We start from the raw sequence: 231334 nt of genomic DNA on the forward strand, positions 1-231334 counted from the left end.
GGTGCCAATCAGGCTTTTTATTGGATGCTTTGGAACTTCAAGAGTGTTGCTGCAGTTGCACTCAGCCAGGCAAGTGTACAATATTCAATCCTGGCATGCTTTGTAGATGGTAGACAAGCCCTGGAGAAACAGGAGGTAGTAACTAGGGAGATTTGTTTGGAGAGTTGTATAAAAGAAAGCACTCACATTTCTAAAAGCATCTTTTAAAAAATCTAAGTATCTCAAAGAGCTTTACAGCCAAAAAAATACTTTTTACAAGTTTTGTTATAGTTCGAGTGTTAATAAATACAGCAGCCAGTTTGCACAGAACAATCTCCACCAACAGCATTAAATCTAGATCGTCTATTTTTGTGATGTTTTCATGAGGGATGAGTATTGGCCACGTTCTGGCCCAATCAGAGGTCTGGTAGCTGAGCAGCCTCAGCAGTGTCAATGATAACATTGCTGAGACTGAATTTGGAGGGGTTGTAGCAATGAATAGCAATGCACCCCTCACAAACTGTCAAATTGGATTTGGAGGCCATAGCAGGTCATGGACGGTCTATTTTGAGGGTGAGGGATATTGGTGAAGCCAGATGGCACTATCGCCAAGGTGAGGCTATTGCCATGAGGGGTGGGCATTTAAGGGTCAAAGTTTCCAGAATGATTGCATTTCCGAGAGCCTGTTGGGAGGCTTCAAGGATCTGCGTTGACAGTCTCTTCTACTGCTGCAAATATGTGAGTAGACGTCGGAAGAGAGTCTTACGTGGTTGAATTGGGCCTTGACCAGGCAGGCCATTTGTCACATTTCCCAACTCTTCACAAAATAGCATAGTGGCACCTCCCCCAACCCCAACATCTTCCCAAGCCATTTTGCCAACCTTCCTGCTTACAAGCCAATGCCCAATGACACCAAACCATTTGGCAAATTAATATTTTGGGTTAAAGAAGCTGTGTTGTCCTGTATATTGTGTGTTAAATGTGTGAATATTGATGAATCCAAAACAGAATCATATAAACGTACAGCACAAGAAAAGGCCACTCAGCCTATCTTGCCTGTACTGATTTTTTAAAGAACAGCTGCATTTAGTCCCACATACTCCTTTCAAAAAAAATGCACAGCTCATTGCCAATCATCAAATTGTTTTCCTTTTTCTCACCAACTTTTCTTCCAGAATATTTATTCACAACAGGACATAGGTATCATTGGAATGGATGGCACTCATTGCCTAACATTAGTTCTTTCTGAAGGCAGCTGCGTAGCTTGTTTGGCCTCTTATAAGTTAAGAGCAACTGTATTGTTGCGCATTTGGAGCCACATGTGAGCTGGACTGAAAAGAACAGGAAGTGTCTCCCGAGAGCATCTGAAGCTTAGTTGCTAGTACCAATTTTCCCTGTGAATGAGAAGGTTCTAGGTTCAAGTATCATTTTAGAAGAAGTGCTGTATTTCTGAATGTATTGTTTTTCGATGAAATATAACACTGCCACTCTGTCTGTTCTCTTAGGTGGATGTAAAAACTTTGGTGGCACTATTTTGAGAAAGAGCAGCTGAGTTATTTTACAGCCTCCTTATGCTTTTACCATGTAGCTACCTTCACTCCCAGCACAGCTCCTTCCCCTGCTATCCTCAGTCTCCCCAATTTGCTTGCAACGTTCTTCTCATGCTCCCCCTTCCTCATGCAGTTTCCTTCTCTCCCTGCTCCCCTGCAAACAATTTTTCTTCCACCCTAACACAGGTATATTAGGAAGTGTTACTCCAGGACTGCATTACCAAATAAATAGGTTAGTGAAAATGAAACGAGTCCCTGAAAACCAAAATGTAACCCCAAAAGTTGGAAATAGCCCCTGGGGGAAAATGTCAAGAAGTATCACAGACATTATTTTAATGGTCTTATCCATAGTGGCAAATATTGCCAGCATTAGGAATTGCTGGAATTGTGTTCCATCTATGATTTTTAAAAGCCTCTGGATTGTGCAATTCCATGAAACGTCAGTCCAGGTAATCATGGACATGGTTTATTCTATTGCATATTTTATGTTACTTCCAGCCTAAAAATATCCATTAATGGGTGCCAGAGGAAGTGGTGCAGGTACAACATTAAAGGGTATTTGGATGGGTACATGAACAGGAAGGGTTTGGAGGGATATGGGCCAAGTGCTGGCAAATGGGACTAGATTAATTTAGGATATCTGATTGGCATGGACGAGTTGGACCAAAGGGTCTGTTTCCATGCTGTACACCTCTATGACTCTATAACTATTACTCTGTTTGCTATTCCTCAGCTGATTCTGTATCCAGATTGCTACTGTCCATTTTTTCCCATGGCCTATAACTTTCCTCACAAATCTGTTGTCTGGCAATATACAGAATATCTTTTGAAAGTCCATGTCCACTACATAAACAGCCTTTCCCTCATCAAAACTCTTTGGCACATCTTGGAAGTACTCCAACAAGTTAGTTAGACATGAATTTTACTTCACAAATCCATGATGACTGTTTCAAATCTACCATTTTTCCATGTGACTATTTTATCCTGGATAACTGGTTATAAAAGTTTTCCCACTACTCAAGTCAAGCTAACTGATCTGTAATCAATCGGCTTATCTTTACATATTTTGAACAAGGGCATAAGGTTTGCAGTTCTCCAGTAGTCCTGTAGCACCTCAGAATCCAGGTAAATTTGAAAGATTATTTCCAGTACCATTGCAATTTTTCCTCTCACTTTTTTCAATATCTTTGGATGAATATCATTTGGTCCCAGTGCCTTATCAATTTTAAGTACCAATCCATCCAAACCCCTCATCCTAATCAATTTTAAAAACATTCAGAGACAGAATATCCTCTTCTGACATCCTGGCCTGGACAGCATCTACCTTATGTGTAAAGAGAGATACAAAATATTCATGTATCATCTCAATTACGTCTCTTCCTTGTATAAGCAAAACCCTTTTTTAGTTGCTAATTGGCCCTACTACTCCTTGTGTCATTTTTTCATTTTATTGATGTGCTTGTTGAAGATTTTGGGATTTCCTTTTATGTCACTGCAACTACTTTTGAATAATCCCTGAATGCTTCTCATATTTGTTTTTAGCTTGTGTGTCAATTAGATTAGATTACATTACATTACATTACAGTGTGGAAACAGGCCCTTCGGCCCAACAAGTCCACACCGACCCGCCAAAGCGCAACCCACCCATACCCCTACATTTACCCCTTACCTAACACTACGGGCAATTTAGCATGGCCAATTCACCTGACCTGCACATCTTTGGACTGTGGGAGGAAACCGGAGCACCCGGAGGAAACCCACGCAGACACGGGGAGAACGTGCAAACTCCACACAGTCAGTCGCCTGAGGCGGCTGTTGTCTGGCAATATACTGAATATCCTTTGGAAGTCCATGTCCACTACATAAACAGCACCTTACACCTGTCATACGGCCACTTTTTCTCTTTTAACTGAGTTTCTATCTCCTTTGTCATCCAGAGAGCTCTGAATTTATTTGTCCTACCTTTCTTTTGAGGGAATAAGCCTTGACTGTGCCTGAACCATCTTTACTTTGAAGGTACCCCAATGTTCAATCCCACCAACCTTTAGCTACAATGTATCCGGCCCAATGTTGTTCTTGACCCATTGAAATTGGCTGTCTGCCAGTTGACTTTTCTTACTCTGAATTGGCCCATATCATTTTTTAACCATTATCCTAACCTTTATAATGATCTCGACCCCACAAATGTTCCTGTGTCATTTGATTATTTTGCCCACCTCATTCCCAAGAACCAGATATATCAGTGCCTCCTTTCTTTTTGAACTGGACACAAACTGCTATAGGAAATACTCCTGAACATTATCTAGGAATGTTTGCCCCTCCATTCCCCTTGTATTACCGCTATCCAATCTATGTATGGGTCAGTAAACTCCTCCATTCTAATTACTCTATAATATTTACATCTCTGTATAATTTTCATGCAAAATTGTTGCTCTACATCTTTACCACAATTATATTAACATTGAAGGAAACTGAGATCCTACTAAAAAAAAATTATTTTATAATAAAATCGCTATGATATCTGTAGCAATAAATCTAGTTTATTAAATAACTACATGGTACTCAGTTTAGACCTTGTATAGAGGGATACAAGTAATTTATTTAACTATGATTAATAATATACAGTAACAGATAGCAGCAGGCAACAATTACATCAAAAATGTTAATTATCATTGCTTGTCTCTAACAGGAATGTGTTTCTTCTTCATTATCATAATTTTTAAATTTCATGGTAGATATTTTTGCAAATTTAAAGCCACTCTCAGTGAATCTTATGGACTCTATTAGGTGAAGCTCAACTTTTCTGGCTTACACCAAGTGAAGTGATAATGCGATTCCGAAAAAGAATCATTATCTTGCATATCAATTACTGGAGCACATCATGTACCATGGTACAATTCTCCTGTCTTTAGAAGTGAACTGCAAAGGTCAGATTACTAAATTAAGATGCAGACATCAGAATAACATACATATTTATTTACAGATGAATGAACACTGAACCTTACAATGAGTGAAATATGAATTTCTCTATTCAAGTATACAATAGAAAAGAGCTAATCTTTTCTTTAAATATGGCTTTAAACTATTTTCTTATTGTCAATCTAGCCTACATCCTTAGCTCAGCACAGCAGTCATTAGAATTGCATAGCTCTGCAGCTGCAACATTTATACCCTAAATATCCCAAGCTGTTAGCTAACTCCCAAATTAACTGCAATATTAAAACTCTATGATGTCAATCAACTTGTACTCTGCAATCAATGACCCTGTTCACTTGTCAAAGGTTTCAGAAAGAACTGTCAGTCAAGTCCACTACATTACGCTGGGGTCTGTTCTTTGATCTAAGCCCAAATAGCATGGGATGACCTCCACCGTCATCCCGACACAAAGGCAGTAGATAACTGGGTATCTTTCATAAATATGTTAGACGAAACAGCCATTCATCAATATAGAATGTAGGAAATGTTTGACAATGGTAAAGATGTTTATGATGTCAAGTAATGGCCCTGTTGAATTAACGCTCAGACAACCATTGTCTGGGTCACAATCAATTTCTACATTACAGCAAAACTGTTTAGAGTTCAAAATTGTTCCTCCTTTGCCAACAAGAAAACCTTGGGCCTTCCTTCAGTGGATTTATTTCTACTTTCAAGATATGGATTGCTGACCCCCTACACCCCTCAAATTTTCATTAATCTTCATAGGGATAGTTTCTATAGTGCCCTGGCAGCATGGCCCCAGTCCTTGTATTCCCACTCTTCCCCACCCCCCCACCTCACCCCATGAATTTTGACACTCTCCCACTGACATTGTCATCCTTCCCAACAGCTGTGTCCAGGACTACATGCTGGTGCATGCAAATGATTATAGGGAGCTAACATCTTTTAGATCTCACTCTCTGGGGGCTGGGGGAAGAGGCAAATGCTTCTCACTTAGCTTCCACACATCTGATTCCTGCTTTGAGTTCACCATTAATGGGTGCGCATTGGGGTTGCTTAATAAATTGATCGGATAAGAACTTTTGATATCAGAGTTAGATGTATCAGGGAGGCCTTTTAAATAAGGAACATTAAGCAGTTTGAATTACAGAGAATATATATACCGATAAAAGGCCATTTGACCAAGCTGGTCTGTGCCAATTTTTACACACCACGAGATTTCATTCACCCTGTATCTAACTGTTAACATAATCTTTTTGTATTTTTTTCTCTACTCTTTATAACATCCATTAACTATTCACTTTAACAACCTATGTGGTAGCAAACTGCGCTTTCCCACCACTTTCTGGATGAGGGAGTTTTCACTGAATTCCTTATTGGGTTTACAATATAAGTGACTATCTTACATTTCTGGCCTGTGATTTTGAATTCCTTAACACAGAGATAGCAAAAGGATATTTTCAGATGTATCAAATTGACAAAAAAAATGCTTAATTGTGGAAGTTAATGTCACTTTTTGAATTTAAAGCATACTTTCTGAGATAATTGAATGTCATTCTATATGTAATATTTATATATTCATTTTTGTCACTAACAATAACCCACTCAAGACTTTGTCATTCATGAGTTGTCAGGTCATGCTCACTTGAAGATTAGATGACGCATCAACAGATGACAGCAGAGACAACTGTAAAGATAGCAGCTTCACAAGTAAAAGATTAACAATGACATCTTCTTAATTCATACATTGCATAAGCATGGAACTGAAGCCTTTTTCCAATATCTTTTTAAAATTTCTCCAGAGTTCTGAAGATCTTATTTCATCGCAAAGAATTTGAAGTGATTACTTTTTTTGCCATTTGTTATGAACAGACTCAAGTGCTAAGGTCACGATGCTAGGCCCAGAGTGCAGACAGGGTGTGTAACTATGGCTACCTCTTCATCATTCAGTTCCCTCAGTTGAAGAAATGAGTGGCAGTGACATTTTAATTTAAGCTCAAGTTTCCCAGGTTTCTTCTTCTTGCACTTCCTGCTGGGTCAGACTGCTGGTGTCTCCGGTTTAAATATTCAGGACCTACAGGGGAGCACTTTTTGTGTAGATGTGAGTGTTTGTGTGCAGGGCGAATGTCATGATAATGTACAGTCAATGTGAAACAATAAACTTGGGAGTTGGTGGTGGGGAGAGGGAGGGGTGTGGCAGGTGGGGGGAATGATATTGAGGAGGAAAGAGCCTCAGAATTATTGTCAGTTTCACCTGATTTATCACAGTCCATCCTCTGTCTTGTCAAAAGTCAAAACGCGCAGAAATAATCTGACACAAAAATAAGATACTGCTTCCTTAAAATTCCTTATTTCCACACCTACTTCTAGGAACAATTGTCCTGGAACAACTGGAAGGCTGAAAGCAGTATGAAATACAACAAAACATCAGTCTGTTCCATCACTAAGCTAAGAATGTGAGTATAGGTTTCAATTGTGTTTGTGTTATGATTGTGTGTGCTTATTACACTTTTCAAGTGTAAAATGATTTCTTTCCATGGTAAACATAATCATGCCAACATTCTCATCCCTTAGGAGAAGGGTTCTCAAACTTCTAAAAGAGAAGGGATTACTTAACAGAATTCTGACAAATGATAAATACTTATCCTGTGGTTTAGTGTCACATAGTTCACTTTTTCCACATTGTATTTTTCAGTTGTTTCCTTTTATAGATATCATTTTACCAGACCAAGTCCACTTCCTAATGTAGATACCAATAAGATTGGTCTGTTTCTATTTTCCACTTTCTGTCCATGTTCACTGACTGTAAGCCAAACTCACTAGAAAATAGGAAACTGATTGTAAAGTGTGGCTGGATTGCACTAAAGCTGAAGAGTTCTCCAGTAGATCTCCATGTACAATGTCAGCCTCCTGTATCAGTTCCACTGTTTGTAATACAGAACCTTGAGCACAAACCACATAAGTCGTGGGTATGTCTGGCACTATCTACTTCAAATGCATTTTGTGCACAGCCAATAGGCCATCTTGGAAAAGTTAGTCAATTTAACATGTGTAGCTTTGTAGTCTGATTTCCACTTTCTTCAGAGTTTCAAGGTGATAGTTGACACCTATTAAGAAAAGCACCAGCTATACTCTTCAGCTTGGGTTCCAAACAAAATTTCATATTAAGTATGTATCACTAATATCCACTAGCCAACCAGATATGAGCGTTGGTAAGTTGTGAAAATGGGCTAACAAAGCAAATTTTGACCAAAAACTGCAGAAGCAATATTCAGGCAATTATCTTCTACTAATTTCTGGTATTCAGTATGCAAAGTTCTGATGAAGTTATAACAGCTGAATCTCCACTGTTGAGTTTTTAGATGATAAAGCAGTGGGCAGTGTGTATTGCTTTTTAAATGAATCCATGTCTTTCCTCACTGACTAGGCAATATGAAGCCAGGGAAAAGCAAATCATTTTCCCTTGTGATGATCCATTTATGTTCCTGTTGTTGTTGCTAAATTATAGATAGATTATTTATTCTTGACAACTATTCTCTGGCATCATAATATGATTACATGCCAACCTTTCAGGTCGTGCATTCCAGCTCATTATAACTCGCTACATCTTCCATCTTGTTGTTTTGCAAATCATTTTGAAGTTCTAACTTTTAGTTACTTAGCCTTCAACCAAGAAAGACAGAAACAATGAAAATAGGAAGAAACAATGAAAATATCTCAATTTGAATACCTTTAGTAAATAGCATTTTCTCTGTATAGACAGGAGCTTCTTCAGTTTCCCCACTTTACTGAAGTATCTCATTCCTGATACTATTGCAAGAAAATCTGCACTTCCCTTTCTCCAAATCCTCAAAAGGTTATGGTGCCAAGAATTCAACATAAAATTTAAGGTTTACCCAGTAATTTAGAAATATAGTGTAATTTCCTTGCACTGAATTGTATAACTCTATTTATAAAAGTCCTTTGTATTCTTATCAAACTTCAAAGCATTGTGAACATAATCCCCATGTTCATGCATCCACTTTAAATTTGTGCCATTTAGTGTATGCTTCTACTCATTTTTCCTACCAAAATGAATCACTACTTTAATTCCAGCAGACAGTGAGCTGAGATCCTGTTCAAGTATCTAAGTGAATTTTCTGCTGAAGTTCTGTGAGCAGAGTACAACAACTTCAGGGAAGGCATCCATTCAGTATCACATTTTCCTACTGTCGCATGAAGTTAAAAACAAAACCAGGGAGCGGGGAACATTTTTGTTATGGCTTGAATGTTACTCGTGGAAATGCTTTTCCTTTATCAAAGGTCTGAGAGAGATTTTTTAAAACATTGCTTGAAACTGACGCACCTCATAATTGCTCATATTAAATTGGGTATGTCAACCATTCTTGTTTTTCAACTATTAGAATGTTATATTTGATTTTTGTCAGTTAGTGAAATTTCTTGCTCACAATTGATATTAGAATAGCTAACATTAAAAAATATTCTTGGTAAGTGCCATAGTGGTAGAGATTTTTTTCAAGTATAATAGCATGAGCTGATTCATACTGGGACAAGAAATTGATATGAGGGAAATTTTGACATTGAGTTTATTTGATATTGGCATTATCACTTGAGTGAAGGTTACTGTCATGGTGATTTGTGCCAACAAGTTTTTCGCCAAAAACGGATATCCTCGCAATTTCATCAACAGATGCCTAAGGGAAAGACAACGGAACGAGGACAAGCCGCAACCCAAAGGACTAGCCACACTACCATACATCAAGAACATCTCTGAAATGACAGCCAGACTACTGCGACCACTAGGACTTATAACAGCACACAAACCAACAGCCACTCTCAGACAACTCACCAGAACGAAGGACCTGATACCCAGCATGAGCAAAACTAATATAGTGTACAAAATCCCGTGCAAGGACTGCACAAAACACTATATAGGACAAACAGGAAGACAGCTAACGATCCGCATCCACGAACATCAACTAGCCACGAAACGACACGACCAGCTATCCCTAGTAGCCACACACGCAGACGACAAACAACATGAATTTGACTGGGACAACACTACCATTATAGGGCAAGCGAAACAAAGAACAGCCAGGAAATTCCTAGAAGCATGGCACTCATCCACAAACTCCATCAACAAACACATAGACCTGGACCCAATATACCGGCCACTACAGCGGACAGCTGAAACTGACAACCGGAAGCGGCAGGGACAGGCCACTATAAATGCCGGAGGAAACACCACAGAAGCGCTTCACAGGAGGCTCCCAAGCATTGAGGATGTCACCTAGACAGGGGACGAAACGTTTGTAACAAAAACTTGCAGCTGGGCGAACAGAACCACAGCAACGAGCACCCGAGCTACAAATCTTCTCACAAACTTTGAAGTTAAAAGTAACTAGTAAAGATATTGAACTATTTTTATGGAGATGACATCATAAGTATGATTTTCCTTTGAAGTCATCTTGAGTTTTCACATATATTTTGTGAGATGTATCAAACAATGTCATTCTCGCTGGAGAAGTATCTGTGCTTGGAAATGTGGATATAATCAAAATTGATAATTAAGAATGGAAGGATGTCCTGTATCATATTTACCATCACTACTACCATGGTAATGCTGGCTCTCAGCCCTACTTATATACAATACACCAGCAGCATTGTTAGTCTGATTCCTCTGGCTGGTTTATTCCTTCATTGACATGTGTATAATTCCAGTGTGTGAACATTATTTCAGGTGTTAAAATGAAATTTGTCTTAATGTACTGCCAATCCAATTGATCTTAAGCACAAAGTCACTGGCAGTGTTGCAAATATCAAAGAAACAGTTAAGCCTACAGTTCCACAATAACAAAGCTCGCCATGCAAGAGAACATATACACTTCCATAATTAAAAGCACACTTCATGATCTCACAGCTTTGCAACCATTGAAGTATTCCCAAAATGTAATCACTATTGCAGTGTAGAAGAAAATACAACTTAGTTCCACACAATAACTTCCCATAACTGACAATGCAACAATCTATTAAATATGAGAGATAAATATTAGCTGGATCAAGATGGGGGGAACTCCCTTTCCTTTCTCTGAAATATTTACATCCATCACAGAGCAAATGGTCTTCAGTTTAATGTCTCATGCTCAAACATCCCCTTCCACTGTATTGCATTCTTTCAGCCCTACATGTTATGTTGGACATTAGCTCACTGCCTTCTAGCACAAAGTTAAGACTTCTATCCATGGAACCAGAGTTGAAACTTAACTAGTTTGAAATTTACATAGAAAAATAGAAAATATAGACAACAGTGGGCTCAAGGTATTTCAAATGCATTGACCGAGATGCAAACATGTAAAGCCATAACTTTATTTAGGTATATGTATTTGATTTGAGATGTGACGTATGCTCAGCCATCTATCTATATGCAAGCAAAATAAAGCAGTTCTGTGATTCAAAGTACTTCGGCTTTGGTTTTGGAAAATAATTGGTTTTGAAATTTTAATTTTTAAAAAGTCAAGATGAGAGAGTCAGGATTATTAGTGTTTTCTCGACCCCACAGAAAGAGCTGCCAGTTAACAACTCTGGCTTTGCTATGATACTAGATAATGATTGTGTACAAATATAAGATTGTAGGTATTAATAAAACGTGGCCATGACAAATTTTCACTTTTAAGATTAACTTGGTATTTACTTCACTGACTTTTAAAGTTTCATTTTGAAATTATTAAGTAATCGAGTTCCCAATGCTACCAGCAGTAACTGCTTTAAAAAACACATGAGATATGTTTTCTGATTGCTTCCATAATACCTCTGCAGCCTCTTGTTTGATGAACAATCAGCTTTGGAGCTTTATTGTAAGAGACAGCAGAGGACTGTGCTACCTGATTTCTGTCTGCACAAGATATAGATGAATGGCCACTGGCAGTGCATAGGTCACGTGTGAGGAGTCCAAGGTCACATGCTTTACATGCAACCTGATGTGCCTGTCACCCTGCATCAGAGCACTCCTGTGGTAACATGGCGGCACGATGAGCTGATCTCTAAGACACCAGGTCTGGCATTTAAACTTGCTGCACCAACTCCCACAGAGTCAAATTATCAGTAAATTATTATAAGAAGTGTAACAACAGCAACAGACTGTCATGACCATAGTCTTTTCCAAATGGACCCATGGGTGGCGCCATATTAATTCTTGTGCTTCAGTCCTGCTGCGCTGAGTGGGATTCCTCTTGTACTTTACAACAGCAGGAGTTTAATTGGGCAGCGAAAAATTTACATAGAAAATACATTAGCCGCACACTGTTTTCTTGGACCAGGCTCCGACAAGGGTAACAAATGTGAAGGATTTCTTGGGTAAATGCAGTTCAAAGCATTGACTAAATTAAAAAAAATTAATGAAGATGTCGCTAACTTAAAACTAACTTGGAGACATATTGCTAATGGGAATGTGGGCAGTGACAAGAGCCATTACAGAGACATTGCCAGCTGTTGTGAGAGTAAAAAATGCTCTTATGAAAGAAAAGACACAACAGTAAGATGAATTTTGCAGAAATATTTTGAGAATAAAAGGCAGATGACAATGTTATATGCCCAATGACAATAAGTGTAAGAGTTAGAAACTAATTTTGTTATTTGTCTAACCCTTCCACTGCTTCCATACTTGGAGATATGTAACAATATTCTGCCAGCTGATTGTACATTGTTCTAACACAGCTAGTAATTCTATAGTAATGTCTGGATAAGTACTGTTCAATGTTAGTGCACTCAAATCAAAATCAGAACCATACCAATCAGAAGGGCTTTGACTCAAGAGAAATGATTCAAGAGTCCTGCCAATGCATTCTTTGGTTACATTATGCATTGTGTAACTTTACTTGAATGAGATTGCATGTCAAATGTAATAGTCAGTTTACGAAGAAGGGCTTATGCCTGAAACGTCGATTCTCCTGTTCCCTGGATGCTGCCTGACCTGTTCCAGCAACACATTTTCTGATCTCCAGCATCTGCAGACCTCACTTTCTCCTCCTAATAGTCAGTTTACCCCAATCATAGTGTCCCCCATTTTCAAATCTTTAATTGGTAATTGTTGGAGTTTGAAGTGTTACTCCATCTTATTATTTATTCTTTTGTTGTCCGTTTGTTGCTATTCTTCGATTGATAAGATTGGTCCAAGTGCACAGGATGACTTAGAGGTGGTCAATAATGCATACAAGACAAATGTAATCAACCTGGAAGTTGATAGGCTGAATATAAAAATAAAGCCCATATATTTTGATGCGCAGGTAGTCATTGGAGTAAGCAGACTGAAATTACGTATTGGAACCTGTGGAGTCACAGACGCAGCAAAATATCTGGGCTTTATATGGGTTTCCCAAGAAATTGAAGATTCCAGTGGAAAAGCCTGCTGCTTCTCAAACCCTCCAAAACAAACCCTTTACATTGGAGAATTTGAAGGATTCCACTTCCGCTGAGTTAACAGTCACCCAGGAAAGATTAGACAATTAAAAACCTAAAAAAAACCCAAAGAACTGCAAATTCTCAAAATTGGAAACAAAAGGGGTAATTGCTGGAGATACTCAGCAGCATCTGTGGAAGGTCAGGCAGCATCCAAGGAGCAGGAGAATCATTCCTGAAGAAGGGCTTATGCCCAAAATGTCGATTCTCCTGCTCCTTGGATGCTGCCTGACTGCTGTGCTTTTCCAGCACACATTTTTCAGCTTTGACCTCCAGCATCTGCAGTCCTCACTTTCTACTAGCATCTGTGGAAAGAAAGCAGAGTCAATGTTTCGGGTGAGTGACCCTTCTTCAGAACTGATTGTACCTAAGAAAAGTATGGGGTGCGATTAAACAGTATGTGGAGATGGAGCCCAAGCAGAGAGAACAGCTTTGGGTTGATACAGGAATGGGTAAAGGTCAGCATGGGAAAATCAATAGCTGCTAATGGGGACCATTAGTGTATGACAATGGTTTGTTTATGGTAGCAGCCCACATGATGACAGGGCCTGGTGTGTGGATGTCAGGGGAAGGAAATGGAAGAAGGTGCTCAGGATCTAAAATTATTGAACTTATATTGAATTCTGCAGGATGCCTAGGTGGAAAAGCTGTTTTTCCAGCTTGCACTGAGTTTTGCTGGAGCATGGCAGCAAGCCTGAGACAGAAATGTTGGCCAGGGAGCACAGTGGTTTGTTAAGGTGGCAGGCAGGTTGAAGCTCACGGTCATTTCTGTGGACAGAGCAATGGTGTTCTGCAAAGCTGTTGCCCAGTTTGCACTTAGTCTCCCCACTGTAGAGCAGAAAAATTGTAAGTACCAAATACAGTAGACTAGATAGAGTGAAGAGCAGGTAAATCACTGCTTCCCTGCAAGATGTGTCTGGGGCCTTGGATAGTGGAGAGGGAAGAAGTAAAGGGGCCAATGCAATATCATAGGAAGATGCCATTGGGTGTGGGAAGGCATTAAGAGTGGAGGAAGAGTAGACCAAGGTGTCCTGGAGGGAACAGTCCCTACAGAAAACTGACAAGAGAGGGGAGGTAGCAGAAATGTCAACTAATGATCCTTAGGACATGGATGCTGGTAGGTGGCAAGTGAGGACTAGGACGACCCTATCGATGATGTGAGAGCGAAGAGAAGGGGTGAAGACAGATGTACAGGAGATAGGTTGGACATGGCTGAGGGCCCTGTCAACGACAGTCATAGGGAGTCATTTGAGGGAGAAGATGAATATTTCTGAGGCCATCTTATGGAGGCTGGTACCATTAGAACAACTAATGGAGAAACTGGAAGAATGGAATGGAGTCTTTACAGGAAATGGAATAAGGATGTATAGTCCTTGAACTAAGGTTCCACCTTTACCCATGAGGACTTCATCACAACAGTGGGAATGCACTATGAGGCATGGTCCTACTGCATTGGACATCATGGTCTGGGAACGATAAATGCGAATGGACAGAGACCTTTGCTGCTACCGCAAGCTTTGTGGAACTCGAGCCATAGAGCAAACCAGCCAAAAGGTTCCCTGGAGACAGCTAAGACCAGGGCATTGGTACCAGCTGAATATGATCATTATCAGATATAACTCTCTAAACAGCATTCTCAACACATGCAGCTACAACACTGTTAATTGTAATACAGCTCACTCCCTAGTGTATACATGGATGATGATGTAACCCTTGAAGTTTTTTTATTTAAAGCAGAATTGCTGTCCTCATCAACATCAGCCACAGCAACTAATCAGATGAACATAAGATAGCTATTTAATGAGTCAATTGAAAAGGCATTTTCCAACAGAGTCCAGAAGTGAAATGGAATTTACTTTGAGACAATACCATACTATGTGGAAATGTGTTACAAACCAGGAATTACTGGAGAAACTCACCACATTTGGCAGCATCTGATGAAAAATCACCAGACTCAAAGCTCTATCTCTTGCTTTCTTCCCACAAATGCTGCCAGACCTACTGATTTTCTCATTCGTGGTAGCCTGAAGTACTTGCCACTCCTGGATAATCTGGGGATCTCTGGTGCCTGTGCCATCTTTAAAAACTAGATTAGATTACATTACATTACATTACATTACAGTGTGGAAACAGGCCCTTCGGCCCAACAAGTCCACACCGACCCGCCGAAGCGAAACCCACCCATACCCCTACATTTACCCCTTACCTAACACTACGGGCAATTTAGCATGGCCAGTTCACCTGACCCTGCACATCTTTGGACTGTGGGAGGAAACCGGAGCACCCGGAGGAAACCCACGCAGACACGGGGAGAATGTGCAAACTCCACACAGTCAGTCGCCTGAGGCGGGAATTGAACCCGGGTCTCAGGCGCTGTGAGGCAGCAGTGCTTGCCACCGTGCCGCCCACAACTCTTGTGTACCTGATCAAATAGTCAATCTGGAGCTGCTCTGCATGGTTAGTGACATGGCAGAGAAGGGAAAATTGGCATGCCAATTTCCAGAAGGGATCTGGAGCTCCTAGTGGGCAGTGTTGTGCAGAGGAGGAATGTCCTGTTCCCACAAAAACAGGAAAGGAGGCCTCAACACCAGACCTTGCTAGCCTAGTCCACGATTGCCACCTTGGGATCAGTGCATTCTGGTGGAATGCTCAACAATGCAGAAAGAGAGTCAATGACCTCCTCTGTTCTGTCAAGCTCAGTGCCATCAACTTCTCGCTGCCACTTCACGTTCATGCTGTCTCTGATATTGCACACACCTGCCTCCAAGGCTCATGCTCTACCACTGTCACGATTGCATGCATTTGCTCCAAACCACTTCCATTTTTGTGTTATACACCTGAACACATGGATTGCAACCTGTGAAGAAAAGGCAACGGTTTGTATTTACATACCAGCTTTCATAAACATTGAACATCCCAAAATCTTTGACAGCCAATTAAGTACCTTTGAATTTTAGTCACTGTTGCATTGTAGGAAACCCAGGTTGGGAGAGAGAACTTTTTGAATGGGTTTCTTGCTGGAAATGACAGGTTCCCCCCCCGTGATTTTAACTGTGCTGTCAAACTTTCTCAACTCCACTTTCCAACCAGAATGAGCAAAAAGCATCAGCCACTGTCTGGAAAATGAATAGACTTTTGGCTACTCACCAGACCTTGAGTAAACTTAATGCTTAGTTGCCCAGTTCATAAAGAACACATTAAATGTTGATGCACATTACAATGCAGTTTGCTATAGTATTGAGTTTATTTATTTTTTGTTTGAGATGATAGTAATGAGCAAGTGATATCGGTCATTAGCTAATGGATAGTTAATATATGCATCTTTCACAACACATCTTGTTGAAATATGTTTGTATTCTTGATTATAAAGGCAACATGGGTCTGTATGAATTTTTTTTTAAAAGCTGAACATTATATTTGCTATTATTTAATACCATGCAGAACCTCTTCTCACCCCTTTCTGCTCCTGAGAAAGTTCTGTGCAACTTGAAAAAAAAGTCACATTTACACTGTAGTGACAAGGTCCTCTCCACAATTGATTTGTTATTACCACAAAAGGTATTCTCAGACTGTGACAGTTCATATAGGACTGCAGAGTTGCAGTTTCCTCTGTGGGTTAATGTCCCAACTTGGGCTTTCTTTTGCTCTACAATTTACATCAGGTGGTGGTTGACTTATTGGAGATGGGAAGCTTTGAATTTTTTACTTCCTTACTTCCTTCAGACTCTGTTGTCATCAGGAAGGATGGCTTGGAGGCACCTCGAAGCTACTCACAGTTTGAGGTCTTGGACCTGGACTAATTCAGGGCAACAGTGTTTAATTAAACTGCAGTCCAGTTGTTTCCCTGGTAAAATGAGTGTGGGAAGGGAATGTGTGTCAAAAGAGACATGCTCCTCGCTGTGTGCGCTTTTTGTCATACCAGGCCTAATATATTGTGGGAATTCCCAGCACTCAAATGATAAGAGTATTAAAAATGCCACATAAAAGAAGCACTCCAACAGTACAGGTTACAGTAGCTCTGTATTGCATTAGGCTGTCCCATTTATTTTGTTATTGCTATATTCAGTGTGGCGTAAGTGCATTAGGCTCTTTTCATTTTGCTGTGGAGCATTTATTGTTCACCTGAAGTTAAGTATTGTATTATTTTCTTTTTGTTTTATAGCTGTTTGTTTGGACTTGCGCCTAAAAAGAAAATAAAATTATTGGAAAATAACAAAGTACAGTTGACAGTTTTTGTCACAACGGAACTGAAAGATCTTATGAAAGCTGACAGCCTAGGTGACAAATTTCTTAGTGGCCTCAATTGCTTTTGTTTCATATACTTCTAAATTCAGTTTGACTTTACCGCACAGCTAATTAAGGCTGAAACATCTGAAATACTCCCGCTTTGTAAAAGTGCAGAATAGCTTTTTGCAATATATCTAACATAGCTTACACTCAATTAGGAATTTTTTATTACATATCTGAGATACGTTCTCAAGTACTCAGTTTGGCAGAATGTCATAACAATAGTTCTGTCAGAAAACAAGAATGGTTTGTCAATGAAGAAATAGTTTAGAGGATGAATCTATGCTTCAGTGTTTCACATGTTTTTGAGAATGATGACATAAATATTTGTGACTAAGAGGACTGAATGTATTCAAAGTAATTCTCAGTTAATTATTAATATATTTAGAATTCATAGTTAAATACAGACTCTGTGAAATTTGCATATTGCCGTTTTGGTTAATTATACAGCGCCAGAGACCAGGGTTCAATTCCCGCCTCAGGCAACTGTCTGTGTAGAGTTTGCACATTCTCCCCGTGTCTGCGTGGGTTTCCTCTGGGTGCTCCAATTTCCCCCCCGCCACAGTGCAAAAATGTGCAGGTTAGGTTAATTGGCCATGCTAAATTCCCCGTAGTGTGAGGTGAAGCGGTAAATGTAGGGGACTGGGTCTGGGTGGGTTGCTCTTCGGAGAATCAGTGCGGACTTGTTGGGCCGAAGGGCCTGCTTCCATATTGTAGGGAATGTAATCTAATCTAATCTGTTCAAAATGAACATATCACTGGAAATAACCCATTACTATTCAACCTCTCATAACTCTTCATTAACTCAAAGACCTCACCTTTTACCTTCTGAACTCTTTTTTTTTCATGCCCTAACTTTTAAAATCTCTATTTTAATCTCTCAGCCTGGTAACATCCTGATAAAACTCACCCTGCATCTTTTCACGCTTGTTAGATTTTTCCTATATTCTGTGCCTACAGCTTTATACTGCATTCTAATTCTATCTTAACTGTGAACAGTGTAAGTTCAGCATTATTTCTTTTCATTTATATTCTATATCTATTGTAGAAGATTAAGGAATCAATTCTCCCTTTTTTAACTCACTGTTTCCGATGCCACCATTATTATAGATTCTGTGCTCTCCTATTCCATTCAAAATCTTACCATTTGAAGTTGGCTTTCTCTGTTCCACTTCACACTTTTCTATAATGAACATTTGCCCATCTTGCTGGTGTATGAACATCTTTCTTCCATCATGCACAAAATGCAATCACCCCTGTACAGTACCCCCATTTGATGTCATCAGTATGATTTGATATTAGTTACTCAATTTCCAAATTTGATTACTTAGATGCACTTTTAGTTAATAAAAGTGGAGATTGCTGTGGAAAACCATTCATGATCATGAGCAATGGATTAAGACTCCCCAAACCCTTGTACACTCTTAGTCCATTAATCTAGAATGAATTAAAACTCAAAAATGAAAATTCATCTGCACTGATCCCCTAAAACACTCAGTTTATATGAAGACAGTTACTCGATGATAAAAGAACATGCTGTTATGGTGTGAGAATCACATCATAATGTTCCATTCCTAGTCAGTTTCATTGGTCAACATCCCCTAGCTTCCTGCAATATTTGTGGAATTAGGTGAGCTTCTCAAGGTCTCTCAGAGGAATTACTAACCATCGTCTAGATGTGGGATACTTCTTAAGATAACTTTAAAAGATCTAACTCCTACCTCTGTTAACTCATGCCTCTTCAACAAATCCAATGGCCCTCACAACTTCCACGCTGATTGTGACATTTTTATATAATATCTATTTTTAAGTTGGGGTTTGAAATGTTGATTTGAAACATCTGGGTTTTCCATGTGTCTGAAGTTAATAATGAATTTGTAAGCATCTCTGAGGCCATGGTGATTTCCTTTAAAAACAGTTATTGAGCACTAATTTGGCAACCTAATGGATTTTTGTTTACTATAGAATTTTACAGTCCAGCTCGGGAGACAAGTGTACCTCCAGGTTTGGTTCAAATTTTCTGAACTGGAGGTTTTTTGTGAGCTGAAGATAAAGATCTGTAGCTTAGTGTGTGAGGTTTTTGTTTCAGTTTTATATTGTTTTAGGCAGCTGTGTAAATTCTTGCACAGACATGCATGTATAGACCAGTGAGTTGGTGATAGTCTTGGACTAGAAGTGTTAGGATAAAACCCTGAAAAGGATTTGAAGCTGTGTTTGTTTAAACTCAGATGTATGATAGCCCCAGGAATAAGCTATCGGGTTTTCCAGTCTCGAAGTTAAAAGTCACAATTACCTGAAACCTGTTGATGTGTTAGAGGAATTCTGGTTTGCATACTGTATACAGATTGCTGTTGTTACTGTGCAAGGGCTTTTTTTTTAACTTGTAAAGGAGTGTTTTGGGATTAATGGGATTATACTTTTGCTGTGTGTTTTAAAATTTTGAGTTTCTGTTATAACTAAATAGACTGATTTATTCAATATCACCTTTATTTCTTTTGCTTAATAAACTTTTGTACATGTGGAAACAAAATCTCCAACATAGTGTGCTTCTGTTTCATTGAGAAACCATCTCATTAAAACCAAAACAATAACAAAACAAAGTATGATCTATTAAGCCAGAATTCAGGCTGGGATCAGACTTGTCCAGTGATATCAACAGCTGTGACTGTAGCACTAACCCAGTGCACTTCCATGCTTATTCACCCAGTATGCACTCTGTACAGAACTAATGAACCAATAGTAATAATGTTATTTATGGGAAAGCTTAAACAAAAGCCAATCATAATAACGAAAAGTTGCAATAATCGGAAAAAAAAACCTATCAGAAATTTTTTGTAGTTATAAATTGATTTTTAATTGTACCTTCTATTTGAAAGATACTTGCAACACCGTACTTGTTCACCTATCTCCCTCTGGCAGAAGATTAACACAGATTAGAAGCTGCTGTCCCAGAAAAGAAGTATGTGCAAGACAGTCAGTGGCATCACTAAACTTTTATTCTTTCTGCATTACTGTGCCCCAAGTGCACAAACTGTTCAGAAATTGAGCAATAAGTCTTTGCACTAATTCTTACTTTTTTGGCTGCATGTCAATTTAATTGAACTTCACGCAAGTTTTGTCTCTGCGAGGACAATTAAGATTTCATGTGCTATCACAACAACCCACCCCCCCCAAAACTTAGCGCTTTAAATACCTACCCCGTCCCTCCTGTTTGATGCTAGCCTGATTCTGCTACTTACCACAGCTGGAAGATCTTTTGATTTTGACTGGCTGGATATCCCCAAAAAGAATGGTTCCTCTGTTACTGAATCTTCGACACCTATACAAGCACCATCAGTCTGCAGCTGTCTTGCACAGTCTGTACCATTTGCCACAAACATGGAAGAGAAGGGAACTTTACAGTCAAGCACTTGGATATCCTGGAGGACAGGCTGGTGCAGAGGAGGCCAGCCTTTGTCCCCCAGGATCAACCTTGATAATGAACCCTCCTAGCCTGCTCCAAAGTTGCCACCTGGATCAGTGCTGTCTTAGCCACTTGGAGGAATGGCCAGCAGTGTAAGAAGATGACTTCCACTTCACCAGGGTAAGTGGATAGCGTGGTGGCACAGTGATTAGCACTGCTGCCTCATTGTACCAGGGACCTGGGTTCGATTCCAACTTTGGGTGACTGTGTGGAATTCGCACATTTTCCCTGTGTCTGTGCGGGTTTCTTCCAGGTGCTCTGGTTTCCTCCCACACTCCAAAGATGTGCAACTTATGTAGGTTAATCACAGTAAAAGCCCCATGCAGGGTTACAGGGGTTGGGGTGGGTCTAGCTGGGATGCTCTTTGGATGATTGTTGCAGACTTGATAGACCAAATGGCCTCTTTCTGTCCTGTAGAGATTCTCTGATTCTAAGTGCCACTATCTTCTCTCTCCTACTGCACCCCTTGCACCAAGTCTCACGCTCTTGCACTCTCACTGTTGAATGCAAAATCTTCCCACACTTGCTCTCAACCCTGCCTGCCCAAATCCCCATACTGCAAAACCTTTATCTGCACTGCCTACTTACTCACTCCTTTGAGACATCTCACCAACCTGTACCAGCACCAACAGCTGTACAATCCATTTTTCTCGACCTTCATACCTCGTTTTCTTTAATTTTAGGAGAAAATAGACCACATATGGAAAAAAGAGCAAAGACAGATGGTGGAGTGCCTGAAATTTGCATCCTCACTCTTAATGAGGATTGGATCCTGACTCTAACTGCCTCGAGTGGGTGATTGACCATTCGCAAGCCCCTGGACTGTGATTGAGGCTGCCCTTGACTTACTATGCTAGGATGCCCTGACCAACAGGTATCTCCCTTGACTGATCATTGCTGACTATCAGGGCATGCTTCTTGGTTTTGTAACCTAATAAATGGTGCGGAAAGACAGAAGTGCAAGGACCCTGCTAGTTATAGTAGAGGGGCAAAGCACAAAAAGGCCAGACAAGGCAGGCTGGATGCTATGAGCTTCTAGGTCGGCTCAAGGTGAGTGAGTGCTAAGACAGCATGTGAGCATGCTGTCTGAGATGCAACCTGGCCCATTCCGTGAGTTGGGTGCCTGTTCCTGCGCACAAAGTATCCTTGCACCCTTGAGGTGCACTAACAGTCTAGTTCAAATGATAATGTGGAAGACTGGAATGTGTCCACTACCAAGGTCCAGCAACGTAGGGTATGTGTGAGACCACTGCCCATGGAATATGGAAGCAGGGAGTTACTGTCAGCAGGTACCTGCTGACACTTCCACATTGAGAATTCTTGGCAACTAATTTCCTCATGGTGGGGTGGCAGTAAAGGAACCACAGATTAATGAGGCTGACAATAAGTAAGAATCCCTCTTAAGAAGCATCTCGCCATTCCTGAGCAAGAATTTTGTCTCCAACCTTGGAACTCTAGTTGGAAAATATAGCTGGCTAATTTCCATAGCCTCTCTAATATTCCGCCTTTTGTGTTTTGTCCAAATTTTTTGTGTATTTACCTACATATTATTTGTTATCAATTTAAGGCTGTGCTTTTTATGTATTATATACAATCAAATAACTAGCATATAGGTGGTGTTTGGATAAATTGAAACAAGGAAAAAGCAATGAAATCACAGCTTCAGTACGCATCCAAAGAAACAATTGCAACAGCAAATTCATTGGAAAAGGTGACTACATCAATTTCTGGTGGATTATTATTACAAATATTTATGAAAGGCAGATCTATGTAATAACTCTTACAAACACTTGAATTACAGGAAAACATTTTTTCCACAATGCAAAGGAAATTGAATGGGAAAGTATTGATTTATGGGAATATAAATCTGGTGATGGTGAAATCTGTCCAGTAATAAATACCTTCACATTTAACAAAACATCACAGAAGCAAAACTAATCTGTTGAACCAATAAGTGAATTATTTTGTCATTGAGGAAGCCAAGTTTAACTTATAAATATTTGCAGCACTGTGACTTGTAAAATAACTTCAGCATGGGCAGGATTAAAATTACTTGACAGAATGTTCTTCAATTTTCTTCTGATAAACTTTCTTGGATTGACTAATAAAATCCTTGAGATCTTTGTTGTATTATTCTTATCTTTCAAATCACATTTCATGAACGAGAAATCACATTTAAATTGGCAAAAGCCTGTTCACTTGATAAAATTGATATGGGGATAAGATACTCAAGCGTGGTATTGAAAGGTTTACTTATTGCTTTGATTACAAATAAAAATATCAGTCTTTCTACTTATATCATAATGTTGCTGCATTTCAAAATCTAATAATATCAGGACTGTCAATACTTTGTCTCTCATCCTTGTATATTGTTGTGCTTTCCTTATTGCATTGTGCGGGTTATCAGGTTTTCTGTAAATACCATCGGAATGTTTATATGTTGCCACTAGAGAGTGTCACCTTGACACTGATGGTCTTTCAAGGGATTGCTTGTTGACATTGATCATGTAAAACAAGCCATAGTTTAGACACCTCCGATATTCTACAGTTGTCAAATAGATCAATATGCTGTCCTTTTCTCACACGTGTTTGTTGATGTCTCAGAGAATGATATCTGCATGTTAGTAAATTGACGTTTTTCTCTTTCTGTTCTTTTCTTTGGGTGACTATTGTAACAAAATTTAATTTAATTTAACCCTGATTTCCATGGTTCACCTAACTGTTTTTTTCAAACAGATGAAAACACAGAATAAAATTGTGAATCCTAAAGGATTAGTTGCAATGAATGGAAAGGTTTTACAAGGCATGTATGAAGAAAGATTCTATGTGTAGGAATCAGTGGTAGTATGTGACTAATAAGTTATCTTTGTCAGTTATTAAGCATTGTTTAATATATTTTAAGTACCTAACCCAGTCGGTCTCTGTCTGTGAATATGTCTACAATGTCTCCTCCCATTCAGACACTGTTGGTTCTTCCCTAGTGCAGAGTCAAAAGCATCCAAAATGTCAATGGATTCCTCCAGGCTCTCCCGCTGCCCGGGCTGGTATGGTCCTTGTCTGCACTGAAGCAGCCCTGCCAGGGGGTGGTGACAGCTCTCAAATGCAAACAGGAAAATAAAGAGGTACATGACAGGGGCTGCTGTCTGACATGGACCTTAGCAGCATGGGACAGGTTGGGGGAGTGCTCTCTGCCTAGTAGGGGAGTGGGACAGTCGCCATTTATTCTAGTTGTCAGACAGACAGTCTTCGACTAACAGACAGGTAAAGACAGACAAGAAAATCTGCATTTTGTTAGAAAATGCACATACATATTAGAAAAAAGAAATACAAAGCGCTTTGTCTGACAAAGGGAGGGTTCCTATTATAATGGCTATACAGAACTATCAGCCACTTTTTTTTCCTCGCTTCCAGACATATTCAAACTTTTCAGAATGAAAAGGTGCATTTTCCGTTGCAGTCTTTCAAGCTCATTTTGTAAATAAAAATCAAATCAAGATTTGTGAGGTTGTTTAGTTTTGTTTGGTCAATTTTACCTGTTATTCTGTCAAGTTAGCAGTTAACTGTGACTTTTGAATGAATCAGATATTGAGTGCACAACAACATGTTGTTATTTATAATTGACAATCCAGAGGATCTAAATATTTTAAAATGCAACAATATGTTAAGATTTTATAGAGACTGAACAAATAATCTTTCTTTTCATTAACTTTGTGTGGCAATTATTTTTTTAGGAAGTGTTCCGGTATGTATGTTAATTACTCGATTCCCCTGAAGAGTTCTGACTGTAATGATTGAAATGGAAATTATGATTATTAAGAGCTGTGTAGAAAAGTTTTGCAATGCAGATGATCACACACAGTGTAAGCTGCAATCTTTTGTCTATTACAAAAAAGTTGAGAAGTTCATACTTAACAAAAATGTGCAATGTTCCAATTCAGTCAGGGTTCAGTATTTTAAAACGAAACTACCAGGATTGGACTTTAGCTTTAATTTGTAGCTACTCTTCATGCTTAATCTTTTTAATTTATATTTTAAGCATGGATAAGAAACCTGATATCTTCTAAAAAGATACTACATGACTGGTTTGTGCTTTTGCTCAATTGCCATACCTTCAGGTTTATGACTGTTTGTTCCAAGAGCAATTTTAAGGTAATTTTGGTGAGATGTTGTGAATTTGTAAATTACAAGATAGATTTCAACTAGCTTGGAAATCAAACATTAAAAAGAATACTATGGCTGTGAGGATTCACTAAGGTGTCTCTAAGGATGAGGTACTTTGGTGATGTAGACCAATGAGAGAAGCTCAGATTATTGTCCTGAGAGCAAGCAAGTTACAGGGAGATTTAGTAGAACTGTTTAAAAGCATGAAAGGGGTTTGAGTAAGAAACTGTTCCCATTGTCAGGATATTTAGTCACCAATAATCACAAATTTAAGATCATTGACAAAAAAGCCAGAGGACAAAGAAGAGATTTTCTTTCACTCAATGAGTTGTACAAATCCAGTGCCTGAAAAGATAATGGAAGCAGATTCAATACAGTGCTGAAATAAACACAAAAATTGCTGATGAAACTCAGCAGGTCTGGGCGCATCTGTGGGGAGAAAGCAGAGCTAACATTTTGAGTCTGGTGACTCTTCATGAGAACTGAAGATGAAGAGTTCTAATGAAGAGTTACCAGACTTGAAATGTTAACTCTGCTTTCTCCTCTCAGTGCTGTCAGATCTGCTGAGTCTCACTCGCAATTTCTGTCTTTGTTTCAGATGTCCAGCATCAGCTATTTTTCATTTTACTTCAATACAGTACTGATGTTCAGAAGGTAATTGTATACTTAAAAAGGTAAAAAAAAAACGCAGGGCTGTGGAGAGAGAGAGCAGGGGAGTGCAATTAAGTGGTAGTTCTTAAAGAAACAAGCGCAGACACAATAGGTTGAATGATCAATTCTTGTTCTATTAGTACAATGGTAATAAATGTGAAGTCATCCATTTCGGTAGGAATAACAATAAAAAGGACTATTACTTGAATGGTAAGAAATTGCAGCATGCTGCTGTGCTGAGGGACCTGGATGTTTTTGTGCATGAATCATAGAAGGTTGGTCTGCAGGTGCAACAAGTAATTAAGAAGGCAAATGGAATTTTGTCCTTCTTTGCTAAAGGGAATGAGTTTAAAAGCAGAGAGAATATATTGCAGCTGTACAGGGTGCTGGTGAGGCCACACGTGGAATACTGCATGCAGTTTTGGTCTCCTTATTTGAGAAAAGATGTACTGGCACTGGAAGGGGTGCAGAGGAGGTTCACTAGGTTGATTCCATAGTTCAGGGGATTGGCTTATGAGGAGAAACTGAGTAGACAGGAATTATATTCATTGGAATTTAGAAGAATGGGTGGGGCTCTTATAGAAACATATAACATTATGAAGGGAATAGACAAGATAGAAGTAGAGAGAATGTTTCCACTGGCAGGTGAAACTAGGATAAGAGGGCATAGCGAGGCGAAAGTGAGGACTGCAGATGCTGGATATTAGAGTCAAGATTAGAGTGGTGCTGGAAAAGCACAGCAGGTCAGGCAGCATCCGAGCAGCAGGAAAATCGGCATTTCGGGCAGGAGCCCTTCATCAGAGGGCATAGCCTCAAGGTTAGTGAGAGCAGATTTAGGACTGAATTGAGAAGGAACTTAACAAGATGAAACATAAGCACACAATGGTGCAGATTTTGTTTTAAGAATAAAAATGATGTTTAACAAGCAAAAGAGAAAAAGATAAAATAGAATAAACCAATCTATTTCCCCGTAACCCAAATTCAGATTTTTAAATGCACAACGATAGCATAAATTTATTAATCCCAAAATATGTGCAATTACAACATTTAAAAGGCATTGGATGGGTAAGGACTTCACAGAATTGCCCAAAATGGATAAAAATTTCTCCCTGTATGCCTTGGATATTTCCCTTCAACTTAAAACAAACTCCCTAAGTCTAAAAAACTTTAACTGAACTTAAAGTATGATGATTCACCTTGCTAAGTTGTAAAATCTTAAAATATGAACAAGTCCATTAGGCTTTCAAAGTCGGCCTCAGAATTGATGTTAAAAGAAATCACATGGCTACAGAAGTACTAACAAGTTAATTCAAATATCAGATACATGAAAAAAAATCTATGTATTACCAACTCAAAATCCAAGATCCCAAATTTACAAATAGATGCTATTGAATATACAGGTAGTTCGGTGGTGGGCAAGTTGTTGGAGGGACATGTATTTCGAAAGGCAAAGACTGATTAGGGATAGTCAACATGGCTTCGTGCATGGGAAATCATGTCTCACAAACTTAATTGAGTTTTTTGAAGAAGTAACAAAGAGGATTGATGAGGCAGAGCAGTAGATGTGATCTATATGGACTTCAATAAGGCATTCTACAAGGTTAGCAAGGTTAGATCTCACAGAATACAGGGAGAACTAGCCATTTGGATACAGAACTGGCTCAAAGGTAGAAGACACAGGATGGTGGTGGAGGATTGTTTTTCAGACTGGAGGCCTGTGACCAGTGGAGTGCCACAAGGATTGGTGCTGGGTCCTTACTTTTTGTCATTTATGTAAATAATTTGGATGCGAGCATAAGAGGTATAGTTAATAAGTTTGCAGATGACACCAAAATTGGAGGTGTAGTGGACATCGAAGAAGGTTACCTCTAATTACAACAGGATCTTGGTCAGATGGGCCAATGGGCTGAGAAGTGGCAGATGGAGTTCAATTCAGATAAATGCGAGGTACTGTATTTTTCCGAAGGCAAATCTTAGCAGAACTTATGCACTTAATGGTAAGATCCTAGGGAGTGTTGCTGAACAAAAAGACCTTGGAATGCAGGTTCATAGCTCCTTGAAAGTGGAGTCGCAGGTAGATAGGATAGTGAAGAAGGCATTTGGTATGCTTTCCTTTATTGGTCAGAGTATTGAGTACAGGAGTTGGGAGGTCATGTTGCAGCTGTACAGGACATTGGTTAGTCCACTGTTGGAATATTGTGTGCGATTCTGGTTTCCTTCCTATTGGAAAGATGTTGTGAAACTTGAAAGAATTCAGAAAAGATTTACAAGGATGTTGCCAGGGTTGGAGGATCTGAACTATAGGGAAAGGCTGAACAGGCTGGGGCTGTTTTTCCTGGAGTGTCAGAGGCTGAGGGGTGACCTTATAGAGGTTTATAAAATTATGAGGGGCATGGATAGGATAAATAGACAAAGTCTTTTCCCTGGGGTCGGAGAGTCCTGAACTAGAGGGTATAGGTTTAGAGTGAGAGGGGAAAGATATAAAAGTGACCTAAGGGGCAATGTTTTCACACAGAGGATGGTATGTGTATGGAATGAGCTGCCAGAGGATGTGGTGAAGGCTGGTGCAATTGCAGCCTTAAAGAGACATTTGGATGGGTATATGAATAGGAAGGGTTTGGAGGGATATGGGCCGGATGCTGGCAGGCGGGAGTAGATTGGGTTGGGATATCTAGTTGGCATGGACGGGTTGGACCGAAGGGTCTGTTTCCATGCTGTACATCTCTATGACTAAGTCTCTTATAACGCCATAGTTTGGTTCCCATACGATCTTGCTTTATAAGAAAATCGTGCAATACCATCACCATTTAAGCTAATGGGGCCAGAATAGTGTAATTGCCAATACAGGTTGGGAAAGTTCGTGTCCTACAAATATCAGTCTAACTTCAGCAATTGTGTTATAGCCAATTCGGTGTTGTTGAAACGTGTGCGAAGGAGAACCATCTGTACATAAATTACACTGTTTATGTCAAAGGTGCAGTATAGGTTAAGAGAGCAGTATATACACTCCTGGAATATAAAAATAGAGACAAGTTGGGGGGCAGCAGTTGGCCTGGTGGGTGTGTAGGAATGCAGTATCAGGTAATAGGAGGCCACTGGAATATACCGAAAAACTAGTGTTGTTTCTTCAGACAGAATGGATTACACAATAGCTTGAACAGAAATCTTCAGCTTTCACAGGAGCAAATTACCTTTGAAGTATCAATGTGGTTTTGAATTTGACTGAGGGATCATGAGATCTGCACTAGGCAGACAACCTGTAGGTACAGGTTCTGCTGGGTCAATCAAGTGGTGTACTGAATGAAATAGCAATTAAGATTTGAGAGGGACTGGGTTGTTGGAGGATACTTTCACACTTCTCACTTGAATTTTCACTGCCTCCCAAGACAAGACCAAGTTTTTGTGGAAACAGATTCTGTGCTAACTGTATATCCTCTCTGGATAGGTAGGCTTGATATACTCTGAGGCCAAGGGAGGAACTTCAGGTCCAATATTTTTATGCTGCATCCATTTTAACCTTTCCTCTGTCATGTACTAATAAATAGAATGTCCTGCAGCTTGATCTAAAAATGCTCTACTAAAAATCTGTTTTTATTCTGTTACTTTAGTCAACAGGTGAGGCACTAATTCTATACAGTGTAAAATGTAATGACTTATTGTGTTCGAGTATGAATAATTAATTGATGGATGCATCTTGAAGCGGTAGCATAAATACAGGAGCTTTTCTTATCACTAATGCATGAACTAAAGCTAAAATGCTTATAATACTGGATCACCAACCTAGTTTTAATAACGGCATTCATAGTTTTAATATAGCAAACAAGGAGAAACTGTTGCCATCTATGGGACAAGCAATAATCAGGGACACAAGTTTAAACTAATTGGCAAAAAGAACCTGAAAGAGGATAAGGAGTTTGTTTTAAATACAGTGAGTTGTCATAATTTGGATTACGTTGCTTGATTTAATGAAAGAAGTGGATTCAATAAAAAAAAGGCTTTTTTTTAATCAGAAAGGGTGTGAGAGCTTCACAGGCTGGCGCTTGAGAAGGTGGTCATGAGCTTCCTTCTGCTGCCAGGGACAGAATTCCAAGATTTTGACTTTGATTTCAAAAGTGAAGGAATGGTGATACTTTTCTGAGTTGGGATGGGAAGTGGCTTGGAGGGGAATTTGCAGGTGGTGGTGTTCTCATGTATCTGCTGCCCTTGTCCTTCTAGGTGGTAGCAGGAATGGGTTTGGAAGGATCTGTCTAAGAGAGCATGAATGATTTTCTACAGTTCTGCTATACTAGCACTGCTGTGACTGAGTGTTGGTGGTGGAGGGAGTGAATATTTGTGGATCCATTGCCAGTCAAGCAGGTTGGTTTGTTTTGGATGGTGTTGAGCTTCTTGAGTGTTGTTGGAGCTGCACCAATCCAGGCAAGTGTGGTGTATTCCATCGCACTGACAGGTGAAGTACAATGTTGGGACATGTGAAATCATCCAGGAATAACAGCAAAATGGACTATTATTTAAATAGTGAAAATTTGCAGCATTCTGCTGCGCAGAGGGACCTGGGTATCCTTGTGCATGAATCACAAAAAGTTGGTTTGCAGGCGCAGCGCAGCAGGTAATTAAGAAGTCAAATAAAATATTGTCCTTCATTGCTATAGGGAAGGCATTTAAAAATATGGAGATTATGGTACTGCTTTATAAGTGCTGGTGAGGCCACAACTGGAGTACTGTGTATAGTTTTGGTCTCCTTTCTTGAGGAAGGACGTACAGGCACTGAGGGGGTGCAGAGGAGGTTCACGAGGTTGATTCCAGAAGTCAGAAGGTTGGTTTACGAGGAGTGACTGAGTAGACTTGGACTATACTCATTAGAATTTAGAAGACTGAAGAGAGATCTTATAGAAATTTATTAAATTATGAAGGGAATAGCTAAAATAGAAGCAGGGAGTTGTTTCCACTGATGGGTGAAACTAGAACTAGGGGGATAGCCTCAATAAGGGTGAGCAAATTTAGGACTGAGTTGAGGAGGAACTTCTTCATCCAAAGGATTGTGAATCTATGGAATTCCCTGCCCAGTGAAGCTGTTGAGGTTACCTTGTTGAATGTTTTGAAGGCAAAGATAGATAGATTTTTGAATAGTAAGGGAATTAAGGGTTATGGTGAGCAGGCTGGCAAGTAGAGCTGAATCCACAAAAAGATCAGCCATGATCTTATTGAATGGCAGAATCGGCTCGACGGGCCAGATGGCCTACTCCTGCTTCTATTTGTTTTGTTCTCATGTTCACTCCTGACTTGTGCCTTGCAGAATGGTGAACAGTCTGTGAAGTCAGAAGGTGAGTTACTTGGTGTAGGATTTCTGGTCTCTGACCGAGTTTATTTGAAATAGAAACAAATTAAAGGTTCATCATGTGAAAGCAGGCATGTGGGACTGAGTGGATTGTTGTTTCGAAGAACCAGTGCAGGCATGACTGGCCAAATTTTCTCCTTCTGTGCTTTCTGATTCTATACTTCTATGAACTTGTAAAGATCTGACGATTTGCTTCACAAATGAAGGTCACACTGCATTCAAGTTCTCATGCAAAACAAATAATTTATATCACAAAAGACACAGTTTATTACTATTCTAACTATATATTGACTGTAAATGCTCTGTGGTGGCCTGGGATTTGCTTTATTCCAGTGTGGATGGGCTGGCAATGAACTGAGTGTTTCTGTCTGTGTGCTGCTAGGGGTTCTCTTCACGTGGGTAAGTCCATTGTGGTTCCTTCAACCTCAGTAGACTGCTTGGATGCTTATGCTCCAGAACAGTGTCTTTGTCTGCTGCAAAATTAATATTTTAATTCAGGTACTAAAGGGAGAAGAGTAATTCAGGACAACAAGAGGCAGAAATAGCACAAGCTGTAGCATTGACTTCTGTATGACAGGTGCTTTGTTGCTTTCAGTGAAATGAACTGCTTGCTGGAAAATGGTTAAGGAATAGCAAATTGTGTCTATCATTCTGTGTGAGATCACTGACATTAGAGTGCTGCAGCTGATTTTAATGTAGCAATTTGTTTTTAACCATGAGGTCTGTTCTGTGGTTGCAGTTTTTCTGCTTGTGAAGGAGAATATTGCTCAGTTTTACGCAAAGCTTGATAAAAGCTGAGATGGCCAAACTCGTTCTCTGCTGCTTTACTGGGTCATGATTTTTAGTTCCGGCAGCCAGCTGAGAACTCAGAACGGTTTAGCGCAATACTCTTCGGGGGATTGGAGGGGATTGGGGGGATGTGGCACAGGGGAGGTGGTGTAAGGGTGTGGGGGTTGCGGGTGTGGAAGCTGTCTGGAAAAGTTACTTATTGCGCAGCCAACAGGGAAATAGATAACAACTACCCTCTAAATCCAATGAACAATAAAGGTAAAGAAACTGGTTAGATAAGCAGCGTGATAAATCCACTGCCCCACCGCTGGATCTCCAGTAAACAGTCACTGGGGGGACCATACTTCAGCCTGAGAATTTCAGCATGTGTTCTGATTTTGAACAGGAGCCTTGGTTGGCTTTATAAAAGCTTTATTTTAAAGCCAGCAGTGTTAGAGTGGGAAACAAAAATAGACATTTCTGGAAAGGATTAGCAGGTCTGGCAGCAACTGCAGAGACAAATCAGAGTTCACTTTTCGGGTTAGTGAACCTTCCTTGGAGCACGTGTTAGAGTTGGGGCCAGTGAGCAATTCCAACTGTTGAAGTTCTTGCATTATGAATCCTCCATTGCTTGGTAGAGGAAAGTGAGACTACACAAACCAAGCCACTGGCTGGCACAAGTTGAGTTCCAGCCTGAATCACATTCTGCTGCTTTAAAACTATTTTATGATCCATTTGCCCCTTATAAAGAGGGCTGCTTGAGCAGCTAGGGATTTTCCAGAGGGACAAAAATTTGGAGGGAGAATAAACTTGACACAAACCATGACAAAACAGCCATTTGATTGGCACAACCTTCATAAGCATTCACTGTCTCCATCACTGACACTTAGTAACAGCAGTGTATACCATCTACAAGATGCACCGCAGAAATTCACCATGGTTCCTTGGACTGCACCTTCCAACCCATGAGTACAAACATCTGGAAGGACAGATGCATGGGTACACAATCGACTCCAAGTTCCTCTCTAAACCACATGATCTTGACTTGGAAAGGAATCACTGTTCCTTCAGTGTCACTAGGTTCCTTCCTAATGTCATTGTGGATGTACCAACATCAAATGGACTGCAGTAATTCAGGAAAGCAGCTCACCACTTCTTTCTCACCACCATTATTACAGATGGACAATAAGTGCTGACCCAGCCAGTGTTCCGTGAATGAATTCAAAAGAAGTCTGGCACCACCCCCATTCCTACCTCTTTCCCTCCCCCCGAACAGAGTTTGTTTCTTTCACCAATGAGAATCTTCATCATTTTAGAAACTTGAATGTCCGTCAGTCTGAAGGTGCAGTTACAGAACATCAGCAGATTTTTACACTGAGAGAACCATCATCTACCTTCATGTTAAATTCCTATTGGTGGATTGCATCAAAACTAAGATATGAAAGATTTCTTCACCTTATCACAATGTCAGCTAATCTTGCCAATCTTTTATTGCTGAATTTTCATTTGCAGTATTTGAAATTTGTAGAATAGTAATATTTATTTTGCTGATTTTGAATGGTAAATGAGCAAAGACTTTGTTTTGAAATATAGAGTCACAGAGGTATACAGTACAGAAATAGACCCTTCAATCCAACTTATCCATGCCGATCAGCTATCCTAATGTAATCTAGTCCTGTTTGCAAGCATTTGGCCGATATTCCTTTAAACCCTTCCCATTCATATACCCATCCAGATGCCTTTAAAATGCTGTAATTGTACCAACCTCCATTACTTCCCTGGCAGCTCATTCCATACACGCACCACCCTCTGTGTGAAAAAGTAGCCCCTTAGGTCCCCTTTAAATCTTTTCTCTCTCACCTTAAAACTATTCCCTCTAGTTTTGGACTCCCAGGATTTCATTTAATCCCTCTCCCCTAACTGGGATTAAGTCTTCTGGGTGATCTATCATTCCCAGGAAGATAAGGTGAGCTAAATTGCATTAATATCATGTTTGCCTTTGATCAGAACTACAGGAATTAATCAGGAATGATTGGAGTGATTGATCTCTCTCTCTGCTAACTGTAATCACCCAATCTCATAAGTGAACACTAGAATTTATCCCTCAGATCATATGGGTTGATTAGATTAGATTAGATTCCCTACAGTGTGGGAATAGGCCCAACAAGTCCACACCGACCCTCCGAACAGCAACCCTCCCGGACCTACTCCCCAACATTTACCCCTGACTAATATACCTAACACTATTGGCAATTTAACACAGCCAATTCACCTAACCAGCATGTCTTTGGACTGTGGGAGGAAACTGGAGCACCCAGAGGACATCCACGCAGACATGGGGAGATTGTGCAAACTCCACACAGACAGTTGCCCGAGGCAGGAATTGAACCTAGTTCCCTGGTGCTTTGAGACAGCATTGCTAACCATTGAGCCACCGTGCCGCTAACTCATGTCCTTGAATCTGTCATACAGCTTAGTTGTGGAGATTTAAATTGTGACATATTTATTCAACTGTAAGATACTCATAAAAGACTGAGAACATTGTAGGTATCTTTTATGTTTACTGTTAATACCATGTTATTTGTCAAAAGCATTAATGAAGGCCTCAAATTAGATTTGGTCCTTCCATACTCTTGATTTTTGTGCAAAAAAGTTATCCTCAAGAATGTGATCAAATACTCAGCAGCTGTTAGTCATCAAAATCAATTAATTAAAAAATAATTGAGTACAGCGTTCGCATGCATTTTGTTACTTTGTGTCTGAGCCCCTTCAGAGCTGAAACATTAACAGAGGACACTGACATTACACCTGAAACAAGAGCCTGAAGTAAACTGCTCTTCTCTTGTTGTTCGTGTTCTTGTCAAACCAAAGGGTCGCACATTGTGCTTTCCGTGGGTCACACAGGTCCTGTCACAAAGCTCCCTCTGTCTACTCACTGTAGTTGAAACTTGGACTAGGCAGTAGAGCGTAAACACTGAAGAAAAATAACCAACCAAAAGTGCTTTTAGTCACAATGCCTGCTGCTATCAAGGCAAGACAATCCAGGGGATCTCATAGTGGTGTATATTTTCCATCATATGCATGAGAGAAGCTCTAATGGCCCTTGTTAGTCTCTTAACTAGCTTTTAGTGGCCTCTGAAATGGCTTGTTATCAGATCGATCTGTGTTTCCAAGATGTCCACCTGAATGTCACGAAACTCCAGCAATAGTTCTATTTTTATTCTCCCAATCGGCTTGGAATTGATAAGGTAATTAGCTGGGAAACACGATATGAGAACTATCAGCATGTCCTAGAATTACCATAATGTTACATAGATAAACTCTAATGTTCAGCTCTATGCTCAGACACCTGAATATGTTTAGTTTTGTAGCCTGGCAAAAAGTCTGGTCAGCACTTGCAAATCCCAATACGTGACAAATGAGTGAAAAGATTCCAGCAATATCTTCACCGATAGTGAGGCATTCTCATGTTGGCTCTGCTTTTAATGATCGAACTAGTCTGATATATCAATTGTGGTCACCTGAATTTCTAATTATATTTCTCCACCACTTGAGTAGTGCCTTTTACTTCGATAATGCATCTCACAATCGATAATGTTGATCAATGTGATATGGGCTAAGGATTGTGAAAGTAATAGTAACAATTGCTCCCAGTTGCCACCTCCAAGAAATAAATTAACAAAGTATTGCTAGTATAAATATTTATATGTTAACTTGTCTCTAGCAGCAGCACACTTCTAATATGACAAGGTTACGGCCAGAATTAAGCAAGCAATGTAAGATGGCATTCCAAGAAAAATTACGTTATAGAGATGCTAACTGCATAAGGTCGGTGCAACATCGAGGGCCCAAGGGCCTGTACTGCGCTGTAATGTTCTATGTTCTATGTTCTAAATCAAGAGGAAGCTTTTAAATATCAAGAGACTTTGAATAAATGTCATGTATTGCTATTATTATTGTTTTCAAACATAAGCAAGTATTGATTGATAGTAGGTTTAAATACATTAGTCGAGAGTCAGAGCTCTTCAGAAAAGAAAACTTGCCAAAATTGTTGCAGGGCAGGAGGTGGGTAATGTATTTTGGGTAGGACTGCAGTGATAGAACACGAGGGTGCAGCCTGAATGAACTGACAGTTGGACTTCCAACCCTCAGAGACAAGAGGTCTTACCCTCAAGAGCCACGAGCTGATCTGATTGGCCAGCAGCTGAGTAATCCCAGTAGGACTAGAAATCATCACTGCTGGGGGCTGCAAAGAGATCCCAAGACCCAAGATACTGGAGGAAAAGTGGAATTGCACACTTTTCGGGACTAAGTGTAGCGGGGTAGGAAGTTGAGAACTTGAGAAGTTGCAACTTAGCCAGCAAAGTCAAGTTAACAGGATGGAGAAAAGAGAAAGTAGTGATATATACAAATATGTCAATGCTTGCCACATTTTGTTGAGAAAGATGTGGAAGCGTGCTTTATTTCATTTGAAAAATTGGCTCGGCAGATGGAGTGGTCCAAGGATTTATGGGTAATGCTAGTTCAGACTAAACTGGTAAGCAGAGCTAGTGAGGTATTGGCCTCACTGTCAGATGAGGTGTCAAGAGATTATGAAGAGGCTAAACAGGCTATTTTAAGTGTTTATGAATTGGTACCAGAAGCATTTAGTCAGCGGTTCAGAAAAACAAAGAAGGAACCAGGTCAGACTTATGTTGAGTTTGAAAGAATTAAACATAGTCATTTTGATCGATGAGTGCTTGCTTTGAAAATAGATACGACCTTTGAGGCTCTGAGAGAGATTATTCTGCTGGAGGAGTTTAAAGACTCACTTCCAGAGATGGTAAGAATTCGTGTGGAGGAACAGAAAGTTCAGGAAGTGAGAAGGACAGCAGAATTAGCAGATGAGTACATGTTGGTGCATACGACAAGCTTCCAGCCAGAAGTTTGTCCTATGAGGGATAGAAATTGGGAGAAGGGGAGATCCTACACGACAAAACCAAGAGTTGAGAGCACTGGTAAGAATTTACCACAGGTTAAAGAAGCCCAAGAGGATGGACAGGAGGTGAAAGGCCTCCGGTGTTTTCACTGTAATGGAGTGAGACACAGAAAATTACAGTGCCGGTGGTTTCAGAAGGGCACTAGGAAAAGTTATTGTTACGACACGGGGTAAAACCAGCAACACCAATAAGATTTATCTCATGCAGTAATCTGTAAAAATTCGAGTGGCCAAGAACTATTTAAAGTAAAAATTAACAAGTTTATTTCTTAAAGTATAACAGATAAAAATTAGCTAACAACTATTTGCAATTCCTTACTCTAACCTATCTGTTACCTTCCTTTCTTCCTTTCTATAATAGTAGTCCAATAAAACTCCCAATTAAGATTTACAAAACAACATTTCTTATCTCAAAACCAGGCAGCTTTCAGTTCTTCTATTTGGATCTCCCTGTGTCTTAATTTCTTCATCTTAGGAATTTCTACATCACAGGTTACTGATCAAAAAGGTACTTCTAAGTGAGCTATTTTTCAGGCAGTCTTTTACCCACTGGGGCTTGACAGTTCTCCTCCCAACTGTTCAATTTTTCCGTGGTCTTATACTCCCAGAGCATCAGATTGTGTCATTGGCTTTTAAAGTTGTCAAATACTCGATTCAAACTTGATTGGAAATTGTTTTTTCTCAGGGTATAATTTAAACTGATTGGCCTAATTCAAATCTGTTTTTTGTTATTTTTAGGCAACCAGGTACTCCAACTTTAGGGGTATACGACCGGGGAAAATTGAACAGTTGGGAAGAGAACTGCCAAGCCAATGACATCTGCAAACTGCCCAGAGAATAGCTGTCTTAAAGATACCTTTATCAGTCAGTAACCTGTGAAGCAGAATCCCCAAGAGGAAGAAAAGAAGTTTGTGCGAAGATTTGTAGCTCGGGTGCTCGTCGTTGTGGTTCTGTTCGCCGAGCTGGAAGTTTTTGTTGCAACAAAACTTCCAGCTCGGCGAACAGAACCACAACAACAGGAAGAAAAGAAGACAGGAATATAGAGAAGAACCGAAAGTTGCCTGTTTTTAAGATAGTTTTGTTTTATAAATCTTAATTGGGGGTTATCGGACTAGTATTGTAGATGGGGAAGGTAAAAGATAGGTTAGAGGAAGGAGTTGTAAATAGATGTTAGTTAATTATTCTCTGTTATACGTTAAGAAATAAAATTGTTACTTTTACCTTAACTAGCACTTGGCCTGTTGAATTTTCACAGATTACTGCATGGGATAAATCTTTTCAGTGTTGTTGGGTTAAATTATGTAGGAGGTTTTACCATGTGTCTTAACATACTGCTGACATAATTCGACCAATCATATCCAAATTAGCTCATTAAGAGTGGATAGGCAAGTGTAGGCGAGTTTTTTGACTTAACACAGACCTTGACACGGGTGACTCAGAAGCTGCCAGCCAATCAGGGAATCATAAGATTCACTTCTGTGTTACTACCTCTGGAATTACTTCACAAAAAGATTTCTAAAATGACCTTTTATCTCTAGATATTAAAGAGGGAACCACCCTCCGACCATAGTCACACTTCATTGAAACAGTTACCTTATATAGGGTGATACTAAACCATGTGTTGCTGCTGTATTAATGTGTTTATCAGCATTGCAATAATTATTATTGCCTCCAAGTTTGAACTACTCAAAATATAACAATGGCAGGTGTCAGTTAAATGTACACCCCTAAAGAGTTAAGATTTTCTGGATGAAAGTGAGCACTGCTAATGCTGAGATTAGAGTCGAGAGTATGATACTGCAAAAGCACAGCAGGTTAGACAGCATCTGAGAAGCAGGAGCATCAATGTTTTGGCCAAAAGGACTTATCCTGATGAAAGTCTTTTGCTCAAAACATTGATTTTCCTGCTCCTCGAATGCTGCCTGACCTGCTGTGCTTTTTCAGCATCCAATTCTCAACTATGATTTTCTGGAATTGAGTCTTTGTAACTGGTAGTGCCAGGAAATGGTTTGTAACTTCTTGCTAACTGTATTTTGTACTTAGATCGCTTGCTTTTATGTATTTCTTTGTTGTGTAATGAACTCTTGGTGATAAGGAGCATCTGCAGCCTCATGTGAATATGTCTCAGTGATTAGCCACCATGTTAACAAACTAAGGGGTAAATGTAGGGGTATGGGTGGGGTTACGCTTCGGCGGGTCGGTATGGACTTGTTGGGCCGAAGGTCCTGTTTCCACATTGTAATGTAATCTAATCTAATCTAAACAAAACAAAATTTGATCTATCAAGCAAGATTTTATTCTTGGATCTGGCTTATCCAGTAGTTGCAATGATAACAGTGGTGGTAAAATATGGACTATTAACTTTCAACTTCCATCACTAAGTACCTGAGATCCATATGGATTAAAATGTTTTTTTTATGAAAAGGAAGGAACATAGATCAAAAATACCTGCAGTGATCCCCTGGTCACAGATTCAGACAAGTTCACAAACTAATATGGAGTAAATGAAATTGTCTGTACTCAAGTTACAATTTTATCCAAAAACAGTGAAACCAGTTAACTGAGGCAGGCATTAAGAACACACAACTCCTTTAATTCACGCTTCTGTGATAAGTTGCATGTATTGGACATGAGCAGTTGCCTGCAATCATCCAGCTTGGAAAGACAGTGAAGCCTGATTCAGAAAACTTAGAATAACCATATTTCAGCAGCTGCTCAGCAAAGCAGCAGACAGAAAAGAGAAAGAAAAAGTGGATTTTGTCTCCTATTTGTGATTTAGTGACTGCTTTTAGATTGAAGCATGATAAAACAGAATAATAAAAACAATTTAAAATCTTTATTGCCACTGCCTGAAGAAGCATTGAAACAGAAAATGTCCAATTCACCCTTTCTTGCCTTTTTGTAACAATATGTACACTCTCCAACTACACAAAATAAGGATTTTGATGATCAGATTTCACCATGACTGTTGCAATACCTTGAAATAATTTATTACAAAAATTCTGTAGAATAACAGATATTCAGTGAATGGTACATTCATGATGTAAAAGCAAAATATGATGAATGCTGGAATACTGAAGTATAAAGAAATGATTTTGGAAGTACTCAGCAATCCTAACAGCATCCATGGAGAGAAAACAGAGATAATGTTTCAAGCTATAAGTTTTCATCAGAACTGAGAAAAGTTAGAAATGTAAGATGGAATTCTATGTTGTTCATTCCAACAAGAACCATGGTAGCCAGTCCCACTTCTTGAGAGGAAATGCCCAGATCACTTTCCAAGCAGTGGCAAAACTTCCCCTTAATTACACTGGAGGCTGAAAAGACAGATGCAGAACTCCCAGTCACCAATGGCAGGATGTTAATAAGGCTCAACATAACATGTATAACTCTTTGATTGTAACAGAACTTGGTACATTGTAGCTAATTGCTACAAGTTAAATGGGAGATCATGCAGTAGGAATAGAAACAGTAAATATAGGAGCAGGGATGAAATAACTCCAGTATCGCATGAACAAGTCACCCTTTATGTACAGGAGGAAATTCCTTGACATTGGTCCAGCTCCCTCAGAGCCAGTTCTCAGTGTGTCAGAATGTCTGACACTCCTCTTTTTAATTTGTCAGCCAGGGCTTCCTCATTGAACCAGGTTAACCATCCTAGTCAGGGAACTCATGTTCTGTGAGTTCCATTTGGCTGACCTATTTACAATCAATGCATCAGAGGAGGCTATTTGGATCTTTCAACCTGCTCTGCCATTCAGTATGGTCATGGTTGATCATCCAACTCAATAGCCTGTTCCTGCTTTTCTCCCATATCCTTTGATTCCTTTAGCCTCACATGCTATATCCAACTCCTTCTTGAAATCATACAACGTTATGGCCTTTTTGTAGTAGAGAATTCCACATGCTCACCACCTTCTGAGCAAAGAAATTTCTCGTTAGCTCAATCATAAATGGTTTCCCCATATCCTGAGATTAAGATCCCTGGTTCTGACTCCTGCCATCAGGAACGTCCTTCCTGAATTTACCCTGTCTATTCATATTAGATTTTCAGGAAATTTCTCACTCATTCATCTGAATATTATCCTATCCAGTTCAACTTCTTTTCATATTTCAATTCTCCCATTCCAGGAATCTGTCTGGTATATATTCATCGCACTTCTTTATCATTACTCAGATAAGCAGACTAAAACTGCACACAATATTCCAGGGGTGGTCTCACTAAGGCCCTGTATAATTGCAGCAAGACATCCCCTGCTCTTGCACTCCAAGCCTGTTGCTATGAAGGGCAACATACCAGAAAGCTCTATCAGGAAAGGAAATGGAAGTTCCAATTGTGGTAGTAATACAGGTGAAAGATAGGCAAGGGAAAATGTCACAGTACAATCAAGAAAATTCTTTCTCAATTATTACTAAAGAGAATCAGACAATTGCTGGTTCTGAACTCTGCAGGGAGAGTAATGTCCTTGTTTTTCTGATCAGGGACACAAACCAATAAAGGTAGTAAGAGATAGTAGAACAAGTCAGTTGCTGATGCTGGCTGATTTAATTATCTATCTTCCAGAGGGACTAATGAAGGAAATTATTATTTGAAGGTACATATAGAGGTTCAAAACTGGCTTCATTGTATAGATTTGGAGTAAAGAATGATGCAGTAACTCAAGTAATATGACAAATTTCTATAAAAGAAATTGATTTTAGTTTGGGGAATGGCCTGGCTAGTTCTAAAGTATTAACCTCACTGAGGGAAATGGAACAACAGTGGAAGTGAAAGAAACAGAGATGCTACAGAAGGAATATCCTGGACATTCTCCTAACTGTGTCGTGACTATAACTCAGCCCCTTTGAATTAGACAGGAAGAATCTGGACTGAAGGGAGATGATATGAAAATTCAATTATTGGACATCATTTTTGAAAATGTAACTAAAAAAGGGGAAGTTAGACACAATGAGATAGCCCATCTTCTTTAATAGAAATGCAACAAATGGATCCTAAGTTTAAAGAGGAATATCAAACAGCCTCCTCAGAAATTGATTCAGGGCTAACAACTGAGTGTCATTAATATTTGGAAGTTAAAGTATTAATGCAATAATGAAGAACATCCTAAAAATAAGTAGATGAGCAGTGAGCAGCAGTTTGTGGAATGATAGTTCTGTCTGAGTATTGTGACAGTATTTTGCAAGAGGCTCAAAAACGTCCAATGGCAGGTTACTGAGGCATTAGGAAAATGCAGGCTAAAGTAATAATAAAAATATTAATAATAACTTTTATTGTCCAGGCTTGTATAAAGACATGGTTAAATGTGCCATACATTGCATACACCCCAGTTATCAATTAAACCTGCACCCTTAATTCTGATAACAATTTTCAAAGAACTATTGAGCAGAATCTTAATAGATTATGTAGGACCCTTACCCTAAATATAAAAGTGAAAATAAGTTTCATGGATGTTTTAACAAGATTTCCTGAAGTGTGGCCCTTTGAGAAAGAAATATGGCAAAATTGGTATTGGAAAAGTTAGTTCAATTTCTTTCACAAGAAGAGGAAATACAATCAGATTGGTTGAAATGGTATGTCACAAATATTCAAAAAAATAATTAGTAGTTTGAGAGCGAAAGATTTACATCTTCAGCTTAGTTACTTTTCTATATTTTAACCTGTCTATGCCTCTTCTCCAAATCTGCCTCCCCCATATTTTAGCCCATCCAAAATTTCCTTCCATTGCTTTCTATCTTATGTATTTATCTGGCTTGTTCTTCAATCTATCCTGGGCTTAGAAAGCCAGAATGTTATCCTCAAGTTTTATGAACAAAAAACATTAGTTTGGCCCCAGATGGATTTATGCACCTAATTCTTACAGTTCAGGAAGGATGTGAAGTCTTTGGAGAGGTGACAGAAGAGATTACTCTAATCCATCATTCTTGCAGCCATTGCAGTAATGTTCTTTATTCTTTCATGGAATGTGGGCATCAGTGGCAAGGCCAGCACCTGTTTCCCATCCCTAATTGCCCTAGAACTGAGTTGCTTCTTTGCCCATTTCAGTGGGCAGTTAAGAGTGAACTACTTTACTGTGAGTCTGGAGTTACATGGGGGCCAAAATAGGTAAAGCCGGCAGGTTTGTTCCCTAAAGGACATTAATGAACGAGATGGGATTTTGTGATAATTGATGGTAGTTTTGTGGCACCATCACGGAAACTAGCTTTATGTTTTAGGGAGACTGGGGTCGTTCTCCTTAGAGCAAAGAAGTCCAAGAAGATAGCAAAAATAGAAATTGCTGGAAAAGCTCAGCAGGTCTGGCAGCATCTGTGGAGAGAAATTAGAGTTAATGTTTCGGGTCAAGTGACCCTTCCTCAGATCAGCAACATCTGCAGCATCCACAGTTCTTTCGGTTTTTATTACATCTAAGAAGGTATTGGAGGAAATTGTAAAATACTTTGACCAGTTAGAGAAATAAAGAGAAATTATTTCCATTGACTGAAGGGTCAGATACCAGAAGGCACAAATTTAACATGATTGCCAAAATAAGTAGAGGCCACAACATAGAGAACATTTTTAGGAACAAGTAGTTAGGATTTGGGTGGACTAGGATTCTGGAATGAGATTCAAAAGAGATTTGGATAAGCAGTTGAAAGGGAATCAGAATGTGAGAAAGGAACTGAAAATTGGGGTTTGCTTTTTGAAAGAACCAAGGCAAACTCAATGGACTGAATAGCCTTACCAAGCACTGTAGAATTTTATGATTTTATTTACCTTAACAAAAGTACCTTAAAGAGAAAGGCTTGTTGCATTTCAAATAACCCTTTCCTCAGAACCTGCACACGTGTGTTGAAACATTCAGTTAATAATAATCTAGAAACAGCTCTGGTCTTCAATATACACATATCATGGGTTATTTCAACTCAGCTAAATGTGGATGTCTATCATAAAACAATCCCTAAAGCTGAGGGAACAGTCAAGAAATATGTAGCACTTGATTATGGATGGCAATATTGATCAATACGTTTCACGGTTAGCCGTTGAAAGGCCTATAATATTACACATCCGAAAGTGTGATGCTGGAAAAGCACAGCAGATCAGGCAACATCCAAGGAGAAGGAGAATCAGCATTTCGGGCATAAACCCTTCATCGTCGATTCTTCTCCTCCTCAGATACTGTCTGACCTGCTGCACTTTTCCAGCGTCACACTTTTCGACTCTGATCTGCAGCATCCACAGTCCTCACTTCCTCCTATAATATTACGCATTAGGGTAAGTGGGGAGGGAGAAAATTTTATCCCTGCCTAAGCAGTGAAAATTGCCAAAATGCCTACCTTGAGGATCCTGGGATTCCCTCTGCTCATGAGGTTAACTTGTTCCCCCAAGCAGATGGTTAAGACATCAGCCAAAGCTGACTGAATCTTTCTTAGGCAATAAGCCCAATTTTAACTCAGGCCCTGAAGTCTAAACATTCAAAGAACTTTGATTTCAGCAACAGTTGACTTAATCACCCAATGTCCATCCTGAGTTTAAATTGAGACCATTGCTGACGAATCAAGACAAAAGCTCAAACGTTCACACTCTGACCTTTGGTGTTACAACTGTGTGAACTACATCAGACTTTGATATGTTAAAAGTGGTCACCATGTACAGCAGCAATGAAATTACCTCAAATACTCCATTGCAAAACTTTGACCAAAGTTGTTGGTGGCATGGTGGCTCAGGGCTTAGCATTGCTGTCTCACAACACCAGGGACCTGGCTTTGATTCGAGTCATATGGAATTTGCACATTCTCCCTGAGCCGATGTGGGTTTCATCTGGGTGCTGTAGTTTCATCCCACAGTCCAAAAGCAGGTTGGATGGATTGGCCTTGTTAAATTGCCCTTAGTGTTCAGGGATGTGCAGACTAGGTAGGTTGGCCACGGGAAATGCAGGGTTATAGGGATAGGATACGGGGAAGAGTGTCTGAGTTGGATGCTCTTTTGAGGATTGGTGTGAACTTGATGGGCTGAATGGCCTTCTTCCATGTTGTAGAGATTCTGTGAAATAAACATTTAACTTTCTTGTCAAAAGTTTATCTTCAGAAGTGATTGTTTCAGAAACATCTGAGAAAATTTACACTAAACTAATAGCAAGTCATTTACTTCCAACTTCAAAATAATAAGAAAAAGATCTTTCAAAAACTAGAAAAATAGTCACAACACATAATAGCATTTTACTTTAGAACTATAAAATATATTTGGCCATTAGGCTTTCATAAACAACTCAGCACGTTACTTTGTAGTAATTGACTTGTGGGGTCTGCCTATCACTTCATAGATTTGCCTGGTCTGTTCTAACATTAATTACATAATTGGTGATACAGAGTTACAATTTCAGCAGGAACCAGAACAGGAACAAAAGATCTGTGTAGGGGAGCTTTCTGAACTCCTATTAGTTTATGTTTCATACGACTTATATGGTACGTTCCCATGGTTTTTGAGATGAGGTTTGAAATACTGTACTTGACAATATGACTTTGTTAATTTTCAGGGAGACTTGTCACGTATTGAAGGTGGCGGAGGCAAATAATATAGGAAAACGTAAAGGGGAATTAGAGAAGTAATTGAAGATGTGAGCCACTGATGGGTATTAACCTTTGGGAGTAGCCTGATGGATGTCACAACATTTTGAAATGCTGTTGTCTCATGTATATCTATAAGGAAGTATCTATGGAGCAAGGGAAAATGTGGTTTTTGTGTTAACCATAGGATATTAACCGATTGTACAAGGATTAGGAAACACAAATTTGAGTCTTTGGGCAAGAGGTGCAGGGGGATTGTTTGGAAGAGCTTTTTTATACAATGAGTGACTGTAACCTAGAACCCGCTGGTTACAAAGGGTGTAGAAACAGAGACAGTCAACAGCTTCCATAGAATAATGGATAAGCATTTGAGGGAAATAAGCTTGCAGGGCTACAGGGGAAAAGTGGGGGGAATGGGACTGAATGAATTACTCTGCAGAGAGCCAGCATGGATGTGATGGGTTGAATGATCTCCTTCTGAGTTGTAAATGAGACAAACTACCTGTGTAACACCATGGATGTGTCGACAGTCAATATTTAGATTAGATTACTTACAGTGTGGAAACAGGCCCTTCGGCCGAACAAGTCCACACCGACCCGCCGAAGCGCAACCCACCCATTCCCCTACATTTACCCCTTTTACCTAACACTATGGGCAATTTAGCATGGCCAATTCACCTGACCTGCACATCTTTGGACTGTGGGAGGAAACCCACGCAGACACGGGGAGAACATGCAAACTCCACACAGTCAGTCGCCTGAGTCGGGAATTGAACCCGGGTCTTTGGCGCTGTGAGGCAGCAGTGCTAACCACTGTGCCACCGTGCCGTGCTAAAAATGGAAAGGATAAAGTGTCTGGGTTGGTTGTTTTCATTACCTGTGTGAACAGAACAATTGTCATGAATACATCATCATTTTACAGCTCTAAAATGCCAAGGACCGAACAAGGATAGTCTAAACTTCAGGCCCTGTGCGGAGGTCTCTCAGCTTGGCATGGCAATCTCTCAGGGTCCTAGCGTGACGGTCTCTCAGCCTGGCATGGTGATCTCTCAGTGTTCCAGCATGACGGTCTCTCAGCCTGGCATGGTGATCTCTCAGTGGCCCAGTATGGCGGTTTCTTGGCCTGGCATGGTCGTCTTTCAGTGGTGTGTGTCGAAGTCTTGGCCCGGTGTGGCCTCAGTGTGGATGTCTGGTCTCAAGATGATTCCTCAAAGTGTGGTCCCACCCTGGCACTTCAGAAAGATTGTAATGTTTGAACTTTCAGCTTTATTTCTTTATTTTCTACTTAAAACTAAGAAGGTGACACTGTACTATAATTACTGCAATGTTTCATTTTTAACTTTGTTCTTTCTTTCAAACCTGTTCTTAAGATTCTGTATCTAGGTACTTGTACCTAACAGTATCTTACAAGGCTGTTGCAAGGGAAAGGCTGAATAGGCTGAGGCTGTTTTCCAGGAGAAAGTGAGGACTGCAGATGCTGGAAATCAGAGTCGAGAGTGTGTGGTGCTGGAAAAGCAAAGCAGGTCATGCAGCATCCGAGGAGCAGGAGAATTGACGTTTCGGGCAAAAGCCCAAATGGGAGGGGTGGGGAAAAGGTAGCTGAGAGTGGAATAGGTGGATGAAGTGGGGGTGAAGGTGATCGGTCAGAGAGGAGGATGGAGCGGATAGGTGGGAAGGAAGTTTGACAGGTGGGACAGGTCATGGGGCGCTGCTGAGCTGGAAGGTTGGAACTGGGGTAAAATAGGGGGAGGTGAAATGACGAAACTGGTGAAGTCCACATTGATGCCTTGGGGTTGAAGGGTTCCAAGGCGGAAGATGAGGCGTTCTTCCTCCAGGCGTTGGGTGGTGAGGGACTGGCAATGGAGGTGGCCCTTGGCAGAGTGGGAGGGGGAGTTGAAATGTTCAGAACGGGGCGGTGGGGTTGATTGGTGCGGGTGTCCCGGAGATGTTCTCTAAAGCACTCTGCCAGAAGGCATCCAGTCTCCCCAATGTAGAGGAGACTGCATTGGAAGCAACAGATATAATAAATGACATGTGTGGAAGTGCAGGTGACACTTTGGATGTGGAAGCCTCCTTTGGGGCCTTGGACAGAGGTGAGGGGGGAGATGTGGGCGTAGGTTTTACAATTCCTGCGGTGGCAGGGAAAGGTGCCAGGAGAGGAGGGTGGGTTGTTAGGGGGCATGGACCTGACCAGGTAGTCACAGAAGGAACGGTCTTTGCGGAAAGTGGATAGGGGTGGGAAGGGAAATATATCCCTGGTGGTGGGGTCCATTTGTAGGTGGTGGAAATGTCGGTGGATGATGTGATTTATACGGAGGTTGGTGGGGTGAAAGGTGAGAACCAGGGGGGTTCTGTTCTTGTTGTGCTTGGAGTGGTGCGGTTCGAGGGCGGAGGTGCAGGATATGGATGAGATGCGTTGGAGGGCATCTTCAACCACGTGGGAGGGGAAATTACGGTCTTTAAAGAGGGAGGCCATCTGATGTGTTCTGTGGTGGAACTGGTCCTCCTGGGAGCAGATGTGGCAGAGGCGGAGGAATTGGGAATACAGGATAGCATTTTTGCAGGAGGTAGGGTGGGAGGAGGTGTAATCCAGGCAGCTGTGGGAGTCGGTGGGTGTGTAAAAAATGTCAGTGTTGAATCTTGGGGCTGTTTTCCCTGGAGCGTCGGAGGCTGAGCGGTGACCTCAGAGAGGTTTTAAAAATCATGAGGGCCATGGATAGGATAAATAGACAACGACTTTTCTCTGGGGTGGGGGAGTCCAGAACTAGAGGCCATAGGTTTAGGGTAAGAGGGGAAAGATTTAAAAGGGACCTAAGGGGCAGCTTTTTCACGCAGAGGGTGGTACTTGTATGGAATGAGCTGCCAGAGGAGGTGGTGGAGGCTGGTATAATTGCAGCATTTAAAAGGCATCTGGATGGGTATATGAATAGGATGGGTTTAGAGGACATGGGCCAAGTGTTGGCAAATGGGACTAGATTAGGTTAGGATATCTGGTCAGCATGGACAAGTTGGACCGAAGGGTCTGTTTCTGTACTGTACATCTCTATGACTCTAGTACACACCTTTCACTGCACCCCTGTACTCTTGTACTTGAGTACACATGACAATAAATCAAATTAATCAAACAACTGATCAATCAATATGTAAAAATAAGTTGTTGGTGAACATGTTCTTCTGAAAAGTGAAACTTTAAGCATTTCAACAAGGGGCAGTTTAATGGTATTATTGCTAGACTATTAATCCAGAGACCCAGGTAATATTTTGAGAATCAATCATGGTGGAATTTGAATTCAGCAGCAAAGCTGAAATTAAAAATCTTATGATGAACTTGAAACTATTGTTGAGAAAAAAACCAACCTGATTCACTAATGTCCCTAAGAGAAGGAAACCGCCATCTTTACCTGGTCAGGCTTACACTTGACTCCAGACCCACAGCAGTGTGGTTGATTCTTAATTGTCCACTGGGCAATTAGTGATGTGTAATAAATGCTGACCTACTCAGTGACATCCAAATCCTGTGAATGAAGAAAAAATTAAACCAAATCACATTTTCCCACTAAGGCAATGCAAAGCTGTAGTTAGGTTCTGTTGGACTTCGCTCACAGAGAGAAAAGAAATTGCGAGACAAGGGTTGGGGAGTGAAGAAGGGGGTCATGCAGAACAGTTGACTAGTTAAAAAATGAAATTAGTACAATCATGAGCAATAATCTTAGCACAAAGGAGTAATATGTTTTATCACTTTGGGTAGAGATAGCCACTTATAAAATAAGAAGTTGATTGCGGTAATAGTTTATAGGGCTCTTGGCTAGAACAGTGCTGCAAGAGTATGTATATTAGAAAAAGGTGCTGCATAAAGCATGGATGGATTAATCATAGATTGAGTCATAGAGTTAAATGACACAGAAACAGACCCTTTGGTCCAACTTATCCAAACTGACTAGACATTCCATCTGACCTAATCCCATTTGCCAGCATTTGGCTCGTATCCCTCTAAACTCTTCCTATTCATGTACCCAACAAGATTCCTTTTAAATGTTGTAATTGTACCAGCCTCTACCACGTCTTCTGGCAACTCATTCCATACACGGATTGCCATCTACGTGAAAAAGTTTCCCCTCAGGTCCTTTTTAAATCATTCCCCTCTAACCTTAAACCTATGCCCTTTAGTTTGAGACATCCCAACTTGAGGAGAAAGACCTTCGCTATTTACCCTCTCTATGTCCCTCCTGATTTTATAATCCTCATAAATCCTCTAACAGTCCAGGAGAAAAAAAACCCAGCTTATTCAGCCTTTCCTTATAGCTCAAGCCATATAGTCCTGGCAATATTTCTGTAAATCTTTTCTGCACTCTCTCAAGTTTAACCCCATCCTTCTTACAGAAGGGTGACCAGAATTTGATTGAATCAGACCAGTAAAAGTAGTCTGAAGTATGATTCATAAAATGTTTTCAGGACAGTTTCCTAGCGCAGCGCATTTTAGAGCCACCTCGACCCAGAATATTCTAGATGTGGTAATGTACATTGGGAGAAAGTGAGGACTGCAGATGCTGGAGAGTTGGAGTCAAAAGGTGTGGTGCTGGAAAAGCCCAGCCCATCAGGCAGCATCTGAGGAGCAGGAGAGTCAATGTTTTTGGCATAAGCCCTTCATCAGGAATGTAGGGGGGAAGGGGGCTGAGAGATCAATGGGAGGGTGCGGGTGGGGCCAGGGGGAGGTAGCTGGGAAGGTGGTAAGTGGATGCAGGGGGATGTGATGGTGATAGGTCAGTGGGGTGGGTGGAGCAGATTTGTGGAAAGGAAGATGGACAGGTAGGACAGTTCAAGAGACGGGATGGACAATGAGGTAGGATTAATTAACAGCCTCATTGTAAATGAGCTTTTAGGTAGCAAGGATTATTAGATGATTGCATTTTACATTTTGATTGAGGGAGAGGAGAGTGTGTTTAACTTTAACTTAAACAAAGGCATGAAGACAGAATTGGATAAAGTGAACCAGGAAATTAGGTAAATGGTAGGTTCAGTGGAGATACTTTCTAACACTCAGCAATGATACGTGCAGTGATAATGAAAGTATCCTTTTCAGAGAAGGATACCTCCATGCTGAACGTAAAGATATTACTGAATTGAAAAAACAGCATGCAATTCTTCAAAGGTTAGTGGCAGGTCAGAAATTTGGACAGATTTTAAAACTTGGTAAAGAATGACTAAATGAGTATTATGGAGTGAGAAACTAGAGAATAAAGGAAAGCCAGATAGTTTATTGTGACTTTGACAGGTGACATCCACTGGTAATCAAGCCCCATTACTCCATTAACCATATCAATCCAAAGATGTGCAGTTTAGGTGAATGGGCTGTGCTAAATTGCTCATAGTATTCAGGGATGTGTAGGTTAGATGCATTAGTCAGGGGTAAGTATAGAGTATTAAAGTAGGGGACTGAGGATGGATGGGATTCTCTTCAGAGGGTTAGTGTTCAGTGGGTTCAGAGGGTTTCCTGATGAAGGGTTTATGCCCAAAACGTCGATTCTCCTGCTCCTTGGATGCTGCCTGACCTGCTGCGCTTTTCCAGCAACACATTTTTCAGCAGAGGGTTAGTGTGGACATGTTGGGCCAAATGGCCTGTTTCTACACTGTAGGGATTCTATGAATTAAAAAAAAGTGTAAATGTTTTACTGAATCACCAAAAAGGTCAGTTTGTCTCTGTTTTGCACTACTATCCAGAATAAAATAAAAATCCATCAGGCTTCTTTAATGAAATCAGAAATTACTTTTTTATTTCGAGCAAGTTATGAGCTTTAAACAATTGGCAAAAATGGTTAACAAGTAAACTACATATTCAGAATTGGAAAATAGAAAATATAATTCCTCTGTTCCATAAAGGAGAGAGAGTGAAAGCAGGAAAGTACAGGCCAATTTGCTGAATATCTTTCATAAGGAAAATGCAAGGCTCTATTAGATTCCCTACAGTGTGGAAACAGGCCCTTCGGCCCAACTAGTCCACACCGACCCTCCGAAGAGCAACACACCCAGACCCACTCCCCCTGACTAATGCACCTAGCTCTATGGGCAATTTAGCATGACCAAGTCACCTAACCTGCACATCTTTGGACTGCAGGAGGAAACCCTTGCAGACACAAGGAGAATGTGCAGACTCCACACAGACAGTTGCCTGAGGCTGGAATCGAACCTGGGATCCTGGTGCTGTGAGGCAGCAGTGCTAACCACTGTGCCGCCAATTGCAAAGTGCTTGAAAAGTCTTAATACAATTAGGCAGAGTCTGCGTGGTATTGTGAATCAGAAATCATTCTTGTGTAAGTTATTATATTTCATTGAAGAAGCACTATATAATGTAGACAAAGGGAAACCTATAACTGTGCTGTACGTGGATTTCCAAAAAGCAAGTGCCACATTAACTACACATGATAAGATCTCAACATTTTATCATGGAATGGGATTTGTTTAGCTAACGGGAAACAGAGCAGGGAACAATGGGTCACCTTTGGGTTGGCAAGCCATAATTAGTGCCGAACCATTGGGATCAATGTTGAGGACTCAATTATTTACATAACTAAACAAATGACTTGGACTAAGGGAATGAATGTATGGTTGCCTCATTTGCTGATATGTTGAAAAATAAGCTATTAAGAGAATATTAAGAGTTTACAACTTCCCATCCACCTCTTCAACGTTCACTCCCTTCACCATTGATGCACAACAATGGCAGTGTGTACTCCATCTACCAAGGTGCAATGCAGCAATTCACCAAATTCCTGCAACTTCACCTTCATGGTCATTCCTTTGAAATCCCATTCTCTGCTGTATTAATCCTCATAACAGGTAATGTCATGAACTAGTAACTCAGAAACTCAGGCTAATGCTCTGAAAACACAGGTTCAAATCCCAGGATAGCTGCTGGTGGAATTTAAATTCTATTAATAAATCTGGAATAGAAAGCTATTTTCAGTAATGCGACCATGACAACTATCATCAATTGCCATAAAAATCCATCTGGTTCATTGATGTCCTTTAGGGAAGAAATACTGCCATCCTTACCCAGTCTGATCTACTGTAACTCCCCGTTGCAGGCAATACTGTTGACTTTTCACAGCCTTTTGACATATCCAAGTAAAAGTCACTCAGTTCAGGGGCAGATAGGGACTTACAACAAATGCTGGCCTTGACTGTGATTCCCAAGTCCCATAAAAGAATAAAGAAATAAAAATGTCATCACTACTAACATAAAATCTTAATTCTATTCACTGTTTGCTACTTCATTCCAAATACCCACAGTAAATAAGCAAACAGAAATTCTTGCATTTATTTATTCCATATCGCAGGCAACTTTCGGGTGTTGCAAAGCATTTTTCCAGCCTTGGGGTATTTTGGTGTATGGATGCCTAATCATGATTGTAGTGTAGGAAACACAATGACCATTTCAATGGAATTAACTGCATTAACTACATTGCTCAGATGTTATGAACAGAATATTTTTGGATCAATGTTAGAAATGGAAGTTTGGAGAAACCTCAGCAGCCAGCTGAAAGAGGCAAATCTATTTGACATGGACTCCTTCTGCAGGTCTCTTGCTGCGACAGGTAATATCAGGGGAGGACAAAAACAAAAGGAGAAATTTGAATAGATGGTTACTGAAAAGTTGGTTTCAGATGACTGTTTTTGAAAGAAACAAAGGCCAAAACCCAATATGTTCCAATGTTTCCTGACTACAGTCAAAACATTCCATTGCATTGCTCCAAACTTATATGTGTTTTAAGTGGAATTTTAACAATCTAGGCATTGACTGGCCACATGTATAATGTGCAATATCCAGGCTATTTTCTGGTGTTGCAAGTGAATTGTGGTGAAACCTACTGGTGAAAAGAACCAAGGACCCCTGCTGCTGATGTATTAGAGAGTGGATAATCCATTGCCAAGTATGTATATATTGGGTGATGCCCTCATGGTATTATTGCTGGACTGTTAATCTAGGGAAACCCAGATTCAAATCCTGCCACAGTAGATGGTTGAATTTGAATTCAATAAAAGTCTGGAATTAACAGCCTAATGGTAACCATCAATCCATTGCTAATTTTCAGGATAAACTCATTTACTTTACTATGTCCTTTAGCGAAGGAAACTGCCATCCTTTCCTGCTTTGGATTACATGTGACTCCACACCCATAGCATTGGTTGACTCTTAACTGCCCTCTGGGATGGGCAATGAATGTTGGCCTAGCCAATGGTACCTCATCCTGTGAGTGAATAAATACATAATGAATGATTTATATACTGATACATTTATATGTGAGCGGGGTCAGTTGGCTTACTAAGTTGGACTGCTGTTGTTTTTTATTCATTCACAGGATGTAGTTGTTGCTGGCTGACCAGCATTTATTGTCCATCCCTAATTGCCCTTGAGAAGGTGGTGGTGAGCTGTTTCTTGAACCGCTGCAGTCCACCTGCAGTGGGTTGACCCACAATGCCATTAGGGAGTCAATTCCAGTATTTTGATGCAGCGACAATGAAGGAACAGGGATATATTGGCAAGTCAGGATATTGAGTAGCTTAGGTAGAAACTTGATCTACAGTGTTCCCATGTATCTGTTGCCCTTGTCCTTCTAGGTGGAAGAGGTCATGGGTTTGGAAGGTACTATATAAGGATCTGCGGTGAATTTGTAGATAGTACATTCTGCTGCTGCTGAGCATTGGTGGTGGAGCAAGTGGATGCTTGTGGATGTGGTGCCAATCAAGCAGACTGCTTTGTCCTGGATGGTGTCAAGTTTCTTGAGAGTTAGAGCTGCACCCACCCATTTCATCACACTCCTGACTTGTGCTTCGTAGATGCTTTGGGGAGTCAGGGGGTGCGTTACTTCCTTTGACCCACTGTTTCAGCCAATATGTTTCATGTGGCAAGTCCAGTTGAGTTTCTAGTCAATGGTAATCCCCAGGATGGTGATAGTGGCAATTCAGTGATGGTATCACCATTAAACGCCAATGGTTGATGGTTAAATTGTCTCTTATTAGGGATGGTCATTGCCTGACATTTGTGTGAAGTGAATGTCAGCCCAAGCCTGGATGTTGTTCAGATCTTGTTGCATTTGAACAAAGACTGCTTCAGGATCTAAGGAGTTGTGAATGGTACTGAACATTGTGCAATCATCAGTGAAGATCCCTATCTCTGACTGAAATAACTCCACAAAGGCCAGTATCCTGTCACCTAGTCACCCTTTATTTACATGTGTATAGTACATGTCACTGACCCAGTTGCTAAGAGCTGGTTCTTACAGTCATAGCTGTAAGGCATAGAAACAGATCCTCATCTATGTCGACCAGATATCCAAATTTCATCGAGTCCATTTGCTAGCTTTTGGCCCATATCCCTCTAAACCCTCCCTATTCATGTACCATCCAGATGCCTTTTAAACGTTGTAATTGTACCAGCCTCCAACACTTCCTCTGGCAACTCATTCCATACATGCACCGCCCTCTGCATGAAAACTTTGCCCCTTAGGTCCATTTTAAATCTTTCCCCTCTCAGCATAAACCAACACCCTCTAGTTTTGGACTCCCTCACCTCAGGGAAAAGACTCTGGCTGTTCACCCTATCCATGTCCCTCATGATTTTATAAACCTCTGTAAGGTCTCCTCTCAGACTCTGATGTTCCGGGAAAATATCCCCAGCCTATTCAGCCTCTTCCTGTAGCTCAAATCCTCCAACCCTGGCAACAGCCTTGTAAATCTTTTCTGAACCCTTTTCACAACATCCTTCCTTTAGCAGGGAGACCAAAATTGAACATGGTATTCCAAAAGTGGCCTAACCAATGTCCTGTACAGCAGTAACATGACCTTCTAACTCTTATACTCAATGCACTGTCTAATAAAGGCAAGCATACAACACCTTCCTCACTCTTCTTTCTACCTGGGACTCCATTTTCAAGGAATTGTAAACCTGCATTGCAAGGTCTCTTTGTTCAGCAACACTCCCCAGGACCTTACGATTTTGTGTAAATGTCATGCTCTGATTTGCTTTTCCAAAATACAGTGCCTCACATTTATCTAAGTCAAACTCCATCTGCCACTCCTCAGCCCATTGGCCCATCTGGCAACGTCCCGTTGTACTCTGAGATAACACTTCTTTGCTGTCCACTGTACCTCCAATTTTGTGTCATCTGCAAACTTACTAACCATCCTTCCTATGTTCACATCCAAATCATTTATACAAATGAGGAAAAGCAGTAGACCCAGCACTGATCTTTGTGGCCCACTGCTGGTCACAGGCCTCCAGTCTGAAAAGCAACCCTCCACCACCACCCTCTGTCTTCTACCTTTAACAAAGTTAAAAATCACACAACACCAGGTTATAGTCCAACAGGTTTATTTGGAAGCACTAGCTTTTGGAGTGCTACTCCTTCATCAGATGGTTGTCCATCTGGAGAAGGAGCAGAACTCTGAAAGCTAGTGCTTCCAAATAAACCTATTAGATGATAACCTGGTGTTGTGTGATTTTTAACTTTGTCTACCCCAGTCCAATGGCAGCTCCTCCACATCATTCCACCTTTGAGCCAGTTCTGTATCCAAATGGTTAGTTCTCCCTATATTCCATGTGATTTATCCTTTCCAACCAATCTATCATGCGGAACCTTGTCAAAGGCCTTATTCAAGTCCATATTGATCACTTCTACCACTCTGCCCTCAACAATCCTTTTCAATACTTCTTCAAAAAAACTCAAATCAAGTTAGTGAGACATGATTTCCCATGTACAAAGCCATGCTGACTATCCCTAATCAGTCCTTGCTTTTCCAAATACTTGTACATCCTCTCTGTCAGGATTTCCTCCAACAACTTGCCCATCACTGATGTTAGGCTCATCATTCTATAGTTCCTTAGCTTATCCTTACCACCTTTTTTAAATAGTGGCACTACATTTGCCAACCTCCAATTTTCTGGCACCTCACCTGTGGCTGTCGATGATAGTCAGGGGCACAGCAATCATGTCCTTAGCTTCCCATATGGTTCTAGGCTATACATGATCAGATCCCAGAGATTTATCCACCTTTATGCATTTTCAAATGTCCAAAATCCTCTCCTCTGTGATGTGGACATTTTTCAAGATGTCGCTATTTATTTTGCCACGTTCTCTAGCTTTTATTTACTACTCCACAGTAAATGCTGATGCAAAATACTCGTTTAGTAGCTCACTCATCTTCTGTGGTTCCAAACATAGGCAGGATTGCTGACCTTTAAGGCGCCCTATTCTCTCCCTTGTTGCTCTTTTGTCCTTAATATATTTTAGAATCCCTTTGGATGCTGCTTAACTCTATTTGCCAAAGTTATTTCATGTCCCATTTTTGCCCTACTGATTTCCCTCTTAAGCATACTCTTACTGCCTTTCTACTCTTCTAGGGATTCACTTGATCCCTGCTGTCTTTACCTGACATATGCTTACTTCTTTCTTTTGACTTAAACCACAATTTCTCCAGTCATCCAGCGTGAACAGAACCTCTGACACTCCTGTTTATATCTGTCAGCCAGGACTCCCTGATTAACAGCCAGTCAGACAGCATCTGAGGAGCAGGAGATTCGATGTTTTGAGCACACGCTCAGAGCTGATGAAGAGCTTATGCTCGAAACATCAACTCCCCTGCTCCTCGGATGCTGCCTGACTGGCTGTGCTTTTCCTGCACCACACGTTTTGCCTCTGATCTCCAGCATCTGCAGTCTTCACTTTCTCCCAGATTAACAGCCTCAATGAGGGAACTCAAATTCTATGAGGACCACCTGGCTGATCACTACATTGACCTTATGACAGAGAGAAGGTCATTGGTGAACCTAAGCTGATTGGACCTGGGACACTACTTTGAGGAACTCCCGCAGAGGTATCCAGGAGCTTCGATGACTGACCTCCAACAACCACATGTGCCAGGTATGACTGCTACCAGTGGAGCATTTGCCTCTGATTCTATTGATTCCAGTTTTACTGGGGCTCCTTGATACCACACTTGGTCAAACGCAGCCTCGATACCAAGGGCTGTTATGCTCACCTCACTTCTGGAATTCAGATCTTTTGTCTGTTTTTGAACCAAGGCTGTAATGGGATCAGGAACTGAGTGACCCTGGCAGAACCCAAACTCAGCATCACTGAGCAGGTTATTGCTGAGCAGGTGCTGCTTGATAGCACTGTTGATGACACCTTCCATCACTTTACTGATCGAGAGTAGACGGATGGGGTGGTAATTAGCTGGGTTGGATTTGTCCTGCTTTTTGTGTACAAGACATATCTGGGCAATTTTCCACATTGTCGGGTAGATGTCAGTGTTGTAACTGTACTGGAACAGCTTGGCTAGGGGAGCGGCTAGTTCTGGAGCACAAGTCTGTACACTGTACAGTGCTTGATATCACGTGGAGTGAATCAAATTGGCCAGACACTCGTATTTGTAATGCTGGGGACCACTGGAGGAGACTGGTGGATCATCCACTCAGCGCTTCTGGCTGAAGATTTCCTCAAATGTTTCAGCCTTACCTTTTGCACTGATATATTGTGCTCTTCCATCATTGAGGATGGGGATATTTGTGGAGCCTCCTCCTCCAGTGAGTTGTTTAATTTTCCATCACCTTTCAAGACTAGATGTGGCAGGACCACAGAGCTTAGATCTGATCCGTTGGCTATGTTATCATTTAGTTCCGTCCATCACTTGCTGCTTTGCTGTTTGTCAATGCAAGTAGTCCTGTTTGGTAGCTTCACCAGGTTGACACCTCATTTTCAGGTATGCCCAGTGCTGCTTCTGGCATGCCCTTCTGCACTCTCCATTGAACCAGAGTTGATCCCTTGGCTTGATGGTAATGGTTGAATGGGGGATATGCCAGGTCATGAGGTTACAGATCATGCTGGAGTACAATTCTGCTGCAGTTCATGACCCACAGCAAGATTGGATGCCCAATCTTGAGTTGCTAGATCTATTCAAAGTTTTTCCCATTTAGCCCAGTGATATTGCCATGCAACATAACGGAGGTTATTTTCAATGTGAAGGTGAGACTGCATCTCTACGAGAAATGTGCAGTGCTTATTCTTATTGATGCTGTCAGATGGACAGATGCATCTGCAGCCGGCAGGTTAATAAGGATGATGTCAAATATGTTTTTCCCTCTTGTTGGTTCCTTCACCACATGCCACAGAGCCAGTCTAGCAGCTACTCTTTCAGGACCTATCCAGCTGGATCAGTAGTACTTCTGCTGCAGCCTAGATGGAGGAGTACTGATTCATCAACTGAGGGAGAATGGTACATGGTAATCAGCAGGAGGCTTCCTTGCCCACGTTTCAACTGAAACTATGAAATTTTGTGGGGTCCAGAGTCAATATTGAGGACTCCCACAGAAATTGTATCCCACCAGTATACCACAAATTGACGATAGTTCAATTTACCATGTCCACTGACAATTTTTCACAATTGACGATAGTTTCATGGTCATCATTAGACTCTTAATGCCAAACAATGTCATTCAGTTCTCATTCCACCATCTGCTGTGGTGAGATTTGAGCCTGTGATAAGGTTGGGGTCCCCAGAAATTAGTTGAGTTACTGGATTAAAAGACTAGCAATAATACTATTAGGCCATTGCCCCCCAATAATACTTTGTTAGCACCAACAATGAAGGTTCAACTCCCATGGGCTAAGATTACCATGAAGGACTCTCCTTCTCAGCCTCTTCCCTCACCTGAGGTGACCCTCAGGTTAAACTGTCACCATCTGTCATTTCTCTAATTAGAGAGCAGACCCATGATCCAGTTGGACTTTAGTGACTTTCATATGAAGAAGTGTCATATTAGACTCAACATGTTTCTCTCTCCGCAGATGCTGCCAAGTCTGCTGAGTTTATCAAGCATTCTCTGCTTTTATTTTAGATTTCTAATATCGACAATGTTTTGCTTTTATTTGAAGGTCCATCTGATGTTCAGTACTGTCCAGGGTTTTACCATTCACAGTGTAATCCCTTGCATTGTTAGCTTCCCCCATCCCTCCCCAGGTTCCTTTTCCAGGTTAAATTCCATTTGCCACTGCACTGTCCAGCTGACCAATCTGTGGATGTCCTTCTGTACTTTACAACTATTCTCCTTTTACCACCTTTCCAATTTTTGTGTCATTCACAAATTTCTTAATCATACCCCCAACATTTAAGTCTAAATAATTAATGTGCACCACAAGCAGCAAGGGCCCTAGCACTAAGTCCTTCAGACTTGCAGTCACAGAAACATTCCTCTAACAACACTCTGTACCTCTTGCCTCTCACCCAGTCTTTGATCCAATGTGCCACTTCACCTTGAATCCCATGGTCACTTTCTTGACTTTCTGCATGAGAAACCTTGTCAGAAGCTTTGCTACAGTCATGTTGACCACATCAAATGTATTGTCTTCATCAACACTCCTGGTTACTTCCTCACAAAATTTGATCAAATTTGTTAATCACCATCTTCCCATATCAAATCCATGCAGATATACTTTGCCCCTCAGAATTTTTTCTCATAATTTCTGCATCACCACGTTAGACTGACTGACCTGTAATTTCCTTGGCTATCCCTCCATTCTTTTTAAATAATGGGATAACATTAACAGTCCTCCATTCCTGTGGCACCTCATCCATGGCCAGGTTGTTGTGCTTAGATAGAAATGAAGAGCTGCATTTCTACCCAGTGCATTTTAAAGCACTTCACAGACTGTTATTCTAAAGTATGTGCACTGTTGTACAGTTAAGTGCTGGATGACTAACAGTCCTGAGCTAAATGTTTGAATATTCATCAAATGCAGATTCATAGACTTTGTGCTGATATTCAGAGTAACATGAATAATGTTTCCTTATAAAACAATGTATTTCACAAATAAAATTATTTGAGTGTGGTGAAGAGGCATGGGAGGAGGCTAACGTGGAATCTAGGGCTGAATGGTCTGTATCTCAGTTGTACATTGTATGCGAGGGAAGGATAAATCTATATAATAACTATATGACAAAATAAACTGTGAAGAGGTGTAAGGGGGGGATAAGTACTGAGCTTTGAGAAACACGAGAATATCCTTGATTGAAAACCTCAAATAGAACTTTCACAATTTAATGAAAATAATCTGGGTTTGTTGTAGTAGAGGTTTCATTTGAAATTTTAAGACAGGTCCTGTGTGCGGATGGATAACAAACCGTACTATCTTTCAACTCTTTTATTCACTTATCAGGTACATAGTTAATGTGAAATGTACTCTATCTGTCTTGGTCTGTATACATGATAGTACAGGATACTTAGATACAACCTTAACAATGAGGGTCTGACATTTAGGTAATTCAGCTGCTACTCAGTACAGCCTATTTGTCGACTTTTTTACTGGGTCAGATGCAAAGCAACTACATTGTGAGTTGCACCTTATCTTCTCTGCCTGCAGCCCTGAAGAGTTGGTGTCTGGATGTGTCAGGTATCACCCAGGGACCTGGGCAGGAGGCTTTCCAGTTAACCCAATACGGTGACCTCAGCAGCGCTGGCTTTGATTTAGAGGGAGTTTCGTTAACCACTGAACCTGCTTGTTCCATTAAAGAGAATCAAATTCACTTCAAATGTAAGCTCACAATAATTCCTGTTTTTCTTCATAATAGCTTTGGCTATACTGTGTTACACCTTGCCGACTTGAGAGCAGAAAGCCATGCCAATAACAAACAAAAGGCAGGTTTCCCATTCACCTTTTAAAATTTTAAACATACTCTTGTGATTTTTCTTCTCTTCCCTTGCCCCCTCCCTTTGCTGATATCCTCGCGATATGGCATTTTTGCACTGACTGACTTCATTGTCCCATACAGAAAGCCTTCACTTTCAAGGTGAATATGCCTCTCACATCACTGAACTGCCTTTCCACAATATGTTGTGTACTGCAATTAGAGCCAATCGACTTCTCTGACCTTTTCACCATAACTATTATGGGATGAAATTTAGGAATCTTATAACAACAAGCATGGACACTTGCCAGCCACAATCCACAGAATTCTGTCAAAACAAAGAAGTGGTCACTCTTATGCGTCTGTGATTCATTAGCATAACAAAACCTCAGCTGGTACTGAGCAAGGTTTCCCATTGGATTAATGATAATGAGTGCACTGATTGCAGTGAGGATCCTGGTTTGCTTCAGTCATTGCTCCATTTCATCTGATATTTATCATCTCTGTGGAACGAAACATTGGAAATTGTTGGAGGATGTATATGGAGCAAGTTATTCCTCCAACTTAATGTAAAGGACTAATGAACTGGCAATAAGTCAAGATATTTATTTGAAGTAATTCATTATGGCTTGCTAAATCTCAGTCCCTGTTAATAGAAAATAACTGCTGTCTATTATAATAGCTCGGACATGACACTTTGATTAGATTCATTGCCAGCAATCTTTGCTGGTATTAGTCTAAGCTACTGATATCACGTGGGGAAGGATAGCCATACAAAGACTTTGGTGTCAAGATTAGAGTGGTGCTGGAAAAGCACAGCAGGTCAGGCAGCATCCGAGAAGGAGGAAAATCAATGTTTCGGGCAGGAGCCCTTCAGCAGGAAGGGTGATGAAGGGCTCCTGCCTGAAACATCAATTTTCCTGCTCCTCGGATGCTGCCTGACCTGCTGTGCTTTTCAAGCACCACTCTAATCTTGACTCTAATCTCCAGCATCTGCAGTCCTCACTTTAGCTTAGTTGATACAAAGACTTTAGTCATACTTAACAGCTAGGTATATTACGTCTGAGATACATAAAATCTTTTGTGAGCCTGTCATAGTCAACTTAGGAGTAAGTGCACACTATTGCCACAGAAACATCCACACATTAGCATTATGCAGAAGACTGCCTAAGATCTCACTTTGTTCTTGAAGCTAGCATAGCTGAAAGGATTAACTGACATCATCTCAATGATGTCCATCCATTAGGATATAACGGACAAATCCGGGGCAGAGCAAACCAATCTTCTGCTTTTGTTACCAAGTCAATGTGAGAAAATTACAATGTGGCAATAACGTGTACTTACTCTTAAGTACAAAATGGACTGTAGAAACTCCCTAGAACATCAGCCTCGCTAGATGCCTTCTGCCAATCTATGAGGAAATCCTTCCTGAAAGCCAATGTTGCTTCTGACTAAACCCAAAACCTACAGATGTGATGTTCACTGCTCCACAACTCCAAGAGAAACGCCAGAAACAATACCAGCCACTCTACGTTGCTTTCATCGATCTGACCAAGACTTCTGGCTCAGTCAGTCAGGAAGTGCTATGGAAGATCCTATCAAAGGTCGGTTGCCCAGAGAAATTCATCAACATCCTCCATCTCCATCATGTTAAGATGTCTGCAATGGCCCTCACCGACTGAAATATGACAGAGTCTTTTGAGTTCAAGATGGGGTCAAGCAGGGATGTGTCTTTGTCCCCACCCTTTCTTCCATCTTCATCACCACCATTCTTCATCTTGTCAAGAACAAGTTTCTCACTTGTATGGACATTGTCTCCAGAATGGACCGAAAATTTTCAACTTCAGATGGTTGAAATCCAAAAAGAGAAAGATATCAACTTTGCTTGTGCAATTTCAATATACAGATGACATCATCTTCATTCTCTCGAAGAAGAATCTTCAAGCCTCACTTAATGCTTTTAGGAGATGTACTGAAGAATTGGTCTCTGCCTCAACCTTAAGAAGACTCAAATCCTTTACCAACCTCTCCTCGCTCAAGTTCTGGTCCATCTCTCCATTAAGATCAATGAAGAAAATCTCTTTAAAAATGGAGCATTTTGCTTACCTGTGAAGCCAACTGTCATCTAAGGCCTATATTGATCCATGATCTGACACTGCATCCAAACTCCAAGCACTGCCTTTGGATACCTAAGGATGAGAATCTTTGATGAGTATGACATCCGTGATGATACCAATATCCTTCTGTGTAAGGCAGTAGGCCTTCCAACTGATCTATATGGCTTTGAAACTTCGAATACATATACAGGCCACCTCAGGGCCCTTTAAAAGTATTATCAACGCTGTTTGAGATGGATTCTCTACATTAGCTGGGAGAACAGGTGTAATAACATCAGCATCCTTGAAGCAGCCAATCGCATCAGCATTGAGCCTAGAGTCATCCAAAACTAAATCTGCTTGGATGGCCACCTGTTTAGGATACCTGAGTCCCAACTGCAAAAGCAAATCATCACAAGCTCAAGGAAGGCATTTGAATAAGAGGACAAAGGAAGCATTTCAAAGAGTCCCTGAAGACTTCCCTCAAGAAATGCAACATCAATGTCAGTGTGTGAGAGACCCTTGTTCAGAAGAAACTAACCTGGAGGAAGCTCCTGTGTGACGGAACACAATTCTTTGAGAATGCTCATCAGCAAAAGGAAGTATGGAAAAGGAACTAGAGAAAGGAATGCCAGTGATCTTGAGGCCAAGGACCAATTCCAATTTCTGGGAAAATCTACCAAATGTGTGGTCAGAGATATGGCTCTACTATCAGGCTCCTCAGGCCCCCACTCAAAAGGACCCACAGAACCCATGACCAGTGACACAGAATTTCCTAGGTGGACAATCTTAGCTAGCAAGTGAATGCCACAATCTAACAGAGTGTTAGGTGACATCCACCACACACAAAGTACAGCATATACACATTCATAGGAAAGCTACCTTATGTCTGGGCCACATAAGGTAGCTTGTACGTTTCATAGCAATGATATTCTTGATATGGCCTAGCTACCAATTACTACTTAACTTCCTTCTAGCCTCAGCAGATTTGCTGCCTCAGTTGATTCTTGGCTGTTATTTGTGTCTTGCATATGTCGAATGTCAAAACAATTGTGTTATTCAATGCTCCTGCAAAAGATGCTAAGGGAGATGCAATTCCCAGTCACTTTAATTAGTGTCATTTGAAAGAAAGCTATTTCTACAATTTTCATCTCTGCCTTTGTTACTTTGTGGGAACAGTTTTGCAACTGGCTATTAAATTCAGGAGTTGAAACGTGTGGCACTGGAAAAGCACAGCAGGTCAGGCAGCATCTGAGGAGCCGGAGAGTTGATGTTTCGGATGTAAGCCCTTCATCACAGCCCTTGAATTGCAATATCATTGCTGAATTCCCCAGTATCAGTTTTCTGGGGGCTTACTGTTGACCAGAAACTGAACTAGGCCAGTCATATAAATACTCAGCTATAAGATCAAGTCAGAGGGTGGAGCTCTGCGGTGGGTAACTCGCATCCTGATTCTTCAAAGCCTGTCCATTACCCACAAAGTATAACTTGAGTGTGTGGGCTAATGCCAAAACTCTCCTGCTTCTCAGAAGCTGTCTGACTCTCCAGCGTCTGCACTCCTCACTTTCTGCCAGTTGTGTTAAATTCAGGAGTTCACTGTGTATACAATTGGAAAACAAAGTAATTTGTTTTTACCCCTTTTTGTGCATTTTTCTTCAAAGCATTTTTTCTTCTCGAGGTTGTCTCAGTGGAATGTCAGTTGGGTGTTTGTTGTTGTAATAACCAAGCAATCTGCTTCAGCATTGTTTTTACCTAGCTGATTTTAACCCTACTGCGAATCCTCTTGCAAGGATGCTTACCTTGAAGAAGTTTTCCTCCTCTCTCTACAAGAATCTCTCCCACTGCAACTCCCAGGACATTTCCTCTGCTCTGAAGCTCTTCAACCATGTCCTGACCACCTCGGAACAGGGCATCAATGTGGACTTCACCAGTTTCCTAATTTCCCCTTCCCCCACCTCACTCCAGTTCCAAACTTCCAGCTCATCACTGTCCCCATGACTTGTCCTACCTGCCTATCTTCCTTTCCACCTATCCACTCCACCCTCCTCTCTGACCTATCACCTTCATCCCACCACCATTCACCCATTGTATTCTTTGCTACCTTCCCCCACCCTCCTCCCTCACCTATCACCTTCATCCCCTCCTCCACTCACCTATTGTACTCTATGCTACTTTCTCCCCACCCCCACCATCCTCTCATTTATCTCTCCACCCTTCAGGCACTCTGCCTCTATTCCTGATGAAGGGCTTTTGCCCGAAATGTCGATTTTCCTGCTCCTCGGATGCTGCCTGAACTGCTGTGCTTTTCCAGCAACACTCTAATCCAGTTTTGGGCAAGAGCCCTTCATTCTCTGTTCTCCAGCATCTGTAGTCTCACTTTCTTCTACATGCTTAATTTGACCATTTACTCTATATAGAGAATATAGGAGTTACCTTTATTATTCCATGGACATTGACGTTGAGTTTAGCAATCATTGACCATTGCCAATTTCCCTTTAATTGAGTATAGAAAGAGTCATAGATAAAATCATCGAGATTTACAGCACACAAAAAGGTCCTTCAGCCCACCACGTCTGCATTGGTCAAAAACAACCACCCAGTCATTCTAATCCCGTTTTCCTGGACTTGACCCATAGCTTTGTATGCCTTGGCATTACAAGTGCACATCTAAACACTTCTTAAATGTTTAAGGGTTTCTGCTTCTACTATCCTTGCAGATAGTGACTTTCAGATTCCCACCACCTCCTAGATGAAAAGGTTTTTTCTTCCATCTCCTCCAGAACTTCTCACCCCTTATATTAAATCGATGTGCCCTGGCCATTGATCCCTCTATCAAAGGGAAAGGGTCTTTTTTCTGTCTACTCTAACTATGCCCTTCATAATTCTATACATTTACTCCACCTGGTATACCGAGGAGGTCTCCACTCCAGAAATAAGCAGGCCTGAATCTTTTTATAATGGGCTCTATCTTTTTCCCGATTACACTAATATATGTTGCCTCCAGTAAATGCAAGTGCATTACATTGCAAGCACAACGAACAATCTTAAGAGAGGGAGACACAAACCTCTCCACAATTTTGTATAGGCTGATTTTGTAGGGAAACTGTTTGTCCTTATGTGAAAGTATAGTAAATAAATAAACATTCAAGAGAGGTGAAGTGTCCATTGTATCCAAATTCTTAGTTGCACAAGAAGTCACATTTACACAACTGCAGATACCTTTTTGTAATTCATAAAAGCAGCTTCCCCAATCTTCAACATATCCTGCCTAACTTTGGTGAAATTCAAAGCTTTCCCCCAGTATAAGAAAATAGTTTCGTTTATTGGCTACATTAAGGTTTCAGTGTTCCCATTTTAGTACATACATTTATGGGAAATTAGTAACAATGTCTTTGAAGCAGCCTCTGGATCTCCTTGGGGGAACAAACAGAACTTAATCGAATTTTGTTGGTACAAGAGCCCTGGATAATAAATCATACACTCTCTTTCCACAGTTCACTTTTTTTGTAACATGCTGTTATTGCACAATATTGACTTTGAAAAGTATGTTGGAATCTTATGTGATGTGATTGAGCTATCCACAAACTAATATAGTGCAATTCTTCTTTGCTATCACAGTTTTACAACCAGAATGCTGTGCACTGTTTCCTCTTAATTATATTTTTATTTGCACCTCTACTGGTGAATTGAATAGAGTACAGCTTTATCTTCAGCCTCAGAGGACAGCAATGTTGAGAGTTGAATTGTATCGGTCTGTTGAGACTCAACTGAATATAATTCAGCAGAAACCTGCCAATCAGAAGCTGAGGGCACTGATGTAATTTTTAGGGGTGATCTACTTATGATGGAAGTGAAGAATTCAAAGTTACCCTTTGACCCCGCTGATTTGGTTTCAGAATCTCAGTGAGACAATTTCATGAAGGTGCTGTGGGCCAACCTGCTGCTAAATTACTACATATTTTAAACTAAATCATCAAACCCAATTGAAAATAGTACTTATAAGCATTGGTGCACATACCATTTAGATATAATTTTGTCAACAGGATGGTCACCTATTTATGTACGCTCCTGGAAACAGTGACATGGTAATGATCAGATAATGTGCTTTGAGGTCTTAGTCGAGAAATAAATATTCACCAGGACATCGGGGATAACTCTTCTGGTCTTCCTTTGAAATAATGTCATGGGTAGCTGAGAGAGTAGATGGAACCTTGTTGGAGTCTTGTCTCATCTGTCATTATTGCAAATAGATCATTTTGATCCTGTTCACATATATGCATTCAAAGATCAGTGGATATAATATTATTCGTACTTTAATAATTTCTGTTCTATATAAGCTATATTGATTGATGTGTTGCCAAAGGTTGGTTTTACCACTACTCACTGATGAATAGTGAAATCTCCCCAGCAGATGGATAAAGAGTAAAGGCCCGTTACCTGGGAACAAAAGCAGAAATTTCTTGGAAAAACTTAGCGGGTCCGGTAGCATCCATGGAGAAAAAGCATTTCAGGTCCAGTGACCTGTCTTCAGTGTCATCTTTTGTTTCTGAACACCAGCATCTGCAGATCTTTGGTTATCTGTTAGTTGGGATTTCATGTTGCTGTCAGATTGGGAGGTTATTATCTAATTTTCTGATTGAAATGATTACAATGAAATTACCCTCTGTACCCATGACCTAGGGAGTTTAAAGATCAGTTGAGTGTCCGAAAGCTCAAGCAGAATCTTCCCAGCCTTTTGGTGACACTATGGCTTTAAGAAGTGTATTTCGTCCTTGTCTTTATTGAAGGGAGGTTTTGAGACCAAGGCACCGAGCTATCTATTTAAATCCAATAAAGTAAACAGCTTATGAGGCCTTCTTAGTTTTTTAGAAAGGTTGGAACAATAGAAGCAGCCTGACTGGGATGGCAAGCTCCGACATAACAGGATTTTTAGTTTTAGTTTTCAGTTGCTGGAGTCTTGAAGCTACACTTGGAAGCTGTTTTTTCCTCTGTCTGTTATAGCTAAAAGCTGGGGTTCTCCTCCAGTTGCTAGAATGACATGTGAGGAAATCTATTTTACTGAATTTGCCTTTGCCAAAGATATGTTTTGTGGGGCATTATTATATTGGAACAGTTACTGTTTAATTGTTAAATAATCTATTATTCTATTAAGCTTTCCAATACAGTTAAATAATTCCAATTTCTTTTTTTTGTTATATTTTAACTATGGTGAATAAATAAACCATCAGCTTCTACACTGGTAATTTGATCAATTGAATTGGATCCAGAATGAACATCTGGCACATGCCTTTAAAAAAAGAAAAAGTTAGGGGTTAGGCTAACTTCTTAATATATTTTGAGGGGATCTGGTTTTGTCCATAACAGTCTTCTCAGAGCTGTTGGAAGAGCAGGCAGGGGAATGTAGTTGGGTAGGATACAAAAACGATTCCATATCCCGAATGGTGGGTTAAATTCTCGGTATGAAGTTCTCAGGAACTTTCAGGTAGGTGAGCTTTCCAACTTTGACTTCTTTTGGATTAAGTAGCATGCACATAACACCCAGCCAGCTTCAAATCAGCTCAGAGTCAGGAAATATGTGTCTTCACAAACCTACCTGAACCTTTGAGGCATGTGTTTGGTAAGTAGGCACCTCCCTCCAAGTTCCAATAAGTACCAACTTCTTCAGTTTGTTGGCTTCTTCATACTTGGGCTGTTTCTTTGTACAAATGCTTACATTATAAGGAGTGAAACCTGTCTCAGTCAATCAGCTTGTCAGGATTTCTTCTTCTTCTTCTTGTTAAATGCTTACAGTCTAAGGGGTGAAGCCTATCCTGCCCAACTAACCTGCCTATGAGAGGCAGCCATACTAGCTGATGCCAGAAAACCTGACCGAGGCAAGCAAGCAGAATTCATATCCAAAGGAAACTCAACTCAAAAGAGTCTGACCAGAAAATATTCAGATGAATGTGGTTTAGGTGGAAGGGAACAGTACTGAATGGAACTTAGAGACCGTGGTTGTTGGGAACACTGGAAGGCTATAAGACCATAAGTCATAGGAGTAGAAATTAGGCCATTCAGCCCATCGAGTCTGCTTCACCATTCAATTGTGGCTGATAAGTTCTAAACCCCATTCTGACACTTTTTCCCAGTAAACCTTGATCCACTGGATAATTAAAAAGGATTCTGGGTAGTGGAGAGAGAAAACTGGGAAGCAGATTGCAGAGTTACAGTGATAAGGGCAAATGAGACAAGGAGACACTTGGGCAGAAAACAGAAGCACATGGTCTAAATGGTGAGAGGGTGCAGAGCTCTGAGATGCAGCGAGACCTGTGTGTCCTCATATGTGAGACACAAAATGTTTGGCATGCACCACAGCAAGTAATCGGGAAAGCTAATGCAACATTATGTTTTGTTGCAAGGAAATTGAATACAAGAGTAAGGAGGTTATGCTCCAGTTATAGAGCATACTTACCATACTTACAGAAGGATGTAGGAAGCAATTCACAGAAGGTTTATTAGACCTGGAATGAATGGATTGTCTTATGAGGAAAGTCTAAACAGGTCAGTCTGTATCTTCTGAAGTTTAGAACAGTCGGAGGTATTTAATTGAAACATATAAGATCCTGAGGGGACTTGATTGAGTAGATGTGGAAAGGATGTTTCTTTGTGTGGGAGATCAAGATAGTTTAAATAATTTAAAACAACAAATCACCCAAAGAGTTGAAGAAAAGAAATCTCTGAGGGTTGAGAGTCATTGGAACTCCCTTCCTCAAAATGCATCGGATACAGATTCCTAAAACATTTTTAAGGCAAATTTTGATGGATTTTTGATTGCCAAGGGAATGAAAGATTGTTGTGAACATGCAGGAAAACAGAGTTGGGGTTAAAATCAGCTCAGCCATGATCTTATTGCATGTTGGAACAGGCACGAAGGGCCGAGTGGCCTATTCTTGTTTATATGATGGAAGGGTGGAAGCTACAAGTTTAAGATAGTGCAACCAGAAGTACTACAAAGGAAGAAAGATCAGATTAATTGATTAAGAGACAATGCGCAGTTATGGCTGGGCTTCTGAAATTGGACAGGGTTGGGAACAAGTTGAAGAGCAGGAATGTCGAAGAAGATGATGCAAAGGCCAGTTGTCACCAAAGCAGATTGAAAATGGGCATCAGAGGAAAGGAAAAGACAAACTGCTGAGATGATAGGAAAGTCTAGAGGAGAAGTACCACCATTCTCTTAAATCAGGACACAAATGAAATTCTTGCAGAGAATGTGCAGTACAAAAGAACCCAAGATGTATTTGCACATGTTTCTACACAGCATAAAAATCAAAACAGAAACTAACAAGTGCCGTTTGGGGGGCACTCACTAAAGACCTTAATACTGAGGAGAAGAACTCATTATAGAATAAATGTGAACAGCTCAATCAACTCATAACACAAGCATGTCAACCATCTCTTGTCATTCATTTCACTCTGAGAAGAAGGACACCTAAAACTCACCAATGATGGGGTATTATCGCACGTGTATCTATGCAAAATCATTCACAGGACCATGTTGCTGAGAGATAAGGACATGAGGATGAAACCAATGGATTAGATTCCAAGGTTGTAGGGCAAAAGAACTGGGGATAATGAAGACCACTAGGAGTTGAATTGAGTTAATTGTCATATGCATGGAAAGTGATGTAAGAATCACGTCCATAAAAATCCTTCTCATGGTAGAATGAGAAAGAGGAAAACCAGTCATGGGTCATTGAGGAAGCACCTCACCATATAGAGGAGGCTGGAGGACAAGCTTTCACCCACCACATGAGAAACCTGATAAGCCTGACCATGCCAAGTCTCAAATGGAAAACAACTTTTCATTCCTGACATTTCTTCACAGATCAGTTCTTCTATTCCAGATGTTGCCATTGATAGAATGACATGAACACTGTGCCTAAGGTTTAGATACAGATTGAGAAGCCAGACTCCATAGCTGTGAATTGAAAAGTGTGGCCCTGGAAAAGCACAGCTGGTCAAGCAGCATCCGAGGAGCACAAGAGTCGATGTTTTGGGCAAATGCACTTAATCAGGAATGGCAGGAAGAACTTATGCCTGAAATGTTGATTCTCATGCTCCTTGGATGCTGCCTGATCTGCTGTGGTTTCCAGGGCCACATTTTTCGACTCTGACCTCCACATCAGAAGTCCTCACTTTCTTCCAGAGCTGCAAATGTCCATACATGTTACTTGGAAGAAGAATGGGGGAGGTTGGCCATTAGAGGATTTTGAATCAAAGGTGGCTATGTGTCGTCAAAGAGCTGCACTTGCTGAAAACCGAAATAGCCATGTGTGAGGTGTTCATCCCAATGCCATACAGTGTGGCTTTACCATTGCCCCATGCCAGCCTGTGGTTAAAAAGCTATCAGATATCTAAGTTCTCTTAGCTGTGATGACACATCAGTAGACTGATGGTGTGTGAGCTGCTGAGTGTCGTAGCTCTGCTTATCTTTTAAGTGTGAACTCTGGCAGTTGTGTGAGAGGTAGTACCACTGTAGTGAAAGTAGGGTTACACTTGAGGCTGCAATGAAAACTTTTATTGACAAGAGGAATTTGATGGCGATGTCTGATACCCACCATCCTATGTGACAGTCTTTATTGGTAACAAACTTTCAATGCTAACTCATAGGGATATGAAGTATTGAGTAGATAGTGGTACCCTGATGGAACACAGTGAATTACAAAGGAACCTCGATTATCTGAAAGACACGGGCGTGGAGTATTTCATTTGGTTAATTGAACACCAGATAATATAGTTTAGCCAAGCATCAGGACCTTGCGATCTTGTTCAGATAATCCGAAATTTGGATAATCAAATGCTGGATAATTGAGGTTCCTCTGTATTCATGTCCAGAAGAAGGTTTTGTTGTCCTGTTCATGAATGCTGGCTTCCACAGACACCTGTCTCCAGGCTGTCGTCTTCAGTCAGGAGGAGAAAGTGAGGACTGCAGATGCTGGAGATCAGAGTCATGAGTGTGGTGCTGGAAAAGCACAGGAGGTCAGGCAGCATCCGAGGATCAGATGAATCGACATTTCGGGCATAAGCCCTTCATAAGCCCTTTCCAACACTATGCTCTTGACACGGTCTTCATCAGTCAGAATGATCACTTGATGCCATCCATTGGGAAGAAAGCTTTCCTTCTCTCCATAAGGTAACCTGCAGGGAGATGTCACTCAAGCAGAGCACAGCTTGTTGCCTGGCCTCTTACATCTCTGGAGGTGAATGGGGATTAATGAACACAGGGTGAGTGGTGCTCCTGCCTGACAGCAAGTGAAGTGTTGACTGGGTGTCCTTTAAATATGACACCAGGTCCTGATGGAGTCAAAACGTCCTGAATACCTGCCTATCAAATGCATCATTTTATCATGAACACATATGCAATGGGTTTACAAGGACGTATTTGTATTTTACAAAACTTCTGCAGTCCCACAACCCACCTCCACACTCGGTCTCAAAAAATCAAAATTCTGCCTGTGTTGTGAGTTGTACTACTTAAGGACTGGGTCAGTTTAAACTGTGAAGCCCTCAATAGTGCACTAACGTGTCTTCTTATGGCTTACTTATGTGAGTAACTTACTGGATGAGATAGTAGACTGTCCTTAGAACTAGACCTCAAGGAATCCTGCCTATTTTGCCAGTTATCTTCCTGTCAAGATGAGGATTCTAACACTTTTATTCTTTGTTATGCTTTTGTTAAACTGGGGGATTAAGGGGTGTAGAATCTAGTTTGATGGATTGAGTTAAATTAGCCATAATCTGATTGAATGAGAAACAGTTTCGTGGGATTGAATAGCCATCTCCTGTTCCTGCATTCCTAGTGAATGCTTTATTTTCATTCATAAAGAATGTGAGAAAAGATTTGCGTGTCTTTATGCTTGTTCAACCATCTTTGTTTGCTAAACTAGCAAAAGTAGGATTCTTTTCTTTAAAATGAGATTGCAGTGCATCAGTAAATTCGCCCTCTTGTGGCCTTTGATTGAACAGTGTGGAAAACTTTTCACTAAACCCAAGCTTTGTTCATTGAGAGATTGAAAAAGTCCCTCGAGTCCCCATCTCAAATTGAAATTGTTCTGCATCAGATTGTTGATGTGAACTCAAAGCCATTGTTACCAGAACAGAAAAGTTAGAAACACTTACTTCCTTTTACTCATTCTCCCTCGGATTCTGAGTAGGTTTACACTGCAGTCTCACACGGATGGACTAGCTGCTTTCCAGAAAGACCAGGTAGGCCAAAGATACTTTAATGGTACTGTGTTTTTCCCCTCAAAGTGGCGTCCTTGTAAGATGTATTGCAGCAGTTTGTGGGCAGGGACAGATTAGTTAGCTTGGAGCCAAAATAAAGCAACTTACCTACCAATCCTGCATCAGCAGTAGCTTTCAGTAGCTGTTCAACTTAAGGAGAAAAAGCACCACACTTGGGAAACAGAATGTGTGTATTTTGTCAGTGTCCTCAATAATACAATGGTATAATATATATCAAGTGCAGAAATACCAAGAAGGATCAAAAACCTTCTATCTGGAAGTGACTGGTTATGAATGTAGTCTTTAAGATGTTGATCTTAAAACCATTGAAGAGCATGTGTTTCTTTGAGGGAAGGTTGTGCAAAGTTGTTGAATCAGTTTAACAACATTATTTAGCACTGGTTGTTGTTTGTGGTCTGATGAGGTCATTGCCAGTTCAAGAGTCTGTTTATCATTTGGAAGTTTGAAACTATTTTCAACTCCAGGATTTTACTTCTGGCAATCTCCCACCTCTCCACGCCCACCTCCCTTTTCTAACTTGTAGATGTCAATTCTTGATGGCCCTGCCCTCTAAATATTTTCCAATTGGCCCTTGTTCCTGGCTAAGCTAGGAAAGGAGATGTCACTATAGAATTGTAGAATTGTCAAAGCGCAGAATGAGGCCATTAGGTTATCATGTTTGTGTCAGCTGTCTGGGAGCACAGTTTAGATAATCTGCCTCCCTTTCCTTTTCCCCATAGCCCTGCAAAACCTTTCTCCCACAAATGATCCTTAACCTGACCTCAGAGGGGTGAGTTTGCCCAGAGTGGGGAGGTTTACTTGACACAGCAATGCTTATGTCTATGTCATCTCCTATAATGTGATAAACTGGACATGGATATTGTGGTATTGAATAATGAAATAAATGTTGAGTATAACTAACTATTGTTGACAAACATTGCACTTTTTAGGCATGTAGTGTTTATACCAGTATTAAGCTAGTAGTTTACAACAGAGGAGCATGTTTCTAATAGAGTGTCATACTTCAAGCTTATAATTGTCAAGGCAACATTCTTAAAGGGACCAAAGTGAATAAAAGAGCAGCAGCAAGAAAAATAATGAGAAACAGAAGCAAGTGAAAGGAAATGTAAGAGAGAAGCAAAACCAGAAAAAAAATGAAACAAACACTGGACTGTCTTCTACTTCTTAAAAAAAATGCAAGTACAGAGGAACCTCGATTATTCGGCATTCGATTAATTGAATTTTGGATTATCCAAACAAGATCGCAAGGTCCCAATGATTGGCTAACTATGTTAGCTGGCATTCAATTATCCAGCATTCGGTTAACCGAACAAAATTCTCCTTGCTGCTGTCCTTCAGATAATCAATGTTGCTCTATATCTCCAAAAATAAAAGGAAGGTACACACTTAATTATGGTCTGGGCAGCCAATCCAAGTTTTACTGAGTTACAACTGTGCGAATAAAAGTCTGCAATTCTATTTAACAGATCAATAATAGATGATCATGAGAAGAGAGCTCTAAAAGTCCATTAGGAAGGAAGGGCTTGCAGAAGCTCTTCCATGAATGCTCAGGAAGATGCAGAAATGATCTGGTAGGTTCTCAAAAAGAAAACAGCTCAAGTTAAAAATTAATTTCAGGATTAACAGCCTCCAACTCAGGTCTTACAGAGAGCAACACCAAGAGTCTATTGACCATTTCGTTTGGTGCAGCAAAGGACATGACTGTGACTTTTCCAAAGAGGAACTATCAGGGAAAATCATTGTGTTAGTCATTGCCTCAACAATAACTAAAATCTTTAAGAAGAATCTTCTGGGCAAGGCAAAAGACTGTAACATTAATGTATTTACTGAAGAATGATGCAAGTATAAAGCCATAACAATAATTGCTTCCTTTAGGTGTAACCAATACTGTTGCTCTGCCAGCAAAGTGCACCAAACTAACAAAATCTGAAACAGATGTGGTTTGTTATGCCTATCCAAAGCTAACCTTTCTCAACATCTATATCACATGAGGCACCAAGGGACATTGAACACAAATGGGCAGAAAATCTGATTTCAAAAGCAAAGCCAGACCTCTGAGCAACACACAGGTGATCAACTAAATGGTACTGTACTACAACAAAGAAAGAGTTACAAAGGTGTGTAAAAACACAATAGCAATAAGAGTTCAAGTCAACCAAGCAAAAGGAAGGTTTCACAACACTAATAAAACTCTGTATATTGTTAACCACATGCACCATCTCGACATTATAAAGCAATGAAAAGATTTTACAACTATTACAACAGTGTGTCTGGAAAAGGCAGGATGACGCATCTTAAAGGCTAATATCATCAGGGCAGCCACTGGTACCATTTATTACTGTACATCCTGAAACATGTACCTCAGCAAGAGGTGCTCCACAGAACAGTTTATGAGAGCCCCGACTTGGAACAATATCATTATTTCTTCACTGGCAGGTCAGCTAACTCCCTTCCCAACAGCACTGTGTTCATGCCAAGCACTGCAGTGGTTCAAAACAGCAGCTCACATACCTTCTCAATGGCAATTAGAAATGGCCAATAAATGCTTCCCTGGCCAGTGATGTCGTCATCTCATGTTTGAATACAGGAAAATTCAAATTTTGACTAGTGTGTACTATATCGCATTCATATTAGCTGATCGATTTAATATAGTTCACCTGTGAACAGGAGTGATTCCTGCCTCCCCTTCATAGAGAAGACCCCCATCAATCTCCTGGAGGGAATGCTGTTCATGATAGTGAAATCAGGAGACAGTTATGTGGTTTCTTTGCCATGAGGACACATTCAATGTCTATTGGCCGTTGAGACTCACGTTTTGAATTTCATGGTTTATTTCTACTGGATTACGTTTCAATGTAGTAGATCCAAGCAGCAATCACTTGCTGCTTGGATCTACTACATTGAAACGTAATCCAGTAGAAATAAACCATGAAATTCAAAACGTGAGTCTCAACGGCCAATAGACATTGAATGTGTCCTCATGGCAAAGAAACCACATAACTACATCACTTGCTGCTAGCTGTGGATGATCTGCTTTGCAATTTGTGCAAAGTGAGTGAGAAAGATTGTCATTGGAGAGTCACCTGGTAGTTTGCTGACATGTGCCCTGCTTCTTGGATCATTTTCAAAGAGACCTGAATTTTCCACTTGGTGGGGGCAGGCACTCCCGTGTGGTGGTCAGGAAAAGACCTCCCATTGGCAAAAGCAGAATTCTCACAATCCCGAAGAACTTGAAGCCATCCTATGGCCACTGGTGCAGAGAGACAGTCACTGCTGTATCTGCGAGCCTCTGTGTGCAAAGGTTATCCCTCCAAATCAGTAGTCTGGCTGCTGTGGCCACTTTCTGTTCCCAATCTATGAGAAATGCTGAGAGGACGACTGCTACCTTGAAGTGGCCTCTCTTTCCCCTTGCCTGCAATGGCAGGCTGTAGCCTTGTCAGTGTTAGAGAGTTTCCTACTGGACACCCAGTGTTAGGAACCTTCATTGGATGGCAAACATACTGAAACAAACACTGACGCCAAAACAAAAGTCCCGATCCTATTTTCTGGAGAAAACCATATTCTTAAAACTTGACCAAAACTTTGATTCTTTCAGATTTATCTATGTCAAATAGTTTAGGAAGGGATGGAATTCAAACGCATTCTTAGGAGCTATGTGGATTCAGTTTGTGTTAAAAAGAGACAGCATTCTATTCAACACTGACAGAATATATTAACACAACAAATTACAATAATAGCCTGAACCACATATCAGCTCTGAAAAATGTGTTGCTGGAAAAGCGCAGCAGGTCAGGCAGCATCCAAGGAGCAGGAGAATCAACATTTCGGGCATAAGTCATTCCTGAAGAAGGGCTTATGCCCGAATCGTCGATTCTCCTGTTCCTTGGATGCTGTCTGACCTGCGCTTGTCCAGCAACACATTTTTCAGCTCTGATCTCCAGCATCTGCAGTCCTCACTTCCTCCTAGCTGAACCACATATCACTATGTTGTCAGGAGCCACTGTCCAGTTCTACCTACTCTGCCTTCAGGGAAAGTCTGACTCAATAATATCAGGTTATCAAAGAGAGAAAAGACAACATGTTGTTCAATTTTCTCCTTTTCAAAATGTTGTCCAGTGATTTGTAAATATTGTGCTCCCTTGCTCTCTAGCCTTTGGTTCCTGACTGGAGTCATATTTAGGGGAAGGATGCAGCAATCAATAACAAGGAAAGAAGAGACAATCCTACACATGTATGAAGGAAGCGTTCGAGGTTTATGAGCTGGATTCTTCCACAGAACTTCATACATGCAAGAGAATAGTGTTTTCTGTGTACACTATTGATTTTGACCATTTCAAACTGGAGGGAACTCCCTTTGTAATCAAAATCAATTATGTTTCTTTGTCATATGTGGCTGTTCTGGACTAGAGAATTTTGTAAAACTATTACATGGATCACAGTGACAGCATCAGGACAGAAATAACAAATGGCATAACTAGCATTTACAAATCACCTCTACTGTAGGCAAATGTTCCCAAATAACCAATTCACAGGAACCAACATCAAATAAAATTTGACCTGGAGCTGCATAAGGAGACATTAATATCGAAGATCTAAATGTTATTCCGAGGCAGGTTTTGAGGAGTATCTTAAAGAGAATGGGTAGAGAGAGAGAGTGTGAAGAGAGAGGGTATGGATACGATAGAGTTATGTCCTCTTTCCCAGCAATGATATCTAGAGAGACTTAAACACTGACTGAACCATTGGGATGGTATTTACCCTCCACATGGGCAATATTGAATGTGGAAAAGCATCTGCAGACACTTTGCAGAGGCACGAGGAAAGCAAAGTCACTGCAAGACAAAGGACAAGAAATTAATAAGTGTGACCAAGATCTTAGTCTGAGGGTTGTAAGAAGTGTGTTCAAATAAGAGGATGTCACAGAAAGATGAACAGGGTTTGAGATGGAACTGCCATATATTTGGATCTAAGTGGCTGGCTGCCAATAGTGGGAAATAATGGCAACAGTAACCCACTTTTCACAGCCGGATAAATACCCAGTCCTTTACATGGAGGATTTATATGCAGAGCAGGCATGGGGACTGTCCTACACGAAGTGGACATGAGCCATGTTTACTTGCAATTGCAGTTAGATGAGAATTCTGAGAATAAGGGTTTGTACCAATAATGAGACAGCCATTTGGGGTATCGTCAGCCTGTGCCTTTTTTCATTGGGCGATGGAGAGCATTTTACAAGGTTTATTCCAGGTCACCATTTATCTGAATTTTGTGCTGAAAACAGGGAGTGATATGCGATGTTAACATGCAATGTATGGCATCAGAGTAGTATTAGCTCATAGGTAACCCAAAAGAGAGGAATGCCCAATAGCGTATGCATCCAGTCTTTGGCTAATGCAGAGCTTGAATATGACCAGATAGAGAAGGAAGGTTTGGTGGTCATATTTGAAGTCAGGAAATTACAGCAATAGCTTTTTGGATGTAAATTTGTGGAAATAATGGACCATAAACCCCAACAAGGTCTACTTTTAGAGGACAAAGCTGTGCTGCCCATAACTTCAGGTCAAATTCAATGGTGGCATCTAATACTGAGTGCATATAATTACAAGTTGGAACACCATCTGGGAGTCCAAGTAGCGAATGCAGATGCATTGAGCTACCTCCTGCTGGCAGATACACCAGCGATGGTACCGCCACTGGAAAAGTCCGTAATGGTTTTAAATTTTCGGGAAACACTTCCAGTCACAACTCACCATATCAGAGTTTGGACAGAGTAAGATCCATTCCTGGTAAAACAAACAGCTGGAGGTGGTGAGAGAAACCAAAAGGCCATCACACCAGAACTGCAACCTTTTGGGACCTGGAGAGATCAGATCACAGAGGACGGAATATTATTATGGTGAGCAAGAGTGGTTGTCCTGAGCGAAGGACGTTGGCAGAAACTGGCTGAACTCCACCTGGACCATCCAGGGGTTTCTAAAGTGCAGATGTTGGTGAGATGTTATATCTGGTGGCTAGGATTGGATGCAGACATAGCCCCATTGGTGGGGCAGTGACCAGAGTGCCAACAAGGACAAAAACTACCGCCAGCAGCACCTCCACATCTGTGGGAAAAGCCAGGTTAAACTTGGACTTGGTTACATGCCGATTATGCAGCCCCTTTCATGCACTTTGTCATTTGGGACCCCCACTCAAAGTAGTTGGACATACATAGAGTTCATTCGTCAAGCACGGATATGACGATAGAAAAGCTGCGTGCATCTTTTGCATTACATGGACTCCTGGAAGTGTTGGTCACAGATAACAGGCCATTGTTTACCAGCAAGGAATTTGACCATTTCTGAAAGTCAAATGGCATTTGACATATAAGGACAGCTCCATACTATCCATCATCCAATGGTCTGGCAGAAAGAGCAGTCTAATGTTTGAAGGCAGGCTTAAAGAAACAGCCGACAGCTTCACTCGATACCAAACTGTCCCAGTTTCTGTTTGATTATGGGATCACTGCTCATGCAACTACAGGGTTAGCTCCAGTAGAATTACGAATGGGGAGATGACTCATCATCAGGTTTAATCTGATTTTCCCGGACCTGGTGGGAGGAGGGTGAAACGGCATCTGAAATATCAGTGCCTGACACAAGACTCCGCTAAGCAAAAGAGACAGTGAGGAGACAAAGTTTGGTGTAGAAACCATGGGAATGGCCATACATAGGTAAGATGAATGTTCAGTGCAAGGTCAGGCCCAGTGATGTATAAAGTTCAAGTAGGAACAACAGTCCTAAGCAAGCATGTGGACCATATGAAAGTTGCAAACTCGCAAACTGTGTTTGAGGAAAATGTGCCAGGCTCCTCGATAGCATTTCTGACTGTTCCGGAACCTATGGGTTCTCCCTCTCTGTCAAGTGTTAAAGATACCTCAGAGTCTGAGATAGACTCAGTGGATGTCATTGCCTTGATGCTTTTGCTGCCTGAAGAAGAGAGTGAATTTCTTCCAAGACACTTTGGGTGCAAGAGCTGAGATACTGTGTGTTACATACCACCCTGTATCAGAGGCAGAGTGGGCAGAACCTGACCCAGTTCTAAAAGGTTCCATGAAGGAGCGACCAAAAAGAACTGACCTATGTCCTTTCAGTCAGAGGGAGAAAGATCTAGTGATCATGACGAGGCCAACCAAGTGGACTCATAGAATATGAGTTCCTGATTGGGGATGTTAATCATGTCCAATCAGGGAGCTCTGGCTGACAGGTATAAACAGGAGTGTCCAGGGAGAGGTGGGCGCCGCAGGGAGTGGAGTGCATTATTTCTCCCTCCAACTCTATTTTGATTTAGTCCCGACCCTCCCCTTCACTGTTTTGATCACACAGCACTGCCCTTTGATGTGAAGGGCCGTGTTTGTCACTGGCCATCCGGGTCTTTTCCTATCTTCCTGCTGGTGGAATTTGAATAAAGATTCGTGCACTTTGTGTCTTTCACTGTGTCTCACACCTGCACACACACCCCATGGGTGCTGGGGAAAAAATAAGCACTACCGCACTTAGGTGGTAGTGTGGGGGTTAAATTAAAAAAAAGGAAAAAAAGGAAAAAAAAGAAGAAAAAAAAGAAAAAAAAAGAAAAAAAAGAAAAAAAAAGAAATAAACAGGAGTGTCGGAGTTTCCGTTCACTCCACGACCTGGAGTCAGACCAGTGTCAAGGATTCTCCTCTTGTAAATAAAGGGTGAATTGGTGACGAGATCTGTGTGGTAATTTCAGGAAGCATGAGACAATTTAAATAAAGCTTCAACTTAAGGTGCAAGGTAACTATTAGCCAATGTTGGGTAGTGAGGGAAAGGGAAAATGGAGAGACAGGAAATGCAGCGAGACACCAATCTGAAGACAAAAATTCACAATTGAAAGCTTAATTAAAATGCCTAGAATTTATATATGCAAAACAATTTTAAGAAGCTACTCAAGTATCTAATTTGGACACTCTGTATTTTTTATGGAGAGTACATTGATATATTAATTACAAACATATCTGTTTCCATACTGTTTGATTCTGTGACTCGATATGACTCTATATGATTCTGAGTCTATGACTCAATGTGACTCTCTGACTCTATGAGTAATATACAAGATGAGGGGCTGCTGGACATTGATCCCTGGCAGTTAAGTAATGCGGAAGTCAGCTTCAATTAATCACTATTGTTTGGGTGGGTAGTTTTATTGAAAAAGCAAACACCAACATCATGTTGCAACACATCAAAGTAAGTTAAATCAGAGCTTGAAACACATTGTTTTATAATTGGTGCTTCTCCAAATGTACGCCTTTAGTGCCAAACTGGCAGCAGAATAGGGCTCCTGAGCCCAGGGCTCATCTATTCCATCCATTTTTCCTTTTGTTTCTTTTCAGTTCTCTCTTTTCTCTTTTTTCTATGAAGAACTCAGTCATGACAATGACATTGATAGTGGCAACTGAGCCCAGTGCAGACTTGACTCAGTGCAGCACCGACTCGAGTGGGCCCAACTGAGACTTGAATGAGCCCAACATAGATTGGAGTGAGCTCAAAGCTGACTCGAGTAGGCCCAACTGAGACTTGTGTGAGTCCAACGTGGATTGGAGTGAGGTCAAAGCTGACTCGAGTGGGCCCAACGCGGACTTGAGTGGGCCAAACACAGACTCAAGTAGGCCCAATGCGGACTCGAGTGGGCCCAACACAGACTCAAATGGCCCCAACACAGACTCAAGTGGGCCCAACGCAGACTTGATTTGGGCCAACACAGACTCTAATGAGCCCAACACAGACTCCCAAGAGCCCAACATGGACTTGACTGAGCCCAACTCAAACTCGAGTGGGTACAACGTGGACTCGAATGAGCCCAACGGAGACTCGAGTGGGCCCAACACAGTCTCGACTGAGCCCTTCGTGGATATGAGTGGGCCCAGCATGGTCTTGTGGCAGAAGATTTCAGTAAGATGCAGCAGAGGGGCAAGCATAGGACCAAGCATGGACATCAGTGGCTGCTACATCGGTGGAGGTGACGTCCCTGGGGTAGACCCAGCAGCGAAGGATGATGCCTGATGATCAATGTTGCTTGGGTCCAGCACTGGCTGTCGTGAAGCAGTAGAGGAAAGAGCATTACGGCGACATTGGTGGAGAAGGTGACATCTGCAGTCGGCGTCGGAATCGTAGATGTTGGGATTCAGCTGCAGTGATGCAGTCGGCCTGAATTAGTACTCCCAGAATGGTGTTAGTGGGCCCAGAGCCCATTGTGGAAGCACCTCTCACTCCGATGTCAAGCGGAGCACAAGTGGGGAGGAAGATAACTCTGTTTTCACTGATATTTAATTTCAGTCTTATATGTTAATATCTTTTGTGAATCAAAATGGTGCCAGACCATGGTGGCGTTGAACACTTTTCACTGCATTTATTTGTGAAACACAAGTGGCAAAAACTCATTCAATTAAATTCTTCAAATGATGTTTTATTCCTCATGAGAGAAAGAATAATTTGTCATTACCTCTGCAAATGCTTCACTTTTGAAGTGTAATCCTGGGTTTAAGACATATGCTTATGGGATCTCTTGGAATGGGACCTGAATATCGCAGGACACAGAGTATTAAGAAAGGACAGGAAGCTAGGGAGAGATGGAGGGATATTAATTAACAATGATATTGGCCCAATGCAAATAATAAGAAAGGATATAGAAGTGGTAATGGTACAGATAAGAAATGAGAAAGGCAAGAAGTGTTTTGTGGATGTGATATATGGGGCCCTAACTTTCAGCTCATTGATGAATACAACATAAAGAAAGAAATAACAGAAGCTTGTCAGAAAGGTGCAACAATAATAATGGATTATAATCTGCATATAAACTGGAAAAATCAGACAGATGAAGACAGCACAGTTAAAGAGTTCATAGAATGTCTTCTAGATAGTTTCTGTAGAATGATCATTCCTGATGAAGGCCTTATGCCTGAAACATCGATTCTCCTGCTTCTTGGATGCTGCCTGACCTGCTGCGCTTTACCAGCAACACATTTTCAGCTCTGATCTCCAGCATCTGCAGACCTCACTTTCTCCTCCAGTATGTTCTGGAGCCAATCAGAGCTCAGGCTATCCTCGACCAGGTTTGGTATAAGAAAGGAGCATTAATGACCTTACAGTGAAGGCATCTCTAAGTCACAGCAATCATAAAATGCATTTTACATTCAGTTTGAGGGCGGGAAGAGTGGGTCCAAGGCTATTACTTCATATTTAAAATAAGGTCAATTAAGAGGGCATGAAAGCAGACATATTTAAAGTGGACTGGCAAATTAAATGAAGGGATAGGTCAACAGAGAGGTAAGGAAGATAATATACAGGATACCATTAACGTCCCAGAAACAGCTGTAAATCAGAAAATGAAACATAGGGAGCAACCTCAGAAAATTACACTCACCAGGGAAGTAATATTATGTTTATACATTTAAATCATGTCACTTCTTCCCATTCTAAACCCCAGCAACCTAACCTGTTCAAACTTTCCTCAAAACACAACCCAACAATTCCAATTGTTATATCCTGTGAAGTCTTGACAAGGCAAATGTGGAAAATATGTTTACTCTTACAGGAAAAGCCAAAACTAGGGATTACTGTTTAAAAAAAAGTCTTCCATTTAAGACAGAGAGAAGGAGAACTTTCTTTTCACACAGAAGAGCAGGAATATTTGGAATTCTCTTCCTCTCCAGACAGTGGAAAACATTGACTTGAATCTAGAAACCATAGCTCTAAACATTATTTGAACATTTTAATTTCTGTTAAGAGGATTGCTGTGCCCCAGTTTAAACTTGGGAATTTTTGTGAACTTTCTGACAGTGCACCTTTAACCTTCCCTTGCTGGCTATCAGTCCTGCACACACCTCGACCACTTGCATTCTCAATTATATGAAACTGGCCGTTCATGAAGGATTTATGCTCTGAATGCTCTGACCATAGACATCAAGGTTTCTCTTATGAGCTTTAGCATGATTTCAAATGGTTGACCATATATTTCACCTGTAGATGAACTTGCTTGCTGGCCTTTCAAGCAAAACAGGCCTCATCAGCAACAATGTAATCCACTGCTGTTCACCATGCTAACTTTCAACCACTTGTCAGGAGTTGAGTAACTCCATGCATTAGATTATTTAAACCACCTTATAACTTATGAGGTAGATTTTACAGCAGCAAACTGATTTCTATGCATTACTAGAGAGATTTGTAATATTGTATACACAAAGCACATTGAACTGTTAAAGGTCAATTCTCTTGAAGGCAATCTATATACACAGCAATTAGTAGCAACCCTAGGACAGGTTAAAAAAGATTTAAATAACCAAGGTGAAAACAAAATCTGCAAAATTTCATCCCAAAATCTCAGGGACGATCAGAAATGATTTCTAAGAGCTATCAGTAACCTTGATGTCCATCACCTGTCCACAAGACCATAAGATGTAGGATTAGGCCATTTGGCCCATCAAGTCTGTTCCACCATTTGATTATGGCTAATATGTTTCTCAACACATTCTCCTGCCTTCTCCCCATAACCCTTCAGCTGCTTACTAAACAAGAACCTGTCGTAAATAAACTCAATGACCTGGTCTCCTAAAGGGTTGTCCTTTCATTCTGTGAGAAACAAAAGCTCACTCACTTTAATAATTTCAGTCCGAGACAAATATCTGAATCCGCCATTTATTTATACACCTATAGGTGGGTGCCCTGTCTCATTACCAGGTAAGGTAATGACAAAATGCACACCAAATCCAACAAACTCTCGAAATTTATACAGTTTGAATCCCCATATTTTTCCTTATTCCATTGTTTGTTCCCTGCTTCGCTTACGTCACTCATTTCCTTAAGACTTATCCCACAACTTCTGTTTATCCTGTTTTGTCCATGACAAACTCTTATCTCTGACTCCCATAAGGGTGTTTGACGTCAGTCTATTATAGATTATTGATTAGGCATATCTTTTCTTCTATCAGCATCTATTTCCATCCAGAGGCCACTTTGACCTCTTTGATTAGGGTTTGTTCCTGTGTCCCCGTGTAAGGGGGAAACAGATGCTTTCCTGTTTGCCCATATATCCACCATTGTTCTGTATTCACGTCTCATGCTTTCTTTTTGCTGAATATGTATTTTCTCATTCCCATTCTGTATCAGAATTTATACTTGCAGAAATAACATTAATTCATTTATATCCCACAATTTCCCCTTTTTCTTTTCATTACTATCTGTTATCTTCTGCATTTTTGTCTCTTTTTTTTTAAACATTGTTCCCAAAATTCGCAAGCATCATTTCAGAGATTTCATCCATCTTAGTCTCACTCATTTCCTTATTATTTAGTTGATAAAGTTGCTCTGTCAAATGTCCTCTCAGGGGCATTCGTTTCATCAAGGCTGTTTCAATCAGCCTCTGGGTGAGCCCTCGTATACATGGTATGACACAACAGCCAATGGCCACCAATACCCCGACTACTACTATCAGGGAAGTAAGGATAAAAACCACCACCCCCTTTCTCTGCTAAAATCATATCGAGGGCTATTCTGTTTTCCCATGCCATCCTACTTGTCGCATCAAGCTGTTCTGATATTCCTTTAACCGCCTCTCTTGTATAATTTTATAAATCGCTGTTGATTATAAAAAATGTAATTTATCCAGTCTACATTTTTATTAATTGTTACCCACCAAAAGAGAGCTGACTCAAAGCCTGCTGCAATCTGGTTACGAGCTTTGAATTCAGGTACTCCCCTAGGGACTCCTACCGAATCAAGATAAATCCTGTCATCAAAAGAATTATCTAACAGTAATCTCTTACCCCTTCCCTTTTTCCCTACTATCTTTTCCTTCTCAAATGCCAGGGTAAATGGAATTGCCAATTGTACAATTGCGCATATCCCTTTCCAATCCGGAGGTAGGGTGGGTCTCAATATTTTTCCTCCACAGTACCACCACAGATCCGCTCGGGGAACCTTTAGTGCTGAGTAGTTCCCTCCCTTCTCCGTTTCGGTAACATTCTTAATCTCTGTACATAATTTCAGCTCCCCCAAATGTCTCGACCGACTCGTACCTCGCCTGTGCACACATGACGTGTGATTTCCAACTGCGGCGGAAAATGTGGGGGGAACTTTTGCATCTTTCTCCTCCAAGGGAGGGAACATCAGAGATAGGGAGGTACAATTCCTATCATTCCATGCAGTCTCATCCTGGTACAGGGCTATCATACATTTCATGCCCTTCCTGTCTCGCTTCCACCCGAGCGGAAAGGGAACCACCTGGGCCCCTGGCCTACCGGAGGCACATGCATAGCAATTGCTTTTGTTCAGACTTTTTACAGTATACTTTACCCATTCAACCCAGGCATTTGCATCCCCGTACCCAGTCTCTATCTCGATGGTCTGTTTCAAATCCTTTACCTCTATAATTTTTACTACTGTAGGATCATTGGGAGGAGTGAAAGGTTGTATCTCATTACCCAGTAATTCTACCCATTTTTCCCTGTCCTATGCTAATTCGAAAACAACAGCCCACAAACTCCTTCCTATTTGCTTTCATTTCAATCCCAAATGTTTCATTTAATTGTACCTCATAAGTGCCACCTCCCAAAACCGCTCCGTGCCATGTGGTTTTTCTTATCGTTAAATATATGGGGTTACACTTTTTATTGGGACAATCGCGTGCTGGTCGGAAGGGGGCCCGGTGTATTGTGACAAGACCATTATACCAGGTACCATCCCCGAGGCCATCCCCATAGGACTTAAGATGTATCTCTGAGTTGCGGTATTGTCTCTGATTAGCTACATTCCCACAATTTACTAAGCTACATATATCAGTGTCTATTACTTGTGGATTATCAGACTCAGGAACCATTAATAATACATATGAAAATGATATGTGACAAAATCCTAATACCAAGAGGGCTAGCATCATAACTCTAAGCATTCCCAGTATTCTGATCATTATGCTAAAACACAAAAAGGCTTAATATACAATCTTACAGAAATAATCCCGCGCCCGCATCGCCATCGTATAGTCAATTACTCAAAGTCTCTTTAGTCTGAGTTTCAGCGGGTCTTGTGTTGATTCGGCTGTCCAGACTTCTTCCTCAACTGGAGGGTCCACTGGCCCTTTGATCCGAATGTAGTGAGTCCAGCCTTTCTCCACCATCCTTATTGCCGTTTCGGTAGTCAAAAGAGCCTGGTACGGCCCTTCCCAGTCTGGCTGCAGCTTAGTCTCTGTCCATGATTTTATTAAGACCCAATCTCCTGGCCGGATGGGATGAACAGCAAATTCAAGGGGCGGAGTCTGTGCCAATAGACCCTGTTTTCTGAGGAAAGATAAAGAGGAGGACAAGCCCAGTATATACTTCTTTAAAAACAAATCTTTAGTTTCGGGAATTGGCAATTCTCCCTGTGTTCCCAGATAAGGTAATTCAAATAAGATTTCATAGGGGGATAGTCCCAAATCTTTCCTCCGCCAAGGGACAAGCCCAAAAGGCATCCTTTAAATCTATCACACTAAACCATTTGTGATCATGAGGGATCTTACTTAATAAAGTGTAGGGGTTTGGCACCACTGGATGCCTGATCTGTACTATTCGATTTAATGTTCTCAAATCCTGCACCAATCGATAAGTTCCATCAGATTTCCGCACTGGTAGAATTGGGGTATTATAAGGAGACATACATGGCTCCAACAAACCATCTCTAATCAGTCCCTCAATTACTGGCTGCAGTCCCCGTTTACCTTCTATGGAAATAGGATATTGTCGTTCACAGACAACGTCCCCTTTCCGTTTTAAATTTATTGTAAGGGGAGGGATCTGTAGTTTTCCACGATTCCCTTCTCTAGCCCATACAATAGGGTCTATCTCTCTCTCTGCATCCTCTGTCAATATTGCCAGTTGTACAACTAATTCTTCTTCCTGAATTCCAATCTCCAGTCCTAAAAGGATAATTAAATCTCTCCCCAGTAAGTTACTTCCTATATCAGGGATATACAGCAGTTCCCCTGTGATCCTATCCTTAGGACCTTCTATCATCATAGGTTCAAATACTGGAACAGTAAATCCTTCCCCTTTCACCCCCGAAACAGTAATTGACCGTGTTAACATTTCTACTTTCTTTGGTTTAAAATTCGGCGATGACCGTGCTGCCCCGTATCTACTAGGGAGATTACCTCCTCCCTACACGGTCCCACCTTCAAGTTTATCAAGGGTTCCTGGTGGGCCCCTGAGGGCAGGAACCCCTGAGACCCCTATTCTTCATCATAATTCATAAGCGGAATTGCCTTTTTCTTCCCTTTGTAGATCAGGACACTCCCGCTTAAAATGCCCTATCTTTCCACAATAATAGCATCCTTCCTGTAGCGACTTCCATCTCTGCCCCTGTCGCTCAAACCCTCTATCAAATGTTCCCCCTTGTCCTCTCCCTCTTTACAAACACTTTCTGTGCCTCTCTCAACAATTCATCTAATGGTTTTTCACTCCATCCTTCTATCTTCTGTATCTTTCTCTGTATGTCTGGCCATGCTCTTGTCACAAAATGTACTTTCAAAAGACCCTGTGCCACTGGGTCCTCAGGGTTCTTTCCAGAGTATTTCCGCATTGAGTCCCTTAATCTTTGCAAGAAAGCTGAGGGAGTCTCATCTTTCTCCTGTCTAATTTCAAAGGCTTTAATCAAATTCTGTGACTTCGGAACTGCCTCTCTTATTCCTTTTAGAATCAGGTCTTTCAATTCCCTCATTTCTTCTCTATGCTCTGGGTTTTGGTTTTCCCACTGGGGGTCTCTGAGGGGAAACTTCATCTCTCCCTGTCCAGCATCCCCATCTCCAATCGGGTGTTCCCTGTCCCATATTTTAATGGCAGTTCCTCGTACAAGTCCCCTTTCCTCCCCAGTAAATAATATATTCAAAATAGACATTAATTCAGCCCAGGTATACAGACTGGGCCCCAAAAATTGAACAATTTGTTCAGACAACCCCACCGGATCCTCAACCAGGACCTCCATTTCCTTTTTAAATGTTCTGACCTCCCCACTGGTGAGTGGGCACTTACAAACCCAATCTCTTTGTCCCCTATGGGCACCTCCCAAAGGGGATAAGTCGTTACGTTTTTCCCCTTTTTCTTTTTTTAAAGAAATATTGCAATATTTCTAGCTCCCCATAACTTCAAACACCAATTCATCAATTCATGCTTGACTAACCTTCAAAGCCTGTTCCTAACGTATAAATATATTTATATATATTTACGTTCATTTCTTCAGTATTGAATAGTCAAAATGCAAAATGCATACAGTTCCCAATTTTGCAATTCACTGTAATTACCCAGTTTTAGTCCTTTAATTTAGATCCAGAATTAGTTTTCTTAAATAGTCCTGGCCAATCATTGCTCAATTACAATACTATAGGTCGTAAAATAATCAGAACTTGCCTTAAAAGAATTTGTCTACTCAAGTTTTTTTAAAAAAAAACTTCTAATGCATGAACAATGGCTGAATCCAAGATCACAGATATTAACCATAGAATTTTGCTTTTACTACAATCTAATGTTGAACTGAAACTTCAACTGTCCTCCATAAATCGCTTTTATGTAAAGATAAAAGAGATTAGTTAGAAACTGATAGTAAGGCAGTCATGATCTGTAAAAAGAACAGGAGTTATCATTCCTTTTTTTTTCATAATCACAATAGAATCCTTAACCTTAAAAGAAATCATGTTAAGTTTCCATAACAAAATCAGATTCAAAACAGTCCTGGAACTCAAGCTCCAGGGAATAAAACACAAACATTCAATCACCAACAAACAAATGTTCACTCAAATCAAATCACAAAGGGTTAAACTTCCTACCAGCTGTACAGCTCATTTCATTCTCTCTCTCTCTCGCACATTGACATATAAACTCAGATATTCACAAACCCAGTCTTCGTCCGATCTGTACTTTGGCCAGAAGACAGCGGGACGAAGAATGGAGTCCTTAGTCCATACAAAGCAACAATATTTAATCATCTTTCTCCCTTGCACAAGTATTATTTTGCCAATTTCCACAACATTCTGCCCAAAGGACTTTCCGGAGGAATGTTGTAAGGGACCCCGCCTCCATTTCCATTGTCTTTTCCTTACTTTGTTTCCCCGGAGGCTTTTTTCTTACCCAAAGCGCAAGCCATATTGAGTTCCTTCGTTAGTCCCTTATTAACTACTAAAACTCAATCCCGGCCACCAAGGCAATACTTAAAAGTCAATTTTCTTACCTTGGTCTGTGCACAGAGTTGCCTGGCCCCTTTTGTCACCGTATTGTCTATCGAGCTCCTATCACTGTCTGATTCAGATGTCTCTCTTATAGGATTCACATCAGTCACCTAAGGGAGCAGACCAAACCGGGACACGAGACCGCTCCTCAATGGGGAACGGGACGCGTCTTCCCAGTGTCCAAGGCCAGCCACTCCCCCCGGTGATGGAAGAAAATCCCGGACACGAGCCCCCAATTGTGAGAAACAAAAGCTCACTCACTTTAATAATTTCAGTCCGAGACAAATATCTGAATCCGCCATTTATTTATACACCTATAGGTGGGTGCCCTGTCTCATTACCAGGTAAGGTAATGACAAAATGCACACCAAATCCAACAAACTCTCGAAATTTATACAGTTTGAATCCCCATATTTTTCCTTATTCCATTGTTTGTTCCCTGCTTCGCTTACGTCACTCATTTCCTTAAGACGTATCCCACAACTTCTGTTTATCCTGTTTTGTCCGTGACAAACTCTTATCTCTGACTCCCATAAGGGTGTTTGACGTCAGTCTATTATAGATTATTGATTAGGCATATCTTTTCTTCTATCAGCATCTATTTCCATCCAGAGGCCACTTTGACCTCTTTGATTAGGGTTTGTTCCTGTGTCCCCGTGTAAGGGGGAAACAGATGCTTTCCTGTTTGCCCATATATCCACCATTGTTCTGTATTCACGTCTCATGCTTTCTTTTTGCTGAATATGTATTTTCTCATTCCCATTCTGTATCAGAATTTATACTTGCAGAAATAACATTAATTCATTTATATCCCACAATTCTGAGGCTGTGTCCTTGAGTCCTAGCTTCTCCTATTAATGGAAACATCTTCTCCAGTTCCACTCTATCTGTGTCTCTCAGTATTAGTTTAAGTTTCAATGAGATTCCCCCTCATCCTTCTAATCTCTGTTGAGTACAGACCTTAAGTCCTCAACTGCTCCTCATATGACGAGCCTTTCATCTCCATTATCAACCTCCTCTAGGATCTAATAGTGGTTCCCATCATAACAATTTGCAGTGAATCTGCAACCACTGCATCTCATTCCCAACCTTTGGAATGTAGGTAAAACTTTTGACAGCTGACTATGTGTATGCTTGTGTGACTTTACATGAACCAATCCTATCCTCTTCTCTTTCAAACAAAGGCATTCATCTGTTTAAAATTAATGTGTTAACATTTTATTAAAGAAAACAGAGGGAGGGATTTCATAGAAATGGGTTAAGTATTTGCAAACAATGTAATGCTTCTTTTTCGGATGCTTTCATAAAATGATAGGTGGCCCCTGAAATCAGGGTGGGCCCTGGAGTTGAAAACTGTTTTACTTCAGACAGGACAGGTCTTAATAGTTTGAAATCCCCCTGCAAATACACATAATTAGAGCCTTTGTACTTGTGAGCATGCTGTCAGTCAGCTGTGTTTTCAGCGAACTTTGCCTAATGTCCATCAGGAGAATTGCACAAGAACGACCAATTGATAAAAAGTGGTTTAACAACTCTCCTGATGACCTCTTACAACTGCCCTGTGCCCTTTTCCTTTGAGACTCGCTAGATGTCAGTACACTTTTTGAAGAAAAGAAAGCATGTAAAAGGGACAGGTTGGAAAATACTCAATTGCCCTACAGGGAATTTTAAACTTTCAGTTAAGATCACCAGCCGCACTTGTCTTTTTAAAACTCTACCTTTCTTTTTAAACCTTGTCTGATTGCACTATACAGCTGCTGGTTGGTGGGTTTTTTGCCCACTGGCTCAGCCGTTGTTTTATCTGGGTGGTTCGGATAGGTCAGAACAGAAGTAACTATCAGTGTAAAACGATCTGCTACATTAACCTTAGCAAGGACTCCCTCTTTTGCTGTAATCTTTCAGCAGGGCCCAAGGGAGGCTAAGGTTTAGATAGGCCTATTCACAGGCAGAACTTTGATTCTCTATTAAGTTCCTTATAATGAAGAGAACCTCTCCATCTCACGTTCATCAGTAGACTCTCGGCAGAACAATGTGAGAGTCAGCTTAGATAGAAGCTCATTGTTCAATGTTCTTTTTCCTTAAGCAGAAAAGCAAAAAAAAACTCAATGTTCAAACCGAGTTGCAGAGTTTTAAATGAGTATTTCCAGTTTTAAAACACGATTTAAAAAGATATTATTTACAACTCAATACACACATTAACCAAGATGTAATCGGCTTGAATTTAAATACCCAAGTCTGTATTCACAACTTGTATTGCAGCCACTTTTATTTTTGTATCTTTGATTGCATGAATTCACTTGGGAGCTGACTTTTTGGTTTTGGCAAGTATATTCACGAGAATGGATTTATTTGTTAAACTGAATCCACCTACTAGGTATCCCAATTGTAGTTTGATTTTGATTTCCAGCATCCACAGTAGTTTCCTTTTACTCGAGTAGTTTAAAGTCTGATGCTATGGTAATGCACAAAATACTTATGACAATTTGGAATATAGTTCTTTGCCGATGAAAGCAACAACAGCCAATTCCAGCATTCTCAATTGTGTCAATTAAATGGTTGTCTATGAAATTAATATTTGTGTTACGTGAGCTGTATCAAAAGAAGCAAGGATGATGCAATGAAATCCTTTTTAACATAATGAGTAGTTGGGGGATGGAATGCATTGCCTGGAAATGTAGTGGAGGGTGGTTCAATTAAGATGGAGGCAGCTAAGAACAGAACAGGCCTTGGAGGAATATCAGGAGAGGAATCATTCTCAAATGAGGAATCAAGCAGGTTAAAAGGGGTCATGAAATAGCTTTGGTGAGCAGAATTAGGAAGAATCCCAAAGCCTTTTATTCTTGTATAAGAAGCAAGAGGGTAACTAGAGAAAGGATTGGTCCACTAAAGGATAAGGAAGGAAGGTTGTGTATCGAACCTGAGAAAATGGGTGAGATTCTCAATTATTACTTTGCATCAGTGTTCACTGAGGAACGGGAGATGATGAATGCTGAGATTAGAGATGGAAGTTTGTTTACTCTGGATCACATTGACATAAGGAGGGATGATGAGCTGGGTAGGCTAAAGGATATTAAGGTGGACAAATCCCCAGGACCAGATGGGATCTATCCCAGTTTGCTGAGGGAGGCGAGAGAGGAAATAGCTGGGGCTCTGACAGATATCTTTATAGCATCCTTAAACACAGGTGAGGTGCTGGAGGACTGGAGGGTTGCTCATGTTGTCCCCGTGTACAAGGAGGGTAGTAGGGATATTCCGGGTAACTACAGACCAGTGAGCCTGACGTCAGTGGTGGTAAAGTTGCTGGAGAAGGTACTGAGGGATAAAATCTATTTATATTTGGAAAAGAATGGGCTTATCAGTGATAGACAACATTGTTTTGTGCCTTACCAACTTAATAAGAGTGCTTTGAGAAAGTGACCAAGTTGATAGATGAAGGAAGGGCTGTCGATGTCATATACCTGGACTTCAGTAAGACATTTGATAAGGTTCCCCATGGTAAACAAATGGAGAAAGTGAAGTCACATGGTATGCAGGGTGTTCTAGTTACATGGATAAAGAATGGTTGAACTACCAGGAGACAGAGAGTAGTAGTTGAAGGGAGTTTCTCGAAATGGAGAAAGGTGACCAGTGGTGTTCCACAAGGGTGTGTGCTGGGGCCACTGTTGTTTGTAGTATACATAAATGATCTGGAAGAGGGCATTGTTGGACTGATCAGTCAGTGGCTGAGGGGTGACCTTATAGAGGTTTACAAAATTATGAGGGACGTGGATAGGGTAAATAGGCAAAGTCTTTTCCCTGGGGTCTAGGAGTCCAGAGATAGAGGGCATAGGCAAGCATACTATATGCCTTCTTGACCACTCTATCCACCCGTGCAGCAACCTTCAGGGTACAATGGACGTGAACTCTCAGACCTCTCTGCTCATCAACTTTTCCCAAAGCTCTTCCATTTACAGTATAGATCGTTCTAGAATTAGACTTCCCAAAACGCATCACCTCACATTTGCCTGGATTGAACTCCATCTGCCACTTCTCCGCCCAACTCTCCAATCTATCTATATTCTCCTGTATTCTTTGACAGTCTCCTATGCTTTCTGCTACTCCATCAATCTTTGTGTCATAGAGTCATAGAGATATACAGCATGGAAACAGACCCTTCGGTCCAACCCGTCCATGCTGACCAGATATCCCAACCTAATCTAGTCCCACCTGCCAGAACCCGGTCCATATCCCTCCAAATCCTTCCTATTCATATACCCATCCAAATGCCTCTTAAATGTTGCAATTGTACCAGCCTCCACCACTTCCTCTGGCAGCTCATTCCATACACATACCATCCTCTGTGTTAAAACGTTGCCCCTTAGGTCTCTTTTACATCTTTCCCCTCTCACCCTAAACCTATACCCTCTAGTTCTGGACTCTCCGACCCCAGGGACAAAGGAGCTGAGGGTATTATTGCTACCTTTTCAGAGAACACAAAGATAGGTAGAGGGACAGAGTGTTGAGGAAATGGGGAGGCTGCAGAAGGCTGTGGACAGACTGGGAGGTGGGCAAGGAAATGGCATATGGAATATAATGTGGGAAAATGTGAAGTTATACATTTTGCTAGGAAAAATAGAAACATAGACTATTTTCTATGTTAAATGGAGAAAGGCTTCAGAAAGCTGAACCTCAAAGGGACTTAGGAGTCCTAGTTCAGTATTCAGGTTTCAGGTTAACATGCACATTCACTTGCTGGTTTGCAAGGCAAATGCAGTGTTTGCATTCATTTCAAGAGGTCTGGATTCCAAGAGCAAATATGTCCTTCTGAGGCTGTACAAGACTTGGGTCAGACTGCATCTGGAATATTGTGAGCAGTTTTGGGCTCTGTGACTAAGGAAGGATGTCCTGGCATTGGAGGGGATCCAAAGGAGGTTTGCAAGAATGACCCTGGGGATGAAGAGCTTATCGTATTGGGAGTGGTTGAGGACTCTCGGCCTGTACCCGATGGAGTTTAAAAGGATGGGGATGGAGTTTGATTGAAACTTACAGAATACTGAGAGGTCTAGATAGAATGGACATGGAGTAGATGTTTCCATTAGTAGGAGAAATTAGGACACCAGGGCACAGCCTCAGAGTGAAAGGACAATTCTTTAGAACTGGAATGAGGAGGAATTTCTTCGGCCAGATGGTGATGAAACTCATTGCCACAAGGGGTCGTGGAGGCCAAGTCATTGAGTGTAGTTAAAACTGAGATAGATAGATTCTTGATTAGAACAAGGATTAAGGGAGAAGACAGGAGAATGGAGTTGAGAAACACTTCAGCCATAATTGAAAGCTTGAGCAGACTTGATGGGCTGGATGGTCTAATTTTGCTTCTCTATCATATGGTCTTATTATCAGACTGAATTCACTTTTCACTGACTTAAAAATCCTTATTGTCTGTCTCTCCACTCTACCACAGATCATAGAACACTTATAAAACATTTTTCATTGTTAACGCATGAAGATGGTTAGCATTTTTCTAAAGCCATAATAACATCTTTGGTCTCCAACCATTACCCCAAACTTCATTTTGGATTGGCACTTCATCTTTTTCTTGTGAAGTGTTCTACCGGTTACTTTATGCGGGGAGCATCTATGAGTTCCTGATACGAAATACTTCATTTTGAGATTTAAAATTGCAATCATTGTTTAATTTTAAGCAATTGAAAAACTCAAATGCCTTTAAAACTTCAGTCAGCACTGCATTTACTTTTAAAGCAATCTACTGCTTGATGTGGAGAAAGTGTGATGGAGGAACCCTGCTTTTAATGATTAGTACTTAACTATCTTTGTCATAAGTAAGATGTGGATCCAGCGTAGCTTTTCTGTGCCTCAAGTTGACAAGATTCGACTTAATGAATTATGGGCTCACTGGAAAATCATTTCACACCACGCTTGGTATTGCTGTGATGCCTGTGGTGAATGGTAAATATTCTGGTCTGCATTGATGTCTCCTATCTAAGGGAGTCCTGGACACCAAATTCACCAAAAACATGCCCATTGGGGTGAGATTTTAACTCACTTGGACAGAGTCAAGATCAGGCTGTATGTTCAGCAATAGGAGAGGCAGGCTTTCACTTGAGGGGAATGGTCAAATGGTCCTGAGTTGAACAGTTAAGTGTTTTGGGCAATTTCTGGGCTTTTATTTGCCCTGCTCCTTAATGAACACTATTTTTGCCTTCTGAATTTAATTACTAGGCATGTTTTGTCGCAACAATGAATTCAGAAAATATTGAAGCTACATCCCTCCAAGAAAGTTTTCAGCTTTGAAACATTACATTATTTTACCTTGTTTTTTCTTCTTTTGAAGGCTGTGACATAGTCCCCTGGAAGGTGGAATGTGGTTAGGAAAATAAAAACAATAATATGGACTTCACAAAGTCAATATCAGGACAAATGCACCAGCTGTTAAAAAAAAATGGAATTTTACACAATGGAATTTAGCATTTTGTATTATTACCAACAGTAACCTGAAAGCTTTATTGTTTTGGTCAATTTATAAGAAAGAATCATTGACTCGAAATCAAGAGAGAATTTTATTTTCATGCTTCAGCAGGCATCTTTTAATGATTTTCCATGAAATGTGGACATGAGATATTTCAAGGTATTCATTTTGAATCCATTAGCTTTTCTACACAGCTCAATTTAGTACGTACATCAAAAGAGAGAGAGGAATATTGATCAATTTGAGATTTCCCAGTAAGTGCCAAGTACTTTCCTACTTGGAAATTTCTAATTTCTCTTTCACACTTTGTGTTGAAAACTTTTTTGCTCTCTGGCCAACAATGAATAAGAGGCACATAGTGAGGATATTAGTTTTGCAAATCTACTTCGATTTTACAAGGAATAAAGCTGTCAGAACTTTTGTTGAAGTGTAGAGATGGAGAACAGTTTAAAAATTTCAAATGATCTGCTGAAGTGAGGCAATGTAGCATTTTCTTTATTTTCATGCAAAGTAAATTGTATCAGTTTAAGAAGTGAAAATGTATTCACCTTTTCTGGAGTAACATAGCTTTGCAAATTCACCTACCAAAATTTCAACTGCGTGTATTTTTGGAGAGAGAGAGAGAGAGAGAAGAAATACATAATGTTTCTGATTATCCAGTCCAAACAGCAGTAGGGATGTTGAGTAATAAAAATAGAAAATTCTGGAAACACTCAGCGACTCTGACAGGATTGTTGGAGAGAGAAACAGATTCAACTTTCATATCTATGACCTTTCATCAAGGATGATTCAATTGTTACATCCAGTAATCTGATGTGTAGATATAATGTAAATTACATTGCACAAAAATAAAACATTCAGATTTGTTCAAAGTTACTTGTTCATGGGATATTGGCACTGCCAGTTAAGCCAGAATTTATGATCCATCTTTAATTGTCCACAGGGAGGGGTTACAGGTCAAACATTTTGCTGTGGGTCTGGAATCACATGAGGTCCAAACCAAGGAAGGATGGGAAGCTTCTTTCCCTAATAAGCATTAGTGAACTAGAGATGGGCTTTTCCAGAAATTGACAGAGGTTATAGGGTCACAATTAGGATAACTTTTATTCCAGATTTTTATGGAATTCAACTTCCTGCCAATGTGGGTTTTGAATCCATGTCCCCAGAATATCAGCTTCTGAATTACCAGCCAGCATGATGGCACCACCATGGAGACAAAGTGCTGAAAGTACAATTAGTGGCAGTTAACTAAATTAATGGCAGGCCTGAACTTGTGACTGCAATAAATAAAATGAGAAAAAGACTCAAAAATTTGGTTTCCAGGAACAGGAGTCAGCAAGCTAGATCTTGTAATTTCAGATGCACCTTATGGATTGCCTCTAGTCTGAAGACGGTAATCCTGATTGATCATGGATGCAATTACTCATATTTTCCTGTGGATGCTGATTAGTATTTCATATTATTATTGGCTCTGTCTCCAGTTACTTTAAAGGGCCCAGCCATATGTCTTATAAATCAAAAACAGTTCAATCACACATGGTAACATGGCACTTCAACCCACACATTAACAAGCCATTAATCTGCTCCATACATGTTGTTTCAGTCACTCCTGGGATATAAACACCTCTGACAAGACCAGCATTTATTACCCATATCTTTTGGCCCGTCGGTAAATGGCTGTTTGGAGGGCATAGAAGAGGCAACCTGGTTGGTTTGGGATTGTCGTCACACTTTGGCCAGAAGATGACAAGTTTGCTTCCATAAAGAAAATCAGAAAACCCAAATGTTCTTTAACAACAGTGCGGTAGCTTTGTGATTACAGCTACAATGCAGAATTAACTGTTTGCATTTACAGTTTTTGATGAATTTGCCTAAATATTTAATTGCTTAGAATTGGTTAGGATTTGGCAATTACACTTAGTGTTAAGGAGTTTTCAAAATGCTTTACATTGGTATTGGTGAACCTTGTTTGGAATTGGTGTTTGAGGAACTAGTCTTAAATACTTTCTTCAGTTTGAAATTTGAACAGTCTGGTCAAATGAGCCATCATATTGCTTCTGTGAAGATATATAACAAGCATCAGTGGATTGTAATGAAGTCAGTTAGCAGATAACCTTTCTCTCCTCTCTTGAATGATGTTTCATACTCTCCATCTGATAGGGAGCTATCAATGCATTAATGTCATAAAAGATGTATCGCTCAGAACATTATTATGCAACAAAAAAACTGACCTGCATAACTCATATAAATCATAAATAATAGGACCATGGCTATTTTTCATATTGATGTTATTGAATTTTTCAGCTTCACAGGCTGGGTGAATGTAGGTAAATTTCATTTTGATATAAGATGTTGATTTTACAGCTTTTGAGTGGATGCTATTTCTTTCTCAGTTTTTATGACTCATTATTATAAAATTATCAGTCTGCAAAAATGAATAGATTTTTCAAAGGCTTTTTTCCAAAAAAAAAGGTTGTTGTCTCAAATACTGATCATGTTTCTGAGAAATTACTGCATGTGGCAGATCAAGTCAGATAAAGTTACAGCATTCTGTTTTATCCTTTAGAATTATTAGAACTTTAGGCTGTGATGAAAAGGACACCACCTACTAATAGTGTGTGTTCCTATGGTAACAGGGTTATGTAAAAAAAGAAGATGGCACATGACTGCCCCTTCCCTTTTACCCATCACTAAGTATTGAGGAGGAACATGAATTCCCAGTGGAGGACAGTAAACTCAACGCAAAGCACACTGTAACACTTGTTGACAGCGATGGCTTTACAAAACAAAGGTTGAAAGCCAATACACCAAAGCCCCATACTGTGTCACTGAAACAACACAAAGTACTGCAATAATCTTCTCCCAAATAAAAGAGAAAGGATTTCCATTTATTTAGTGGGTGAACAGTCATAGACTTGTGCCTTCTTGCTTCACTTTACTTGTGGAACATTTTAATAGGCGGTTTTGTTTGGAAACTATTTCAGATGAAAGGTTTACAATGTTTTATTATCTAGTTTCTCCACAGAGCACACACTTGAATAAAACTCTGCCCTGCTTTCATTTACCCTCCTATTTTTAGATACAAGGATATTTTGTTAACCGTACCATCTGGCATGTGTGTTAAAAGGAAAGTTTGTTTCCATCCCTCAAGTAGATTTTGTAACATAGATTGGGAATCTGTTAGCTCAAATATTTGTTGATCTTCCATTGATCAACAATGTATATCTTTTGATGTATATCTTTTAATATATTAAACATATTCTGCAATATATATTATGTTAAAGTACATTATATCAAACTCCTGCCAAGTTTTTTTTGAATTATAATTCCATTGATAATTACAACATGACAAGCTTTGATGGGCATAGGAACTTGCAATAAAAATCTGGAAGGATAAAACAGAATATTTGATTTTCAAACAAGGACTGAATTAGCAAGTTTTGAGAAGATTTGTAGCTCAGGTTGAAGTTCTGGATGTAGGTTTGCTCGCTGAGCTGAAAGGTTCATTTTCAGATATTTTGTCACCATACTAGGTAACATCATTAGTGAGCCTCCAGATGAAACACTGGTGGCATTTATGTGTTTAGGTTTCCTTGGGTTGGTGATGTCATTTCCTGTGGTGATGTCATTTCCCGTGGTGATGTCGTTTCCTGCTTTAAATGGGAGGTGGTAAATGGGATCCAAGTCAATATGTTTATTGACAGAGTTCCAGTTGGAATGCCGTGCTTCTATGAATTCTTGTGCATGTCTCTGTTTGGCTTGGCCGAAGCTGGATGTGCTGTCCCAGTCAAAATGGTGTCCTTCCTCATCTGTACGCATGAGAATTCCTAGAAGCATGGCATTCCAACCAGAACTCTATCAACAAACACATTTACATGGATCCCATTTACCATCCCCTGAGAAAAAGAACAGGAAATGGCATCACCACAGGAAATGATGTCAGCACAGGAAATAACATCACCAACCCCTGGAAACCTAAACACATAAATAGAAAGTGGGCCATGCCACCAGTGCTTCATCCAGAGGCTCACTGATGATGTTACCTAGTATGGTGACAAAACGTCTGAAAACAAACCTTCCAGTTCAGCGAACATACCTACATTCAGAAGGACTAAATTACACTTGGCCCAGCAATCCTTTGCTGTCACCAGAATACTTTACCATCTAGATGCAATGAGGTAGTGGATTGAATATCAGTATAACTTTTTTTTTAGAAGCAAAGAAAAGTTGCCCGCTGTTGACACAACTAATTTGCTGATATTGAATAAAGTTGCACTTGCATTGAAATCTTCTTAAAGTAAACCTTTTTGTCAAGTGGTACCCATGTTCATTGATGTAGTTTTCCCCTGTTATATGTAACACAGATAAACCAATAACTAATGCGGCTCCCCTGATAAGTTCATCAGGATGCTGAAGCTACTGCAATAGTGCTTAGCAACCGTGCATTGGAGTCTGAGCCTTTTATCACAGAGATGGGGGGAGGGGTTCAAGCAGGGCTGCATCATCGCACCCACTCTGTTCACCACCTTCATTGCTGTCATCCTCCATCGGGCCCAAACCTGTCCAAGGGAATTCAAATCATTATTGTATGAACAGCAGGCTCTTCAGTCATAATAGGTTCAAGGTCAAGGGCAAGGTCTCCACCACCTCCATCTTGGAGCTTCTGTATGCCGACGACAATGCTATCACAGCACATTCTGATGAAGATCTGCAATGCATCTTGGATGGCTTTACCAAGGCATATTAGCTGCAAGGGCTTACTTGTAACATGAAAATTGACTCTAGTACTCCATCAACTACCACCAGCAGTCTCTCAAAACCTTCTACAATAAGGAAACAACCAGCCCTTTGAAAATGTGGATCATATCCCATAGCCGGGCAGCCTTCTCTCCTCCAAGGCCATCATCAATGCCAAAATACAACGTTGTCTGAGCTGTGCCAATGGAGCCTATGCTCACATGAAGAGTGTTTGAAGTCCATGACGTACAGGTCCAGACGAGACTTCTCTTCCCACACTGCCATATGGAACTGAAATTTGGGCTACCTACAGTAGGCACCATAAAGTACTGGAACAACACCACCAGAGATCCCTAGGAAAAATTGTGCTGATCAAATGCGAGTACAAGCACACTGACACCTCTGTGTTGGAGGAGACCAGTATAGCCAACCTCACCATCACCATAATTCGATAACAACTCCAATGGACTGGCCATGTCGTCAGAATGTCCAACTCATGCTTCCCAAAAAAGATCATGTCTTCCCAGCTGAAGGAAGGTCAGCGTGCCCCTGGCAGCCAAAAGAAATGTTTCAAAGACAATATCAGGACCAACCTCAAGACATTCCACATCAACATCAACAACTGAGAGGACAGGGCTACAAATCACTGGAGAAATATCAAATGGCAGGGAGCTAAATGCCATGAAAATGATCTCCACCACACAAGGAGAGACAGCACATCGATAAGGCCCAATCACCACCACTTCCAACCACCATTGCTGCCTGCCAATGCCCACACTCCAATAGAATATGTAGATTGCAGCTTGACATCTTCAGCAGTCTGAAGACCCACAACTAGAAGCCCTTATGGAGGACAATCATAGTCATCATGAGTGATCACTGAAGAAGATAATATGGATGAACCAGTAGCTAAATGGCAGCTTTTGTGACCAACATTTGCATGCCGGTAATGTGGGAAACTAATTTACTTTCCACTAGCATGACAAGTTACAGCTACAGTCAAAGCAACATGGAATGACAAAGTTAGCATGTTTGGTTTCAGTTAAGAAGTTAAGATCACTTCTTGTGCTAATCGTATAGCATTACATGAACAATGCTCTGGATTAGAAATGTATTTGCAAACATGTTGAGAGCTCAATATTTTTAACATCATAAAATTTTAAAATAGGGGAGCTCCAGTGGAAATTAACATTTTAGATTAAAGAAGGTGGAGAGATTTAGTTGAGATTTATAACTTTATGAGGGGCTGGTTGAGTGAATAAAAGGAACCCATTAGGAAACAGATGAATAATTGGTGTCCTTGATTTTAAACAATTGACAACCGATGACAGATGGGAGTCCAGAAAAAAATATTTCATCCTGAGGATAGTTGGGGATCAAGAACTCAGTGCATCAAAGTGTGGTAGACCAAGAAACAAAGAGTGCCTATCATACCCCTTATTTACAGATGAAGCACAGCTGTTTTTGCCAATATGGCAAATCCCATGCAAAGGCACAGTTTGGACATGGAAGGTTGTATGGCCAAAATCGGTTATTTTTTTACCATCTTTACCATGTTGAGAACAGGACCAATTTCTAACCTTGATCTGTTCAGAGATGTCTTTGGTGTTACAAAAAAGCCTAAGAAATAAGGAGATCAATTCCTGCACATGTCTCTGGGTTTAACTTGAAAACCATGGTGCAAGAGGCTGGGCCAACTCTTTCAGCTAATTTTGATTTTCTGTGAATTTGTCGATATAAAGATAAGGAATCATTTTAAAGCCTGAAGCAAAATTGCAATACAAATGCACTTTTAAAAAATTTGTTTAGTGGACAAAGGTGCCACTGGCTAAGCCAAAATTTAATGCCCATCTCTAATTGCCCAGAGGAAATTAAGAATCAACCACATTACTCTGGTCTGGGGCCACATGTAGTCCAGACCAGATAAGGATGGGAGATTTTCTTCCCTAAAAAACCTTAGTGAACCAGACGGGTTTTTCCTGACAATTAGTAGTGAATTCATGGTCATCATTAGACTGAAAATTCCAGACTTTTATTGAATTCAGATTCCACCATCTGTCATGGTGTAATTCACACGTGGGCCCCTATCCCTTATGACATGCAAGAGAGCTGAGAATAGGAGGTTGGAATAAAGGATGGGACTGAATATTGGGGTATTCAGTTGGCATGCTATCCTCAATTCCATAATTAGTCAATTTCCACAGGGAAACAGAGAGACGGGCAGCTTATAATTAAATTGAAAAACCTTGTCTCAGCTAATTATAGGCCATCACGTGGGGAGGTTGTTGAATATTGCCTGTGTATAAGTGAGCATTTATGGGAGCGTAAGGGAGAAGGTGCTCTGTGTTGGTAAGGGTGTGTATGCAGCTGAGCCTGCATTTTTTAGTGTGCATTTATATTTGTGAGTTTGTGTGTAGTTGAGAGTTTGTGTCAGTTACTGGTTTGTATGTGTATGGATTATGTATCTGCACCTGTGCATAAATGTACATATGTGAACACATATCTGTTTATGTGGGTCTAGTTATGAGTGTTTTTATGTCCATAAAACAAGCTTTCTTTATTCACTTGTATCATCAACCTCTTGTTATATTTCAGCAGTGAAATATAATCTTCCATTCTTCTGACTTATAAGACAGCTTGTAAGTTAAAGCCCAATGCAACAGGTCAGGTGTTTATCTCAGTAACTCTAGTGATGTGAGATAGTGTTAAAGGCAACATTCAGCCTAGCTACTAGGAGCAGAGAGTCAACACTGTTTGCGTATTGAATTAGGATTAAGCTGAATATCATAAACCCCATGCGTTAGGAGCTGACAACACCAATGACTGATTAACTTGCTCTTCACAGTTATAAAGTGTGATGTTTGCTCAGCTGCTGGTTTATAGATAATATAAGTAAGGAAATAACAGGAAATTGTGCCGAATTTTTGGAAGAAATTTAAACTTATTGTAAAAGAAAACCTGGATAGACTTTGGTCAGTCTCCAGCTCTGCAAAGACATCCAAACTCAGAGCAACAAGCCTCATTTTTTATTCATTAATATATCTGTGGCAGCTGTTACTACAAAACTATCTCTAAAAGATAACAAAAGCTTTCAGTTAGACAGGGCCATTATCTAGTGGGTAATAAAATGCAGAAAGTTCACATCTCATTCTGCGGGTGTATATGTGTATTCAAAGTGTAGTACAAATGCTAGACAAGGCAATACTAGAGGAAATGCTGGTCGAGTGGCATTATAACGAGATCACCAGTCCAGGGACCAAAGGAATGTTCTGGGGAGCTGGGTTCAAATTCTGCCATGGCAGATGGCAGAATTCAAATTCGATAAAAATCTGGAATGAAAAGTCTAATGATGACCATGAATCAATTGTCAAGAAAAAAACATCTGGTTCACTAACTTGCTCAACTGGTCTGGTCTACATGCGACTCCAGACCCACAACAATATGGTTGAGTCTTAATTGCCCTCTGGGGAATAAATGCTAGGCTGGCCAATGATGCCCTCATCCTGTGGAGGAATGGAAAAAAAAATTAAGCAAAATTCTTGATTTTAATTCTATTTTTTTCATGGGATGTGGGGTGTCATTGTCAAGGCTAAAATTGACCATCTGTAACTGCTTTGCAGCAGGTTAGGCTATTCACCAAACTTTAAAGTTAAGGCAGAACTTTTCACAGATGCCCACTGTTGGCACCTTGTGGTGTTTGCTCCCTGTGGCAGAGTGTGGCACAGGGTGAGATCTGTTTGAGGTAATTCATTACTGCCAATCCTTCTGTGTTTTGTCTTGGACCTATCCAGTGACTTGTAATGGAGGGAACCCCACTGTAGGGTATCTACAGAAGAGGCACTGTTCTTAGATAACAAGAAGGTGTATTGTTCTCTGATTACTAACATTCATGTATAAGTCATGTGAATCCTAAAAAGCTACGACAGTTATGAGTCACAGCCCATCTCAATCAAACATTCGTGTACATATGTGACAACTGCATCACAATTTGGTCAGGCATAATTACTATGACCTTGAGAAACAAGTACAGATGCAACTGCTCCCTCCAAAAGCTAAAGTATAACTTCTTGTATCCACCACAAACTTTAGCAGGTTGAGCAGATCTATTGTAATATGAACATTAACCCCTTCAAACCCATTACTTTATCCAACAATTAAGGCTTCAACTCCACTTTACTGTCTCTTCCACTTCCCAACCCCACCAATAACCCTTAACTCGCTTGTAAAAAAATTAATCTAACTCTGCCTTGAATAAATTCACATATCCAGCCTCCATTTCTCTCAGGGGACACTGACCTCCTCCTGAGAGAAAGGAAATCTCCAAGTTTCTGTCCTAAAAGGGAAGTCTCTTATTCTTAACTTACATTCCCTAGTTTTAGTGTCCTCCTCAAAAGTAAACCTCATCCTGTTATCCACCCACTCACGTACCCTCAGGATCTTACATGTTTCAGTAAGATTATTTCATATTCTTCTCAACTCCAATTGATAAAGTAAGCTTAAGAGTTGAGTGAACCTTCTCTGAACTGCTTCAAACACAATTTTTCTCATTTTTATCAAATCAAGAGACCACACTGTACATAGTGTTCATGATGATGTCTCACCAAGACTCCATTCAGCTGCAGCACAACTTTTTTGTTCCATTTCCCTTAAAAAAAACTGGCAACGTTCAATTTGCCTTCCTAATCATTTGCTGTACATGCATGTTAATTTTTGTGATTATTGCACCAGATCATCCAGATCTTTGTGTAACATCGATCTTGGAAATCTCTTTCCACTATTTTTCTATTCTTTCTGCCAAAGTGGATAGGTTTAGATGTTCCCACATTGTACTCCATCTGTTAAATTCTTGCCCATTCACTTAACCTATATTTATCCTGTTGCAAACTTTCCATGTTCCTTAGAAATTCCTACCTATCTTGGTACCATCCATGAATTTAGCTTGCTAATCCTCTTCACAGTGCTGTTAAGAGTGAACCACATTGCTGTGCATCTAATGTCACATGTAGTGCAGACCGGGAGATTCCCTTCTCTAGAGGACATTAGGAGTGAACTAGATGGGTTTTTATCAATTAATGATAGTTGTTATGTTCACCAATACTGAGACTAGGTGCATAATGCAGATTTATTAGTTAAATTCAAATGCATTAGCAGAGCATTAACCTCAGAACCTGGATTACTTGTTCAATGACATTACATCCACTACACCATCACCTCTTTTGCCATTAGCCATGTTTCACTCTCAGCGTGACCCTGTGAATTATCAAAGTTAACACTGGATCCCATGAATTCTGATGATTCTATGTAAAATAAAGTGGTACAAAGTTCTTGATATCTCTCAATGACTGACCCATACCCAAACTCAGCATGTTACAATAACCCTCATCACCTTTTCTGCTTGGAATAGGGTGTGAGGGAAATTGAGTGCATGAGAATTGGGTCGGCATGAATTGCACAGGTTTTAGCATTTTGTGGTCAATGATGTATTTTTAAAGTGTAATCCCTGTTGTAACATGGGGAAACACAGGAGCCAAAGCACACGCACTAAGTCCCATGAACATAAAAGTTCTGATGAAGAGTCACCAGACTCGAGATATTAACTCAGTTTTTTTCCTATTGATGCAGTCACATCTGTTTTTGGTTCAAGCCATTATAATGATGAAGTTAGTAGTCATGACTCAACAGCATGATTCAATGACATGGAACATGTACTGTACAGTCTGAAAGAACACTGACTGTTGTTACAAGGCCCTGTAGATGAAGATTGGAGTTGGTGCCGCTCAATGGTGGTTGAGAAGTTCCCAAAGATCAAGTGACTCCTGAATCTTGGTTGATGGCTGAAGAGTTGGAGATGATGTGATGTTTCATGAGCGTGAAGTACAGTGTCCACTTCCATGTCAGTGTGTTTGTGAGGAAGACTCATAGGAAAAGCCGACTATCTTCAATGTTTGAAAATTGTCACACTTTGTTGGATAATATAGATCAGGGTGAATTATCCTGTTGTGAAGTTTTCGTCAGTTCTTCCACTATATTTAATGCAGTTGTGATAAAATAAAAGTCGAGAGTGTGATGCTAGGAAAGCACAGCAGGTCAGGTAGCATCCAAGGAGCAGGGGAATTGACATTTCAAGCATAAGCCCTTTATCAGGAAATCCAACACCACACTCTTGACTCTGATCTCCAGCATCTGCAGTCATCACACTCTCCCCTGATAAAATGTAAGATCAGATCATCTTTTCTCCCCAGTAATGTTGGTTGAGTGTTAGCTGGGACCTAGACCAGTAGGAAAGACCAACACCAACTGGGAGTTTGCAAAGACTTGTCTGCCAAAATATTCACCTTGTTTTTTTGGATGTAAGTCACTCTTAATAGATATGATAACATATCAGTATTGCACCATTTCTCACATCTCTCAGGTTGATTGTAGAATATTGTGTGGCATTACAAAAATTAGATTAGTTGAGCTCTCTCACAATCTTGACTAACATTTCTCTCTCAAACTTCACTCTAAAACAGATTATCTTGCCACTTACTTTCTATGGGACCTTAAGATGTCAGAGTAGAAGAAGGCCAATGGTCTGCCCTGCCATTCAACAAGATCATGGCTGATCTGATAATCCTCAACTCCACTTTCCTGCCCAGTTCCCATTACCCTAGGTTCTGTGACCAATTGGGGAGAAAGTGAGGACTGCAGATGCTGGAGATCAGAGCTGAAAATGTGTTGTTGGAAAAGCGCAGCAGGTCAGGCAGCATCCAAGAAGCAGGAGAATCAACATTTCGGGCATGAGCCCTTCTTCAGGAATGAGGAAAGTGTGTCCAGCAGGCTAAGATAAAAGGTAGGGAGGAGGGACTTGGGGGAGGGGCGTTGGAAATGCGATAGGTGGAAGGAGGTCAAGGTGAGGGTGATAGGTCGAAGTGGGGGTGGGGGCGGAGAGGTCAGGAAGAAGATTGCGGTGGAGGGCATCGTCGATCACGTCTGGGGGGAAATTGCGGTCTTTGAAGAAGGAGGCCATCTGGGTTGTACGGTATTGGAACTGGTCCTTTTACTATAAACCGACCGACTCCCACAGCTACCAAGACTACACCTCCTCCCACCCTGCCCCCTGTAAAAACGCCATCCCATATTCCCAATTCCTTTGTCTCCGCCGCATCTGCTCCCAGGAGGACCAGTTCCAATACCGTACAAACCCAGATGGCCTCCTTCTTCAAAGACCGCAACTCCCCCCCAGACATGATCGACGATGACCTCCACCGCACTTCCTCCACTTCCCGCTCCTCCGCCCTTGAGCCCTGCCCCTCCGATCGCCACCAGGACAGAACCCCACTGGTCCTCACCTACCACCCCACCAACCTCCATATACAGCGTATCATCCGTCGTCATTTCTGCCATCTCCAAATGGACCCCACCACCAGGGATATACTTCCCTCCCCTTCCCTATCAGCATTCTGAAAAGACCACTCCCTCCGTGACTCCCTCGTCAGGTCCACACCCCCCACCAACCCAACCTCCACTCCCGGCACCTTCCCCTGCAACCGCAAGAAATGCAAAACTTGCACCCACAGCTCCCCCCTTACTTCCCTCCAAGGCCCCAAGGGATCCTTCCATATCCGCCACAAATTCACCTGCACCTCCACACACATCATTTATTGCATACGCTGCACCCGATGTGGCCTCCTCTATATTGGGGAGACAGGCCGTCTACTTGCGGAACGTTTCAGAGAACGCCTCTGGGACACCCGGACCAACCTACCCAACCACCCCGTGGCTCAACACTTCAACTCCCCCTCCCAATCCACCAAGGACATGCAGGTTCTTGGACTCCTCCATCGCCAGACCATAGCAACACAACGGTTGGAGGAAGAGCACCTCATCTTCCGCCTAGGAACCCTCCAACCACAAGGGATGAACTCAGATTTCTCCAGTTTCCTCATTTCCCCTCCCCCCACCTTGTCTCTGTCAAATCCCTCGAACTCAGCACCGCCTTCCTAACCTGCAATCTTCTTTCTGACCTCTCCACCCCCACCCCCCACTCCAGCCTATCACCCTCACCTTGACCTTCTTCCACCTATCGCATTTCCAACGCCCCTCCCCCAAGTCCCTCCTCCCTACCTTTTATCTTAGCCTGCTGGACACACTTTCCTCATTCCTGAAGAAGGGCTCATGCCCGAAACGTCGATTCTCCTGCTCCTTGGATGCTGCCTGACCTGCTGCGCTTTTCCAGCAACACATTTTCAGTTCTGTGACCAATTACAAATCTCTCTATCTCAGACTTGAATATACTTAATGACCCAACTTCAATAGACCTCTGTGGTGTGGAATTCCAAGGATTCAGTACCAACTCTGAGAGAAGAAATTCTTCCTTATCTCTGTCTTAAATGGTGATCCCTTACTCTGCATTGAAATCCCTGTGGTCCCAGGCTCCCCTATAAGGGGAATCAACTTCTCAGCACCTATCCTGTGAATCCCCCTTATCACTTGTCATTTTTCTAAACTACAATGAGCACAGGCTCAACCTCCTCAACCTCTCCCCACAGGAACATCCTGCCATACTCAGGATCAACCTAGTGAACCTTCTCTGGACTGCCTACAAAGCTGGGTAGCTTTGTTAGATAAGGGGAACAAAACTATTAACCATATTCCATCAAAGTAACAGGTGGAGAACATGTCTGAAGACCAGGTTAGTACTATGGATGTTAGCAAGTTTTGAGAAGATTTGTAGCTCAGGTTGAGGTTCTGGATGTAGGTTTGCTCGCTGAGCTAGAAAGTTTGTTTTCAGACATTTTGTCACCATACTAAGAAACATCATCAGTGAGCACTGGTGGTATGGCCCACATTTTATTTATGTGTTTAAGTTTCCTTGGGTTGGTGATGTCATTTCCAGTGATGATGTCATTTCCTGCTCTTTTTCTTAGGGGATAGTAAATGGGATCCAAGTCAATGCCTTTGTTGATAGAGTTCCAGTTGCAATGCCATGCTTCTAGAAGTTCTTGCTCAGGTCTCTGTTTGGCTTGTCCTAGGATGGATGTGTTGTCCCAGTCGAAGTGGTGTCCTTTCTCATCTGTATGTAAAGGTACATACTAAAGGATAGTACTATTATTGAACCTTGACAAGTCTTCACCTTCCCCTCCTCTATCTTCCGAGGGTCTAACATGTCAAGTAACAGTTCAAAATTGACTCAAGGATAAAGTTATCAGTATTTCTGATGGAAACTGAACGTAGTTATAGGAGGCATCCCACAAAAGTATGAGGGACTTGTGAAATATATCTCTGTCAAATCTGCTACCGACTCACTTTTTCCACTTGCTGATAATAAAACATAGTCATGTCTGTAACTAAGATTCAATAGTTAAACAATAGGTCACTGGAAAAGTAACTCCATTTCATTTTTCAAGTATTAATAATGTTCTTGGTGACGGTGATTAGAACAACTTTAAAGCAAGTGGCATATGGGTGTTCCTAATGCTTAGGGCAGCCCTAAATATTCATGCCACTTCATGGCTCACTGCTCCAGATGTGTTCTGCACAGGGGAGGGGGCTGGAGATGACATGTTTGCCTACAGATTGGGTATATAGTCAAACACAATGAAATATTTGACCTGAACATGAGTGCACATTAAGGCTGAAAAGCTAGAAGTGTTTAATTCTTTACTTACTTTTTAATCAGCTTCTTCAGTCATGTTATGGTACACCTCCAGGGTAGGTGGGAACCCACGTCTACCTAGCTCAGAGGTAGGGACACTACCACTGCAGTTAGTTAGTTTGTGCCAATCACTGATTCAGATTATTTAGACACTCACTATAGTAATGTATTTATTGATAATCTTGTATTTAATTTCACTCAATCATCACAATACCCATTAGTGCTGAATGATAAGTGAGAAGGCTTTGTAAAAAGGATTAGGGGAAGTAGATAGTAAGGACACTGGGTGGACTATAAACACCAGCATGAAAAAGTTGGATCAAATGGCCTCTTGCTGTGCTGTAAATTGTGGATCACCTATGAACTGGTCAGGACAAAAGGATGCTGAAATATTTACTGCCCACTAGTTTCAGATAGTTGAGAGTGTTTGAATGGTTCCTCTAGCTTTGCACTATGAATATTTGTATCACACGTTAAGAGCTTTCGCCTGTTTGAAAGGACAATAAATTTAGAAATTGATGAAAAGATCGAAAGGCTAATTAAGATTTTTCTTTTGAACTCATCAGAACAGACACAAGAATGCCAAATTTCAAAGGGAACAATGCTTAAATTCAGAGGGTGATTACCGATCAGCAAATCAGATCTGACTGCAGGAAATGGTGAATGTACAAGGAACCTATTGCACCGCACTCCCCATCCCACCCCCAGCCTTAGCCCCATGCTTTAAATCAAGGTGCATTGTCTGGTCTGTAGCCACCAATACTCTGTAGCCATGGCTACTCAGCTGAGAAGATTATTGGAAGTAAACCTGGTGGAGCATCATGCACCATTGCAAGGATGTGCTCCTTTTCAATTGCCACCTTGTTGTCTCTCTCAAATTCAGCAAAATGGGTGACTAGACATTGTTTCATTTATCAGAAGACCACACCTATTATTTGGAGATTGCAGTCAGGTTGCTTCAGGAAACTCTTGGATGTCAGTGATGGTAATGATAATGTTTAGGGGAGGCCCCAGGATCTGGGTTGTCCATTCTTTGCACCTGCACACACCCTTTATGGGAGTGATGGTGGAATTGGTCATGTATCGACAGGCTCCAGCAGTGTCCCAGGTGCAGGGGTCAGACAGACAAGGATATGAGGCCGACAATGGTCACATCACATCCATCTCTCATCATTTTGGAGCTGACTGGAGGGAACAGTTTAAACCTTTTTGACCCATAGTACTGGAAGCATAATCAGTAACAATGCTCAGATATTGCAAGAGTACAATCAAGGCTTGTTGTACTTTGCAGCACCTCAGGGATAGTGATGCTGTAAGGAGCAGTCTTGGGATTTAGAACAGCTTTTTGTAATCACCACGGAGTGGACTTCCTATTGTAACTCATATGTCTTTGACACAAGGACCATTTTAGTGTAACCAGAGTGTGTTTACAAAACTGCTCGATATTTAATAACTGCTTCATGTTTGCCATGATGTGGAGGTGCCAGGGTGGACAAAGCCAGAAGTCACAGGACACCAGGTTACAGTCCAACAAGTTTATTTTAAATCACAAGCTTTCAGAGCGCTGCTCCTTCGTCAGGTGATGACTGTAACCTGGTGTCATGAAACTGCTGATTTTGCTTCATATTTAACATTGGTCCAGGGCAAGGTTTGCACAGGTGTGTTAGCTTTGACAGAGGCAATGAGATCAGAAATAGAGGCAAAATTAAAAGTCATTATTTTATTGTATAGATAATACAAATGAAAATTCATCTCAATCCATGAGGAATGTTGAATACAGGAAACAAAGACTTGATATCCAACTGTGAAATGAAAATATAGCATACAAATAAAATCTCTGGGCGTCTTTGTCATCGTGGAAGTAGGTTGCTATGCAATTGTCTCTGGCTTTCCAGATCATATACATTACCTGTTTTCCTCATAGCTTTGACAATTATTTTGTGAAGACAGCCAAAACCCTTCCCATGAAGAAAAGGCAAAACACCTATCATTGGTTATTGGGTAGACACCTGCTATATATGGTCAAGTATGTGAAGGATCTGGTATCTCTAATGGGCAGAAATTAATTGGAAAGGCAAAGTTAATTCCAAAGAGTTGTGCAATTACAGAGATTCAAATGAACGGTAGGTTAGGTTCCTAATACAAATTAGATACTTACCATCTGATGGCAAGAGGCCAAACTGCCTTCTGAGGAGGGAGGACTGACTAAAGTTTGTTGTTAGGCCAAGGATTTAATTTTTGCACTCTAACCCAATCAAGTCATCAAGCTTACTGTTTTCTTGCTAGCTATGGGTGCAGGAAATCATAGCTTAGAACAAGTGTAGTCTTTTTGCATGACTTAGTTATTCTGAGAGACATGATAGGATACAACAATATAAGCAGAACAAATTCTAAATTTGGGTCTGTGTACTCGATGTACATGAAACTGTGAAGTTTTCTGTATTATGCTTGACACACGAAAGAAAATGAGAAAGTGTTTGAAACGGTTGTAGGACAATTTGCAACAGTTTGAATGGAGCCAAACGGAGTGACAAAACATAATTTCCTTCTTTCTCAAGTTATGCAAAGGTTTGACACATTCTGGAGCCTCTCAGTCATAGCGTATTTAACTCAGGTAAAAGTTGAAAAGGTAAGAGATTGACTTCTGTAGAATTAATTGAGGGGGTTCTCCCATTGTCTTGCTGTCACCCAACTGCGAATTCAGAGACTGTCCTAACCAACCCCCTTACCAACCGTGGTGCAAAACAGAAGCAGCACAGACCACTGAGGGGGTATCTTTGACATCCCCTGTGATGTGAGCAGACACAAGGAGCTGGTCAGTTGCCCTCAATGGTGTGCAAATCTGTGAGCTATCAATGAGCCTGTATAAAGAGTTTGAAGCACTTGGTCATACATCTGGAGTTGATGTTGACACAAGATCAATCATTATTTGTGTATGTATGTATTTATGTTGAGCTTTACAGCAGTGGGAATATGTCATATCAAAAAACACCCATCCTACTAAAACATAGCATTTTCATTGCAACTTTTCCCAGCACTGGGTGCAGCTTCTGATTCTGAAATCATGGTCCTTACCATTGTTGAAATGAACAGGGTCAGGCATGTCACTGTAATTGGGGATGGGGGGGGGGTGATATAATGAATAAGCTGAAAGCGATATGCTTGCCTCTTTAAACCAAGTGAACTATGTCCTCCACCCACTAGTTACCTGAGAGACACCGTCCCAGGGGAAGTTCAGGGAAAAGGACGTTCAAAGGACTTCAAGGAAACAAAGCCTAGACCTGACTCAAAAGCTCGTGCTTAGATCTGAAACCATATCTATACAGAGACTGTGTTGTGTGGAGCAAATTAATACAATTAACAACAAACTGGGGACATTATATTTGTCTGTTGGAAAGTTCTATCAATATGTGCAGACTTGCCAGGTAATCTCCATATGTTAGAAATATCCCAAACTTCTCAATGCAGTTTTCTTAAATGTAATTTGATTAATTCGAATGAACTGCAGGATGAATAAACCTTCCGGAGGTGTGGGTGAGGAGGCGGGAGAGAAGCAATTATTTAGCAAGAACTATCAACTTCTTTTTTCTATACTGTGCAGCCGAATGTGCATTATAGCCTTTTCTCCTTGTGAAACATTATACACAGCTAAAAATACTGCATTTTAGGTGGAAGATTCTGGCTGTGCAAGACGTTGTCATGGAGTTTTGAAAAAAGCACATTCAGATTTTGCATCTTGACAAAGAAAAATGCTGTTGACTCTTAAGAGCGTGTGAGATATGAATTTAATCTCAGGTGGTTCAAAGCCCAATTGTAAACAAACAGCCTTTTTTGTCTCAACTTCCAAATAATATGATCATGAACTCAAATTCCTGACTTTTCTCTCTGGGAATAATTAAAGTCTTGGTACTTCTAATCTAATAAACTAGAACTGTATCAATGCACTGAATGAATGCAAATAATAATATTGCTCCCTGTTTTATAATCTCTGCAGAAAAACTTTCTTCATGCATTATTAAGTCTATCAACTGGCCTCGTTGCTGGGAATGCCTAGAATTGCACACAGTGTGAAAACTGAGATCTAATTATAACTTATTAAGAATTACCTAAACTTCCAGACTTTCCTTCTCGACACATCATTTATAGGAACATGGGGCTTGGATGTGGGTAGACCATTCCGCCATTTTGGAGCCAGGGACCCTGGGTACTTTGCCAAGAACATTCTCAACTTATCCATCTGCTTTCAAAGATATGTATATATGAATCCCAGAATATCTCTGGCCCTGCAACCTGGTAAAATTGTATGATTTAGTTCCATTTGTCTCTCTTTCCTGTTTCTACCAAGCTGTATGTTTTTCACGCTTCTCTTCATGCATTGTTATCTGCCATATGTCCACCCAATTTCCTACTACATCCCCCCGAACACTATTCATATCATGCTCACTATTTATGTTCAAGATTCCTGTCCTTTATACCCAGGTACAGTTGTTAGTATGCATTGAGAAGCGATGCTGGTGTAGTGGTAATGTCACTGAGCTAACAATCCAGAGCTACAGATGAATGGTCTGGGGGCATGGGATCAAATCCTATCATGATGAAATTTGCATTCAGTTAAAATCTGAAATAAAAAGCCAGCTGAAGAGTGATCATATAACCACTGCAGACTGTTGCAAAAAAACTTATCTGGTTTACTAATGTCATTTAGGGAAGGAAATGTAGGCACTTCCAACATTGTGGCTAGCTCCAACTGCACTGCAGCTAATAAATGCAGGCCCAGGCAGCAACACTCACATTTCACAAATAAAAAGCAGAGACCATAATATTAACACTTGGGATGCATCAATGATGCTTCTCTTCAACATGCTTAACAGCTGCTTGCTTTCCATTTCATAGCCAGTTTTCCATTGTTGTCCTACTTTGATTCCATGGGTTCCAATTTTCTGAATGTGTCTATGGCTGACTGACACTTTTTTGAGCAGCTGACAGTGGATGAGGGCTTATGGAGCAGTGACCCAGAGGTTGAAGTAGGCAGCCAACAGCAGGGGCTCAGAAATCCTCTGATTTAGAGTGGATAAATTCAGAGCAAAAAAGAGATAACTGTTAGGCACTGAGTACAGGAGAAGGTGGTTTATGCTTATGCAGGAAAGTAGAAGAATATTGCCATAAAGAGAAATGTCACTGAAACTTTTCACATTTCATACAACATGACAATTGCAAATGCATCAAATTTCAGCCTATTTATAGCACAGGAAGGAAGATTGCTGATTGGTTGGTGAGTCAAGTCTGATTGACCAAGGCAATGCCATGGAACAAGCAACAGCTTTCCAAGTTCCACTGTAATTGTTTCAGTATGATTCCCTCTTCGCTTGAGGTATATATTATTGTGATTCTTTGAGATTTGGTATTCTGGCATTTTTCCTGATGAGTACAAAACAAAAAGCTTCAGAAAGCATCTCTTTTCTACAGCAACATTCAAGTTGTTTCCCATCAATTAACTAAAGGTAGAAAAATACCATCTCCATAAAAAAACCCTCAAATATAGTTAAGTGTAACTTTAAGCAATATTGTTAATTCACAATCTGTACCACTGATAGATTGGTGAGTCGCCTTCTACCTTGTACGCTTTGACAGTATCTGAGCATCAGAACAACTCAGTTATGTAAAGCGCAATTGAGCAGACATTACAGTAACCATCTGACCTTGCAGTCTGCTCACGTAGCCTGCTACATGCCTTTCATAGCGAGGCTATCAAAATCAATGCTGATGAATTGGATCCATTAGAGGCTGGAAATTCATTAGCAGGTGAGGGCACTAACTGTCAGTTCTACTGATGTGATAGTGCTGCAATGCTGGGGTACTGCACTGGCAAAAGTGGCATCTATAGAGTGGTGCCCTGGCCAATATTTAGCCCTCAACCCAATGCCACTAAAAAAATGAAAACCTGTAAATGTGAATTTCCAGAAGGCATTTGATAAAATGCCACATCAAAGATCGTTATGGGAAATAAAAGCTCATGGTGTAGCAGGTAACATATTAGCATGGAGAGAAGATTGGCTGGCAGGCAGAAAACAGAGAGAATTTACACATGGGTCTTTGTTTAATGGGCAGGATCTGACAAATGGTGTCTTTCAGGGGTCACTGCCTGATGTCAACATTTTACAATTTACATCAATAATGTAGATGAGCCAAGTCTTGGTGGCAAAATTTGAGGTAAGAAAGTATGTGGCGAAGAAGATATAAGGAAGTTGCAGACAAATATAGATAGTTTGAGTAACAGGGCAAAATCTGGCAAATGGAGTATAATATGGGAAAATACGAAGTTGTTCACTTTGGTAGGAAGAAAAAAGGAGCAGAGAATTATTTAAATGCAGGATAACTGGAGAATTCTGAGGTGCAGATTTAGGTGTTCTGTTACAAAAAGTTACCATATAGTTCAGTTATTGATAAGAAACACTTGAATGTTGATGAAAAAAAAGATGCATTTCTAAAGCAGGTAATCAAGAAGGCTGGTAGGATGTTATCATCTATTGCGAGAGGAATTGAACTTAAAAGTAAGCATGTTATGTTTCAGTTATACAGGACATCTCAAACATGAGTGTAGCTTTGGTCTCCTTAGTTAGGAAAGGATGTAAATGCATTTGAGATGATTCAGAGGAGGTTTATTGATTTGACACTGGAAAGAGTAGGTTGTCTTGTGAGGAAAAGTTAGACAGACTGGGATTGTTTCCATTGGAGTTTAGAAGAGTGAGGTTAATATAAATTCTGAATACTTTTAGTAAGGTGAACATGGAATGGATGTTTCCTCTTGTGAGTCAGTCCAGAAGCAGCAGACACTTTTAAAATTGAGAGGTGTCCTTTCAAGACAGAGATGAGGAAATTTCTGTTTCTCTCAGAGGGTGGTGTGACTTTGGAATTCTCTGCCTCAGAAACCAGTGGAAGTGGGTTCATTGAATATTTTTAAGATAGACATGATAAAGGAAAGTAGCCATAGTCCCACTGGAGAGAGACAGCCAGTGGTAAGCTTAACCTGAGGGTCACTATACCTTGGGTGTGGAACAAGGTTGATAAAGCAGGACCTTCATGGTAACCACAGCTGCCGAGAGATTTGATCCTAGGCTATTAGCATGTCCTCTGTATCACAAACCAGTCATCCAGCCAACTGACCGAATCAATCTCCCACCAATGTATGTTGTCTCTATTAAGCAGGCAAATCAGGGTTATCAAAAGCAGATGGGAATGTGGAATTCGAATTACGAACAAATCATCTGCTAAATGTTTTTGCATTTTCTCTACTGCTTCCTTGTGTTCTGTATAACATGGAGACCAGAATTGTACAGAATCATATGGTCAGCTCAAGCATCAATACATGTTTCACATAAAATCACTGCTTTTCAATTCTATTCCTTGAGAAATGAATTCAAGTGCTTTGTTTGCTCTTTCTCTGATTTGACCATTTCTATTGCCATTTGTAATGAATTGTAAATGTGGACTCCTCAGTTCCTTTGTTGTTGTAAAACATTTGGACTTCCTATTTTTGAGGGAATTTCCTTTTTCTTAAAGACACGATTAGAGGTACAAGCTAAACATGATCCAGTTGGCTCCTGATAAAGTGAGTTTGAATCTTTAAAATTCTTGTCCATATTTTCAAATCCTTCCATTCTGTCATTCCTTCCTCTTTCTCTTTCTCTGTCTTTCTGTCTCTCTATTCTCCTCCAGTGCTACAATCCTTTGAGTTATCAGCATTCCTCTAATTCTGGACTCATGAGCATTCTTGATTTTAATTGCATCAGTAGACATATGTTCATTTGCCTAGGACTCAAACTCTGAAATTCCCTTCCTAAGCGTCTCTCTTTCGCCTTTATAGTGATTCCTCAAATGTAACTCTTTTATCAAGCTTTTGTTCAACTGATCCAACATTTCCTTATGTAACTGGGCATCATATTTTGTGAATTAACCCTTCTGTGAAGCGCCATGAGCTATATAAATGCAACTTGTTGCTGTAACTACTGAAACAGGAAAAATTGAAAGGGCCCATAAAGTGCCTCCCATTTGAAATGAGTGAACTCAAATTTGAATTCTAACTCTGAAGTATTTAGCATGTTAAATTACTTGTGTTTGTTCCCTTATGGCCTCTCGCTCTAAATTTTAGTACTTTCGGATCCAGTAAAGTTCCAACTGGTGGTTGTAGCGGCAATATTTGTTTTTCCTTTTCATAGTTTTTTCAATGCTGTGTTTTAGACACAATGTGGAATTGAGTGTGAAGGGTTTTGACAGAGGATGATGAACTCTAAGAGGAGATTGTAGCCAAACCACCTGCCCTTTGTTGGCAGACGTGGTGCTACAGCTGGCAGCTGATGAGGTGGCATCGGAAGGCAGTTTGCACAAGATCTCCAGGACAGTGATACGCGTTGGCATCTCCTTGTGCTGATGAGCCACACACATCAAAAAGGCTCGTGTCAGGATATTAAACAATGTACTGGCGGGGTTCCAGGTTCTCGAAAGAGAACACGAAAGATAATCAGTGTCACAGAAAATTAGAAAGAGCAGAGAAAAAAAGAAAGATGAAGAGAAAGTTAAAGGCAAAGGATGGAAAGAGCACTGTCAGTCTTGAATTACTCGAGAATTGCAAAGAAACTTAATAATTTGAACAAGAGGAAGTTGTTTTACACTGCTGCTATGCAGTGGCTACAGGAGCGTATGTCCCACTAACTATCGTTAGTCCATAAGGCAATTCTGCCTTCCACACAATTGAACAACACTATTTATAAATTCCAGTGCTGATGCGAAACTAGGTATGTAGGCCCTACATCCCAGCAATAAGCGGATTGAATGAAACAGCATCTTCATTCTGTTGTTCATGATAGGCAGAATACTCAACAGCCTGCAGTTACAAACTCTCAAATAAAACACAAATACGTTTTCATTACATGGAAAGCAATTGCTGAAAAACCACATGTCTGCTCACAGCTCCACTGACAACCCAATTTAAGATATTCAGTCATACTCTTATAGTAACTACCTGATGCTTGCGACAAGCAATCAGAGGGACTCCAAGCAAACAAAAGGAAAGTTTTCAAATGTAGTGCATTTATTGAATTAATCGGAAGCTCAGAGAGCACATAGTTAAAAATCACACAACACCAGGTTATAGTCCAACAGGTTTAATTGGAAGCACTAGCGTTCGGAGTGCCGCTCCTTCATCAGGTGGTTGTGGAGGACACAATTGTAAGACACAGAATTTATAGCAAAAGTTTACAGTGTGATGTAACTGAAATTATACATTGAAAAATACCTTGATTATTCATTGAGTCTGTCATCTGTTCAAATACCATGATAGTTTCACTTCTTTCATATGTAAATCACAAAACCTTTTTTAAAAAGGTACATTCTCAGATTAACTGCAACAATTGGTGTTAGCCAGATAATATGTTGAAGATGTTAGCCCCCTGTGTTCGCTGTCTGTGCTATAATGTTTAGACTGATTCTAATCTAAAAGGTGGGTTAACAGAGTCTTACATGAATTCACGCAGTTTTTGAGCAAAGTATAATGTAACTCTGCAAGTACAAATTCACCCCACAAATGTACATGCATGTGTGTGCATGTGGGTTTTGTGTGTGTGTGTCTCTGTCTGGGGTGCGGGGTTGTGAGTGTGAGAGAGAGTGTACGTGTGTGTATGTGAGTGTAGTGTCTAAGTCTGTGAGGGGGTGCATGTGTGAGTGTGGGAATGTGTGTATTAATGTCTGGCGTGGGGAGTTGTGAGTATCTGTGAGAGAGAGTGTATGTGTGTGTGTGGTGAGTGTAGAGTGGTCTAAGTCTGTGAGAGGATGCATGTGCAAGTGTGGGAGTGTGTGTGTCTGTAGGGGTGGGTGAATATCTGTGTGCGTGTCTATGTATACGTGTGTCCATGTATACGCATGTCCGTATGTATGTGTGTGTATAGAAGTGCCTGTGTGTGTTGTGTGTGTATGCGCATGTGCAGGAGTGTCTGTGTGTGTGTATAGTGCAATGGTGGTCACCTGTAGTGTGACATGAACCCAAGGTCCCGGTTGAAGCCCACCCTATGGGTACGGAACTTAGCTATCAGCCTTTGCTCAGCCACTTTTCGCTGCTGCCTGCCCCGAAGTCCAGCTTGGAGGATGGGGTCTCCCAGTTGGGGAACACTTCAGTCGTCCAGGACTTTCGACCTCGGACCTTCAGGTGATCATCCTCCAAGGTGAACTTCAGGGCAGGCAGCAGCGAAAAGTAGCCGAGCAGAAGCTGATAGCTAAGTTCTGTACCCATAGGGATGGCCTCAACCGGGACCTTGGGTTCATGTCACACTATAGGTGACCACCATTGCGCTATACATACACACAGGCACGCCTACACACACACAGACACACATATACATAGACACACACAGACACACCCCTACAGACACACATTCTCCCACACATTCATCCTCTCACAGACTTAGACCACTCTACACTCAAGCACACACACATATACACTCTCTCTCACAGACACTCACAACTCCCCACCCCAGACAGAGAGACACACACACACAAACCCACATGCACACATATACATATGTGTTTGTGGGATGAATTTGTACTTGCAGAGTTACATTGTACTTTGCTCAAAAACTGCATGAATTCATGTAATGCTCTGTTAACCCACTTTTTAGACTAGAATCAGTCTAAACATTATAGCACAGACAACAAACACAGGGGGCTAACAACTTCAACATATTATCTGGCTAACACCAATTGTTACAGTTAACATGAGAATGTAACTTTTTTTAAAAGGTTTTATGATTAAAATATGAAATAAGTGAAACTATCATGGTATTCGAACAGATGAAAGGCTCAACAAACAATCAAGGTATTCTTCAACGTATAATTTCAGTTACATCACACTGTAAACCTTTGCTATAAATTCTATGTCTTACAATTGTGTCCTCCACAACCACCTATGAAGGAGCGATGCTCCGAACGCTAGTGTTTCCAATTAAACCTGTTGGACTATAACCTCATGTTGTGATTTTTACCTTTGTACACCCCAGTCCAACACCGACATCTCCAAATCAAGAGAGCACATAGTCATTCATTGTTTTCTCCATGGCAATGACTTAGCCAATCAGGATTGATTGCTGAGCAATTAGCTTCCTTTTCTCCTGCAACATCAATTGTTGTGAATTTGTTATTCTTGAGTTAGTTAATAAGCTGAAACATTTTCCATCTCAGCAAGATTCAAGAAAGTAAAACAATGAGTTATGAAGAATAGGAGTAAAGGTGAAGTCATTGGAGAGAGATGACTGGTCGTAGCTTCACTTGAGGGTCACCATACCTCAGGCTGGGAGAGAGATTGAGAAGAAGAGGTAACCTCAGCCAACGTAGAAATTGAACCCACACCGTTGATTTCACTCACCAGACACCCAATCAGCCGAGCTAACCAATCCCCAGCATAAAGTAGTAAAAGAGCTAAAAGAGTAGTCAAGGTGAAGGGAAATGAACAACACATGACTGATGTTTAAATAAAACTTAGGGGCAAGGAAAATAGAACTAGTACATCTTCAACGTCATCTGAAAAGCAATGCTGCTGGTTGAACCAGGAGTCCAATTGGTAAGTAGTTGGGGGTGGGGAGGTGTGAGGAGAAAGCAATTTATTTCAAGTGCAGATGCACAACAAACGAAAAGTGTCAGAAGAAGGCGAAATAGACACATGTAAAGTTATACAAGCCACATGCAGCCCACTCAGAGAATCTCGTGAATAAAATGAAACATGGGGGCAGGGTGGGGGGGAGGTGGAGAGCTCAACAAAAGCTATTGGGTATTTGGTCTTTTTCTAAAAGTGATTCACACATAATTTTGTTGCAAATTATTCCATGCACTAAATCACAGATTTTCCGCTAAAATATATTAGTCTTCTTTCTAAGGTTAGCTGATGATGACAGTATTTAATTACCCTCCCACAGCAATGCAAACAAAAACAACAATGAATCGGGAATCAGCAAAAGTGAATTTCAAAACACGTACAAGTAAAATGACTAGCAGAATGAAGGATGCTCCTGAATAATAAAGGAAGGTTGTAAGTTTCAGGCCTTTGATCTGCAAGTTTTTGTCATGCCCTTACAGATTTCTAGTCAGATCCAACCGGGATGTTTCCTTTTCTTTAATGATTCAACCTTGTGAATTTATGAACAGCAGTCATTAAATCAGATTGAGGAGCTGCTCATATTATATGATTTAGTAAACATTTCGCTTTGTCTCAGTTTGTGATACTCTTTCAAAAGAACAAGTTTCTCTTTACAAAATCAGAAACCAATGCTTGACACATCTTGCTCTATTGTTATACTGTGAAAGGAACAGTTACTCAAGATACCTTCAGTAAGGTCAAGCATTTACTGCATCTAGCAATAATGAAACTTTACACAAGTGATTCAAGCACTGATGTTTGTCTCGGACAGTGTTTTTGATCTTTGAAGATTTCAAAAGCCTAATACCTATTACCATTGAAATACACACAATAGAGAAGCTCTTCAATCAGACTGTCTCAGTATTTGTCGGAAGATTCACCACTGATTAATTTTCAGAAATCTGCAGGAATCTGCCACTGTTGAAATGTGTAAGCTGGTGGGTTTCAATTGAATGTAACAATTAAATACGTCACAACAGAGTTTTCTGCATTGTGTCATAGAGGGGTTGGACTCTTCAGCCATTCATTCAGCCAGGTTTCTGATCTCACCTGCATTACTGGGGTGCAAAGCTGAGGAAACTCAGTAATTGGCTTTCACTTGGGCACCTTTTGGTCACTACATAAGGGGCACAAATCAAACAATTTGATGGTAGCTCAAGAACTAACGATCTCTTGCATGTGGCTGCTGCCTTCCCTGAGAGTACGACTAAATGGAGAAGACCAGATGGGATATATCTTCTTGAGCAATGAGCAAATTTAATTTATTGATCCTTCCTTGATGGAGCAATGCATTAAACTTGAGTATAGTTCAAGAAGATATATACAAAAGTCAGTACATATCCAGTTACTGACAAAACCATGTATAAAGAAAGACTTGCATTTATTTTACTAAATGTACTTGGGTAAAAGTCAAAATTTTTAGACTTTTTTTGAGGATACATTTATGGGGTTGACTATTACATGGATACTACTTTTGAGGGAAAGAAATTCAAGCACAACAAACTATGGTAATTCCACGAATGTTACAGGGGAATTTAGCTCAGCTGAGCTGCACACAAAGGGAGGTTATCACCTGACTCTGACCTGATGCGTCCTACACTTCTGTGCTAAATTCTTCCATTTCCCTCTGTTTTCTGTCTCTACTGCTGTTTTAGTTTTTCAAACTAACATTTTACGCTTTCATTTCTGATTTTAAAAGGTAATCAGACATTTGACTCTCACACAGTCTCACTGATCATTGGTTTTGAGACATCATCAACAACTATATAGTAATTATGGTGAAGTAAATGCATATTGGCCTATCTTATATAGGAAATGATGATGTGATAAACATTGTATCACACTAATTATAGTGCTCGTTCGATAATGAACTTAAGAAATCCATAGCCTAATGTTGGTGTGAATCATACATTAAAACACATAAAAGCATGAAAAAAACATTCAATTCCTCATCATAACATTTAAGTACTGGATAAAACCTTGATTCACAAATGCTGATGTTATCTGTGAAAAAATAAGGTCATCTTTTACATGAGATATATGGAAAATTCCAGACTTTTTGGCCAAAAATTTGGAGTCGACATTTCCATGAGATTGACATTTACTCGAGTATATGCAGTAAAAGCTTTTTACAACCCTAGGATGTCCCAGTATGTTCGATTGCTAATGAAGTGTATTTCAAGAGTATGTTGGTATGTAAGAAACACAACAGTTATTTTGAGCACAGTAAACTTCCCCAGACAACAATAGATGATGTCCACATAATCTGTTTCCTTTTAAGTGGTGTTAGGTGAGATCCCAAGTCCTCACTTTTCTTTAAAATAATGTGGTGGAAATGTTTACATCTTGGAGAACAGATTGAACAGATTGAAATATTATTCAACTGAAAGATGGCACCTCCAACTGTGTAGTACTCCCTCAGTGCCTCACTGAATTGTCAGCTTGGATTTTGCACTACAGTGTCTGTATCCAGACTTAAACTTTATGACTTAGAGGCAAGAGGCCCACCCTTAAGTAATGAGCGATGCTCCATATTAGGTATTGAATAGGGCCAGAGGGAGCAACCCACCTTCCTTCACAGTTAAAGGTAGACATATGACGCATATTGCATGAACTTGTTAGCTCTTCTGAACATGAATACTTGGCTCCTGTTCGCATTCCCACTCACCAGCTGCCTTGTTTTCCTTTCTCACACAGGTGGTTCTGAATTCCATTGTGTATGTATGCAGCCAATAAGTTAATGCACTATGATAATCAATGCTGCCTGAAGCTTTATTCACCATTGTTTCGAGATCTGTAAGAATCTTTTAAACAAGCTCACTTTAACTTGAAACGCTAACTCTGTTTCTCTCTCCACAGCTATTTTCAACTTGCTGAGTTTCTCCAGCATTCTCTGTGTTTGTCTCACTGTGACTGCTTTCCTGCGGAATAAAAGTATATGTTTGTCACAATGTTAAACACTTAGCCAGCCACCATATAATTTCTGCTCTTCACTGCCTCATCAGGTTGAATGTGCCTGCTCTTGCCCTGTTGATTCTGACCTGACAGGTGAAGTGGTTTTCCTGTAACTTCAATTGGAACATATCCATGTGCTGCTAAAGTATAATTCTTTCCACCTGTGATGACAGTAATTTGAATTTTACAATTGACTCTAACAAAAAGATAAATTGGTGAGATCTCCTAATCTTTCCTCTAATGCTCACTGTCATGTTGTTTTGGCCCAGCTGTCACAGATTGGACTTTTTCCCAATGTTCTGCTCTGAACTACGGGAAAGTTTTCATGATGAGACTAAGTTTCTTAAAAGTGAAAACATCTGATTTTTGTATATTCCCCTTAGGGGTATACCTGAGTGAGCAACATATAGGGGTGGTGCCATGGCACAGCAGTTAGCACTTTTGCCTCACAGCGCCAGGGTCCTGGGTTCAATTCCAGCCTCACCCGACTGTGTGGAGTTTGCACGTTCTTCTTGTGTCTGTGTGGGTTTCCTCTGGATGCTCCGGTTTCCTCTGGATGGTCCAGTTTCCTCCCACAGTTCAGCAATGTGCAAGTTAAGTGGATTGGCCATGCTAAATTGCCCATAATATCCAGGAATGTGCAGGCTAGGTGGATTAGCCATGGGAAATGCAGGGTTACAGGGATGGGATAAGAGGTGTGGGTCTGAGTGGGATGCTGTTTGGAGAGGCAGTGTAGACTTGATGGGCTGAATGACTTGCTCCCACACTGTAGGGATCCTATGAACATCACTTGATAGAAATATTAATTTACAGTCCAAACAAAGCCTTTGATTTTGAAATTCCTACTTATGTTTCCAAATTCTTCAATGGACCCACCATTGTCTTTCTCTGTAATTTCCTCCAGAGTCATAGAGTCACACAGCAAAGAATCCCTTCAGCCCAGCTTGTCCATACTGACCAGGTTTCCTAAACTGAACTAGTCCCATTTGCCTACATTTGGCCCATATCCCTCTAAACCTTTCCTATCCATGTATTTGTTCAAATGTCTTTTAAATGTTCTCATTGTACCCACCTCGATCACTTCTGCTGGCATATACGCACTACCCTCTGTTTGAAAAAAGTTGCAGCTCAGGTACCTTTTAAATCATTCCCCTCTCACCTGAAACCTCTGCCCTCTACTTTCGGACTTCCCTACCCTGGGGAAAGACCTTGGCTATTCATCTTATCCATGCCCCTCATGATTTTGTAAACCTTGATAAGGTCATCCCTCAGCTTCCCATGCTCCAGGGAGAAATGTCACAGCCTATCGAGTCTCTTTCCAGTCTTCGGAACATCCTTGTAAATTGTTTTTGCTCTCTTTCTAGTTTAATAACATCCTTCCCATAGCAGGGTGACCAGAATTGTACTCAGTACATCAAATGTAGCCTTACCAATGTCTTGCATAGTGTTCATATGACATCCCAACTCCAGTACTCAATGCTCTGACTGATGACAAGCGTGCCAAACTCCTTTTCCACCACCTTGTCTACTTGTGACACCACTTTCAAGGAACTATGTACCTAAGTCTCTCAATTTGACAACACTCCGCAGGGCCCTATCATTCACTGTGTAAGTCTTCCCCTGCTTTGTCTTACCAAAATGCAACACCTTGCATTTATTTGCATTGAGCTCCATCTGCCATTGCTCAGCACACAGGCCCACTTGTCTAGATCTCATTGTGCTTTTTGATAACTTCTTCACTGTCCAAGGTTAACAGAGTCTTATACTTTTATGGGATCTCCATCAATTCTGGCCTTCTACACATCTTATTTCTATCACTCCACCATTGGCTGCTGACCCTTCTGCTTATTTATTCCTAAATTCAGGAATTCTAACACATAAGCCTCTTTTTCTCTCTACCCCTTGCTGCTCCTTTAGAATGCTCCTTCAAATCAACCTCATTTAACAAGCCTGTCCTAAACTCTCAAGTGACCTGATGTCAAATTTTGTTTGGTAGCACCTTTCTGAAGTGCTTTGAAATTCTCTAATATATTAAAGATGCTTTATACATGTAATTGGTTCATGTTGTATTGTGTCGAAGGTGGTATGGTGGCTCAATGGTTAGCACTGCTGCCTCACAGTACCAGGGACCCTGATTTGATTCCACCCTCAGGTGACTGTGTTGAGTTTGCACATTCTTCCCATGTCTGCGTGGATTTCCTTTAGGTGCTCTGGTTTCCTCTCACAGTCCAAAGATGTGCAGGTTCGGTGGACTGGCCATGTTAACTTGCCAATAGTGTTCAGGATGTGCAGGCTAGGTGGATTAGCCATGGGAAATGCAGGCTTAGAGGACAGGGAGGTGGGTCTGGGTGGGATGCTCTTTGGAGAGCTGCTAAGTTCTCGATGGGCCGAATGGCCTGCTTCCATGCTGTAGGGATTCTTTATCTCAGTATATTCCAAGGTGCTTTGCAGATAGTGAAGTTGCTATTGAAATGTGGCCATTATTGTAATGAGGCAAAATAATACTCCTCTAGATTAATATGTACAGGCTAACATTGACTGATTAATACTCTCTCAAATTAAATAGTATACAAGAGCCAAGGAATGCAAGTAAGATATTATAACAGCACAATATTTGAAACCAATAGAACCAGGATCAGGGCACAAATAGCTAACATACCCTTTCTACAATAGTGTGTTTAAAGTATTAAGCATAAAATGTTTAGTGTGAACAGTCAGAATTGCCCCTTGGTAAACTTCAGGGTAAATGCATGATCTAATTTGCCCACAGAGTTTCAGTGAAAACTGAAATGCTCAACTGTTCTATCTTGTGATTCCAATTTTTGTTTTCAGATTACCTTGCTATTTCCTTTCCCCAACATTTGGCCCCTTCTGGTGAGGACTAGTTTCTTTATATCAACAGAAAGTGAGACTGGAGCTTTCATTCTCTCTCACTGAGTAATGGATCTGTAAGAATGCTTCACAGCAACTCGTTATATTTTGTTTAATTGCTTCACGAACTTGCTAAATAAGTATCTGCTTGGAAATACTATTACAGGTCATGGATAGGAATCTAGCCTTCAATATTTAAATGGTCCATTGAGCATAATGTTCCTTTGCTATTGAATGTAAAGGGCAGAAAGCCAGGAATGAATGATTGAGAACAAAGAATGGAATTCCATCATCCTTGATTAATCTATCATCTCCAAACTCACTTTCTTTTAAAAAGATCCTTGAATATCAACTCAGATCCATGGTTCTTCCTTTTAGTCCCTGCAATATGTATTCAATCTTTTGTATGTCACTGGGATGTACCCAGTCAAAGTCACAAGTGATATTTTCTAAGTTTTGAATGGAGGGTGTGTGTCTCCAGCAGTAGCTGTTTATATGTCGCCCTGAAGTCACACTGGAGTTCCCCAAGGCACTATTCATGATCTCTTCTCCTTCATCCATGCTGCCCGTAGTGACATCAACAATGGGCATGGAGTTGGATTTTACACCCTTATTGATGGTAACTAATTTTACCTATTTATCACTTTCCTTGAGTCTAACATCATTTGCCTAACAAATTTGCCGCTCCAAATAAAACACATCCTAACCAAAGTTATTGTTACTAATCTCTGTCATAAACACTTTTCTTTAGCAAAAATACACGGAAAATAAAACTTCTTAATGTTGTGAGAATGAAATGACTTCAGTACAGCTTTGTTCTTTCTTTTATACTTTGTGTATAATAGATGGAGTAAAACATCAATATCTGATGTTGATCAGAGATATTCCAAAGTTAGTTACATAAGATGTATTATCTTGTAGTGCCAAAAGTGTTATTTTGTGACATTAAACATCTCTTCTGAATTATCACTCATGCTCACTGTGAAAACTGCTATGCATTAAGTATACCGCACCTACCAAGAATCAAAATATTATTTTAATTGAAGTGATAGGGGTAGATATGAGCTGAAATTGGCCTATGCCAATAATACAAGATGGGCTCATAGTGAATTAGCATCACGTGTGTTCCCACACTCACACACGCACCCTCTCACAGACGTATACACCTTTACACTCACACACATACACATACTCACACTCTCACACAGATACTCATAACCCCGCCCCCCTGCATACACCCACCCACATGCACACACACACCCATATAAGTTTGTGGGGTGAATTTGTACTTGCAGAAATACATTTTATTTTGCTCAAAAACTGCATAAATCCATGCAACACTATTTAAATCCCTTTTTTAGATTAGAATCAGTCAGAATATTGGGGCACAGACAGCCTCACACTGGCACCCACACCTTCAATGCATGATCTGGGCCAACATGGCATCTATTGTTAAAGTTTTACTTGAGAATATAACTTTAAGAAAGATCTGGAATTTACATATGAAAGAACAGAAACCAACATGCCCATTCTAAAAGATGAGAGACGTAACAAACAATCTTTTTCAATATATAATTTCAGTTACATCACACTGTAAACTTCTGCTAGAAATTCAGTGTCTTACGATCTTATACTCCACAACCACCTGATGAAGGAGCAACACTTCGAAAGCTAGTGCTTCCAAATACACGTGTTGGACTATAACCTGGTGTTGTCTGATTTTTAACTTTGTACACCCCAGTCCAACACCAGCACCTCCAAATCATTTTAAACCAGGGTGGGAGGGTGGTGGCAAATGTGTATTGAGCCTGTGACAGTGGAAACTAAACTCATGGCCAACATGGAAAATCCAGAAGTGAGAAAGGAGGTCATTCAGCCCATCAAATCTGCACTGTCCCTCTGATGAGCATTCTCCAGACCTCTACCCTATAACCCTACATATACCATGACTAACCCACCTAGCCTGCACATCCCTGAACACCATGGGCAATTTAGCATGGCCAATTCACTTAATCTGCACATCTTCGCACTGTGAGAGGAAACCAGAGCACCTGGAGGAAACTCATGCAGATGCAAGGAAAACATTCAAACTCCATACAGTCACCTAAGGTTGGAATTGAAACTGGACCCATGGTGCTGTAAGGTAGCAGTATTAATCACTGTGCCACTATGCCACCCCTGAACTGCTTCAGAACTAACAATGTAATCTTGGTATCACTAATCTTTGGAAGCCTCCAACTCATGGATCAATGAGTACTCAGTCAATTACTAAATCCAAAATGAAACTAATAAATATTCTGTCGTAAGGAAATCAAAGGAGTGGAAGTAAGATGGATTTGATGGAACAATTCAGCCATGATCTTACTGAATGGCAGGAGCAATTTCCAGGGTGTGTATAGATACTCCTACTTCAAATGTGTTTTAATGGTATATACAGTATGAATTATACATGAGGTCTGCTGTTCACAATTTATTGGCAGTAGTGGTGGTTCCATCCACTAGTTGGAAAGCCAGAAGCTGCCATTTTCAAAGACTCTGATACCAATACTTGGCTGTCAGGTTGTTTACTGCTAGCAGCCAGAGCTTCATGCATTTAAGTTTGGAGATCCTGCTCTCATGCAACCTCCCAAACCCAGCCTGAATACCCCCCAGTAGCACCATTGGTGACCTTTTCTTGTGCTGCATCCAGTTCAAACAGCGAAGGCGGAAGAGGTCTGGAGTGAAGGTAGGATTGTGGGGCTTTTTGGAGACAGTCAGGCAGGCCCCAGTTAGGTGGGGTGTGAGAAAGCACAGGATTCACAGAGTGCCCAATTAGAAGGGGATTCTAAGTCTGAAAGGAGAATGTAGTATTTAATGGGCAGCCTCCACATGTGACATACATCCCCCACACCAGCAGTGGAATACTATTGAAGGCAGGATGGTACCAGTATTTGTTTTAAAATAATTATTCCATGCTGAAAATCAAAATTCAATTCCACAATATTGTAAGAGCCATGCTATATCCACCATTTGTATTGATATGATTCCTGTATTATATAGGGATGAGAAGAAGAACACAGTGTATTTAGGCAGTTGAAGGGTATGGATTTTCTCTGCAATTAATTATACATATATATGGTTTCACATGTATATACAATGCATATAATATACCGTAGTGTATATTTATTGCAACCAAATAGCCAAAACTCCCTGTACATTTTCATCAGTGATCTTAATAAACACATAACACTGATTATAAATGTGGGGTCAAAAATTGTATGTAAATGGCAGGAAAACCTTAGGACTTGTTAGTACATGAAATAACTGCATTAGACACAGAATTAATCTTAGTTCAACCTGTAAAAATTCTACATGTACCATTTTCTGATTCAAAGGTTCTAAGTTATATCTCTTTGTACCATTTAATATATTTAGAGATTTTAGTTGAAGTATTTTGTGGATAATCTTGGGTAAGAAATAAAAACTGGTCATCTCATGTCACTCTGAACTGAAAGTCAGATTATCTGAGGGGAGAGGTTTCTGTGGCTGGGAAATAAATATAATCTATGGTTTTGAATCAAATCAATAGCACTGGCTTTGTTCACAGCTGTCCTTCAGAAAATTTCACAATTCACAGAATAATAACTGCAACAGTTTTCATCTAATCAGTCAATAGCTACCATCAATTGCCACTTCCCTATTTATACAAAGTTTTGAAGGTATAAAAATTAGGCAGTTAGCAAGCTCAATTAAGCCTACAGAACACATGCCACCACTATGTCAGGGTGTTAACTGCTCAACATTTTTCATTTATGAGCATTAAATTGCACCTCTCCCCGTTCTCCACCCACCCACTTAACTTAGTTCTGTGGACATCCCCAGAAAATAACACCATTGTACACCTGAAACACTTCTCAAATTCTGAAGTTTAATGCGAGTTGATCTCGGTTTTGCATGCAGCAGAAGACTTGGGCGTATTTATAAATATTTTAGTGAGTGAGCTACAAAGAGTGGTAATTAACTTCAGATGCAGCAACAGGTGTTCTGTGCAGAAATGCTGGCTTTCATCATCAAATTAGATGAGTGTGTGCCAAAAGCAGTCATCGGTAACTGTGCTGCTTCAGTTTAAAATATAACTGGCAGCAAATCCCAAGGGGAGGATATCTGACCATGAACATCAACATCACGAGTGTGCGAGCTTCTCCACCCAGTGAGTAGGTTACATCTCATAACATTAATGGTGGAGGGACATGCAAAATATTTACCATGGTTAAGTACGTGCCAAGATGTTGTTTGTATGCTTGAGTGAATAGATAGCAACAATGTGCATTTCATTTAAGATGTTAGTACACTGTTATACAGGGTTGCATAGGATATGCAATACAGAAGAAAAACATTCAGTCAAACCAGTCTTTATGGTATTTATACTTTACTTGAGTGTTCTCCCATCTTTTACAGTCGAAATCTATCATTGTAATTCTCCATTCTCTTTCTTTTAATACGTTTGTCTATCTTCCCCCTTAAATACATAGATCTGTGCTCTCGTGGTATGAGTCTGATACTCTCACAGCTCTCAATATATGAAATGTTTCTATTGAATTCCATTTTGGAGACGATCTTAAATTTAACACCTTTAGTGCAAACGTTCTCTTTGAGTCTAGTCTGTCAGAATGTTTCAGAATTATAAATGCATCTGGATCCTATGGGGCATTTATCCCAAGCATGGATGAGACTGAATAATGCAGAAGGTATTCTGAGGGATCTTTGCTTTCAGCCAGGTTCTATTGCTGATTAAAAGTGCTGTTCTTCTGTTGGTTGAATGCAGAAGGACACATTTCTGTTATGATGGCTTTCTACCACAATGTGAAGGAAGGTATCTTTGATTTCCGAGTGACTTATTTATCTACTTACCTCTGGATTAAATGTACAGGGAGGAAGCTTTTGCATAATACTAAGTGCTTGGATGATACTGAGAACAACTGGCTGTTTCTTCAGTTTCTGAATACTTCAACTCATCCTCTCATGTAATTCCTGATCAATTGGGTTATATTTCCACCATTGCAGGGAATGATCCAATACCTCATCCAAATGACATTTAGCCCATGTGAATGGAGAGATAGCATGCATTTATATAACACTTTTGTGTAGAGTAAGGTCCTAAGGTATTTTACATAAGGAACTATCAGATAAGGTGTGACACCAGTAACTTAAGGAAATGTTGGGAAAGATTACCAAAAGCTTGGCCAACGAAGTGAGTTTTAAAAATCCTCTTAAATGACGCGATGGAGGTGGAGAGGCTGAGAGGGATATAATAGATTTGTGTTCCTTTTCCAATGATCTCTGAAGAACCCAAAAGACAGGGAAAATAAATTAGTCCAATCACATGAGCAATCATTAAACAAAATTTGACACTAAAAAACTTGCATTTGTACAGAATTTTTAGTCTAAAAAGATATGTTTGGTAGCTTTTATAATAAAATTTAACAATGAGCAATATAAGAAGATGTTTAAGCAGTTGACTAAGGGTTTGGTCAAAGGGGTAAATTTTAATAAGAAAGTTAGCGGAGGCAAGAGCAGTAGTTGGGTGAGAAGGTTTTGGGAAGGGATTCCAGAGCTGTGTCCAGATGAAAACAGATGAAAGACATACATCTTATCCTCTTGTGGTGGTAATGAGTCTCAAATTCTTACCACTCTCAATGTACAAAATGTTTCTTCTAATTCCAGATTGGTGACTATCTTATATTGAAAGCTGCTAGTGCAAGCATTCCCTCTGTGTCTAGTTTGTCAGAATGTTTCAGAATTATGAATGCATTATTATAATTTATCACTAGCCATGGTGTTCCAATTAAAGTTACAAATATGTGAGAGGCTAAACTAGAGGAGGACAAACATTTTTTATGCTTGTAGGGCTGTGGGAGATTAAAGAAATGGGGAAGGATGGTGCCACGGAGGAATTTGAAAACAACTATGAGAAGGACAGGACAATTGAGAAGAAAAAATTTTAGTTCATTTCTCACTGAAACCCTCCTTAAGACTGGCAATTCTCTTACTTTGCTTGGAAGTTTTCTGGATCAGAAAATTGTTCTTCTGTCTGCTTTATGGGCATGGCAAGCCCAATACAATAGAACCTCTCCCTTTGTATCAGGAGATGTGGTAAATCTATCCGTGTCATGAAAACCTTTGTACAGGTCATATCTGTCTTTGGGTTTCCTTTTTGTGAATGTCTCAATCTTTCTAATTTGTTAAATATAATTCCTGCTACTTCAACGGGTTTGCTTATCCACATTTGAAAATGGTTGTTTCCCACATTTATTATTCAAGTAAACAAATATATCTTTCCCTCCCAAAAGGTTTCTTGGCCAAAAATATAAACTGTATCAAAAAGAATATTCACAAAAATGTTGCCACCTTGCCTATTCCACTCTTTCTGTTAAAATGTAACAAGCACTCAAGAAATTGAAAAACTCACAGCATTACCAATAATTTCCTACAGTTTAAGCATCATCTTCATGGATCAATGGAAGATGGTCTTACAAAGAATTTCCAGGTCCTGATGATGAATAAATAACCTTAATCTTCAACTGCATCCTTCTCTCACAGAGAATCTATGGAAACCACCTTAACAATAGAATTTGGCAACAAATTTACACCCTTTCCTCAAAAAAATAAGATTCTTGAAAGTTAATATATTTGCCCTTCATTGATAATCTCCCTTTTAATGTGTAATTTACTAAAGTGTATATAGAAGTTTATAAAATCATGTGAGGTATAGCTAAGGTGAATGGCAGTGACTTTCCCTAGGGTGGGCGATTTCAAGACTGGGAGTCATATTTTTAAGGTCAGAGGAGAAAGATTTAAAAAAATTTTATCTGAACAATCAATTTTTTTACACAGAGAGTGGTTCGTGTGTGGAATGAACTTCCAGAGGAAGTGGTGGATGGTACAGTTACAATGTTTAAAAGACATTTAGATAAGTACATGAATAAGAAATGTTTGGAGGGATATGGGCCAACTGCAGGCTGAGGGATTAATTTAGTTTCAGATTATGGTTAGCATTGATTGATTGGACTGAAGAGTCCGCTTCTGTGCTGTATGACTCTTTGACTTTATGTAAAGGCAGTTAACTAGTGCTTACTATCAGAGAGATCAGGACAGTACTAAATTAATTCACTCTCCTAAGATTTGTGAATGAAGAATTGCAAAGTAGTGATTCATTTGCTTTAAACTTCTTTTAAGAACCATTTCTGATTTGCAGCTGAGGAATATATTGACTCATGATCCTTGAACTGTTCTGACAAATTATTTCCACAAGATGGGGTTATTAGAACCAAACTAATGCAATTTCCAGCAAGTTCTTCACACTGTGATTGTTCAGATAAACATTAACACAAAAAAGTTATCTTAACCAGCAGATTATTTATTGTTGCAACACATCATTTGCTTGTAGTCTCTATCATCAATTGATGAATACCATGAAAGTACTTATCAATTCCTTCTTATATTTACTCAGATACAAATAAAGAACATCAGTTCACGTGTTTTATTATTTTCAACTTAGTATTAGCCCATTGAGTTACTGAACATACATTGTAGAATTATGATCAGCCATTTGATATGAGCCCTACACAGTTGAGATAATCTATCCCAAACACTTGCTAGATTTGAACTATGCATGAACAAGTTTGAAGACTAAAACAAGCCAGATTGATAATCTTGATTGTAAATCTCCTGTGCAAGATAAAATAAACTTAAGAAGACACACAAACAATGGCAGAATGAAATGGAGTGACAGAAGAAGTCAGTGGGAAAATGTGGTTAATGGGGAAGCAGCTGAGAATAAAGAATTCTGAATTAACTTTCTGCTTTCATTATTTTTTACAATTTGGAAGTATAAACACTGCAGGAAAAGTGTATTCCCCAAAAAGTAAGTATTGCACAACAGGGATTCATTTTGGAATCATGAACTGTCTGAAACCATTTTTTGAAAGTTTGCATGGGTGAGAAAACTTGAACAAAACCATGGTCAGCTCTACTCTGAAACTGAATGCAAGTTTTCAACAGCAGGGACCTAGGGTGAAGAGTCACCATATGAATTTGCATATGTCAGATGAGGGAGTAGCTGTTTCATGCCTCTATAATTTTTCCCTTAAACCTTTACCGCAGTGTCTTTTTTTCTTTTTCTCTTATGCCTCAGTCAAAGAGAAATAAAGTTTCATTTACCTCCAACTGCTAAAAACATATTTAACAACAAGTAATGATAATAATGGTCATTCATTTACTGTACGTTCCTCTTGTGAAAGCTCCATGGAGTACGCATTATATTTTCTGACAATATTTGGTGCGTGACAAGTCTTTGCACTACAGTATCCAATGGAACTTAAACTTACAATTAGAACAAAGCCACTGGCAAGATGTCATTCACAGCAAACTACTTCCTTCGCCAAGATCTGCTGACATGGTGGGGTCAATGGAAAATTTCAAAAACTGACATTTTCACATATTTGTGAGCATGAGCGTTACAGAACCAACTCAAGTAAACAAGGTTAAGACACGGACCAGACATAAATTAATTAATTAGAAGAACAGGTACCGAATGTCTTCTCCTGTTGCTAACCTTCCAATGATGGAGATGATATTGATGTATCAGAGTTGCTCGGAGGCCTGGAACAAAGAGGGGAACTTATAACGATAGAAGTCAATATATGGAATGAGCTGCCAGAGGAACTGGAAACTGATACAATTACATTAAAACGCATCTGGATGGGCATATGAATAGGAAGGGTTTAGAGAGAAATGGGCCAAGTGCTGGCAAATGGGACTAGATTAATTTAAGATATCTGGTCAGCATGGACAAATTGGACTGAAGGATCTGTTTCTGTGCTGTACATCCCTATGACTCTGTGACTCTAAATACCAAATCCATAGATTAGAATGGAGAAGTAGAACTTCAAGAACCAATCCTCTAATTGTTTAATAAATTAAACTCAATTGTTTACTGGCTTTCATACAATTTCATTCCCTGTATGTCTTAGCATGTGAAACCACCTTTCATTTTCTTTCATATTTAAGCCACCAAATACACAGATGGGGATGGAGATTGACAAAAGTGGACACTTCTTTCTCTTTTTGTCTGATCAGTGAAATTTTAGGCATTATCAGTAATGCTCACTGGCTGAATTATTGTTATTGTGAAGAATATCAGTTTGGAAAGGAATAAAATGAGGAGTATATGATAAATATTCTAGTGCAGCAGCAGGTAGAAGAAGCAAGATATCAGTTAAGCATCAGCTCAGCTCAGACTGTACAGTCCACACTTCACTGTAGAAAAGGTGAATGTAGGTAAAGAATTCAAAAAAAGGGACTGTGAGGAATTTGCACAATTTGACATAGCAAATAGGAAGATACCAGAAGTTCTGATAGACTGAAACATGGACAGATCCCCAGGTCCCGATAAATTGTATTCCAGCTGTTGTGGGAGGTGAGGCACAAAATTGCAGGGGTTCTGAGACAAATATTTAATTCCTCTCTGGTCACGGGAGAAGTGCCAGAGGTTTGGAAAATGGCTAATGTTGTTCCACTTTTCAAGAAAGGTGGTAGAGATGAGTCAGGAAATTACAGAACAGTGAGTCTCACATCAGTGGTAGGGAAACTAGAGTCATAGAGTCCTACAGCACAGAGACAGGCCCATTGGTCCAAACTGGTCCATGCCGACTAAAATGTTCAATCACGCTAACCCCATTTCCCTGCACTTGGTCCATATCCTTCTAATCCTTTCCTATCCATGTATTAGTTGAAATGCCTTTTAAATGTTGTTAAAGTACCCACCTCAACCACTTCTGCTGGCAGCTCATTCCATATGCGTACCACCCTCTGTGTAAAAACGTTGCCCCTCAGGTCCCCTTTTATTCTTTTCCCTTTAACCTTAAACTGGTGCCCTCCAGTCCTCAGTTCCCCAACCCTGGGAAAAAGACTGAGTGCATTCACCCTATCCATGCCTCTCACGATCTTATACACTTTTATCAGATATCCTCCCAGTCTCCTACTCTCTAAATAAAGAAGTGCTAGCTTATCCAACCTCTCCCTATTACTCAGACCATTGAGTCCTGGCAACATCCTTTTAAATTTCCTCTTTCTAGTTTAATAATATTCTTCTGATAGCAAGGTAACTGAAACTGAACTCCATTGTTCAAGTGTGGCCTCAAAAAGTCCTGTACAACTGCAACACAGCTTCCCAACTTCTATACTCAATACCCTGACGGATGAAGGCCAATGTTCCCAAAGCCTTCTACACTGCCCTGTCTACCTGTGACTCCACATTAAAAGAACCATGAACCTGAACTCCAAGGTTCCTCTGTTCCATTACACTCCTTAAGGCCCTACCATTCACCATGAAACTCCTACCTTAATTTGACTTGCCAAAATTCAACACCTCACATTTATCTAGATCAAACTCTATTTGCCATTTCTTGGCCCACTTCCCCAGCTGATCAAGGTCCTGCTGCAATTTCTGATAACCTTCATCACTGTCCACGATACCACCTATTAATAATGTCATCTGCAAAATTACTAATCAAGCCTTGTACATTATCATCCAAATCATTGATATAGATAAAATCAGCACCGACCCCTGAGGCACTGCACTAGTCACAGGCCAGCATCCTTCCACTATTATCCTCTGCTTCCTACCGTGAAGCCAGCTGCCCCTGGGATTCGATGCAATCTAACCTTCCAGAGCAGCCTACCATTTGGAACTTTATCAAAGGCCTTACTGAAATCCATATACACTACGTCTACTGTCCTGCCCTTGTCAACCTTCCTGAGGACAAAGAACTCTAACAAATCTATGAGGCATACTCACTACTCCTAATCAAACCCTGTCATTCCAAATGCATGTATATCTTATCTCAGAGTCTTCCTAAGTAACTTACCACCACAGATGTTAAGCTTACTGGTCTATAGTTCCCAGGTGTTTCTTTGCAGCCCTTCTTGAATAAGGGCACAACAATCGCTACTGCCCAATCTTTTGGGGTTTCATCCATGGCTAATGATGATACAAAAGTATTAGCTATAGACCCCATAATTTGATCTCTAGCCTCTTACAGTAGAGAAAATTGGAGAAAATTCTGAAAGACAGAATTAATACCCTTTTGGAAAAGCAAGGGTTAATTAGGGATAGTCAGCATGGCTTGTGAAGTGATTGTAATGAGATCAGCCAGGTGGACCTCATAGAATATGAGTTTCCATATTGGGGCTGTTATTCTGGTCCAATCAGGGAGTGCTGGCTGACAGATATAAACAGAAATGTCAGAGGTTCTGTTCACTCTGAAAGCTGGCTCTGAGGGAGCTGAGTCGAGAGTGTGTTCCTGGAAAAAAACAGCAGTTCAGGTAGCATTTGAGGAGTAGGAGAATCAACATTTCAGGCATTAGCCCTACATCACCTGAAATGTCGGTTCTCCTGCTCCTCGGATGCTGCCTGATCTACTGTGTTTTACCAGCTCCACACCCTTGACTCTGATGTCCTCAGTCCTCACTTTTCCCTCTGAGAGAGCTGGATCTATGTTAAAGATTCTCCAAATGTCAATAAAGAGTGATTTGGTGATGGGATACCGACCTCTGTGGAGTTATTTCAGCTTGTTGAGCAGGAGGTCATGCCTAACAAAATTTGTTAGAATTTTACAAAAATGTGATCAAGTGCTTGGATGAGGGAAGTGCAGTTGATGTAGTTTATATTATTATGATACAGGATAAACATTCCTGCTTAATTTAAATCAGCAACACAGAAAAGATTTATCCTGCACAGTAATCTGGGAAAATTCAAGAGGCGAACTATTTAAAGTAAATTATAATTTCTTAAAGTATAACAGAGTATAATTAACTAACAACTATTTACAACTCCTTCCTCTAACCTATCTTTTACCTTCCCCTTCTACAATACTAGTCTAATAAAACCCCCAATTAAGATTTCAAAACAAAACTTCTTCTCTTAAAACCAGGCAGTTTTCAGTTCTTCTCTATATTCCTGTCTTCTTTTCTTCTTCTTGAGGATTCTGCTTCACAGGTTTCTGATAAATAAATATACCTATAAGGGAGCTATTTTCTGTTCAGTTTGCAGATGTCATTGGCTTGGCAGTTCTCCTCTTAACGGTTCAATTTTCCCTGGTCTTATACCCTCAAAGCATCAAATTGTGTTATTGGCTTTGAAGATTGTCAATATACTCAATTCAAACTTGTTTGGAATCTGGTATTTTTGGGGTATAATTTAAACTGATAGGCTAAATTCAAATTTGTTTTTGTCTCATAGAACTCAGCCAGTGGTACCTTTTCTGAACCAAATGTTACATTGTAAATTATCCAGCACTCAGTGTGTTTGCCAAGTCCTTCACTCTCTTAAAGGTACAGTACACTTCTACACCTCCATAACACATCCTCCCTTGTGGAAAAAAAAACCATCATAATGAAAAGATAGCTTCATTTTTCTTTCTATCTATAAACGCATTACCCTAATATACGTATAACTTCAATCTAAGTTCACTTTGACTTCTTCCTATATACATGTGTGTGTGTATTCAATTCCAGCCTCAGGCAACTGTGTCTATGTGGAGTTTGCACATTCTCCCCATGTCTGCATGGGTTTCCTCCAGGTGCTCCGCTTTCCACCCACAATCCAAAGATGTGCAGGTTAGGTGAATTGGCTATGTTAAATTGCCCATAGTGTGAGTTGCATTGGTTGGAGGGAGGTGGGTCTGGGTGGGTTGCTGTTCAGAGGGTCGGTGTGGGCTTGTTTTGAAGGGCCTGTTTCCACACTGTAGGGATCTAATCTAAACACAAATCTCATTGAAACTGTCAGTTAAATCTGTAATAACACATCTACGATTAAATTCTTATGAACCGCAACATGTACAATTTTTAAATTAAAAGTCTGTAACATAAGGCTCCAATAAAATTGTCTCATATTCTTGTCTTTAAAGCGTTCTAAGAATGTAAGCAGATTGTGATCCATGTACACAACCGTCTCTGACGCACTTTTCGTGACATACACATTAAAATGTTGTGAGGCCAGTACCAATCTGAATGGTTCCTTTTTGATTGTAGTGTATTTCCTCTGGTGGATGTTGAGTTTTTTTTTGAAAAGTAACCAACTAGCAATTCAATCCCATCCTCTTCTTCCTGTAGGAATACAGCTCCAACTCCAATGTCACTAGCATCGATGGCGACTTTAAAAGGTTTTGAAAAGTTTAGTGTAGCTAAAACTGGTTTGGTGGTTAATATGATTGAATGCCTCTTGGCATTTTTCTGTCCACCGAAACTCTGTGTTCTTCTTCAGCAAATTGGTTAACGCTGCCACTACACTGCTGAAGTTAGGAACAAACTTCCGATAGAATCCGCTGAGTCCTAAGAATCAAAACACATCTTTCTTCAAGGTTGGTTGTGGAAAATCCTTGATGGTATTCGTCTTTGTGTTCCGTGGGGTCAACCTTCCATGATCAATGTTATGTCCCAAGAACATCACCTCTGCTATCTTGAATTTAGTTTTATTTAAGTTTATCACCAGTTTTGCTTCTCATAGTCGTTCAATGAGCTCTGCCAACTGTACCATGTGATTTTTCCAGGACTTACTAAAGATCATTACATTGTCCAAATAGACTGCACAGTTTGTTAATCCAGCCACAACACTGTTCATGAGTCTTTGAAATGTGGTGCATGTGTTCTTCATTCAAAAGAGCATCACCTTGAACTGATATAGCCCATTTGGGTTATATATGCAGAAATTTCTTTTGTCGTCTCTGATAAAGGTACCTGCCAGTAACCACGCAGTAAGTCGAACTTAGTGATGTAACTGGCTTGTCCAACTTTCTCGATACAGTCCTCCAATCTAGGAATTGGATATGATTCCGATTTTGTAACAGTATTGACCTCCCAATAATCCATACGAAATTGTTGAGTCCCATCCGGTTTGGGAACTAAGACGATCGGCGAATTCCACTCGCTCTGTCTTGGTTCAATGATGTGTTCGTCGAGCATGGCCTCCACCTCCATCTGGATCTGTGTGGCTTTGAAAGGGTTAAGCCAATAGGGGTGTTATTTTATCAGAGCAGTATTCCCTATGTCTACTTCATGTACAATAGCTGTAAATGTGTTGCTGGAAAAGCGCAGCAGGTCAGGCAGCATCCAAGGAGCAGGAGAATCGACGTTTCGGGCATGAGCCCTTGAAGAAGGGCTCATGCCCGAAACGTCGATTCTCCTGCTCCTTGGATGCTGCCTGACCTGCGGCACTTTTCCAGCAACACATTTTCAGCTCTGATCTCCAGCATCTGCAGTCCTCACTTTCTTCATGTACAATAGCACTAGTCCTCCCCATTTGATTCTTACATATGTCCTAACACTGCAGTAACAAATCTTTCAATGCTCTATGCTCCTGAGACAGATAGCTTACTAACCTATCCCACTCCACAAGGACTTCTTCATTTTTAATCTATTTTGAGGCACATTAAAATCAACATCATCTGGATTTGATTCCTCACTCTGTGGGGCAGTAACTAATACCCGTTTCTCTAGTACTTTCTCTCTAGTATAAAATAGTTTCAACACATTCACATGACATACTCAATACTTTTTTTTCTATCTGACATCTTTAGTAGATAGTTCACCTGACTCATCTTTTTCTCAATTTGATAGGGACCACTAAACCTAGCTTTAAAGGGATCTCCTATCACGGGTAACAGTACTAACACGTCATCCCCTCGGGAAAATGTCCAAGTCTCAGAGCTTTTATCAGCCACCTGCTTCATTCTACACTGTGACCTCTTTAGGTGCGGTTTAGCTAACTCACCTACTCGATTTAGTCTCTCCTTCACCTCCTCTACATAATCTAAGTATGAGATCTCTGACTTCGGTTCTGTCAATTTTTCTTTAATTAAATTCAAAGGGCCTCTCACTTCATGACTGAATATTAACACAAAAGGAGTAAACTGAGTAGTTTCATTTGGCAAATAATGAGCCTGGGATACCTTTATCCCAATCATTTGGGTAATCCTGACAGTATGCTCTCAACATGGTCTTCAAGATCTGATGCCACCTTTCTAAAGCTCCCTGGGATTCAGGATGATATACACTGGATTTAAAGTGCTGTATACTTAAGCTATCCATAACCTCCTTAATCAGCCTAGCAGTAAAATTTGACCCTTGGTCTGACCCACCATTTGGCATGTATGATGCCTATGGCAAAAGTTAACCATTTCTTTGTACATCCCAGACCAATAAAAATGTTTTGTACTTTTGCCTGAGTCTATCGTACCCCTAGGGTGACCTCCTACAGGTAGTACGCCATTGGCAACACAATCTGCTGCTCTTCGGCCCATTTCTCCTCTGCACTAATCTGCTGTGGTCTCCACTTCAATCTTAGGATTCTATCTTTCAGATAATAACCCTCTGGAATATTCTCTGCCTCCTTTTCAGAGTACGCCATCCACATATATATCTTTTAGCGCCTTGTCTTGCTGTTGCAAGTCCCTTAGCCTTTCAGGAGTAAACACTTCTATCTAACCCTGTGCCTGTTCAGGTTTTTCTTGCACCATTACGTCAAACAGGGTGTCCGCTAACTCCTTCATCTTTCTCTTTACTTTTTGCTTTGTGCTATGATAGTGGGATCTCGTTACTATACAGTCTGGGAAAATACCAGGATGTTTCTGTTTAACTCCTCAGTTTCTTTGTCTTCCTAGGGCTTCTCCGCACCTTGGACCCTGCCAAATCATCCCTAAGAACAGACTGGATTCATGGAACTGACACTCTGTCAATCACTCCCACTGTTAGTTCCCCAGTCTTGAGTTGGCACTCCAACCTGATCTTACATCGGGGAGTGCTAAATTTCTGTCCATCTATCCCACAAGTTACCATACTCTTGGGTAACTGATCTGAAAGAGTGCATATTCACTCATCTCTTACTATCAGCGACTGGTTAGATCCTGTATCTCTAAAAATTATAACTTCTTGTCCTTCTCTCCCTGTTCTTTCTGAGTGAACTTTACCCATAGAGGTGAATTCTTTGTAGAGATCAGGTACTAACTCCATACCCTGCCCCTGCAAGGGCTGTGCACTCTCCTGCAGCTCCTCTACTCTTCTTGGGGTCTCCTTTAGTATCTTTACTAATGCCACTGGCTTAGCTTCTTTTACCACATCTTTTCCCACAGCGCCTTTCTTTAACGACCAGCACTGTGACTTTATGTCTCCCACCTTCTGGCAGTTAAAACACTTTTTCCCAGTGTCCTTCTGAAACCACTGGCACTGTAATTTTCTGTGTCCCACTCCATTACAGTGAAAATACCTAAGGCCTTTTACCTCATTTCCACCCACTTGAGCTTCTTTTTTATCCTGTGGTAAACATTTATCAGTGGTCTCTACTCTTGGTTTAGTAGTGTAGGATCTCCCTTTCTCCCAAATTCTATCTGTCACAGGACAAAATTGTAGCTGGAAGCTTGTCTTATGCACCAACATATACTCATCTGCTAATCCTGCAGCCTTCTCACTTCCTGAACCTTCTGTTCCTCCACATGAATTCTTACCATCACTGGAAGTGAGTCTTTAAACTCCTCCAGCAGAATAGTCTCTCTTAGAGTCTCAATCAAAATGACTATGTTTAATTCTTTCAACTCAACGTAAATCTGACCTGGTCCCTTCTTTGTGTTTCTGAACCACTGTCTATATGCTTCCGGTATCAATTCATAACCAATAAAATAGCCTGTTTAACCTCTTCATAATCTATTGACACGTCATCTGACAGCATGGCAAATACTTCACTAGCTCTGTCGACCAGTTTAGTCTGAACTAGCATTACCCACAAATCCTCGGGCCACTCCACCTGCCTAGCCAATTTTTCAAATGAAATACAGAAGGCTCTTTTAATCTCCATCCTGTTAATTTGACTTTGATTAAGTCGCAACTTCTCAAATTCAAATTCTCTCTTTCTCTCTCTTCTCTCTCTCCTTCTGTCTCCCTTTCTTCTTTCTCTCTTTGCTCAGCCAAGAACCTTCTCTCTCTGTCTCTCTTTTTCCTCTATCTCTCTCTCTCTTTGCTCTCTCTTTTTCTTTCTCTCTTCCTTTGTTTATCATCGAATTCCATTTTCCTCAATTGTAATTTAAGTTTTTCTACTGCTACTGCAGTTGACGGTTTCTCTGACACACATAAGTGGTGGAGTAACTCCCTTACAATTTCAGCTTTACTTTTGTCCTTGGTTAAACCCAAAGCTAATTTATTTGCTAAATCTAAAAGTATGGCCTTTTTCTTTCCTTCTAACTTTCTTGGGAAATTTGTGAATCATCTTCGAATCCCTGAACCTCTTTAACAATTTTAAGAGCCATTTCTCTCACTTTTAATTTAATCAACCACAAATCACCAAAATTAAACAAATTGCCTCATCTTTATTTAAAGATCTCGGACACTAACCTGCAGATGTTTAAATCTGCAGGGATTTTTCGTAGCCCCAAATCTATTGAAATCTGTCTAAGCCAGTTCAAATCCCAGACCCGAGCCCCCAAATAGTTATGACATGGGCTAGACACTCCTGATTAATTTAAAGTAGCAACAAAGAAAAGATTTATCCCATGCAGTAATCTGTGAAAATTCGAGAAGTCTAGAACTATTTAAAGTAAAAATTAACAACTTAATTTCTTAAAGTATAGCAGAGAATGATTAACTAACTGTCTACAACTCCATCCTCTAACCTATCTTTTACCTTCCCCATCTACAATACTTGTCCGATAAAACCCCCGATTAAATTTACAAAACAAAACTTGTTATCTCAAAACCAGGCAGCTTTTGGTATTCCTCTGCATTCCAGTCTTCTTTCCTTGTTCTTGGGGATTCTGCTTCACAGGTTATTGATCGATAAAGGTACCTTTAAGACAGTTGTTTTCTTGGCAGTTTGCAGATGTTGTTGGCTTGGCAATCCTCCTCTCAACTGTTCAATGTTCCCTGGTCTTATACCCTCAAAGCATTGGATTGTGTCATTGGCTTTTAAGATTGTCAATATACTCAATTCAAACTTGATTGGAATTTGGTATTTTCGGGGTATAATTTAAACTGATTGGCCAAATTTGAATTTGTTTTTGTTTCATAGCAACTCAGCAAGTGCTATCTGTTCCATCTAAATGTTACATTGTAAATTCTCCAGCATTCCATGTGCTTGCCAAGTCCTTAACTCTCTTAAAGATATAGTCGACTTCTGTACCTTCATAAAAATATGGATTTTTGCAAAGTTTTTCACAACGCGGTACATGGTAGACTGATTGGGGTTAAACTTGTGAAACTTGGCAAAATGGATCAGAAACTGGCTTAATAACAGGACACAAAGGGTAGTCATAGGAAACTGTCTGACTGACTGAAGGACAGTGTCTAGCGATGTACCACAAGGATCAGTACTAGGACCCTTAGTGCTTGTTATTTACATAAATGATATTGGTGAAAACGTGGGGGGGGAATATTAAGCAAATTTGTAGATGACATCAGATTTTTGGAGTGTTAGTAGCAGAGAAGGTTACACGATGGCTTGGTCAGATAGGCTGAGCAGTGTCAGATGATATTTAACACTGATAAGTGTGAGGTCATACACTTCAGTAGAAGAAACAAGATGAAATATACTTAATGAATGGCAGGACGCTGGGTAGCTTAGAGTAACAGAGGGATTTTGGGCTAAATATTCACAGATTCCTGAAGTTGGCAGACCATATGAATAGAAACGTGCAAAGCAAGGAGGTGATGTTGAAGTTGTACAGAGCATTGCTTAGGCCACAACTGGAGTGCTGTGTGCGGTTCTGGTAACCTCACTACAGGAAGGATGTGATAGCACTAGTTGGGGGTACAGAGGAGGTTCACCAGAATATTGCAGGGTTGGAACAATTTAGCTGTAAGGAGAAACCAGGTAGGCTTGGGTTGTTTTCTTTAGAGCAAAGAAGATGGAGGGGGGACATGATTGAGGTGTAGAAGATAATGAGGGGTATGATCAGGGTGAGTAAAGAGCACCTGTTCCCTTTGGTTGAAGGGTCAATCATGAGGGGACATGGTTTTAGGGTAAGGGGCAAGAGATTAGGAGGGAAGAAAAAATGTATGACCCTGGAACGTAGTGGATGCCAGAAACATTAGAATGTTTTTTAAAATTGGATGGGTACTTCAAATATCACAATATTCAAGGATATGGGACAAGTGCAGGGAATTGGGATTAGTGCACTAACAGTGGGAGTTATTGTCAGCGCAGACTGAATGGGCCAAAGGGCATTTTCTGCACTGTATGTTTGTATGACCATGACATGTATTACTAAGGAGAATCAAACGTAACCAGCAGTGAAACATCCCATGCCCCGACTGTTACAATCTCCAGCTAACTAATTCTCCATATCTGCTAGCTTCAATTATATGGAACAAAGACTAATTTTATCACAAGTTCCAAAAATGTTGATATAGATTGATTCAATGTCAGAATGATTAAAGTCCTATAATTAGTGTATAAGTCAACATGCTACTTTGCAGCTAATAAGTGCATTTTTAGGACTCTACTCACATTAGGAGTTGATCTCAAATTTTCAGTTTAGAGATACGCATTCAGGGTTGTAAACACACCCAAGGTCAAACAGGAAATATAGATAGGATTGCTGAGATGCAGAGGAGTTTATGTTGGATCTATAAAAAGTGGATATGATGGGCAGTCAAACATCCTCTGCCAAAACCAATGATATGCAGTGTATAAATCCAGGAGAAAGTGAGGACTGAAGATGCTGGAGATCAGAGTCGAGAGTATGGTGCTGAGAAAGCACAGCAGGTCAGGCAGCATCTGAGGAGCAGGAGAATCGACGTTTCAGGCATATGCCCTTCATCAGGAAGTGGATAAATCCAGTCCATTTTTGAAATCATCGTTTGAATCTTCACAGGTCACTTTCTTCACTGAGCTGGACAGTAAAGCCCCGTGAGATGGCCTGAGGATATGAAATCAGCTGTATACATGCAAAATCCTTCTTTCATCATTTACAGATTATAAGTCTTTTTCTTTGAGGGCAGGTGTTGATAACCCTTCTCATTCTTCCCTTGCGTGGTTATCTGGTGATTATTAAAATACACACAGATCATGAATGACCTGATGCATGGTCAGAGTTTAATGACCTTCCATAAAATTTCCTTGTTCATTGTTCATTCCCAGTGCATGGGATAAACCATTTGTGAATCTGAGGTGTGAGCAGGAGCCTGACATCGAAAGAAAACCCTGTTAGGTGACTTGATTTCAGTGTGGGAGGATTCTGGGTAATCCAAGATGGAGAACGGGAAAAATTTCTGGCTGTAAGAGCTGCTCCTTTTTTTGAGGTATTTTAGGTGTTGGAGTGATTTCCTCGAATCCCAGGAGCAGCAATTACTGTTTTATACGCTGTTGCATTGTTTTGGAACTTTGGAAAAAAAAAGTCAAAACAACAGCAGTTTAAAAGGGAGAAGAGCAGACAAAGGAAGCTCATGGTGAGGACAGTGCAGGAGAGAGAGAAAGAAAGAAAGAAGGAAGGAAGGACGGAAACAAACAAACAAACAAACAAACCTGCACCTTTACCACCTCAGCAGTGTGAAACCGTGTATCGCCGGACATCGGCGTGCAGCTGGGAAAATTAACAAACAGTGCAATGCACAACTAATCTTGGAGGAGGTGTTGGGTGAAGTTCACAGCACAGATTCAGATACGGTAATTGTTGTTTTAAGTCTGTCCAATAGAAAGGCTGCAGTAGTGGGTACAGTGGATCCTTTCTTGATTATATGTTTTTGGAGATAAGTCTCTTGATTAAACTTAAAATATAAGCCATAGCTATTAATTTAACCTGGGGCAGTGTTTGTAGAGGAATAAGACGGTATTATTTTCTGGGTCTGTAAATTGTGAAGGAGCAAAAATTGCCTTTGCAGTGATATGTACTTTTTGTCAGATGTGGGAGTTTAAAGAGAGTTTAAGGGTTACTGCGGATTATATCTGCCATAAATGCTGTTGGATGCAAATCTTATCAGATCGAGTGGATCGATTGGAGAGACCAATAGAAGCAATGAGGAATTTGCATCAGCTACAGTATGTGATGGATGGCAGTTATAGAAAGGGGGGAAAGTCTCAGATACAGTCACATAGATGGGTTAACTCCAGGAAGGGTAAGAGAGGTAGGCAGTTAGAGCAGAAGTCTTTTGTGGATATAACCATTTCAAACAGGTATGCTGTTTTGGAAAATGTAGGGGGTGATGGATTCTCAGGGGAATGTAGCACAAACGGCCAAGTTTCTGGTGTTGAGACTGGCTCTAATGCAATGAGGGGTACGTCGGCTTCCAAGAGATCAATTGTGTTAGGGGATTCTGTAGTCCGAGGTACAGACAGACGTTTCTGTGGCCAGCAGAGAAAAAGCAGAATGGTGTGTTATTTCCCTGGTGCCAGGATCAAGGATGTCTCAGAGAGGGTGCCGAATGTTCTCATGGGGGAGAGGGGCCAGCAGGAGGTCATTGTCCACATTGGAACCAACAACATTGGAAGGGAAAAGGTTGAGTCTGTGAAGGGAGATTACAGAGAGTTAGGTAGACTTTTAAAAAGGAGGTCCTCAAGGGTAGTAATATCTAGATTACTCCCACTGCTACGAGCTAGTGAGGGCAGGAATAGGAGGATAGAGCAGATGAATCATGGCTGAGGAGATGGTGTATGGGAGAAGGATTCACATTTTTGGATCATTGGAATCTCTTTTGGGGTATAAGTGACCCGTACAAGAAGGACGGATTGCACCTAAATTGGAAGGGGACGAATATACTGGCAGGGAAATTTGCTGGAACTGCTTGGGAGGATTTAAACTAGTAAGATGGGCGGGTGGGATCCAGAGAGATAGTGAGGAAAGAGATCGATCTGAGACGGGTACAGCTGAGAACAGAAGTGAGTCAAACAGTCAGGGCAGGCAGAGACAAGGTAGGACTAATAAATTAAACTGCATTTATTTCAATGCAAGGGGCCTGTCAGGAACGGCAGATGAACTCAGGGCATGGTTAGGAATATGGGACTGGGATATCATAGCAATTACGGAAACTAAATGTTCCAGGATGCAAATGCTACAGGAAGGATAGAAAAGGAAGCAAAAGAGGAGGGGGAGTGGCATTTTTGATAAGGGATAGCATTACAGCTGTGCTAAGGGAGGATATTCCCGGAAATACATCCAGGGAAGTTATTTGGGTGGAACTGAGAAATACAAAAGGGATGATCACCTTATTAGGATTGTATTATAGACCCCCCAATAGTCAGAGGGAAATTGAGAAACAAACTTGTAAGGAGATCTCAGCTATCTGTAAGAATAATAGGGTGGTTATGGTAGGGGATTTTAACTTTCCAAACATCAACTGGGACTGCCATAGTGTTAAAGGTTTAGATGGAGAGGAATTTCTTAAGTGTGTACAAGACAATTTTCTGATTCAGTATGTGGATGTACCTACTAGAGAAGGTGCAAAACTTGACCTACTCTTGGGAAATAAGGCAGGGCAGGTGACTGAGGTGTCAGTGGGGGAGCACTTTGGGGCCAGTGACCATAATTCTATTCGTTTTAAAATAGTGATGGAAAAGGATAGACCAGTTCTAAAAGTTGAAGGTCTAAATTGGAGAAAGGCCAATTTTGACGGTATTAGGCAAGAATTTTCCAAAGCTGATTGGAGGCAGATGTTCGCAGGTAAAGGGACGGCTGGAAAATGGGAAGCCTTCAGAAATGAGATAACAAGAATCCAGAGAAAGTATATTCCTGTCAGGATGAAAGGGAAGGCTGGTAACTATAGGGTATGCTGGATGACTAATGAAATTGAGGGTTTGGTTAAGAAAAAGAAGGAAACATATGTCAGGTACAGTCAGGATAGATTGAGTGAATCCTTAGAGTATAAAGAAAGTAGGAGCATACTTAAGAGGGAAATCAGGAGGGCAAAACGGGGAGATGAGATAGCTTTGGCAAATAGAATTAAGGAGAATCCAAAGGGGTTTTACAAATATATTAAGGACCAAAGGGTAACTAGGGAGAGAATAGGGCCCTTCAAGGATCAGCAAGGCGGCCTTTGTGTGGAGCCACAGAAATTAGGGGAGATACTAAATGAATATTTTGCATCAGTATTTACTGTGGAAAAGGATATGGAAGATATAGACTGTAGGGAAATAGATGGTGACATCTTGCAAAATGTCCAGATTACAAAGGAGGAAGTGCTGGATGTCTTGAAATGGTTAAATGTGGATAAATCCGCAGGACCTAATCAGGTGTACCTGAGAACTCTGTGGGAAGCTAGAAAAGTGATTGCTGGGCCTCTTGCTGAGATATTTGTATCATCGATAGTCACAGGTGAGGTGCCGGAAGACTGGAGGTTGGCAAACGTAGTGCCACTGTTTAAGAAGGGCGGTAAGGACAAGCCAGTGAACTATAGACCAGTGAGCCTGACCTCGGTGGTGGGCAAGTTGTTGGAGGGAATCCTGAGGGACAGGATGTACATGTATTTGGAAAGGCAAGGACTGATTAGGGATAGTCAACATGGCTTTGTGCGTGGGATATCATGTCTCACAAACTTGATTGAGTTTTTTGATGAAGTAACAAAGAAGATTGATGAGGGCAGAGCAGTAGATGTGATCTATATGGACTTCAGTAAGGCGATCAACAAGGTTCCCCATGGGAGACTGATTAGCAAGGTTAGATCTCATGGAATACAGGGAGAACTAGCCATTTGGATACAGAAATGGCTCAAAGGTAGAAGACAGAGGGTGGTGGTGGAGGGTTGTTTTTCAGACTGGAGGCCTGTGACGAGTGGAGGGCCACAAGGATCGGTGCTGGGTCCTCTACTTTTTGTCATTTATATAAATGATTTGGATGCGAGCATTAGAGGTAAAATTAGTAAGTTTGCAGATGACACCAAAATTGGAGATGCAGTGAACAGCGAAGAGGGTTACCTCAGATTACAACAGGATCTGGACCAGATGGGCCAATGGGCTGAGAAGTAGCAGATGGAGGTTAATTCAGATAAATGCGAGGTGCTGCATTTTGGGAAATCAAATCTTAGCAGGACTTATACACTTAATGGTAAGGTCCTAGGGAGTGTTGCTGAACAAAGAGACCTTGGAGTGCAGGTTCATAGCTCCTTGAAAGTGGAGTCGCATGTAGATAGGATAGTGAAGAAGGCGTTTGGTATGCTTTCCTTTATTGGTCAGAGTACTGAGTACAGGAGTTGGGAGGTCATGTCGCAGCTGTACAGGGCATTGGTTAGGCCACTGTTGGAATATTGCGTGCAATTCTGGTCTCCTTCCTATCGGAAAGATGTTGTGAAACTTGAAAGGGTTCAGAAAAGATTTACAGGGATGTTGCCAGGGTTGGAGGATCTGAGCTACAGGGAGAGGCTGAACAGGCTGGGGCTGTTTTCCCTGGAGCATCGGAGGCTGAGGGGTGACCTTATAGAGGTTTACAAAATTATGAGGGGCATGGATAGGATAAATAGGCAAAGTCTTTTCCCTGGGGTCGGGTTGTCCAGAACTAGAGGGCATAGGTTTAGGGTGAGAGGGGAAAGATATAAAAGAAACCTAAGGGGCAACTTTTTCACACAGAGGGTGGTACGTGTATGGAATGAGCTGCCAGATGAAGTGATGGAGGCTGGTACAATTACAACATTTAAGAGGCATTTGGATGGGTATATGAATAGGAAGGGTTTGGAGGGATATGGGCCAGGTGCTGGCAGGTGGAACTAGATTGGGTTGGGATATCTGGTCGGCATGGATGGGTTGGACCGAAGGGTCTGTTTCCATGCTGTACATCTCTATGACTCTATGACTGATCAGTGCATTGAAAACTTGAAGGGGCAGTCAAGGGGCAGGAACACAACTGGGGAGATATTGCTCTTTCTGAAAGACGTTCCATATTCCTCTTCCAGTTGAAGGAACTCCCACAATGCAAATTTCAGCAGCAAATAGTTGTAATTGCACAATGGTAATAGATCAGGCAGCAATTGCACATAGTTATGAATTTATCTGCTGTCATTAAATAGCAAAATATTAAACATACATTTAATTGTTCACAACCAATCCTTAAAATGTAAACAATTGCTTCATAGTTGGAACCCAGGTGATTATCTCTAGTAAGGAAATAATAAAACAAATAAATATAGTTTAGCCAAAGTAATAATAGTAAGGTCATCAAGGTCAATGATCTCAAAGTGGAACTTCCATTGATGTGCGTCATGATTCTCTCCAAGAGAATAGTTGGAGTAGTGAATGCTTTAGATGGTGGACCATCGCTTGAAGCATCATAGCATATAAGGGCAAGTGTTGGAGAATGGGACTAGATAGGTGCTTCAAGTCTAGTGATGATATAATGGGCCAATGGGCCTCTTTCTGAGCTGTCTATGACTCTATAGCCTGAAATGGTAGTTCGGTTTCACTAATCACAAAAGCTCCCTGACCTGATGAGTATGTCCATCAATTCCTGTTTCGCATTCAGTAGTTGTGTTTGCTGGATTCAGTCCTCAACATGACAAAGATAACTGCATTTCTTTTCCCAGGAGCTTCTCCCAAGTTTACTGCCTGCCATCAGGAAGGATGGATTTACAGGGGTGCAACCATTCTATTTAGCCATCTTATTACTGTTCCTTCCAAGATAAACAAGTCCTCAGGTTGAGCTTGAACCTGGAGTTTCTGGCCCACCCATCGAGACACTACCACTGCACTATAACAGCTTGAAGATAAAATGAATGGTAAAAGGTAAACATTATGAGATGAAGTTACCTCACCCTTGTCAATCAATGGTATAAATGTATTCTTTGTCAGAGATCTTTATTTATATATTGTAACTTAGACAGAGAGACCTAGGGGTTCAGGTACATAGTGGCGTCATAGGTAGACAGGGTGGTGAGGAAGGCATTTGACATGCTCGTCTTCATTGGTCAGAGCATAGAGTACCGGAGTTTGGATACTATGCTATGTTATGACTGTACAAGACATTGATAAGGCTACATCTGGAATACTGCATATGATTCTGGTCATTCTGCTGTTGGAAAAGTGTTATTAAACAGGAAATAGTGCAAAAAAACAATTTACAAAATGTTACCAAGACTGGAGGGTTTTGGTTAAAAGGAGAGGCTGGATAGGCTCAGACTGTTTTCCCTGAACATAGGAGGCTGAAGGGTGGACATGACAGAGGTTTATAAAATCATGACAGGCATAGATACGGTGAATAGCCAAGGTTTCTGCCCCAGGGTGGGGGAGTTCAGAACTAGAGGGCATAGTTTGAAGGTGAGAGGGGTAAGATTTAAAAAATCATAAGGGATTTGAGGGGTAACGTTTTCACAGAGAGGGCGGTGTGTATGTGGAACGAACTGCCAGAGGAAGTGGTGGAGGCAGGTACAGTTACAACATTTAAAAGACATTTGGATAGGTCACAGAGTCATAGAGATATACAGCATGGAAACAGACGTCTCGATGCAACTCATCCATGTCAAGCAGATATCCTAACCTAATCAGCCTCATTTGCCAGCACTTGGCCCATATCCCTGTAAACCCTTCCTATTCATATACCCATCCAGATGCCTTTTAAATGTTGTAATTGTACCAGCCTCCACCACTCCCTCTGGCAGCTCATTCCATACTCGCACTACCCTCTGCATGAAAAACTAGTCCATTAGGTCCCTTTTAAATCTTTCCCCTCTCACTTTAAATCTATGCCCTCTAGTTCTGGACTCACCCACTTCAGGGAAAAGACCTTGTCTATTTACCCTAACCATGTTCCTCATAATTTTATAAGCCTCTATAAGGTCACCCCTCAGCATCTAACACTCTCGGGAAAACAACCCCAGCCTGTTCAGCCTTTCCCTATACCTCAAAGTACATGGAGAGGAAAGGTTAGAGGTATATGGGCCAATGTAGGCAAATGGGACTAGTTCAGTTTCGGAAACCTGATCAGCATGAACACGTTGGGCCGAAGTATCCGTTTCTATGCTGTATGACTCTATGACTTTATGACTGTAGTCATGTTATGTTACCAAATGCCTCCAGCCTGCCTCACTACAATTTCACCAGCACCAGGGGAGACATTGGGCAGACCAATCATCAGTGAATGAATTGAGGCCCTAAGGAGCCAATTCATGACAATTTGGGGGCCTCCCCCCATCTCTGTTGAGATTTTACCCATGGCAGCAGAGACTAGTCTCAAGTTCCAGCCGACCAAGTAGACAACTAGTTGGACAAAGAGGTGGGAACCTCTTTCCGAACCCATGTGGCCAATAAAGATCCATTGAAGCCTTGGATTCCTCCTTCACTTGACCTGTCACTTGCTGCTCCCTACCACTCACCTTGGCCCTTTTTCCATCTGACTGGAGTCTGAACAAGAGTATTCCTTACTCGGCTCACAATCTAGGCTCCAACGCTGTATATATTACTCAGGCACTGGCTTTTGGTGGCACTACTGGGACAAGACAACTCCTGGCCATTTGTATAACTGGCAGCTCCCCAATCACAGCAGAAGATTGGTGCAAGTCAATTAATGACCCAACGGCCGCTAAATGGGTGCAGTGCAAGACATAAACAGTGGCAATGTGGAAGAAACTTTGCACTGAGTCCAAGGAGGTTTAGACTTGAGTGCTCTATATTTGATTGACTTCAATTCTTTGAATCAAATTTGCTTGATTTGTAAGTTTTTCACCAAATTTAGATTTTTAAACATTGAATAAGACAAACTATCCCAATAAATGGATCGTCCTACCTTAAATGTGTAAACACTGAAAATTCACTTGCTAATAATCTCAATATTTACATTGTCCTAAGATTTCATATTGAGCTGAAAATGTGTTGCTGGAAAAGCGTAGCAGGTCAGGCAGCATATTGTTTCATAAGATTTCATATTGTTTGGGCTTTTTGTTAGGCCAGAGGAAAGAGCAATCTTATCTAATTAGAGAACATTTAACACATTATTCACTCACCAACCGTAAAATAGGCCAGTTTTGACATTTCATACTATCCTTATTTTTCTTTCACATTCATGCTTAGAGGTCGATGTTCTGACAAGAACAAATAAAGAATATTTAATGAATAAACTGTGGTTCACTGTGCAGACTTGTCTACATCAAATATAATTTATCACCCTACCTCTATCACCCTGCCCTTGTCTTTCATTGCCATGCAACAATTCTCTCTGGTTTTGAAACACCAGTTACTGCAAGCCAGTGCCAAAATCATAAATGCTGTGAACAAGGATGTAGAATAAATTATTAGCAAAAACACATCGTTATTTATAAGCCAGCTGCCCATGTTAGTAGGATGTTACAAGTTAGGTTTTTGTTTGTACTTGCGATGTGAGTGTCACTGGTGAAGGCCAACAATTGTTGCCCATCCCTAATTGCCCTTGAGAAGGTGGTAGTTGTGGCTGCCTTCTGGAACTGCTGCAGTCCATTTGGTGCAGGGACACCCACAGTGCTATTAGGAATGGAGTTCCAGGATCTTGACCCAATGACAATGGAGCAGTGGTGATATAGTTCCAAGTCAGGATGACGTATGATTTGGATGGGAGCTTGCAGGTGATGTTTTCTTGAATCTGCTCCATACCTTCAAGGTGGTAGATGTAAGATGCTTTTGAAAGAACTTTGAGTTATTTCAGGGCATCTTATACATGTGGTGTCACATTGCTGGATGTTTAAGGTGCTGAATGGGATGTTGACCAAATGACCTGTTATGCCATCAAGTTATAGTCATAGAGATGTTCAGCACAGAAGCAGACCCTTCGGTCCAACTCTCTATGTTGACCAGATATCCCAAATAACTCTGATCCCATTTGCCAACATTTGGCCCATATTCTCTAAACCCTTTCTATTCATATAGCATCCAGATGTCTGTTTACATGTTGTAATTGTACCAGTCTCCACCTCTTCCTCTGGCAGTTAATTCCATACCCACACCATCCTCTGCATGAAAAAGTTGTCCTTTAGGTCCCTTTTAAATCTTCCCCCCTCACCTTAAACCTACTCCCTTGAGTTTTGGACTTCCCTATCCTGAGGAAAAGATCTTGACTATTCATCTTATCCATACCCCACATATTTTCATAAACTTCTATAAAATCACCCCTCAGACTCTAATACTCCAGTAAAACAGCCCCAGCCTATTCAGCTTCTCCCTATAGCTCAAACCCTGCAATTCTGGCAACATTCTTGTAAATCTTTTCTGAACCCTTTCAAGATTAACAACATTGTTCCTATAGTAGGGAGACCAGAATTAAATACAATATTCGAAAAGTGGCCTAACCAATGTACTGTACACATGACCTTTACGGACCTCATGACCTCCCAACTCCTATGCTCAATGCACTGTTCTGGATAGCAACTGATTTCTTGAATATTGTTTGAGCTGGACTCATCCAGGTAAGTGGAGATTATTCTGTCACATTCCTGAGGTATGCCTTTTAGGTGGTGAACCAGCTTGGATGAGTTGGACGTTGAGACATTCAGCACAGACTTTCAGCCTCTGACCCTGTTTTGTAGCCACAGAACATATACGGCTGGTTCAGTTAGGCTACTGATAATGGTAACCCTGAGGGAGTTGATTGTGGGCTATTCAATGGTATTATGACTGAATACCAAAGGTTTATTTGGAAGCACAAGCTTTCAAAGCCCTGTTCCTTCGTCAGATAGCTAGTGGAGCTGGATCATAGGACACAGAATTTAAAGCAAAAGATCATAGTGTTATACAACTGATGCAATATATTGAACAAACCTAGACCGTTCTTTTAACTTTTAGAATGGGTTGCAGGTTTCAATTTATTAACATGTAAATCTCAAAACTTATTTCAAGTCACATTCCCAAGATAGCTTAAGCTTTTATTTAAAAAAAAAGGTAACATCTGAGCTCAGACAATGCATTAAAGGTGTGAGGTTAGAGTCTGTATGTATTCCAATTTTGAGTCAGATTGCCAAAGTAGGAATTCATGAAATGTTACATGGACTGACTGCCTACAGATTGTGTGCTTTTTGAACAAAATAGAATGTATCTGCAAATACAAATCTACAAATGCAAATATACCCCATAGGCTTATATGTGTGTGCGTGCATGTGTGGGGATAGAGAGAGTGAGAGAGAGACACACACAGAGAGAGAGTGAGAGAGAGGGACAGAGTGTATGTGTGTGCATGTGAGAGTGCATGTTTGTGTGAGCTTGATAAAGTGTGTGAATGAGTGTGATGGAGTATATGCTATCTCAGAGATAGCAAGCATGCACACACACAGACTCTCACTCTGTCCCTCACACACTGACACACACACATTCACATGTGCGCACAAATACACAAACACACACTCACGCAGACACATACACACACACACACACAGACACACCTGAGCAAATTTCCACATTGCCTGGTAGAAGTTTGTGTTGTTTCTGCCCTGGAACAGCTGGACTAGGAGCGGGCTAGTTTTTTTGCACATGTCCTTAGCACTGCAGCTGTTGTCAGAGCCAAAAGCCATAACTGTATTCAGTGTTTCCCACTGTTCCTTGATATCACATGGAATAAACAGAATTGGCTGAAATCTTCCATCTGTAATGTTGGGGACTTCATGAGGAGGTTTAGACAACTTTTGAATGCAGAAAAAAGCAACTATTGAGTGCAAGATTGACACACATTCTGAAGGTTTAATGTCAACAATAGATGACAAAAGGGTAATAAGAGGAGTGGCTTTATCAGGAACCCAAAAGGGGCTTTATGTACAATGGTTCCAAGCATAGCTGTGTCAGTAAAAGATAACTTTTCATCAAGAAGACATTGCCACAGTGAAAAGTCATAGTGGAAGATGAGGTAGTTGAGAAACTGGATGGGCTAAAACTTGATAAATAAAAGAGATATTAAGCAGGCTGCTGCAAATTAGAATAGTTACATCATAAGGGCTAAAGAAGATACATCTGAGGATCCTGAGGGAAGTAAGGATGGAAATCAAGGCCATAATATAACATAGAACATAGATCATAGATATGTACAACACAGAACAGGTCATTTGGTCCATGGTGTTATGCTGAGCATTGATCCTAATGTAAGATAAAATAACTTAACCTACACACCCCAAACCTACTTAGATATAAGGACTGGGCAAGAGAGAATACTTATGTTTCTGTGCCAGTGGGGAAAAATGTTTTTTCTTGTTAATGCACTTCTGTTTTCTTGTTGAAACGAAGACTGGAACATTGAATACTTTTCTTTTAATAAGGCAACTCTTCAGTAACAAAACTCATTTTAAAAAACTTATGATCTATCTAGCCGGGTTCCTGACTTGTCTGGTTTTTACATCAACTGGACATCACTACTTAACAATTGGAGCCGCCGGACCAAAAATCTCCTTAAAGCTGCATTGTCATCCTCAGCAAATGTAAAGAAAGTGAGGACTGCAGATGCTGAAGATTAGAGTCCAGAGTGTGGCGCTGGAAAAGCACAGCCGGTCAGGCAGCATCTGAGGCGTAGGAGAATTGACGTTTCGGGCATCAGCCCTGATGAAGTGTTTATCCTTCACACAAGCCTCCTTCTCTCCATCTTCTTCTTCTCCCAATCATTTTCCCTTCTATTTCTCTCTCACTCACTTCCTTACCCAGTTTGCCCTGAAATGTCTGTATGGCACGAGAGGTCGCAATTCCTTCTTTCTGGAGAAAAATGTGTGTCTCCTGAAAACCTAGTTGAGTTTATTGGAGACTTTCTTGCAGTTAAGAGCCGTGGGTCGAAAACAATTCACGTTCCAGCCTATCAAAGCTCGATTAGTGTCTAGCATTTTAGTTGACACAGTCCACTGTTACACAACTTGCTGAAGCAAAATGCATCATTCCTGATGAATGGCTCCTGCCTGAAACGTCGATTTTCCTGCTCCTCGGATGCTGCCTGACCTGCTGTGCTTTTCAAGCACCAGTCTCATCTTGACTCTACATCATCACAATGGCCAGACCCTGGTATTGACCGCCACCTTTTATCTCTATCTTCCCAGCTGACGAGGGGTTCTCCCTGGATCCCTGGCTGACTTGTTGAATCCCTCTGATGTGTAGCCACACTCATCCTCAATGCAGCCCACGGTGGCTGTGATATTTTATACAACTCAGCAGTGATCCTAAACTACTTGCTGTCAGTAAACCGAAGGAACGCTCGGGAGCATGAGAACAGCGGTCAGGAAGTGGGCCACAGAGTCCTGGGGAAAAAGCAGGGGGCGGTTAATGAACCACGGAGCGAGGGGGTGCGAGATACTGGCCCGTGGTGTTCCTTTATGCCAACAAACGCAAGCTTAACGGAATTTAATTTACCAAGTAACGCCCGTTAACCGATTGGTTCCAGTACGTTTGCCTCCTGTTGAATCATAAAAAGTGCAGAAAGGTCGACAGCACGTTTGCAGCGACCGAGACCAGCGCAGGAGGAGGAAATTCGATGGAAAAACCCCTTCTTGCCTCAGCGAGCAATCCATTTGCAAGGCAACTGTCAACAATCGCTTTGAAGCAGAAATTGGCAAGCGGTTCTACACACCGGGAAGAAAGAATTTGCCCTTAAAGTAAGATATCAAGAACAATGTCACTCCCCTGCAACCACAGGATTAATTTCCTTCTGTCATTTATTTGTGGTTTTTTGTTGCTTTCTTTATCTCGGGTGAAAATAAAGTATTCAGGGCAGTGCACCCTATCACATTAGCGAAAAGATAATGCTGAATATGTGTAACATAAGCCCATTAACATCCCCATGGGTTTTTTTTAAAAAAAAGCCTGGACCAAAGTCTAATTGAAGTCTGTTTGATTAACGTAACAAAAGCTTCTAACACTCCCTCTGCAGTTCTCCGTTTATAGTGAAATGTAAACGGGGCATTAAAGGAAGTTAGTGACCATGCTACTGAGCTGGTTTTGGAGTCAGTCACATTTACTCTGAGACCCTCACCAGTTCTACAGATTTCACCGCGACCGTGAAAATGCCACATGTACCGGGAAAGCAGGGTACGCGCTCAGCAACATCTTGCCATTTTTTTTCTCTGTTACATAATGAAAACGACGCCACAGACCGCCCCGGCTTCTTCAGGTTTCCAGGCTTGTCCTTCACACCCAGTGCCAGATGGGGAGTGAGAACTGAGGCGGCTCTTTGTGCTGGCAGCCCCCAAGAGTGTAGTTTGCAGGTTACAGGTTACCGAAGCCCTCATGAAAAATTCAAAGCTGACATAACAAGCCTCGCTGAAAGTAAACAAGTCACTTTATCCACCGCCCTCTCTCTCTCTCTCTCTGTCTGTCTGTCTTAGCCACGATAGCACCGTGACTGATAGGCAACAGGTCTTTAAGTGGGAAATGTGGTTCACGAGTTAATAGAACCAGCGCTGAATAAGAAATTGGCTGCCACACAGTCAGCCAGGAACAATGCTAACACGGAGCTAATACCCCAGTGGAACCATCAACTGATCAATGAGATTAAAGAAACACTGAAAACATCAGGGGATTTGATCTTTGCCTGTGACTGTATTAAAATGTATTCAAAACAATTTATAACAGGATTAATTTGATCCTAACTATTCTTTGGCAAGGACTAATTTATTCACAAGCTGAAAGGGTTTTGTTTGAAGAAAACTTCACTTTATAAATAACTCATTGAAAGTAATATATCGCTTTATCTTTTAACCAGCAATTTGTTTTATTTTTGCATTGAAATAATTGGTCCACAATTTGCTGGAACAGGGATTCTAACGGTATTGGCTCCATTGCAAGCTGTCACCAGCTTTAGCTGGGAGTGAGAGTGTAGTCAGGACAAAGGGGAATCTCTAGATTTTGGCAAAAGTTTACAATCAACGACTTGAGTTCTTGCTTTGAACAGCTTGTGTAATTGTGTTGCCCCTACACCCAATATAGTTTCACAAGTTCCAAGGAATAAATGACCTGCCTGATTTTCTCTCCTTCACAGTATTGATTCTCACTAGGCATTGGTCTGTCCACCCTTCAGACTGTTTAATACCTTCTCGCATCTTGGATATGGTTTCCTCACGTGATTAGTTGCCAGCACCAAACTAGTATCATCTACAGATTTTGATACAGTACCTCTCCATTCTCCATATCCAAAAAAAGCAGTCCCAAAAGGGACAGCACATCCTACTTTCTGCCAAAAGGTCTTAACTTCCAGTCCCTGTTTTCTGTTTTGTGACCATCCTGCCAATCCACCCTGCCCCGACACCTCACCACTCATAGCGCGACAAGTGTCGTGACTATACCATGTGGTCATAGAGCCAAAAGGGGTCTATATCACCGAAAAAGACCTGTAAGCCCATCACATTTGCACCCCAAAACAAACAACTAACCATTCTAATCCCACTTTCCAGCACTTGGCCCATAGCCTTGTAAGCCCTGGCAGTGTAAGTGTACATCTAAATACTTTTTAAACGTTATAAGAGTTTCTGTTTCTACCACCCTTACAGGCAGTGCTGCCTTCTGAAAGTTCATATAGGCCACATCAATAGATTTACAATTGACTGGCTCTTTCATTCCAAATGTTTGATATAACTGTGATGCAGAAAATAGAAGCAAGTATATTCAACCTGTCAAGCCCACTCCACAAATCAAACAGATGATGGCTAGTTTTTTATCTCAATGCAAAGCTACTGCTTTCTCTCCAATCCCCTTCCCATCTTTTAGAAATCTGTTTAGAGGTCTACTTTTCTTATATTCCTCAACTTTAAAGATTTTATCTGATCTTTCAGAAAATGTTGTAGTATATTTTCTACTGGTATATCTGGATACTCGTGCATTTTCTAAAATTTACTTACCTTCTTCGAGTATCTCCAACTGGAAGCCATCTGAATTTACTTTAGCCTCCTTAAGTTCAGTTCACCTATGTGGTATTTCATATCAACCATACCTCTTTTGCTTTCTACTTTGGCCATTTTTACTTTTGATATTTTAACATTAGTTTACCCTCTTCAGTGCAAACCAAGGCAATGTACAGAATCACTGCACCCCAATGACTGCAGTGATTCATTAAAGCAGCTCATCATCACCACCTCCAGGACAATTAGGGACGGGCAATAAATTCTGACCTCGCCATTGTTAACCACTCCCATGATTGAATAAAAAAACCCTTCTGTTTCAATTTTCCCATTGTTTAACTTATTCATCCTTTAGTGATGTTGAACACATATATATCATTATTTTATTATTTATGTGTTATAGAATTTTGTTTTTATATTCCTTGCCCCAAATTGTCTTTTTTAATCTCTTTCCTAAGATTCTTGTATTCCCTTTACTCAATTCACTTCTTTTTCTCAACTCTCATTCCACTTTTGGCTTTTTGTTCTTAAGTTTTCACAAATGTTTCTTTTAGGTTGAAATCAGTCAATTTCTCCTTTCACATTGCTCCCTATTTTACTCCAGTTTATACTCCTCAGCTCCATCAATTTTATTTTATTTGTTCATGGGATGAGAGAATTACTGGCTGTGCCATCGTTTATTGATCCCTAATTTAAATTTAGATTAGATTAGATTACAGTGTGGAAACAGGCCCTTCGGCCCAACAAGTCCACACCGACCCGCCAAAGCGAAACCCACCCATACCCCTACATTTACCCCTTACCTAACACTACAGGCAATTTAGTATGGCCAATTCACCTGACCCTGCACATCTTTGGATGGTGGGAGGAAACCGGAGCACCCGGAGGAAACCCACACAGACACGGGGAGAACGTTCAAACTCCACACAGTCAGTCGCCTGAGGCAGGAATTGAACCCGGGTCTCTGGCGCTATGAGGCAGCAGTGCTAACCACTGTGCCACCGTGCCGCCCACCTGGAAAGCAGTTAAGAATCAATGATATTGTGGGTCTGGACTAACATGTAGGTTACATCAGAAAGAATGGCTCATTTCCTTCTTTAAAAAGGTATTAGTGAATCAGATAGAGTTTTAGAACAATTGACAATGTTTACAAGATTATTATTTAGCAAACTTTCTAATCCCAGATTTTTTTGTTGAATTTAAATGTTACCATCTGCTAAATTGGAATTTAAACCCATATCCCCAGAGCATTAACTGGATTACTAGTCCAGCGACATTACTATTACACCACCGTCCAACCCCTCTCCCATTCTGACCTGTCTATATTTGGCCTCCTACACTATTCCAGCAGAGCTCAATGAAATCTACAAAATTATACTTTTAGTGAGTTCAGTCTTCCAGACTCAACAGGGAGATAATCAATTCCAGATCATTACTTCAACCCCCATGGACAGCAGCTTCCAGTGATGATTCTCTTATTTCATTTAATCTCCTCGAGACTGTTTTTTGGTGTTTTTTTACTTATTCTGTTACCATCCCATTTTGCCTGGTGCCATCATTCCAATTTTGCTATGTCCTGCCATACACCCAATCTTAGACCTCTCTTTTCATTCTGTTATCGTATATTTTTGTGTCCTACTTTTATAAACCATCACAATACGTGTATCATTCAACCCACTGTTATTAGATCACCTCTTATCATCCCGTTTCTAGAGGAGCTCCTTTTTTGTCTTTAATGAGAAAAACAACCTCTCAATTCTGGTATCACATGTTTCTGATTAAAAATGAATAAATGGCGCAGCAAAATAAAAAAAACACAGTAGTGTAATATTCACCTCAACACCAGCATGACCAACAGGGTCATGAACAGGCCTCATGAATACCCAAGATATGTTCAATTCATGTCTATTTCATTCCCAATTAAATTCAAAGCATACTCAATGCATGCTCAATTTCAATCCACTGCTTAATTCATCCTCAATGTATGTTCATTTCATGCCCAAAGAGTTCATTCTTGTCCTGATGTATACCAGTTCATGAAATTACATTTCCATTTCATGCCAAATTCACGTCCACTCTTTTCAAATAAAGCCGTCTTGGAATGTTGATATATTATTGATCCATCTGGTGGAGCGTCACTCCAGCTATACCTGCTTTGCATACAGCCCACAGGAGAAGATTGATCTCTCACTTTTAGTTCCTCAATGATATTGGGAACAATACTGAATGTGAACATTTTTATTCTTGATCCGTAAGGAGTGCAAAAATGCAAAGTTTAAAATTTATAATGAACCCTGTAAATTAGATGAAATGCCTGTGTCCTTTCAGGGGTTGCTTTCAACAAGAGGTTTGGCATTAATGCTCAGTGTAAGTGAAGTATATTGTCATAGAGTCACTTCGGTCCAACCAGTCCATGCAGAACATAATCTCAAACTAAACTCATTTCACCTGCATCCGCTTGGCATATACCCCTCCAAACCCTTCCTGTCCAAATGTCTTTTAAACATTGTAATTGTATCCACATCCATCACTTCCACATGTTCACTTCACATGTGAATCAACTTCTGTGTAAAAACTCTTCCTCTCATGTCTTTTTTTAAATATCTCTCCTCTCACCTTAAAAATGTGCTCCCTGATCTTGAAATCCTTCACCTGAGGGAAAAGACAATTACCATTAACCCTATGTATGCCTCATTATTTTATAAACTTCTATTATGTCATCTCTCAACCTCCTACACTGCAGTAAAAAAGGAGTGCCAGCCAATCTAACCTTTCCTAATAACTCAAACCTTCCAAACCTGGCAATATCCTGGTAAATCTCTTCGGAACCCTCTCGAACTTAGTAGTAAAAGTATACCAAACTTTGGATTTATCTCTCTTAGCACATTGTAAACAGTTGTGGTCTCCATCCTATTAAAGGATTCTGAGACATTGGAGAAGAATGCTTTTTTATATAAAGAGTGGCAAAAACGTGGAAGATTCAGAAGTGTGATAATAGAACTGATTAGGAAAAAGATTCTCTATAACAGAGACGATTAAGGGGTCCCACTTAAAATCTGTAAAATGAAGGAGTTTGAAAAGGTAGAGTACCTTGAAAAGGTAAAGGATTAAGCTTTACTGTGCCTGTGTGATTTCCATTAAAAACAGAAGAGTGTTCTTCCACCTGCACTCTTGAATCTTGCAGCACTTCAGATTCTGGATCTCATTCTACTGATACAAAGACTTATGATATGCAGAATTCTGGCCATGATCACCATCCTCTCCAAGCATACCAATATTGTACCAACCACATGATATGTTTGACCCACTTGCCATTTTCCATTTCATTAGGGAAAAAAAAGTTCTGAATGCAGATGAAAAAGATACTGGATTTCAAAAGCTGGTGACTGCTGGTGAAGTGTGTTTCTAGATTCTTTCTCCTATTGAAACAAATGTGTCAGTTGTACTTAGTTACCGTCACAAGGGATCTGGTTTGTTCTCCATGTCCAGCTCAAAAATCAATCTCAACTTGTCTGTTTCTAACAGCATGCTCGTTTGAAAACATGAAGAGAATTTTCAAGGCTGAGAATCACAGGAAACGCCCCTAACACACTTCAGAGCTATTATCTTAATGAAAGTCTTTAATAATTAAAGATTTTTTTTAATTTATAAAGCTTCTGTTGCTTATGAATTACTGCCATTTTTCTTATTTTCTATGTCCTCATTGTTATATAACTTACTCCTCTCATAAAGTGGACAAGATGCCTTTTACAACTCCCCATTGTATTCTGTATAAATAATTGATAGCGGATAACTTTCATTTGTAGTTGTCTCCCTTCCATGTTTTATTGCTTGGTCTCACTGGAATTTTCTTCCTGCTTTGCATCTTTGTTTATGGCCAAGATATCATTTACTTGTTCACTTTCACAAATCTATGAAATGAAATTTATAATAAAGATGAAACGGGAATGTAAGTTAAAGTTCATGATATTTTTCTGACCAAGACCTCCAATAAAACCACTTTTATGCACTAGTGGTTGAACCTGTGATTTGGAAATGTGTTGACCAATTTTCTGGGAAGCATTTCATTGTTTTTAATCAATCTGTTTTGGCACACACCTCCAGGACAAGTGGGATTAGAACCTAGACTGTCAGTGGTGGCACTACCATCACATCATTAGGGACCCTATCACTCATTTACATTTGCACCAATTTAACCCTAATTATAATAAACAACACTCAATTGTTAATCTCGTGTTTTCTGAAAGAGCTTTCTACAAGTACCAACTGAGTCAATTTTAACAGGATGAATCCAATTGACTTGCATTGAAAATGACTTGCATTGAAAATTGCATGCATTGAAAATTGCGAAGACTTTCCGTCAGTTATTGCTGACATTTGCTATAGGTTTTGATAGTGACAGCAGACTGGAGTCAAACCAAATCAATTTTTAGTACATTCAATAGGCTAACAAGTGCATAACTTGCACCGATGCATGCTCAAAAACCTCAAAAGGGATGAATATGTTTGAAGCAACAGTTAACATAAATATTTCAGGGATTATGTAGAGATAAAATCTGGTCAAAATGCAAATGTACTAAATCCTTCTGCAAGCTAAGTTTAACGGGACTAGTATCTGGTAAAGTTTATGGATCGAGAAAGAGACCTGGGAATCATTGATGCTTCTCAAGGAATATGAGATGCTTGAAATAAGAAAAAAAGGAAGAATTTGCCTAATTCATTAAGTAGTTATTGCAGTTAGCTGGATGGCTAGTTTGTGATGCAGAATAACACCGACAGCATGGATTCAATTTCCACTTCCACCTGAAGTCACCATGAAACTCATCCCCTTGCTTGAGGTACGTTAAACCTCAGGTTAAACTCACCATCAGTCATTGTGTTCTAATGAGAGGGATATAGTGACTTTACCTGTTACTACACTGTTCTTCCTTCCTACAGTGATGATTTGTTCCAGCATCTTATACAAATATTCTTAATGCATTCATACATTTACTTGCATATTGCTTCAGGATTACCTACTAGGAGAAAGTGAGGACTGCAGATGCTGGAGATCAGAGCTGAAAATGTGTTGCTGGAAAAGCGCAGCAGGTCAGGCAGCATCCAAGGAGCAGGAGAATCGACGTTTCGGGCATGAGCCCTTCTTCAGGAATGAGGAAAGTGTGCCCAGCAGGCCAACCCTCGAACTCAGCACCACTTTCCTAACCTGCAATCTTCTTCCTGACCTCTCCGCCCCCACCCCCACTCCGGCCTATTACCCTCACCTTAATCTCCTTCCACCTATCGCATTTCCAATGCCCCTCCCCCAAGTCCCTCCTCCCTACCTTTTATCTTAGTTTGCTGGGCACACTTTCCTCATTCCTGAAGAAGGGCTCATGCCCGAAACATCGATTCTCCTGCTCCTTGGATGCTGCCTGACCTGCTGCGCTTTTCCAGCAACACATTTTCAGCTCAGGGATACCTACTCGTGGTACCACCTGGTATGTCTCTCTGTTCCTTGTTCAGACTTGCCTTTTAACAGACTTCCAGTCTGCAATCAGTCCTTCTTTGAAATTCCGTTTCTTTCCACACCCATCTGGTTGGACAGTTCCTTGCGAGTCATGTTGTTCTGACTTTATTAGAGTACAGTCCATGTACACTGACCAATTTATTTCTGTCTTGAAAATGTCACATCTCCTTATTAAAGAGGAAATAGTATTCTCTGACATCTTCAATCTGTTGAATTCACTGCCCTCCTTTACTAAATACTGGAAGTATATCAAAAAAGCTTTGATCTTGAGCTTTATTGCAAGTTTTAAGTTTGTGAATTTTAAGTCTTTCTGTTACGTTCACCTATATTCTTTTAAAAGTCTTGTAATTATATCCTGCATTGCAAATCCTTGAGACATTCCAATGATGTTCTGCCTCTGCTGCAGCGTCAGCAGAAATGACAATAGATTTTGCCAAGTGGAGCAATGCTAACATAGGTCCATTAAAGATGCTGACTTGGAACCATTGGTGTTCCTGTTCATCTGCTACACCTATCCTTCTATGTAGTACAGGTAGCAGATTTTGTCAGATGCTACTAAAGAAATCTTTGTAAGTTGATGCAGTGCATCTTGTATGACACACAGCTCAGCCACAATAAGTCAATGGTGGAGGCAATGAATGTTTCAGGTAGTGGATGAAGGTAATGTCAATGCATTGGGTTGTTTTGTCCTGCATCATGTCAATCTTTTCCATTTTACAGCTATATCCACCCAAGCAAGTGAACTGTGTTTTATTACACATTATCTTCAGTGGATATGGGGAGTACAAATCTTATCATGTAAAGGATAATACTAGTTAGCATAGTAAAGTTCACATGGTATACTATAAACCCTCAACAGTGAAATTCCCATTTTAGCACTAATTTGTAACAAATCAGAGAAAACTTATGATGTGAGCTCATACTCTATAAAAGCTAGATTAAACCAACACAACCTTATTTCATGTAAAACTCTTACAATCTGCAGAAGAAAAGGAGACCTTTATCTCTTTATCCTGCGCTGAACTTGAACCTATTTCAGAGTTACAACAATATAGCAATAGGCAAAACTATTAATGTTCTTTAGTGAAGGAAGTCTGCCAATTTGCCTGACCTGGCCTACATGTGACTGCAGACCCACAGCAACGTGGTTTACTCTCAACTGCCCTCTGGGCAATTATGAGCAGTAAATCGTGACTTAGCCAGCAACTCCCTCAACCTGTGAATGACTAAAAAAAATCTTGATATCATACCAAATTCTAGTGTGCAATTTGGAATCACTTTGAGGATGTTACTTCACATGAGTTTCAGCTTAATTTCAGGTTTCTTCTCGCTGTCAAACAAACAATACTGATTCTCAAATAGTCTATTTTTTAATGTTTTACAATTACCAGAGACATCTCACCAATCAGTTTTATTTTTTGGCAGTAAAAATCTGGCTATCATTTGGACACTGGCAGACAGATCTCCACTCTGCCTGGCTGGTGAGTGATGTAGAGTTGGTTGTGCTGTGCAGCAGTTAATAGTGGCAAGCCTGCAGTATAACTGCACTGCCTGAACCCATGATAGTCAGGTATTATCAGTGCAGCCTTGGAAACACCTGTCTGTTTAAAGGACATGCAATAACTATTGTATCAAAACAAATAGAAGGCTCCAGTCCAGTGCCATTATAAATGTTCAGAAAAGTTTATTGTAGGGTGTGGAACTGAACTGAGGCCACAGACTGGTTAAGACTCATATGAGGTAAGTTTTAAGACTTTTTCAAATTCCATTGACTTTGATATTATAATTTTGCCTAACCAGCATTTGTTCAATTAGCTTTCATTCTCTTTTCATTGCTCACAGGAGTCGAACAAAATTGCCTCAGTGAAAGGCACACCTTTTTAAAAACAGTATTTAATTTATTTTCCGTCCGTATTCAGTTTCTTCTATTTGTGTCTGTGTCATTAAGTTCAGTCTAGTGTCATGTTGACAACAGAATGAAACACTGCTCGTTTGTTCCTCATTCTGGAACCCTTTCTAATGGTGATTTAGAACAATTGCAATATATAATTATGTGACACCCTGAAGTTGCCTCATGCATCGATATTATTGCGATGTCAAGTTCTGTTGTGAAGAATTTTCGTGTACTCTGATTGTTTGAAGAAACTGTAGAGGCTTGTAGAGAAGATTTGGTAGCCTCTGAAGACTTTGATTTATATACGAGCTGACAGCACTGAAAGCACTTTACAGCCAATGATGTGCTCGTAAAATGTGCAATATAAGAAGCTAGTAGCCAGTCTGCACACAGCAAACTCCCACAAAAAGTAACGTGACATTACAACTACCATATTCAAATGAGATTGGGTGAGGGGAAATTGGTTGTGACGTAGATTCATAAAGATGTACAGTACAGAAACAGATCCTTCAGTCCAACTTGTCCATGCTGACTAGATATCCTAACTTAATCTATTTAATCTATTCCCACTTGCCAGCACTTGGCCCAGATCCATTGAAACCCTTCCTATTCATATACCCATCCGGATGCCTTTTAAATGTTATAATTGTACCAGCCTCCGCACTTCCTCTGGCAGCTCATTCCATACACGCACCACCTTCTGCGTGAAAAAGTCGCCCTTTAGGTCCCTTTTAAATCTTTCCTCTCTCACCCTAAATCTATTCCCTCTAGGTCTGGACTTCCCCACCCCAGAGAAAAGATCTTGTCTACTTATCCTATCCATGCCCCTCATGATTTTATAAACCTCTATGACATCACCTCTGATGCTCAAGGAAAACAGCCCCAGCCTATTCAGCCTCTCCCTGTAGCTCAAATCCTCCAACCCTGGCAACATCCTTGTAAATCGTTTCTGAACCTTTTCAAGTTTCACAACATCCTTCCAATAGGATGGAGATTTTCCACGCAATATTCCACAAGTGGTCTAAACAACGCCCTGCACAACCGCAACAAGATCTCCCAACTCTTATACTCAATGCTCTGTCCAATAAAGGACATCAAGGAAAACTCTCCTACTCTTCTGAATGATTTCTGTGGGGAGTTTTAGGTCCATCTAAGAGGACAGATGGAGCCTTGATTTAACATTTCATTTAAAAGGTTTAAACCGTTTCTCTAAATGCCCACCTATTGATATTTACTGAGGAACTGCCAGTAAGGCTAGCACGCATTGTGGTACAGGATAAAATTTTCAATTGGGCTCCACCCTAACTAAATAATGGCATTGATCATTGTTTACCCACAAGCATTGGGTTATAATATTTAACTTAAAGGTATGTGTTACTTAAATATGGAGCAATCCAGTGATTCATATCGAAAACTACAAGCCTGGATTTATCACTCTGGTGCAAAGCCAGTTTGATGGGCTTTGCGCCCAATTCATCCTGCAAGTTCTGAGGAAGTGTCACTGGGCCTGAAACATCAACTCTGATTTCTCTTCACAGACGCTGCCAAACCTGCTGAGCTTTCCCAGCAACTTCTGTTTTCATCCAGCAAGATACCTGGCATCCTTCTTGTATGCAGATGTTTGTCAGTCCTCAGTAAGTCTCCACTCCCACACTGAGGAACTGCCTTGAACTATCTGCAATCAATGGAATATCTGTTCCCTGAAGGAACTAATTTTTAATTAATTTAATTTTAGAACTTCCTAGTCAGAGAAAATCTGTATTCAAAGACTTAATTGGGAGCCCTGTAAAAAAAAATGCATTCACAGGCAAGGCACTGGAGGGAGCAAATTAAATGTTCCTTCTCCTCATTATAGTATGAGTACATAATTCTGATTGAACAGCACTGTAACATAGAGTCATAGAGATGTACAGCATGCAAACAGACCCTTCGGTCCAACTCGTCCATGCCGACCAGATATCCTAATTCAATCTAGTCCCACCTGCCAGCATCTGGCCCATATCTCTCCAAACCCTTCCTATTCATATGCCCATCCAGATGCCTTTTAAATGTTGCAATCATACTAGCCTCCACCACTTCCTCTGGCAGCTCATTCCATACATGTACCACCCTCGGCGTTAAAAAGTTGCCCCTTAGGTCTCTTTTATATCCTTCCCCTCTCACCCTAAACCTGTGCCCTCCATATCTGGACTCCCCCACCCCAGGGAAAAGACTTCTCCTATTTATCGCATCCATGCTCCTCATGATTTTATAAACCTTTATAAGGTCACACTTCAGTCTCTGACGCTCCAAGGAAAACAGCCCCACCTATTCAACCTCTCCCTATAGCCCAAATCCTCCAATCCTACTACATTCTTGTAAATCTTTTCTGAACCGTTTCAATTTCACAACATCTTTCCAATAGGAAGGAGACCAGAATTGTATGTAATATTCCAACAGTGGCTTAACCAATGTCCTGAACAGCCACAACATGACCTCTCAACTCCTGTACTCAATAGTCCTGAATTCCTGATGAAGGGCTTTTGCCCGAAACGTCGATTTTACTGCTCAGATGCTGCCTGAACTGCTGTGCTTTTCCAGCACCACTCTAATCTAGACTCTGGTTTCCAGTATCTGCAGTCATTGCTTTTACCATCCTGTACTCAATTCTCTGACCAATGAAAGAAAGCATACCAAATGCCTTCTTCACTATCCTACCTACTTGCGACTCCACTTTCAAGGAACTATGAACCTTCACTCCAAGGTCTCTTTGTTCAGCAACACTCCCCAGGACCTTACCATTAAGTGTATAAATCCTGCTAAGATTTTCTTTCCCAAAATGCAACACCTCACATTTATCTAAATTAAACTCCATTTGCCACTTCTCAGCCCATTAGCCCATCTGATCAAGGTCCTGTTGTAATCTGAGGTAACCTTCTTCGCTGTCAACTGCACCTCCAATTTTGGCATCATCTGCAAACTTAGCAAATATACCTCTTCTGCTCACATCCAAATCATTTCTATAAATGATGAAAAATAGTGGACCCAGCACCGATCCTTATGGCACTCCACTGGTCACAGGCTTCCAGTCTGAAAAACAACCTTCCCCCACCATCCTCTGTCTTCTACCTTTGAGCCAGTTCTGTATCAAAATGGCTAGTTCTCCCTGTATTCCGAGAGATCTAACCTTATTAATCAGTCTCCCATGGGCAACCTTGTCGAATGCCTTACTGAAGTCCGTATAGATCACGTCTACCCCTCTGCCCTCATCAATCCTCTTTGTTACTTCTTCAAAAAGCTCCATCAAGTTTGTGAGACATGATTTCCAACACACAAAACTATGTTGACTATCCCGAATCAGTCCTTGCCTTTCCAAATACATGTATATCCTGTCCCTCAGGATTCCCTCCAACAACTTGCCCACCACCGACATCAGGCTCACTGGTCTATAGTTCCCTGGCTTGTCCTTACCACCCTTCGTAAACAGTGGCACCACGTTAGCCAATCTCCAGTCTTCTGTCACCTCACTTGTGACTGTCGATGATACAAATATCTCAGAGGCCCAGTAATCACTTCTCTAGCTTCCCACAGAGTTCTCGGATACACCTGATCAGGTCCTGGGGATTTATCTACTTTTATGCATTTCAAGACATCCAGCACTTCCTCCTCTGTAATATGGACATTTTTCAAGATGTCAGCATCTATTTCCTTACATTCTATATCTTCCATGTCCTTTTCCACAGTAAATACTGATGCAAAATACTTGTTTAGTATCTCCCCCATATCCTGCAGCTGCACGCAAAGGCCACCTTGCTGATCTTTGAGGGGTCTATTCTCTCCCTAGTTACCCTTTTGTCCTTAATGTCTTTGTAAAAACCCTTTAGATTCTCCTTAACTCTATTTGCCAAAGCTATCTCATCATAGAGTCATAGAGCACGGAAACAGACTCTTCAGTCCAGCCAGTACATGCCAAACATAATTCAAACTGAACTAGTCCTACCTGCCTGTTCCTGGCCAATATCACTCCAAACCGTTCCTATTCATGTAATTACCCAAATGTCTTTTAAATGTAGTAATTGTACCCACAACCACCACTTCTTCATTCCACACCCTCTGTGTAAAAAAAATTGCCCCTCATGTCTTTTTTAATCTCTTTCCTCTCACCTTAAAAACCTGCCCCCAATCTTGAAATCCCCCATCCTAGGGAAAAACAACTACCATTATCTATTAACATTTAAAATGGTTGTGGTGCTGAGGACAGGGAACTTATTCTGTTCAATTTTCCAGTTGTTAATATGTAATTTGAAAGCACTGAGTCATATTCAAAGGAGTGAAAATGAAGATAAGTACAAGCAATGGGATAAAGACTATGGAAAGGCTCAGGAATATAACTTTAGGCACAACAGATAAGGGGACAACTATGACAAGGTAGGCAGTCAACACAGGACTGAGGGTGTTCTACTAAATGCACGCAGTACATGTTGTGGGTATCACAGAGATGTGGCTGTAAGGGGATCGTGACTGGGAACTAAGTATCCAAGGATATGCCTCCTATTGAAAGGACAGTTAGTTGGGCAGAGGGGGTGGTGTTGCCTTGTTAGTAAATTGATAGGAAGAACTGATATAGAGTCAAAAACATAGAATCTGTGTGAATACAGTTGAGAAACCATAAAAGAAAACAATTCAGATGTATGTATAGGCTTCGAGCAGCAATTGGATATGGGGCAGAAAATAAATTAGGAGATAGAAAAGGGATGTAAGAAAAGTATGATTTCAATAATCACAGGGGACTTAAATATGTCGATAGACTGGGAAAATTCGATTGGTAGTGTATCCCAAAGATGGAATTTGTGGAATGTCTATAAGATGGATTTTTTTTTGGAGCAGCTTATGATATAGCCCAGTAGGGAATAGGCAATTCTGGATTTGGTGATGTGTAGTGAGGCAGACTTAATTAGGGAGTTTAATGTGAAGGAACCCCTAGGGAGCAGTGACCATTATAGATATAATGTCTCATTCTGTAGATTCAAAGGGCGATGCTTGAATCCGATGTAATGGTATTACAATAAAAAATAATACTTACCCATTTGAGCATTTGTACTTTTAGATGCTTCAATCTAATTGCGAAGGGTGGTAAGGACAAGCCAGGGAACTATAGACCAGTGAGCCTGATGTCGGTGGTGGGCAAGTTGTTGGAGGGAATCCTGAGGGACAGGATATACATGTATTTGGAAAGGCAAGGACTGATTCGGGATAGTCAACATAGTTTTGTGTGTTGGAAATCATGTCTCACAAACTTGATGGAGCTTTTTGAAGAAGTAACAAAGAGGATTGATGAGGGCAGAGGGGTAGACGTGATCTATATGGACTTCAGTAAGGCATTCGACAAGGTTGCCCATGGGAGACTGATTAATAAGGTTAGATCTCTCGGAATACAGGGAGAACTAGCCATTTTGATACAGAACTGGCTCAAAGGTAGAAGACAGAGGATGGTGGGGGAAGGTTGTTTTTCAGACTGGAAGCCTGTGACCAGTGGAGTGCCATAAGGATCGGTGCTGGGTCCACTATTTTTCATCATTTATAGAAATGATTTGGATGTGAGCAGAAGAGGTATATTTGCTAATTTGCTAGTTTTAAAAAAAATTATTCCAACATAAGGTTTAGGGTGAGAGGGGAAAAGTTTAAAAGGGACCTAAGGGGCAATTTTTTCACACAGCAGGTGGTGTGTGTATGGAATGAGCTGCCCGAGGAAGTAGTGGAGGCTGTTACAATTGTAGCATTTAAATGAATAGGAAGGGTTTGGAGGGATATGGGTCAAGTGCTGGAAAATGGGATGAGATGAAGTAAGGATATCTGGTCAGCATGAATGAGTTTGACCAAAGGGCCTGTTTCTGTGCTGTATCTCATTGACTCTATGACTCTATAAGCTACAAGGGGTTCTATAAGTTAACAGATCCTTGGTACATCATAGCAGAAAAGCCTTAGATGGTGACCTTTTCCGAATGCACCTTGGTGGCACCAAGCTCTAGTGCATCCATCAGCACGTAGTCCTGAACCTTGGAATGCCCAATCTGCAACACTCAGTGAAGGACAATTCTTAGCACTGGAAAACCAAGATATTCAATGGAATTCTGCATCATAACATCTCTAGTAGGTTAATTTGAAAAAAATCCTTAGGATTAGCAGTAACATTCCCATCTCTAAATTAGGTTAACAAAAGAAAGACTAACATTTGTGAAGAACTCATAACTAATGATGTTCTTTTAAAGTGTGGTCACTGCTATAATGTAGGAAATATAACAGCCAATTTGTATTCAGAAAACTTCCACAGCAGTGATGTGATTATGACCAAATAATCTGTTCTTTTAAAGTTGTTTGAACGGTAAATATTGGACAAGGCACCATGGACAACTCAATTCCTGTTCTTCAGGAATAGTGACCTGGAATCTTTCACATTCACTCACTTTATGGTTCTCACCTTTCTTCTACTCATATCTCCCCTCTGTACTCATACAGCATCCCTAAATGCATTTATGCTGTTTGCTTCAACTATACCAATTTTCACTCTGTGAGAGCTTCCTCACAACTTCCTTAATAGAGATATCACTGACTAACTTATATTTATTCAGCTTGGTTAAAACCAAAATCATTCATGATACAGCTTAGCAAAATTCATGTATAATGCTGACAGGTTGATATGATCTGTGCCACTTAAAAATGTTATTTTATATAGTCATTCTTGCCTAGATTGCAAAGGGCACATGATTACTTATATGATCTCCAAGTACCAATAATTGGCTGTTTTCAATAGGATGGTGAAAGTGGAACTACCTTGGTAGATCTCATCTACCCCACAGTTACAAAGGAATTCAATGGGATTTGTTGAACGCAGACAATGATAGGTGGCGATCTTTTTCAGTTTCCGTTATAGGTGGAGTAGAATGAAGTAACTTCTGCTCCTGGTGTGTCATTACTCATTGATAGAATATCCCTGCAGGCACCTGAGACAACAGATGCCAGGCTGAAACACTCCTCCCCCCACCAAAATCTTCAAATCCCCATCCCCCACACACCTCCCCAATTTACAGCCAGCCAATTTTCATTTGTAGAGTACATAAATTAATCTGGTGGCCTTATCAAGCAACTCCTCCCGACTAGGATTCTGAGCAGGATTCGGGCTTGTCTCTCATAAAACATTGACTAGTTTTCAAGATAACACTTTACAAGATCCAGGAGGTGATGAATAGTATAAGGGCTGATGTACTGCCAGATATTCCAAGCGTTACAAACTGTGTAGAAATACTTAGTTAGAGAGTCGTTGCTGCTTTATAAATAGGTATTGACACTTGCTCGGATAAATGGTGCTTCATTGCTATTTGGTTTGAATAGACTTTTATATTGTTTCAAATTTGTTTAGAATGTTCATGCCTAAATATGTGCTAATTAGTGGTAAATATCACTTCACCTTTGACCTCCATTCTATTTCACTTTTGTTTAACTAGGCTGAAAGCAGCTGAAAAATGTAAACATGGTTTCATCTCTAATTGAGCCCAAAAGCAATTTGAGAAACATTTCTAATTGGTGCATTCAGTTTCATTAAATTCAAGCCATAAATCCACAATGATTGAATGATTGGTGTCCAATTTTGATTGATGTTGTAACTACACTGTATATACTATTGCTCTGGAATGGAATGAATGCGAGATGAGTATATTTTTACCAAAGAAAGTGGGGGTCATCTGGAGGGAGAGTAAATAGAATGTAACGCACACAGATTTTCTTTGTGGACAGGATAACAATAAATTAAATCTTTTATCTTGAGCATTGACTTAACCTTTTATTTTATTCATTCCAGGATGAAGACCTTGCAGGCTGGGCCTCCAGTTAGTATCCATCATTAAGTGCCTGGAGAATGCCTGATGGTGAGCTGCCACCTTGAACCACAGCAGTCCATTTGGTGTGGGTACACCCGTAGAGCTATTGATGACAGAGTTCCAGGACTTGGACATAGTAACAGTGAAGGAATAGTGATATAGTTCCAAGTCAGGATGGTGTATAATTCTTGGGAGGGGAACTTATAGATAGTAGTTTTTCAAGTATTTGCTGCTCTTGTCCTTAAAGGCGGTAGAGATCACCAATTGAAAGGTACTGACAGTCTCAGAGTTACGGCAATGCATCTTGTAGATGCTACACACTGCTGTAATGTGCATTGGTGATGGACAGAGTGAATGCTGAAGGTTTTAAATATGGTGCCAATCAAGTTGATTCCCTGTGCATCTTGAGTTTGTTGGAGCTGCACTCATCCAGCAGAATATCCTATCACACTCCTAACTTGTGCCTCATAAGAGTTGACAGATTTTGAGTAGTCAGGAGGTAAGTTACTCGCTGTATAGTTTGCAGCCTCATAATCGTTCTTTTAAACTCAGTATTTAAATGGCTGGTCAAGTTCAGTTTCTAGTCAATGGTAAGCCCCAGGATGTTGAAAGTGGGGGATTCACCCGTAGTAATGTAACTGAATTTCAAGGGATGAATGGTTGGATTATCTCTTGTTGAAAATAGTCTTTACCTAGCACTTGTGGAGCATGAATGCTACTTGCCATTTGTCAGGCCAAGCCTAACCTGTCTACGTTTTGCTGCATATGGACATGAACTACAATTTCATGATCGGCATTACTGATGGTTAGCTTTCAATTCCATATTAATAACTGAATTTAATTCCATTATTTGGCCAATTATTATTTGGACCCATATTGGAACATTAACTTGGACCTTCAGATTTGTACTCCAATGAAATTACCACTAAAGCATCATCTCCACCCATAGTTGTGGTTATAGTAATGCCTACAGAAACACTAAAGCTAAGACCAGTAACTGTGAAGTGTTGAACAGTTCCAGATATGTGATTGGTAGTCAGTCACACTGAACACAGTTACAAGGCAGTTCTATACTATCATGCTTCAGGTGCTGGCTGAATGCAGGCAAACCAAAAATATACCAAACAAAGCTTGCAACCAGGATTTTATTGGAATGAGCCTGCTGAAGTCAGCAATAATAGTAACTGTTCGTACTTCATTATTGCTTACTTTAGTCAATAACAATTCATATTTTTCACACAATACGTGTTGTTCAAATACAAAGATGTGTTCATCGGGACATAAAGAGGAAGAGAGGGTTTACCAGACTAAAACCTGGAATGGGTGGGTTGCTTTATAATGCAAGTTGGATAGTTTTTCTCTTGTGGAAGAACTAGTGGTCATAGTTTAAAAATAAGAGGGCACCCATTTAAGACAGAAATAAGGAAACATGTTCTTCTTTCTGAGACTTGTGAGATTTTGGAATTCCTTTAAAAGACAGATGATGCAAAATCTTTATTTTTTTTAATGCAGAGGTAGATAGGTTCTCGATGATGAAGGGGGTGAAAGGTTACTGGGGGTTTGCAGGAATGTAAAGTTGAGGTTAAAATCACATCTGCCAAGATCTTATTGAATGGCAGAGCAGGCTTGAAGGGTCGAGTGGCCTACACTTGTTCCTTTCTTTGTTTGTGTGAAAGGTTGGACAGTCTAGGGCAGTCAAGAGCAGTCGAAGGCAGTCCAGAGCAGTCCAGAGCAGTCCAGAGCAATCCAGGGCAGTCTAGGGCAGTCTAAGGCAGTCTGAGCTTATATCCACTGGAGTTCAGAAGAGCAAGAAATGATTTGTTTGAAATATAAGGGGTCATGACAGGATGGAAAGGATGTATCCATTTACGGGAGAGCCTGGAGCTGAGGGGGCTCATCACTTAAACATAATTAGTTGCCCATTTGTACCAGAGGTGAGGCAATTTTTCTTCTCCGAGAGGGTACTAAGTCTTTCAAACTCTTTTAGAAAAGGCAGTGAAAGCAGAGTCTTTCAGTATTTTTCAGCTGAGATAGACTATTGATAAGAAGGTGGGTGAAACATTATCAGGGATAGGCAGGATTATGAATTTGAGGATGCACCCAGATCAGAGGAGCAGCAGGGGTTATGTTTCTATGGATGCTCTTAAATTACTTCCGCTGGAGTCAAGAGCAGAGATGAGCCAATTTTAAACAAGAGATCAAGAAGTGATGCTTCACACAAAAAAGTACGAGAAAATTGTGGAACTCTTCCCCCACCTGGACCCAGAGTGTTGTAGATGTTGGGAACACAAAACCAATGTTTTCCTACCCACCATCAGTCTGAGGAAGGGTCACTGGTCCCAAAATGTTAACGCTGTTTTCTCTCCACAGATGCTGTACTTTCTGCTGAGCCTTTCCAGCACCTCTGCTTTTGTTTCTGATTTTAGGCAAACAGCAGATCTTACGAAACTGGGACAGTTTATTTTCACTCGGTCAGGCTCTCAGGAATATAAAACAAAGATTCCAGCTGATGCTGGAACTCTGAAACAAAAGTACAGTAACTCAACAGATGTAGCAGCATCTGTGAAGAGAAAACAGTTAACATTTGGAAGTCGGGTGACACTTTCAATCTGGGTTCAGTTCCGCCTGACAATAAAGGCTAGTCTATAAAGGCTATTCTATGACAAGGGATCACTGGACTTGAAAGGGTTAACTCTGCTTCTCTCTCTGCAGACCTGCTGAGTTTCTCCAGCACCGTTTTGCTCTCAAAGATATACCGCGTCTCCAAAAACAAAGCAGAATTTACTCAACACTGCATCAGAGTATCAGGCCAGGGTTTCAGTGACCCTAACTGTGAGAGAGTCTTCATCAGTATCCACAACACCTGCACCTTGTAATCACTCCCAAAACAAAATCTGCTGTCAATGATATTTTATAAATTCCTACTTTGGAAATTGAACCAGTCTGACTCAAGACTGGAATACATACTGAATGTAACCTCACATCTTTAATGCATTGTCCAAGCTGAGATATCACTTTTTAAAATAAAACTTTTAAGTTTTCTGGGGATGTGTCTTGAAAGAAGTTCTGGGATTTACAAATTAATGAATGCACCCCATTCTAAAAGATTGAGTTAAAAATCACATAGCACCAGGTTATAATCTAACAGGTTTATTTGGAAGCACTAGCTTTCTGAGCACTGCTCCTTCATCAGGTAGCTGTGGAGCAACTGTGGAGTAGTGGTGTTGTGTGATTTTTAACTTTGTCACCTCAGTCCAACACCTCCATCTCCACATCAATTCTAAAAGGTGAAAGACTTAACAGCAATCTAGCTTTGCTCAATTCATGGCATCAGTTGTATGACACTATGATCTTTTTCTATAAATTCTGTGTCCTATGTATCCTGCCCCATTAACTACCTGACGAAGGAGCTGTGCTCTGAAAGCTTGTACTTCCAAATAAACCCGATGTTGTGTGATGTTTAACTGCTGTGAATGGGAATGGGACCCCAGAGTAAGCGGCTCTGGTCTTTGCTGGGCTCTCCCCTGATCAGAGTTTACTCTGCGGATTTCCCATGTCTCTGTCCCATCAGCGGAGCACCCTGAGATACTCCATCCACTCCATCCAACTCTGCAACCTGGCCGCGTTCGCCGACCGACATTACTGAGTAAGCTGGGCTGCTGTGGAGGCAGAAGACAGAGTTCACATTTCCAGTCCGCGACTCTTCATCAACGCCATCCAACTGGAACCCGAATGTTAACTCTGCTCTCTCTCCACAGATACTGCCCAGACCTGCTGAGTTTCTCCAGCAGGTCTCTTGTGGTTTTGTTTCAGATTTCCAGCATCCGCAGTTTTGTTCACTGCAGAACAGAGACCTGTTACGAGTTCTGAAGAAGGGTCAATCGACCCGAAACGTTCACTCTTGATCTCTCTCCATGGAGGCTGCCAAACCTACTGAGCTTTTCCAGCAATTTTTGTTTTTGTGTCTATTACTGGGGCTACGGTTTGTTGCAAAACTCTGCTGTGGTGGGGCTGGGGAGAGGGGTTAAGCGTTAGGGTGCAAACCAAAAAATGCAACCTCAAAACTGCTTCTCTTGTTATTTCATGCACCTACAGAGGAACTGATAAGTATCGCCCTGCCCGCTTGGTAACAGCGCAGTCGGTGGGGAGTTTGCGGATTTCTGTTTTGTGCGTTGGTTCCAGCGGGACTTCCCGTCCCGTTTGGAACGAACGGGGTCATTTGTTTTAAGCGGGGAAAGGGACGGCGGTGGTTCCGATGTGAGTCGGGTTTTGTTTTCCGGACTGGGTAAGTAAGTTTTGGCGAGCCGCTGTCTGAAAATTCGGTAATTTCAAATAAACTGGGCAAGGTCAGATATCTGCTCCTGGGGAAGTGACCCAGCCGAATCCACGTGTGAAAGGCACCTGGGCTAAGCACAACCCTGCGGGGGGAGGGGGGTCAGATATTATTCATTCAAACTGTGCACAAACACAACTTTCACCCTAAAGCTTAACCTGGAGGAGCCCTTAAACGTTAAGATTAAAATAGACTTTAAATATGAACAGAGTCGAGAGGGTGGTGCTGGAAAAGCACAGCAGGTCAGGCAGCATCCGAAGAGCAGGAGAGTCAGCGTTCCGGGCATAAGCCCTTCATCAGGAATGAATTTTACACGGAACACAAGATTCCTGACGAAGGGCCTGTGCCCGAAACAATGATTCTCCCAAAGGAGAAATCAGTTTGAAACCTCCTTAAAACGTCATTAACAGAGAATTCTGTGGCAACACCAGAAATTACTGGAAAAGCTGAGCAGGTCTGGCAGCGTCTTTGCAGAGAAGTCAGAGCTAACATTTCAGATCGACTTACCCTTCCTCAGAATTCTCCACAGATGCTGTCTAATCAGAAACAAAAACAGAAATTGCTGGGAAAAGCTCAGCAGGTCCGACAGCATCTGTGGAGAATTCTGAGGAAGGGTAAGTCGATCTGAAATGTTAGCTCTGACTTCTCTGCAAACACGCTGCCAGACCTGCTGAGCTTTTCCCAGCAATTTCTGTTTTTGTTTCTGATTTCCAGCATTCGCAGTTCGTTCGGTTTTTACACGGAATTCAGTGGCATTGCGATCATCCTCCGCTTTTGAAGTCTTCCCTTCCTCAATTTGTTTTAAAATATTTTTTATTTAAGGGGATAATTTGTTATCCAGAAAATGCACTAGTCAGCTTCCATATAGTGGTATCATTTGCACCAACTCAGATTCAATCCATTGTCAAGCAGTCACCACATGCAGTGTTAAGCGCCATCCCCCACCACCTCTACCCCCCCCCCCCCACACACAGACATTCAAACGCGCACAAAGACATACAGACTATAGTGTTTACAAACACATACTACAGACACACAGATACAGACACGCATTACACACAGACACAAGCACACAGATATACGCACTCACAGACACACACACAGATATACGCACACACAAAGACACACACAGATATACGCACACACATAGATATACACACACACACATATACGCACGCACACAGATATACGCACCCACACAGTCACACACACAGATATACGCGCACGCACACACATACATATTACGCGCACACACAGATATACACACACAGATACACGCACCCACACAGACACACACACAGATATACGCGCACACTCACACAAGGGAAACTGAGGACTGCAGATGCTGGAGTCGCTGTGTGTCCGGAGTGTGGTGCTGGAAAAGCACAGCAGGTCAGGCAGCACCCGAGGAGCAGGAGAATCGACATTTCGGGCATAAGCTCTTCATCGGCAATGAATTTCACACGGAACTCAGAATCCTGATGTCGATTCTCCTGCTCCTCGGATGCTGCCTGACCGGCTGTGCTTTTCCAGCTACACACTCCGGACACACAGAGACACACACAATGTAGCTCCGTTGTACACTCAAACGTGGCCAGAGTTGGTCAAAAATTGAGATGGCGGAGGGGAACAAATGTTGAGATAGACCCCGGCCTGCAATTCTCTAAATCAGTGATTCCAGCCGTTCCCCTGCGTTAAACAAAAAGGTCACTAAAACCTAGCGAACACACTCAGACCAAACCCTGAGAGCGGGACTAAATCCAAAGGATGCTGGAGGAACTCAGCAGGCCTGGGGAGACAGAAACAGTCCTAATATTTTCATCACTTTAAGACTCTGCTTCAGGACTGACAGCAATAATCAGGAAGGCTAATGGAATGTTGGCCCTTATTTCAACAGGGTTAGCTTATAATGATGGAAAAATGGTACCGCAACTGTACAAGGTGCTGGTGAGACCACATCTGGAGTACTGTGAGCAGTTTTGAGTCCCTCATTTAACAGAAGAGATCATTTCATTGGAGGCAGTTCAGAGAAAATTGAGGAGGAGGATCCCCGGAATAGAGGGATTGTCTCGTGAGCAAAGATTAAACAGATTAGGACTGTCCTCACCGGAGTTTAGAAAAATGAGAGGTGATCGCCTTGAAACATATAGAATTCTTAAAATATTTGACAGGGTAAATGTTGAGGTAAGGTTTCCCATCATTGGAGAGTCTAGGTCCAGAGGGCATAATCTCAGAATAAAGGGGCACCAATTTAAGACTGAGATAAGGAGGATAGTCCAAAGGTGTGCAGGTTATGTGTATTGGCCATGCTAAATTGCCCATAGAGTTCAGGCAAGTATAGTGAGGATGGTGGTGGTGGGGGGGAGAGGGGGGTGTTTGCCATGGGAAATGCAGGGTTACAGGGATAGAATGGGGTAGAGCCTGAGTCTGGGCGGGATGTTCTTTGAAAGGACGATGGAGACTCGATGGGCTGAATGGCCCTGTATAGATTCTATGAATTTCTTCACTCAGTGTGTAAGGGGAGAAGAAAGTCAGGATAAAGATGGCGAGACTATTGTTGGTTTGAGTAGGACTCAGTAACAACAGGAAGGAGAAAGTGAGGACTGCAGATGCTGGAGATTAGAGTCTAGAGTGTGGTGCTGGAAAAGCGCAGCAGGTCAAGCAGCATCTGAGGAGCAGGAGAATCGATGTTTCGGGCATAAGCCCTTCATCAGGAAACAGCAGGTGGACACCCAGGGGAATAAATAAGGTACTTGCAAGTTCACTGGGCGTAGCTACACCTTTCTGGGATGGGCGGTGTGTCAGGGTGGTTGGGGTGGGTTATTAATTAGACCCAAAAGTCCGTTCAAATCATTTTGGATCAGGTTTAATGGTTCATGATTTGGCGATGCTGGTGTTGGACTGGGGTGTACAAAGTTAAAAAATCACACGACACCAGGTTATAGTCCAACAGGTTTATTTGGAAGCACTAGCTTTCAGAGCGACGCTCCTTCATCAGGTGGCTGTGGAGGAAGCTCCGAAAGCTAGTGTGCTTCCAATTAATCTGTTGGACAATAACCTGGTGTTGTGTGATTGTTAACGTTAAATGGTTCGGCTTGGTGTGCGGGTCTGAGGAACCAGTTGGGAAGTAAAGCTCGTGTTAGTTCACAGCGGGATAGGGGGGTTGCAGAGAATTCACTGAAGGGCCATGGGGACTCACTGTCCGAAGCGGGAATTAATGGAAGAGAGTGGTGCTGGAAAAGCACAGCGGTCAGGCAGCATCGGAGGAGCTGAGGAGTCAACGTTTCGAGCATAAGCTCTTCATCAGGACTGAGTCCTGCTCCTCGGATGCTGCCTGACCGGCTGTGTTTTTCCAGCACCACACTTTTCGACTCTGATCCCCAACATCTGCAGTCCTCACTTTCTCCGAATTGGGAAGCGGTTGTGATCCACCCATAACAACCCCACCCATGTCCCCCTCCCCCACAATTACAAAAACGACGTTGTAACTTTGTTAATTGTAACTTTTAGTTCATGTGATTTTTCTTGCTGGTTATAATGAGCTCTGCCTAGCGGTTAGGTATCAAAGGCTAAAGTATATAAGTGCGTGTTGTGTACTTTTTCAGTAAGTGAGGGATTGTCAAAGCTAGCCCTCCCCACCAGACATCCCCACCACCCTGGGGGTCCCCCATGGAGATGGGGGTGGGGGTGTGTGTGATGAGTTGGAATGGGGAGGGGGGGCTCTGGGGTTCCTTGCGCTCACCAGCTGACGGCGCGTGTCCCAAACCAGCTTCGGAGGACAGTCCCCACACAAACTGAAAGGAACTCAGCAAGAGTGGCCCCGTGCCATTGTCCTGCTCTTAATTAATAACCCCCACCCCCACCAAGTCCTCCCCCCCCCCCCCCCCCCCCCCCCTCAGTCCGCAGGCTTGCTCGGGCAGCAGTCTGCAGGCGAGATGAGCCGCAAATTACAATTCTATCACAGGCGAGAGGTGTCTCAACTCTCGCTCCACACAATCAGCTTACAACAGATCTTTCTCCACACATTTCCTCTCTCTGCATTATTAAAATAAAAATAACGTTTCAAACACGGTATGAGCCAGATAAGGAAGCTGTCCATCCAATTTTAGATTCTTGTTTCGCACCCCATCTGCCCCCCCCCCCCCCACCCCCCCAAATAACGTTTGTATATAATATATCCAAAGTGACGATTAAACCGTGAAACAGCCAATATCTCTCTAGCAGTGACTTTTTTTAACGCGTTCAAGCGCTGGGTCAAATTTCTCCTCTCAAGTGCGGCTCAGGGCTGTTTGGTCAGGGGTAGGATAACAATAGAAGCGTATATCTTTTTTTATTTCCCCTGGACTCGAGTCTGAGAGGTAACTGGGGGATGTAAAGAGTTGGGGAGTCGGTGAGTTGTGAGTGAGTTTGTATCCTAGCTACCTGCCGACGGCTTTTAGAGACTTGAAGCTAATTTGAAATCTCGCTGAGAAAGGAGGCGCTCAGCGGGTCGCGGGTGGGCTGGCATATGGGAAACGTGCTCCACGCACCGCACACAACTGTAGACTCTCCAAAGTGTTAATGAGATTATTAAACAAGCCGCAACAAAGGTTACAGCTTGTTGGTGGAGCTGAAGAATTCGAGCTGCCAAATGTATGCTCTTAAAGGATTATTGACGCTTGTTGGATATAGCCAACGCTGACAAACTTTAAACTAAAAAAAGACTTTCCAGAGTGTTGCCTTGTGACAATAAGTCATTTATCAGGAACTACTATTAGAGTGGGTTGAAATGACCTTCATTTTGCAAATGGGGATTATTAAGAGCAGGACCACATTATAAAAAAAAAGTGTGCCTCATTTTAATGATTAAATGTGTCGATACAGCTTTATGGGAGGTTGCAATTTGATAGGTGTGTTTTCATGGTGTAGTAACCTTGTTTGTTGTTTAGAACTGTAACTCACAATGGTGTATCACATCACATACAATATGTATGTTAGCTTATGTAACCTTTCCCAGACGGTACTGTTCTCAACACGCAAAGTGCGTGGGGCTAAAAAAAACACAAAGAACTGCGGATGCTGGAAAATTTAAACAATAATGGAGACTACTGGAGAAATTCAACCTGTTGGACTATAACCTGGTGTTGTGTGATTTTTAACTTTGTCCACCACAGTCCAACACCGGCACCTCCACATCATGGAGAGAAATACAGTTGAAGTTTAGAGTCCAGTGACCGTTGTTCAGAAATGCGTGGAGCCGCAGCGAATGCCTCTGTTTTATTCAGTACTTGTGCACCCGAGTCAACTTTGTACAAATCGATTTCCAACCTGTAAAATAACAGCAAATAAACACGTTTCTTCCCTTGAGAAAAATTCGATTTCTCTTTGCTTGTGAATACGTGCCTCAAAGATAACAAGAAACTGGAGACCTTATAAAAATTGCGAGCACTGTCCAAAATAAACTTAGTGGATATGAGTCAGGGTGCATTCAAACATAGAGTGGCTGCAAACATTTGAAGTCTGGTAAAAGCAAAATGCTTTGGATGCGGGAAATATGAAGCAAATACAAAAATTGCTGGGTGGGGGGGGGGGGGGGGGGGAGTTCAGCAGGTCTGGTAGCACCTGTGGAGAAACAGAGTGAACATTTTGAGTCCAATAGCTCTTCAGTTCTGAAGAAGAATTACATTTGATTCGAAAGTTCTCAACCAGAGTCCTCAACCATTCCTCATATGACGTTCCCTTCATCTCAGGGATCGTTCTTGTAAACCCCTTGTAAACTCCTCCAAGGCTAGCACATCCTTCCTTCAATAGTGGGCCCAGCTCTGCTTACAGTATTGTAAATGCAGTCTGACCAGAGCCTTATGCAATACACACAGTGGCTGTAGAGTTTTGAGATTTGGTAAAAGGTGAACTGGTGTGGATGCCGGAAATCTGAAACAAAAACAGAAACTCTGAAGAAACTTAGCAGGTTTGGCAGCGTCTGTGGAGAGAGAGAAACAGAGTTAACTTTGGAATCAAGTGTGATTCTTCTTCAGAACTGAGAAGCCATTGTACTCAAAATGCTCACTCTGTTTCTCTCTCTCCACAGACGCTGCCAGACCTGCTGAGTTTCTTCAGAGTTTCTGTTTTAGTTTCAGATTTCCGGCATTCACACCAGTTCGCCTTTTACCAAATCTCAAAACTCTACAGCCACTGTGTGTATTGCATAAGGCTCTGGTCAGACTGCATTTACAATACTGTAAGCAGAGCTGGGCCCACTATCGAAGGAAGGATGTGCTAGCCTTGGAGGAGTTTACAAGGGGTTTACAAGAATCATCCCTAAGATGAAGGGAATATCAAATGAGGAATGGTTGAGGACTCTGGGTCTGTGCTCCACCGAGTTCAGAAGGATAGGGCGGGTGGGGGGAGCGGGGTTTGAGGGGGGATCTGATTTAAACTTACAGAATGCTGAGAGGCCTGGACAGAGTGGACATGGAGAAGATGGTCCAACTCATAAGAGAGACTAGGACCCGAGAACACAGCCTCAGAGCGAAGGGAAGACCATTTCCAAATGAGATGAAGAAGACTTTCTTCAGCCAGAGGGTGGGGTGGGTGAATCTGTGGAACTCAGTACCGCAGAGGGCTGCAGAGGCCAAGTCACTGAGTGTACTTAAGATGGAGACAAATTTTGATTAATGAGGAGACCAAAGGTTACGGGAAGAGGGCAGGAGAATGGAGTTGAGAAACATATCAGCCATGATGGAATGGTGATGCAGAGTCGATGGACCGAATGGCCTAATTCTGCTCCCATGGCGAAAGTGAGGACTGCAGATGCTGGAGATCAAAGTCAAGAGTAGAGAGATGCTGGAAAAGCACAACAGGCCAGGCAGCATCCGAGGAGCAAGAAAATCGACGTTTCGGGCAAACGCCCATCATCAGGAATGGGGCTGGCTGTCTCTGATCTGCTGTGCTTTTCCAGCACCACTCTAGTCTTGAGTCTAATTCTGCTCCTATACCTTATGATCGACACAAGGGGGCACACTTGCTAGGTTTCTCCAGCATTGTCTCTCGTTATATCTGACGAGTCTCATTGCAGTGTCCCCCAAGCCCCACCCCGCCCCGCAGTGTCCTCACCACTCCATCTCGTTGAGACCTTGCAGAATATTAGGGTCTTGTTTTCTGTCGCTGGGGTGTGTGCTTCAGGGTTTGCCCCACAGACAAACCAGCGGCGCGTTGCTGCGGTCTCAGAAGGGGCAGGTCTGAGAGTTGGAGGGTGTCGGGGCGGGGGGAAGGCGGAATCCCTTTTGACCCAGTATCAGCCAGAAATTGCGGGAGAAGCTCAGTGGGGTCTGGCTGCATTAGCGGAGAGAGAGAAATATTTCCAGCGCAGTCCCTTCTTCAGAATCACACCTGCCCAGCACCAACCTTACTCCCAAAAGATTCCCGATTCTTCACGAGTTGGGGAGGCTGGGCTGGGGGAGGGAGGTGGGGTGCTGAAGGAGTTACTGTAAAATTCAACCTCGCGAGTGAGCCCAAACGAAATCGGGATAGAATCGACCCCACCTCCGAAAACCAACCCCAAATCCAGGGACCACCGCTTGCAGTGTCCGCTCCGCTGGGCAGATAAATGGAAGGTTTTCTGAGGAACGAGAAAATAAAATAAAACTAATGCAAAGTCATATTAGCTACTCCGAGTTGTTCTCTGCACTAAAGAGGAATGGGCTGAAAATGTGTTGCTGGAAAAGCGCAGCAGGTCAGGAAGCATCCAGGGAACAGGAGAATCGACGTTTCGGGCATAAGCCCTTCTTCAGGAATAAGCCCTTCATGCCCGAAACGTCGATTCTCCTGTTCCCTGGATGCTGCCTGACCTGCTGCGCTTTTCCAGCAACACATTTTCAGCTCTGATCTCCAGCATCTGCAGACCTCACTATCTCCTTAAAGACGAATGGGATCATTTGCGAAGAATTGCCGGAGACAGTGTTAGCATGAGCGCGATCAATGTGCAACCCTTAGCAGCTCCGGATCTCGCCCCCCCCCCCCCCCCCCCTCGCCCTCGAGGGAGCTTTGCTCTCTCCCTTTGGTAACATTTTTGTAAATAAATGCCGAGAGGAAGAAGGCAGCGAATTCGTTGCAAATGTGGATAGAACAGGGGTCCAGTCGAGGTAGAATAGCAGATACCCCGAGCAGGCTGTGAGGACCCATGTTTTCACGTGCAGTGACTAAACCGCCTGATGAAGGAGCGTCGCTCCGAAAGCTAGTGCTTCCAATTAAACCTGTTGGACTATAACCTGGTGTTGTGTGATTTTTAACTAGTGACTAAACTAGACTGTAAATGTCAGTGTCCTGAGGGCGGAGGTGCATAAGTTTAAACAAGGGCAGCGATGGGAATCTTGACTTGGCGGTGCCGGCGTTGGACTGGGGTGTACAAAGTTAAAAATCACACAACACCAGGTTATAGACCAACAGGTTTATTTGCACACTAAAGCTCCTAAAGCACACTAGCTTTAGGAGCGCAACAACCACCTGATGAATGAGCGACGCTCCGAAAGCTAGTGCTTCCAAATAAACCTGTAACTTTGTACAACCCAGTCCAACACCGGCATCTCCAAATCATGGAGATGCGATGATACATTAAACGATTTTAGATCAAGTCTTTCACCTTTTAGAATGGGATGTGTTGGTTTCTGTTCTTTGATATGTAAATCCCAGTGCTTCTTTTAAACTACATTCTTAAGAAAGGCTTTCAAACAACGAGGGCCATCTCAGCTCAAACAATGCATTAAGGTGTGAGGTCTGTCTGTGTCCCAATGTTGAGTTAGACTGGTTCTATTTCTAAAGTAAGGTTTACAGAGTTTTACATGGATTCATGCAGATTTGAGCAAAATAAAATGTGATTCGGCAAAAGCAAATTCACCCCATAAATTTATATGTGCGTGTGGATGTGAGTGTGGGTGTGAGTGCAGGTGATTTCGTGTGAAGTCTGTATACGTGTGAGTGTAGGCTTGGTTAAGTGCGTGTATGAGTGTGATGGGTGCGTCCTGAGTGTGAGTGTGGGGCGTATATGTGTGCGTATGAGAGAGAGCTCGTGTATGAGAGAAGGTCTGCGGTGTGTGTGAGTACGTATGTGTGTGTGTATAGTGCAGTGGGGTAACCTGTAGTGTGACATGAACCTCAAGGTTCCGGTTGATGCCATTCCCATCTGTACCAAACTTGGCTATTAGCCTCTGGTCACCACTCTGCATTGTTGCTTGTCCCAAAGTCTGCCTTGGAGGATGGTCACCTAAAGGTCAGAGGCCAAATGCCTATCTCATACACTGCAGGCAAGGACGTCCTGAGGCATGGTCCATTGGCTAGACCGAGCAGGCGCTACAACGATGAATGAATGGACACCATGCAGCAATTATCAGGCAGGAATGTTCTCTCCCAGTCGGAGAACTTCAGCAGATAGGGCCTTAGATTTTCACGTGATCATCCTCCAAGGTAGACTTCTCTCTCTCACACACACACACACCTACATACTCACACACCCTCGCAGACCCTCTCTCATACATAAGCTCTCTCTCATATGCACACATATACGCCCCGCACTCACACCCATGCACACACTCTCTCATCGTTGTATACCCCATCACATTCATACACACGCTTAACCAAGCCTACACACACACACTCACATGCACCCCCTCGCTCTGTCTCTCCTACATGCGCATACATATAAACTTATGGGGAGAATTTGTTTTTGCAGAATCACATTTTATTTTGCTCAAAAACTGCATGAATCCACATAAAACTCTGTAAATCCCACGTTAGATAAAAAGAAATTCTGGAATTTACATATCAAAAAACAGAAACCAACACATCCCATTCTAAAAAAAAGAAAGACTTCGTCTAAAATTGTTTAATGTATCATCACATCTCCAAGACACTGTACTCATTTGGCTATAAATTCTGTGTCTTATTATCTTATTCTCCACAACTACCTGATGAAGGAGCAGCGCTTCGAAAGCTAGTACTTCCAAATAAACCTATTGAACTATAACCTAGTGTTCTGTGATTTTTAGTGATGGGAATGATACTTTCATGATGTTTCAGAGAAAGAACGAAACAATGGAGAGGGGGACATTATTGATAACGTTGAAATTCCACGTGGTGTTACAGATAACTCTGAGGGTCCCCGTTACTGTGGCAACATGCAGGTTGTGGTCTAGAGCTACGGTTGGTCGTGTAACTTTAGCGTTTGACCCAGTGAGACTGTTCAAACAAACATTGTCCAATCCTATTCCCACAACTGAGTGACCAAATCAAAATTACAACTGATTCTCCCAAATGACTTGCAATAAATCACACGATCAAAATAGCCATTTTATTAGAAAAATGGCTCCAGTTCTCCAATCGCATGGCTAATGCTAAATCTCTTTCATAGATATGGGCGGCACGGTGGCTCAGTGGTCAGCACTGCTGCCTCACAGCGCCAGATACGCAGGTTCGATTCCAGCCTCGGGTACCTGTCTGTGTGGAGTTTGCACATTCTCCCTGTGTCTACGTGGGTTTGCTCCGGTTTCCTCCCACAGTCCAAAAATGTGCAGGTTAGGTGAATTGGCCATGCCCCTAGTGTTAGGTGAAGGGGTAAATATAGGCGAATGGGTCTGGGTGGGTTGCACTTCGGCGGGTCGGTGTGGACTTGTTGGGCCGAAGAGCCTGTTTCCACACTGTAAGTAATCTAATATACAGTTATAGAGGACTACAGAATAGCAAAGGCCCTTTGGCCCATCGTAATTCCAATCCCATCTTCCAGCACTTAGCATCATAAGTTTACAGCTCAATACTTCTGAAATGTTATGAGGGTTTCTGTCTCTGCAGGTGATTAGTTGCGATACAGCCGCACTTTCCTTACCCATCAGGCCCTGGAGTGGGATTCGAATTCAGAATATGTGAAGAGTCCACAGGGGGAGTACCAGAAGACTGAAGGATAGCCAATGAGGTACCTTTATTCAAGAAGGGTGCTGGGAATAAACGAGGATAAACTACAGGCCAGCGAGTCTAACATCTGTGACCTGATTGGGGGTGGGTGGGGGGGTGCTAGTATCCAAATCGGCCGACCGAAAGTGTGAAGTAATCAGATGTTTTGGGAACTTCCAAAACCGTTTAGACGTACACATTTGAAGAAATCCAGTTTGTATGGTCATCGGAGAACAAACTGTGGAAATTAAGTGCTCTTTTAACAGCTAACAGGGTCATAATGGGCCGAATGGTATCCTAGCACTGCCAGATACAATGAAGCATCGGAAGATCAAAGGCATTCTGGTTTGACGCTGTTCTAATGTCCCATTCAATCACCTCTTCGGGGGAGCCTTTGGTATCTCTTGGCTCCCGAGTTAAGAACAAGACGAACGTCCGAGTTGCATCCCAACATTTGTTCTATTCGCATTTGTTGCGGAGCTGAAAATTACTCGACACCGGATTATCTGTGTCGGGGCGCGTTCAAGCATCGCCGCATCCCAAGTGCTGCTTGCTATTTAAACGCTATCAAGTTTAACCCGTCGGCATTACAATCATGAAAGCGGTTTGCATTAAATCAGGTCAATTGGGACGAAGTCCGAAGTTGAATGACTCCCTGGAGTTGGTTTCAGATCATTCAGATCTAAGTCCGTCCACTTTGGTGCTTTGACCCAGTGAAATTGTTGAAACAAACACTGCCCAACACTACTCCCAAAGCTGAGTGAACAAATCAATGCAAACTACCCCAGAATGCTGTATCAAAATAGCTATTTCGTTAGAAACATAGCCCTGGAACAACATGGTCTAAATGGTATACTGACACAAAGTTCACAGTTTTGGACAGGTGCCAGGTCATAGCAGATTCTAGAAAGTCTCATGTAACAGTTATGGTAAAATAGAAGTGAAAATAAAAAGCTCTGTGTCCCTGGGTATGATATCACTGACAGGGTGACATTTCAAACCAGCTTCAGCTGGTCGCCGCAAACTGGATTAGAATGTTTTCAGTAGATTATGATTAGATTATGTGTAGAGACAAATATGTCCAGGTGATTAGAAACTTATAAAAAATATTATTGTCAAGAGTACAGTGGCAAAGTTTCTTTTTAAGAGTTTCAGTGGGGAACATTTGGAATCACAACAAATAAATTCCTTTATTTGATGTGATACTTCGAGCTCTGATTGGGGGCTGTTTGAACACATTTGTTCCCAAACAGACTGAAGTCAGCAAATACAACACTAACCCAAGTGCGCTCTTGTTTACATCTTTTTTCAAATTAGATTAGATTCCCTACAGCATGGAAACAGACCATTCAGCCCAACGAGTCTATACTGACTCTCCAAAGAGTAATCCACCCCCTCCCCTATGTTTACCCCTGACTAATGCACCTAACACTATGAGCAATTTAGCATGGCCAATTCACCTGACCTGCACATCTTTGGATTGTGGGAGGGAGCTAGAGCATCTGGAGGAAACCTACACAGACACGGGGAGAACGTGCAAACTCCACCAGAAATTGCCTGAGCCAGGAATTGAACCCAGGTCCCAGGCACTGTGAGGCAGCAGTGCTAACCACTGTGCCACCGTGCCACTCATCATACTCTATAGAGATTGTCTTGATCAAATAATCCATTAGTTCCATTTAAGAAGACACTCCTTTTGAAACAGGAACACCATTCAATTGTATTGTATCATTGTGCCTCTTTTTCTACATTCTGTCTTGATACAGATCTTGACAGGAATGTTGTCAGATGGAGTCTCATGCAATGGGGAGAGATGGAGAGTCCTGGCCTTTGGCTGGGCTGGTAGACTTTGGGTAATGGCTTGGAGAGGGAGAAAGTGGTGAATAGAGTCCGCAACATTCATGCACTAGAAAATGTTGAGGGGTTTGTTTAAAATAAAAATATGCGAGAACGATTCTTAATGTCATTTGAGACGTTTGCAGAAATGCTGTACTTCTTCCTATAAATTTTGAAACTGTTATCTTTGGTGGAAGCAAACAGCAAACTGGTCAGGGTGTGTGCTCACTTTTTAAGTACAATCTGACTGGAAAGCTAGCAAAAGTTTCATCAAATGTATTTGGAAAGGCAAGGACTGATTCGGGATAGTCAACATGGCTTTGTGCATGGGAAATCATGTCTCACAAACTTGATTGAGGTTTTTGAAGAAGTAACAAAGAAGATTGATGAGGGCAGAGCAGTAGATGTGATCTATATGGACTTCAGTAAGGCGTTCGACAAGGTTCCCCATGGGAGACTGGTTAGCAAGGTTAGATCTCATGGAATACAGGGAGAACTAGCCATTTGGATACAGAACTGGCTCAAAGGTAGAAGACAGAGCGTGGTGGTGGAGGGTTGTTTTTCAGACTGGAGGCCTGTGACAAGTGGAGTGCCACAAGGATTGGTGCTGGGCCCTCTACTTTTTGTCATTTACATAAATGATTTGGATGTGAGCATAAGAGGTACAGTTAGTAAGTTTGCAGATGACACCAAAATTGGAGATGTAATGGAAAGCGAAGAGGGTTACCTCAAATTACAACAGGATCTGGACCAAGATGGGTCAATGGGCCGAGAAGTGGCAGATGGATTTTAATTCAGATAAATGCGAGGTGCTGCATTTTGGGAAAGCAAATCTTAGCAGGGCTTATACACTTAATGGTAAGGTCCTAGGGAGTGTTGCTGAACAAAGAGACCTTGGAGTGCAGGTTCATAGCTCCTTGAAAGTGGAGTTGCAGGTAGATAGGATAGTGAAGAAGGCGTTTGGTATGCTTTCCTTTATTGGTCAGAGTATTGAGTGCAGGAGTTGGGAGGTCATGTTGCGGCTGTACAGGATATTGGTTAGGCCACTGTTGGAATATTGCATGCAATTCTGCTCTCCTTCCTATTGGAAAGATGTTGTGAAACTTGAAAGGGTTCAGAAAAGATTTACAAGGATGTTGCCAGGGTTGGAGGATCTGAGCTATGGGAGAGGCTGAACAGGCTGGGGCTGTTTTCCCTGGAGCGTCGAAGGCTGAGGGGTGACCTTATAGAGGTTTACAAAATTATGAGGGGCATGGATAAGATAAATAGACAAAGTCTTTTCCCTGGGGTCAGGGAGTCTAGAACTAGAGGGTATAGGTTTAGGGTGATAGGGGAAAGATATAAAAGAGACCTAAGGGGCAACTTTTTCACACAGAGGGTGGTACATGTATGGAATGAGCTGCCAGAGGATGTGGTAGAGGCTGGTACAATTGCAACATTTAAGAGGCATTTGGGTGGGTATATGAATAGGAAGGATTTGGAGGGATATGGGCCAGGTGCTGGCAGGTGGGACTAGATTGGGTTGGGATGTCTGGTCAGAATGGACGGGTTGGACCGAAGGGTCTGTTTCCATGCTGTACATCTCTATGACTCAATGACTCTAAGTGTGATAAGAATTGTATGATAGAGATTAATATAATTCTTTCTCAGATTTCGCATTTAAACCAATGGTATTTGGATGTTGGTATTTTTTTCTCCATGAAGGAGTTCAATAGTTACTTTTTCCATTTTTTGAACACAATTTTAAACGAGTATGTGTCAAATTAAGATTTCGAGAGATATGGAGCAAGTTGTAACAGAGGTGTTAAAACAAATCATAGCTAGTAGTATCACACCAAATTGAGACAGCAAATAAAGAAATCTTTGATGGTGATAAATGGGGAGATGTGAAATTCAGAAGGAGTATTGCCAAAGAAGTGTTAACATGTGGAATTCATGGTGAGAAGAGGTCCCATTATATAAAGTCAGGTTGGAGAATCCGAGGATAAGTGGAGAAATGGTGATAGGAGTAAAAGAAAAATTCTCAGTTTTGGAAATACAATTTACTGTTGGTGATGACATAGTTGGATCACACGTGGAAGTAATGTCTACTGTGGTTGAAAAGTCAGTGTAAAAGCAGGCAACTGAGGTGTTACAGAATATATATATATACTGGTAGCACACAAATTACCAGCACATTTGATGAACCTTTTATAGGAATCTTGATTGTTTAGGATCTCTACCTAATACAAGAAGTGGGAATCAGTAATTATTGACCACAATGGATGTGTCCACTAAATGTAAGGACGTCATTCCATTATGCTGCATCACAGCTTAAAAGGATTGTAGAAGAGTTAACTTTTTTTTTTACAAGATATGGACTACTCACAAATGCAATTGATTAAAGGTCAAGTATTACATCAAAGTTATTCAGGAAATTAAGGATGGCTTAAGGACAAAATAATTCAAATCCTCTGCATGTCATCCAAAATCGCAGGGAGCATTAGAATGGTGGCATCAAACTTTAAAGAGCATGTTGAGGACTCATAACCAAGACTATCTAGGGGATTGGGATAAAGGAATTCCATTTATAATTTTTGCAGTATGGGATGCAACTCATGAATCAACTAAATTTGTCTCATATGAATTAGTCTTTGGGCATAAGGTGAGAGGACCACTGAAATTAATTACAGAGGAATTGGTAAGACTGAATATAGAGACCACATATTTGGACTATGTGTCAAATTTTAGTGAAATATTAAAGAGAGCACATGAATTGACTAGACAAACTTTGAAAGTAGCACGGCATATGATGAAACAGGAAGCAAACAAGAAATCAAAAATTTTGTTAGTGCTACTCCCAGTGCTGGGTGAACCTTTAAAGGCAAGGTATAGTGGGTTTTATCAAATTTAAAGGAAATTGAGTGAGGTGGATTATTTGATAAGAATGCCAGATACAAATAAATCACACAGTGTGTGCCATGTGACTATGCTCAAAAGTATTTTGATAGAATGGAATGTAAAAGGCGACTGTGTTACCACACAGACAGACAAATCAAGTTCAGATGATCCTGAAGTGGACATTTCTCAAATTAAATTGTACAATGAGGAAATTTTCAAAAATTAGGACAAATTATTGAGGTACCTTTCAGAAGAAACTTGAAATTTCCTGAAGGAGTTACTATAATCACATGGGGAGATATGTAGTAATGATCTGGAAAGTAATAACATGATCATGTATGATGTAGATAGAAGAAATGCTGTTCCAAGTGAAAACATCCTTATGGATCTAACCCTCTAAAATGACACAGGTTCAAAAAGAGATTGGACGCATGCTCAAAAACAATATTATTGAAGTGGTACCCAATGATTATGTATGAGGTATTGCAGTTACAAAATCTGATTCGTATCCTATTCTGTGTTTGGAAGGCTGTATTGAGAAGATGAGACAAGCAACTTATATTTCTAAGTTGGACTTACAAGATACTAGCAGGTCCCTTTATCTGAAAGAACAAAGGAAATTTTTGGCTTTTGTGACATCAAATGGACTGTACCAGTTTAAAGTCATGACATTTGGTATGAAAAATGTGCCAACCACATTTCAAAGACTAACAAATGGAGTCAATTCAGGATTATCCAGTTGTGTGGTAGATATCAATGATCTGGTGATTTTTAGTCACATGTGGAAGGAACACTTAAGTATCTACCAGAATTATTTGATCACCTTCAAGAGGTGGGCTTGGTGACAAACGTGGCTAAGAGTGAGTTTGCAAAAGCCCAAATCATGTTCCCAGACTATGTCATTGGACATAGACAAACGGCCCAATGGGGTGTGAAAGCACTAAAATATCTGGGATTTGACAACCACCTGTTGAAGGAGCGGCGCTCCAAAAGCTAGTGTGCTTCCAATTAAACCTGTTGGACTATAACCTGGAGTTGTGTGTTTTTTTAACTTTGTATACCCCGGTCCAACACTGGCATCTCCAAATCATGGGATTTAATGGTTTTTAATGGAAGTTCATACTGAATTTTAGCAGTCTAGTTGCTCCATGGGCTGACTTGCTGAAGAAATTTTAAATGGATGGAGAAATGTCATAAAGTATTTGACAGCCTGAAAACTGTGTGAATCACTGCCTCAGTGTTAGCCATACCTAATTACGCAAAGGCATTCAAAATGGCTATCAATGCAAGTGATGTGAATGTTAATGTTGTTGCCTTGAAAGAAGACAATGAGATGACAGAAAGACCTTTTGGATATTTTTCCAGATAATTGCATAATCATTAACAGAAATATTCCACAATTGAGAAGGAACTTTGTGTTTGGTGTTGGCATTTCAACATTTCAACATTCATATTGCCAATAATGTGTCTAAGATAAGTGTAAACAGTGATCATAACCCCTTAGACCTTTAGCAATTTTTCAGGATAAAAATTCCAGACTGTTTAAATGGATCTTATTAATGCATATAGTAGGACAAGAGAATGTAAATATTGATGTGTTGTCGCAACTTTGATAAACTATGATGGAGACATTCAGTGATGGGAAAAAATAGCCTGAAATGGACTATAGTAGTGAATGTTTGAATACATGGAGTCAATGTAATGTATATGTATTGTAATGTACTAATAGTGTAAGTTTAAGGCTCTTTAAAAATGAAGCCATCTTTGTATATCAATAATTCATCTTTTTAAGGGGTGTGGTATGAAGATACTATGGGTTTAAGAGATACATTTTGTCCAGGTTTTTTAAAGAAGAAAAGTTGAGTCAAGGGTAAGGAACAGTTTGTTCAGAACCATTAAGGTAAACAGCTTGTGAGGCCATGAGTGTTTATTTAAAGTTAGAACAATAGATGCAGCCTGCATTGGTGGGGTCAAGCTCCTGTAGAACCAGGATTTTTAGTTTTAGCATTTTGCAATTGCTGGGATCTTGAAGCTGGATGTGACAGCTTTTATTCCTCTTTTTGTTACAGCTAAAGCTGAGGATTTATTTCTGCTGATAGAATTGCATGTAAGACAATCTATTTTACTGAATTTGCCTTTGCCAAGGGTATATTTATGGGATGTCACTAGTAGTTATTACATATATTATTATGCTAAACAGTTTGATGGAATTACAGTTAAGCCAATTCTTTTCTTTTCCTTTTATTTTGTCTGTATTTTAACTGTAGTGTAAAAATAAAGAGTGTTTTAAGAACAAAGAAGAACAAAGAAAATTTACAGCCCAGGAACAGGCCCTTCGGCCCTCCAAATCTGAGCCGATCCAAATGTACTGTCTAAACCTGTCAGTCAATTCCTAAGCATTTGTATCCCTCTGCTCCCCACCTACTCATGCATCTGTCCAGACGCATCTTAAATGAATCTACCGTGCCTGCCTCTACCACCCCTGCTGACAACGCATTTCAACACCCACCACCAACTTTGTGTAAAGTTGAGTAGTTTGGCCAATTGAATTGCATCTTACTTTTAAAATAAGATGAAGTTAGGCTCTAGGCTTAATATATTTTAGGGGGTTCATAACATTAGAACCGCTTGGTTTGTTTTATTTTATTTTTCTTTCATTTTCATTTCCTTTCTGCTTTATAGTTGAAACAAAATCTGCAGAATTATCTGATTTTGTTTAAGTGTGAAAATCAGCACTTAAATGAAAAATAAATTATCCATCAGGCCAAATTTTATACTGGGATCTTACCTGTCTGGTAGAAACATCAATTTGTATTCTTACACAAGCCATTTTAGTACAGATGTAAAATTAGGTGCTGCTGGGGCACTCAACAGATCTGGCAACATCATAACTGGAAATCAAAGATGATGGAACTTGAAGTATTAATCCTGTTTTTGCCTTTGCAGCTGCTGCCTGACATCCTGAGCATAGGTCTTAGTGAATTTTGACATCACCACAGGAAATGACGTCACCAACTCAAAGAAACCCAAACATATAAATAGAAAGGAGGAATTATCAGCAGTGCTTTGCCTGAGGCTCACTGAAGATGTTACCTAGTAGGGTGATGAAACGTCTGGAAATGAACCTTCCAGCTCAGCAAGCAAACTTACATCCAAAATGCTGAACATTTTCAACATTTCTGTTCTCATTTCTGATTTTGTCTTGAACTTATTGAAATAGTTCACAAACATTTTCAGAGTAACAGGAAAACAACATTTTATACTGTATGAGAAGTGTTGATTTTTTAAGATTAGATTAGATTACTTACAGTGTGGAAACAGGCCCTTCGGCCCAACAAGTCCACACCGACCCGCCGAAGCACAACCCACCCATACCCCTACATTTAACCCTTACCTAACACTACGGGCAATTTAGCATGGCCAATTCACCTGACCTGCACATCTTTGGACTATGGGAGGAAACCGGAGCACCTGGAGGAAACCCACGCAGACACGGGGAGAACATGCAAACTCCACACAGTCGCCTGAGGCGGGAACTGAACCCGGGTCTCTGGCGCTGTGAGGCAGCAGTGCTAATCACTGATGTTGCCAGATTTGTTGGCATGTGGACTTATCTATTTGTTATATGGTATAAAATGTGGTTTTCCTTTAAATGATGTTTCTTGCATGTTGCCCTGGGGAGGGCAAGTCCAAACTCTTTGACAAAATGTATCTTTATTCATCAAAATTCAAATAATGCATACAACCAAATGACAATTACTTACATTTATCTGATCCTTTCAATGCAGCAAAATGCTAGAAGCCCTTGTATAGTTTTGTGATCAGTTAAGAATTAATACTGAACAAAAGGGGCACTTGAGACAAGTGGCCAAAAGCTTAATTGAAATGGTGTGCTTTCAGGAGCAGCTTAAAGGAGGAGATGGCATTGGAAAGGAAATTCCAGAACTTGATGTCCAGGTTAGTGAAGCGTGACCACTGATCACCAGGCAAAGCATTGAGGAATGCTCAGGAAGTTGGAGAAACATAGAATACTTAGAGGATTGCTTTGCAGGTCCGATGTTGCAAGATTGGTGGAATTATTTATGATTATCACACACAAGTGTATGCTTGTGGATAATCTGAATCTAATTCCTTGGCTTGAAAGCTGAGAGAAAACATAATTGAAATGTTTAAAATCAGGGGAGATTGGAACAGTGTTAACATTGGGAGACAATACTTCCATTTGTGAAATGGTTGAGAAAAGGGTACAGATTTAAAATAATTTATAAAAGAAGCATTAAGTCATACGAGGAAACAAAAATCCCACACACAGTGAATTGTTAGGGTCTGCAATGCCTTGAGTGTGCAATGAAGGCAGGCTCAAACCAGGCACTCAAAAATGAATTAGATGGTCATTTGAATCGGGACAAATATAGGGAGAAAGCAAGAGAGTGGCAATAGGTGATTTGCTTATTCGGAGGGCTCGTGCAGATAGGATGGTTCGAATGGCTTCCTTCTGCCCTGGAACGATTTTGTAATTCAGTAAAGCTTTAATCTTACAGTCTATATCACACATCCTGTTCACACTCAGCAGCACACTGCCCTCACAGGACATGGCTTTCTTAATGCCAAAACGAAAGTTTACCAAACACAAGATTGAGCCTTGGTCAGAAAATCTGGATTCTCGGAGTTGCACTGAATCCATTATAAACGTGTGCAAAGTTTTTTTTTGTTTCTGCTTCCCTGACACGTGGTAGCTGATAACCGTCGGGCCAACAACTTTCATTAAAACTCAGAGGTTTAGAGGGAATATGAGGATTTTGCTTTTCACTCATGATGGTGGGTGTCTGAAACTCACAGCTCGTAGAAGCGGGAAGCCTCAAGACACTTAAAAACTTCAGACAAAGCGCAGGGATACGGGATAACTGCTGGAAAATGGGATTAAAATCAACGGGTGTTTGATGACCAGTGCGGATGCGATGGGCCGAATGCCGTCTTTCTGTGCTGTATGAACACTATAAACTGTAAAGGACGGTTAGTAACAGACATCACTAACTCGTGGACTTGGGTTTGTACCGACAAGCTGTCCAGTTTGTGTTCAGTTGGATTTTCCCCCTGCACTGCATTGAGTAAATGGACTGGATTTCTGCTGTACTCTTGCTGAATAAATCCAGTGTGAGATTACACGGTTGGCGGGGGTGGCCACACTTCAAGGCACGGAGCGTCAGTCCAGTCCTGACTAATTCATGTTTCTGCACGACTGACCCTAAATGGAACACTTGGTCACTCTGCCAAACCTGAATTAACTGCCAGAATTAACAATCAATCGCCCATTGCCACGACAGTTACCTATATATGACAAAAAAAGAGACTCCGGTTGTGTACCTGCCGTAGTAACATTGTTTTGGGACAATTGCTGGGAATCCGATGCTGTTCGTAAACAGAGCGATAGCACAGAGAAACAACACCCCACACAAAGCGAAATCCACACTCTTCCTCGCTAAAATAAACACGAACGAGGAGGCTTAACATTTATCTGGATTTAAGCGATGTTTCCACATGCTGAATGTTAATACAAAGCGCATTTTCAACACTGATTGAATCTCAGGTTTCCAACGCCGAGAGAGTGAGTGATTTAACGACCCCACTCCCTCAGGTTTTCAATCCCGGAGAAACTAAACATCAATGAAGAAAGAAAGATTTAATGTTTCCAGAATACCAGTTAATTTCTTCAGAGTTCCAGACTTGCTAAGTTTCTCTAGGACTTTCCGTTAGTTTTTTTTTAATTTCAGATTTCCGCCATCGGTGGTATTTTTGCTTCTCACTTTTGAATCCCTGACTTTGTGAATTAAAGTTTCCTTTTTGCTGGCGGCTTTAAGCTGAAATTCGATAAGAACATATGCGTCACCCTTTCGAAAATGAACCAAAAAGAAACTAAAATTCGATGTTCACTATTAAATATCAGCGCAGTTTCAATAATTAAACAAACACAGTCCCTATACGGGATTCTTTGTATTTTAAATTATGAATCCAATATAAAATTATACTATTAAATATTATATTAAATGAATGATCCAATTAAGCCTTGGATTTTTGATGGGTTCTTTGGTAATCCGCTTGCACGCTGTACCACTTAAACAGTCTCGAACAGGAAAATCGTCACCCTCTCATAGAGGCACGCGTCAGGTCAATTATATACAATTTGAAACACTGAAATAAAGTTTGCCCCTTTCTCCAGCTGTTGTTCTATAGTATATTTGATTTCACTGTTAAATGATGAATGCGCTTCCCTCATTATTTCACTGGTAAGGAAGTTGCATTAGCAAAACAGCACCTCACTCACTGAATCCTTTTTTAACTTCATGGTACAGTGCAAAACTATGTTAGTCTTACACTTTTAAGCAAATCGATGTTGCCCCAGAGAGTGGAACTTGCCAGCTTAATTGTGTCTAAGTACGTGGGTTGACCTCGATTGAGAATGTAACACTTGTGCACGGTACAAATGCACTTGTCAGCGCTTTTGTCTGGGCAGATCTACATAATACCCACCCCAAAGTCTCCACACCACTAAACTGAACGGATAACTTTCTCCACTCAAGTGAGACTCCCTTCGTGAACCATAGATCAAAGGAAAGGCGACCTTTTGTTCACTGCACTTGTCTTTGTCCCACCCAGTAAGACAACTCGGCGTTTACCTAGGTCCTCACGATTTGAAACAACGTGAGACTCGCTTTGAAAATTCTCCGGCGACAAAAAAAAAATCGGAAACTAAGCAAAACAATACAGATTGTGTTTTTTTTTAAAACATGTGACACACAGCAATTGCAAACCCTATGTAACAAGTTACTAGATTCCAAAAAAAGGGCATCTCGTGACTAGTTACATAGTCAGCGTTTGCGGTTGCTATGTGGACATATTTTGAAAAAAAAGGAGCCTCGTGCCCTTTTGAATCCCCAAATCGAACACCGTCAACGGCGATGCAACTCTCCTACAAGATGTGCAACTAAACATTCTGCCTACAGAGAGAAAAAAAATTCTCGTTCGTTCAAGTATACTTTGCGTGTCACACACACACAGCCCTGAAAAATTGCGAACGGATGTTTTAAGAACATACGTGTCTCAAAAAGTTATAAATACTTTTAACTTTAACAACGCTCGTGTGCTTCCAATTAAACCTGTTGGAATATAACCTGGTGATGTGTGATTTTTAACTTTGTCCACCCCAGTCCAACACCGGCACCTCCAAAACGCGTCTCCTTAAACAACATACGTTTCCACAGCGTGCTTTTCCAGTTATATTTATTTTTTGTTAAAAACTCAAATAAAAAGCAACAATACATCATCGGTGGCGTGGAACATAAAACAAAATTGCTAAGTTTAAAGGACTTTCTTTTTAGAAAAAGTTACATTTTCCCAGTTGTCCGATTGGAATTTATTTTTAAAAAATTATATTTATGTACAATATACAAAAGATTAACTGAGCAGGGCAAGAAAAAGATGTACACTCAATTGACCAATAAATAATAATTCTGCGTTTCCAGCAGCCAGGACATTAAAATCGTCTACGAGTCATAACGCCAGTCAAAGATCTCGAAACAATATTACTTTATATATATGTATGTATATAAAATCTCTCTATATATAAACCACCGAATGCAAAGGGAGCTACATAAATATTATAAACACTAGAATTGGCAGTTCTGCCGAAAAGGCTGAGGTTTAAAGTGCGTGCGCTATTAGGGAGCATCATCACTCGTCTGCAATGAATATCAAAAATTAGCAACATGCTTTTCAAACATCGGAAACAAACATATTCTATGAGCATTTCAGCGCGATAGCAAAACGATAACAGGAACAACAACAACTTAAAACGCAATACAAAAAAACAGTTTATTCCTCAGGGGGAGGGGGGAATAAAAAGGATCGTTTTTACGGGGGAGAAAGTTCATTTCGAACAAGGTGGGGGTAAACACACGTTGCCCGGGTTGAGGGTGGGGGGGGGGAGGTGCTATTTTTAAAAAAATTCTGGATGAGAGGAATTATTTAAAAATCCTGGACTGGGGGAAAATAACATCCTGCACTTGTTGGGTGGGGGCGGAAGAGCCCATCTGCACTGTGGGTGGTGGGGGGTGGAACAGATCATCCTGCACTTGGGGGGAAATTGACAATCCTGCATTTGGGGGTGGGGAGAATACCCCATCCTGCACTGGGGGTGGTGGAGGGGGAAACCGACCATTCTGCACTTTGGGGGGGGGGGGGAGGGAAGAAATATCCCATTCTGGGCTGGGGTGGGGATAGCCCATCCTACACTGGGGAGGGGGCAGGGAAGCGAATAGCTCGTCTTGCACTGGGTGGGGGCCGTAAACAATATTCTGCAATGGGAGGTAATAACTCATCCTGCACTAATTTTGCACGGGAGGGGGCCAAATAAAAATATTCTGCACGGGGAGAAATGTAAATAAAACTCTGCATGGGTTAATAGAAGCTCAGTCTGCACGGGGAAGCGTTCATTCGGCATGAAAAACAAGTTCATTCTGCACCTGTAAAAAATAGAGATATATATATATAATTATATAAACGAGAGTCCACGCTGCTTTCCGCTCCGCCTTGCTGCAGTTATTGGTAATTCGGGGCTTCAGGGAGCTCGTCGTCTTCGCTCGGCAGGTCCAGGGTCACATCTTCCGAGTCGCTGGAGTGCGAGCGGGGGGAGAACTCACCGTCGCTCCGCTGGGAGCGGGGGGACGTCTTGCTGGCGTCGGGGGAAGCGGACGGCCCGTCCTGGAAGGCAAACGGCGGGGCCCCGGGGCCGGCTTGCAGCAGCTGGGATGGGGGTGGAGGCGGGTGTCCCGGACCGGGGGGGTAGCGCCTGCAGCCCGGGGGAGAGAGGTTCCCCGGAGCCCGGGGGTTAGTCTCGGCTTCGCCCCCCTGCAGCAGGTCGGCCAGGGCGCTGATGTAGATCTGTGCCATCTGCAGCGTCTCGTACTTTGACAGCTTCTTGTCGTTGTTGAAGGAGGGGATGACCCCGCGGAGTTGGTCGAAGGCGTGGTTCAGGCCGTGCATCCTCCTCCTCTCCCGGGCGTTCGCCGCCAGCCTCCTCTGCCTCTGCACCCCGCTGGCCGGAGCCCGCTGCCGGCAGCCCAACTCCCCCGCCTTCAACTTGCAAAGCTCCCGCACCCTCACCGGGCTCTTACCCCGTCCGCTGCAACGGCCGGGATCCGCTCCCACCCCGGCCTCCAGCAGCAGCAGCTCCTCCTCCGAGGAGGAGCCACCGGGGGACAGGTAGGAGTCGCCGTGAGCCGGGCAGGTGCCTCCGCTTTGCAAAGCGGGCGCCAGCCATCCCCTGGGGTCGGTGTCCAGCAGCGAGAGTGCAGCGGGCGGCGGGTAACCCTGACCTGCCTGGGGCGGCTGCAAACACCTCTCAGCCGTCAGCTCTTTCAGATCCGTCCACTCTTCCGAATGCATCTGGCTCATGGCAACTCGACGGTTTGCAAACGGGGCGAGGATGCAAAGAAAAACAGAAGCAAAATTAAAAAAAAAGAAACTAAAACAATAAGGAGTGGAGAGAAAAATAAAGAAGCTCTGGAAAATAACTTTGTGGCTGCTCCAGACGCTTTGTCGTCTTGCAAAAGATTGTTGCAGATCTTCTTTTCAAAGTTTGCTGCGAATCTTCTTGCAAAAGTTTGCGTGCGTGTGTAAATAGCGCTGCACATGCAACACACAAACACAAGAGATAGCGGACAAACAAGGCGATGCAACCTCACCAGGCGTGTGCAGGTTATAGAGATATAATATGGAAAAAGAAAGCAGACACACAAATCTGCTCCTCTTGCTGCGAGACGCGGTTGCGGCTGCCTTTAAATGCGGCACGCGCCGCCCGGGGATCAAAGGCGCCGCCGCCGCCGCGCTCCCCCTCCCTCCCCCGGGTTATTGTGAATGGGGGGAGGGGGCGGGGACATGGCATGAATGGGGGGCTCGCGCCGGTCGCGTGTCGGCAGCCAATCGCGGCGCGAGCCCGGCACGTGCGGCCGGACCAATCAGCGAGCCCTCCTGCCTGCACCGTCCACCTACCAGGAGCCGCGATGCAAATCGCTGGGCGGTAGGCTGTCCAATCAGAGGCCGACGAACCGGGGTTGAGAGGAGTGGGAGCGCGAGTGGGGCGGTCCCCGGCCCGGGCCGGGCGCGTGGGTGGAATGTTGCCACTCGCTGGCCGCTTTGCAACAGCGCGGCACGTGGCCGCTCCGCCCACACCCCTCGGTCTCCGACTCCCCCTCTCCCCCGTCTCACCTACCCATCAACCCCGCTCCCCTCTTTGCTTCCGTCTCCCCTTCCCTCCCTTCCCATCTCCCCACTCCCCCATCCCCGTCCCCCCATATTTATATCATTCGCCCCCCTCCCCCTACGCGCCTCTACTCTGTCATCTCTCCTATCCTTCTCTCCTCTACTCCCCTCTGTCCTACCCTTCTTCCTCCACTTCGCCCTCTCCCCTCTCTCCTCACACTTCTCTCCCTGCTGTCCCCTCCCTATCCCCTTCTCACATTTCTCTCCCTACTCCACTCCCTCTCCCCATCCTTCTTTCCCTACTCCACTCCCTCTCCCCATCCTTCTTTCCCTACTCTACTCCCTCTCCCCTCACCCTTCGCTCCCCATCTTTCTCTCCTCTCCCCTCTTTCCTCACAATTTTCTCTCCCTCCCATCTGTCCTCACTCCTGTGTCCCTCTCCCCACTCTCTTTACCTTTCTCTCCCCCATTCCCCATTCTCTCCTTTTCCTTCCCTCCTCACCCTTCTATTCCCTAATCCCCCTCTTTCCTACTTGCCTCTCTCTCCTTATTTTCCCTCCACCTGCTACCCACTCTTCTCCCTTTCCTCTCCTCCCTCCCCTCCAGCACTAATCCAGTCACATAATGGATTACAGAATGGGCTATATCTGAGACCCTCACACACTCATTCACATTCAGTGGGGTGGATGTGGGGTGAGGGGAGATGTCAGGAGACACACTCTGCATTGCCCGAAAGACACCAGTCATTGCCTTGACAAGAAATGTGGGCTAAATGAAGAGACCGGAGAAAAATGTAGGAAAATAGCTACAAACAGAAATGAAGAACTTAAAAGTTTCACTAAACTGGGAGAATAAATCATATTTTCGGGCTGTATCATTCAGACACATGGCCGGAGGCTGAACTGTGTGAACTCCCTGCTCAATGACAGTGTTGGTTTGCTAACAAGGTGATCTTTCCAAAGTGCTGATCCGAGAGGAGTTGAAAGGGACAGGCACTAGCTCCGCCTCCGTGCCCAGGGCCTCACGTTGGTCACACGCTTCTCTCCCGGCCCCACGCGCCTGCATTCCCCGCTTCACTGTACAGGCCGAACGGCTGGCGGCGGAGCAGGAGCTGGCGGGACAGGAGTACTGCAGTCCTCTAGTCTGCATCGCCCAATCATTCTCCCAAACCACTCAACTGACCAATGACCCTCTCAAACAACACCAGCCCTTCCTCTCTCGCTCCAAAGAATCTCTTTGCGCCAGTGAGGGTGCAGAAGAGCCTCAGAAAGCTGCAAAACAAACACACACAAACACATATACGCATACACAGACACACACACATATACGCATACACAGACACACACACACATATACGCATACACAGACACACACACACGTATACCCACACACGCATACACACACGTAGGCATACACACACACACACACCCAAACCACACACAGATACACACCCAAACCACACACAAAATGTTGAAGAAACTCAGTACATCATCCGTGGAGATAGAAACAGAGTTAACGCTTCTGTTTTCTGACCCTCCTGACAGAAAGGCAATGCAGTTTTTGTGTTCTGGCTCCAGTGAGGGAGATCTGATGAACAAGTTCTCTCTCTCTGTCTCTCTCTCTCTCCATCCCTCTCTCTATCCCCACAGATGCTGCCAGACCTGCCGAGTTTTTTCAACATTCTCTGCGTGTTTGTGTCAGAACTCCAACATCCTGCATTATTTTGTTTTCATTCACCGACATGTCGCCTGGGTTGGAACCATTCAACTGAGAGAGGCCAGGCAGACTCGAGGTAATTTCCATAGGGCAGGTTCGGGGGTGGGTGAAGATATCTGAATGAAGTGTACAAAGCTCAGAGGGCCTTAGACAGGATTACATACGGAGAGTCCAACCTCCTTCATACACACTTAACATACAGTAATCTGTAATCAGGAGGCAGAAGGAGCAGAAGGTTTTTTTGGGGTGTGTGTGGAATCTTTCCCACAGTTGTGGGTACCTGGAACTCGCTGCCAGAAAGGATGATGGAGTAAGTCCCCTCAATACCTTTAAGAGGTATTAAGATGAGCACTTGAAATGCCGTAGCACACAGACCAGGGGCAGGACAACGGGATTAGATTGCACTGGCAGGATGGCCCGAATAACCTCTTCCCCTGCTGTTTATAACACTCACCATCTAATGGATGGGGGTGAGGGCAGTTTTGGATAGAATGTTGCCCGGGGAATGGGTGGTTGAGAGTTGGGTGGTGTGTGATGGACAAGGCAAGTGTATACGGGAGCAGGCTCCTGGAAACATTCGCCTGTTTAATGGTAAGACAGAATGTGGCCATTTGACAAAAGGGAGGGAAGGTAAAGACATTTCAACTTATGAGAGACAGAGGAGAGGGGAGTACGTTCCTTATCTCGGAGTCCAAGATCCCTCCCGCAGTGAACTCCCATTTCCGAACAAGCAAATCGGTCTGGAAACGTCAACTCTGTGTTCTCTCTCCACATACGCTGCCAGTCCTGTTGAGTTTCTCCAGCACTTTTATTACACTCGATGGCCAGGAACCTTCACCCTGCAGTCTCAGTGGGTTCCTGACATAATGACCCACACACTGAAAGTTGCATTGGGCGTGGGATGTAACCGTGCCGAACCCCGGCCCGTTGTCATGGTGACTGCATCATTTCACTGCTCCATATCAGTTGCCCCATGACAAGGGGCTTTTTTTTGTGGTTTGGGAGATTTTTTCCCCTTATTTCCAGCATTCGAGAATATTACAGAGACCAGGACAGAGGCAAGGATACTATGCAAAAACAAGGGTCCCAATTTCTCTCATTGCTTTCAAAATGTAGCACCTTCAGAGATTAACATTCCGACAAGAGTTAGCACTCATTGAATTTCTAACATTTGTGTAAACACACAGATACAACATGCCTCTACTTTATTTCAGAAACATGGCCAGTCATTTTGCAATTTCCACTAGTCACTGCAAACAATGTCCTTGACATAAATGATGATTTGGAGATGCCGGTGTTGGACTGGGGTGTACAAAGTTAAAAATCCTGATGAAGGAGCGTCGCTCCGAAAGCTAGCGTGCTTCCAATTAAACCTGTTGGACTATAACCTGGTGTTGTGTGATTTTTAACTTTGACATAAATGATGTGTGTCTTAAAACCCTAAGAATTTGGGATTAGCGTCACAACTCGATTTAAACGAGAGATTTAAAGGATACACTCTAATCCTTTCAGACTGAAACAGTAGCAATCGGCTTGCCCGTTCCACGTGGTGGGCCTCTTTGAATTACAATTTAAAGCCAAGACTCACTTCTGCATGTGTGACTCATATCTGCGTTATGAGTTTGAACGGTGACACCATTGTACAGCAGTGTTGAGAAACGTGCCTCAGCGAAGAACCGTGTTAAGCTTATTAAAGGATTAGTCTCCCACTGCGGCTTGTTTATTTTAGACCGATATTGACACAAGTATCTACTTTCCCCTACTTCAGTCTTTGATGCAACTCAACAACTTAACAAGGGAGGCTGTGGTTAATAAAAAAAATCTATCCTCTCATTTTAAGAAAAGAAAACGGTTAAAAATTATTTGTCACCGCCCACACGGAGCAGTCGGGATCTCTTCCAGTTCCCCTGTTGGGCTTCAGGAGTTGTTGTGTCAGTCTGCTTTCTAAGAGGTCAGGGACAACTGCTTCTTTGTGCTTGCAAAGATTGGCAGGAGGGATTTTTTTCAAAGCTAGTAACGAGCAGGTCTGACATCTCGCATTAGCTACAAGAGAAAAGCTAAAGGGCTGTATCCATGTTTAGAAAACGACACTCCTCTGAAGTGCATTTCACTGGCACCTGTTTCACTAAACAAGGACCTCAGAAACCCACCGCCTCTTTTTATTTTAACACATCACAGACAGACGATTCATCCTGGCTCTCTCATCGAGATTCTCCATGAGTCCTTACACTAGTTCATTTCGAATTCCCCGGAGCTTTAAGCTGCAGTGTGTATTTGACTGATGTTCAATGATTTGAAACATGACACTGGCGGTTTGTGTAAAGCAACAGGCGCTGCAACAGCCCCATGTTAACTTACTTTGCATTTATCATTGGTTAGTCCAAGATGGTAGCATGGAAGGAGAATAGAATTCCACTTTCAGAATCTTTTCTGGCAGTGTATTTCAGACCATTGCAACTCACTTTCATTATACGTATCACACACAGGCATCTGTCAATGACCTGAAATCTGTACACTTTGGCTCTGGACACTCCGGTCAAAAGAAAGCAACTTTCTTCTCAATACGATTTTCTGTTGAGTTCCGAAATGCAACCTGAATCGAAGAATTTCAAAATAAAACCCTGCTAACTTCATCAACTTGAGTTGAATTTTATTTCCCAGCGAGAGCTGCATTTAAAACAAAAGAAAATCCTGCCTTCAAACTTTTAATGACCAACCCTTCAAAGCCCACTAAGGCTCCGCTCTCGCTGGACCGTTGGTGAAGGTGATCTTGCAGGTTTTGTGCATCAAACAATTCTGTTTTCCCCTGCGCGGGACTGACACGAGCAAGCGGTACAACTCAGTCGCTGCTAAACCCGGGAGTTTACAAAGTGACCTGGCCACACACACAGATCGGCGAGAAAATGGATCGAAAAAGTTTCCGTATTAAAACACTGAGCTGGGAACAATTTCACTGTACAATAGGTGACACCGTTCCTTGAATCACCGTTTGATTAGGAAAGTGTATTTTAAACAAAATATAGGGAGCAGCTCAGGTCAAAGTTTACATCCAAAAATCAAAGTCTGCGACCAAAAGTGGCAATTTATTTTTGTTTGGTGTGGGGCCTCTGAACTAAAACAGCGCAATTGATGATGACTCTGGATTACCGGATTGTATATAGCGGCACAGGAAGAGTTGATAAAACCTAGACTGCGTTCATGACTCTCCCTCGTTCTGCTTTTCTCTGACCAGTCTTAAACAGGCTCCTATTTCCTGGCCTTTGTCCGTGGGTGCGTGCGTGTGTATGTGTGTACAAGCCTCTCTTTTGATTCTGCGGCGGCACACCCGGTTTGAAAGATTCACACAAGATCAATGATTCATCTGAACTTTGGGTCTTAACCATCACTCTACATTTGAAAGCTGTACACGAATGGAAATTTGCAGTAAACCGCGTAGTATGAAACACTCACTATCTTTAATAACTCCATGTTCTATTGGAAATATGTCAAGGAAGATAAACATTCGTGAAAATGATATGAACGAATAAAAATTAAATCGACAAACAAATTTAATTAATACGGTGGCTCAGTGGTTAGCACTGCTGCCTCACAGCACCAGGGTCCCAGGTTCGATTCCAGCCTCGGGCCCCTGTCTGTGTGGAGTTTGCACATTCTCCCTGTGTCTGTGTGGGTTTCCTCCGGGTGCTCCGGTTTCCTCCCACAATCCAAAGATGTGCAGGTCAGGTAAATTGGCCATGCTAAATTGCCCGTAGTGTTAGGTGCATTAGTCAGAGGGAAATGGGTCTGGGTGGGTTACTCTTTGGAGGGTGGGTGTGGACTTGTTGGGCTGAAGGGCCTGTTTCCACACTGTAGGGAATCTAACCTAATCTAAAATGCGGAATTCTTATAAAGTCTCAATTAACCTACACCTTGAAAGTAACACTTAGAAGAATGTTCCAATATGAAGCTAAGGGCTCTTACTGCATGGGGGTAAGAGATAGATGTATTTGATATTCTGTTATTGAAAAACAAATGACAGGCAACGCAAAAAGATGCACAGGGAATGCAATCGGCAAGTGAGCGAGAAAAACAGGATGGATTAAAAGAACACATTTTAAAGAATCACGTTAAGGTAAAGGGTGATGCTTATCCTAAGGGATTGGGGATGGACAGTAAACATCTAAAATAGTTTTTAAAAACACAGATAACTCATTGAAGATTAAAGTTCGGGGGGCAAATTAATGCAAATACGAATTTCTACGAATGATTGGAAATAAAATTGAAATGAATATGGTTGAGAGGTGGCGCTTTTTGAACTGTGATTTTTGGGATTTCTGAGTCCCCCAGGGCTCTGCCCCTCATTGCTGTGCCGCAGGACCAACCCCTGTGCCACACCAGGTTGAATATTGTCACTCTGGTTTATTAAAGTGTCCCGGAGACAATGGCATTCTGTGTCCCATTGGCCACGCTCCGCTTGCTGCTTGCAGAGTGTAAAGGGAAACTGTGACACGATATTGCCCCTGCCCATTATTCAGTCTGGATACCAGCTAACACAGTGGTGTCTCCATGGCAATGATGTCCCAGACTGATTCTCACAAAAACTCAAAAAAAAAACAAGCGACATAATGTAGGGCAGGGACGAAAGAAAGATGATAAATTAAACTTTCAAAATAGACAGAAGGAAACGTATACTAAGTAAATTTGCAACTTTGTGCCTATATATGTATGTGTGTGTGTGTTTGTATTCCTTCCACAAGTTTGTTAATCCAGACGTACCCTAACACTAGTGAGACCGATATTATGACACTAATCCTCATTGCAACTAATCTATTTTATCAAATGCTTGGGCACAGCACCATTATCACTTATATTTATGTCGTGAAATGCATATTAGTAACTTGGTGAATGCATATATCTCAGTGTTAAAAAAAACTGAGAACAATAATTTACTATGTGTATGCCTTAGTTACATGAATTATTTAGATGCATAATTTATGTGAAATTGTACCTCCAAAAGAAAGCAGTCCCAGTAAATATTTAATAAAGTGTTACAATTATATTCATTTTGCTCTGTCAATGTTTTATTGGTCAAATTCTTTGATTGGTCAAATTCTTTGATTGGATCCTTTTCCAAGGAGGATAAATGAAAACATGTTGAAACAAAAATCCTACTGGCTGTTCACAGATTGTGAATGTATCCAATACACAAAGTCTTTAATATTGTATATGAAATATACACAACCACCTTTGGAATAAAGATCCTATATTCTGGGAACTGGCACAGGCATTGTCCCTAACTTTTCAATTTTAGAAGTACACCCCAGTCTATCGCAAAACATTATTTGGAAAGCCTTTCATTATTTGTGGAAAAAATATATTTTGACATGACTTGTTGCATTATAAATTTGGTCAGTATCTCTTAAAAATTGACTTAAACTGTTCTGTGAATGTGGACAGGCATAAGCTGATTACAATGATAAGTTAATTTGACTGGGTGTAATATGACTTGATAGAAAAACTCCAGGAACATAACAAAAATCTAACCTAAACTCTAAGTGTCACTCCATGCTGTTACATTTGTACAAGTATTCATTTAGTAGTCCAGCACGTGAATCTTACTGTAAAAAGAGACAAGGACAATTTGTAAGAAATACCGAACTAATGGGAAAGCAACACACATACTGTTTCATGGGCGAATGCTGATTGATTGACAAGTAGGGTCTGATTAGCCAAGGCATTTGTTTCCATGGGATATGCACCAGATATGATGTCTGGCAGTTAACTGCCAAACTTTGTTTAAAATTTAATGTATGCATTTTTACTCTGATCAGGTAAGGTACTCTCCTGAGAAATCAAATAGAGAATGGCTGTCATGTATTTTGTTGAGTAGAAAGTCACATTGTGTGAATATGCTGTTACTGCCTATGAAGAGCTGGAGATGTATTGGAGCTCCTGGTACATGAAAATTCATCTGAATTAGTTGTTAGCATGATGTTTCACATGCACAGGATTTTTTTAAGCAAATGTTGTCAAATTGCAGTGTCACATCTAATATTGGACAATGTGTTGTCAGCTTTGAAATGTAGGCTGTTGGTTATGGTCAGTACCTTGCTTGTTGCAAACTGCTAAAGGGATACACTGTTTGATACAATCCACTTACCTTTGTGACATGGTATCACACCGTAGGACTATAAGATGTGGGAGAACAGATGACTCTTCAGTTTATTGAGTCTGCTTTCCCATTCAGTGAAATTATTGTTGATCTGGTAATCCTCAATTCCACTCTCCTGCCTTTTCCTTGTACTCTTGAATCCTTTACTGATTAAAAATCTGTCTATCTTAGCCTCAAATATACTTAAGGGTACAGCCTCAACAGTCTCAACAGCAAATAATTTCATAGATTTGTTACCTTTTGAAAGAAGAAATGCCTCATTTTCTCTACCTTTACTGGGTGACCTCTTATTTTGACATCATGCACTTCCATCCTAGACTTTCACACAAGGGGACTCAGGCTTTCCACAACCACCCTACCAAGCCCCACAATAATTTTATTTGCTTCTGTGAGGTCATTCTTCTATATTCCAGCACGTAGAGACACAATCTACTCAGTTTCTTCTCAAAAGATATTCCCTCCATACCTGCTATTAGTAGAAAGTGAGGACCTCAGATGCGGGAGATCAGAGTCAAGGGTGCAGTGCTGGAAAAGCACAGCAGGTCAGAAAGCATCCGAGGAGCAGGAGAATCAACATTTCAGGCATAAGTTCTTCATCCGGAAAGTTCATGATGAAGGGTTTATGCCCTTAACATCAATTCTCCTGGTCCTCGGATGCTGCCTGACCTACTGTGTTTTTCTAGTCTCATGCCTGCTATCAGCCTCGTAAACCTTTTCTGGACTTCCTCAAACACCAATATATCTTTTCATTAATAAGGGGCCCGAAGCTATTCACATTATATCAATTATACTCTGAGGACTCTGAGATGAATTAATTTAAAGAGCTTGCAGTTAACTGTCAGATATCATTATCTGGTGCATTTTTTCACAGAAATATATCTATCAATCAGAAGCAAGGACGAATCAATCAGCATTCTCCTGTTGGAATGGGACTATTTGGCCCCACCATTTTGGCTCTAAACTGTTTTGGCGCTCATTACTTTGGCGCTGAGCTATTTTGGTGGCAATTCAGAAGAAGAAAAAGTCTTGTAGAGCCCGTAAGAAATTTGCTTTTATTGCATTGCAAGAAATAAGTCTAATTCTTTTTTATTCATTATTTTTAACCTATTCATTGTAAAAATGAATTTCTACATTTTGCTACATTTATCAAACGCATATAGATAACCATCATGTGAAAATTTTGGTTTGTCTCTCTTGCTTAGAATGTTTTCAGCCATTTCTGGTATGGGCTCTACAAGAAAATACAAAGAAAATTATATTACAGCTTTCCAATGTGAAGACAGAAGGGCTTAAGTATCATCAAGGCAGTAGATGACTATTAACAATTGTTAAATGACAAAATGATCACAAAACGAGATTTGAATCCACAGCGGGTCATTACAGCTTTGTCTACCAACTCTTGCTAGTTGAGAAAATTACATCGGGTCGTTAGTCATCCTCTCCTCTTTAACCAAACAAGACCTTTATTTTCAAAGTTTGTGAGGAGTTTTGTAGCTTGGGTGCTCGTTGTTGTAGTTCGCAGCTCGGCGAACAGAATCACAACAGACTTTTATTTTATTCTGAATTGGCGCCAAAATAGCTTAGTGCCAAAGTAATGAGCACCAAAACAGTTTAGAGCCAAAACGGCGGGGCCAAATGATTGGCACCAAAATATATCCGACCCTTCTCCTGTCATACTGTAGAAACATTGGCCTCCCTTTACTGTTGCGTTTCTTGTGAATTGTCCTGATGAGTGAAAAATGAAAGGTTTGACAAAGTGTGTTTCCTTTCTGCCAGATATAATTGGATTCATAGATCAGTGTGACACAATCTCACCATGGAAGATAGAAAGAAATTGAAGACCAATGTCAGGGCTTCAAAATTGTTTAGTTGGATGTTATAATGGGGTTTTTCTTGGTTGCAGCTAGATTGCAAATTACTTCCATCATGAGAGCGTGACAAAATCTCTCCCTTTTGTAGAGATTTACATTTAGCAAGTGCTGGTGGTGTGAACATTTCCTTTGATAATGAGGTGATTTGTCGGAAAAGTAGTAATAGACTCTCAAGTGTAGAAATTTACAAAATGGAAAAAGGTGTACCAGTTTCCACATTGTGTGTTTCTTTTGATATCTCCAACATGGTGGCATTGGGTACCAATCATGAAAGCGTGTTTAAAAACTACTAATTGCAAAGTAATGGGAGGATAGATAGGCGAGAGGGAAATTCTTTGGACAAATACAGTTTACCTACAGAAAACATTCCCTTAAGTAAAATTCAATCTTTCCAACACCCTGTGCTTGTCAAAGATCTTCTTTAAAACCATGCATTTCACCAAGTCTACAATTACTCTTTTTAAATATTGCTCCCTGTTTTTGGCTTAGTGCTCATTTCTTGCTTATGCTTTTGTGGAACACTTTGGTATGTCTTTTAATACCAAAAATGCTAATAAAAGTTGTTAATTTTAAGCCATTGGCATTTTTTGTACTTGATTAGTTTTAACTTCTAATTGACATATTGTCATTCATTTTGAATGAAAATTTGGTGTTTATTTTGTCCCATTTTCCAGATTAAATTTCAGTAACATTTTGTCTTGAGTCCAGACATGAAATGTTAAATTGTTTTATCTCTCTCTGCAATAGTGCAAAATAATTTACATATTCAACAAATCTATATCCATTTTTATACAAAATACTGTACTATTTTGACAGACTTACTTATTGTTATGATTAAAGAATTAAAGCAAATTTCAAAATCTGCATGTAAACTATTTTATGTTGCTCATTTAAATATTTTTGTTCAGAACACCGCTATGAATACTATATTAATTACTCAGTAAATTTTATGTGTAATGTTTGATATTCAAATTATATTGTTGTATCATTGTGTCAGTTTCTTTAGCTTTACGATTTTAAAATTTATGTGGAGGAGTAACTGTATTAAAATGTTAAATTTTCTAAGTCTGCGATGACGAAGTCATTGTCCCTCAATAGACAACACACACATCTCTGAATCAGAAAACTATGGGCTCAGATCCTAGTTCAGACTTCATTACAAAAACATTGGCTGATATTGCAGTGGTGTATGCGGGGGCTGCTGTGCTGTCAGTGGTACTTTCAGTTGAGATATCTGCCTTTTCAGGCAGATACAGAAGATTTCAGTACATTATCTGAAAGACGGGTGGGAGTGTGTCCCCAGATGTCCTGGGCAACACATATCTTTTAGCTGAAATAAATTATTTGGTCATCATCAGATAGTTTTTTTTAATGGGAACTTGCTGTGTGTAAATTGGCTGCCTACATTACAGTAATGATGGCATTTCGAAAGCATTTATTTGCCTGTAAAGTGTTTTTGGAGGCCTTAAAGTGCACTATACAAATGCAAGTCTTCTATTTCACAACCAGTTATTGGTTAATGTGCCAAACAGTGCATTGGCTATCATTGTGACTCATTAATGCCTCTGTCAGAAAGAACTGGATTTCGACCATGGGGATTCTGGAACAAATGTAAAGCCATATCCTTAAGCTATAAAGAGATAGATGACCATTTTAAGTTGCTCAACATAGTATTGAGATATCTGCTGGAGTGGGGCATGAACCCAGGAGCTTTGGAGTGTATCAGTCGAGCCAAGACTGCTACCTGAGCAGATTTGATAGTGATGTTCAAAATCATGCAGAATTTTAATGAGGCAAGTAGCGAGAAGCTCTTTCTATTAGACAGTGTGTCAGGAACTAGATAGAGATTAGGATAACTTCAATATTTATGAAGTTTGAGGAGCCATTTTGTGCCAACTTTTAAATTCCTGGTCAACAGTCAGCTGGTTATGAATCCCAGAGTTGACCACAACTGATTTCCACCTTAATCTCTTTGGTTAAAAGGCCAGCAGCTGATGTGGAACAGGATTGAAAGTAAAATTTATTGTTGGGTTTCAGGCTGTTGTTCAGTTTTCTTTTACTTGTTGTTTGCTTTTTCCTGAAGGCTTTCACATACGTTTTGCTGGCAAACAAAAATTTAAATAATATTAAAGTTTCTCTCCAAGCCATAGACTTGGAAATACATCACTGTTGCTTCACTGTTAAAATCATGGATATCCCTTCTTAAAGGTACTCTCAGTGTTCCTCACTAAATGGACAGCAGCAGTTCGACAAAACAGCTCATGTCATCTTCTCAAAGGTAATTAAGGATGGGCAATAAATGCTTGACCCAGCTAGCGATACTGATGTTCTCTGAATGAATATTAGATTTCTCATGTTTCATGAAAATTTCCTGCTTTGATACTCATAACACAAATTTCTTGCTCCCAGTGCTGACATTTGAAAATGAATCCCAAGGACCACAGACATTTGAAGGAGAGGGTCTTATACAACTTTAACCTCTGTGTGAAGCTATGCTTCCTGATTATCCCACTCAATCCAAATTTTCAATCTCTACATTTGAGATTTTGCTTGCTTGTTCTAAATTGGAGGTCTTTTTATTCACAATGTCTGTCATATTGCACCTTTACATTTGTTTAAGCAACTGGTTTTAATCATTCTTCAATCTTCTAAAATCAAGGGAATGCAAAGCAAAATGATGTAACCTTACTATCCCTGAATGGCCAGAGCATAATGGGAAGCCATTCAGCCAGTCACGTTTGTGCTGGCTGTCTACAGGAGAATTGTACCTAGTACCCTATTATGGTCTCTTCTCCATATCCTAGCAAATTCTTGTTTTTTTCAGACAGTAATCTAATTTCTTCTTAAATGCTTTGATTAAATCTGCCTCCACCATTATATCAGGCAGAGTGTTCCAGATTCTAACCCTTCACTGTGTGAAAGTTATCCTTCATATCTCCATTGCTTATTTTGTCAATTTCCTTAAATCTATATGCTGTGCCTGAATTCTTCCATGATGGAAGCAATTTTACTCTAGCTACTGTGTTTTTGAACCTGATCTCGATCAAATCTCAGCTTCATGTTTTTTCTCTTTTCCAAAGAGAAAAGTCCCAACCTCTTCAATCCATTTTATATGACTGAAATTCTCATCATTTATTATATTAAAGCCTATTGTCATTTGGTGCCCAGATTAGCTTTTAAATCTACACTTTTTTATTCTTTATATTCCATTCATTCTTTTTACGACTTGCATTTGGTTTGACACACCAGTTCTGGTTGTCTCAATCACAGTGCTATAGCACCACCATGGGTTCCAGATAAGAACCGCAGACAAAGTTTACAAGTAATGAATGAAAAAAGGAATCCCCAGATTATTCAGTGGAAATGGGACCAGGTTTGTGAACTAGCAGTTTCCATATAGAATCATAGAGTCATAGAGATGTACAGCATGGAAACAGACCCTTCGATCCAACTTGTCCATGCCAACCAGATATCCCAACCCAATCTAGTCCCAACTGTGAGCACCTGGCTCACATCCCTCCAAACCTTTTCTGTTCATCTACCCATCCAGGTACCTTTTAAATGCTGTACTTGTACTAGCCTCCAACACTTCCTCTGACAGCTCATTCCATACACTGTAACCCCTTCTGCCTGAAAAGGTTGCCCCTTAGGTCTCTTTTCTATCTTTCCCCTCTCACCCTAAACCTCTAGTTCAGGAGTTCCCCACCCCAAGGAAAAGACTTTGTCTATTTATCCTATTCATGCCCCTCATAATTTTGTAAACCTCTATAAGGTCACCCCTCAGCCTCCAATGCTTCAGGGAACACATCCCCAGCCTGTTCAAAGGGATGCTTTTTAAGGAGATCAATAGAATGAGGTAGATGAACAAAAATTAACATTCAGCATCGCAAAATGCAAGATTATAGGAATATATCCTCAAGGATAGAAGAAAAAGTCTTTTCTTCTGCTCTGTAAGGTGACCACTTTGGTTGTAAGTCATCATTAACCACCTCTGAATGATCATTGTGAAGGCATGATAATGGTTAAAGGTAGGGTTAGGGTTTGGAGATCTTTACCATTTCATACCAGGAAGTGGTTTGCCAATTCTTGCTGATGATATTGCATCTTGCCTAATATTTAACCCTCAACCAACATTGCTGAGAAAGATTATCTGTTCATAATCATATTGCTGTTTATGGGACCTTACTGAATGCACTATGGTTTCTGGGTTACCTACAATTTAGAAGTGATGACACTTATTCAATGACTTATTGGCTGAAAAATTCAGCAAAATATTTTAAAGTTGTGAAAGGTGCTATATAAATGCAAGTTATTTATGTTTATATGTTATCTTTCTCTAGAAGCTTGTTACTTTTAAAAGGAAACAACCCTACATTTTGTTCAACATAGTTGGTGTAAAGAAACCTTAACCATTGCCATGTGTGAAACTGCATTTGCCTACTCAAGAGGGCATTCACTTTCAAGGGTGAGTAAACTCGTGTACTTTTTAATCCAAATATTGTTTGAATGTTGCACCTGATCAACCTTTAGGATTGTGCAATAATTGAATAATTGAGGGGAAAATGGAAGGACCATGACACAGATTGTGTTTTCTCCCTCCCTTTGTTCGAACAATTTATTGGTTTTAAGAATATTCAAACAGGGAATAAAAGATTATTTCACCAACAGTCAATGTTAGTGCAATCAAGTTTAAGTAGAGTGAAAGAAATTGATCAGTTGTTCATTGGAAGGCATAGCATGTGAAGGCTGGGCAAATGGTGCCACCAAGGAAACTCACATGATAAAACCCTAAACAGCAATCACACTGTACAACTACAGCATAATTCTGCAAAGCCCGCAGAACCATATAGTCACAATTGTAGTATACCTTGATTCCAAGGCAACTCTCAACCCTAAACTTGCAACAGCACAGAGTATGTAGAAAATGTTGCATCCCACTTTTAGTGATCAACCTGCAAAAGCATTGCTCTGTCCATCATTGATCAGAAACTGAACTGGAACAGCAATGTGAATATTGCAGATACTAGAGCAGGTCAGGAGAATTCTGCAGCGAGGAATTCACCTCAGGCTCTCTAGCACTTTAGTATTCGGGGTAAAGCTGAGAAAAATCAGGCTGTGTTTGTGAAAGAAGGGGTGGTCTCCCAGTATTGATCAAGGGGTCAATTACTGCAATAAGGACAGATGATATCTTAGGAAGTTCCTCAAATGAGGACGTATGGGTAGAATGTAAAATAGAAAGGGAGCAATCACTGCTGGGGGTTTACTAGATACCCCCAAAGAGTTAGGAGAGATAGAAAGACAGATATGTCAGCAAATTCCAGAGAGATGTTAAACATCTGAGGGGGTGCGATGGCCTTGTGGTGTTATCATTGGACTGTTCAACCAGAGGATCTAAACAATGCTGTGGGGACCAAGGTTTAAATCCCGCCATAGCAGATGGTGGAATTTGAATTTTAAAAAATCTGGAATTAAGAGTCTAATGATGACAATGAATCCATTGCCAATTGTTGGAAAAAACCCATCTGGTTCACTAATGCCCTTTAGAGAAGGAAACTGCCATCCTTACCTGGTCTGACATATATGTGACTCCAGTTTCAGAACAATGCGGTTGACCCTTATCTGCCCTCTGGGCAATTAGGGATGGGCAATAAATGCTGGCCTAGCCAGCGACACTCTCATCCCTGAGTGACTAAAGAGAAATAAACAATAGGGCAATAATACTAGGGGATACCTGTTCCAATACCGAACAACCCAGATGGCCTCCTTCTTCAAAGGCCGCAATTTCCCCCCAGACGTGATCAACGATGCTCTTCACCGCATCTCCTCCACTTCCCACTCCTCTGCCCTTGAGCCCCGCCCCTCCAATTGCCACCAGGACAGAACCCCACTGGTCCTCACCTACCACCCCACCAACCTCCATGTACATCGTATTATCCGTCGTCATTTCTGCCACCTCCAAACGGACCCCACTACCAGGGATATATTTCCCTCCCCTCCCCTATCAGCGTTCCGAAAAGACCAGTCCCTCCGTGACTCCCTCGTCAGGTCCACACCCCCCACCAACCCAACTTCCACTCCCGGCACCTTCCCCTGCAACCGCAAGAAATGCAAAACTTGCGCCCACACCTCCCCCCTTACTTCCCTCCAAGGCCCCAAGGGATCCTTCCATATCCACCCCAAATTCACTTGCACCTCCACACACATCATTTACTGCATCCGCTGCACCCGATGTGGCCTCCTCTATATTGGGGAAACAGGCTGCCTACTTGCGGAACGTTTCAGAGAACACCTCTGGGACACCCGGACCAACCAACCCAACCACCCCGTGGCTCAACACTTCAACCCCCCCCTCCCACTCCGCCAAGGACATGTAGGTCCTTGGACTCCTCCTTCGCCAGACCATAGCAACACGACGGCTGGAGAAAGAACGCGTCATCTTCCGCCTAGGAACCCTCCAACCATAAGGGATGAACTCAGATTTCTCCAGTTTCCTCATTTCCACTCCCCCCACCTTGTCTCAGTCCCAACCCTCAACTCAGCACCACCTTCCTAACCTGCAATCTTCTTCCTGACTTCTCCGCCCCCCACCCCCACTCCAGCCTATCACCCTTACCTTAACCTCCTTCCACCTATCGCATTTCCAACGCCCCTCCCCCAAGTCCCTCCTCTCTACCTTTTATCTTAGCCTGCTTGGCACACTTTCTCATTCCTGAAGAAGGGCTCATGCCTGAAACGTCGATTCTCCTACTCCTTGGATGCTGCCTGACCTGCTGCGCTTTTCCAGCAACACATTTTCAGCTCTGATCTCCAGCATCTGCAGTCCTAACTTTCTCCTAGATATCAAATTCTCCCAATATTAACTGTGAAAGGCTTAGATGGGGCAGAATTCTTAAAATGTATCCAGGAGAGCTTTTTGTATTAGCACTTAGAAAGTCTTACAAGATATGGGACAGTGCTGGACCAATTCTAGACAGCGAAGCCAGACACATGGTGGAACTATCAGTGGGGGAGCATTACAATTGTAGTGACCATAATTCAATGTGCTTTGAGGTAATAATAGACAAGGACAAAGATGGACTGGAAATAAAAGTTCTGAACTGGGGAAGGTCAATTTTAATCAGCTAAAATAGGATCTGGCCAAAGTGGACGGTGGGAAAATCTACATTGGAACACTGGGAATCATTCAAAGAGTAATAGTGACAGTCCAAGACCAACATGCTCCTGCAAAGGTGAAGAGTGAGACCAGCAAATCCACAGAACCCTGGATGTCAAGAGTCATACAAGATAGGATAAGGAAAAGCAAAAGGAAGCTTTTTGGCAGATACCAAGTGCTTAAAACAATGGATGCCATAGAGGAGTATAGAAAGTGCAGGGGGGTTATTTAAAAGGGAGTGAAGAGGAAACATTAAAAAAAAATATACTGACAGATAAAAGAAATCCAAAGGCATTTTATAAGTACATTCGGAGCAAGAGAACCAGAGAAAAGGATACAACCCATTAGGGACCAAAGTGACCATCTATATATGGAGCCAGAAGACATTGCTAAGGTTTCAAATAAGTCCTTTGCATCTAAGTTCATCATAGAGAAGGATGATGAAGGTATAAAAGTGAAAGAGGGAAACTGATATAGTTGAACAAATTCGCATTGAGAGAAAGGATATTGTTGAGATTTTAGCAGACTTGAAAATGGGTGTATCCCCAGGCTGATGTGAGATGTATCCCACACTGCTGTGGGAAGCAAGAAAGAAGATTGCAGGGGCTCTGATATTAAATTTCAAACCCTTCCTGGACACAGGATGAGTGCCAGAAGACTGGGTGACAATAGATGGTAGCATTATTCATGAAAAGTGGTCGGAATAAATCAGGAAACTAGGGGTCAGTGTGTCTAACTTCAGTCGTAGAGAAACTTTTGGAAAAAAAATTCAGAGGGACAGAATTAATCTCCACTTGGGAAGGCAGAGATTAACCATTGATAGCCATCATGGCTTTGTTAGGGGAAAATCATGTATAACAAATTTGATTGATTTTTTGAGGAGATGACTAGATCTGTAGATGAGGGTAGTGTAGTTGATGTTGTCTGCATGGACCTCAATAAAACTTTTGACAAAGTTGTGCATGGTAGGCTTGTTAAGAAGCTAAGAGCCCATGGAATCCAGGACAATTTGGCAAATTGGACCTAAAATTGACAAAGTGGCAGGAAGCAGAAGGTAATGGTTCAGGTGTGCTTTGGTAACTGGGAGCTTGTGTCCAGTGCCACATCACAAGATTTGAGTCCCTTGCTATTTGTAGTGTACATGAATGATCCAGACACAAACGTAGGAGGTATAATCAGCGAGTTTGCAGATAACAAGGAATTTGGTGGACTAGTAAATAGCGAGAAGGCAAACCTTAGACTCCAGGACAGTACAGACCATCTGGTCAAATGGGTTAAACAGTGAAAGGAGATTTCATCCTGAAAAGTGTGAGGTGATGCATTTTGGGAGGGCTATCGATAATAATTTCATTACCCAGCCCTTGTATTCTATCATGCTTCAAGATACTTGATGACCAGTTTGGACATGATGGGCCAAAGGGCCTCTTTTAGTCCTGCAATGACTCTGACTCTGTCCACCATCTATAAGGCACAAGTCAAAAGTGGAAAAACACAGCAGGTCAGGCAGCATCTAAGGAGCAGGAGAGCAGGAGGGTCAACATTTCAAGCATAAGCTCTTCATTAGGAATAAAGGACTTATGCTCAAAACGTCGATCCTCCTGCTCCTCGGATGCTGCCTGACCTGCTGTGCTTTTCCACTGCCACAGCTTTGGCAAATAGAGTTAAGGAGAATCCAAATAGTTTTTACAAATACATTAAGGACAAAATGGTAACTAAGGAGAGAATAGGGCCCCTCAAAGATCAGCCAGGCAGCGTTTGTGTGGAGCCTTATGCTCGAAAAGGGCTTATACTTGAAATGTTGACCCTCCTGCTCCTCCAGGAGATACTAAACAAGTATTTTGCATCAGTATTTACTGTGGAAGATATAGAATAGAAGGAAATAGATGGTGACATCTTGAAAAATGTCCATGTCACAGAGGAGGAATTACTGCATGTTTTAATATGCATAAAAGGGGATAAATCCCCAGGACCTGATCAGATGTACCCTAGAACTCTGTGGGAAGTGATTGTCGGGCCTCTTGCTGAGATATTTGTATCATCGATAGTCACAGGTGAGGTGCTGCAAGACTGGAGGTTGGCTAACGTGGTGCCACTATTTAAGAAAGGTGGGTAAGGACAAGCTAGGGAACTATAGACCAGTGAGCCTGACGTCAGTGGTGGGCAAGTTGTTGGAGGGAATCTCGAGGGACAGGATGTAAATGTATTTGGAAAGGCAAGGACTGATTAGTGACAGTCAACATGGCTTTGTGTGTGGAAAATCATGTCTCACAAACTTGATTGAGGTTTTTGAAGAAGTAATGAAGAGGATTGTTGAGGGCAAATTGGTAGATGTGACCTACGTGGACTTCAGTAAGGCATTCAACAAGGTTCCCCATGGGAGACTGGTTAGCAAGTTTAGATCTCATGGAATACAGGGAGAACTAGCCATTTGGATATAGAACTGGCTCAAAGGTAGAAGGCAGAGAGTGGTGGTGTTTTTCAGACTGAAGGCCTGTGACTAGTGGAGTGACACAGGGATCAGTGCTGGGTCCATTACTGTTCATCATTTATATAAATGATTTGGATGTGAGCATAAGAGGTATAGTTAGGAAGTTTGCAGATGACACCAAAATTGGAGGTGTAGTGGACCGCAAAGGTTACCTCAGATTACAACAGGATCTTGACCAGATGGGCCAATGGGCTGAGAAGTGGCAGATGGAGTTTAATTTCGATAAATGTGAGGTGCTGCATTTTGGGAAAGCAAATCTTAGCAGGGCTTATACACTTAATGGTAAGGTCCTAGGGAGTGTTGCTGAACAAAGAGACCTTGGAGTGCAGGTTCATAGCTCCTTGAAAGTGAAATCGCAGGTAGATAGGATAGTGAAGAAGGCGTTTGATATGCTTTCCTTTATTGGTCAGAGTATTGAGTGTAGGATTATGGAGGTCACGCACAGGACATTGATCAGGCCATTGTTGGAATATTGCATGCAATTCTGGTCTCCTTTCTATCGGAAAGATGTTGTGAAACTTGAAAGGGTTCAGTAAAGAACTACAAGGATGTTGCCAGTCTTGGAGAATTTGAGCTATAGGGAGAGGTTGAATCAGCTAGGACTGTTTTCCTGCAGCATCGGAGACCAAGGGGTGACCTTATAGAGGTTTATAAAATCATGAGGAACATGGATTAGATAAATGCACAAAGTCTTTTCCTTGGGGCGGGAATGTCCAGAACTAGAGGGAATGGGTTTAGGGCAAAAGGGGAAAAATATAAGAGACCTAAGGGGCAACTTTTTCATACAGAGGGTGGTACCTGTCAGGAATGAGCTGCTAGAGGAAGTGGCAGAGGTTGGTACAATTCCAACATTTAAAAGGCATCTGGATGGGTATATGAATAGGAAGGGTTTGGAGGGATATGGGCCGAGTGCTGGCAGGTGAGACTAGATTGGGTTGGGATATCTGGTCAGCATGGACAAGTTGGACCAAAGGGTCTTTTCCATGCTGTACATCTCTGTGACTCTAATCTCCAGGATCTGCAGTCCCCTTTCTCCTTGGATGAATGCAGTTTCAACAAAACTCAAGGAGCTCAACACCACCTTGGATAAAGCAGCACTTGACCACCATCACAAATAACAAATTCAGCTTCAGTCCCTCCACTACTCGCGCACCATGTCTCCATCTCCACAAAATGCTTTTCAGAAATTTAACCAAATTCTTTCAATAGCACTTTCAAAACCCGTGCCGTCTATCAACAAGATGGACAAGGGTATCAGATACATGGGATCATAAGCACTAGTAGGTTTCTCTTTGACATTTCCACAGTCTAATTACCTGGAACTATATTGTCATTCGTTCACTGACACTGGGTGTATGTCCTGGGGCTCCCTTGCTAACAGCACTCCCTACTCCACAAGCACAGCAATGGTTCAAGAGGGCAGATCTTCGCTGCTTTCTCTAGTGCAATCAGAGATGGAGAATGAATGCTGACCCTACCAATAATACCCATGTCCTGCAAATTAATAATAATAAAGACAAACATGTGGCAATATAATCTCTTGCCCTATTGTAATATTTTTATTGGCAGGAATATATGCTAAAGTGAAAGTCACCAGAGTCCCAGAAGTACATATGATGCTGTATCATTAAAGGGACATGATTGGTGGTGAGTCTGACCTTAGGATCACCACACCTCAGGTCAGGGGTGAGACTGAGATGATGGGGTTTTCATGGTGACCTGCGCTAGTCTGGGAATTCAGCCTGTGCTAGTGGTATCACACACTAGCCAAGGACACACTAATATACAGCAGTTTGCTGCACTGCACCAGGTACTGCAGAGGTGACTGTGTTTCAAAGAATAATATTGCTGAACTCAAAACGTTAACTCTGTTTCTTTCTCCACAGATGCTGCCAGATCTGCCGAGTTTTTTTCCAGCAATTTCTGTTTTTTCTTATCTCAGATTTACAGCATCTGGATTATTTTGCTTTTAGTTTTCAAAAAAGAACTTGCTCGTCAGATGCTGGTGTTGCTGGGTGGGTCAGCATTTGTTACCCTCTTGTAATGCATTGGTAGTGTCCCTGCCACTGGACTGGGAGGCATGGGTTCAAATCCCATGTGCTCCAAAGGTATGCAAGATCATCTCTGAACAGGTTGATTAGTAAAACAGGTTTATTGCCCATCTCTAATTGGGTTCTTCCATGTTGAGAATGCACCATATTGCTACAGGTCTGGAGTCATATGTGGTCAAGGACAGGTATATCGGACCAGTAGGCCAGATTTTTATTAAATTCAAATTTCACCATCTTCCATGGAGGGATTTGAGCGCATGTTTCCAAAATAGTGGCCTGTAATGCTAGGTTAGTAGCCCAGCAACAATACCAGAAGGTTAGCTTTATTACAGCTGACCGCATTGTGTAGTGTATGAACAAGTTTGTTAAATGTGACTGGATGTGGTCATGTAAGATTTATGACTTATCATGACACCCTTGAAACCCATGTCTGCACACTGCCCCTTTTGTACCAATTGGATGGTGTCCAATCTCTTCATGAGCAGTTTGGAAAGGGGCTGAATGGCCTATTGCTGCTTCTAATTCCAAAGACCCTATTCTTAGTCCTGATTGCATTGTTTTTGACTGTGAATAAAAAGCCTGATTCAGGATCATGTGGTACAGTGGCAGTGTCCTTACCTCTGAGCTAGGATGCTTGCATTCCAACCTTACCTGATTAGAAAATATGAACAGCCTACCTTCACCACCTCTCCCATCTCCAATAAATATATAAAAGATTTTAAGAAAACACAATTTTTAAAAAGATTCCTATGATTTTGTTCTTGTAGTGTTGGTTGCAGTAGTGCACTGGAAGGGGCTGGTTTAGCTCAGTTGGCTGGAGGGTTGATTTACAAAGCAGTGTGATGCCATTAGTGTGGCTTCAGTTCCTGTTATCGTGAGAGATTTTCCTTCTCAACCTCTCCTCCAACCTGAGGTATTTTGTCCTTC

At 41.2% G+C, this 231334-nt stretch overlaps 2 protein-coding genes and 1 long non-coding RNA gene across 3 annotated transcripts in view; 2 read left to right on the forward strand and 1 right to left on the reverse strand.

Moving 5' to 3' along the window:
* Nucleotides 1–11125, forward strand: part of LOC148139895 (uncharacterized) — a 14306-nt gene extending 3181 nt beyond the window's left edge. Inside the window, exons 2-3 of the mRNA XM_087979943.1 lie at nt 6837–6922; nt 9157–11125. Coding sequence (XP_087836069.1) covers nt 6837–6922; nt 9157–9760 — 690 coding nt within the window. The 3' untranslated portion in view covers nt 9761–11125. The remainder of the gene's footprint in view (nt 1–6836; nt 6923–9156) is intronic.
* Nucleotides 11126–72999: 61874 nt separating this feature from the next.
* LOC148139896 (uncharacterized) lies at nt 73000–203645 on the forward strand. The gene is made up of 5 exons (XR_015753226.1): nt 73000–73126; nt 74632–74736; nt 178736–178802; nt 200790–200827; nt 201667–203645. It is a non-coding gene; the product is annotated as an uncharacterized LOC148139896 (long non-coding RNA).
* Nucleotides 203646–205981: 2336 nt separating this feature from the next.
* Nucleotides 205982–208604, reverse strand: atoh1a (atonal bHLH transcription factor 1a). Its single transcript, XM_043673986.2, has one exon. The coding sequence runs from the start codon at nt 208168–208170 to the stop codon at nt 207316–207318; it is 855 nt and encodes a 284-aa protein (XP_043529921.1). The 5' UTR covers nt 208171–208604; the 3' UTR covers nt 205982–207315.
* Nucleotides 208605–231334: the final 22730 nt, after the last annotated feature.

The sequence above is a fragment of the Chiloscyllium plagiosum genome, unplaced genomic scaffold, assembly GCF_037043375.1.
Source record: "Chiloscyllium plagiosum isolate Xiang-an unplaced genomic scaffold, Cpla_swu_hap1 HiC_scaffold_36, whole genome shotgun sequence".
Classification (NCBI taxonomy): Eukaryota; Metazoa; Chordata; class Chondrichthyes; order Orectolobiformes; family Hemiscylliidae; genus Chiloscyllium; species Chiloscyllium plagiosum.

Bases quoted from the DNA above. Each gene is read 5' to 3' on its own strand.
- atoh1a (XM_043673986.2), bottom strand. From the start codon at position 208,170: ATGAGCCAGATGCATTCGGAAGAGTGGACGGATCTGAAAGAGCTGACG.